General features: G+C 44.6%; 1 protein-coding gene and 1 long non-coding RNA gene across 3 annotated transcripts; one reads left to right on the plus strand and one right to left on the minus strand.

Annotated features, from left to right (window-relative positions):
- Positions 1–7,563: 7,563 nt before the first annotated feature.
- Positions 7,564–183,805, plus strand: LOC145357806 (uncharacterized). Of its 2 annotated transcripts, XR_013889369.1 has the most exons (5): positions 7,564–7,818; positions 13,707–13,762; positions 21,332–21,500; positions 146,983–147,077; positions 181,102–183,805. It is a non-coding gene; the product is annotated as an uncharacterized LOC145357806 (long non-coding RNA). The 2 variants fall into 2 exon arrangements; XR_013889368.1 differs by lacking the exons at positions 7,564–7,818; positions 13,707–13,762 and having other exon boundaries at positions 20,238–21,500; positions 181,102–183,804.
- Positions 183,806–218,642: 34,837 nt separating this feature from the next.
- On the minus strand, positions 218,643–227,030 carry LOC145357763 (transcription factor Sox-7-like). Its single transcript, XM_080211231.1, has 2 exons — positions 226,772–227,030; positions 218,643–219,766 (listed from the first exon to the last, which is right to left on the minus strand). Exons 1-2 carry the CDS (start codon positions 226,989–226,991, stop codon positions 218,961–218,963), a joined length of 1,026 nt encoding a protein of 341 aa, XP_080067357.1. The 5' UTR covers positions 226,992–227,030; the 3' UTR covers positions 218,643–218,960.
- Between the last annotated feature and the right edge of the window lie 61,328 nt (positions 227,031–288,358).

The raw sequence follows: 288,358 nt of genomic DNA on the forward strand, positions 1-288,358 counted from the left end.
AGAGAACGTGCAGACAGTGACCCAAGCCAGGAATCAAACCCGGGTCCCTGGCACTGTGAGGCAGCTGTGCTTACCACTGTGCCACCCCTGAAAAGAGAGAAAGAGAAGTTTAAGGAAGGGATTCCAAAACGTAGGAATGATAGATTACTGTAAAATGCAACATTACTGAAGACAAACATTGGATTGCCTTGGACTTTTTAAACAATAAACGTTTCCAGAAAAAATTGACAAAAGAATTTTAAAGGGATGCAAGCAGCAGTTTATATGAGACCATGTACGTTATTTACGTAAAAAAAACCTTTGAGGTGGATGACCCATTTGAAACTTCACATCATCAGTGTTATTTTATTGTGACTGAAACTTAATGAAATGATGAATGAATGAATTCTTATTTTATCTGTTGGTTGGGAGAATGGGTAGTGCAGCAAAAAAAAATGGGGGTGGGGGACAGTTAGTTAATTGGCTGCAATGAGAGACAATTGTAGTAAAGATTGTGACATTATAAGGCTTTGAAAACGAGGGAAGTTGCAAATAGTGAAGACACATAATCTGGCTCCATGTTTCCAGTCCTCTGAATAACAAAAAAGAATTGAACATTGAATAATGCATTTACGAAAAAAAATCATAGAATCCAACAGGAGGACATTTGGCCCATTGAGTCTGTTTTGACAACAATCCCACCCAAATCCTATTCCTGTAATCTCATGTTAATACTAAGGGGCAATTTAGCATGGCCAATCAACCTAACCCTCACATCTTCAAGCTGTGGGAAATTGGACCACCTGGAGGAAACCCACACAGACATGGGGAGAACAGGCAGACTCTGCACAGGCAGTGACCCAAGGCTGGAATTGAACCGGGGTTCCTGGTGCTATGAGGCAACAGTGCTAACCATTGAGCCACTGTGCCATCCCTAGGCGGTATGTGATAGGAACACAAACAACCAAAAATGTGTGTTGTAACTGAGGCAACAGTGAATGCATTCCACAGGACATTCAGATTGTCTCCACTGATTGCCTCTCACCATATCGGTTGAATGGATATAAACTTCATCATCCAAGGTCCAATTTTCAGCTTCTGGTGGTGGTGGTGGTGGTGGCTGGGGTGGGGCAGGAGGGGGGGGGGCGGGTGGAGCGGGGGGGGGAATTGCTCCTCACCTCAGTCCTAAAAGGTTTCCCCCTTATACTTAAACCATTACTGCCTAGTTCTGGACTCCCCCACCATGGGGAACATTCGTTCTGAATCTACCCTGTCTAACCCTGTTACAATTTTATATAAGTTTCTGATGTGTCTCATGTTTAGCATGATGTGGAGATGCCAGCATTGGACTGGGGTTGACATAGTAAGAAGTCTCACAACACCAGGTTAAAGTCCAACAATTTATTTGGTAGCACGAGATTTTGGAACATTGCTCCTTCATCGGGTGAATCAGCACCACTGGAAGAATAGACAGTACCACAGCTCAGCAAGTGGTAAGCTTGAACATTCTAACTCAGAGGTGAGATGTGCCACCCTCTGAGCCACAGCTGATAGTATCAGCATAGGATAGTATCCCTCATTGTCAACAAAATGAAGGAGATTGTCATTGACTACAGGAAGCATAAAGGAGAACATACCTTTGACTACATCAGTGGGAATGAAGTAGAAAAGGCCTCAAGTTTTTAGGTGTCCACATCACCAACAACCTGTCCTGGTCCTCCCATGCCAACACTATTGTTAAGAAAGCCCACCAATGCCTCTACTTTCTCAGAAGACTAAGGACATTCTGCATGTCAGATACGACTCTCATCAACTTTTACAGGTGCACCATAGAAAGCATTCTTTCTGGTTGTATCATAGCTTGGTATGCCTCCTGCTCTGCCCAAGGCCGCAAGGAACTACAAAAGGTTGTGAATGTAGCCCAATCCATCACGCAAACCAGCCTCCCATCCATTGATTCTGTCTAGGCTTCCTGATGCCTGGGCAAAGCAACTAGCATAATTAAGGACCTCGTGCACCCCAGACATTCTCTCTTCCACCTTCTTCCTTCACGAAAAAGGTACAAAAGTCTGAGGTCATGTACCAACCGACTCAAGAACAGCTTCTTCCCTTGCTGTTGCAGGGACCTACCTTGCATTAAGTTGATCTTTGCCTACCACCTAGCTATGACTGTATCACTACATTCTGCACTCTCTCGTTTCCTTCTCTATGAAGGTATGCTTTGTCTGTGTAGCACGCAAGAAACAATACTTTCCACTTTATGCTAACATATGTAACAGTAATAAATCAAATCAAAAGGAACCGTGTCCCACAGCACTAGAGCTGCGTTTTTTGCGTTTGGGGGTTGTTTAAATGTGTGGTGTGAAATCTCACGGATCACACACACACACACGCGCACACAAACAAGTTAAATCCCTTTCTCATTAATTTTCCATTCATCTCAAACTGCTGAAATTAAAAGGAGCTTGTAATCTTGATTTAGGATGAACTGAAATTGTGCAGAGAGATGTTTAAAAAAAATATATAAATGCCCATGAACTAAGGACAAGCTAGCGAAGAGGAAGGAACGCTAACTAGAGGGCACAGACTTAAGAGTGTTGGCAAAATCCAGGGGGTGATGAGAATTTTGTGAGCGGTTGTGATCTGGAATGCACCACCTGAACGGGCAGTGGGAACACAATCAATAATCATTTTCAAAAGACAATTCGACATGTTTTTGTAAAGGGGAAATGCAGAGGAAGTGAATTGCGACTAACAAGGTGGATCTTTCACGGTGACATCCTCTGTTGTGAGCCTGTTGAATTAAACACTAATTGGGTTTGGAATTACTGCCAGGATAAAAGCCTTTTGGCCGGGACGGTGGCTTTTTGGTCAGGAACAAAGGAACTCGCGGATGTAAGCTGAAGTACTTTGTTTCTGCCACCAGAGGGAGGCATTGCTCCAGCTTTCTGATGTGTGTTCTGATCTGAGGCAGCATCAGCATTCTGACATCTTCAGACGCTCCATGGATCCAACCAAACCCCTATCATGGGGGAGTATGATTATAAACAGCATTGACTTTAACTTTAAGTCGATATATGTACATCTATACAGCAACGGGCAAGGCAGACAGTCCACCCCCTCCATTCCTGGCCTGTTCATTATCTTTGGTGATGAGCTCTGATCTCATTATAACTGTCCTCAGAAGACAAACATTAATTGTATAATAATGAGTTGTTTATTGTAGTAAGTTCTCCATCACACAGCATCTTGTGTTAATATTGAAATATTCGCCACATCCAGCAATCAAAGCCCTGGAATGGAATGGGATTTCATTCTCTCTGCTGTCAATTTTGTGATGGGTGGGGGAAGGGGGTGAGGTGGGGGGGGGGAGGGGGAAAGAATTTCTCAGGTGTCAGAAACAGATCGGGTGACACAACGTGTACAATTTATTTTATTTATTATTTATTCGTGTCACAAGTCAGCTTACATTAACATTGCAATGAAGTTACTGTGAAAATCCCCTAGTCGTCACACTCCGGCGCCTGTTTGGGTACACTGAGGGAGAATTTAACATGTCTAATGCACCTAACCAGCACGTCTTTCGGACTGTGGGAAGAAACCGGAGCACCCGGAGGAAACCCACGCAGGCACGGGGAGAATGTGCAAGCTCCACACAGACAGTGACCCGAACTGGGAATCGAACCTGGGTCCCTGGCACAGTGGGTATGTATGATCAGAGTTTCACACTGTCTGATATCAGTAAGGCAGGAATAACCCCAAAGCTCTGTCCTCTTTCTAACTCCATTGCTCCTTGTCCATTCACATCCACCTCTCGCCACTGCTTTGCTGACAATTCCATTAATGATTAATCCAGTTCCCTGCGAGCACACACTCCCGGTGCTCACATACCCCATGCCTTTCCCAATGTCTCTACCCCATACACCACCACCCTGTCCTTCAATGAATGAGAAATCTTTCCTCTTTCACACTCATTCCTCCCAGCTCTGCCAAATTCACTTTCTTACTTTGAGGCACAGCAGTTAATTCCTCTTCCACAACAAATACAGGAAATGCTGGAAAATCTCAGCAGGTCTGACAGCATCTGTGGAGAGAGAATAGAGCCAACATTGTGAGTCTAGATGACCCTCTGTCAGAACTAAAGACAAAGAAAACAGGACTGAATTTATACTGTTAGGGTAGGGGGAGAAGGGGGGAGGGGGAGACGGGGGAGTTGTGTAATTGACCAAGATGCTCTAGACAAAAAAAAGAGAATGTGAAAACTGATAAAAGTAGGGAGGTCTTGCTGCAGCTGTATAGGGCATTGGTGAGGCCGCAGCTGGAGTACTGTGTGCAGTTTTGGGCGCCGCACCTGCGCAAGGATATTTTGGCCCTGGAGGGAGTGCAGAGGAGGTTTACTAGGCTGATGCCGGAGTTGAGGGGATTGAGCTATGAGGAGAGGCTGAATAAACTAGGCTTGTACTCGTTAGAGTTTAGAAGAATGAGGGGAGATCTCATTGAGACGTATAAGATGATGAATGGGATGGATAGGATAGAGGTGGAGAGACTCTTCCCGCTCAAAAAAGACAGTAGGACTAGGGGGCACAGCCTCAAGATAAAGGGGAGGCGGTTTAGAACGGAGTTGAGGAGGAACTTCTTCACTCAAAGGGTGGTGAATCTCTGGAATTCTCTGCCCGTTGAAGTGGTGGAGGCTGCCTCGCTAAATATTTTTAAGAAGCGGGTTGATGGGTTTTTGATAAGAGAGGGGATTAAGGGTTATGGGGAGAGGGCGGGAAAGTGGAACTGAGCCACAACAGATCAGCCATGATCTTATTGAATGGCGGGGCAGGCTCGAAGGGCTAGATGGCCTACTCCTGCTCCTATTTCTTATGTTCTTATGTTCTTATGATGAAGGCTGAGAAGGTTGCTAGTAGCAGAATAGCAGCCCAGGAGATAATATCACTTCATCGATTGACTCCCAGCTAGCTCACTGGGTCAAGCTGTTGGCTGAATCAGCAGATTGTGAGTTAAAGTCCTATTTGTATCTACAGAATAAAAACCAAGTTCCGCACGCATGAGAATGGCCTCAACTGGGATCTTGGGTTCATGCCACACTGCATGTAACCCCCACCATTTGACTTGGGCTTGCAAAATCTTACTAACTGCCCTAGCTTGAAATAATTCACACCTCTTTAACCTATAATTATCTCTTTCTCCACGTGCACTGCCTGTACCTGTAAAGACTTGTTTACCCCTAAAAAAACGTGCATTCAAACCATTATCTTGCAATTGTGTCTTTGTCTAGATATGCTGTGTTTGTGAAACCCCCATCTCTCCACTCATCTGAGGTTATCCACTTTGGCAGGAATAATAGTAGGAGGGACTACTATTTAAAGGGCGAAAAGCTGCAGCATGCTACGGTGCAGAGGGACCTGGGAGTCCTTGTGCATGAGTTGCAAAAACCCAGCCTACAGGTGCAGCAGGTGATCAGGAAGGCAAATGGGATGCTGGCCTTCATAGCGAGGGGGATTGAATATAAAAGTAGGGAGGTCTTGCTGCAACTGTACAGGGCGCTGGTGAGGCCGCAGCTGGAGTACTGTGTGCAGTTTTAGTCGCCGCACTTACGCAAGGATATTTTGGCCTTGGAGGGAGTGCAGAGGAGGTTCACTAGGCTGATACCGGAGTTGAGGGGGTTGAACTAAGAAGAGAGGCTGAATAGACTGGGTCTGTACTCGTTGGAGTTTAGAAGGATGAGGGGGGATCTTATTGAGATGTTTAAGATGATGAAGGGGGTGGATAGGGTAGAGGTTGAGAAGTTCTTCCCGCTCAGAAAGGACAGCAGGACTAGAGGGCACAGCCTCAAGATAAGGAGGGGGGCAGTTTAGAACGGAGTTGAGGAGGAACTTCTTCACTCAAAGGGTGGTGAATCTCTGGAATTCTCTGCCCGTTGAAGTGGTGGAGGCTACCTCGCTAAATATATTTAAGACGCGGGTAGATAGGTTTTTGGTAGGCAAGGGGATTAAGAATTATGGAGAGAAAGCGGGAAAGTGGAACTGATCCACTTCAGATCAGCCATGATCTTATTGAATGGCGGGGCAGGCTCGAGGGGCTAGATGGGCTACTCCTGCTCCTATTTCTTATGTTCTTATGTTCTGATGAAGGAGCAGCGCTCTGAAAGCTTGTGATTCCAAATAAACCAGTTGGGATGTTAACTTGGTGTTGTGACTCACCCCAGTCCAACGCTAGCATTTCCACATCAGGCCTGCAGAATGAAGGCAGATGGAGGACATCAACATCTGCAGCAGTGACAGGGCTGATCCTTTGTTAGACAATCCGAGAACACCTCTGTCCTCTGCTGAATGTAAAAGATTGAAAGATTCCCTGACATGGGGCTGGGGGAGGGGGAAGAGGAACAGCGGTGGGGGGTTGGGGGGGGGGTGGAGAGTTGAGGGCTCATGTCTTTCACTTCATGCACCGAGTGCAGGGTTCCCAAAGCATTTTATTGCCAATGAAGGGCTTTGTGAAATCCTTCATTGCAGTCACTCTTGTCATGTAGGGAAATATGGCAGCCAGTTTGCACACTGCGAACTCCCTACGGAATTAATGACTAGTGAAGGTGTTACTGATATGTGGGCTGGAGAGATGTGTGTGGGAGCTCTCACACTTTGACCACTGTTACACCAAGCACTGAGCTCATGACATCCAGGGTGGAGGTGGGACGGGGGGTGGGGGGGGGGGTGGGGTGGTGTGGGGGAGGATAGTAAAATGGGTTTCATGGAGGGAGTTGAGTTTGGAAAGAATAGCATCCAAGGGTGGGGCGGGGAAATTGTAAAGTAACAGGTTATTTATAAGACTGGGTGAGGGAGGGGATACTGCAGCTTAGTTTAGGGAGTGGGTGAGTTTGATAAGAGTCTCTTTGAGTTGTCTAACAAAGTCAAGCTTTAAATAGCTAAAGCCCCGGGTGAAGTCTGCACGTTCTCCCCGTGTCTGCGTGGGTTTCCTCTGGGTGCTCCGGTTTCCTCCCACAGTCCGAAAGACATGCTGGTTAGATGGATTGGACATACTAAATTCTCCCTCGGTGTACCCGAACAGGGGCCGGAGTGTGGCGACTTGGGAATTTTCACATGACTCCATTGCAGTGTTAATGTGAGCCAATTAATAAATAAACTTCAGTGATTCCTAGTTTGCATTGCCCCCTGTTATCCATTGTACCAGATGCACCTTTGGAAATATTTCTGAAAGTGGGGGGTGGCGGGGGTGAAGAACTGCAGCGTGAGGGGCTTTCCATTGCTATCCTGTGGCAATGATCCTGAACTCCTTGAATTCCTCTGGTTGATTCCTCCCACTGGTTACTGCTGTGGGGGGTGGTTACAGCTGACTGAGAAATTCGAGAGCTGTTCAAAGGGAATTCCGAGACCTGGAGCACGGGAGGAAAGCAGAAGTTGCTTCTGTTTATTGTTTTTATTTTAAAATTCTGGCCTTTTCCCGAAGTAAGCTGGCTCACTATTTGCCTTTTGTTTGTCTGCTTAAGGATTGCAGACTGTATGTATCAGCCGTTGTCTTGGCGATGGCAGGAAGCCTCTCCCCTTCATTCCGTGGGAGAGAACAGCAGCTGAAGTTTGCCAGAAACTTTCAGTCAATGGCGTTAGATAGACCTTTTCTACTGTTTTACTTAATTAACTCAGGACCCCACACCATTGTACAAACTCTAAAAGGGGGAGGGGTGAATGAAGGTCTGAAGAGAATCACCCTTCCCCAAAACCCTGAGTGCACCCCTTCTCCCCACAGGGGGGTAAAAGGGAAGATTTAAAACTGGAACTACGCAGCGGAATTTGTCTCAAGAGCCGGAGCTTTGCAAAGGTAAGAGATTGCGTAGCATCTGGAACCCCAAAGTCTCAGCTATAAACCTCCGCGGATCGAGTCCGAAAGCGAGGGGGGAATGTATCGGGTGCAGTTAAACTCTTCAATCATTCCACCCCCCCCCCCCCTCCTCCCTCAGTCGAAAGCAACATGGCCCGTTCAGTGCTTTGCAGTTTTACAGGAACAATTTCGCTGTTCGTGTTATCTCTCTCCACCCCCAAGTCTCTCCCTCTCTCTGGCTGCAGATAATGTTGTGTTGCTTCTAATATTTTCCCAATAATTCCTGCATCTCCAACCCGTATTGTTCATTTTTGCTTTGTACTTTTATTGTCTAAACTCGAACTGTGAGGATTATGGAGACATTGGAAGGGAGAGGGTTGTCTGTCTGACATGTGGAAAGATGCACGGGGTGGGGTGGGGGCAATGCAAATTAAGAATCATTTAAAGCTTGAATTTATTAGATCTATTGGTTAAAAGGAGAACCTGTCGCCAGCCGCTCTGCAATTGGCCTCAGTTCCTGGGCTCAGGGCTCAGCCTGGGATTGCTGGCCTCACCCAGGTGCCGACTGTTGGTGAGGGTATGGGAAGACTGGGCTGTGGAACAGGCGAGTCAGTGTCCAGTCCCACGGTGGAAAGGCCAGTGAGGGAATGGCAGAACCACATCCCAATACCAAAGGCCTGCTGATCAAGAGGCACCATGAGTAGAATGAACCTCGAATGAGAGGCCATCTCATTGAATTCTGTCCTCCAAAGGACTCTGGAAGCTCAATCATTGGGCATGTTCTAGACAGAAATTGATAGATTTCTGGCTACTAATGACATCAAGGAATATTGGGCTAGCAGGGGAAAATGGTGTAGAGAAATGGTGTACAGGGTGACATGGTGGCACAATGGGTTAGCACTGTTGCCTCACAGCTCCAGGGACCTGGGTTCGATTTCTGGCTTGGGTCATTGTCTGTGTGGAGTTTGCACATTCTCCCCATGTCTGCGTGGGTTTCCTCCGGGTGCTCCGGTTTCCTCCCACAGTCCAAAGTGCGGGTTAGATGTATTAGCCATGCTAAATTGCACCTTAGTGTCAAGGGGACTAGCTAGGGTAAATGCATGGGCTTATGGCGATAGGGACTGCGTGGGATTGTGGTCAATGCAGGCTCGATGGACCGAATGGTCTCTTTCTTACTGTAGGATTCTATGATTGATGGTCAGCCTTGATCTGTTGGAAGGAGCTCGATGGGCCGAATGTCCTGCTCCTAATCCCAAGTTCCTATAAAATATGGGGACCCATGTAGATGCTGAGTGGCTGTTTCCCCTCACGGAAGGGTCCAGAACTAGGGGTCATAATTCCAGGTGAAAATGTTTAAAAATCTTACTTTTTTCATGGTATGTGAGTGTTGCCAGCTGGACCCATTCTTGATTACCCTGAAGAAAGTGGTTGTGAGCCCCATTCTAAATGGTTGACCATTTAAGTTGGAGATAAGGACAAATGCCTTCCCTCGGGGAGTTGTGAATCTTTGCAATTCTCTACTGCAGAGGAATGTGGATGTTGGGCCGTGGGGTATATTCAAGACTGAAATTTTTGGATACTAAGTGATATGGGGAAAAGGCGGGAAGGTCAATTTGATGTAGAGTGTCACTAAGACCACCATCTTAGTGAACAGCAGAACAGGCTTGAGGGGCAGTGTGACCTTGCTCCTGTTTCATGGGCATTTTTTGGTAACAAAAGTACTCAGATGTCATTGCTATGACCTGAAGGTGATGTTGAGCATGTTTTAACTCCATGTTTTTCTTGTCTGCACACATTTCTGCCTCTTTCAGACATTGGATACAAAAATGTTCATGACTCAGACAGCATCACAAGGTGGCTTTAATTTTTGAAGTAGCATCATTGGAATTGACCTGTGGCTTTTTCTGAAATAAATCTCTGCCCATTAACAAATGCTCCTAAAATGTATTATTTCTGTTCCCCTTTGAGAGATTATGATACAGAGCTGAATCCCATTGAACAGAAAGAGATGGGAGTTCTCCTTCAATTGTAGAAAGCTCAGGTTAGATTCCATCTGCTGTACTATGTTCAGTTCCGGGCAACGCACCTCAGGAAATATATATTGTCCTTGGAGGGAATGCAGTGCAGATTCACCAGAATGCTAACAGCAGGTTAAGCTATGAGGGCAAGTTGCATAGACAAGGTATGTGTTCCCTTGAGTTTTGAAGATGTAAAGGGTGATCTGGTTAACAGGATTAAATGAGTTGATCAGGAGAAGTTAGTTCAAGTTAGTCAGGAAGTTAAGAGCAAGTGGCCATAACCTTGATATTAACTAGGCTGTATAGAGGTGATGTCAGGAAACGCTTCTAGACAGTAGTAAATATTTGGAACGTTCTCCCCCTGCAGAAAGAAAAACTGTTGAGGCTAAGTTTTTAAGTTAATTTATTAGTGTTACAAATAAGCTTAAATTAACTCTGCAATGAAGTTACTGTGAAAATCCTCTAGTCGCAACACCCTAGTCCCTGATTTTGACCCGAAAGACCTCCCCCCCGTCCCTGATTTTGATTTGATTTATTATTGTCATATGTATTACCATACAGTGAGAAGTATTGCTTCTTGTGCGTTATGCAGCAAAGCATACCATTCATAGAGAAGGAAATGAAAGAGTGCAGAATGTAATGTGACAGTCATAGCTAAGGTGGAGAGAAAGATCAACTTAATGCAAGGTAGGACCATTCAAAAGTCTGATGGCAGCAGGGAAGAAACTGTTCTTGAGGTGGTTGGTGTGTGACTGCAGACTTTTGTATCTTTTCCCCATCGGAAGAAGATGGAAGAGAGGATGTTTGGGGTGCGTGGGGTCCTTAATTATAGTGGTTGCTTTGCCGAGGCAGCAGGAAGTGTAGACAGAGTCAATGGATGGGCATGTTTGGGTACACTGAGGAAGGATTTAGCATGGCCAGTGCACCCCTAACCAGCACATCTTTCGGACTGTGGGAGGAAACCGGAGCATCTGGAGGGATATCCAGGAAGACATGGGGAGAATGTGCAGACTCTGCACACTCAGTGACCCAAGCCAGGAATCCACCCTGCGTCCCTGGCACTGTGAGGCAGCAGTGCTAACCACTGTGCTGCCCCAGCATGCTGGAGGTCAATTTAAAATTTCAAAACTGGGATTGATAGATTTTTGTTAAATAGAGGGCTACTGAGCCAAGGCAAGTAACTGGAGTTAAGGTCAGCCATGATCAAATTAGATAGCTTAAGGGGCTGAATGGCCTCCTTCTATTCCTATTGTCTAAGTTTGATCATCTGAGCCAGGACCTTGCTGTAAGTGTTTTCAGCAGTAAAAAGTCTCACAACACCAGGTTAAAGTCCAACCAGTTTATTTGATAGTAAACCCACAAGCTTTTGGAAACACTGTTCGTCCTATCTCATCAGGTGTGTGGTGCAATCTCCTTGGAGATCCTCTCCACTTGGATCCGGCAGTCTGCAGTGGCTTCAGCACACAGCAGCAAAACAGGGAACAAAATCTTCCAGGCTACTTGCTTTTGATTGTGTAGCAATATGATTGGAGAAGTGTACCTTGGCTATCTGTGGTACTTTACCCTCACTAAGGTCAACACTCTTCAAGGGGAGAAAGGGAAAAATAAGGTGGAAGATAAAAATCAAAGGCCATCAGACATGTGGCAGCTGCTCCCAGTTCCAATGCAATTAGATTGTTATTATCTTTCTGTTCTTGGTAAGTCCAATTTGGAGTCACTTTTTAAAAATTCATTTATGGGATTTGGACATTGCTGGCTGGCCAGCATTTATTGTCCATCTCTTGTTACCCTTGAGAAGGCGATGGTGAGCTGCGTTCTTGAACTGCTGCATATCCTGAGCTGTAGGTACATCTACATCTCATCACTTGCAGGATTATTTTTGTTTTGCCTGTTTGGAACTACTATTTGCATTTAACTTGGTATCTGTATGAAATAATTTGGTGTACATATTGTGCTGTAGAATGCACAGCATGAAAAGAGACAATTTGGTTTAACTGGTTCATGTTGGTGTTTACCCATACTTTTTGATTTGATTTATTATCGTCATATGTATTAATGAAAAATATTGTTTCTTGCGCACTATTTGAACGAAGCATACCATTCGTAGACAAGGAAAGGAGAGGATACAGAATGTAGTATTCCAGTCATAGCTAGGGAGTAGAGAAAATTAACTTGTATCTTCTTGCTATGGGATAATATTGCTAACCATTTATTGACCATGTCTCATGTTAGTCCAATGGAAAACCACTTCAGTAGTTATAAATACCAGTATATATCTGTCCTTGTGGCTCTCTACAAGTTCCTATCTTAGGTTGTCTCTGACTTCTTTATGCTTCCCAGTGAAGTTGCTCTCCAATACAGGACATCATCCCAGAAAACCAGGTCTTGCGCAACCAATAAATCAGTAACATTGATGCATGGCAAAATACAAGATGCAACTTGAGTTTCTATTTGCTTCTCTTACAGTGCACAATATATAGGATTCTTGCAGATATTTGACCTCTGAAGCCTAAGTTTAAATCTAGCCTGGACTGATAAGATGCATCTCCTTTCAAAGTTTGTCTTGTTACATGATGTCACCCATCTTTGACTCTAACTCAGACCATCTGCTGTTGGAAGCTTTTTCTACCCATTTGGAAAAATGGGAAGTACCTTAACGCTCTTGACAAATAAGATTCGGCCTCATCAGGAGTATTGTGTACTATTCTGGGCACCGCTCTTTAGGAAGAGGGTATAGAGGAAGTTACTGGATGACACCTCTGATGAGGGATTTCATTATATGGAGCGATTGGAGAAGCTGGTATTGTCCTTGGAGCAGAGAAGATTAATGGACACTTATTTGAGATGTTCAAAACCATGAAGGCTTTTAGTAGAGCAAATGAGGAACCAATTTCCTTGAGCAGGTGGGTTAGTAACCAGAGGTCATGGATTTAAAATCATTGCCAGAAGAAGTGGAGTAGAAAATGAGGAAAAATGTTTTCACACAGAGGGTTGTTAAGATCAGGAATGCACTTCTTGAAAGTGTATTGGAAGCCAAGTCTGAATCCGAGTGTGGCACGGTGGCACAGTGGTTAGCACTGCTGCCTCACAGCACCAGGGACCTGAGTTCAATTCCCAGCTCTCTGTGTGGAGTTTGCATGTTCTCCCTGTGCCTGTGTGGGTTCCCTCTGGGCACTCTGGTTTCCTCGCACAGACTAAAAGGTTAGGTGCATTGGCCATGCTACATTCTCCCTCAGTGTACCCAAACAGGCACTAGGGGAATTTCACAGTAACTTCATTGCAGTATTAATGTAAGCCTTGTGACTAATAAATAAACTTTATTTTGAAAGAGCCCACAGCACCTTTCAAAAGGCAATTGGACATGCAGTGGAAGGGAGCCCTTTTTCAGGGTTATGAGGAGTGGGGCTAATTGTTCAGCTCTGTCAGAGAGCTGGGCCAGGTGTAATGAGCTGAAACAAACTGGTACTTTAGGAATAATCCCTTTTAATACATGTTGCCAGTAGCACACTTGTTCAGTGTTGATTTCTAGCTTCTGTTCCATTGGTTGTTGAAATATATTTCAATATTAAAGAGAGAAGGGTTGTGTTGATATTGTGTCTTTCATGGCTTGAGGATATCCCACCCTCACAGCCAATGAAATAATTGTGAAGTGTTATCCTGATGCATCTCGGAAACCTGGCAGGCAATTTCCATGCAGCGAGCTCCCAGAAAAGCAGCTAACGTCCTGATAATCCGTTTTAGTGATGGTAGTTGAGGGATAACTATTGGGTTCCAATAGAAAATACCTTGTTGCTGTGTGATGCTATATAAATGTTAATCTCTTTAACTTTATTGCATGACTGATTTCACCTATGTCTTGTTATATTACAGGTTATGCCTGTTCCACACATGGAGAGAAAGCATGCATGTGCAATTCATGGGATAGAGTAGGTCTATTCATTTGTGTTATTACAAAATGTGTTTGGATTATAATGGCAATAATTGGAATAATTTCTAATGTATAGACTCTGACCATGGAACAAGTTCTGTTTTATTTGGATTGTGGTGTGTGAATGCCTGGTTCTTCTTATGATATTTTGCTCACCTGTGGGGCGTGTTGTTATAAATGTCGGTGTTCCACTCACCTGTTGCACAAAGTGTTTGCATTAGCTGCCATGGTGGAACAGGCTCAATGGCCCTGTGTACTAATGTTTCCAAAAGATCCATTATAGAATGAGCATCATTGCCCATTGTGGAGACAACAGAAGCATCATCAGCATTCAGGGAAAAAAAGAGTGGCCCCATCAACATCCTATAGCGTATCCCTCAATAGCCTGTAAACACTAAGTGGCTCTTCAGTAGTTTGTAACCAACAAGTGTCCCCTTACCCTAAGTGCACCTTTGGCAACAAATGTCATCTTTCAATGCCTTGTTAGTGGCAAATGGACCCTCAGAACCCTATTAAACAGGACATCTTGTCCTTCAGTACTCCTTAAACAAGCATGATCTTCAATACTTTATAAAAACAAAATGTTATTCACTGCCCTGTATCATCCAGATTGGTTCTGGATTTGTTACCTGGTGTGTATTGAATCAACTGTGTGATTCTAATTTCCTGAAAATGAACTACACCATCCTCAGGATAGTGATAATGATCCAGGATTTCCAATCCTGATGCAATGAATCTTCTTCCTGGCCTCACAATAACTGTGTATGTGTCAGATGAGAACAGGACTGAACTTGCCAATGATGCCTTATATGTGTGAATAGCTTCCAACTTTAAGACAAACCCTTGTTGCATAATTGCAAGGATTTGGATGGCCGATTTGGATGAGGAGCCAGAGTGTCCTTGTACCCATAGAGGCAAAGTGCAGAGTGAATCAGCACCTTCGGGAAAGGAGCAGCAACGGGAGAATTGCAGAGAAAAAATCTCAATGATAAAATTTCCCTTTAAAACCTTTTGATATACAGTGGTAAAAATAAATTAAAGGAACAACAAAAAATCTAAATAAAAGCAGAACTTGGTAAAAATATCTGTGAATATCTGAAACAGAAAAGACAAATTGATGTTTCGGGTGCTTTGATTTGATTTAATTTATTATTGTCACATGTATTAGTACACAGTGAAAAGTGTTATTTCTTGACTGCTATACAGACGAAGCATACCATACATAGAGAAGGAAAGGAGATGGTGCTGAATGTAGTGCTAAGAGATTGAATTAAAGCATTGGTAGATAGTTTATAAGACTGTATGGCACTGTGGCATAATGGTAAGCACTGCTGCCTCACAGCGCCAGGGACCTGAGTTTGATTCCCAGCTTGGGTCACTGTCGGAGTGGAGTCTACATGTTCTCCCTGCTTCTGCGTGGGTTTCCTCCCACAGTCTGAAAGATGTGCTGGTTACGTGCATTGACCCAAACAGGTACCGGAGTACGGTGACTCGGGGATTTTCACAGTAACTACATTGCAATGTTAATGTGAGCCTACTTGTGACTTATAAATTAACTTTAAGAGTTGGATTAGAGTTTAAAAGCATAGAATGAGAATAAAAGATAGTATTGGAGTGTATGTTGGGCACAGCTCACAAAAAGTCACCATGCTCCAGCGCCATCTTGAATTAAAATTGAATTCAGAGTTTTTTTAAAAAGTATTATCTGTCTCATCATGTTTTCCTATTATGCTACCCTTTACTATACTTTTTGTGCCAAAACAAAGCAGTTTTGGCTTCACGTTGAGGCATAATGTTTCATATAGCAGGGGTGTGTTGTCAGCAGGCTGAAGCAAACTTGTTTTATGCCAGTTTTAATGTGTTTGATTAATAAGTAATCAATTTTTCAATTATTTTGGGGCATCGCTGACAAGGTCAAAATTCATTGCCCAACCCCAGTTACTCTTGGGAAGGTGCTGGCAGGTTTTAAAGCAATGCAACCTGTGTGGAGAGTGGATTACTAGACTATTATCTTGTATTTGAGACTAGAATCACATTTAAGCTAGATTTGATAAGATTTCCTTCCCTAAAGGACATTAGTGACCAAGTTGGATTTTGCTGCAATTTTATGACTGATGCTACATTTTATTTAAATTTGCCATTTCAAAAAAATTCAAATCAAGTTCCCAAACTGCCATGGTGGGATTTGAACTCACATTTTCTGGATTATTGGGCTACTGGAATACTTGACCAACCAGATAAGGGTTACTACTTCACTCAATGATAAAAGCAAAATACCGCGGATGCTGGAATCGGAAACAAAAACAGAAAATGCTGGAAAATCTCAGCAGGCCCGACAGCATCTGTGGAGAGAGAATAGAGCTAATGTTCCTTCGTCAGAGCTCCTGTGCATCCCCCACCCCCAATCCGTCCTCAGAGCTACCCTGTGTGACTGGTTTAGCTGACTGCAGACACATAGCAACGGCAGTGTATCTCATCTCTGCTCCCTACCATTGTAAACCCTCCCGATTTGCCATGTGTGCCTTCAGCAGCTGGAGCCCTAAAGTCTGAAATCCTCTCCACAAACCTCCCCACTTCTTCACCTGTCTTTCATCCTCTAAGACACTCCTTAAAACCGACGTCTTTTGACCAAACTTTTGGTCACTGGCGCTAATATCTCGTGTGGATTAATTGTTGCAACTTCGTTTGATAATGTATCTGCCAAATGTCTTGGGATCAAAAGAGAAAATGCTGGAGCATCTCAGCAGCTCTGGCAACATCTATAAGGAAAGAAAAGAGCTGACGTTTCGAGTCCAGATGATCCTTTGTCAGAGCTAAATATCTTGGGATGTTTTATCACCTTAAGGTGCTCTGTAAATGAAGGTTATTAATGGCCAACAGGTACAACACCCTTCAGGAATCTGTGACATAATTGCAGTCACAGTATGTATTGTGGAATTATCTTTGGAGAGATGTAAGCACTGGATGCACATTGAATTTAGTTAGATGTAAAATGTGGATCAGGAACTGTTACCAAAGTTGACCCGGCTGTAAATATGTTCTGGCACAGCGTTTTCCGGCGTGTTATACTATCAGATCTTGAAGTCGTTTGAGATGAGGTGGGATTAAAAATTGCCATGCAACAAACGGGAGTGTTATACCATAAGGTGCAATCTTTCCCTGATCTTATAGATTCCCTGGTCTAAAATGTTTTGCCCATTAAGATCACAAAATCTAATTGTAAGAAAACACAGGGCTGAAAATGGGGCTGAGTGTCAGAGAATTAGGGGATTTTCACAGGAACTTCATTGCGGTGTTAATGTAAGCCTACTTGTGACACTAATAGGTAAACTTAAGAAACTAAAACTAGCACGGACTGCGATGGGCCGAATGGCCGCCTTCTGTGCTTTTCCATTCTAGAACTCTCCCCATAACATCCTTTGTTATAAGCTGGAAATGAACGCAACCAGCAAGTCACACACACACGCTCGCGCGCAGCATAAAATGCTGTATTCCCACAAATGTGAAACGAAGGATTATTGATCATTTATTTTACATATACTTGCACGGCGACGTTATACATTTTAATTAACTGCGGCCCAAACGCAGCTGTTTTTTGATGTGATTCTGGACTTAAAGCGATCCCACGGGACATCCACTCTCCCTCCCTCCCGGGAGGATGAACAGAGCTGCGCTCCATCAAACCCCAGGACACATCCGCCCTTATAAATATGGATAACCCACCGCAGCGAATGGAGCTTTGAAATGAAATTGCAAAAACGTCTGGCGTTCGTTGTCTGCACCTGTTTCTGTGTGTGTGTGTGTACATATATATATATGTGTGTGTACATATATATATATAAAATGCTTTTTTTGACCTAAATGGTGTAGAATAAAACATGAATCTCGAGGGGAAATATGAGAGAGAGAAAGAGCAGCCTCCCACCCCCATTGACGGATGTGCAAATATTAAAAAGTAAACCAGTCAGATATTTTCAGCCTGTGAACAGACTTTGACTGCTCGGAGCCCGCCGAGAGCCCTTCCTATCTCTAGTTTCATACATTAATACATTTATTCCGTTCTTGATGGAAATCCACATCCAACATGGGAGAAGAGAACGCAAGCGAACAAATAACAAAATTACACATGCACTGACCTTTCTGTCTTCCCGAAGCCTTGAACATTTGTAACTGGAAAATTATTGACTATTCCCTTAATCTGAGCACAAATAAGTTACTTTATACACCTGGTCGAATCTCATGTATAAAAGCATCCAGGAAACGACAACAGCAGAATGTGCAGAGTGGTTCTCATTGTTTATTCATTGGCATTTTCTCTGTACATTAAAAGAAATTTCAGCCAAACACTGTGAGAGGGTGGAGATCATTCTCCCCGTGTCTGCGTGGGTTTCCTCCGAGTGCTCCGGTTTCCTCCCACACTTCAAAGATGTGCGGGTTAAGTGGATTGGCCATGCTAAATTGCCCCCTAATGTCAGGAGGATAAGCAGGGTAAATGTGGGGTTACAGGGATATGGCCTGGTGGGATTGTTGTCAGTGCAGACTAGATTGGCCGAATGGCCTCCTTCTGCACTGTAGTGTTTCTATGATAATTGGATCAACCCCATTCTAAAGTCACACATTGCTTACTTTTATATTTCCATTATAAACCCCCAGTCCTATTTATTCCTGTAAAGTGCCCCTGTAAAGGAACCTTCCCACCAGTGCCTCCAGCTGGCAGGAATGGGTAATTGCGACGTGACACATTTACAGTTCCTATTGCAAATGTCAATATTAGAATTTGCAATGGAAAACGTTGAACAGAAAGGTGCGCTGAATGCTTATGCAGGTACAGATCTCAGAGTAGATCGTTTTAATCAATAATTTGTACAGGAGCGCAGATGCGACAGTTGAGTCAGTGCATGCTCCGCCTGTTATATTCTCAGATATAACATCGATCTGCATTCCTCCCGTTGCTGTGTGGAACGCTGTATGAAGCAATTATAAAATATTGTGTTCAGAATTTGAGCATTGCTGAAAATGAGGCATTCTGTCAAAGCTTTTCGTTTTGCATGCATCAGGACAAATTGGCAAGAATTGGTATTCTATCAATTGGTTTTCTTAGGATTGCTATTTATACAATCGGTATTCTAACGATTGGTATTCGTACAATTGGTTTTTGTACAACTGGTATTCTTACAATTGGTGTTCTTTCAATTGGTATTCTAACAACTCGTATTCTAACAATTGGTATTTGTTCAATTGATATTCGTACAATTGGTATTCTTACAATTGTTATAGTAACAATTGGTAGTCCTAAATTGGTATTCTTGACCATCTGTGCTGGTGAGTGTAAGATGGGCAGCATGCCTCTTTTTTCAACAACAAAAAGTATTTTGACACAGAAACAGACCATTCGGCCCAATAAGGACATGCCGGCAAATTTCAGCAAGTATGGCAGTGATCTGTGGAGGAAGAATAGAGCCAACGTTTCGAGTCTGGATTACCCTTAGTCAGCTGTCGAAACGTTGGCTGTATTCTCTCTCCACGGATACTTTCAGAGCTGCTGAGATTTTCCAGCATTTTATGTTTTTGTATCAGATTCCAGCATCCGCAGTATTTTGCTTTTATCTAAGGCCATGCCGGTGTTTATGTTCCACCTTCTTGATCGAATCCCATCAACACATCATTCTGTGTTTTGCTCTCTCATATACTGACTTAGTTTCCCTTTAAATGCATCCACCTTATTCGCTTCTGCAATCGATTGGACATTTTCCAGGGCATGGACCGTGTCCTACGTGGCCCCACGTGCCTTCATTTTAAGGTATTGCATAATAGTAGAACTATTACGGGAATTAGTGCAGTCTTGACCATTCTGACAGGTAAAGACTTCTGACGCGGAGCCTCACTGGACAAGTCAAGGTGCAGATTGTAGAATTGACCCGATAGTGTTATAAAGCCAGCTTCTTTCACACACCCACTCCAGTGAAGCTACTGGAACTACAGTATCTGCTGCCACTCGATATTTTGGGGTAAAATGCAAGTCATGTGTTGAGTGGGCAGGCGATGCTATTTTTTTCCCTGAGCCTTCTCTGATACGGGAAACATGGCAGTGTGTTCCAGTTCTATTGAAATAGAACATTGTTCTGAAAGGGCATTCGAAAGAATTATTCTGCTTAAAAAGTGCTAGGTACATGAGAGTGGCAGTCGTCAAGGTTTTTTTGTGCTGGCGCTTCTGGCGAAACTGCAGGCATCCCTCCGACGATGTGTGTGGTGTGGGGGTGGAGAGAGAGGTGTGGAGGTGAGGATGAGGGAAGGTTGTGTGGGGGTGGGAGGGGGGAACGTATGGATCACAGACTACTCCTGGAGTTCCAGTGGCTTCACTGGAGTGGGTGTGTGAAAGAGGCTGGCTTTATAACACTATCGGGTCAATTCTACAGCCTACAACTTGACTTGTCCAGTGAGGCTCCGCGTCAGAAGTCTTTACCTGTCAGAATGGCCAAGACTGCACTAATTCCCGCAATTTTCCACTATTATGCAACATCTTAAAATGTGGGGGTGGTGGAGGGGTTGTACGTGTGTAGTGTGGGGGTGGATGGAGGGGTCTGTGGGGTTGTGGTTGTAGGGATTGAGGGATTATGTGGGGGTGGAGGGAGGGGTGTGTGAGCGGAGGGAGAGGTGCCGGGGTGGAGGGATGTGTGTGGAGGGGGGGAGGGGTGTAGAGGGTGGAGGGAGGGGGTGGATGGAAGGATTTGTGGGGAGTCGTGGTGGTTGGGGGGGGGTGGTTTCTGCATGCGCTCTTCAATGTCAGCACTGGAGATTAATGGATTTCTGTTAGGTTCAGGCTATGGGAGGACGTGATCCTAGTTGATTTGGCGGAAGAGGCTGGGGGCCTGGATAATCTCCCTCTCCTGTTCTTATTTCCCAGTTTAACAGTGCAGAACCCGGGATTGCGTTTACAATCCAAGGAGCCAATGACCCGAGACCAAATTTTCACCAAACCACCCCTCTTAATTAAAAAATAACCACAAGAACAGCAAAGGATTCCCCGAATCTACCCTCCTGACTCAAAAGGGCTGAGAACTAAGGGGGGACTGCAGCAAGATGGAACACACAGAATATCCTGGAATTATAACCAAAATGCTGGAAAATCTCAGCAAGTCTGGCAGCATCTGTAAGGAGAGAAAAGAAGCTTTGACAAAGCATCATTTGGACTAGAAACGTTAGCTCTTTTTTCTCTTTACAGATGCTGCCAGACCCGCTGAGATTTTCCAGCATTTTCTCTTTTGATATCAGATTCCAGCATCCGCAGTAATTTGCTTTTGTCCTGGAATTATAACCTAACATCCAAACTTGACTTTGATGTTTGATTTGATGTTTTCTTCTCCCGCCGCTGGTTCCCTTCTGCCCTACCCCACATCCCACTCTTTCTCCTTTCTCTGTGTGTTAAAGCCTGAATGCAGATATTTGGATTCGCGTTGCGTTTCAGCCAGGGTGGTGGGAAGAGCAGCCCCAACGTTTACGAGTTTAGAATGTTTTGTTGTTGATTGAAGAATTATTTTTTATTGCCCTTTCTGTCTGTCTCTCTTAGACGGAGGTGGTAACAGGAGTCTTCCCTACGAGGGAAAGTCGGGACGGGTGGAACAGGAGAAAGAGAGAGAGAGAAAGGGGCGCCCCCTACATCGAGGGTCTTCGGTGGAAGGGCGCAAGCGGTGCCAGCCAAGAGAAGCAAAATGGATAGTTATTCCCAAAACACACCGGTCAGTAGACAGAGAAAATGTCCAGTTCTGAAATATACCGACTGGAGGAAAATATACTGCTTACAGGGCTGTGGGTCCGGAGACCCAGGGCATGCTAGGTTGTGAATGACTGTCTAAGGCCCAGACCTACACGCGATTATTTGAAATTCCGCTAAAAGAATTACATCAAGTTAGCTGCAAATCCAGCAAAATCTCACTTTAACTGCAATAAGGGCAAGAGAATCCTCCATGCCCCTGTTGCCTCCTCTCCATGATGTGGAGATGCCGGCATTGGACTGGGGTAAACACACTAAGAAGTCTGACAACACGAGATTTAAGTCCAACCGATTTATTTGATAGTAAACTATCAAAGTGCAACCGATTTGAGTGTTTACTATCAAATAAATCGGTTGGACTTAAACCTGGTGTTGTCAGACTTCTCATTGTGCCTCCTCTCCACCCAAGGGTTGGAGGAGGCCAATCTACCTTCGAAGGCAACTCGGCATCTAATAAGGTCGCCTTGACGATTCTAACCGAGAGTGTGTGAAATCGAGTTACGGCGGCATCTATGCAATGAAGTGTTAAGGTTTGCAGACAGGGACTGTGCGTCCTGAAGTGTTAATGGGGCGCAGTCACTAACCAGGGAATTCAGGAGAAACTTATGCTGCTATGGGAGTGGTTAGAATGTGAGTGATCTGGGGTGAACAGCATGGATACAATGATGGGAAATTGAATAATCGCAAGTGGAGATAGATCTTTGATGGGAAAGGGAGTGAGAGGGGGCATAGACAGTCGCATGGACATGTGGGGCCGAATCGCCTGCTAATATTTTGGAATGCATTGCGTCCAGGAAGGAAAATGATAATGAGAATTACAATCAGCTATTCGACTGCATGATCCTTTGAGCTCCCTAACTTAGAGTTAGGCCAGCACCGGAGTTAAAGGAGTTGGTGTTTGGGCTGGCTTCAGTTGTAGGGGTTCTGTCAGAACTGGGAGGTGATGACAGGGTTGGGATTAATGATGGGGATAGCGATTGGATGGGGGTTAGTGATGAGAGGAGGGTTGGTGCTGGTACTGGGGAGAGCTCACCACCACCTTCTCAAGGGGCAACCAGGGATGGGCAATAAATGCTGGCCAGCCCATGTCACACGAATGAATAAAAAGGTGATGGATTGGGTTAATGGTTGGATGAAGGTTACTTGTGAGAGTAGGAATGTTAACTAGCCTATAGTTACCGGTGGATTGGGTTTAGGAGCAAGTTAACCAGAGTAAAGAGGCAAGGGTTAAATTTAAGGCAAAAATAAGCAAATAACTAATCCTCTAATGGACCCTGTATGTCTGAACGGACCCTGTATCTCTGAATGGACCCTGTATCATCCCCAAATTTCTTCATTTCCTTACCTGCGTTTCCTTTAGTAAGAGCTCTCTGGATTCATATGCAATACTGCAACGGGAAGCAGAGAAAATCCATTGGTTTTGAGTTAAAACTCCAATTGCTCTGTGGGCTTTGAAGTTTAAAACTTTCTGTCGGATGATTCGGTCGCAAAACCTTCTCTTATTTGTCCTTGAAGACAGTGCTGCAGGATACCTTGGAATTAGCAAAAGCGATTTACGCCTTAGGTCCCGCCGCCTGTCTCAACTTCCCTAAAAACACAATTGAATATTAACAGGGAAACAGTTTATATGCACCGCTCAGTGTCCACGTAAAGACATCTTAAAACCTAGGGTCGATGCTGTAACTTCTCCATGTTCTCAAATTCACTCGCTGAAGCCGTAAGCTGGACCCGGGACGACTCATTCTGCATTGAATTTGTCCCGAGCTGGAACCAGATCCGGCAGACTGCGTCCACAAGTGGGGATGTGTTTATAGAAACAGTAATCGTATGTACAATCTGTATGCGAGTGCTATTTGAAAACATGGAATTTTCACCCCCACTACACATTCCCTGTCTGTCCCGGGATATTCTCTCTCCCGGGTCTGAGGGAAGCTTGGCTCGCTGTGTGTCCCCTGTCTAAAGCTTCTGCCTGTATCTTCGAGAACACTAGCATCGGCCTTACTTTCAAAACCCAGCCATTTCTGGGAGCTAACATTAACGACTCCAAACTATTTGTGGCCAATCTACAATGTGAGGCGGGCATAATTCCCTTTGTTAAATTGTCCATTTTAGTTTCGGTTAATTATCTGGCCAATTCAGTGGAGTGTGTATGTGTGCCTGAAAATATATTTGAAACTCCAAGAGCGGTCAGTTTTGCGCCGATCTTACTGGCCAGTTGTATCATTTCAAGCACATTAACAGCAACTTCTATTTATACAGGGCTATAACGCCTTTAACCTACTGAAATACCATCATTAATGACTTTATAGATCGAATTTAAAATATTATTGTTAATACATTTCAAATCATTTTCCGAATCCACAATGCTGTGATGAGGTAACGCCTGAAAATATCTGTGAATCTGTGATTTTGGGCCGCGCATTTACCAATCATTGAAGTCAGAATGTGAAGCTGTAGTATTTCAGCAGCTGACTGTGTGTGTGTCTGTGTCTGGTTGACGAAGTGACTGTGTGTGTGTGTGTGTGTGTATAAGGTTAAGTGTATGTGTGTCTCAATGGGTCTGTTTGCGTGTGTCTGATAGAATTAATGCATGTGTGCGACTAACTGAGTGTATGTACACGTCTGCGGGTCTATGTGTGTGTGTGTATCTGAGTGACTGAACTAATGTTTGTGTGTGTGACTGCGTGTCTGAATTACTGCGTTACTGTGTGACTATGTCTGAATGCCTGTGTCTTTGTGACTGTGTGACTGCGTGCGTGTGAATACGTGCATGTGTGGCTGTGTATGTCTGCGTGACTGTCTATGTGACTCTATGTTTCTGAATGTCAGAGTGTGTATGTGTGTAACTGTGACTGTGGGTATGACTGCGTGTGTCTGTGATTCTATCTGTGTGTGTCTGAGTGACTGTGTGTGTGGCTGTGTGTCTACGTGACTGACTGCGTGTGATGGTGTCAGAGTGAGTGTATATGTGTGTGACTGTGTGGCAGTGTGACTGTGTGTCCGTGTGTGTTTTGTCTGAGTGACTGTGTATGGCTGTGTGGTTATGTGTGTGTGTTTCTGAATGACTATATCTGTGTGACTGTGTGTATCTATGTGACTGTGTGTGTCTGAGTGTGTATCTATGACTGTGTGACTGTGTGTGATTCTCCGTGTGTGACTATCTATGTGTGTGACTGTGCGTGTACTGTATATGTGTGTGTGAGACTGTGTATGTGTGTGTGTCTGAATGAGTGTACATGTCTATTGATGCGCCTTCGTCTGCCGCTGACCCAGAATAAATCTCAAACGCAAGGGACAAAATCATTCTGATGGGGCTCGGCAGTCAGATATACTCCCGATTCAATATACCAGAGACATCAAATCCACAAAATATAATCCGCATAATAAGAACTTGATTTCCAGGTTAATTGCCTGTTTTACTGCCCCGACTAACTATAGATCCTCACTAGCTGTAGAAGGATATTTGGTGTACATTAATAATATTCTCTCTTTAAATGTAGGTAATTCAGAGAGATATTAAACACGGGTAAATGTTTCTTGGTCCTAGAATTCCTGGTCGAATCCCGGCTGGGACTATGGGAAGATTTCGCTCTCCCGGCCTCAAAAGATTCCCTTCATAAAAAAACAACCTGGGTACAGTCAGGCTACCGGCTAGTACACAACGCTATTTTATATCATACAGAGAAAGGCTGGTAACTGAGTCTGGGGTTTCTGTTCTACAGTGTCAGAGGTACATCCTGGTGAGTGTGTTGTGGGCATCAAGTCACAAGAAGGTTTGCAAATCACGCTGAAACCGCATCAATTAGTATGTTTACAAGTTCACCCAGATATCTATCTCCAAATGCATTCCTCCCCATGCCTCCCAATGCAACAACACCTCTAACAGCCCCTCTATTCTAGAAAGATGCAAAATTACAATTGCAAAGCAGTATTGTACAGAGAAATGTTCTTACCAGTGTTAGGCGCTTTGGGATTGTTTTCCGCAGAATAATGCATTATTTCAAGATAGTTTTTATTCAATTCCTCCCTTGGCATTCACCGCGTGCCTTAATTGTATAAAATTAAATCAAGGTGCGCTGTGAACACGCAGGGTGTGAACCCAATTCTCTCTGTTTGCTGTCCCATTCCTGGGCCACAGTTCGCTTTTTGCCAGTCCTGTAAATATTGGCCGTCTTGCTCCGTTTTCATTGCACTGTTTGTTACCTGTTTGGCGAACACCCTTCTCACCTCCTCACTGTAAACGCCGCTGCTACATTGGGGCTGGTTTATTGCGGTCCGCTGCAGTCGAGAGGGTTTTCCGTCTTTATTATATTTGTTATTTTTTGGTGTTTTTTTTTCGCCCCTTCCCCCGGGTGAAGCACTTTCCCGCTCGTGCGAAAGGAGAACTATATTGTGGCTCCTTGTTCTGCTCCGCGTCTCTCTCTTTAAAAAGAGGGCGTTCGAAGTAGGACAGTGTCCCAGGTGGCTCCTGGGTCCATCTGGCCTTTTAGGATCTGCAAAATCCTAGAGAGAGAAGCACAGAGAGAGAGCGAAACACACAGCGAGACACACAGAGAGACAGAGAGACACATAGGCAGAGAAACACAGAGAGACACATAGAGAGACACATAGAGCGACACAGACACACAGGCAGAGAAACAGAGAGACACATAGAGAAACACAGACAGACACATAGAGAAACACACAGAGACAGAGACAGAGAGACAGACACTGACAGAGGGACAGACACAGAGAGACACACAGAGAAACACATAGAGATAGACACAGAGAGAAACAGAGACCGACACAGACACAGATACACATAGAGAGAGACACAGATACACAGACACAGGGACAGAGATGGGGAGACACACACAGAGACAGACACTGACACAGAAATAGATAAAGTCACAGACACACAGACACAAAGACAGACAGGCACACACACACGGAGAGACGCACATAGACATAAATATAGACACATACACAGATCGACATACAGACACAAACACACAGATATAGACGCATGGATATACATAGATACATACACACAGAGACACAGAGAGATACACACACAAACACTCACAGACACACCAAACAAAAGACCGGACACTGCCTGGCGTTGCCTCTGCCTCTGTCCATTAAATCCGGGAAAAGCGACCGCTCGAACGGCGGCCGATACTCATTTCAATCTCCGCCTCAAAACTTCACCTGACAAAAGCACCATCTTCACTTAAAGAACCCCCCCTCCAAACCCACTCACCCCCTCCCCCCATATCCACATCCTCATCCCCAAGCCACCGCGAGGAAGGGGCTATTTCTCATTTTGCCATTTATGGTTGGTGGGCAGTGTGGATCTGAAGAGTATATGATGGGGGGGCTGGGGGGGGGGGGGGGGTCGATGGTCTGCTTAAGGGAGGCGGAGAACTTGTGACTTCAGCATCCGTTGCGCTTGTCCGCTTTAGACTGGGGAAGCAGAGTGCTCACACCGCAATCTCACTGCAGCCTGACTGTAGCCTCAGGACACAGCTGCTGGGATCAGACTCTGCTCCCCAAAGATTATTGGGCGCTCCTGACGTCAGCACCAATGCTATCTCTTGCAGGGCCGGTCTAACCCAACACAAACTGTTTCCTCACTATCCCGGGACTGCGGCGGTTGCAGTACTCATGACACGAAATAACACTTTTTTTACCCAAGAAGAAAGCGCCTTTGAAAGCTTACTGCGTCTAATTTCTCATTAGATGAACTATATCCAACCAGTCTGGTCCCATAATTGCTCTGATACCTATCCTGCTGACAATACAATCCTGTATTGTCAGCAGGATTAAAAGAAAACATTGGATACAGCCGAACTAGAAGATCCTGCTGATGTTTATGACTGAACTATTCAGACACTTGTCCATTTAGTGTCCAGTCCTATATATTTAGCTAAATGGGGCGATGAAGCATATCTAATATATGTGTGCATCAGTACATAAAATATCTCTCTTCCTGCAGGATTCCTATCCCATTTTCTGATCTGCTTCACCTGTTCCCACCCAGGTTTTGTTTATTATCAGAGTTGTCCTGAAATTAGACAGAACTGATGCATTTCATTGCTTACACGATCCGGTAACAACAGTTTCATCGGCAAATTTTAACCAAGGGTTAAGACAAGGATTTAAACAAAAACGATTATCCTGAATCCTCCAACTAAGTAGTTAAAAAGGCCAAATCCCTGCGGCTACAGATTGCGTCTGTTCCCTTGCTAACATGTACATACATGTGTGGAGATAACACGTATGTGTGTTTGTGCATGTGTGTGTGTTCTTGTGTGCATGCCTTTGTGTAAAGTGTTTGTGTGTATGTGACTGTGTAAAGTGTTTGTGTACGTATGTTTGTGTGTATGCATTTGTGTAAAATGTGTGTGTGCGTATGTTTGTATGTGTGTGTTTGTGAGTATGCTTTTGTGGAAAGTGTTTGTGTGTGTGTGCGTATGTTTGTGAGTGTATGTGTGTTAGTATGTAAAGTGTTTGTGTGTATGCGTTTGTGGAAAGTGTATGTGCGCTTATGTTTGTGTAAAGTATTTGTGTATGTGTGTGTGCGTGCGTATGTTCGTGTGTGTGCGTGTGTACACTATCAGATATATAGATATATAGCAAAGTGTCAGGATCTTGATTGATTAGAATCAGAGTAGACTTGACGCCAATTATTTTTACAAATTAACCATCTATCCAGCGGCCCTCGGAGAATTCCGAAAGGCAGAGGAAGCTGGGATCGATATATACAATTAATTTCTCTAACTGTATTCTTGGGCTAAAGAGAGACATCCATCATTCCGACTCGATTATCAAATGTATCAGATTTCCTCCGGCCCCCCCCCCCCCCCCCCCCCACAACCCGATTTCCCCTTTCAGTTCTTAATGTATAATCCTGTGAAGGAGCGGAGTACTCGGCAGTTGGATTTTATTGGGGTTTTAGAGGTGTCTGGTGCGCTCTCCGTGGTGCTGAGTTTCACTGTCAGTGGATAGCGTGCACTGCACTGTACTAAAACTCTCCCTTCAACTTATGGAGCAGAGGCAGTAACGGGGCCGTTTAAAATGGAACATTGATAACATCACCTTCTCAAGGGCATCGAGAGATGCCAACCGGGCAATGCCTATGTACCCCAAAGGGTATAAAACATACTTCATTGGGTTAGTGGTGGGACATATTTATAACCATTAAACACAGACTACAGATTTGAATTGAAAAATACAGCAAAACCAAGGGTAAATTCGTAACAGCAACTATATTTTCAATATTAGCTGAGAAAGCAATCAGTATTTGTCAGTGCTACCCCAATCTCCCAAATACATTTCACAAGTATGGAGGTTTTAAAAGAACTATCACGGACCAAGGCCGGGTTAAATATCCCTTGAAGGTGCTGAGCTATTGACTGACCTCCTGTCACAGTTATGTAGCCTCCTCAACTTGCATGAGACTAACTGAATTCCCGGCCAGTTCTGAGCGCAGCCCCTCCAGATGAGCGGTGGTGAAGGCTGCCGTCTTTTACAGAGAGCTGCCGGCCAGAATGACAAACAGCAAGCCTTTCCAATCGAGAGACAGACCCAACAGCTGAAGCATTGGAAGTCTGACCTCTTCCTGCTCGGGATGACATGACGAGGAACAGCAGGCAGCGATATTCCGATGCATCAAATTCTAGTATTTATTATCTCTCTCTATTTCGATATCTCCCTGATCCCAATCCAGTGCAGGGATTAGAGAGACCGGCTTGTTGTGGGTCACACCAATGGCGGGGTCTCTGAATTATTTCACTCCCCCCCCCCCCCCTCTCTCTCTCTCTACTTCCCCACTGCGCTTTTGTTCTTTTCATTATTCTGTCGCTTACTCTCACCATCTGCATAAACTGATGCGCTGAGCTCAGGTCAGAAGTCTGATGTGAGAGTGTGTGTGTGTGTGTGTTTGTGTGTGAGAGTGAGGGGAGGGGAAGGGGGGGGGCTGTTAATGGTTGGGTGAATTGAGGGGCTTCTTTTCAAGGCTGCAGGAGAGGGGAGTTACTCAGACAGGACTAATAATTGCAGTCAGCTGCCGGACGCGTGCCCTGCGCTAAATCTGACACCGGACACCAGATGGCCCAACTCGGGAGTTATAAATCCTGAACCCCCCCTCACATCCTCATCTCCCCAAATGTGCCCACTGCCGGCAGCAGGAGTGACACAGGCTGGCCCATCCCGTTGGCAGGACAAGGGTGGGTGCCGCAGTTGTGTGGGTGCGCTGGAACTGCAAATCTCCAGCCACACTTTACAAGCCAACATTTTGCAGCACACGCGCGGCTGTTCAGGACGGCATTGGGAGCAAGATCATTCAAACAGTGACTCAAATCACCGCCGGCATTAATATTTCTCCCCATTCGGGGAACATAAGAAGACCAACGGGCAAAATCCCAGGGATAAATCAGAACGGAACACAAATCGTTCAGACATGATCCTACCTCTGCGTCACTTTCCAGTGCGTCCCATTTAATATTGTACCGTTAAATTGGAACAATTTCAAAATTTGAATGCACCTTACATCCAACATTGAACATTATGTTTTAAAATCAACAATACGAATTAACGAACAACAGACCTACAGTCTTTGCCTTTATATCAATGAGTTGAATCAACGTTTCTCCTCAGATGTTAATCCGAAGGGACAGGGGTTGGGGGGGGGGGGGGGGATGGATTTAGAAGAATGTTTTTAAAATTATAACAATACAGTGCAGCTAAAAGTATTTCCCAATAATGAGATTCATTTACACGATTTCAGGTTGTGGAGGGAGGATCGGGTAGATTGAAAAAAAGCCATTTTAATGCAACGATTGCAGTTAAAAGATATGAAAGTAGCAGGATTCAGATTCTGTCCCAATTCTGATGAAAAGTTTTGGAATTTAACAACTGATTTTTTTTTGGAAAAAATAACAAAGGTTTGGTACTTTGAGGCGAAAAGAAATGAGGAGGTTTAAGATTCGGCCCGAAAGCATCATTTGGAAGGGGAAAAAAAATGTGTTCCGCCCCATGTTAATACGTGACCTTGTTAAGTCAGGGAAAGTAAAACCCTGCCGCTGGGTTTAAACAGAATCAATGAAAGTTTAAATGATCAACCTTGTGCCCAGGCAGCGGACGGATTTGACTGGGCTGGTGGGCGGTGGGAGCGGGTGGGGGAATGAGGGGGGAGGGGACAATAGAATTGAATAGAAATTAAAGTTATCCTTTTTTTAAATAGCTTTTTCTAATTTGGACATTGAGAAGGTTTGTCCTCTCAGTTATTCCTATAATTGGGAAATCTCCCTGTTTACGGTATTTTTTGAAAAAAATCTTCTTAAAATTTTTTTTTAAGAAAAACTTCCTTAAATAACAAGAGCAATAAAATGAGCAACCGCAAGCCTGACAAAAGGCACATCGATCTGTTTTGAGTGGTAACAGTTCCCACTGCGACAGAGGTGCCCCCCGATCCTGCATCCTGGGTCGCAAGTTTTAACCCCGCTGGTTTCTCGCCTCTGAAGGAAAATTAAAAGCAAAAAAAGACACACACACACACACACACACAAACGTTTAAGCCCCAAATCTCCCAATCTTTTGCTAAGAAGGTGCCCCTTGTAAATTTTATTTTCCGCTGCGATTAAATCCGCACAGAAACATTTCTTTTGGTGGTAATTTCTGATTTTCATAGTGGGAAGGGGTGGGATGAGCTGATTAGGTTATGACAAATCCTAACTGTTTCGCTATTGAATACAGTCAGGTAATGCAGATTATATATATACATCTATCCACAGAACACAGAAGGGTTCGTTATCGATCCCAGAGTTTATACATTTAATAGACTTATAATTACTTACAGCCAAGCTCTGTAGCAAACGACACGACATTCTTCCTGTCCAGGAGGCATCATTTGGAGTATTATTTTTAAAGCTACTATAATTAATGATTGGACTGTATCTGTGGCGCAATGCATGGGAACCAGGCTCCGATGATGTAGTCTAATTATTTCGTTTATGTATATATACGCACACACACACACACATACACACACCTCGAAAGCTTTTTAACGCATTTTTTTTTGGAGCCAGGGTGGGGGCTGTGAGGAATTGATTCCACACAGAACAAAGGGGTTTGGGGTCGCGAAATAAGAGAGGGGGTTGTGGGATAGGAGATGATTAAGGAAGGCGAATTGAGTCCCATAACCTCAGCTTCTTTCTCTGTTTTCCCTCGCTCCCCAGAGGTGGGGGGGTGGGACGGAGGGGGGAGGGGGGTGAATTTAGAATTAACCCTTCTACCTCCTCGCACAGAATAGTCGAATTTGACGTTTCGAACTGGTGCAGAGTCCTCCGGCAGAACGAAAACTCCCATCAGTTCCTGCTGCCTCACCTGCCTGAGTACTCGCTTTGCCTAGACGTCCAGTCGACTTGAGAGGGACCCCCCCCCCCAAGTCAGGAGGGTTAAAAGCTGGGCGGCTTTCCCCCTCACCCAGCGGGAAAGGTTAGGAAGTAACCTAAGGAGGAAGGAGTTGGGCTGGGGCGAGAATGGCCGCGGGCAGCAGAGGAATTTCCAATCCTGAGCTAGTAAGGGGAAAAATATATGATTTACCAACTAGCCCGGCTCCTGCAGCCATTATCACCTCGAAACGCCCCTTCATCCGGGAAATAATACACATATCGGGGGGGGGGGGGGGGGTGGTGGGGGAAATCTCTTGTAAGATTAAAATTCTGTTCGGTGATAGAAGTCGGGCTGTGTTTTTATTGACGAGAGATGAAACATTCTTTGCGTTGAAGGTATGCGGCAGACAATTCTGACGGGCAGCAAGAGAACTGCATGGCTTGTTGTGTGCCAAAGCACCAGTTTAGACAGAGTGCAGACACGTTCCATGAGCAACTCCCCAAATCCACTATGTTCGGAAGAGTTTCAGATATAACAATGGAACTCACGATGCTTTGATTTTTACTCTAGGTTTCTCAAAGTTCACGAGACACTTAACCCCCAAAAGTTTCTCGTTTGTATGAATGCCCGTCATCTCTTATTGATCTGCCTGCACTCACCCTCCCCCCCCCGTCCCCACCCCGTTTTCCCCATTGTCTTTCTGATTTCCCCAGCTAGTTTAATATCCCCTCCCCCTCCTTATCCATATGATCCGTGTCCCAGATTTAGATTCTTTTAAGCAAATCTTTCCACTTCCAAATCCAGATGTCTAGATCAACACCCGATGGGAACGGAATGGCATGCTATCTTTCTGGGATTAGAAATAAAGGAAAGGGGGATGCTGGTAGGGTGCGGGGTCTGGTACAGATCAATGAAACCAACGACAGAATATGTATGTAATATGTGATTCCATGTATAATGGGATCTGACCTATCAGGAAGCACTTTCGGCATTCCATCAATCCACTGCTACAGGAAAATCAGACAAATCTTTTCAGAATATATTACCCGTCTTCATTTTTCGACCCTTCTCACCCGAAGATCCTCACTCTTGCTAAGTACTGGTGCTACAAATAGACAGCCATCTCCCCTGCCTCGCCAAGTGCCCATTCTTCATTTGGGAACCAGGTCAATGAGTAGCGATAGGCTATTCAACTATGAGAAGCATCGGGACACAATAGAACTCCAACATGCGCATACAATGCACTCACCAACAGGGAATGGCATAATGATCAAAGCTAGCAACCTCATTCTACTCCCCCTTCCCTCGTCTGGTGCCGAGAGTGATGAATATTATCCTATGCTCCCTAATCATCTGAAACATAGATCTTCTTTTATTAGCGGGGAGTTGCCTTTGATTAAAAATTACATCACAACTTCCCTGAGTTTCTTCTTATTAAAACAATCTAGAGGGACTGTCGTTAAGGTGAACATTTTGGTGATCCTCTCGCAGGGTGGTCCTCTGAATTTGGCAAAATGTGTTTTTGTTGGGAAGGGATTTTTTATTCATTCATGGGACATGGGTGCCGATGGCTAGCCCACTCCCAGTTGACGACGGCAGTTGAGAGTCAACCATATTGCTGTGGCTTTGGAGTCCCATGTAGGTCAGACTAGGCAAGGACGGCAGATTTCCTTCCCTAAGAGACATTAGTGAACCAGTTGGGTTATTCCGACAATCGTTTCACGGTCATCAGTAGAACTTTTAATTCCAGATTTGTTTTTATTGTGTTCAAATTCAACCATCTGCCGTGGCGGGATTCAAACCCACGACCCCAGAAGATTAGCTGAGTTTCTGGATTAGTAGTCTAGCGATAATACCACTAGGTCATTGCCTCCCAAGTGAACTACGTTACCTTTTGTAATGCTGCAACACAAATTTAGAATCATACCGTGCCTTTCAATATTCAACTGCCCTCAGTTATTTAAGACGTTGGAGTCTGGTATAGAATTGGAAGCAGCATTGACGATGGTTTTTGGGATCTAAGGAGGTTTTTCAAGATGAGAAGACACGTGGCGAGGTGGAGAATTACAGATGGTGGAGCCATTATGGTTGAGTGCTCTGACGCTGCTTTAATATATAAGCAGTGCAGTGATGCAATATGCAAATAGGTGCAGTAAAATAGTTTCAGCGGTGCAATGTTGTATTATGTGATGGTGCATTGATGTAATGTGTAAGTTATGCAATTATGTGACATGTGATTGTGTGCAATGACTTAATGTGCAAAGTGTAATGATGAAATCTGCAAATAGTGGTGTAATGTTGCAACCTACGTGGGGGTACATGATGCAGTAATGCAATGCTGCATTGATGTACTGTGTAAGTTGTGCAATGGACTTCAATAATGCAATGTGCAAGTGGTCCATTGATGAAATGGGCAAGTGGCGCAATGATGTAATGTGTAGTAGTAGAGTGCAAATAGTGCAATGATGTAACTACAAGTGGGTGCAATGCTAGAATGTGCAGGTTGAGCAGTGACACAAGCCAAAGTAAGGGTGGTGGTAGTAGACCAGCAATGCATCAGTAAGGGGTGAAACGAATCAACAATTTTCTGGCTGATCTTTGTCAGTATTTCTATAGGGTCTCTGGTTGTCGTTTGGTATTTGCACAGGGTGTGTCAGAGTGTATTAACACTAGCAATGGGCCGTGAGGAACATAGGGGGGATTTTGAGTAGACGTTGGGATCCTGACCCCGAGAACAAACGGGGCCACTGGACCTTACGCCGGAGCCACACCCGGCACAGCAGTCTTCCCTGGCTGCCTTCACCTCGGCGTCTAAGTCATGAGAGCCCGCAGCCACCACCCCACCCCGCCTCACCATGCTGCTGGCCTAGTTAAAGGGCAGGCAACTCTGGAGCCTTAGTAGCCCCACTGGAGAAAGATGGGCTCTGCTGGAGAAGGGAGGATGTCGCCAGGACGTCTGAAAGTGGAGGCAGCCTGGTTGGCAGTAAATTAGGATCCAGGCCGATCAGTATTGGATGGAGGGGAATCCCCTCTGTTAAATTGGACTGGGACTGTGAAACTTCAGCCTTCTTCTAACAGAATGGGACCTTTGGCTGCCCCTTTGTAAAGAGGCATTTGACTAGCGGTACCCCGGGAATGGCACCTCGCCCATGGGAAGGTTCCTCGCCGGCAGCAATGCCTGGCAGATCTGTCCTGACATAGCTCGGAGCCTCCCCAACTCGAATCCGCCATCAGGCTGCTGGGGGTGGGGACAGTTCGGCTCATTCCTCCAAGATGCTGAGACGTGCGGCTCTGCACCAATCCGCAAGGTGCCGCGCATTGGACCCGCTTCACAACCGGGACACCATTCAGCAAAACAAAATGTAAGTCTTGACTTTCAAATTGTAAAACGCCATTGGACAAAAAAAAATGGTGTTATTCAGAGAAATTGATAGCCCGCACAAAGGAAATTTCGAAGCAGCATTACTCTGGAGCCACAGCAATGTGGTTGACTCTCAACTGCCCTCTGAAATGGCCTAGTAAGCCATTCAGTTGTATCAGCTGGTTCAAGAAAACAGCTGACCACCACTTTCTAAGGACTGGCAATAAATGCTGGACCAACCAGCTACACCCATATCCCACAAATGAATTAAAAAAAAACACTTGAGTGGGTACAAATAATTGCAGAGGATCTTTGGGAGTTTGTCAGTATTTGCTGTCATTACTCAGGATTATTCAGGAGGCCCCAGGAGTTGGTCAGTATTTGGATGAGGGACGAGAGCCGATTGCCCCAGATTGACCTCTCTTCAGCTACTGGATAATTTGAAATGTACCACATTGTAAGATGAACACCTATATAGACCAATATAGAAATTTGTTTGGCTTTGGGAATTTCACGACAAATTCTTCAATGTTGAGCCACCATTTTGATCCTTAATAAACAGTCGGTAAATCTGACTGAACCATTTGACAAACATATTCATTAGTGAAAGACCCTACCATTGACTCAACAACACCTCGCATTTATATATTTGCTGCCTTTAATGTAATAGAATACCGTGAATATGCCCCACAGCAGGGATTAGCAAACAAAGTTTATCCAAATTTGGCATTGAGTGGTGTAAGGAAAGATTGGGGCATATGACCAAGAGTTTGGCCAATGTGATCACTTTTAAGAAGTATCTGAAAGGAGGAGAGTGTTGGGAATTTGGAGAGTGTTCAGAGGCAATTTCAGAACTTTGGACCTAAGCTTTTGATGGCAGAGACACAAAAGAAGAGGCTGGAATTAAAGAAGTACTGGCGGGGAGGGGGAGGGGGTGCGTGGACAGCTGGGGATGTCAGGCATTTGGGAGGGTTGTACATCTGAATGAGTTAACAGAGATGAGGGGGGGCGGTGGCAGAATGCGGCACAGTGCTGCAGTGGTTAGTATTGCTGCCTCATAGCACCAGGGACTCGGGTTCAATTCCAGCCTTGGGTGACTCTTTGTGTGGAGTTTGCACATTCTCCCAGTGTCTGCAAGGGTTTCCTCTCAGTGCTCCGGTTTCCTCCCACATTCCAAAGATGTTCAGTTTAGCTCAATTGGCCATGCTTAATGGCAGGGTAAGTACATGGGGTTACAGGGATAGGGCATGGGTGGGATTGTTGTTGATGCAGGCTTGATGGGCTGAATAGCCTTATCCTGAACTGCAAGGATTTTGTGGGCACAGACAATGGCCCAAGCTGGGAATCAAACCCAGGTCCCTGGCACTGCTCACCACTGTGCTACTGTGACGTCTTGGTACATTCCTTATTTTCACAGTAACTTCATTGCAGTGTTAACGTAAGCGTACTTGTGACAATAACAAATCAACTTTAAAAAAACTTGAGCCAAATTTGCATGTTAAATCCATGGGATCTCTAATTGAATCAGTCACTTCACAGTCAGACACAGAGACAATACATGAATCAAATCATCTTCAAGATAGTAATAATAAGAATATTAAAAACTGAAAATGCTGGAAAAGCTCAGCAGGTCTGGCAGCATCTGTGGAGAAAGAAACAGTTAACACTTCATGTCTGTGTGACTCTTCTTCGGAGCTATACAAACTCCAAGTATTAACTCTGTTTCTCTCTCCGTTCCTGCTGCCAGACCTGATGAGCTTTTGTAGCCTTTTCCATTTTCATTACAGATTTCCAGCATCTGCAATATTTTACTTTTATAAGAATAAGGGTATTTACCCTGGAGATAACAAAATCCACAAGAATTATAAACCGACAAATAAAGACTTGCATTTCTATAGCGCCTTTTACACAAAATGCCTTGCAACCAACAAAGTACTTTCAGAGTGTGGCCAAGGACCCGATGTAAGAAATGTAGTTGCAGGCTCCCACAAACTGCCATGCGATAATTACCAGAAAATTATTAATGTGGACTGAGAAATAAAACAATATCAGTCAAAATACCGAGGAGATCTCCTGTATTCTTCTCCCAATGATGCCATAGGATATTTGATGTTTGTCTGAGAGGGCAGAGAAAAGACAGCACATCCAAAATTGTAATGTCTGTACGGAAGTGTCAGCCTCAAATATTATACTGAAGCCTCTGGAGTTGGACTTGAACCCATCTTCTGCCTCAGAAGCAAAAAACACTACTGTTTGAGCTATCCCCAAAATGCACAAAGAATGTTACTTTTGTAATCACCTCCTCTAAATTTTTTCCAAAATAAATACCTGCATCCATATTTCTAACTGTGCAAATATGTCACAGTGTGCTGTACCTGCCCCTCCCCCAACATTGCGCACTACATTGCCACCCCTGGTGATAGGGTGTAATAGCACAGTTTCCATTGTAATTGTGGTCATACAAACATGCACAAGAATTGGGACAGGAAAGACGAGCTGGTCCATTTATCCTGTCCCTTCCAGTTGTAATGCCTTACTGGGGGCCATTAACGTCTCCTCTAGATCAAAAATGCATGCCAATTAGACAGAGAAAAAACAAACAAAACTCATCCAAGAATGCCAATTGACCATGACTTACATTATTTGGTAGGGAACATTTCTTCGAGGTGATTTCTGCCCCAGCCAGAAACAGGTCCATCTGTCACAGTGAATGAACATTCATCACACAAGCCAACACATTGTTCCAAATAACTGCGATTCTCAGAGAAAAGCAGAACCGCCCAACATCTAACCTAGTTTTTCCCTTGCGTCATTTATATGCATGACCTCCCCAGTCTATCAAATTGACATAATTTGACACTGTGCATTCAGTTTAGTCCCTTCATTATTTTATCGCCCCTAATCAAATCATATCCTAGTCTGTGCTTTTCTAAAATTTATAGACCCAGTTCTTCAAACCTAACTGGATAGCTAATATTTTTTAAATTGAAAATCTTTCTTGTGTTTCTCCATTGAATATTTTCTAAAGCCTCAATATCACAAAGTAATTTGAAATGAAGTATAAAAATAAAAGTAGAATGCCAATTTTAACACCTCACAGTCTTGCTGAGTTGGGAAGAGGTCGGATGTTAAAATTTTAAAATTGGAAATTTAATTCACCTCCAAACCATTTAATCCTGGATTTAATGGAAGCAGGAGGGAGTTACTAACCTTCTCCTAGGAGATGGGTTAACAATTTAAATATTTTAATAATCAAAGGCTGGGAGCCTTTGATTCAACAGTGGGTAGCTGTGTCTCACAGGCCTCAGCAAATCCAGCAATTGAATATAACAAGAACAACATAAGAACATAAGAACATAAGAAATAGGAGCAGGAGCAGGCCAACTAGCCCTTCGAGCCTGCCCCGCCATTCAATAAGATCATGGCTGATCTGTCGTGGCTCAGTTCCACATTCCCGCCCTCTCCCCATAACCCTTAATCCCCTCTCTCATCAAAAACCCATCAACCCGCGTCTTAAAAATATTTAGCAAGGCAGCCTCCACCACTTCAACGGGCAGAGAATTCCAGAGATTCACCACCCTTTGAGTGAAGAAGTTCCTCCTCAACTCTGTTCTAAACCGCCCCCCCTTTATCTTGAGGCTATGCCCCCTAGTCCTACTATCCTTTCTGAGTGGGAAGAGTCTCTCCACCTCTATCCTATCCATCCCATTCATCATCTTATACGTCTCAATGAGATCTCCCCTCATTCTTCTAAACTCTAACGAGTACAAGCCTAGTTTATTCAGCCTCTCCTCATAGCTCAACCCCCTCAACTCCGGTATCAGCCTATTAAACCTCCTCTGCACTCCCTCCAAGGCCAAAATATCTTTGCGCAGGTGCGGCGCCCAAAACTGCACACAGCACTCCAGCTGCGGCCTCACCAATGCCCTATGCAGCTGCAGCAAGACCTCCCTACTTTTATATTCAATCCCCCTCGCTATGAAGGCCAGCATCCCATTCGCCTTCCTGACCACATGCTGCACCTGCAAGCTGGGTTTTTGCGACTCATGCACAAGGACCCTGAGGTCCCTCTGCACCGTCGCCTGCTGCAGTTTTTTGCCACGTAAGTAATAGTCCTTCCTACCATTATTCCTACCAAAGTGGACCACCTCACACTTGCCAACATTAAATTCCATTTGCCATTTCCTGGCTCATTCGCCCAGCCTATCTAACAACATGGGAAGGGTTATAGCACTGCTTGTGAGAGAGGAAGAGCAAGGATTCTTCCCCTGTCCCCAAGCCAATTTCATCCCCACACCCACCCACGTCCCCAGATCACCAATACAAAAACCCTTAGGGTCTGGGATCTGACCCACAGGGATCAGAGATTAGGTTTGCCCCACTATGAGAGCCCACTGACTCAAGGATTGGACCCTTTCCCCAGAATCCTGGATTAGCCCACCCTGCTCCAGAGTACTCTGTGCTTTATTGGAAGCCAAGCTAATTGATCACATTGACTTGGGGTTTAAAAAAAAAGCAGGGAAACCTAAACTCCATCCCTGTTAATTTCTAGGTGCCTTGATAGGGTCTGAATGATGTCTGCCAGCCCTAGTTGTTATTCTCTCACTTCACTTTGAGACAATGTGTGGTCTTGACTCCTTGTGTTCAATACTGTCAGAGATCAACTAGTAGAAGTAGATAATTGAATTACATCTGACCTGCTATCAGAGGACAATATTTGTATAAAAGCTTAATTTATTTGATCGTGCCCCTTTGGATCAATGACTGTCATCTCAAATTTGCTAACAACATTATTCTAAAACTGGAAAAGATAAAAGACTATTTGTCTGCTTCAGAGTGATGTTGTTAGCAAACTAGAGACAGGATATTTCAGTTCCTTTCTCCTTTGGAGTGCTTTTCTTCCAAATAATGTTTTGCTTCTGGTTGGAACCCACATTTCGAATCCCACCCTCTGCAATATCATTAAATATTCACCTTGCCTTCCCCATTGGCCATATCAATCCCACAAAGTGGTGTAGATTATGATCATGGTGAAAGCACTATCCCTACAAAAAGATGTATTTGCATTTCTGTTTCACCCCCATTATTTGATTTAAACGTCCACTTGCTTCATCACTAGTTTACAGTTGCTCTGGTGTGCAATAACTGCATTGCAGTAACTTGCCAAGACTTTTTTTGACAGTACCTCTCAAACCTGCGACTTCTGCCACCTAGAAGGACAAGTCCTGCAAAGGGGCACCACCATATTTCCATGTTCCTCTCCAAGGTACCCTCCATTCCAAACATAACTCTGCCTCTTCACTGACACTGGATCAAAATTCTGGAACTTTTTAACCTACCAACATTTGGGAATTCCTTCACTGCGAGACTGCAACGGTTTATGAGGAAGACTCATTACCACCTTCTTAAGAGCAACTAGAACAAAGAAAATTACAGCACAGGAGCAGGCCCTTCGGTCCTCCAAGCCTGCACTGACCATGCTGCCTATCTGAATTAAACCGCTTTATCCTTCTGGAGACCATATCACTCTATTCCCATCTTATTCATGTATTTGTCCAGATCCTCCTTAAAAGTCACTGTTGTATCTGCGACTAGTTTGTGGCAATAAATGTGAATCTTGCTAGTAATGTCTACATCCTCAGAATGAATTTTTAAGAAGTTTCAGATACTCAATGCTTCACAGTTTTACATGTTTGTAGCTCAAAGCCAGCTGTCGAGTTGCACATTCCAAGATTCCCTAAGCAGCAATGAGATAAATAACCTGTGTTTCTTTTGACATTGCTAGTAGAGGGCTAAATTTTGACCAGCACAAGCTCCTACTGTTTCAAATGGTGCCATGCTATATTTTACATCTATCCTAACTGGCAGATGGAGGTCTCATTTCAACATCTCATCTGAAATACAGCACCTTTGACTGTACAGCACTTCCCAAGTACTGCACTGAAACGTCAGCACAACTACATATTTAAAAGTTTTTAAATGGGGTTTAAACCTACATCCTTCCAGCTCAGAAGAAAGAGTGACGCCACTGAGTCAAGGTGACCCTTAAAATAGCTCCAAAGTTGAATTTATTAACTTTTAAATCCTGTGCATTTATAATCAGGCCAAAGGCTACAACCCCTAGCTGTGAAGTCGCATCAGGAGGAACTATGATGAAGGAGCTGTTGCCAGGAAAGGGTAGTCTCAAGTCTCATGATAGTTATATTTTCGATAGCTTACTAAAGCAGCTTATTTTAATAGAACACCTATTAACCACTGTATGTTTGATATATGATTGCTGCCTCTTCTGTTATCAACATTTGAAGGGTTTCCACCTTTATAAAGAATATCATTGTGTCATATGCTTGCATTCAGAGCCATGTTGACTTATATATCTGGTCACATTAAGTGCAGGTACTATTAACAAGCATTCCACTTCTATTTTACTGATTATGTAAGTAGGAGTAATTGAGGTTAGAGGGCTTTGCATTAGCTTAAACTCTCAGAAATTGGGTTTAAAGGAATTTCCACTGTTTTCCACTCTTTTTATTTGTTCATGAATTATGGGTATTGTTTACTAGGCCAGCATTTATTATCCATCCCTAATGATCCTTTATCATGAGAAGATGGCAGTGAGCCCCCTCCTTGAACCGTTGCAGTCAGTGTGACAAAGGTTACTTTGTCATAGTGGTTTTAGTACAAGTGCATGGCTTGCTAGGCTATGTCAGAGGGCAGAAAGGAGTTAAGCATTTTGCTGTGGTTTTGCCAGACTGGGAAAGGTAATCAGCTGTTCTCAGCCACGTCTGAGTTAACATCACAAAAAGACACACTACCTCTTTACTAACTCTGTCTCTGCAGAGTTTGTCAGATATTTAGGTCATTGCTTAGTATGGAACTGAACTATTGGGGAATTTGACCTTAATTAACTCACTGACAATGTTACATGTTTTTTCAGTATATATTTTCCATAAGATTCTCAACACTGTATTCAAAAGTTGTGTTTGCTAAAACTGTTAATTGAGGATACACATTTTGAAGTGTCCTCATGGATCATTGCCATACACTACTGGACTGTTATTGAGGATTAGGTTTTAAAACAGTGTCCAGTGATAAGCAAAATATTTTGAACTAAAAGCAAGCCTTTGGGGATATAATGTCATTCAATGATATTGAATCACAGAAGGATCATAGAATCCCTACAGTGCAGAAGGAGGCCATTTGGCTCATTGAGCCTGCACTGACAACAATCCCACCTCGGCTCTGTCCCCAGAAACCCCACGTATTTACCCCACTAATCCCCCTGACATTGAGGGACAATTTAGCATGGCCAATCAACTTAACACACACGTCTTTGGACTGTGGGAGGAAACCAGAGCACCCGGAGGAAGCAAGCGCAGACACAGGGAGAATGTGCAAGCTCCACACAGACAGTCACCTGAGGCTGGAATTGAATGCAGGTCCCTGATGCTGTGGGGCAGCAGTGCTAACCATTGTGCCACTGTGCCACTTACTATGGTCTTACTTAACCATTAGAAACATGGGAACAAGAGGAGGGCATTCAGCTGCGTGAGCCTATATTCCTTCTTTAAGATCACTGCTGATCTGTAGCTCCAATCCATCCATATCCTTTGATGCCCTTACCTATCACTCTCAGTCTTAAGAGTTTTGATTGCCTCCCGTAGGCTTTAGAGAATGCACGTTCTAGGTTTCCAGTATCCTTTGTGAGGAAAAGTGCTTTCTAATTTCACTTTTAATTTGAGGATTATGCCCTCTTTTTCATGAATCCCAGCACCTATTTACCCTATCAAACCCACTAATCATTCCAGTGTTTCGATTTAGCGGGGGAAGGGATCATGAGGGAGGAGGCGTGGTAAATCAAAGGGAAACAGCAAGAAAATAGAGCAGGAAAGCAATTTGGGTAATGATAATCAGAGTGTGGCAGGAAGGGGCAGAGCATACAAACTTAAAAGTGCATCAGCAGATAAAGTAAGAAGCCTCACAACACCAGGTTAAAGTTCAACAGGTTTATTTGGTAGTAAACACCACTAGCTTTCAGAACGCTGTTCCTTCATCAGGCGATTGGAGAGTTCTGATCGTAAACAGGGCACATAAAGGCACACACAGTTTACAAACTATTGATTAGAATGCCCGTCTTTACAGCTAAGCTGCTATTCAAGTCTTAAAGGTGCAGACAATGTGAGTGGAGATAGCGTTAAGCACAGGTTAAAGAGATGTGTATTGTCTCCAGACAGGACAGTAAGTAAGATGTTGCAAGTCCAGGCAAGTCATGGGGGTTATAGATAGTGTGACATGAACTCAAGATCCCAGTTGAGGTCATCTTCATGTATGCAGAATGATGCTCCACTTCTCCAGCTTCCACCCTAAACATGTTAAAGAAGCCATCCCCTACGGACAAGCCCTCCGTATATACAGGATCTGCTCGGATGAGGAGGATTGCAACAGACACCTCTGGACGCTGAAAGATGCCCTCATAAGAACAGGATATGGCGCTCGACTCATTGATCGTCAGTTCTGATGCGCCACGGTAAAAAACCGCACCTCAGAAGACAAACACAGGACACGGTGGATACAGTATCCTTCGTCGTCCAGTACTTCCCTGGAGCAGAGAAGCTACGACAACTTCTCCAGAGTCTTCAACATGTCATTGATAAAGGTGAACATCTCTCCACACCCCAACTTCTTGCCTTCAAACAACCGCACAACCTCAAACAGACCATTGTCCGCAGCAAACTACCCAGCCTTCAGGAGAACAGTGACCACAACACCACACAACCCTGCCACAGCAACCTCATGAAGACATGCCGGATCATCAACATGGATGGAATCATCTCACGTGAGGACACCATCCACCAGGTACACAGCACATATTCTTGCAACTCGGCCAACGTTGTTTACCGAATACACTGCAGGAAAGGACGTTCCAAAGCATGGTACACAGGAGAGACCATGCAGACGCTACGACAACAGATGAATGAACATTGCTCGACAATCACCAGGTAAGACTGTTTCCTTCCTGTTGGTGAACACTTCAGTGGTCACAGGCATTCGGCCTCTGATCTTTGGGTAGACGTTCTCCAAGACGGCCTTCACGACACACGACAGCGCAGAGTTGCTGAGCAGAGACTGATAGCCAAGTTCTGCACACATGAGGACAGCGTCAACTGGGATCTTGGGTTCATGTCACACTATCTGTAACCTCCATGACTTGCCTGAACTTGCATCATCTCACTTCCTGTCCTGTCTGGAGACAGACGCAGCACGGTTTCATTAAAGGGAAGTCGTGTCTGACAAATTTACTGGAGTTCTATGAGGATGTGTCTAGGGCAGTGGATAGAGGAGAGCTGGTGGATGTGGTCTTTCTAGATTTTCAGAAGGCGTTTGACAAAGTACCTCACAAGAGGTTATTGCAGAAGGTCGAGGGACATGGAGTTGGGGGTAGGGTGTTAGCGTGGATAGAGGACTGGTTGTCAAATAGGAGGCAGAGAGTGGGGGTCAACGGGTGCTATTCGGATTGGCGGATGGTGACTAGTGGAGTGCCCCAGGGGTCGGTGCTGGGGCCTCAGCTTTTTACCATTTATATAGATGATCTGGAGGAGGGAACCGAGTGTAGGGTGTCGAAATTTGCTGATGACACCAAGATTGGGGGAACGGCAAATTGTGCGGAGGGTGTGGAGAGTCTGCAGAAGGATCTAGATAGGCTGGGCGAATGGGCCAGGAAATGGCAAATGGAATTTAATGTTGGCAAGTGTGAGGTGGTCCACTTTGGTAGGAATAATGGTAGGAAGGATTATTACTTACGTGGCGAAAAACTGCAGCAGGCAACGGTGCAGAGGGACCTAGGGGTCCTTGTGCATGAGTCGCAAAAACCCAGCTTGCAGGTGCAGCAGGTGGTCAGGAAGGCGAATGGGATGCTGGCCTTCATAGCGAGGGGGATTGAATATAAAAGTAGGGAGGTCTTGCTGCAGCTGTATAGGGCATTGGTGAGGCCGCAGCTGGAGTACTGTGTGCAGTTTTGGGCGCCGCACCTGCGCAAAGATATTTTGGCCTTGGAGGGAGTGCAGAGGAGGTTTACTAGGCTGATACCGGAGTTGAGGGGGTTGAGCTATGAGGAGAGGCTGAATAAACTAGGCTTGTACTCGTTAGAGTTTAGAAGAATGAGGGGAGATCTCATTGAGACATATAAGATGATGAATGGGATGGATAGGATAGAGGTGGAGAGACTCTTCCCGCTCAAAAAAGACAGTAGGACTAGGGGGCACAGCCTCAAGATAAAGGGGGGGCGGTTTAGAACGGAGTTGAGGAGGAACTTCTTCACTCAAAGGGTGGTGAATCTCTGGAATTCTCTGCCCGTTGAAGTGGTGGAGGCTGCCTCGCTAAATATTTTTAAGACGCGGGTTGATGGGTTTTTGATGAGAGAGGGGATTAAGGGTTATGGGGAGAGGGCGGGAAAGTGGAACTGAGCCACGACAGATCAGCCATGATCTTATTGAATGGCGGGGCAGGCTCGAAGGGCTAGATGGCCTACTCCTGCTCCTATTTCTTATGTTCTTATGTTATGTTCTTATGCTAATGCTATCTCCGTTCACATTGTCTGCACCTTTAAGACTTGAATAGCAGATTAGCTGTAAAGGCTCACATTCTAATCAAAATTCTGTAAACTATGTGTGCCTTTATATGCCCTGTTTGCGATCAGAACTCTCCACTCACCTGACGAAGGAACAGCGCTCTGAAAGCTAGTCGCATTTACTACTAAATAAACCTGTTGGACTTTAACCTGGTGTTGTGAAACTTCTTACTGTGTTTACCCCAGTCCAATGCCAGCATCTCCACATCATCAACAGATAAAGCCAGAGATTACAAAAATTGTCAAGGCTCTCTATCTGAATGTGTTGCAGATTTCCTAACAAAATGGATGAAGTGTTCCCACAGATAGAAATAGATATGTATGACCTATTAGCCATTCCAGAGACCATGGTTAGTAAAATGACCAAGGCTGAGACCTGAGCATTGAAGAGTATTTGACATTTCAGAAAGGCAGGAAACTAGCAAAAGGGGATTAAATTAAGGATGTCATTAGTACATAGTGAGAGATGATCCTGGTTTGAAAGAGCAAGTTCCCCTCCAAGCTATCCCCTCATTATCTGGACTTCCTTCACAGTCGCTGTGTCAAAATCCTGGAATTCCCTCTCCAGTGGCATTGTGGGTCAACCCTCAGCACATGGACTGCAGTGTTTCAAGAAGGCAGCTCACCACCATCTTCTCAAGAGCAACTTGGGATGGGTAATATATGTTGGCCAGCCAGCGATGCCCATGTCCATGAATGAATAAGATACGATGTGCAATTGGTTTGTGTCAAGAGAAAAGGGAAGAGGTCACGTTTAGGAGTAGTTTATAGCCCCACTACTGTTGGACAGAGTATATAATTGGGATGTTTAAAAAAGGTACTGCAATAATCATGGGTGACTTCAATCTACATATATACTGGATAAATCAGATTTGCAAAGATAGCCTGGAAAATGAGTTCATAGAGCGCATGCAGAACAATTTCTTTGAACAGTCCCTTCTAGAGAGACCAGGGATCAGGCTATTCTAAATCTGGTAATGGGCAATGAGACAAATCTCTAAGCAACAATGATCATAACATGATAGAAAGTGGCATGTTTTAGGTGAACATTCAGTTTGAAGGGGTGAAGTATGGGTGCAAGACTAGTGCTGAAACGTAAATACATTTAGCTATAAGGGCATGAAGACAGAGCTGCCTGAGGTGAACTGAGAGATTAGTTTAAAAGGTAGGACAATTGCGATGCAGTGGCAAACTTTTAAGTGAGATATTTAACAATACTCAGCAAAGATTTATCCCACTGAGAAAGGAAGGCTTTGAGAAAGAGGTATTATTCAAGGCTAAATAAGGAAGCTAAATGTTGTATCAAATTGGAAGAAACACTGTATAAATCTGTGAAGATTAGTGGTATGTCAGCAGATTGGACATATTTTAAGAATCAGCAAAGAATGACTAAAAAAAGTGAGAAATTAGAATGTGAGAGAAAGCTAGCTCATAATATATATAAAAGCGGATTGTAACTGTTTCTGCAAGTACGTAAATCTAACGTTTATCTCCCAGAGAGAGACTGGGGAATTGATAATGGAAAACAAAGAAATAGTGGAGGCATTGAACATGTGTTTTTTGTCTGTCTTTACTGTAGAAGACTGAGGCAACTTCTTAAGATATTTGAAAATCAAAAGGTAAAGGGGAGAAGGACCTAAAACAATCACCAGGGAAAAGATGTTGGGAAAACTGTTTGACCTAAAAGCTGACAGATCCCCAGGATCAGATGGCCTGCATGCTAGGGCCTCAAAAGATGTGGATGCAGAAATAGTAGAGATATTTGTTATAATCTTTGAAGGTTCTTTCGATTCTGGAAGGGTCCGTTAGATTCGGAAGTAGCAAATGTAATTCTTTTATTCCAGAAAGGAAAGAGATAGAAAGCAGAAAACTAAAGACCAGTTAGCCTAACACCTTTTTTGGGAAATTGCTGGGGTCTGTTCTTATGGAGGTAAAAGTAGGATACTCAGTAATTTATAATATGATCAGGCAGTGTCGACATGGCTTTATGAAAGGGAAATCATGTTTAACTAACTGATTAGAGTTTTTGAAGAAGTAACAAGCAAGGTAGATAGAGGGGAACTTCTAGTTTTGGTGCACTTGGACTTCTGAAAGGCATTTGACAAGGTGCCGCATCAAAGCATAAAGGGTGGGGAAGGTGCAAACATATTAGAATTAATAAAGGTTGGTTAGCTAATAGAGAGTAGGATCATTTCCGGATTGGCAAACTGTAACTAGTGGATTCCTGCAGGGATCAGTGCTGGGACCACTACTATTTACCATCTACATTCAATGACTTGGATGGAGAGACCAAATATAAGGTAGCTAAATTTACCGATGACATCAAGATAGGTAAGACAGTAAGTTGCCAAGAGAGTCTGCAATGGGATGTGGCTAAGTAAAGTGAGTGAGCAAAAATTTGGCAGATGGAGTATAACGTGGGAAAATATGAACTTGTCCCTAGCAAGAATAGAAAAGCATTATACTATTTAAGTGGTGAGAGATATCAGAACTCTATGGTACAGAGGGATCTGGGTATCCTGGTATATGAAACACAAAAAAATTAGTCTGCAGAAATAGCAAGTGATTAGGAAGATAAATGGAAAAGGAATGTAACTTGAAAATGGGGAGGATTTATTGCAGCTGTAGAGGATCTTGGTGAGACCACATCTGGAGTACTGAGTTCAGTCTTGGTCTCCTTATTTCATAAGAACATAAGAACATAAGAAATAGGAGCAGGAGTAGGCCATCTAGCCCCTCGAGGATATAAAGGTTAGAATTCCTGGGTTGAAGAGCTTACCGTATGAAGAAAGGTTGAACATGTTGGACTTATACCCATTCAGAGGATTGAGGGTCAACTTATTGAAATATGTAAGACCCTGAGGGGCATTGATAGGGTGAGTACTGGGAGAATGTTTCCTCTTGTGGGGGAGACTTGGACTAGGGGAGACAGTTTAAGAATGAAAGATCTTTTCAAGACAGAGTTGAGGAGAAACTGTTTTTCTCAGAGGATCTTTAGTGTATGGAATCCTCTTTCCCAGAAGGCAGTGGAGATTGGGTCATTGAATTCACTCCACACTAAGTTAGATAGATTTTGATAAACAAGGGAGTCGAGGGTTATGAGGGACACCCAGGAAAGTAGAGCTGAGACTGCTCTGCACAAATCTGTTTTAATTTTGAACAATTCTGTTCAATTTCCCTGGAACTTCTTTGCTCAAAGGAGAACAATCTCAGCTTTTCTGCATAACTGAAGTCCTATATCCTTGGTATCTCCCAGGTAGATTTTGGGTTTAAGTCTCACTTTGGCATGCAGGTATACAGTCCAGGCCGAGGTTTTGGTGCTGTACTGAGGAAATGTTTGAGGTGCCGCCTTTTAGATGAAGTATTGAGATCCCTGCTCATTTTTTTAGATGTGCTATTCAACGAAGGACAGTACCCTGACGCAGCAACAGCAAATGATCTGAACCTTCATTCATTTGTTGTTTATGGGATCTTGAGCATTGTGTTTACCTAAAAGGCAGCATTAACTGCACTTAAAAATAATCCATTGCTTGTAAAATGCTTTGGCCTAATAAATATAATTACCAAAAATAATTAGGCCAATCGCATCATTATAAATCCTCTTTCCATCAGTGAAATCATTTACTTTCCAGCTTTTAGTTCCAGACATGGTTTATTTTGGGTGTGTACATCCAATGAGTTTGAGGTTTGCTTAACTTAGTCTGGCATTATTCTTTATTTTGTACCAGAAACAGATGCAGCTGAAGATTGTAGTCCGTCTGTACCCGTTGATACTGGTGGGTGAATATCTACAACTTGATGTAATTTGGCCTGATTAACAATATCCTTTAGATGTAGCTGGATTTTTACAGTCTTTCTTATTTGGGTAAACTTTATAATAGGTCTGAAGGCATCTGGGTAAAGTCTATCCTACATCACATCAGTGACTACCCTTCAAAACTTTAATTGGCTGTAAAGTGCTTTTGAATGGCCTGAGGTTTTGGAAGGCACCATATAATTCTGATTTATTTCTTCCAAATCATAGCGTAGATTATCAAAACACAAAATCTGTTTCTGACTCATGTTTAGATAGATTTATTGCTACAAACTACCTCATATTAAGTTGATCTTTCTCTACACTCTGCTATGACTGTAACAGTACACTCTTCTCCTCTCCCTTACTTCTCCGTTATGTACTCTATGAATGATATGCTTTGTCTGTATGGTGCAAAGGAAACAACACTTTTCACTGTATCCCAATACGTGATAATAAATCAAACCAAAAATATAAACATTTTGATCCAAGGAATGGTCTTCGACTCTAATTTTTTCTGCCAATTGAAAGGCTTTACAAACTTTATTGAATTTTATAGCACTCTCCTTTTACGAGCTCATTTGATCCCAGTGCACTGCTATTTCCTTGCTTCCATCATATGTGAACCAAAGGGATGAAAGATAAAACCATTGCCCAATCACTTTCTAGGATATATAGCTAAGTAAGTTGTATTTGTATTTTGTGGGTATTAGGAAAAGGTTATAGCTTTAAGTTTAATTTATATTTCGATATTTGTGTGCTAAGAAAAAGGGGAACGTGAGTTACCTGCATGTTTGTATGATCTGTATTTTACTGAGGTTTTACAACCCTTGAAGTGCTTCAGGGAAATTCACACAAAGTAGTGGAAACTGCTGTTGCAAAACAACAGAGAAGCCGTGGAAATAGAATGCGGTTTGAGGTCAATTACTTTAAAGTGAAGGGGGCAGTTTAAGATTCTGTCTAGCTGGACATACTAGCAGATTGCTGAGGAAAATATATCTAAGAATCTTAGATGAGTTGCTCTGAAGTTAAAATAATAGTGAATGTTGAGTGAGTTCCGGATTTCAAAGGAGTCTCTGAGGAGAGGGAACTGCAGGACGCAGGTTCGAAAGGAAAAGGAGAAAGGTCCCAAGAGGTCCTTGCTTTTTGACTTAAGTTCAGTCAAAGAACAAGGACAGGGGAAAAGGCTCCAGTTTAAAGAGGTTTGCAAGAAGCCAGCAGTTCCAAGGAGAGAATCAGAGGTCAGCAACTCCTCAATAAGGGCCAGCGAAGCATTGGTATTCTGTTGGCACAACTGAGTATCTGAGAGATTGCGTGCGAGGTGATCCAGGGGAGACTAACATCTGAAAGAGAGATCAAAACCCTGGAGGTGGATCCTTGTGGAATTACCTTGGACTATTTTATTATTTTAAAGGCACTAATAGAACATAAATTGAAGTTTTAGACCCTCTTAAAACTACCTTTTTTACAAAGATTTTGGCCACCTGTCCTAGTAAATGACTTGGTATTGTAATTTGTTTTTGTTAATCGCTCCTGTGAAGCACATGAGGGACTTTTATGTTAAAGGGGCTAGATAAGTGCAAATGCTGTTTTTGTTAATGGATTGTGGTGGCCTTTGGACTGTCCCTTTAAATTCATACATCAGAAGTAAACACTGCTTGACGGTGTTTGATTATTTTCAGCTCTAGCTCACAACCAGGTTACGTGGGGTGTCACGATGGCACAGTGGTTAGCATTGCTGCCTCACAGCACCAGGTTCAATTCCAGCCTTGGGTCACCGTCTGTGTGGAGTTTGCATGTTCTCCCTGTGTCTGCATAGGTTTCCTCCAGGTGCTCCAGTTTCCTTCCATACTCCAAAGATGCACAGTTTAGGTTGATTGGCCATGCTAAATTGCCCCTTCGTGTCAGGGGAATTAACAGGGTAAATGCATGAGGTAACGGGGATGTGGCCTGGATGGGATTCTTGTTGGTGCGTTCTTGCTGGGCTGAATGGCCTCCTTCTGCATTGTCGGGATTCTATGATTCTAGGTTACAGTTTTCAGCAGTTATCCCCTTGAAAATAGTTTGCCTGGGCAAAGTGAATGCAACATCAGTGTAATCCCTTTCCTGTTCCACCCACCAAGGACGAGGGGCAGACCATGGAAAGGTCCATTGGCCTCAGGCAGGATTTTCTGGTGTCAGGCCAAAAAATCCCGCCCTTTATCTTTAACATGCCTTTAACGTGCTTAATAATCTCAGTCCTCAATTTCTTGACAGGCATGCAAATAATCTCATGTCGCACGTTAACCTTTCAAGTCCAACATGACTGTTCTTCGGAAAGAAGAGCCATATTGGATTTGAAACATCAACTCTTGTCTCTCTCTTTCTCTCTCTCTCTCCACGGATGTTGCCAGATCTGCTGAGTTTTTCCAGCACTTTCTGTTTTTATTCACGTCTCCAGCATCTGCGGCATTTTGCTTTACTTTGAGGGATTTTTCTAAATTTCGTTAAAAGAAGAAAGAGTGACTTGAATTGATACGCTAAGGTCCAGAAGTGATTCCGGCCTCGGGTGACTTTCTGTGTGGGGTTTGCACATGTCCACATGGGTTTCCTCTGGGTGCTCCAGTTTCCTCCCACAGTACAAAGTTGTGCGGATTAGGTTAGGATGATTGGCCATGCTAAATTACCCCATAGTGTCAGGGAGAAAGTTTCCCAAGATGAAAATTGAACCCACAGCCAGAGTCAACTCCTTATTTTTCATAAACGTGCAGGTTACTTCTGGCTGCTATAGTTGCTGAGGAATGTTATTAGATGGGGGCTGGGAGGGTTGGGGCCTGGGTGGATTGCGGTCAGTGCAGACTTGATGGGCCAAATGGCCTCCTTTGCACTGTTGGGATTCTATGATTTACATCAATGAAGTAAATGCAGCAACCGGTTTGTACACAGCGAGACAAAAATGACCAGATAATCTGTTTCACTGATGGTGGTTGAGGGAATTATTGGCCAGGACACTTGGAAGCATTCTCCCGCCCTTCTTTAAAATGCAGCCAGGGGATCTTTTGCATCCACTTGAGAGGACAGGTGGGGCCCTCGATTTAACATCTTATCCAAATGGGAGCCCTTCGATGAGTGCCCCAGTCCTTCAGTACTCCACTCTGAGTGCCAGCCTGGATGATGTGCTCCCGTCTCCACAGTTGGGACTTTAACCCAGAACCTCCTGGCTCACTGGCAAACACGGAATCACAGCTGATAGCTAATTAATGTTGTTAATCTGTTCAAATTAAATGTGCTCAAGATTTTGCTGAAACAGTGAACCAAGAAATTTCACTCGAATGGTTAACTCATTCCTGAAAGCAGCGCATTTGTCTGTCCCCAAGTGTTTCCTGGTTTTAGATCAAACATGAACAGGTATTAAAAATCTGATAACATCCCTCGGCATACCAACTATAGCAGCCAGAAGTAACCTGCAGGTTTATGCAAAGTAAGGAGATGACTCTGGCTGTTGGTTCAATTTCCATCTTGGGAAAATTAAAGGGCAGAATTAACCAATGTAAATGTTTCAAGGGGAGGAGGAATGATTTTAATGTAACTCATTAACTGCAGCCAGCTGGACTCCACTGCCTATTGGATTGAGGCAATTATTCAGTTTATACATCTTTTTTAGATCTCATTAGTTCTATTTTAAAAGGAAATTTGGATGTTTACTTTCCAGTAGCCTAAGAAGAAAACAGGACACCCACATAAAGCATTGAACCCGTATGTCTACAACACTGAGCCCCTATATCTACAGCACTGAAGCCCTATATCTACAGCACTGAACCCCTATATCTACAACACTGAACCTCTATATCTACAGCACTGAAGCCCTATATCTACACCACTGAACCCCTATATCTACAGCACTGAAGCCCTATATCTACAGCACTGAACCCCTATATCTACAACACTGAAGCCCTATATCTACAGCACTGAAGCCCTATATCTACAGCACTGAACCCCTATATCTACAACACTGAACCCCTATATCTACAGCACTGAAGCCCTATATCTACAGCACTGAACCCCTATATCTACAACACTGAACCCATATATCTACAGCACTGAACCTCTATATCTACAACACTGAACCCCTATATCTACAGCACTGAAGCCCTATATCTACAACACTGAACCCCTATATCTACAACACTGAACCCATATATCTACAGCACTGAACCCCTATATCTACAACACTGAACCCCTATATCTACAGCACTGAAGCCCTATATCTACAACACTGAACCCCTATATCTACAACACTGAACCCATATATCTACAGCACTGAACCTCTATATCTACAACACTGAACCCCTATATCTACAACACTGAACCCCTATATTTACAACACTGAACCCATATATCTACAGCACTGAACCTCTATATCTACAACACTGAACCCCTATATCTACAACACTGAACCCCTATATCTACACCACTGAACCCCTATATCTACAGCACTGAAGCCCTATATCTACAGCACTGAACCCCTATATCTACAACACTGAACCCATATATCTACAGCACTGAAGCCCTATATCTACAGCACTGAACCCCTATATCTACAGCACTGAACCCCAATATCTACAACACTGAACCCATATATCTACAGCACTGAACCCCTATATCTACAACACTGAACCCCTATATCTACAACACTGAACCCATATATCTACAACACTGAACCTCTATATCTACAACACTGAACCCCTATATCTACAACACTGAACCCCTATATCTACAGCACTGAAGCCCTATATCTACAGCACTGAACCCCTATATCTACCACACTGAACCCCTATATCTACAACACTGAACCCATATATCTACAGCACTGAACCTCTATATCTACAACACTGAACCCCTATATCTACAGCACTGAACCCCAATATCTACAACACTGAACCCATATATCTACAGCACTGAACCCCTATATCTACAACACTGAACCCCTATATCTACAACACTGAACCCATATATCTACAGCACTGAACCCCTGTATCTACAACACTGAACCCCAATATCTACAGCACTGAACACCTATATCTACAGCACTGAACCCCTATATCTAGAGCACTGAGCCCCCATATCTACCACACTGAACCCTTATATCTACAGCATTGAGCCTCCATATCTACAGCACTGAACCCCTATATCTACAACACTGACTCCCCATATCTATAGCACTAACCCCTTATAGTTACAACACTGAACCCCCATATCTACAACACTGAGCTCCCATATCTACAGCACTGAATCCCTTTATCTACAACACTGAACCTTATATCTACAACACTGAACACCCAATATGTACAACACTGAATCCCCATATCTACAACACTGAACCCCGATATCTACAACACTGAATCCCCACATCTACAACACTGAATCCCCATATCTACAACACTAAACCCCCATATCTAAACACTGAACCCCTATGTCTACAACACTGAACTCCCATATCTACAGCACTGAATCCCCATATCTACAACATTGAACCCCCCTACCTACAGCACTGAGTCCCTATATCTACAGCACTGAACCCCTATATCTACAACACTGAACCCCTATATCTACAACACCGAACACCTATATCTACAACACTGAATCCCCATATCTACAACACTGAACCCCTATATCTACAATACTGAATCCCCATATCTACAACATCGAACCCCTATATCTACAACACTGAATCCCCATATTTATAATACTGAATCCCTATAGCTCAACGCTGAACCCCCATATCTACAACACTGAAGCCCTATATCTACATCTCTGAGCTCCCATTTCTCCAACACTGAACCCCTATATCTACAACACTGAATCTCCATATCTATAACACTGAACCTCTATAACTCACCCAGGCACTATCCCTATAATCCTATGTCCTTCTCTTTGTTGAATACTGTTACAAAGTATTCACCCATTTCCTCTTCCACATATAGATTCCCTCCCTTGTCGTTGAGTGGGGCAACCCTCTCCCTGGCTACCCTCTTGCTCTTTATATACGTGTAAAAAGCTTTGGGATTTTCCTTAATCCTGCTGGCCAATGACTTTTCCTGACACTTTTTAGCCCTCCTTCCTTCTTGCTTATGTTTCTTCCTACTTTCCTTGTGTTCCACACTTGCTTTGCGTGTGCCCCGCCTCCTAGCCTTGACAAATGCTTCCTTTTTTTCTTTGACTAGACTCACGATATCTCTTGCTAACCAAGGTTCCCAAAACTTGCCATACTTATCCTTCATCCTTATAGGAATGTGCTGGTCCTGAATCCCTATCAGTTTACACTTGAAAGCCTCCCACATGCCAGATGTTGATTTGCCCACAAACATCTGCCACCAATCTACATTCTTCAGTTCCTGTCTAATATTGCTGTAATTAGTCCTCCCCCAATTTAACACCTTAACTTGAGGATTACACTTATCTTTATCCATCAGGTCCCTGGCCTTCTATGAGTAGAAAGTCTGCTGTTGGTGGTTGGCTTGACTAGAATCTCCCTGGTGTTTTGGGAAGCTGCTCTGACTCCAAGCTTGGCTGTGTGTGTCTCAAGAGAACTGCAGAATTCAACCAAAGGGTTAAATTCCAGTATCATATGAGCATTAGTCTTTACTGTGTTAAACCTGTGGCAAAAATTTTGTTTATGGGTTTTGTTTTGTTGAGACAGTGTTTAGCTGTTACAGTTGATACTATATCATTCTTTTTCTTGTTTGTAATTGGCAAAAGGTATTGCTAATTTTCTTTCCAGAAATGTTAACTATATTCTTAAATAAACTTTGTATGATAAAAGCTCCCTACTGGATCGTTTGAATCAGACCTGAAGTGAATATCTCTTGCTCACTCTTGCCAAAATCAATGTACAAAACTTGTGATCCAGACGGACTTCATAAAATACTTGAATGGACCTACCTTGCATTAAGTTAATCCTTCTCTACACCCTAGCTATGACTGTAACACTACATTCTGCATTCTCTCGTTTCCTTCTCTATGTACAGTATGATCTGCCTGTATAGTGTGCAAGAAACAATACTTTTCACTGTATGCTAATAAATATGACAATAATAAATCAAATCAAATCAAACTTTGGAGTTTCTGACATTGTAACAGTTTATCAACCTCCCTTTTCATTGTCGCTTGTTCCAGTGGGCAAACATGAGCTGCACATCGTTCAATTAAATGGTTCTTGACTCTTATCTGGGTCTGCTTTATTGAAGACCTGTGGTTTGCACATGGCTTTTCCTGTGTGACTGAGATACAGCTTGCAGTTTATGTGATTTTTAAACCTTTCACTTACAACAGTGTCTACATTTATAAAAAGCTGAATATTTTGTAGCAATGAAGCACTTTCAGATGCCCTGAGTTTTCAAATGATGGTATAAAAAATACCAATTCTTTCCTTCATCTTTAAAATTATTTGAAACATGCCAGAAATCTTGTGTATAGTGTGATTTCATGTAATTGTCACACTTACTTCCTGGAATATTTCTCTGCCCTGCCTACTTCTGTCATGCTGTACTTTCACAATCAAGCTTACCCAGTCAAGTGTCAGCTTGATTTGGTTGGAAGGACTGAGTCAGAGCTTTGTAAGTTCAAGCGCACTTGAGCAGATAATCTTATCTGACACTTCAGCGCATTGCTGAGGAAAGTGTCATCTCTCAGATGAGAAGTTAAACTGAGGTCCCAGTTGCCAGCTCAAAATGGACATCCCATGGTCATATTCAACAAAGAACAAAGATTATTCCAAGTGCCCTGGCCAGCATTCTAACCTTAATCTTCCTATATCATAAGTTAACTGTGTGTTTGCCTAAGAAAGAAACTGTTCCCTACAATAGGCAGGTCAGGAAGCAGAGGACACAGATTTAGGCTAATTGGCAAAAGGGCCAAAGATGTGTTGAGGAGAATTCCGTTGCCACAGCAAATTGTTATGATATGGAATTCACTGCCGATGCTGATGTAAACAGACTTTATTGTAACTTACAAAACTAAATTGGGTAATACTTAAATGACCAAGTGGCACAGTGGTTCAGATTGTTGCCTCACTGCGCCAGGGACCCCGGTCCGATTCCTGGCTTGGGTCACTGTCTATGCAGAGCTGAACATTCTCCCCATGTCTGCGTGGGTTTCCTCCGGTTACTCCGGTTTCCTCCCACAGTCTGAAAGACGTGCTGGTTAGGTGCATTGGTTGTACTAAATTCTCCCTCAGTGTACCTGACTGTGCACCTGTTCGGGTACACTGAGGGAGAATTACTGATTTTCACAGTAACTTCATTGTAGTGTTAATGTAAGCCTACTTGTGACTAATAAATAAACTTTACTTTTTATTTTAAAAGGCAGGTGTCTCAGGAAAGTGCAGGGGAGTTTAAATAATTGGATAGCCTTCAAAGAACTAGCACACACATGATGGACCAAAAGGCCTCCTTCCGTGCTCTAAGATTCTATCATGCTGTATAACAAATGTGATGTATCGATGGGAAAAGCTTTGGAATGTGTTAAGAATGTGAGATTTTATAAGCTGGTTATGTTTTAAACTGCCTTTTTTTAGTTCAAGGTAAAAAAGGAACTGGTGACCAACTTCTAGTTCTGCCCAGTGATAAGCTGATCTGACCTGGTTACAATGGGGGTGGCATCAACTGAGGTGCCCTTCCCCACCTGTCCTGCTTGAGGCCTGAGCAGGGTTACTTTCTGGGGTTCTTCTGTTGCTGATGAGTCCCTTCTACCACTGAGGTTGGGAGGGAAACGGTCATTAACTGGCCACTTAAGGGCTGGAACTGGGAATAGGACAGATGTGATAGCCTTGGCCTTGTCCTTCTCACCTTAAAATTGTGGAGAGGTTGAGGTGTGCAAAAGGTCGATTGGAAGGCTATCAAAGGAATTTTACAGGCCGGGAACATAGAATTCTGCCCATGATGTGAGAATCATGGTAGCTTCCTGGTTATTCTGATATTGACAAGTAAGATCAGGTGAGAACAGCATGGTGGCACAATGATTAGCACTGCTGCCTCACAATACCAGGAACCCGGGTTCAATTCCGGCCTCAGGTCACTGTCTGTGTGGAGTTTGTATTCTCCCCGTGTTTGCGTGGGTTTTCTGCGGGTGCTCTGGTTTCCTCCCACAGTCCAAAGATGTGCACATTAGGTGGATTGACCATGTTAAATTACCCCTTAGTATCAGAGAGTCTAGCTAGGGTAAATATGTGGAGTTATGGGGGTAGGACCTGGGTGGGATGGTAGTCAGTGCAGACTTGATGGGCTGAATGGCCTCCTTTTGCACTGTAGGATTCCATGACTAGCATGGCACACTGCTTGCATATTAACAGACTGAAAGCTCTTCTCTGTTCATTAAATATAGGGTTTTTTAGGTAGCTCATGAGTCTCTTCTGTGGAACTGGATAGGAACATAGGGGGTGGCAATTCAGCCCATCAAGCCTGCTCTGCCGTTCAATTTGAACATGGCATCTACCCGCCTCGCCTCCCTGAGCCTTCACATCAAAAATTGAACAACCTCAGTCTTGAAATTTTTAATTCTGCCTCAACAGTTTGGGGGTGGGGGCAAAAGTTCAATTACTATTGGTGTGAAGAAGTGTTTTCTGCATCACCCCCTTTTCATGGCCTCGCCCTAATTTTAAGATTATGCCCCCTTGTCTTGGACTCCCTGTGCCAGAGGAAACGGTTTCCGACTGTGTAGCCGACCACATCCTTTAATCATCTTAAACAGTTCCACTAGTTTCAACCTCGAACATCCCAGGGATCTGTAAGAAAACCCTAAACTCCTGGGCACACAAAAAAAGTCTATTTTCTTGTATACAGACGGTTTGTCAAGTTGCTGAATGTGTTTAGCTCCATCCTGTAATTTCCGTGCTGACAGTGATACAAGGGATAATGATCATTCTGGGTGCATTTAATAACACACTAAGAATCCCTCTTTTTTTTTCTTTAATCCATCAGCTCTGGCTTCAAATGAGCCTGGGAGCTTTGAACCAGCTGCAGTTACAGAAATATTAGAATAATCCACTGCTCATTAACTGGGAGGTTTTTGCTCATTGCTAGTATATCTCTGGATTTCATATAATATTGACACCCTTTCAGCATTGAAAGGAGAAGAAGGTAAATTCTTTGTTTTTGTTTTTAGTTTTTATGGAACTGAGTTAATTGTGAGAGTGTTATTAAACTTTGAGAACCATGTGTTTTAGTACATTTGCCCACTTTTACGTAACAACGACATACATTTATATAGTCACATGTAGATTTGCATTAACATTGCAATGAAGCTGCTGTGAAAATCCCCTAGTTGTCACTCTCTGGCACCAGTTCAGGTACATGGAGGGAGAATTTAGCACGGCCAATGCACCTAACCAGTGCATCTTTCAGACCTTGGGAGGAAACCGGAGCATCCAGAGGAAACCCACGCAGATGCAGAAAGAACATGCAGACTCCACAAAGACAGTGACCCAAGCTGGGAATCGAACCCGGGTCCCTGGCGCTGTGAGGCAGCAGTGCTAATCAAGGTGACACCGTGCCGCCCCAATGTGAAATATTCCCAGGCATGTCTCCTGTGAATGGTGTCAAATTTTGTTTCATAATTGCTCATGTGAACTACCTTCAGACATTTTACTATTTAAAGTTATCATATAAATTCCAATTGTCATTGTGGTGTAGGGAATGCAAAGCCAACAAAGTCCCATAGACAGCAAAGGGATAACGACTGTTCAGAAATAAATATTCATCAGGACATTGGGGTAAATTCTTTGTCCAACTCTATGATTCTATCATGGGATTTTTTTACATGCACCGAAGAGGAAAGAGTTCAAAAATACTTGTCTGTGAAGCGCTTTGACATCGGGAACGATTTTATGATCAGCGTGGAAACTTGGTAAAGACAGGTGTGAGGCGAGTAGCATGATCCATGCACGCCTCCGTACCGGTTCCCTCCTTTATAAAGCCCAAAAATGGCATCTGATCGGGATCGTGCCCGAAATGGGTGCGACGGTAATTTGCATGCATTTAAATTGACAAACGGGCTGCACGCCCAACTTTACTGGCACGTCCCCCTTTACCATAGCATTCACCCGTCCAGATTCAGCACCAAACAGACATACTCTACAAAAGTCCAATTTGTGCACTCCAGTTAGTTTGGCGGTTAAGTGCCGAACATCTGACGGCTCACTGCTTAAGATCGGTGGGGGTAGGGTGGGTCTGCTGCCACTCTTCCTGTGATCAGTGAGGGGGAAAGGGGGGTGTCTGCTGCCACTCTTCCTGTGATCAGCGAGGGGGAAGGGGGGTGCCCCGCGATCGGTCAGGGTGGCAGAGTGGGTTGGGGGAAATAAGGGGGTCAATAATGTTGTGGGAATGAGGCAGTGTCTGTGGGGGCCAGGGGGAGGCATTATCCAGCCCAGGAGCAATGTCACAGGGGAGCTGCATTCTATTTATTTTGTGCATGTGCAGTTGGAGATGCTGATCAGAGCTGCAGGATTTTGGGCACGTTAAGCCTCGCATACAGGCTTATGCAGCGTAATTCGGAATTGCTGATATTTTTGCAGGCAGAGTGCGTATGGGGGCACCAGAAAACGGGTCTAAAAGTCAGAGCTGAAACATTCCCAGATTCAAGTCCTCCCAGCACTGAGAATCAAAATGATCAAATAGGACCTGATCTCAGGCCACGATATAAATCATAGAATCCCTACGGTGCAGAAGAAGTCCATTTGGATCATCAAATCCTCACTAATTATTCAACAGAGTGTTTTACCCAGACCCACCACTTGCCATATCCCTGTAACCCCATTCATTTACCCTGCCAAACCCCCTAACCTACACATCTTGGGACACTAAGGGGCAATTAAACATGGCCAATCCACCTAACCTGCACATCTTTGGATAGTGGGAGGAAACCGGAGCACTCGGAGGAAACCCACGCAGACACACGGAAAAGTTGCAGTCTTCACACGGACGGTCGCCCAAGGCTGGAATTGAACCTGGGTCCCTGGTGCTGTGAGGCCACAGTGCTAACCACTATGCCACCATGTTGCCTATGCAAGGCCTTTTTGGTCAGACTGCACCTAGAACCAGTTGCTCCGGTTTCCTCCCAAAGTCCAAAGATATGCCGTTTAGGTAGATTGGCCATGCTAACATTGTTGTTATGTAGGGTTATAGGAATTGGGCCTGGGTAAGATTGTTGGACAGTCAGTACAGATTCAATGGACCGATTGGCCTCCTTAACACTGCTGCCTCACAGCTCCAGGAACCTGGGTTCAATTCCAGCTTTGGGTGACAGTCTGTGAGGAGTTTGCATGTTCTCCCCCTGTCTAAATGGTTTTCCTCCAGGTGCTCTGGTGTTTTCCCACAGTCCAAATTTGTGCAGGTTAGGTGGATTGCTCATGCATCTAAAATATTGCCTTCAGTTCTGGATAGATGTGGAAGATCCCACAGCACTATTCCAAAGAAGAGCAAAGGAATTCTCCCCTGTGTCCTGGTCAACATTTATCGCTCAAACAATATGACTAAAGCACAAATTATCTGTTTTTCAAATTGCTCTTTGTGAAACATTGCTGTGTGCAAATAGGCTGCTCCGATTTCTACATTACAACAATAATAGTACTTCATTGGCTGTAAAGTGTTTTGAAATGTCTTGAAGTCCTTACACAAATGGAAGTCTCTGTTTCGCCGTCATCTCCCACTTTTCATTCGTCCATTTTCTCATTTTCGATTTGAACTAATCCCCTGTTGTTTTGTGTAAATGATTCCAGGTTGTTCAGACTCGCTGCGTCAACCACCCCTCAGCTTTCTTCCATCTTCTTCCACTCTGTGCGGTTTACTTTGCAAAATATAAGTCTATTCATTTGCAGTCACCGAATAATTCACCGTCTGTTCAGATGTCAGAGCCAGTAATCAGGTGAAGGTGACCTGAGGCAGAGACTCAGAAAAGATTTCTGTACAGGACTGAGTATAGGGCTAAAGTCAAAAATCAACTTAGCCATATCAGAAAAGGAGAGGAAGAGAGTCAGAAAGTGATATGTTTTAAGTTTATTTATTAGTGTCACAAGTAGGCAATGAAGTTACTATGAGAATCCCCTGGTCGCCACCCTCCAGCTCCTGTTCAGGTACACAGAGGGAGAATTTAGCATGGCCAATGCACCTAACCAGCACATCTCTCAGACTATGGGAGGAAACCCACACAGACACGGAGAGAATGGGTAAACTCCACACAGGCAGTGACCCAAGCCAGGAATCAAACCCCAGTGCCAACCACTGTGCTAAGCGTGATTTTAAAAAAATAAGAAAAAGAGAGAAAAATATTAATAGAGAATTAGAATCCAAAACAGAAATAATGATGGGTTGGATTTAATGTTGGTAACAAGGTTCTTACCCATTGGTTGGAGAACAAGTGAGAACCCAATATCACTTTTGTTGGGATTCGTGAAGTGTTTAGTAGGCACTTAACCAGCCAGCATAGGGCTTGCCCCAGGATTTAGGACCCTGGAAGTAGAAATCCTGCTCACTGAGAGCTGCTGACCATTCAGAGACCAGAAGTTGTCCATTGCCAGCAGCGCCACTGGCAGTGGTGGCTGCTGCCAGTAATGCATCACCGTCTTCACCAGAGATTATCACAGGATCACTGGACATAGTGAGTGAGGGCAGGATGGTGGTTGTGGGGTGTGGATCTTGGGAGAAAGTGGGGTGGGGGGGGGGTTTGAAGATAAAGGCAGGGTGGTAGCTCTCGGCCTTCCTGATGCTGGGTCTCTTGAATGGGCACAGAATACCTGAAAATGAGTCACCACCTCCCCACTCTGGTAGGTCATGGGGTTTGTTTGGTAACCTTCAGGAAGCATGGAAGAACCAAAAGATTCTATTTAATCACTTGAGTCACCATTAAGTTCAGATGGGTTGAGGGATGATCCAGGCTTGCACCTGGACACTAACTTTATGTGATTCAGACTGATTCCCTCCCCCCCCACCCCAGCTCCCCCCCAATCTCAAGAATGCTAGTGTATCACCTAACTATAACATTTCCATTCTTCTAAAGAGGCCATCGTCCATCCATAAGCCAAGGCAGCAAATGTTTCTGGAATTTGAAGATGCAAAGCTGAGCATGATCCAGTTTCTCACTTGGCATGATCACAGTTGCATTCAGCGGGGATCACTATGGTGGTGATCGGGAGTTAACAACCTGATCAAAACTTCCCCTTATTAGTACCAAACCAATACTGTAACATAGAGGCATCGGGTGGAGTTTAATCCAGCCTGCCATGGTAGGAAACATAGACACCTGGCCCACTTAATCAAGGGAGAGGCTATCTGTCCATCTCCCATGGTCAGAAAGTCTCTTGCAATCGAAGGCGGGAAGGGGCTGGTATGAGAAACTTGCCTGCTCATGGTGGGATATCAATTAGGAAGACAAATGTTCATTACAAGAGGAAAAGGATATAAAAGTAAAGGAGTTTTACTGCAGGCTGTTGGTGAGGCCATATCTGGAGAACTGTGAGCAATTTTGGTCTCCTTGTTTAAAGAAAGATATAATTACTTTAGAAGCAGGTCGGAGAAAGTTCACTAGACTCTAGGATAAAGGACTTACTTTGTGAAGAGATGTTGAACAAGATAGGCCTAAACTCATTGGAGTTTAGAAGAATGAAAGGTGATCTTAAGAACATAAGAACATAAGAAATAGGAGCAGGAGTAGGCCATCTGGCCCTTCGAGCCTGCCCCGCCATTCAATAAGATCATGGCTGATCTGTCGTGGCTCAGTTCCACTTTCCCGCCCTCTCCCCATAACCCTTAATCCCCTCTCTTATCAAAAACCCATCAACCCGCTTCTTAAAAATATTTAGCGAGGCAGCCTCCACCACTTCAACGGGCAGAGAATTCCAGAGATTCACCACCCTTTGAGTGAAGAAGTTCCTCCTCAACTCCGTTCTGAACCGCCCCCCCTTTATCTTGAGGCTGTGCCCCCTAGTCCTACTGTCTTTTTTGAGCGGGAAGAGTCTTTCCACCTCTATCCTATCCATCCCATTCATCATCTTATACGTCTCAATGAGATCTCCCCTCATTCTTCTAAACTCTAACGAGTACAAGCCTAGTTTATTCAGCCTCTCCTCATAGCTCAACCCCCTCAACTCCGGTATCAGCCTAGTAAACCTCCTCTGCACTCCCTCCAGGGCCAAAATATCCTTGCGCAGGTGCGGCGCCCAAAACTGCACACAGTACTCCAGCTGCGGCCTCACCAATGCCCTATACAGCTGCAGCAAGACCTCCCTACTTTTATATTCAATCCCCCTCGCTATGAAGGCCAGCATCCCATTTGCCTTCCTGACCACCTGCTGCACCTGCAAGCTGGGTTTTTGCGACTCATGCACAAGGACCCCGAGGTCCCTCTGCACCGTCGCCTGCTGCAGTTTTTCACCACGTAAGTAATAGTCCTTCCTACCATTCTTCCTACCAAAGTGGACCACCTCACACTTGCCAACATTAAATTCCATTTGCCATTTCCTGGCCCATTCGCCCAGCCTATCTAGATCCTTCTGCAGACTCTCCACACCCTCCGCACAATTTGCCTTTCCCCCAATCTTGGTGTCATCAGCAAATTTCGACACCCTACACTCGGTTCCCTCCTCCAGATCATCTATATAAATGGTAAATAGCTGAGGCCCCAGCACCGACCCCTGGGGCACCCCACTAGTCACCAACCGCCAATCCGAATAGCACCCATTGACCCCCACTCTCTGCCTCCTATTTGACAACCAATCCTCTATCCACGCTAACACCCTACCCCCAACTCCATGTCCTCTGACCTTCTGCAGTAACCTCTTGTGAGGTACCTTATCAAACGCCTTCTGAAAATCCAGAAAGACCACATCCACCGGCTCTCCTCTATCCACCGCCCTAGACACATCCTCATAGAACTCCAGTAAATTTGTCAGACACGACTTCCCTTTAATGAAACCGTGTTGCGTCTGCCCTATCAAGCAATTCCCTTCAAGATGCCTCGCAATTTCCTCCTTAATGACGGATTCTAACATTTTACCTACCACAAACGTTAAACTAACCGGCCTGTAATTCCCCGCCTTTTGCCTGGCACCCTTCTTAAACAACGGCGTAACATTAGCCGTTTTCCAATCCTCCGGCACTTCCCCGGAATCCAGCGACGTCTGGAAAATAACCACCAAGGCATCCACTATCACCTCCGCCATTTCTTTCAGAACCCTCGGATGCATTCCATCCGGTCCTGGGGACTTGTCCACAATCAGCCCCTCCAGTCTGTCGCGCACCACCTCTCGAGTAACAGTAATGTCATTAAGACCCTCCAGTCCTACCACCTTTCCATCGCTAACACCCGGCAAATTATTCACGTCCTCCTCCGTGAAGACAGAAACAAAAAAGTTATTCAAGACCTTAGCCATATCCCCATCCCCTACCACTAGGTCCCCTTTCTCATCCGCTAAGGGACCTTATTGAAACATACAAGATCCTGAGGGGATTTGATAGGATGGGTAACCAGAGGATGTTTTCTCTGGTGGGGGAGACTTAAACTAGAACACATAGTTTAAAAATAAGAGGTTGCCCTCTTAAGACCGAAATAAGGAGAATTATTTTCTCCTAAAGGGTTGTTGGTATGTGGAATTCTTGAGGTGGTCACTAACATATTGAATTGAGGATCATCTACAGATGTGGTCGTCTTTCAGAAGTTGTTTGAATTCTTTTACAAATGTGTATGCTGGGTGTTAATTGGACCTTCAAGACTGTGATTGGTAAAGTTTTATTGGGTAGAGGCATCAACAGATATGAAGCAAAAATGGACAAATGGATTTGAGGTACATATCAATCAGGACTCTGTTGAATAGTACAGCAACCATAGAAGAAGTAGTTGAGATGATCGGGGGAATGGCAGGGATTAGGGGATGGGGAGTCAGAGAGGATGTGGGATTGTGTTGAGGTTTGGTGTTTGGGGAGTATTTCGGGGTTGTGAAGGGGCGATACAGAATGGGTGGATGGATGAGGAATCTCTGCAGTCCATCAGGTGGCAGATGCTGGATTTTTAGTAGGGTGCGCAGGGAGATTGGGCAGAGATCCCAGAGTATCTGCGTGCCATGGTAGCTGCCATGAAGGAGTCCATGCAGAGATTTACAGCATGGAACAGGCCCTTTGGCCCCCCCTTGTTCCTGAACATTGAGCATACAGCCTCCTCCATTGTGAGAATGGTGACTCTCATAGAGAGGCAGCTCCAAGAACAGACTCAGTTATTCCAGGGGTCACATTCAGACCTGCAAGCCAGTTCATTTACTGTGACCTCTGGGAGTCACTGCCAGTGTAAGGGATGGGTGAGGCACCTTGTCTCTCTGCTAGGTGTCCATTTTCTCAATGGTGAGCAGGGAGGCGCAAATGCAGGTCACACTAGTGGACGAGCTGTCTGTAGTCTCTGCAGGCTTCTCTCAGAGAATTCTGGACGAGGGCAACAGCTCCTCTGCCTCTCTTCCAGTGACTGTTACATATGAAGATGCTGTGATGACTGAGTAGTGTCCAGTCATGGCACCGGGTGTATGCTCCCAGGCGGTGCCCACTCAGGCTCTGTTGTCCATAGGACACCGCCAAGGTCACCATGGCCACTGGACAGCAGAGTTAGCGACTGCCTCCAATGCCGCTGACAGCAAGTGGGCATGGGGCAAGGAGTGGCTGCACCAAGATGCAGCCTTTGCAACCACAAGTCAAAGGCACCTTGAGTACAACAGGAGCTTGTCACGGGTGACATTATTTGCGCTCAATGTTTGAAATTTCTGTACCGAGTGGCCAAGATGTCATTTCTTCTTTGGTGCATTTTAAATGACAAAGATTGACTTTGCTTTAATGGGTTTGATGGTTGCAATAGGTGCCAGATGCAGCACAGGCATAAGTTCATAAGCGCATAAGATATAGGAGCAGAATTAGGCCATTCAGCCCATTGAGCCTGTTCTGCCATTTGATCATGGCTGACATGCTCCTCATCCCCATTTTCCTGCTTTCTCCCTATAACCCTTCATTCCATCACCAATAAATAATTTGTCTAACTCTTCCTTAAATTTACTTACTGTCCCAGCATCCACCGCACTTTGGGATAGTGAATTCCACAGATTCATAACCCTTTGGGAGAAGTAGTTTCTCCTCAACTCTGTTTTAAATTTGCTATCCCTCATCCTAAGACTATAACTTCTCATCCTAGAATACCCCATAAGAGGAAGCATCCACTCCACATATATTTTATCCATATCTTTTATCATCCTGTATACCTCAATTTGATCTTCCCTCATTCTTCTAAATTGCAGAGTGTAGGCTTAAACTGTTCAATATCTCTGGTTGGCCTAGCAAATCAGGTTTGATATAAAGGAGACAGTGCCATTGGAATGAGGCAGCATCAATGCCTTGGGGGCCTAATCAAAGGATTGAAAGATCAAGACATATCTGGTGTCCCGGCCTCCCTGAAGGGTCTTCTTGTCTGCCTCCATCTCCTCACTTTGTACCTCCCTGGGTTCTCTATCAGACTAGTGTCATCCTCCTTGGCTAGTGGAGCTACCTTGCTTTCCTCAGCCTCCAATGAATACTCCCTTGCTAGAGCCAGATTGTGCAGGGTGCAACATGCCATAAATGAGACCCATTCTGGTGGATATTGCAATGCTTCCTCTGATCGGTCCACGCATCTGAAACACACCGTGAACAACCCAATGGCCCTTTCCACTACTGCACTTGTGGAGGAATGACTGCTGTTGTATCTCTCCTCTGCTTCTGTTCCAGGATGCTGGAGTGGAATTACGAGCCACCTTCTCAAGGGATAGTCCATGTCACTCAGAGCCCCCATCCAATCATGTAGGAGCCCCCAAGCCTTGGTACCTGCACGATGTAAGCATCACGTGAGCTGCCAGGGTAACGGGCACAGGACTTACAGAACCTGTGTTCTGTGGTTGCAGATGATCTGCACATTTATTGAGTGGAAACCCTTTTGGTTCATAAAGGCTCCCAGCTCACCTATTGGTGCCTTGATGACCAAATGAACAAAGAACAAAAGAACAAAGAAAATTACATCACAGGAACAGGCCCTTCAGCCCTCCAAGCCTGCACTGACCATGCTGTCCGACTGCACTAAAACCCCCTACCCTTCTGGGGACCATATCCCTCCATTCCCATCCTATTCATGTATTTGTCAAGACGCCTTTCGAAGTCACGACCATATCCGCTTTCATTATTTTCCCTGGCAGCGAGTTCCAGGCACCCACCACCTTCTGTGTAAAAAAGTTGCCTCATACATCTTCTTTAAACCTTGCCCCTTGCACCTTAAACCTATGACCCCTAGTAATTGAGTGCAATCTATTGCAACATGAGTTGCAGTCTATTACACCCTGATATGGGGAACCCAGCAATCAGCACAAAGCCTTTTGGTTTGGTCTGCCTGGCTGACTTTATCTGTCAGAAATGGAGATGTCTGAAGACATTGTCAGTGATGAGCTTCACGTAACTGCGTACGTTTGGTTGAGACACACCACGCCAGCTCCCCTACTGACCCCTGGGCATGGAAGTTGAGGGCCATTGTGACCTGAAACGTATGTATGGCATGTCTACCCGTGCAGTTGGAGGCAATTCACGGACTAATTATCTGGCATATTGCTGTCACTGTGTCCTGAGAGAGCTGAAGTCTTCGTCGGTACTGAACTTTGGACATGCTGAGCTAGCTGAAAAGCTGTCTGTTGACTCTAGCTACAAGCTAGTGGTGTCTTCTTCAGATCCTTCTGCCTTGACCTCGCTGTAGGGCTTGCACCACACTGCCTGCTCACCTTGTTTCCTCTTCCTCCTGTCCCTTTTTTCCTCTTTAGAGGAGATCCTACTAAGAAGAATACATTATCTCCATTAGATGGGATGCACCAGGCTTTGTGCCTTGCAACTAAGGGTGCACTGTACTGCAATCCTCAGACAAAGCTTCCAGATAGGATGAGGTCCTCAAATACAGCAAAGCAGATTTGAAAAAACTACAGCAATGGAAAGGAAATCTGGAAGAACTCTGAACTCAGACAGCGACAACCTCACAAAGAAACTGAAAACCTTTGTGTTCCAGGGGTTTTTTGTCTTGCCCTTGGATGACAGTTTGATAAAATGTGCTGCCCACCTGCCCATTTTGCCCAAATGATGAGTGCAAAATTGCTTGGGCAACATAAGATCACAGTCAGTGGGCTTTTCAATCATAGAAACATAGAAACTAGAAGCAGGAGCAGGCCATTCGGCCCTTTGAGCTTGCTCCGCCATTCATTTTGATCATGGCTGATGATCAAATTCAATATCCTGATGCCCCCTTCCCCCCATATCCCTTGATCCCTTTAGCCCCAAGAGCTATATGTAATTTCTTCTAGAAATCACACAATGTTTTGGCCTCAACTATTTTCTGTGGTAGTGAATTCCACACATTGGGTCATTGTCCTTGTGGAGTTTGCGTGGGTTTCTCCCACATACTGAAAGATGTGCTGGTTAGGTACACCGAACAGATGCCAGACTGTGGCAACAAGGGAAATTTCACAGTAACATCATTGCAGTGTTAGAATAAGCCTTACTTGTCACGAATAAATGAAATTTACTTTACCCCCTGAGTGAAAAAATGGCTCCTCATCTCAATTCTAAAAAGTTTACCCCTCATCCTTAAACTATGACCTCTAGTTCCAGATTCTCCCACCACCGGGAACATTCTTTCTGGATCTACGCTGACTGACCCTGTTAGAATTTTATAAGTTTCTATGAGATCCCCTCTCACTCTTCTAAACTCCCAAGGAAAATAATCCTAATCAAATTAGTCTCCCCTCATATGACCGGCCTGCCATCCTAGGAATCAGCCTAGTAAACCTCCCTCTATAGCAAGGACATTCTTCGCCTGATAAGGACACCAAAACTACACACTCCAGGTGTGGCCTCACCTATGCCCTATACAATTGCAGCAAAACACCCCTACCCTATATTCAAATTCTATCACTATGAAGGCCAACATACTATTTGCCTTGTTTACTGCCTGCAGTACCTGCGCACTATCAGCGATTGTTTGCTCACCTTAATTGGTCAGAGGGCATGGTTCCAACTTGCACACGTGCCCAATAACCTCAACGTTACCTGAATGCCTAATGATTTCGGGACTCATGGCCGATGCCATCTTAACGTGCACGCGGGTCAAGTGCATGCCCAAATTCGGAGTGTAACATTTTGGCCCATGTGTTACCAGCTATAATTCTCAGCCTGTTCTAAGTGTGCCGATCCTAGCTGGGGTCACAATTGGATTCAGTGTCCCAGGCAAGCGAGAGTGACGAATAGTTGGGCAACCTTTTCCCAATATGAAAGCAAAATATTGTGGATGCTGGAGATCTAAAGATGCTGGAAAAACTCAGCCAGTCTGGCAGCATCTGTGGAGAGAGGAGCGAGGGTTAATGAGTCCAATAATGATTCTCCTTACCCAGTCACTCTTGCTGGCATATGTCCATATGTTTGCTTTTGCTGTCATGTTTTCCATTGACAAATAGTCCATCAACTTTGAATAAGTCGACCTACCCATGAAATTATAGACACTGGCATGAGGCACTGCCAAACATCTGGCATTTGTGAAGCTATCCCAACACCATGCAGCAGAGTGGAGACAATTGAACAAAAAACACCCAATGCTGTGTAGAACAGGAAGGCCAACTCTAGTTGGATATAATAATGTATTTGCAGAGATTTCATCAAATGATTTCCTGCCTCCAACCAATGCATCCCCTCACTGGCTTTATGACCCATCTTCAACAATTTCCCAACTAATATTCAGAGAAAGTGATGAAAAAAAACCGTATGAATCTTTTACATGTCCTTGTTTACTACTGAGATTGCTGCCAGCAATCTCCTGAAAATGAATTTTGTTTAATTCCAGGGGCGTCATGGACAATCCTGAGGGACGTGGGGGGTTGGGGGGGGGAGGGGGGTGCAGGGGAGGTTGGCAACATTAGCTATGGTAGAGCTGTACTGGCGGGCTGACTGACACTGAGGAAAGGATTGCCAAACTGCAAACAGAACGGAGAGAGGGAAAGAGTTAAGAGTCGCTGTGTGAGGCAAATCAAATGACCTTTCGGTAGTTTAGCGACTTGCCCTATTTACACGGGCTGTTGACTGCAGTGGGGGAGGGACAGCGAGAGAGAGAGAGAGAAAGACAAAGAATTCTGTGCCTGTTCGAAAGTCAACATTTGCTCTTTGAAAATCCATTGGGCTGACTTTAGTATTCAGCACGCACGGCGCATCATGCATTGGAATGAGGGTCTGCGAAGCTAAGATTTGCCTACAGCACCATGTATCAAGCTGATTGCAGCAACTATCGGGGCCTCTCCATAGCAACTCCGAGGTTGCTAAGATACCACATTACTGGAAGAGCCGGATAAATGGCCAGCAGCTTCTGTCACTGTCAATATTTTAAGCTGGATTATAAATGGCTTGGCACCTTCTGCAGCGTTGAGGGGTGTTTAATGTGGTCCAGGGGCTGCCGACCTTGGGGCAGGGGGAGAGGTTTTGTGGGGGTTTGTTGGGCATTTCACCCTGGAATTCCTTTAAATCATTCTGATGAAGCCATTGTTGTTTCTCAGGGTTATACTGCGGAAGGGCTGTACCGCTTTGAACTTGGACGAGTGAATCAAATTGGACGAGTGAGCCTTGACAATGCAATTTTCTTGTCATTTAAAAAAAAACTTTTTGCAAGGGGCCCTAGGACCTTCCTTTCCGTGGGTTGCAATTCTTAAGTCTGCTTGAGTCAGTGCTTTAAGCTAGGGACATCCATTTGAAGATATGGTGGAGTTACCCCAGACCAAAGCTCAACTGCTAAGTTGGTCAAATAGGCATGGTGTCCATGGCAATTGTTGATGTAAATAACATTTGTCACCAATTTGTCTTACTAAGTCATGGGCGGCATGGTGACACAACAGTTAGCATGGCTGCCTCACAATGCCAGGACCTGGTTTGATGCCCTGACTGTGTGGAGTTTGCATGTTCTCCTCATGTCTGTGTGGGTTTCCTCTGAATGTCCTGGTTTCCTCCCACGGTCCAAAACTGGCTGGGTTAGGCTGATTGGCCATGGTAAATTGCCCTTTCCTGTCGGGGGGCTAGCAGGGTAAATATGTGGGGCTACCGGGATAGGGGCTTGATGGGATTGTGGTCAGTGCAGACTTGATGGGCCAAATGGCCTCCTTCTGCATTGTAGGGATTCTATATATTTATCTCTGTATCCATCAGTGTCTCAATAAACCTGACATGCCTTGGACCTCAGGGTTGCCAACCCTTAAGATTGACCTGGAGTCTCTAGGAGAAATACTATAGGAGCATTAAGAATTCTTTATTTTTCCACTTTCTTTCAATGCTTTAGTTTATTAGTTGTAACTAATACAGAAATACCATGCGGTAGTACGGAGGGAGAAGGCTGTTTGATATTGAAAAGTAACCCGATCAAATAATGAAGAATTTGCTTTCTAGTTGGTCAGAGTGTGCAAAGAAGGACATATCGGGCGACCAATGGCAGGGGTTTGGACGGGAAATTTGGGGGCCGGGGCCATATGATGACACTTGCGGGAATAGGTCCAGTCTGAGTTGAGAAGCTTGCTCGTTTTTAATATTGTTTATCACCAGCTAGCTTGGGGGAGAAGCCACAGTAATAATATAGACCAAGTTAATAATTTGACTAGGAGAACCTAAGAGAATGGCTCCTGTAAGAAATGGAATTGTTGAATAAGTACAGGGAAAGATGCTTTTTGGGCCTGTGTGACCTTTGCACTCCATGTGACTCAAGTTGGGCCAACATGGCGGGCAGTTTTGCTTTGTTTCTTACTGGTGCTATCTCGGAGCTGGGAATGGCAAATGCAGCAATGAAGAGGGAGCTTCAGTTGATGCTGGGTCCCACCAGACCTCATTTGGTCATGTACCAAGCGACTCAAGAACAGCTTCTTCTGTGCTGCTGTCAGACTTTTGAATGGACTTACCTTGCATTAAGTTGATCTTTCTCTACACCCTAGCTATGACTGTAATACCACATTCTGCACTCTCTCGTTTCCTTCTCTATGAACGGTATGCTTTGTCTGCATAAAGTGCAAGAAACAATACTTTTCACTTTATACTAATACATGTGACAATAATAAATCAAATCAAACCGAATCAAATAAGAACATAATCAAAATCTTGGTGCTGAGTCTGAGTATCCAGAATGGAAGTATTCCACTACCCAGGACCAAGCTGGACAAGAACGAAACATCTATCCAAAATAAGTCAGAGGAATTCTGCGTCAGTTTTATCACCCCTTTTATATAGATTTTGTGTGTCTGTGAAGAGCTCAGCTGAGATGGTTTGAGATCTGTGGCTTTGCGTTGGAATCCATTGTCACCCTTTAGACCTTGTGAAAGTGGGAGAATGGCAGGCACAAATAAACCAACCTGAGATGGATCTCCAGGCGATTGTGAGATAGAAGTGGCTGGGTGGGGTAGCAGTGTACAAAGGGGTTCAGGCAGAATGACCCACAGGCATACAGCAAACCATATCCCAGTGAAAGTCGATGATGGAGTTGGGGCAATTGGGATAAATAAAATGAATGACATCCCACTTTAATTTGATTGTTGTTCTGCGTGTAGAGAGAGACAGAGATAGATAGAGAAGTCTCCCCCTAAGCCTCAGTACTGGTTGAGTATTTGATTATTTTTGTTAATACCTATCATAATACAATGGCCTTGTGCATCTTGTATAAAATTATCAACAGCATTGGTAGGAGTTCAAGAGGAGGTGACTGTCCTCAAAATACTGCTGTAGGAGAGGAGGGAGTGAAGGGAATAATGTGCTATATTTAAAAAACTTGTAATGAAACTTGAAATAGGAGCAAAAGAGTGTTGGAAACACTCAGCAGGTCAGGCAGTATCCATGGAGAGAGGGAAGCAGGGGGCTAAATGTTTCTGGCAAATGACCTTTCATTCCAGTCATTGAATTGAAGCATTAACCCTACCTTTCTCTTCTCCACAGTTGCTGCCTAACATATTGTGTGTTTACAGCTGAGAGTGATACTGCACAGGAGGAGGCCATTCAACCCATCATTCCTGTGCCAGCACTTTGAAAAAGCTATTCAATTAGTTCAACTTCCCTTGCTCTAACCCTCATTGCCTGCAACTGTGTTTCTCCCCCTTCAAGTACTTATCTGATTCCCTTTTGGAAATTACTTTTCAATCTGTTTCCACCACCCTTCCAGGCAATGCATTCCAGATCATAACAACTTGCTCCGTAAAAACATTTCTCCTCATTTCATTTCAACCTCTGTTTTTTTTGCCAATTATCTTAAATCTGTGTCCTCTGGTTACTGCCCTTCCTGCCAGTGGAAACAGTTCCTCCTCGTTTACTCTGTCAAAACACATCATCATTTTGAACATCTATTGAATTTCCATAGGACGAGCCTTGCTCCTCGAGTTTCTCCACATATCTATTTCAGCGTTTTCTGTTTTAATTTCAATTTTCCAACACCTGCAGTTGATAGTGAATAAATGTCAAAGTTCCGTTTCAGCTGTGATCCCAAGCGGCAGTCGATTGAATTGAAAGTTTGTTCCGAGACATGATAAGGTGCTAAGTCAACACAAGCTCTTTCTTTGCAGACTGCTAGCTGAAATATCCCCTGTAGCACATTCGCTTGATAGTCTTCATTCTTTTCTGATGCTCCCCATCCTAAATAATATAGTTCTTCAAGGGAAAACAATTCATTGGGCTACGGTGAAAGAACAAGGAAACGAGTTCAATTGGATAGTTCTATCATAGAACTGCACAGCTTTGACGGGCCGAATAATCTCTTTCCAAGCTGCATCATCCTATGACTCAAAGTGCTCTGCTTCCTGTTTAAAGTTCTATCTGTAGCTGGCTGTCTCAGAGCTTGAAATAGTTCATAGAATCCCTATAGTGCGGAAAGAGGCCATTTGGCCCATTGAGTCTGCACCAACCACAATCCCACTCAGGCCCTATCCCCTTAACCCCACATATTTACTGCTCTAATCCCTCTGACACTAAGGTCAATTTAGCATGGCCAATCAACCTAACCCACACATCTTTGGACTGTGGGGGGAAACTGGAGCACCTGGAGGAAACCCATGCAGAGACAGGGAGAGTGTGCAAATCCACACAGACAGTGACCCAAGCTGGATTTGAACCCGGGAACCTGGCCTTGTGAGGCAGCAGTGCTAACCACTGCGCCACCGTTAGTTTCTTTGAGCCAGTGTAGAGTGTGGGCAAAGATCTGGCAAATGGAGTATTACGTGGGAAAATCTGAAATTGTCCATTTTGGCAGGAAGAATAAAAAAGAAGTATATTATCAAAATGGTGAGACATTGCAGCGCTCTGAGATGCAGAGGGATCTGGGCGTCCGAGTGTATGAATCACAAAAGATTGATATGCAGGCACGGCAAGAATTAAGAAAGCTTGTAGAATGTTATTGTTTATTGTGAAAGGAATTGAATACAGAAATAGAGAGAATATGCTTCAGTTTTACAGGGCATTGGTGAGACCACATCTGGGGTATTATGTACAGTATTGACCTCTTATTTAAGGAAGGATGTAAATGTGTTTGAAGCAATTCAAAAAAGGAAAGTTACAGTAATACTGGAATGGGTGGGTTGTCTTACGAGGAAAGGTTGAATGGGCTGGTCATTATATCTGCTGGAGTTTAGAAGACTAAGAGGCGACTTGATTGAGACTTGTAAGATCATGAAGCTTTTGACAAGGTAGATGGGAAGAGGATGTTTCGTCTTAGAACCTTGAAACCATAGAAGAGTTGCAGCACAGTAGGAGGCCATTCAGTCCATCTTGTCCATGCAAGCCCGAGGACACCCAGGTGCCCTTTCAAATCCCATCTTTGTTCACCTGTCCCGTAGCCCTGTAGCTACAGCACTTAAGGTGCAGATTCAGGTATTTTTTTAAAAGAGTTTAGGATCTCTATCTCCACCATCAGCACGGGCAGTGAATTCCAGACACCCACTACCCTCTGCATTAAAAAGTTCTTTCTCATGTCCCCTTTACGCTGTCTGCCACTGATCTTGAATCTATGTCCCCAGATCTAGAATTCTCCACCAAGGGAAATAATTTTATTCTGTCAACTCTGTCTCTTCCCCTTTTTAAATTTTGTACACCTCAATCCTTCAGCTGCTTTGATCCAATGAAAATAATTCCAAACCTATCCAATCACTCCTTGTAACTTTTCTAGCCCAGGCAACATTCTTCCAAACCTCCTCTGCATTCTCTTCAGAGCAATTACACCCCTCCTGTAATGTGGTGACCAGAATGTCACACAATACTCCAATTGTCACTGTCTGTGTGGATTTGCACACTCTCCCTGTGTCTGCATGGGTTTCCTCTGGGTGCTCCAGTTTCCCCCCACATGTCTTATACATTATAAGCTTACCTTGATGTTTTATACCTCTGCCAATGAAAGGGAACATTCCATGTGCTTTCTTTACAATCTTGTCGACTTGAACTGCTGCTTTTAGGGACCTGTGTACTTGTATGCCAAGATCTCTCACTTCATCCATCCCTTTCAGTGTCTTCTTATTGACTGTGTATTCCCCATAACTGTTTGACCTTCTAAATGCTTTACCTCATACTTCACTATGTTAAAATCCATCTGCCGCTTTACCGCCCGTTCCAGAAACCAGGCACAGTGGCACAGCAGTTAGCACTGCTGCCTCACAGTGCCAGGGAGCCAGGTTCAATTCCGGGTTACTGTCTGTGCAGAATCTGCACGTTCTCCCCTAGTCTGCATGAGCTTCCTCCCGGTGCTCCGGTTTCCTTCCAGAGTCCAAAGATGTACAGGTTATATAGGTTGATTGACGATCCTAACTTGCTCCTTAGTGTTGGGGATTAGTAGGGTAAATACAGGGGATTATGGGGATAGGGCATGGGTAGGATTGTTGTTGGTGCAGGCTCGATTGGCCAGTAGTCTCTTTCTGCACTATGAATGATGTAGAATGATATATTCTATGATATCATTTTGGAGATTATAGCTTTCCTCTATCCACTACTCAGCCAATCTTGGTGTAATCTATAAATTTTCCAATCCTGCCTCCCACGTTCATGTCCAAATCATTAATATATAACATAAGCTGCAAGGGTCTCGACAGCAAACGCTGTGGAACACCAGTTGACACAACTTGCCATTCGCAAGGGCATCTGTTGACCATTGCGCTTTTGTTTTTTGTTACTGAGCCAACCTTTGACCCATTTTGCCACATTACCCTGTATCCCATGGGCTTTTACTTTTTTGATCAATCTGCCACGTGGGACCTTGTCAAACCTTGCTAAAATCCATGTACACAACATCCACTGCACTACCTTCATCAACCCTTCTTGTCACTTCCTCAAGGAATTCAATCAAAGTTGTGAGGTAGGACCTTTCTTTAACAAATCCATGCTGACCACACCCAACTAGTCCATGTTTTTCTACATGACAATGTCTCTCAGGTTTGATTCTGCTAATTTGCCCACCACCAAGGTAAGACGGACTGGCCTATAACTGTCTGGCATTCCCTTTGATGTCTTTTTAAACAATGGAACTATGTTTGCATTTCGGCAGTCCTCCAGTATCACCCCTGTACCTACTGAGGATTGGAAAATCATCCTCTGAGCATCTGCTATCTCTTCCCTGACCTCCTTCAGCAGCCTTGGAAACAACTCATATGGCCCTAGCAACTTATCAACTTTTAAGGATTCCAATCCTTGAGCACTTCTTCTCTCTTTATGATTCCCACCCAATATTTTACAGTGTTCCTCCTGAACTACTTCTTTCACATCATCCCTTTCCTTTGTAAACACGGAGACAAAATATTCATTTAAAGCCCTTCCCACATCCTCTGCATCTACCTGCAAGTTCCCTTCATCTGGTAAAACATCCTTAGGTATTCTTTAGTTGCTAATCTTTTTTCATGCCCTCTCTTTGATTTCTTTATTGCCTTTCTCAATTCATCCTTGCACTTGCTATATTCGTCCAGGCTATCTTTATATTTAAAGTTCATTTATTCATCACAAGTAGGCTTACATTAATGCTGCAATGAAGTTACTGTGAAAATCCCCCTAGTTGCCACACTCTGGCGCTGTTGGGGTACACTGAGGGAGAATTTAGCATGGTCAGTTCACCTAACCAGCACGTGTTTTTGGACAGTGGGAGGAAACTGGAGCACCCTGAGGAAACCCATGCAGACACAAGGAGAGTGTGCAAACAATGCACAGTGACCCAAGCTGGGAATCGAGCACGGGTCCCTGGGACTGTGAGGCACCAGTGCTGACCACTGTGCCACTGTGCCATCCTGCAGTGCTTAGTCCTTTGTGCCTATCATATGCTATCTTTTCTGTTTGATCTTCCCCTGTATTCCTCCAGTCAACTGTTGGCGGGGTGGGTGGGGGGGGGGCGGGTGGTGGGGGGAGGTGGTCTAGATTTGGCAGCACCACTCTTATTTTGGGGGGGCACATCTGCGTTGTAGATTTAGGATCTCGCTTGTGGGAGAATCTAGACCTAGAGGTCACTGGTTAAAAATAATGGGTCACCCATTTAAGTAAGTGATGAGTAGAAAAGGTTTCTCTCAGATGATAGTGAGTCTTTGGAACTCTATTCCTCAAAAGGTGATGGAAGCAAAGTCATTGAATATTTTTAAGGCAGAGTTAGATAAGTTTTTGCTAACAAGGAAGTGAAAGGTTATCAGGGCTAGGTGGGAAGGTGGAACTGAGGTTACAATCAGATCAGTCACGACCTTATTGAATGGCAGAACAGGCTAAGGGGCCAAATGGCCTATTTCTGCATCTAATTTCTATGCTTGTATGGATTTTCCACCGCATTGTGATATAAGATGGGAGGTAGGGACATAAAAATAATTAACAAGGATAATTGATGTTTATATTCGAACTTCATGTACTGAAATGTTCCAAGCTGTATGATGGGAGGAGCAGTGGGCACCAACTGCAAATAACATTCAAAAATTACACTTTAAAGTTTGTTTATTCGTGTCACAAGTAGGCTTACACAAACACTGCAATGAAGTTACTGTGAAAATCCCCTAGTTGGCACACTCAAGTGCCTATTCGGGTACACTGAGGGAGTATTTGGAATTACCAATGCAGCCAACCAGCACGTCTTTTGGACTGTGGGAGGAAATCGGAGCACCCAGAGGAAATCCAAGCAGTCACAGGGAGAACGTGCAGACTCCGCACAGTCACTCAAGGCCGGAATTGAACCCAGGTCCCTAGTGCTGAGAGGCAGCAGTGCTAACCACAGTGCTATTGTGAGGGGCGAGGCGGGGTGTTGGGGGAGCTGGGGGGTGGAGAAAAGTGGGGAAGAGAAGTGGCAGAATTGAGGTATGGTAGAGTTGCTAATTGTCTAGTATTGTCCTGGACTCTCCAGAATGAAAGATTCATCTCCTGGACACTGTCGTGAACAATTCACAAGAAACTAACATGCTTAAAAAGTGTGTTTTTGTTCATTTCTTTCAATTCTTTGATTTATTAGCTGTAAAAATAGTGGAGAAGGGGAAAAGGCTGTTTTGGACGGATTGCTGGGGGTGGGAGGCCATGTGATGAAAATTCTAGGAAAACATCCAAAGAGAGCTGGCAACCCTAAACAGGAAGCGAGCCTGCAGCTTGGGATAACTGGGATTAGAACACATTGTGTGACATGAGTGGGACATTTCGGAGCCAAGCTCCACTCTGCTGTGTGGCCTCTCTGACTTTGGCACCACTCCAAGATCTGTGCACTTCTCTACCTCTGGCCCCCATTTCCTCCACCTCACCATTGGCAGCCACTCCTCAGCGGTCTAGGCCGTAAGCCCTTGAACTTCTTTAATAAACCTCTCTGCATTAAGAGTCTCCTTGAAAACCTATGTTTTTGACTTAGTTTCCCTCATAATAGCTCCCCTCGTAATATCTCCTTCTCTGGCTTGATGTCAATGTTTATCGGATAACGCTCCTGTGAAGTGCCTTGGGATGGCTTACTACGTTACAGGCACTCAACGTATGCAAGTTGAGTGCCTGTAACGGCTGCAGTGTTGAAAGGGTTAAATCCTTCACTTCACTTGCTCAATCCTGCGTTCCCTGACATGCAGTCGCTGCAGTGTCGATTATACGGATGGGTGCCTCAGGTGAAGCAGGTTGGCACAAGAAGAGGAAGTTGGAAAAGGGAGGGAGGGAGGGGTTGGGTGGTGGCCAGGGAAAGGAAAATTGCCCCTCAGTATTTAAAGTGGCAAAGAAAGAAATGTGTGATCTCACTTGCTTGACTGTTTGCCCCTGATTAATGATATCAAGGGGAGGATTGTTCTGTCTGGTCATTGTGATAGTCCAGCTGGGGCTGACAAACCGGCAATGTATCACTTCTCCCCTCACTCATAACCTTATCCAGGGAAAAAAAAAGGAAACCCCTCCCCACACACCAACACACACACACACACACACACACACACACTTTTCAGTGTTAACGCACAGCCGCACATCTTAGGAAATCTGGAAAGCGCTTGGGCTGGAAGAGGCTGTCATGTGTCTGTTCTACGCAGGTTCTAATCAAATTCATTAGGGCACTTTTATAAAATATACATGAGCAAAGCTTCGGCTCCATACACTTCCCAGGATGCCTCACGGTAAAGAGCAGCAGTCTTGTGGCATATAAAGCAGTGTGCTTCCTTTGCCCACCAAAATGCAATTGACGGCAGGTGTTGAGTCTGTCATGTTTGGGTAAACATTGTACAACTGGAGTTTTGGCAGCTTCCTGTTTATTTTTTTTCGTGCGTCTCCCTTCTCTCTGTGTGCCTTTATCTATGTGTATATATATTTATATAAATATATATAATATATATAATCCTTGTGAAAATCCGCATGGAGTAGCCGAGTGGCGTCTTTTTCTAAGGTAAGCTGTCACTTTCGGAGGAAAGAACAGAAGAAAAGGTCTTGGCGCTCGCATGGTGAGTGACTCGATTGCCGGGGGTTTTCTTTTCTCCCCTGTTTGTTTCTCTCGTTGTGCGTGTTTTGCTTTTGTTCCCCTTTCTTTTTTATTCCCCTTCTGCTTCTTCTTCGGCTTTCCAAGTTTTGCAAACAAGTGCGCAGTGGGTTCGAGCTGATTTCCTGGCAAAGGAACAGTTAGAATTCTTGGGGAGAAGTGGCTGGGCTGTGCGGATCGTAGAGAATAAGCTGGCACTCAGTTGGCACAATGCCAAGGTTCTTGTGTTGGGAGGGTTGCCAAGCTGGGTTGCCTACAGTGGAGGAAGCGAAGGCAGAACAGGGAAGGCGGGAACGTGGAAACTCAGCCAGCCAGTTGGCGCGCCCACACCCACACACACACACTAACACACTAACAAGCACACACACACTAACTCTAACACACACACACAAACACACACACTAACACACACACAAACAGCCCAATTTAAATACATTATTTGTCCTGCATAAACCCCTGAGTAAGAGAGAGAATGAGAGAGAGAGAAGGAAAGAAAAAGATTTGGGTAGGGGTCTGTCACACAGTCTTAAAGCTCTCGAAGAACGGAGCCAAAATCAACAGCCGTGAGCAGTCTCGGAATCCATCGGCCTTGTGGGTGAGTTAAGAATGGAAGAGGCATTGTGGATTCAAAGTCATCTTATGCCGCAAATCTATCATAGCCTGCGCTGGGGCAAAATGTATGTAATAATTTTGGCAAAGATCATTTAAATTTTCATGATTCTGAGTGCAGAAGGCAGGTAGGGTGATTGGACACCAGATTGATTGATACAAAATTGCACATCAAACTGGCATTGAATGGATCTTAACCCCCTTCCCCGGCCCCCCAGGCACTGTGCCAGCCAGTGTGCCAGCTGGACAAAGCTCCTGTTTATTCAGCAGGGCAAGAGTTAATTTTTGTTGCCGTGCCGCCCTTCTCCCCCCTCCCTGCCAAATAGTATTAGAATCTAACATCTTAACTCAGTTTGATGGGATTGCGCTGCCAGAGGAGTAATCCAGAACAATAGTGAGCTGGTTGTCAATTGCAACCAACCCTAATTACTTTTCTCTTGCTTGCAAGAGGGGCATTAAAACAGTTCATACCCGCTGTGTTGGGTTGTGCAGTTTGTTCAAGCAGCAGATTGTTTTGGGTGCTGTGTGCCAACTAACAGCTTGGCATTGCTCAAAGACTTGAAATTCATTTGATGTAAGCTGGCATTTGTCTCATGCTAAGAGGTGATTTATTTATTCCCCCCACCCCCTCCGCCCAACCCCAGCTTAGCTTTCACTAAGAGTCATGATGGAGGCAGCCACCTGACACATTTCCTAGGATATGGATAGTCGCCTACGTTTCCCTCAGTTCTGCAGACGAGAAGTTTTCTGAAGCTTGCTTTGAATGAAAGACCAGGCACTGAAAACTCCTTTTGAATTCCGTTTTTATTTTAGAGCCAAGAAACTCTTGGTGCCCACCGTGACACGCTGGGTTGGCCAGTAGTCTCTCGTCTCTGCTTCGGAAGGTTGTGGGTCGAGACCCATTTCAGAGACCTGAGTACAAAACTCAAGCTGATACTTCCAGTGCCAGTACGGAGGCACTTCCACACTGGCAGAAGTACAATCTTTCAGGTGAGAATTTAAACCTAGGCCCTATCTACTGTCTTTGGTGGAAGTGAAATATCACATAACAATATTTTAAAAAAGCCAGGGCCGTTCTTCCTGATGTCCTGGATAACACTTATCCCTCGATAAACACCCAATGCCAGATGTGCTGGTCATGGTCAAACTGTTCGTGGGACCTTGCCTTATGCAAATTGGATGCCACTTTTCCAACATTGCACACATTGACTATGCTTCAAAAGTACTTCACTGGTCATTTTGAGATGTCCTGAGATTGTGAAAGGAACTGTTTAAATGCAAAACTTAACACTTGCGCAGTTACATGATCTGTTTGCATGTAAATTCATGCGTACGAAGTGTAGCATTTTTTTTACTTTTTTTCTGCCCCTGTTACTTGAATAGTTGAAACAAAGGCTAAGGTATTATTTGGAGGACAAATTGATGACAGTTTGAAACAGAGGGAAATACAAACCTACGGACAAAGAGTAGTGCTGTGAGATAAATATTGGAATGATTTAGCAAAATGTGCCTGCACAGGTTTGATGGTCTGAATGGCCTCCTCTGTGCTGTAAACATCTATGATTTTAGAGTTATTGCACATTTCCACCACGCAAACCAAACACTGAGGCCTGATTTGAAAATAGAACTTCTGTAAACAATGTGAGTAGCCAAGCCATACAGACCCAGAAAATCTTTTGGTTCTTGTTAACTAATCTCATCAATTGCAGAAATGCAGTCGGCCTCAATACTCTTCAGCTAGGAGCTCAGAATTGTGATCATCAATTATTGAATATTGCTGGAAACTATATGTGAAGATTGAGTGACGATAGGATTTGGAATATGTGTTCTCCTGATGCTGATCTTTTGTGCATGCCCCACCTCCTTCTCTCCACCATTTGTAGCTGTATCCTCAGTTACCTCACACTCTGGGATTCCCTTCTGAAAGCCTTGCACCCGGATACCTTAAAGATCCCCCTTAAAACCTACATCTTTGGGTCATCTCTCATAACATTTTATTTGGTTAGCATCCACTTTTGTCTGATTTTGCCTCTTTGAAGAAGTATTTTGTAACATCATGATTAACACAATGATTTCTTGAAATGTATCTAGAGATTGATGAGGACCAGATTGGATGTGGGTATGAGTGTCTGTGTCAAGACCTACGTCTACAGAATGGAGGTGGCATGGTAGCACAGTGGTTAGCACTGCTGCCTCACAGTGCCAGGGACCCAGATTTGATTCCTGGCTTGGGTCACTGTCTGAGCAGAGCCTTCCTGTGTCTGCGTGAGTTTCCTCTAGGTGCTCTGGTTTCCTCCCTCAGTCCGAAAGACGTGCTGGTTAGATGCATTAGCCATGTTAAATTCTCCCTCAGTGTCTCCGAACAAACGATGGAGTGTGGTGACTCAGGGATTTTCAAAGTAACTTTACTGCAGTGTTAATGTAAGCCTATTTGTGACCAATAAATAAATTTTAAACTTTACTCTTCTTGGAGATGTGGATGGTGCACTAAAGATTAACTGCTGACCTTAAAACCATACACCAGTGTGGCTTATTTGAAGAATTCTCTATGGTATTACTTATTTGGAAAGCCTTTGACAGAACCTCATGAAAATCTAAAATCCTTGGAAATCCGTGATTGAGCTTGTGGCTGGTAAAAACATGTATAAAGTAGGCAACTGAGAGGGCTATTGAGATATCAAACTGGCAGTGCTAAGGGGGAAGCTACAGAGATCAATGCTTCGTGATCCACATGAATGAATTGGATGACAAATCCATCTATAAACTTTGTAAATTAGCAGACAGTTCTGAAATGGAGTTCAGGTGGAAAGGAGAATGGAGGTAATAACTTGCAGACAGAAAGCATTGTATTTATAAACTCACATGATTTGGAGATGTCTTGAATCACTTCATAAACAGCGAATTACATTTGAAAGGTACGGACTGTTGTGTAGGCAGAGTTTCAGGTTTGTAAATAGGCAGACATATGATAAATGAAACTTAATGCTGACAAATGTGAAGTGCAGGAAGGAATGAACAACACAGATATACAATGGAGGTACAAGAAACAGCATGGGGAAACTGCGAATTAGATTGGAGAATGAAAGCAGACTCATGCTTTTCAATTTCTAGACTATTTCGGGAAGCGATCAAAGATAGGTGAATATTGGGTTTCTGAGACACAAGTGTAGAGTATGGCCGGAATTCTCTGGCTGTTCATGTTGGCGGGATTCTCCGATCCTTCTGGGCTGGCACACCCCTGCCTGCAGGTTTCCCGCTGGTGTGGGTGATGTCAGTAGGAATTCCTATTGACAGCAGTGGGATCAGAGAATCCCACCATTAGCAAACAACACACCACCTCCCTCTGGCAGGAAACACGCAGGTGGCGAAGCCAAAGAATTTTGCCCTCTGGCCAGAATTTTGCCGCCTTGCCCACCCCAGAATCAGGGCGGGTGAGGTTCGCAGAACAGCATTCTCTGTTAGCCTGGGGCAGGATCTTACAAGCCCCGGTGGGCACGATGCTAAAATTCCAGCATATGTGTCCACCTTGGCTCAGTTGATTGCACTCTTCCTCCTGGAGTAGAAGATCATTGGTTCAAGCCCCACTCCAGAGCCTGGCACGCATAATCCAGACTGACACTCTGCAACGCTATTCAAGTTATTGGGTGGGATTTTATGGCCTCACTTGAGCAAGACCGGAAAATCCTTTTCCACTTCCTTGGTGGGCTGGGTGGTAGAATTCTGGCGATTGTCTTTTAGATGAGAAGTTAAATTGAAGAGGGGAGTGCAGATGAGCAACACCGATCACACTAAACACATGCTGTGAAGCTGATTTCCTCATGAAAACCAGACATCACAGATTTTAAATTGTTGGCAGAAGAACTGGAAGAAAAACAAAGAAAAATAATTTCACATAAAAAAACCAGAAAAGCAATGCTGGAATGAGATTCTGTAGAAACTTTCAAAAGACAATTGGATATGTACGTGAATAGGGCTGAATTTGCAGGGACATGGGGAAAATGGTGCAGGCTAAAATTAAATTGAACCATCCCTTTAACGAGGAACCAATATGATAAATGTATGGATTGCTTCTGTATTGTAAACTGTATTCAAGATTCTATGTTTCTTAGATGAGCTGTGAGGTTAGATTTAAAAAGTTTGAACTCAGATAGGAATTGATTAATACTTATCTCCAGAAACATGAAATATTTAATGCCAAAGATGGATTCCTATTTCAAAGTAAATAAGAACTGATGATACGGAGTTAAATTGGTGAGAAGTAAATTTACATCTTGGAAATTCATTCCTCAAGAATGATTAATATTTGAATGGTATATCCGATAAAACAGTGGAATCTAAGACATTGGAGGAAATCAAGTTGCAATTGGGATTAAGCCCAGATTCCAGCCTTCTGCCATGTGTTCCCAGTTTAACTTTTGCTCAAACGCGGTGGGGGGTCATGTTCACTGGCTACAAAGGAAACAGGGTTTGAGGCAGTAGGAGACTTATCACTGGAGATCCAAAGGAGCAGACAGGTAGGTTAAAGAAGGGGTATTAACAGCTACAGAACCAAAGCTGGAAGATGGGTTTAAGATACAGATCAATAAGTACATAGATGGGCGGCATGGTGACATCAAAGGATATGGAGGGATTTGAGCTACTGATCAACTGTGATCAGAATGCATTGAGGAACAGGCTCATGCAGCTGAATGCGCTCTTCCTGTTCCCATGTTTCTAATGGTTAAATAAGATCAAAGTAAGTGGCACAGTGGTCAGCACTGCTGTCTCAAAGCACCAGGTACCTGGGTTCAATTCCAGCCTTGGGTGACCATCTGTGTGGAATTTGCACCTTTTCCCCCCATGTCTGCATGGGTTTCCTCCGGGTGCTCTGGTTTCCTCCTACAGTCCAAAGATGTGCAGGTTCAGTGGATTGGCCAAGCTAAATTGCCCCTTTGTGTCCCAAGATGTGTAGTTCGATGGATTAGTCAAGGGAAATGTGTGGGTTTACAAGGATAGGTTAGGGGCAAGGGTCTGGATGAGATGCTCTGTCAGAGAGTCAATGCAAACTCGATGGGCTGAATGACCTCTTCTGTACTGTAGAGATTCTATGATTCTACAACCAGGGAGTTTAAGGAAAAGGCTGTTATGTGCATCTGGGTTGTGTCATTGTTAAGCTTCATCGGACCTTCTCCAATCCTACCTCATCTCATTCTGTCAGCGTACCTTTCTATTCCTTTCTCCTCCATGTGTTTATCTAACCTCCTAATGAATGCATCTTCACCTCAACCATTCCACAAGGTGGGAAGTTCCACATTCTCAGCATTTTCTGGGTAAGGATGTTTCTTCCGAATCCCCTAGTGATATAATCAGTGACCACCTCATATTCATGACACTGAAGGTGGGATTTTCCAGCCGGGCATTCCCAAGACCAGAAATTCCCACCCGAGCTCAAAGAACCTTCAAACTGTCTGCCAAATGTTCTGTCTTGTCTGCTATAATTCCCACAGAAGGTGGGATGGGAAATTTTTGGCCCTATTTGCAGATACCGCATAGGTGGACACAACTTCTCAATGGCTAGAATTTTACTCTCCACACCCCAATCCTGCCAAACAGGCCCTGAGGGGGCTGGGGAGGGAGGGGGGTGGGTTGTGTAAAATTCCATGAATGAGCTTCCCTCTGGGTTCCTGCCCGCCCTGATCTGGTTGTGATTTTACACTAGGATGGGCAGTTCCTAGAAGGGGAAGCCCACCCTTGCCACAATTAAGATCCTTAAGTGGCCATTCAATGACTTTTTAAGAGCCTTTTCCAACCCAGCCTCGAATTTTAGATTCTGGGCAAATTGCACAAAGTATAATCCCAGATTTTTGTGATTGAGGTGTCCACTCCTTAGGACCCAGTTACCTCTGGACATCCCTGCCCCTGACCTATCCCCGAGACCCTGTTCACCCCCTCGCAACCCCACAGGCCTTTCAGACAAGCACCCCACTTGTCCCCTGCCACTTATCTTTCCTCCAGTTCCTGGCACTTTGTTCTGCGGCTAGTTGCAATGCCTCTTCCTGCCATTGCAGTGCTCTTCCTGGAATGACTGAAGAGATGCTGCTCAGTCAGATTGGCCAGCAGCTCTTCAAGGCAGAGTATCCTTCTGGATGGATAAAATGTCTGCCTTTCGCCAACCGATGTTCATTAGAGTGTGAAATGCAACAGGCCGGCCCCTATTGAATCCCCCTTCCAGAGAAAAGAGTGTATCCAATCTTTCCAGATAAATTATAGCCTCCCACTGCTGGTATCATCCTATACAGTGAAAAGGATTATTTCTTGTGCACTATACAGACAAAACATACCGTTCATAGCAAGGAAATGAGAGGGCAGAATGTAGTGTTACAATCATAACTAGGGTGTAGAGAAAGATCAACTTAATGCAAGGTAGGTCCGTTAAAAGTCTGACAGCAGCAGGGAAGAAGCTGTTCTTGAGTTGGTTGGTACATGACCTCAGACTTTTGTAGCTTTTTCCTGACAGAAGAAGTGGAAGGGACAATGTCCATGCTGTGTGGGGTGCTTGATTATGCTGGCTGCTTTGCCGAGGCAGCGGGAAGTATAGACAGAGCCAATGGATGGGAGGCTTGTTTGCGTGATGGATTGGACGACATTCATGACCTTTTGTAGTTTCTTGCAGTCTTGGCAGATCAAGAGCTGTACCAAGCTGTGAGACAACCAGAAAGCATGCTTTCTATGGTGGATCTGTAAAAGTTGGTGAGAGTCATAGCTGACATATTTCCTTGGTCTCCTGAGAAAGTAGAGGCGTTGGTGGGCTTTCTTAACGATAGTGTCAGCATGGGGGGACCAGGACATATTGTTGGTGGTCTGGACACCTAAAAACTTGAAGCTCCCGATCCTTCCTACTTCACCCTCCTTGATGTAGACAGGGGCGTGTCTGCACCTTCTCCAGTATCTCCATATCCACTTCATTATATGCAGGCAAGATAACAGGGTCATTTGAGACCTTGGTATGGTTGCCCTGCCCTTTTGCAAGTTGCCCCAGGCCCAGGGAAGGTTTCCATGCTCAAGATTAAGATCCATGGTGAAAGGCAATGGAGCCAGTGATACCAGAAGAGCTGGAACCTCAAGGGACAACAATTGTTTAAAGGTGGAGGATCTTTTGATAAGAGGACTTGTGTTTCTTTCAGCAAACAGGAAGATGGCTCCAGGAAACCACCTTTTGTGATCTTATTCCTCGTCATCTTGTTCACTGGTCACTGATGTTGAAAATGAGAAGCTTCTACAAGAGGAAAGTGTAAGGCTGCGAGGCTTGGTGAAATTAGCATAATTCTGGGGCAGGGAAGGGTAAATGTTCATGTATGGGGTCCAATGTAGATATGTTCCTCCTAGCCTACATATAATCTTTGTTTAAATTAAGAGAGGCAATGGCCCAGTGATATTATCACTGGACTATTAATATAGAAACTCAGCTAATCACGGCAGATGGTGAAATTTGAATTCAATAAAAAAATGTGGAATTAACAATCTACTGATGACCATGAAATCATTGTCGATTGTCAAAAAACCCATCTGGTCCATTAATGTCCTTTATTGAAGGAAATCTGCTAACCTTACCTGGTCTACATATGACTCCAGAGATATAGCAATGTGACTGACTCTCAACTGCTCAGGGATGGGCAATAAATGCTGGCTAACCAGTGATGCCCATGTCCCAGGAATGAATTTTTAAAAATTATTTCCTTCTTCCGGTCTGGAATCTCTTGCTGTTAGGTTGGTCTTGGATAGAAATCACAATGGATTGCCTGTGCAGGGTTTTGGTTAAAATTCTAGTTGTGCCTGTTGACCTCACTGGAGCCCAATTTGCACATTCAGAGAAGGGTCCCTGCCACCTTCCACAGCTGCCTACTACACCAAAATGCAAGTTAACGCAAGTTTGGAAGCAGGTAGATTCATGTAGCCATTTTAACTGCCTATCTGCACTAACTCTGATGGGCAAGAGAGGTTAGAACAAACAAAGAACAGTATAGCACACTTCAAGCCCTCCAAGCCTGTGCCGATAATGTTTACCTATCTAAACCAACTTCTTATGTCCCCCGATTCCCCATTTGTTCATATGCCTGTCAAAGAACTCTTAAATGTGGCTAATGTAACTGCCTCAACCACCTCACTTAGCAGTGCATTCCAGGCCTCCACCATCCTTGTGTAAGAAAAAACTTCTCCCGTATACCTCCACTGAGCCTTTTGCTCCTTACCTTCAACTTGTAACCCTTGTAATTGTTAAAATTGGTATTCTGGAGCACTGAAAGAACATTGAACCTGATGAACTGTGTGAATATTCATCTCATCCATGCACCTTTTCTTGGTAGATTTTCAACTGCTCATTTTTATTCCAGATAATTTCATTGGAGGTGAAAATCAGCAGTTTCTATAAAGGGCACAGTAAGAAGTCTCACAACAACAGGTTTATTTGGTAGCACAAGCTTTCGGAGCGCTGTCCCTTCATCAGGTGAGTGGAGAGTCAGGTTCACAAACAGGGCATATATGGATACGTTCTCAATTTCAAGATAATGGTCGGAATGCAAGTCTTAACAGGTGATCAAGTCTTTACAGGTGCAGACAGTGCGAGTGGAGAGAGGGTTAAGCTCAGGTTAAAGAGGTGTGAATTATCTCAAGCCAGGACAGTTAGTAAGATTTTGCAAGCCCAGGCAAGTCATGGGAGTTACAAGTAGTGTGAAATGAACTCAAGATCCCGGTTGAGACCTTCCTCATGTGTGTGGAGCTTGGCTGTCAGTTTCTGCTCAGCAATTTTGCGTTGTCGTGTGTCTTGAAGGCCGCCTTGGAGAACGCTTACCTGAAGATCAGAGGCTGAATGCCCTTGACTGCGGAAGTGTTCCCTGACAGAAAGGGAACACTCTGCGTGGTGATTGTCGAGCGACGTCCATTCATCCATTGTTGTAGTGCCTGCATGGTCTCGCAAATATACCATGCCTTGAGACATCCGTTTCTGCAGCGTATCAGGTAGTCAACGTTGGCCGAGTTGCAAGAGTACGTACTGTGTACCTGGTGAATGGTGTCAATGGTCCGGCACATCTTGCAGAAATTGCTGTGGCAAGGTTGTGTGGTGTCATGGTCACTGTTCTCCTGAAGGCTGGGTAGTTTGCTGCAAACAATTGTTATGACATTAGGATGGAGGTGTTGTGAAATCTGGGTACCAGAACCAAACTTAATCAAAGGATTACTCAGACAACTGGGCCAGAATTTTACCAGCCTGCCCACCGCAGGAATCGGAGAATGGGAAGGTCCGTTAACCGCGGGTGGAATTTTACGGGCTTGAGACGAGCGAAGCTGTGAAATCACACTCCGACCTCTACAAATGCCCGGAAAGTATATAAGAGCAGCCACTGCACTCCCCCACCCCCAACCTACTTGTGTGAAGAAAAGCTGGTGTGAAAATATAATCAAACAACAAAGCATTAATTTGCATAACATTGCCAGATATTTACATATCTGTTAAAACACAGATACACCCGAGTCCAGATAAGCACTTGCCGAATTTTGCAAAAAAAATTGTCATGAGTCTAAAAGATTTCCTGATTAGAAATCAAGAATTTGCATGGTCTTTGTGTCACAATCAATTGAACCATTTCTTCCAATGGCCCTCTCCAAACTAAATGGAAATGCTGTGAATACAAATATATATTTGACACAAAACTCATTAACACTGTAAAATGTCCTGATGAAATGTGGCAGTGGGCTGTAGCTGAGCTCCGAAACCCAGGTAATTAGGGAATGCTTCGTGCTTAGATCAATGGGCAGGAAGAGTTGGGATCATTAGAATTATATACGATCTGAATTAATTGGGAAATGTTTGGTCCTCTGGGACTCAACAGGGTTGGAGTGAATGGGAAGTGATTAGACCCATGGTAATCCTCTACAATGGGAATTAGTTAGGATTCTGCGCATTGATTTTAGTGAACCATTGTTTTTTTTCCCTAAGCTCAGAGTACTTCATTTTTACTGAGACCAGGGGCCGAAATATCCATTGGATGTGGAGGTGGGATCAAGGATTGATGGGCCTGCTTCCTGGCACTGACTGGCATGCCCCAGTCTTCCACTATGATTCCGCATCCAGGCTATTTTCATTCCGGGAGAATGGGGATGTTGTGGAGCGGGTTTTGGTGATGGGGAGGTTGCGGGGGTGGGGGGGGGGGGTTGCGGGGGCGGGGGAGGGTTTGGGGGGGGGCATAGTTGTTGCTGGTTATCCGTTGCACAAGGCGTAGCCCATTAGACAAATCTCAGGGCCTATTAGGATCACTCTCGGGAATTTTCCAGTCAGCATACAGATCCCACTCTGAGGCTAAAATCCAGCCAAGAAATGGAGGTGGTCTATCTGTAGCAGATGTGTGGGTGCAGAACTCCAACCAGCTAGGGAACCTCCACCGTCCATCTGTTATTGGACCATAGGTGTGGGAAAATAGTGGCCTACTGGTAGTGTTACTGGACTAGTAATCCATAGACCAGGTTAATACTCCAGGGACACAGGTTCAAATCCCAGTATGACAGCTGGTAGAATTTAAATTCAATAAATCTGGAATTGAAAGCTGGTCTTAGTGATGGTGACCATGAAGTTATTGTTGTAAAAATCCACGTGGTGCAAACATAGAATCCCTACAGTGCAGAAGGAAATCATTTGGTTCAAGTCTGCACCAATCACAAACCCATCCAGGCACTATTCCCGTACTAGGGTCAATTTAGCATGACTAATCAAGCCAAACTGCACATCTTTGGACTGTGGGAGGAAACCGGAGCATCTGGAAGAAACCCACACAGACACAGGGAGAATGTGCAAACTCCATACAGACAGTGACCTGAGGAGGGAATTGAACCTGGGTCCCTGGCAGTGTGAGACAGCAGTGCTAATCACTGTGCCGCCCCTTCCTAAAAAAATTTTTTACACAGAGAACAGTTTAATATACAATTTTCTCTGTGGCAGATTATTATTGTCTAACATCATAGCTTTTAAATGGTTGATATGGTCACCTTGATTATATTCTGTTTATTGAACTAGTTTCACTTCAGGGAAGGGAATCTGCTGTCCTTACCTGGTCTTGCCTACATGTGACTCTGAATTCACAGATTGGAGGTTGACTTGTAGCTTCCATCTGAAATGAAGTCTCTCAGTTGTAGCAATTAAGGATGGGTATCATCTCTAGGTCTTGCCAGTGATGCCCACATCCCACGTAAGAATATACCAAGTAACACAGCTGGGGCAGTTGGCCATCTTCTGTGAAGACAGCCTGGCAACTGTGGCCCCTTTGTGATTTTACCTTTGTTGAAAGTCTTCAGAGGATGCCTCCATCTTGAAGTACCTTCCCATGTCCCCCCACTAAATTGGCAACTTCAACAACACAAAGGTAAAATATTGCAGAATTTAAATGGGAGTCTAAAGAAAAAACAGAAAATGCTAGAAAATCTCATCAGGTCTGACAGCATCCGTGGAGGAAGAATAGGACTGATGTTTGTACTCTGGATGACCCTTTTTCAGAGCTGAAGACAAGGGAAATCGGACAAGATTTATACTGAGCGTGGTGGGGATGGGTTGGGGTGGCTGCTATTGACAGGACTGGCATTTACAAAAAGACAAAAGGAATGTAAATGGTAATGATAAAGGCTGAGAATGGTGATGAGAGTGTCCATTAAGAGATAAGAACAATGGTGCAGAGTGTCAAAGGACAAGTTTGTTTTTATTCATTCATTGGACATGGGCATCACGGCTGGCCAGCATTCATTGCCCATTCCTAGATGCCCTTGAGAAGGTGGTGGTGGTGAGCTGCCTTCTTGAATTGTGGGTTGACCCACAATGCCGTGAGGGAGGGAATTTCAGGATTTTGACCCAGCGACTGCGAAAGAACAGTGATATATTTCCAAGTCAAGATGGTGAGTGGCTTGCAGTGGAAAGTGCAGGCGGTGGTGTTCCCACATATCTGCTGCCCTTCTCCTTCTAAGTGGAATTGGACATGGGTTTGGAAGGCGCTGTCTAAGGATCTTTGGTGGGTTGATGCAGTGAATCTTGTAGATAGTACACACTGCTGCTACTGAGCGTTGGTGGTGGAGAGAATGGATGATTGTAGTTTTGGTGCCAATCAAGCAGGCTGCTTTGCCCTGTCAAGCTTCTTGAATGTTGTTGGATCTGCACCCATCCAGGCAAGTGGGGAGTATTCCATCACACTCCTGACTTGTGCCTTGTAGAAGTGGATAGGCTCTGGGGAGTATTCCTAGCCTCTGACCTACACTTCTAGCCATTGTGTTCACGTGGTGAGTCCAGTTAAGTTACTGGTCAATGGTAACCCCAAGGATGTTGACAATGGGGGATTCAGTAATGGTAATACTATTGAATGTCAAGAGGCAGTGGTTAGAGTGTCTCTTATTGGTGATGGTCATTGCCTGGCATTTGTGTGGTGTGAATGTTACTTGCCACTTGTCAGCCCAAGCCTGGTTATTGTCCAGATCTGGTTGCATTTGAACATGAATTGCTTTGGTATCTGGGGAGTCACAAATGGTGCTGAACATTGTGTAATCATCGGCAAACATCCTCACTTCTGACTTTACGATGAAGGGAAGGTCATCGATGAAGCAGCTGAAGATTGTTGGGCCTAGGACACTACTCTGAGGGACTCCTGTAGAGATTCCTGGAGCTGAGATGACTGACTCTTCACAACCAGAACCATCTTTCTATGTACCAGGTATGACTCCAACCAGCAGAAAATTTGCCCCCGATACCCTTTGTCCAGTTTTGTTAGGCTTCTTGATGCCACACTCTGTCGAATGCAGCCTTGATGTCAAGGGCTGTCACTCTCACCTCACTTCTGGAATTCAGCTAATTGTCCACGTTTGAACCAAGCTGTAATGAGGTCAGGAGCTGAGTGACCCTGGTGAAACCTAAACTCGGTGTCACTGCGTACATTATTGCTGAGCAGGTGCTACTTAATAGCAGTTTTGATGACCCCTTGCATCACTTTACTGATGATTGAGAGTAGACTGATTGGGTAGTAATTGGCCGGGTTGGATTTGTCCTGCTTTTTGTGTAGAGGACATAGCTGGGCGAATTTTCATGCTGCTGGGTTGATACCAGTTGTGTAACTGTACTGGGAGAGCTTGGCTAGGGAAGCAGCAAGTTCTGGAGCACAGGTCTTCACTACTATTGCCGGAATGTTATCAGAGCCCATTGCCTTTGCAGGATGCAGTTTTTTGATATCACCTGGAGTGAATCGAGTTGTTTGGAGGCTGACATCTGAGGTGCCGTATGGCAGCTGGCCCGAGTGAAACTTCACATCTGATGGTGGGGCTGCCAATCTCTCAGTGCTGAAAGACCTCCTATGAGCCACTCCCTGAACCTGGGCGCCCGTCTATCACAAGTGTACACCCAGAGCACTGATTGGCCAGCCCTTCAAATGTCTTGTGGTCAGAGGCTAATGAGGTGCTGGGTCGAAGACTTGGATATTCTGTCGAGGTCGCAGTCCCCACCCCAGAACGAACATTCTGCCTCAGCTTTCCTCGATTAAAAATAAAGAATTTCAAATTCTCTACAATGGGATTTGAAAGCGCATTCTGTGGATTATGAATTGAGTGATTTCACCACTACATCAGCGTACATTGCAGTGAAGTATGTAAATGTTGGTGAATTTAACAATTCTCTAATCTGGTATCTTTATGACCTCTTGCCAAGACTGCTTTTGGAGGTAACACATTAAAGGAAAATAGAAATTCTAGGTGAATTTCACCAAAGCATTTATCCACACTTTCCTGTTTTCACAATCCATCTGGCTGATGGAACTTTGGAACATAAGGAGGCCATTCAACCCTTCGAGCCTATTCCACTATTCAATGGGATCATGGGTTGATCGGTATGTTAACTCTACTTACTCACCTTGGTTCAGTAAACCTTAATACCCTCACCGAACAAAAATTCACAAATCTCAGTGTTGAAATTTCCTTTAGGTCAACAGAGCTGCAGATTCGCACTACCTTCTGTGTGAAGAAGCATTTCCTGCTATTTTCACCCCCAATTTTAAGGCCATGTCCCTTATTTTGGATTCCTCGGCCTGAGACAGTAGTTCCTCTCAGTCTGCCCCTCAAACATTTTAAACACCTCCATAGATTATCCCTTAACCTTTGACACTCAGAGGATATATGTGTTGCCTATGCAACATGTCTTTATAACTCAAATCATTTTAGCCCAGGTTTCATTCTGGTGAATGTGCATTGCATTCCTTCCAAGGACGATATGTCCTTCCTGATGCACAGTGCCCAGGATATGAATGCAATACTCTAAATGGGGTCCAATCAGAGTTTATGTAACCGTAATTGTAGCTGAGGTTGGCTGCCAGAAATCGGCAGACATAGCAGCATAGGCATGGAGCTCCACAGGCTGGGTACAGGACTGTTCACAGACACAATTAATCGCCCCTTGACTTCAATTGCTCGATGCATTTTATCCCAACAGACTGTGCAGTAAAGCAGCAATGTGAGGTTTCTGTGTCCCACAGCAGTCTCCCTTGTACACTGAGTGAATGTGTCTACTGGAGCTGCATTCTGAGCAGCTATGTGCTGAATGACTGTTCCACTAATAGCTGGGCTCATTTGAAACAAATGAAGCATTAAAGGACGTTGATGGCGAAGTGTTTTTTAACAGTGCAAATCTTTGAAAGGGTTACCTGAATTTAATCTCCTCGCCAACCTTCCCCTTCACCCTGATCACAGAAGATGAAGCCAGGTTTGGTAATCCGTCCTTGTATCTTTCAATTTGTGTGATGTGCAGATTTATCGTCCCACTGATGGTCACATATAAGCTGAAACATTCGACTGATCTGCAGCTAAGCCCGCCTGAAATTAGACCCACATCTGTCTGTTGAGCTGTGGCCTGGAATCCATTCTCTAATACTGGGTTCTTACTTTGTCCTCAACTGCCCGAATTGCACCCAAGATTTGTTGGTTCCTAGTCTGCCCCACCAGCGAATATCTGCCCACGTTTATCATTAATGTGCACATTATCTGGTTCTGAGATTGTCATTCTCCAGTTCTAATCAAAGGCTAGTGAGCTGAAATGTAACTCTGTTCCCCTTTGTTTGATGCTCCTGACACGCTGAATATTTCAAACACTCCATGTTTCTCTTTCAGATTTCCAGCAATTACAGTGTTTTGCTTTTGCTAGAGATTTGTGTTGACTTTTGTCCAAAACTGACACTCTCCCCAAACCCTGCGCTCTCCCCAACTCCTCCATCCTCTACACTCCTCCCATGCCTCCATGCTCTGCAAACCCTCCAACTTCCCCTCACCCTCCACCCTCTCCCACCCCTCGATGTTCCCCAAACCCTCCATCCTTCCCTCACCCTCCATCCTCCTCTCACCCCTTCATCCTCCCCTCACCACTCCATCCTCCCTCCACCCTTCCATCCTCCCTCACCCTTCCATCCTCCCTTCACCCTTCCATCCTCCCCTCACCTCTCTATCCCCCCTCACCCCTCCATCCTCCCCTCCCCCCTTCATCCTCCCCTCACCCTCCATCCTCCCCTATCTTCCATCCTCCCCAAATGATTCTCCCTCATGCCACTGTGCTCTTCAAACCCTCCATCCTCCTCTAACCCCTCCAACCTCCCCTCACCCCATCCTGTCCTACCTTCCATCCTCTCCTACCCTTCATCCTCCCTACTCTTCTATGCTCCAAAAGCCCTCTGACCTCCCCTCACTCCTCCATCCTCCCCTCACCCCTGTCTCCTCTCCACCCCTCCATCCGCCCCCACCCCTTCATCTTCCCCCACCCCACCCCTCCATCCTCTCCTACCTTCCATCTGCCCCAACTCCTTCATCTCCCACCTCCCCCCCCACCCCGGTTCACGCCATTCTACACCACCCCTTCATCCTTTTGCCTCCTCTCCACCCTCCTCCAGCTCCCCATCCTCCTCTTACCGTGCATCCCCCAGCTCCATGACCAGGTTCACCAGCAGAAGAGGAACCCACCAGCCCCATAACAGACAACGTTCTGCTGGATGTGGTCCTCCCTCCACCCTGGTCTCCCCCTGCGCTTTATGTTTGAAATGAAGTCACTGCTTTTAATACCTTTTGTTTAAGGAAAGACTAAATTAATAAAAACCAAGGAAAAGAGATCAAACCGAGTGCTGGAAATCTGAAATGGAAGGATTAAGTACTGGGAATACACAGTGCGTCAATCAGAATGGGAAAAGACAGATGTATAAATATATTTATATATCAATGATTTGGATGAAGGAACTAAATGTATTATCTCCAAATTTGCAAAGTTGGGTGGGAGGGTGAGCTGTGAGGAGGATGCAGAGATGCTTCAGCCTGATTTGAACAGGCTGAGTGTGTGGGCATATGCAGTGCAGATGCAGTGTAATGTGGATAAATGTGAGGTCATCCTCTTTGGCAGCAAAAAATAGGAAGGCAGATTATTATTTGAATGGGTGTAAATTGAGAGAGGTGGATACTCAGTGGGACCTTGGTGTCCTCGTGCATCACTCGCTGAAAGTAAGCGCGCAGGCACAGCAGGCAGCAAAAAGGCAAATAGTATGTTTGCCGTAATAGCGAGAGAATTTGAGTATAAGAATAAAGATGTTTTACTGCAACTGTATAGGGCATTGGTGAGACCATGCATAGAGTATTGTGTGCAGTTTTGGTGTCCTTATCTGAAGAAGGGAGGGAATGTAGTGGAGGTTTACAAGGCTGATTCTTGGGGGGGCAAGTCTGTCATATCAGGAGAGAGTCACTTAGGATTATATTCATTGCAGTTTAGAAGAGTGAGAGGGGATCTCATAGAAACTTACAAAATTCTAACAGGGCTGATTCAGAAAGAATATTCCCGATGGTAGAAGAGTCCAGAACTAGGGGTCGTAGCTCATGAAATCCCTACAGTACAAAAGAAGGCCATTCAGCCCATCAGGCCTGTACTGACCACAGTCCCACCCAGGCCCTATCCCCGCAATCCCACGCATTTACCCTAAGTCCCCTGACACTAGGGTCAATTTATCATGGCCAATCAACCTGACTCGCACATCTTTGGACTGTGGGAGGAAACCAGAGCACCCGGAGGAAACCCATGCAGACACGGGGAGAATGTGCAAACACCTCACAGTGACCCGGAATTGAACCTGGGACCCTGGCACTGTGCCATCATGCTGCCCTGAGTTTGAGGATAACGGGTAAACCTTTTAGGACTGAGGAGAGGAGAAATTTCTTCACCAAGAGGGTGCTGAATGTGTGGAATTCACTCCCACAGAAAGTAGTTAAGGCCAAAACATTGTCTGATTTCGAGAATAAATTAGATACAGCTCTTGGGGCTAAAGGGATCAAGGGAAATGGGGGGGCGTAAATCAGGATATTGAATTTGATGATCAGCCATGATCAAAATAAATGGCGGAGCACGCTCTATGGGCTGAATGGCCTACTCCTTCTAGTTTCTATGTTCCCATTATGTTTCTATACTTAACGCTCAAAGATGAGGATGAAGAAGCTGAAAACTGGATCTTGAATGGTAAGATTATATCCATTCAACCAATATGTTGAATGGATATGCCCTTCATATAATGAATGAATGGTAGAGCAGGCTCGAAGGGCCAAATGGTCTACTCCTGCGTCTATTTCCAATGCATGTTTCTATGCATATCCTTTATAACTGAAGACTATGAGGCAATATTGTTAGCTTATGAATATGCAAATTGAAACAGTCTTTTAAGTGGACAATTTAACCTTTTGATGTGCAAATCTGTAAATCTGCTCTGTGTGTTTTCTCTCTCCCTTTCTGATTAGCCAAGATGATTAAATCCTTGCGTCCTTCATCACAATATTTTAGTTGTCTTGTGGCGTCTGATCGACATCATATGCAGACTGAAGATGTTAATCCTCAAGCCTTTGTTCTGGTGTCAGGATACAGGACAAGTGGTAAAGGGATGTGGCGGGGGGGGGTGGGGGGGGGGGGGGGTGGGGGAGGTGGAGGAGCTGGAACATTTGGGATTCAGAGCAGGAGATGGCATCTGCTCATTTTAATAGCCAGAAAGCTGATTTTCAATTTCTGTAGGTTAAAAAAAAACATGTTGGGGTGCAAAGCCACGCGTAACGTGTGTGCAAAAAAAATACAAAGCCAAGGCCGCTCAGAACAAAGAAAAAGGCAGAGGGAACATTATTGTCAATGCACACTGACCCACTCCACTGTCACATCTGCAGCAGTGTGTGTGTGTGTGTGTGTGTGTGTGTGTGTGTGTGTGTGTGTGTGTGTGTGTGTGTGTGTGTGTGTGTGTGTGTGTACATTTGTCCAGATGAGTATGAGTGAAGGAGAACAAATGTACACAAGTGTTGCATGTGTATGCATTTTATTTTTATAAAATGTCTCTTTTTTTTAGACGGGTAACAAGCGGCCCCAGTTTAGAGAAGGAAATTTGACAATTTATAAAAGGTGAAAGGAGTGCACTTTTAAAAAAAATATGCAGTCTATTCCTCCACACCATCTACCCCACCCCCAACCATCTGTGATTTGTGATGTGAAGTATTTAGTAATTAAGGCTTTTGAATTCATTTTCCAGGTTAGAGGGCAATGCCAGCCTATAGATCCTGTCCCTACCTTGCTCCTTCCCCTATCTGTGACTGGAGTTAGGCCGAGGCTTGGTAACCTTCACAGGAGAAGTTATTGCATCAAATACGAATTTGGGTTGAAAAGGTTGCAACAAAGGAGGGCAGTGCTTTTTTTACCCTTAAACACTAAACTGGGATAAGGAGTATGGAGCAGTAATGACAGTCCTGTTGATTGATTATAACGTAGGGGTAATCCATCAATGACAAAAGAGCGAGGTACCAAACCAATATATGTCACCCCATCTCTCACTGAATTTCCACAGCAAGATAACTCCCAGTTCAGATTGATAATGCGAATGTACTGAAATGAATTCATGTGGATAATTTATTTTAATCTATTTTGTTTTTGGATTAGTTTCCTTGTTAGGTAAACTGCCTTAATAAAATAACAAGAAAGTGGCTTTGTGTCGCACCGTGGAACTGAACTATCATAAAACCCCGACAGCGCAGAAGGAGGTCAGTCGGCCCATCAAGCCTGCACTGACAATCCCATCCTATCCCTGTAACACCCATGTATTTACTTTGGTAGTTTCCCCGACACTAAGGGGTAATTGAGCATGGCCAAGCAACCTAACCTGCACATCTTTGGACTGTGGGAGGAAACCAGACCACCCAGAACAAGTCCACGCAAACACGGGGAGAACGTGCAAGCTCCACACAGACACTCATCTGAGGCCGGAATTGAACCCAGGTCCCTGGCGCTGTGAGGCAACAGTGCCAACCACTGTGTCACCATACCGCCCCAAGGTAGTTGAACTTCCCTGTAATTGAAAGAGTTGGGAGTGGGGTGTAAATTTAGACTTTGTACAATAATAGAGTGGTATTAACAAGTCAGCAGTAGACTTTACATCTCCCTAGATTCAGATTTCTATCAAATCAGTGACAAGGGGGAGAGGTGGGGAGTGACATAAAATGAATTCATGTGGACAGTAAATTACATAATATATTTGCATTATTAATCTGATCTGGCAGTTATCTTGCTGTGGAAAGTCAGTGAGAGATGGAATGACATATATTACTTCTGTATAATGTAACATCTACCCCAATATTTCCTACTGCAGAAACTGAAGAATAATTTGTTCTCAATTATTGTATATTGGTAATCTCCATCTATACGTTTTGTTGAGTTGAATGATGCTGTTTAATCATCAATTGAGACTGATGTTGGTAGGAATTATATCTTGGATGAGTTGGGCGGCACGGTAGCACAGTGGTTAACTCTGCTACCTCATTGTGCCATGGATCCAACTTCGATTCCCAGCTTGGTTCACTGTCTGTGCAGAGTCTGCGCGTTCTCCCCGTGTCTGCGGGGCTGTGCTCCAGGTGCTCCAGTTTCCTCCGACCATCTGAAAGATGTGCTGGTTGGGTGCATTGGCACCCCATGCTAAATTCTCCCTCAGTGTACTGAACAGGCACTGGAGTGTCGCGACTAGGATTTTCACAGTAACTTCACTGCAGTATTAATGTAAGCCTGCTTGTGAAACGAATAAATAATCTTTGGTTTACATCCAGTAATTTATGAAATCAAATAGTTTCAAGTGCCGGGCTCTGGAGCTCTGAACTTCCTCAATACCATCTACTCTATTTAAAATGATCTCACCAAAAAAATTAGATCAAGGCCTTTTATTTTCCCCCCTGGAATGAGCCACTATTTGAGTCCCCATTCCTGAGGCATGGGATCATTCCATTGCCAAAAGTGGGGAATGGCTATTCAACTGTGAATAGCAGCACAAGTTAGCCTACCAAAAACCCTCCATGTGTGACAATGACCAAATAATTGACTGAAGGATGAATGTGGCCTGCAGCATCAGGAAGAATGTTCCACTTACATTCCCCCAAGAAGGCAGACCAGGCCTGGGTTTAACAATTGCATTGGAAAGATAACACCATCTGATAGTGCAGCACTCCCTCATTACTGCACAGGGAATGACAGTCTCGATTTTTCTGTTTAAGTCTCCAGAATGGAGCATAAACCACAACCTTTTGACTTCAAGGTGAGAATCTTGCCCACTGAGCCACAGTGGAAGTGATCAGTATCACTTTTACCTTCTCCCTTTGTTATATTCTACCATATTCTGCCATCTCTATTTTTGTTTTTGTATGAGATCATTTCCTGTGACCTGATTAATCCCACTGGAATTCCCAATGTCAGGCCACTCCACTTGGTTTATGATGAGATGTATTAATTCCTAGGCAGCCAGCACTGCTGGTGACTCCATAATGATTATAGAATGTCCAATTGTATCCACAGCCAATTGGAGGAATGTATCTGATTAACAGCTGAGACTTTCCAAGGATGTTTGTCCGTCAACTGGGCCCAAGGTGGGACTGATGTATGAAGAAACATTGACGAGGTTAAAATTGTTTCTACTGGAATTCGAATGAATGAGGGCGGGGGGTGGTGGGATCTTAGAGACTTATAGTATTCTAACAGGACTAGACAGGGAAGATGCAGGGAGGATGTTCCTGATGGTGAGGGAGTCCAGGACCAAGGATCACAGTTTTAGGATTCAGGGTAGGCCATTTAGGACAGCAATGAGGAGACATTTCTTCACCCAAAGAGTAGTGAGCCTGTGAAATTCATTACCACAGGAAGTAGTTGATGCCAAAACATTGAATGTACTCAAGAGATGACTAGATATAACACTTGGGGCAAATGGGGTCAAAGGTTATAGGGAAAAAGCAAGATTAAGCTATTGAGTTGGACGATCAGCCGTGATCATGGTGAATGACGGAACAAGCTCGAAGGACCACTTGGCCTCTTCCTTCTCCTATCTTCTATGTTTCTATGCTTCTATTTACTGTTGTGTGCAATGATGAAGCATTGGGTCATGTTCTGTGCAAGGTTCTAAGTGTGATGTTTCATCTCGATAAGCAGCCCGACTTTACACTGTGCAGAGGAGTCACGTGTTACTAATTGCATGAGAACCCCAGGTCCTCACAGTGAAGATTTAAGAACAGCTTTGAGTGTCCAACTGGACCCCTTTGTCGCTGAGAATGAGAATGTTTATGAGCACTTCTCAGCCTGGTAGTTGTTTCATTGTCCACCACTATTTGGGACTGCATGTGGAAGGATGTGATGATACTAAATTAGGAGGAATCGTCGATAACGAAGAAAATTATACAAAATTACAGAGGAATCTTGATCAGTTCAGGAAATGGGCCAAGGATTGGCAAATGGATTTCAATGCAGATAAGCGTGAGGTGTTGCATTTTGGAAAGTCAAACCAGGATTGGACTTCTACAGGGTCCTGAGGAGTGTTGAGGAACAGAAGGACCTAGGAATACAAATACAAAGTTCATTGAAAGCGATGTATCACAGGCCAATAAGGTTTTGAAGAAGGCATTTAGCGCACTGGCCTTCATTGGTCAGGGCATTGAGTATAGGTGTTGGGACATTATGTTACAGTTGTTTAAGTTGTTGAGGCCACACTTGGAGTATTGTGTCCAGTTTTGGTCACTCTGCTGTAGGAAAGATAAGTGGGTAAATGCAAGGCCTCATGTGATGCTGTGAATCAGGAAGGACTCAGATTTGATCCTGGATTTGGGCTGTTGCAGGAGGCAGGCGGCTGCAGACAGTCTCTCTAAATCTGATCAGGAATGGGAATACCAGCTGGGGATCATGTTGCTGTACACTGCCAAGTAAGCCTTGCTGTGTGTGTGCATATCTGTCTGTGTTTATGTGTGCTTTGTCCGTGGGTATTCATGTAAGCATGAATAGGTCTATGTGATGTGCATGCTGCATTTGTGTTTGCCTTTTTTATTCTTGCACTTTGGCCTTCACTGGAAAGGCCAACATTTAATACAATTCCCACTTGTTCTTGAGAAGGTGGTGGTGAGTGGCCTTCTTGAACTGCTGCCCACAGTGTGGTGGTGGTACATCTGCAGTGCTATCAGGGATGGAGTTAAAGGATTATGAACCAACAATAATGAAGGAATGGTGATATATTTCCATGTCAGGATGGCATGTGGTTTGGAGGGAAATTTATTTTCCCATTTGCTTGCTGCCCTTGTTCTTCTAGGTGGTGGAGGTTATGGATGTGGGAACTGTTGTTGAAGAAGCCTAGGTGAGTTATTGCAGTGCATCTTTTAAATGGTAACACTCCTGCCACTGTGCTTTATTGAAGAAGAGTGTGAATTTTTAAGATCGGACGCAAATCAACCAGTTCTGGGTGGTGTCAAGCTCCTTGAATGCCTCTAGAGCTGCACTTATCGAGACAATTGCAGAGTATTCCATCACACTGCTGCCTTGTAAATGGTGAAAGGGCTTTGGGGAATCAGGAAATGAACTAAACAGTATATCCATCTCCTGATGTGGTATTAAAGCCATTGTATTTATGTGGTAGGTCTAATTAAGTTACTAAACCTGTAGGATTGTGACAGTGGGGTTTCAGCAATGGTTATTCTGTTGATTGCCAAGGGGAGATGATTGGACTCTCCCTTGTTGGAGAGGTCATTGTCTGCCATTTGTGCGGCACAGATGTTACTTGTTACATACGAGCACAAGCCTGAATGTTGTCCAGCTCATACTGCATGTGTGGGTGGACTGCTACATTATCTGAGATTTGCAAGTGAAACTGAACATTGGACAATCATTCAGTGAACACCCCCTCTTCTAACCTTTATGACTGCGGAGAGGTGGGGTGGGGGCGGGGAATGAAGTGGATGAAGGTTGTTGAATCCAGGACACTGCCCTGAGGACCTCCTTCAACGATGTGCATGAGCTGAGATAATTGACCTCCAACAAACACAACAGCTTCCTTTCTCTAGGCAAGACCCCAATCATAGGAAACATTTACACTTGATTCACAGGGCTGTGTTCTCAGCCTCCTTACTATACTCCTCTTACACCTATAACTGTGAGGCCAAATTCCCCTCCTACTCTACTTTCAAGTTTGATGATAACACCACCATAATGTGTTGGATCTCAAACAATGATGAGATGGAATACAGGAATGAGATGGAGAATCTGGTGAACTGATGCAAGGACAATAATCTCTCCCTCAATGTCAACAATATAAAGGAGATTGTCATTGACTTCAAGAAGTGTAGTGGAGGACATGCCCCTTACTACATCAATGGGAATGAAGTAGAAATGGCTGAGAGCTTCACATTTTTAGATGTCCAGATTACTACAATCTGTCCTGGTCCCTCCATGCAGATGCTATAGTTAAGAAAGCCCACCAAAGCCTTTACTTTCTCATAAGGCTAAGGCAACTTGGCATGCTACAATTCTCACCAACTTTTACAGATGCAGCATGTAAAGCATTCTTTCTGGTTGTATCACAACTGGTTGTATCAGAGCTCCTACTCTGTCCAAGACTGCAAGAAACTATAAAGGGTCATCAAAGAAGCCCAGTCCATCACTCAAACCAACTTCCCAGCCATTGACACTGTATACTTCCCACTGCTTTGCAAAAGCAGCCATGTACTAAGGACATACTCTCTACCACCTTCTTCCATCAGGAAAAAGACACAAAAGTCTGAGGACACATACCAACTGACTCAAGAACATCGTCTTCCCTGCTGCCATCAGACATTTGAATGGACCCACCTTGCATTAAGTTGATCTCGGGGACTTACACAGTAACTTCATTGCAGTGTTGATGTAAGCCTACTTGTGACTAATAAATACACATTCAAACTTTCAACTTTCAAAATTCTGTGGACGCTGGAAACTGAAACATACGGAAAATACTGGAAATTCTCAGTAGGTTTGACAGCATCTGTGGAGAGAGAATACAGCCAACGTTTCAAGTCTGGATGACCCTACGCCTGAACAGGACAAAGAAAGAGAAAGCTCTAACATTGGATCATCCAGACTTGGAATATTGGCTCTATTCTGTCTCCAAAGATGCTGTCAGACCTGCTGAGATTTTCCAGTTTGTGATGAATCTTTATAAAGCACTGGTTCAGGCATCTCATTCTGGGCTCCACAGATTAGGAAGATTATAAAGGCTGTTTGAGAGGATAGGGAAACATTTACAAGAATGGTTTGTGGGGTGGGGGAATATCAGTTATGTAGACAGATGGGCAAAGCTGCAGTTATTCTTCTTAGAGAAGCAAAGGTTGAGAGGAAATTTGATTGAGAGATCATGAACGGCCTAGACAGATAGAATAGAGAGAATTTTTTTCCCACTGGCCAAAGAGCCACAAACGAGAAGACATCACTACAAGGTGAATGGGTAAATAACTAAAGGCCACATGGGAAAATGCTTTTTCATATAATGAGTGGTTTGGATCTGGAATGGACAACTTGAGAGGATGGAGGAGGCAAATTCAATCATGGACTTTTAAACAGGAAGGAGGAAAAATTGACAGTGCAACAGGGAAATGATGGGCATGGAGAGGGTGGGGGGAGGGAGTGGCACTAACTGAATTGCCCTTGTAGAGGTGGATCCAATAGATCAAATCATATCCTTCCATGCTGTGACCATATTATAATCCTATTCTGCAATGTAGAAGGAACCTTGCCTCCATAAGAACTATGAAGTGGTCACTCTTACCAATGCTGCCATGGAAAAAAAAACATCGGTAACAGGAAGATTGGTGGGGGTGAGTTTAGGTAGGATTTTCCTTTGTATTGGTTCCTCACCATCTCCTACAGACCCACTTTGGCAGATATGGCCTTCAGGACTTGGTCAGCTTAGTCAGGAGTGGTGTTATTGAGCCACTGTTGGTGATGAGCACTTAAGTCCCCCACCCAGAGTACGTGCCTTGCTACCCACAGCCAGTCTTGTAAGTGATGTTCAACATGGAGGAGTACAGATTTGTCATCTGAGGGATGGCAAAAGATAGTAATCAGCAGGAGGTTTTCTTGCTGATGTTTGCCGTGATACCCTGAGGCTTCAGGGAATTCAGAGTCACTGATAGGGACACCATGGCCATTCCATCCTGATTGTATGTGACTGTGTCACCAGCTCATGTCGGTCTAGTGGGGGCAGCATGATGGTACAGTGGTTAGCACTGCTGCCTCACAGCTCCAGGGACCTAGGTTCAATTCCCAGCTCATGTCACTGTGTGGAGTTTGCACATTCTCCCCGTGTCTGTGTGGGTTTCCTCTAGCTGCTCAGATTTCCTCCCGCAGTCCAAAAATGTGCCGGATGGGTTGATTGGCCATGCTAAATTGTCCCTTAGTGTCCCTGCATGCATAGGTTAACGGCATTAGCGGAATAAATAGGTGGGGCTATGGGGATAGGACCTGGGTGGGATTGTTGTTGGTGTAGACTTGATGGCCCATATGGCCTCCTTCTGTACTGTAGGGTTTCTATGTCCTACTGATGGGCCAGGGTATACCCTGGGATGGTGATGGAGGAGTTTAGTACATTGGCTGAAAGGTGGATTCCGTATAAATGACTATGTCAGGCTATTGCTTGACTAGTCTGTGGTACAGCTCTCTCAATTTTGACACAAAGTTCCAGATGTTGTTAGGGACATCGTGGGACTGACTGTGCTTGGTTGTGTCTGGTGGAGATCAGATATTCCATTTGAACTTTTTGTTTAATTGTTCTTTTGTGGCGGTTTGATGCAACTAAGTAGCTGGCTAGATCAGAGAGTCGATCATAGAGTGCTGAACTTGGAGTTACATATAGGTCAGGCTGGAGGTCATTGGTAGATTTCCTTCGGTAAGGGGCATTAGCAAAACAGGTAGGGATATGAAAGCAATCCATTGGTTACATGGTCATCCTTACTGAGTCTAGCTTTTTAATTCCAGACCTATTTAATCATGTGGGTTTACATATCCCCAGCTGCCATGCAGAGATTTGAACCCATGTCTCCCAGCCATTAGTCTAGGGTTTTAGCTAGATTATTTGTATCAGATGGCATAACCATTATATCACGATAACCAGTTGTGGTGCATGTGCTGGTGTGTGTTGTACTGTTTCTGTTCGTATGCTGTGGTGGGTGAGGACTGAACACTAACAGGCTTGGCTCATGACAGAGGATGATGTGGAGATGCCGGCATTGGGGTAAGCACAGTAAGGACTCGTTTTAGAGGCTCAGACATGAAGATGATGCTGGGGATCTTGACACAAGGGATGGAATTTGCGATCTTCCCTGAAGGGTACAACGGCAGCACCCATCACGGGCGCCTCATTTATTTAAAAATATCTGTGACAAAATCACACCAATTTGATTTGATTTATTATTGCCACATGTATTGGGATACAGTATTGTTTCTTGCGCGCTCTACAGACAACACATACCTCGAGTACATGCGGGAGAAGGAGCGGGTGCAGAATACAATGTTACAGTTACTGTGTTGCAATTTGCATTAGTTGTAGGAGGAAGCGGTTTATACGTATTTAAACCATTGCTCCTAAAGGGACCCTGCCCGGAATAAGCAGGCAGCTTTGAACCACCACTAACTGTGAAGCCAGCGCTTGTTAAATAAATGATCACAAAGCTATTCCGTCACCTTTTAGTGCGGCTGGGGGAGGCTGGAGATCGCCTCCTGCCGTGCACACACTCGGAATCGCTTTTCATGCAAACCACTTGTGCTGTTCCCGGGATTAGGCAATGCAATTTCCAGGCACTGGGATCAGAAACTTTCACCTAAAATCTGGGCGATGCCAGTTCAATCAATCCCCAGATGTTGGGTGATTTACCGTCCCTTAAATTTCCTATCCCACGAGGTCAACACAATCAACGCCAAACAAAACCGTGTATTTATTTTAACACAGATTTAACCACTACCTCGTCACCATGATTTTAATGATTGGCTATCTCTCTCAGAGTAATTGCTTGATGTATTCCCTAGCACATTTCCCTATAAATCATTAGGAGTATTGAAGTTACATCTATATAGCGCCGTTCACGACACCCGAACATATTAAAGTGCAAATGAGGTAACATTTTGAGTGCAGTCACTTGTAACGTAGGAAGCGCAACAACCACTTTGCACACAGCAAGCTCCCACAAATAGCAATGTGAGAATGACCAGAAACAGATTTCGGAATTTTAGTGCCTCGCCCGTCTGTAAGGCTTGTAAGACACACCCGTGGCCAATGGAGAATGGGGTTCTGCGAGCCTCGCCCGCCCTGGAATCAGGCGAGTGCTGGGAAAATTTCGGCCTTTTTAAATTATATTTTAGTGATGGTGGTAGAGGGATAAATATCGGCTGGGTCACCAGACAGAGCTTCTCACTGAGCCTCTTTTTTTCCCCCAAATAATGCAGTGAGATCTTTTACATAAGCCTGAGAGGGCAGGTAGGGCCTTGGTTTCAGGTCTCATCTCAGACACAGCACCTCTCACAGTGCAGCACTCCTAGACTAGATCTCATGCTTTATTCTCTAGAAAGGTATATGAACCAACAACTTTGCCACTCGCCCATTGAACTGGGCGTGACAGCTAAGTGGAAGGTTGCTGGTGCAAGGTGGTTGTCCTGATTCAGCACTTTAGCAGTCGTCACTATCTTTGTGTGGAACTCTTTGCTAAGCCAGATGAGGCTACATGCTAGGAGCACACAATGGAAATATGGCATGGAGGTCAAGGCATCCTTTTCTGCACTCAGCATAGTTCTGACTTTTGAATTTCCAATGTGCATGGTGACACATGAGCGATTGCACCATGAGAATGAATCTGCAGAACCTCTGCTTACAGGAATACGAGCAATGTGATTATTTCAGTGAAGGGAGCAGCTGTAGTAATTTGGGGATAAAGTTCCTGCTCTTCTGCCTATTTGAAAATCCTCGTTCTTCCTGGACACTTGCGTTCTTTCAGATGCTCGGGTAATGTAGTAAAATGTAAGAGTTGAGCTACAGAGTTTTGGGTGAGTTCAAGGTTACCGAGGTGGGAGATGAGCCTGTGTACCTGAGCTTAAGTGTGGCCACGACTGACTCCGTAGCCCAGAGGCTGTGAGGGCTGTAAGGAAAATAATTTTGAGCATTCTCAACTCCATTCGTTGAATCATAAAATCCCTACATGGCTTAAGGGGGCCTTTCAGCCCATCGAGTCTACACTGAGTCTCTGACAGAGCATTTTATCTAGGCCCTCTCCCCTGCCCTATCCTCGTAACTCCCCATATGGCTAATCCTCTAACCAGCACATTGTTGAACTGTAGAAAGAAACCAGAGCACCCAGGGGAAACCCACCAGACACAAGGAAAATGTGTAAACTCCACCCAGTCACTGGATTTAAAGCTGGGTCTCTGGCGCTGTGTGGCAGCAGTGCTAACCACTGTGCTACCATGCCATCCATTCCTCTTGGCATAACCCTAAATTCAGTAATAACAACCACAGAGTGTAAAAGGCAATTCAGGGATAAAGAGAGTGAGCCGGGCAAGACAAAAGCCTTGGTGTAATATGGGATTGTGGGTTTCAGGGAAGAGGTGTAGAAAAGTGAAGGGGAACTCGAGAGACCAAGACCCAGATGGCTGAAGGTTCTGTTGCCAGTAATGAGGTGAATAGTGGAAGGTATGGAGCAGAGGGGGAAGGCAGGAATGCAGGTTGAAGTTAGAAACAGTTCAGTCATGATCTTATCGATTCTTGGAATAGGTTCAAGGGGCCGAATGGCCCACTCCTAACTTGTATGTATGTATGTTGGTAGAGAAAGCTGCATTCAGAGGAGGGGATAGTTTGGGTTGAGGGTTGTAGTGTCGGATAACCTCGTAGAGATAAAGTGGGATGAGGGGATGGGATCTGCTCTTCTGGGTTGAATCAGGCTGACTCTCCCGGAGTTAGTGGTGAGGGAAGGAGGTGGAATCAATGGGGCAGTGACACTGTGGCAGGCAACAGATTTGAGCCAGCGAATGTTAAATTTCATCCAAGGCTGTGGAGCAAACAATCTGGCAGCACCCAGGCAATGGCAAAGAGAGGCTGGAGCAGGAATGTGGGAAATGTTAGACAGGCAGGTTTGCATGTTTGAGAGGCAATGAGAAGGAATGATCACAGACCTTTGTGTTGAATCCTATGTATCAATGTGGAGTGGCAGTATTGTTGTGGCTCATTCTGACAGTCTTGCTCCTCTCATTAATTTGGACCCATTCCCAGTAAGATGTTACCCAGTGAAACTACTTCAAATAACCCTATTTGTCCAATTTTCCCTCATCCCATTTCTCTCGCTCTCCTGTCTGCTTTCTTCACTGTACCAGTATTTGCAGAACTACATTCTGCACCCTATATTTTCCTTCTCTCCTATGTATTATTGGTGACATGATGGTTAGCACTGCTGCCTCACAGCACCAGGGTCGATTCCTGGCTTGGGTCACTGTGGATTCTGCATCCCCCCCCACCCCTCCCGCTGCCTGTGTAGGTTTCCTCTGGGTGCACCAGTTTCTCCCCATAGTCCAAAAGACGTGCTGGTTAGGTGCATTGGCCGTGCTAAATTCTTCCTCAGTTGTGCCCGAATAGGCGCTGGGGATTTTCGCAGTAACTTCATTGCAGTGTAAATGTAAGCCTAATTGTCACACTGATACTCTGTGAATGGTATGTTTTGCCTGTGTAGTTCGCATGGAACAACACTTTTCACTGTATCCCAATACATGCGACAAAAATGAATCAATTCAATTCTCCATCCTTGTCTCTTTGTCCTCCTCACTCTGCCTCTCACACCTCTCTCCCTGCCTCTGCTTTCTCCAGCATCCTTCCCTGCTGTGTTCTCCCTCCCTATCTCTGTCTCTGCCTGTTCGAGGTGGTGCCTGTTCACCTTGCTGGCTGTGGCAAGGACGGAATATTTGCCGCACTCCGGGCGTGCATTGTTTGGTGGAAGCGGGGGGGGGAATCTTTCCGAAACATCCGTTCCCTAGTGGCGGTTCCGAGTGTCAAAGAGCAAATGCAGATGCATTGTGAAAAAGCAATAAAGCATAGCCTGAGGGCCCTCTCAGGAGGTAGTCAGTCAAATCCAGGAGATGCAGGCAATATGGGTCTACACACACACACACACACACACACAGTTGCATGAGACAGAAAAAAAGTGTACGTTTTATTCAATAACTCGATTTTTATTTTTTTTTATTTTGTTCGTTGTGGGTTTGCGACTGTCACTGTCTGTCCCTTGCCAGAAACCGACTGTCCGAACTGAAAGGGGTGGGTGGGAGAGAGTTGGTGAATGACCCGCATCGGATCAGCGACCAGAAACTTGCCAATTGTCTTTTGGGAGATCAGCGACCCCAGACACAAGGTATGGTAATCAAGGTGCCAGTTTCTCATTAGCCTCCCTAATTACTCTTTCGTAATTAGCACGCACCAGAGAGACAAAAGAATGAAAATGATCTCCTCTCCACCCACCCCCCACCACCCCCAGCCTCACCCCCCCCCCTCCTCCCCCCGCCTCTCAATGTTAAATTACTCGCCTCCAGCAGCAGCCCCGAAAAAGCAGCCAAGCGATTCGAGGGGCCTGTGGGGAATTGGGGGAGGGGGGCAAATGGCAGCTTCACAGCTTCTGACTGGATGTGTTGCTAAATTACTGTAAATATTTAAGCAAATTAAAATTCTGCTTGAGCTGTCCTTGCGCCCGGCTAATTGTTTTTCTTCCTCGCTGCCTGCAAGCAAAGCAGGGTGAATGAAGGCTGCACTCTGCCTGATATACACCAGGAGCTCCACACAACCCAGCTCCCAGATTGAGCTGTGTTACTTTGTTTAATTATTCGCTTCAATTTGCATTTAAAAGATTGATTATTTATTTCAAACTGTGTGTGTGTGTGAGGGGGAGGGGAGGCAGTTGGTGGAGGGAAGGGGGAGAGGGTAAGATTTGTCTTCAGCGTTGAGGCATCTTATGAGCCGAGTGCCCTGTGTCTGGGTAAAACTCACCCTGTGCCAGGTAGCTTTGTCGTGACATGCTCCATGTTATTATCTCTCCTCCCCACCCTCTCACCCACCGCCAATTCTCCCTTACTTTTGCTGGGGCACCGGTTCACATCTCCACCCTCTCCTTATACCTGTGGTGAGTGGTTATTCTGGATGTACAAACATATAGGGTGAGGGCAGGTGGACTCTTCGACCACGGGAGGCATCACGGTCCTATTCTTATCAAGCTTCTTCCTGTCTCCACCCTGACACATACACACGTATATGTCAAAATACTGCTGATGCTGGAACAAACCTGAAACAAAAAGAGGGAAGGCTGGGATACCTCAGTAGATCTGACAGATGCTGTCAGATCTACTGAGGTATCCCAGAGGATCTTGAGCCAGGAAGAGTAACCAAAATCGATGTCTGTAACATTGATTTGATTTATTAGTGTCACATGAAGGAACATAGTGGAAAGTACTGTTTCTTGCGCTATGCAAAGCATGCCGTTCGTAGAGAAGGAAAGGAGAGACTGCAGGATGTGGTGTTCCTGTCATGGCTAGGGTGTAGACAAAGATCAACTTAATACCAGGTATAGCAGGGAAGAAGCTGCTCTTGATTTGGTTGGTACTTGACCTCAGAATTTTATATCTTTTTTCTGACAGAAGAAGGTGGAAGAGAGTATGTCTGGGGTGTAAGAGGTCTTGATTATTCTGGCTGTTTTTCTGAGTGCAGACAATGTCAATTGATGGGAGGCTGGTTTGTGTGATGGATTGGGTTACATTCATAACCTTTTGTAGTTCTTAGCATCTTGGGCAGAGCAGGAGCTATACCAAGCTGTGATGACAATCAGAAATAATGCTCTCTTTTTACTATCTGTAAAAGTTAGTGAGAGTCGTAGCTGACATGCCGAATTTCCTCAGTCTTCTGAGAAAGCAGAGACATGCTGGGCTTTCTTAACTATAATGTTAGGACAGGTTGTGGTGGTCTGGAAACCTACAAATGTGAAGCTCTTGACCATTTCTACTTCATCTCCACTGATGTAGACAGGGGCATGCCCTTCACTACGCTTCCAAATTTGATGACAATCTTCTTCATTTTGTTGACATTGAGGAAGAGATTATAGGCATTTGGGCTCCCCATAAAGCAACTGCTGGACCCACTCCCTATCTCTACAGTCTCGCAGAGGTTTTTCGCTCATGTGATTATCCATTTCTGTTTTGAAATCCACCATTGAATACGTCTCCGGTTGTCTGTGAGACAGTGCATTCCAAATCCTAACCGTTTGTTGTGGATAAACGTTTTTCCTTGTGTCGCCTTTGGTTTGTTGCCTAACATTTTTAAAGCAGTATCCTCTGGTTCTTGACTCTTTCAACAGTGAGAACAGATTCTCTCTGTCTACTCTATCTAAACTCTTCAGGATTTTGAACAGTCCTCTCAATCAATTTGTTCAGACGTCCTCTCAATCTCCTTTTCTGTGAGGACAACAGCTTCTCCAATCTACAAATATACATGAAGTCTCTCACCCTCAGTATCTTCCTTGTGAATCTCAAGGCTCCACATCCTTACTCAAGTGCAGTAAATCTAGATGGTACAAACTGCCACCACTGTATGTGTCAGTGCTGGTGAGAGTAAATGTTTCTGGCAATGAATGGGGTGTTGATCAAGAGGGGCTGCCTAATTCTGGAATGTGTCGAGCTTCTTGAGCACCCATCCAAACAAGTGGAGAGCATTCCATCACACTCCTATCTTGTGCCTTGCAGCTGATGGACAAGCTTTGGAAAGGCCCTTCAGCCTATCAGGTCTGCACTGACATTAGCCACCACTAAAGTCACGCTAATCCCATTTTTCTGCACTTCTCCCATATCCTTGAATGTTATGATATTTCAAGTACTCATCCAAATATTTTTTAAAGGTTGTAAAGTTTCCGGCCTCAACTACCTTCCCAGGCAGTGCATTCCAGATTCCCACCATCCTCAGGAGGTGAGTTCATTGCCACTGAATTCTCAGCCTCTGAAATAAGTGAATTTTATTTATTAGTCAAAAGTGAAGTTTACATTAACACTGCAATGAAGTTACTCTGAAATTTCCCTAGTTGCCACACTCGAGCGCCTGTTTGGGTCAATGCACCTAACCAGCATGTCTTTCAGAATGTGGGAGGAAACTGAAGCATCCCAGAGGAAACCCACACAGACATAGGGAGAATGTGCAAACTCCACATAGATGGTGATCCAAGCCAGGAATCGAACCTGGTCCCTGGCGCTATGAGGTACCACTGTGCCACGGTGCTGTGCTACTCTTGTGAAAGAGTATTTATGTGACTGGTTCAGTTTTAGGGCAATAGTAACCCCCAGGATGTTGATGCAGTGGAATTCAGTGATGAACACAAAGGAGAGATGGTTAAGATTCTTTTGCTGCAGATGGACATTGCTTGGCACTTGTGTGGCATGAATGTTTCTTGCCACTTATCAGCCCAAGCCTGGATATGGTCCAGGTCTTGCTGCATACAGGCACAGACTGCTGCATCATCTGAAGAGTTCTGAATGGAACTGAACATTGCGCAGTCATCAGCAAACATCCCGGGTGTCTGACCTTCTGATGGAGAGAAGAAGGTCGTTGTTGAAACAGCTGAGGATGTTGGGGTCCAGGGCCCTGCCCTAAGGAGCCCCTGCGGCAAAGTCTTCGGGCCTCCAACATTCAAAATGAGCTTTCTTTGTTCTAGCTATGACTCAACTTTGGGACGTTGAAAGGTGCTGTATATATAAATGCAAGTCTTTCTTATTCATGTCTCTGTGTTTCTGGTTTTGTTTGCTAAATAATTGATGCAAGCTCTAGGATGAACAGAAAGCCGGTTTAAAGTCCTGTGCAGCTCGCAGAGATTTGCTAGGCGGAGTGAGTTAATGGCCCTGAGTGATTGAGCAATCTCTCACACAGTCACCGGTTTTGGCTGCAGCGAGGTCTCAGGCGCGGGCTGCGAGAAATGACTTGATCCGCCGTCCGCTTCATTCACCCCCCGCCCCCACACCGCCCGAGCAGGGGCTGAAATCTGCCCAGCGACAGCTTCTTGATTGGCCGCTGGGCTGAGCGTCTCAGCCGATTATTGGTCCAGAATTTTAAACAGGCCTCTTAATTCTTCCTTAAAGGGGGTCGTTTCTCCAATTGTGACAAAAGTGCAAACAACATGTTAAAAGGCGATTGGAGCTTATCATGTTTCTGAGAAATAATAAATGGCAGGGGTAGGAAGGAGGGGGAGAAAGGGAGGGGAGTGGGTGAAATTGGGATAAGTGACCTTGAGTGAGAGATGCTCAGAGCATGTTAATATCGTCACTGAGGAATATAAGGGAGGAAAGGCCTTTCAAACACTGCAGCAAAAATAAAATGCCAGTGGGGCCTTGTTCTCCCTCTTTTTTTTGTTCTAGCCATTTTTTCCCAATGCCTGTCTGGGGTTCAGTCCCCTGAGTTCTGTCTGCCCTCCATTGCCTTGTCTGTCTTGTGTGTGAATTGAATGCAAAACCTGTTTTGTGCCCCCTTCCTCCCCGCCTCCTTCCCCAATCCCCCCACCACTCTCTTCCGCCCTTGGGGAGGTTGACTCAGCTGCCAAGCTCTCTCCTGAAGTCGGGGGGGTGGGTGGCGAGGGGGTCTGAAGACTCCCCTCTCCCCTGAGTGGGTGTCTCCCCTTGCCTCCCCCTCTGTATCTCACTCCCCGCCACCGTTCCACACTAACAGGGCGGCTGCACGCCTGGCAGGCGGCGGCACTGAGAGAAAGCCAGGTGACTCGGGGTAAAGGCTTCGTTGTGTATTCAAGGCACATCTTGCCAGGCTGGCAGGAGACAGACTCTGCTGGGAATCTCTGCAGCTCTTTATTAACCAGGTTTCATTTAATGAGAATGTAACAAGCTCCTGTTTTCTCGCGCTCTCTCTCTCTTTCCAACTTCCCATTTGTGTACAAACAATTACCAGCCCGCAATGCACAGAGACTGATGGCCACTTATTCTCTTCCTGGGTTTGCATTTATCACTTCCCTTGCCGCACGTTTTCTCTCCTGCAATCTGATTGTGTCTTTCCCAGCCTCTATTTGCCTGGCTCTCTCTCTCTGCCTTTTTCTGCGGCTTTGTCTCTCTCTAGTTCTGTCTCTGCCTCCCTCTGCTGCAGCTGATCAGCACTGGCTGGACTATTCGGCTTTGGGAGGGCGTCCCAAGTGTTTCCAGACCCATTCATCCGGCCTCAGCATAGGAAGGGTCATCTGGACTGGAAACGTCAACTCTTTTCTCTCCTCACAGATGCTGCCAGGCCTGTTGAGATTTTCCAGCATTTTCTCTTATGGTCTCACCATAGAAATTGTGGCTGTTTTCCCTCGACTGGGAAAGTTCAGACACAACTGTAATGCTCTGACAACATTTGGAAAACAAGAATAAAGGATTCTCTTTTTCACAAAAGTGGAAATTGATTGATACTAGTCTTGAGAAAGTGGACAGTTACTCTCTGGTGGAACTGAATTCAGTTTCCCCTGTTTAATCAAACACTTCCCTTCCCCAATAATTAGTACAGAGAATGGATTGCAACATGGATTGATAGAGCTGTTTAAAATTATGAAGGGAAGGGACAGAATCTATGGAAATATTATTTCCTGTGTTTGAGGGATCCAGAACAGGGAGATGGTAAATTTAAATTCAGGTGATTTAGGACAGAAAGCAGTAGAAAAGGACGGCACGGTGAACATTGGTTAGCATTGCTGCCTCACAGTGCCAGGGACCCGAGTTCGATTCCCAGCTTGATTCACTGTCCGTGCGGAGTCTGCATGTTCTCGCTGTGTCTGCGTGCGTTTGCTCCGGTGTCCTCCCACAATCCAAAGATGTGCGGGTTAGGTTGATTGGCCATGCTAAATTGTCACTCGTGTCAGAGGGATGAGCAGGGTAAATATGTGGGGTTACGCGAATAAGGCATGGGTGCAATTTTGGTTGGTGCTAATTCGATGGGCTGAATGGCCGCCTTCTACACTGGCAGGATTCTATGACTAGGGGATTTTCACAATAGCTTCATTGCAGTGTTAACCCAAGTCTACTTGTGATGCTAATAAATAGGCTTTAATAACTTTAAAAGTTAGCAGAGTCAATGAATGCAGGAAAGACCATGAGTGGGCGATCCTTTTCCTGACCCCTCGCTGTTACCTTCGTGGAAGTATGTTTGAAACACAATTAATGCACATATGATGGGTTTCTGTTGGACTTGTAAAGAGGTTAGAATGTTGCAGCAGAAGCAGCTTTTAAGAATGTGCAGCCTGTACCATTTTATAGGAACTGGTTAGGTAGATAGTTGATGCAAGGTAGAATGAAGGAATCTGGAAATATTGTTGGCAAATGGGACCAAGATAAACATTTTTTGCAAAAATATACTTTATTCAAAAAATATCTAGACGAACATTACAAAACATTTCAAAATTTGATTTGATTTATTATTGCCATGTATTGGGATACAGCGAAAAATATTGATTCTTGCGAGCTATACAGACAGAACATACTGTTCATAGAGTACATAGGGGAGAAGGAAAGGAGAAGGTGCAAAATATAGTGTTACAGTCACATTTGGATGTAGAGAAATGTCGACTTAATATATGTCAGGTCCATTCAAGAGCAGCAGGTAAGAAGCTGTTCTTGAGTCAGTTGGTACGTGTTCTCAGATTTTGTAACTTTTTCCCAAAGGAAGAGAGTAATGTCCTGGGTGCGTGGGGTCTGTGATGATGCTGACTACTTATTTGAGGCAGCGGGGAGTGTAGATGGGAGGCTGGTTTACGTAATGGTCTGGGCTAGGTTCACAACCCTTTGTTGTTTCTTGTGGTCTTGGTCAGAGCAGCAACCATATCAAGCTGTGAAATATCTGGAAAGGATGCTTTCTAAGGTGCATCTGTAAACATTTGAGAGAGTCATGGCAGATATGCAGAATTTCCAAGCCTCCTGAGAAAGTAGAGGCATTGGTGGGCTTTCTTAATTATAGTGTCAGCGTGGAGGGACCAAGATAGATAGTTGGTGATCTGGACAGCTAGAAGCTTGAAACTCTCAACCATTTCCACTTTATCATCGTTGATGTAGACAGGGGCATGTCCCCCCTATGCTTCCTGAAGTCAACTATCTCCTCCATTTTACTGGCATTGAGGGAGTGATTATTGTCATCGCACCATTTTGCCAGTCTCTCCATCTCTTTCCTGCACTCTGTCTCAAACACATCATTATTTGAGATCTGATCCACCACGGTGGTGTCATCAGCAAACTTGAAAATGGAGTTGATGGGGAATTTGGCCGCACAGTCATTGGTGTATAGGGAGTATAGTAAGGGGCTGAGGACACAACCTTGCCGAGCACTGGTGTTGAGAGTGATTGTGGAGGAGGTGTGGTTGCCTATCCTTTCTGATTGCAGTTTGTGGGTTCAGAAATCTAGGATTCAGTCGCAAATGGCTATCACAGAAAGTAAAATGATATTCAAATTATGCACATCGTTCATGTGGCACCCTGAGGTGCTTCAATGCAATTATGATACGCATAATATTCACTGTATGAGTCATACAGTCTGAGGGATTCTATACAATTTCCAACCCCTTCCTGCACTGTGGCTGAAAGGCCTTAATAATAGTGGTCTTTCCCCATTGTGTCTCTGCAGTGGCTGTCTTAAGCTTTAGTGCATCCCTCAGTACATAGTGTGAGATATTGTATTTTGGGACGATTAACAAGGCAAGGGAATGGTTGGACCCTAGAAAGTACAGAGGCTCAGAGGGACCTTGGTGTGCATGTCCACAGGTCTCTGAAGACAGCAGGACAGGTAGATAAGATGGTTAAAAAGGCAAATGGGATACTTGCCTTTATGAAGGGGCTGATGAACTTGATGAAGAGGCAATGCTCCGAAAGCTCATGCTACCAAATAAACCTGTTGGACTTTAACCTGGTGTTGTGCTTCCTCTTACTGTGCCCACCCCAATCCAATGCCGACATCTCCACATCATGCCTTTATTAACTGAGGCATTGAAATAAGAGCAGGGAAATTATGATGGAATTGTATAAAATGCTGGTTAGGCCACAGCTAGAGTACTATGTGCAGTTCATCACACTATAGGAAGGAAGTGATTGCCCTGGAGAGGGTGCAGAGGAGATTCACCAGAATGTTCCCTGGACTGGAGTGTTTCAGATATCAAGAGAGATCGGATAGACTGGAGTTGATTTCCTTAGAGAAGTGAAGGCTGACGGGCCTTGATTGAGTTGTACAAAATTGTAGATAGAATGGACAAGAAAGAATTATTCCCCTTAGCAGAGGTGTCAATAACCAGGGGGCATAGATTTAAGGTAAGGGGCAGGAAGTTTTTTGGAGATGAAAGGAAATACTATTTCACCCAAAGGGTGCTGGGAATCTGGAACTCACAGCCTGAAAGGTTGGTAGAGGCGGGAACCCCCACAACATTCAAGGAACATTTAGCTGAGCACTTGAAATGTCATAGCAAACAAAGCTATGGACCAAGTGCTGGAAAATGGGATTAGTATAGATAGGTGCTTGATGGCTGACACAGGCGCGATGAGCCAAAGGGCCACTATCTGTGCCGTAAATCTCAGTGCGATCTTACCTGCTGGTCATGCCACGCTCCTGCTGTAGTGAAGCTGGAGAATTTGGTGGCCAGCCAACCTCCATTCACTGTGGCAGGATGGGAAAATCCCGCCAGCATGAAAGATTCCGGCTATGACTCGATGACATGGTCTTAGGTCTTGGATTAAGCCTGCCTGCACTGGAAAACCAACACGTTTTGGGCAGACCAAAGAGCATCTTTCACTGAGTTGATGACCCCCCAGCTACAGTTAATGATTGGTTTGATGTGCATCCTGGGAGCACAGAGTCCTGTATCACAGAGGTGCTCAGGATGATCCTTCACAAAAACCACTGCATTTTACTCCAAACCTTCTTTATTAGGCACATTCCAGAAGGAGGTGGACCACAGTTTCTTCCCCACCGCAGCCAACTCGAAGGCAATGTGTGCAGCGTGGGTGAGACTATGGGCATGTAAAAAGGATGTCTTATTTCTTATTTATTTATTTGAAAACTCTTACTCCATTCTTACAGTTACAACGCCGATGCACAGAGTGGACTGGGCAAACCTGAATCCATCTCCTTACTTGTTCCAAGAACCAAATTCAATTTGAATCTAATTCATGGTTCCCACAAGAGAGACAAACAAGAGCCAAGCTGACAAGGAAAGGCATTGTACCTAATCTTGGGCTTGATCTGACACTTAGGGCAGAATTTTCCAACCGTGTTTGCCCCAGACCGGAAAATCCCACCTGAGGTCAGTGGACCTTTGCATGGCCCCTGTCCTGCCTGCTGCAATTCCCGTAATGGAAAAGTTCCACCCTTGAGCTTAGCCAAAAGGCCAAAAAGCAATCAGATCTCATCGACACAGACTGATGGGTCAAATGCCTGTTTCAGTTGCAATTTTTGTGTAACTTTGCAGTCTGCGAAAGCCAAACTCATTAAAGTAATGGTTACATTTCAAAAAAAAAGACAGCTATTTAAAAGATTGGTCTTTGACAGAGATTGTCTATTTGCCATGCTGGGTTCATATGCATCAATTGCTTCGCGAACTTATCCTGTTTCTCCATATTCCTCACATTTCTCTGAATTTGTATTTTGGATTGGAGATTTGGAAATGCCTGTTCTCCGGTTTTAATCCTAAATCAGAACTTCCAGATCTGTTGGTTTGAAAACAGAAATAGAAAATTGCATTTATGCATGATTCCATTCACTCCAAAGCTCTTTACAGGCAATTAAATACTTCTGCAGTGTAACTATTGTTGTAATGTAGGTAACACATCAGTCAATTTGAACACAGTGAGGTCCAACAACCAAGGATGTGATAATGAGCAGATAATTTGTTTTGGTGATGTGGGCTAGATGGATAAATATTGCCCAGGATATTGTGGCTGACAAGATCTCAGGTTGTCTGATTGGAAAGATGGCACCTCTGAGAGGGCAGCGCTGCCTCAGTACTTTACACTGGCAGTGTCAGCCTGAGATTTTGTACTTAAATCTCAGGAGCAGCATTGTCACTCACAATCTTCTGGTTTAGAGGCAGGAATGCTATCCACTGAGCCATGACTGAAAGCTATTGTGAGGAGGGATTTAAAACCTATCTGCCATGGCCTCCAAACTACAATATTACATGACAAACTGACCCATGTAAGTGAAACAATTGCATCGTCCTGCCCTAGACTAATGTTCTCAATAAGTTTAAGAAGAGTTTATTTAAAAATTATGAACTATCAGATGACAAGCTGAAATGAAAACTGGCAAAGATTTGTTTTCCCTCTTCTCGCACCTAATGGTGTACAAGGTGAACGTTCATCTGATTTCAATAGCGAGTTTTACCTGGAATGGGCCACCAGCCTGTTGCCAGAGGCTCGTAGCTTGATGGGCACCACTCCACACCAAGCATGGCTGCCCAGTAGGCTCACCCACTCTTACCATCTGTCATTGGTGTGTTGGAAGGATTTTGCAGGTTAGCACTCAACCTATTTGGCCGAGTTATGACCACATTTTCCTCGGTCATCAAGTCCTGGGGCGGGACTCAAACCTGGAGCTTCTGGCTCAGAGGTAGGGGCGCTAACCCACTGCATCACAAGGCTTCCACTGACAAAGAGTTAACAAGTCAATTTTCAATCGGAAGTGTAAATGGTCCTCAGGTTTGCACGCTGATTCAGCTGAGGTTTTGAATTCTCCAAGCGATGTTTACAGAAGGCTGCATCAGTTGTTCAATTGGGCATTCTTGCACAGTAACTTAATACATTTCAGGCCAATGTGAATATGTGCTGGGGCCAGGATGACTTACATTCAGCTTGGCGACAGGGATGTATGAATTATCCCACCTTTTGCTGCTGGCTTGTTTTTCAATCGGGTGATCCTTCCTGCAGAGCTGGGGAACTGAGAGAGCAATCATTTCCCCTCCCCCCTGTCCCCCCACCCCCTGAAGATCTCCCCTACAACATGCCAGCTGCTAATGTGAAATAAATATAGCCTGGTCTCCATGGGTACTTTGTTCCCTCCAGTTTTCTCCCCATCTCTCCTGAAACTGCCTGGACGATCAAGCTTTGATTTGTGGAGCCTCCTGGAGATATTTAGCAAATCTAATGGGAGGTTAGAGGGGAAGGGAGAGAAGTGTGCTGCATGGTGCCTCAGTGAAGAGGGGAAATGAGTGGAGTAATTGTTGACTCAGCTTCTGGGGAAGCTCTGTTGGTTTGGTTGCTTTGTTGAATAAAGATTAACTTAATTGCTATTTAATTTTCTAACCACTGTGCAGAAAGAGGTGCAAAATGATCCTGAATGTGACATTTTTAATACAACAATCTTATGTTTCCCAGAGCCGCAAGCTACTGGATCCCTTCAGAGATGCATGTGTTAGTGCAATGATGTGCAGGTTAGGTGAATTAGCCATGCTAAATTACCCCTTAGTGACAGGAAGATTAGCAGAGTAAATACATAAGGTTAGAGGATAGGGGCCTGGATAGGATAGTTGTTGGTGCAGGCTCGATGGGCCGAATAACCTCATTCTGCACTGTAGGAATTCTATGATGTTAGAGGAAATGCAGCATTTTGAAAAATATATGCCAAGCTGATTTTGCTGGTGGTGTTTTGCTAAGGTCCAGTCTTAGGATGTGGGCATCAATGGCATCTCGAACCTCTGCAGCCCATGTGGTGAAAACACCGGGGGAGGTAGTTTCCAGGATTTTAACCCAAGAACAATAAAGGAACGGTTAACATTTGTCCAAGTCAGGATGGTGCATGAGCTGGTACACAGGGAGAGAAACTTGGAGGTTCCCATGCACATGCTACCATTGACTTTAGATGGTGGAGGTTGTGGGTGTGGGATACTGTCAAATAAGACACATTGAGTTACTGCAGTGCATCCTGTAGATGATACACACTGTAGCCAGTGCACCAGCAATGGAGAAAACAGATATCTAGGATAGCAAATAAAATGAAGATAAGCTTCAACCAAACTCTACCTGCAATTAAATGCTTAATCCAACACAAGACTTCCTCCGGCACAGTGGTTAGCACTACTGCCCCACAGCGCCGGGGATCTGGGTTCAATTCTGGCCTCAGGTCACTGTCTGTGTGGAGTTTGCACATTCTCCCCATGTCTGCATGGGCTTCCCCCAGGTGCTCCAGTTTCCTCCCACAGGCCAAAGATGTGTGGGTTAGGTTGACTGGCCATGCTGACTTGAGCCTGGTGTCAGGGGGAATTAGCAGAGTAAGTATGTGGGATTACAGGAATAGAGCCTGGGTGTGATTGTTGTCGGTGCAGACTAAATGGGCCAAATGGCCTCCTTCTGCACTGAAGGTATTCTATGATTCCCCCCTCTCTTTTCCTCATTGTACTAATCTAGTCTTCACTGAAGTATCTTCCTACCTTAACACTGTCTTTCTCAGGAACCCAAGACAGGAGAGCATTTAGGGATTTGCAAGAACCTAACTTAACCCTGAGCTCATGATTCACCTCACTTCTTCGTGCATTTTTTTCTCCTAAATTTACTGGTGGCCTCAAATCTTCTCCCAGCTCTATTGGACAATTAAAGTAAAATTGTGGGGCTTATGGACACAGAGCTGTCAGACTGCAACTGGAGTCGCAGGGCCATATGGATCATTGCATCTGGAGACAGCCACATTCCAAGTAAAAGACTGACCAAAATTGAGTTGGTGTTGATAATGAGGGTCAAATAAAATAGACTTCCTGGAGATTGAACCAACCGTAATGTTTTGGGAATAGGTGTCATCTGCACCACTCACACAATGAGCGGAATTTTACGGCCTCACTCGAACGAGATTGGAAATTCCCACTCAAAGTCAATGGATGTTTCTGTTGTCCACTCCTGGTCCCCTTCAATTCTGTGGTGGGCAAGATCATAGAATTCCGATGAATGATCAGAATTCTTATTGTTAGCTCTAATATTGCATTATATATATTTCTGATATCCCATTTAAGTAATTCTGGGAAACATTGTGACACAAGAATTAAGATCCTGGATTCTATCCTCTGTCTATAAGGAGTTAAATGATTATAGATAGGATACTTATTACAAGGCTACAACTGAGCACAACATTGACTGCCATCTATTAACTGCCCCATCTCTGCTGGGAAGTATAAGCAGAGGTTGGATGGAGATAAAATGGGACTGGTTTATAATAAAATCAAAATACTGTGGAAACTGGAAATCTGAAATACATTTGTGACTCATCTGAAATCCTACAAAATTTCACCAATTTCCAGTTTCCTGGCTCTAACCACTTCCCTTCACTATGGATATCCAAACCCTCTACACCTCCACCCCGCCACGAGGACAGTCTGAGGACATTCCACTTCTTCCTTGAACAGAGTCCCCCTCCATCACCACCGTTCTCTTCTACCTGGCAGAAGGTGTTCTCTCATTGAATAATTTCTCCTTTAACTTGTCTGAATTCCTCCAAACATGAGATGTTGTTATGGGTACTCGCACAGGCACCCTAATTATATTGTCTTTTTGTGGGTTCTGTGGAACATTCCTTTCTTCCAGTCCTACTCAGGCATCATCCCACAACTCTTCCTGTTACATCAATGATTGTATCTGTGCCGCTTCATGACCGCATCCGGAACTGGAATAGTTAATCAATTTTGCTTCAAATTTTCACCCTTCCTTCATCTTCACATCATCCATTTCTAAACTTCCCTTTCTTCTCCATTTCTGGTGATAGAGTGTCTACCAATATTCATTACAAGCCCACCGACTCCCACAGCTACCTTGACTACACCTCTACAAACCCTGCTTCCTGTAAAGACTCTATTCCATTCTCCCTGTCTCTCCATCACTGTCATATCTGTTCTGATGATGCTGCCTTTCACAATGACATTTCTGACATCTCTTCCTTTTTCCTCAGCCAAGGATTTCCCTTGCACTGTGGTTGACATGTCTGACCCATTTCCCACATTCCTACCCTAACCCCTTCCACTCCCTCCTAGAACCATGATAGCCTTCCCCTTGTTCTTACTTTCCACCCCCCTGTCCCTGTATTCAAAGGATCATCCTCCCTATTCCCACCAACTCCAACATGATGCCACCACCAAGTACATCTTCCCCTCACCTTCCCTATCAGCATTCCGATGGGACTGTTCCACCTGTGACATCCTTGTCCACTCTTTTATCAACACCATAACCTCATTCCCTTCCCATGCAATTGCAGAGATGTAACACTTGCACCATTACCTTCTTCCCTCTCACTGTCTGAGCCTCCAAATACTCCTCTCAAGTGAAGCAACAATTTACTTGCACTTCTTTTAATTGTACTCACTGCTCACACTGTGGTATTCTCTACATTGGGGGAAACTAAGCATAGACTTGGTGACCATTTTGTGAAGCACAGCATTCATGACCCCAACCTTCCAGTCACTTGCCACCTCAATTCACTGTCTTGCTTTCATGCTCCATCCTCAGTCTGCCACAAGTGCCAGTGATCTTAAGGAATAGCACCTCATCTTCCAATTAGGCTGCAAAGTTTACGAGACTCAACATTAAATTCAACAACTTCATGAACTCTGTCCTCCATTTTAATTCCTGTCCCCATCCCACGTCCGCCCCTCACCACCTCCTAAGACAATGTGTATCTTGTTTTCACATTTGAGTGGGATTCTGTGACTGTTCACATCCATGGGATTCTCTGACTTTTCACACCAGTGGGATTCTCTGGTCCCCCTACAGTGAATGGAGAGTTGGCTGAGTGCCAAATTCTCCGTCTTTGCTGCCAGTGGTGACAGGACATGAATGGCTGGTGCATTCCAGTCGATAACTCTGTTTCTCTCCACGGACGCTGCCCACATTTTCTATTTAGATTTGTGACATGTTTATGATGTCTTCCTATCTAGAATGGTCTATCCACACTGTCTAGGCTTATATTCCACTCCAAGACTTGAGTACATAATTCAGACTGACACTCCCAGTGCCAGTAACATGGGAGTGCTGTGCTGCCAGATGCCCTGTGTTTCCAATGAATTGTTAAAATATGATCTTGTATTCATTCACTGATGGAAATGAAATAGCAGTCTTCGATGAAGAGTAGCGTAGTTCTTCCTATTATCCTGGCCAATGTTTATCATTCAATCAATATTACACAAAAAAGGCTTGTCTGGATATTATCAAGTTACTGTTCCTGCGAACCTGTTATGGTTTCAAACCAAATTGGCTGTCGTGCTACTTACATTACAGCACTTCACAGTACTTCATTTTCTGTAAAGCAGTTGGGGACATCCAGAAGTTGTGGAAGGTGCTATATGAATGCAAGTTATTTCTTTTATCAGTTCAAAATTCTTATTGGACTGCCATACTTGAAGGCATTCAGGAAATTGTACTCCAGAAATTCATTTGGCCCATTTTATAGGCAGACATTGCACATGTAGAAGGAGTACAGGGGAGATACATCGGGATGTTGCCTGGGATGGAGAATTTTAGCTATGAGGAGAAAATGGATAGGCTTGGATTGTTTTCTTTAGAGCAGGGAAGGCTGAGGGGGACATGATTGACGTGTATAAGATTATGAAGGATATGGATAGGGTGAAACGAAAGCAGCTTTTCCCCTTGGTTGCGGGATCAATCATGAGGGTGCATAATTTTAGGGTAAAGGGCAGGAGATTTGAAAGGGATTTGAGAAAACATTTCTCACTCAAAAGGTGGTGAGAACCAGGAATGCACAGTCTGGGATGATAGTGGAGGCCGGAAAACTTACAACCTTTAAAAAGTATTAATGAGCACTTGAAACACCATAACATTCAACAATATGGACAAATGCAGGAAAATGGGATTGATGCGACTTTAGTGGTAGTTATTGTCAGTGCTGACGTGATGGGCTGAAGGACCTTTTCTGTGCTATATGAGTCTGTGGACTATAACCAAGAGATATGAGTCCACCCTGAAATTGGGCCTTGGGTTTCATTAACATATTATACACATGATGCCAGCCACTCTCGTGCCTCTACAGGATTTTTAATTTGATTTGATTTATTATTGTTACATGCACTGGTATGCAGTGAAAAGTATTGTTTGTGCGCTTTAGAGACAAAACATACCATTCATAGAGTTATTAGGGGAGAAGGAAAGGAGAGAGTACAGAATGTAGTGTTGCAGTTACAGATTGGATGAAGAAGAAGATCTGTTTAATGTGTGGTCGGTCTATTCAGAAGTGACACAACAGAGAAGAAGCTATTCTTGAGTCAGTTGGTACATGATCTCAGAATTTGAGATCTTTGCCCTGAAGGAAGAAGGTGGAAGGGAATATGTCCAGGGTGCATGGGGTCCTTCGTTTTGCTGGCTGCTTTTCTGAGGCAGCAGGAAGTACAGATGGAGTCTATGGATGGGAGACTGGTTTGCGTGGTGGACTAGACTACATTCACAACCCTTTATAGTTTCTTGGGCCTTGGTTGGAGTAGGAACCATACTAACCTGTGACACATCTGGAAAGGATGCTTTCTATGGTGTATCTATAAAAATTAGTGAGGGTCGTGGTGGATATGCTGAATTTTGTTAGCCTCCTGAGAAAGTAGAGGCATTGGTGGGCTTTCTTAACTATAGTGAAGGTATGGAGGGACCAGGCAGACATGGGGAAAATGTGCAGATTCTGCACAGAGAGTGTCCCAAGCTGGGAATCGAACCTGGGTCCCTGGTGATGTGAGGCAGCAGTGCTAACCAATGTAAAGAAAAGATAGGACAAGCAATCAAAAGCTTGCTCAAAGAGATAGGTTTTGAAAAGGAGGGGGAATTGGGGGGTTGGAGAGACAGAGAGGTGAAGGGAGTGAATTCCAGAGCTTAAGGGATGGGCAGCTAAAGGCATGGTGATGGAGTCAACGGAGCTGGGGGTTACCATCAGACGGTCATCTGTGCCTTGTAACTGCACTTCAACACAAGCCAGTGCCTTCTGGAAAATTGGCTAAGTTGTTGGTGATCTGTACATCTAGAAATCTAAAAACTAGAAGCTTGTGCATTTGAACAGCGTAAGTGTCAGACCTGCTTATTTTGCCGCAAGGTGAATTTCCATGAAGGGGGTTGCAGTGGACAATGGGGGAAGTGGATGGGAAGGGCCAGAGAGAGGCTCCCTTCCTCCTGGTTTTTGTTGCAGCTGCAGTGCCACTGAATAATGCCGAGTAAGACGCATCCAAGACTTCCTCCATTCACCCACTTTTCACAAAGTGGAGAGCCTAACATGAGAGTTATTCACATATGTTGGGGCCTGTTAGTCATCATGGATACTCAAAAATACAATGTCCTGCATGTATAAAGACAGACTGAGGCCCAATCTCCAGTGTAGGAGGAGAATGAGAGGAGATGGGACAAAATGAAGTATTAAAGAGAGATGGTTATCTCTCTGCAGCCCGGGAGCTGAGAAACTATTCCCAATTGTGGCTGTCCTTTGATAGCCATCTTTGGCAGTGTTCCTAGTTTCTCATTGAGGCATTCTGCTTCTCTCAGCACTGTTGTAATTTTCCATCCCTATGTGTGCCTGCAAATTTAACTTTCCGGGAGAAAAGTGGGAGCAGAAGGGTTAACCTAATTGGAACGTTAACAGAATCCAAAAGTCACCCTTCCTCTCCCGTGACCTGGCCTCAAGGGGATAGTTTGCATCTGTTTTCTATATTCATGCCTATAGCAAGCTAATTAAACATTTACTGTACCTCAGTAGTAATTGATAGCTTTGCTCCTTTTTTAATTGGGTTAACAGCTGTTGTTTGGAATGATACGATAATTATCATCTCCTGTCTCTCGCCAAGGCTAATTAAACGTGCAGGAAGAGGAACGTGCCAAAGTGCCATCAGTGTGAGAATGGAGAGCATTGGTTGAACCCTGGCCCAAAAGCAACCATTGGGACTGTTCCCTCTCCCGCCAATTTTCCAGAAGGCACTGGCTTGTGTTGAAGTGCAGTTGCAAGGCACAGATGACCGTCTGATGGTAATCCCCAGCTCTGTTGACTCCATCACCGTGCCTTCAGCTGCTCACCCCTTAAGCTCTGGAATTCACTCCCTTCAGCTCTCTGTCTCTCCAACCAGCCCCAACTTTCCCTCCTTTTCAAAACTTATCTCTTTGAGCAAGCTTTTGGTCACCTGTTGTATCATCTTTTTACATTGGTTAGCACTGCTGCCTCCATCTCCAGGGACCCGGGTTTGATTGTCTGTGATTGTCTGTGCAGAATTTGCACATTCTCCCCGTATTTGCGTGGGTTTCCTTTGGTTACTCTGTTTTCCTCCCACAGTCTGAAAGACGAGCTGGTTAGGTGCATTGGCCATGATAAATTCTCTCTCAGTGTACCTGAACAGGCGCTGGAGTGTGGTAACTAGCGGATTTTCACAGTAACTTAATTGCATTGTTAATGTAAGCCTACTTGTGACACTAATAAATTAACATAAAACTTAAACTTGTTTGTGATAATGCTCCTGTGAAGCATCTTGGGATGTTTCCTAGATTAATGCCTCCCATGTAAATGCCAGTTGTTATTTGTGGGATCTGCCTATGTACAAATTGGTTGTCTGGTTTGCCTGCATAACAGTGATTGTATTTTAGAAGTAATTGATTGCTTGTAAGGTGCTTTAGGATGTCACATGGCATAAGATAAATGCAAATCTTATTTTTAATTTCTAGCATTTTGTTCCCCCAGTTTCCGTGGCTGGTTGGTCCAAGTGATCCTTTACGTGCAAAAACAGTGTGCATTTATATAGCACCGCTAACTAGAGCATTCCACCACAAGGAAGATGAATCTTCCTTGCTGCAATATTCTATTCCAAAGGGTTTTCACAGAGAAGGAAGTGGTGAAACAGTTGGGGCAATGTTAACTACTAGCCACATGTGGTTAATTGGAAATCCAGATGTGGCTGATTGGATTTTTGATTAATAAACAAAGAAGCAATAGGCATTCTCGTGGTCCACGTGAGCTCAAAACTCATATTGGCATGATGTGTGAACTTTAACCTTGTCGTGCATTAGTTAATGAAATGGCATTTTTAATGGTTGCGAGTGTTTTACTTAGTTAGCGGAGAGTGGGGGATGTTTATTCAAAGAATGTGATTAACAAAATGCCCTTCCCAAGAGCAGTTGGAAATGGGCAACAAACATTGGTCTTACCAACAACACTCACATCCCATGAATGAAAAATAAGTGTGAAGTCCATTGATCTCTATGTGTATGGGGTGTTTCTGCAAATGTTACCTCATGTGGCTAAAATGATGTTGTAACAGCCACACCTGAGGCAGGTCAGTAATTCCTAGAATAGGAAGAGCTGACTTATAAAGTTTAAAGTTTGAGTTTTTAAAGTTTATTTATTAGTATCACAAGTAGGCTTACATTAACACTGCAGTGAAGTTACTGTGAAAATCCCCTAGTTGCCACACTCCAGCGCCGGTTCAGGCATTCTGAAGGAAAATTTATCGTGGCTAATGCACCTAACCAGAACATCTTTCGGACTCTAGAAGGAAACTGGAGCAGCTGGAGGAAACCCATGCAGACTTAGGGAGAACGTGCAGACTCCGCACAGTCACCTAGGCCCAGGAATTGAACCCAGGTCCCTGGTGCTATGAGGCAGCTGTGCTAACCACTGTGCTGCCATATTGCCCATTGAGGGAGCATGGTTGGTAATATTTGAGAAGATCTTGGAAGAGGGAGAACAGCTTAGGGAAGAAGTTGTAGATCATGTGGTTGGAAGAGCAGAAGGCACTTTGCCATGTTGCTAAAAGTTCTTAAGTTCTAACTTTTTGAGGCAGGGGGTGGATAACCTGCTAATAAACTGATGCAGATTGCCGTGTGTGTTGTGTGTGCTCTGACAGAAGGTTATGTTTACTTGGCTGCTGAGACTGCTCTACCACTGTGAGGCTGCTGGATGAAACAGGCTGTTCCTATTTTTTTTCCTTTTTTGGAAGGATCCCAGAATGTGGAAGTGATGTCGGCTCCAGCATTAACTTCTTAGTGCTTATCTTGCTGAATCAGCCTTTTCCTGCCGTGAATGTGTGCACCAGTCAGATCGCAATACATTGACACTGCTCATTTGCCAGCCGTGACTCAGTAAGTTGCACATTCACCTCTGAGTCAGCAAGTTGTGGGTTTAAGGCCAACCCCAGAGCCTGGCAGACATAATCTAGGCTAGCATTACCCGGGCAGTACTGGGGGAGTACTGGGGGAGTACTGCGCTGTTGGATGTGCCATCTTTTGGATGAGGTGTAAAACCAAAGTCTGTCTACCCTATCAGATGGATGCCAAAGATCCCATGGCACTATCCTGAGGGAAAGCGGAGCAGTTCTCCCCAGTGTCCTGGCCAACATTAGTTCCTCATACAATACCGAAAAATAGATGATCATAGAATCCCTACATGCAGAAGGAGGCTATTCAGCCCATCAAACCTGCACTGACAACAATCCCTCCCAAGTCTTATCCCTGTAACCTCACGTATTTACCCTGCTAATCCCCCTGACACTAAGGGGCAATTTACCATGGCCACACATTTTTGGAGATCACTTTGTTATTTGGGGGATCTTGCTGTGTACAATTTATCTGCCATGTTTCCTACGCAACATTTAATTGCACATCAAAAGTATCTTTTTGGCTGTAAAGTGAGGACTAAATTAATGTAAATCTTTCTAACCTCTCTTTGCTGGATTATCAGCACAAGGAAGTGGGTATAGGTTTGACTTGGTGTTGTTAATACACACTGCTGCGCTAAGTGTAGATGGAAGACACCTGTAGCAGAAGCCAGTGAACATAGGATGGGGGGGGTCTACCAAGGCTGCTGTACCATAGCTTTTGGTTTGCACAGAAGCACTAATTGAGCCCCAGGAGCAGGCTCTGTGCCGTCGTCCTGACTGCTGGTGCTGCCTTGTCCAGAAGAGAATAACGGTGAGGGTCTTGGTGGATGATGAGTCTGGGAAAAGATATGCCGATAGTTTGGGCCATGCTGAGATCAAAAAGGAGGAGATATGGGGTTCTTGAGAAACATCAAGGTAGACAAGTCCCCAGGGCCTGATGGGATATACCCCAGAATACTGAGCGAGGCAAGGGAAGAAATTGTTGGGGCATTGAGAGAAATCTTTGTATCTTCACTGGCTACAGGCGAGGTACCAGAGATTGGAGAATAGCCAATGTTGTTCCTTTGTTTAAGAAGAGTAGCAAGAATAATCCACAGGAATTACAGGCCGGTGAGCCTTATGTCAGTGGTAGGGAACTTATTGGAAAGTATTGTTCGAAACAGGACTTACTCCCACTTGGAGAAAAGTGGATGTATTAGCAAAAGGCAACATGGTTCTGTGAAGGGAAGGTTGTTACTCAATAACTTGATCGAGTTTTTCGAGGAAGTGACGAAGATGATTAATGAGGGTAGGGCATTGGATGTTGCCTACATGGACTTCAGTAAGGCCTTTGACAAGGTCCCTCATGGCAGACTGGTGCAGAAGGCGAAGTCGCATGGGCTCAGAGGTGAGCTGGCAAAGTGGATACAGAACTGGCTTGGTCATAGAATACAGTAAGAAGTCTCACAACACCAGGTTAAAGTCCAACTGGTGTTGTGAGACTTCTTACTGTGTTTACCCAGACCAATGCTGGCATCTCCACATCACAAATGGCATTCCTCAGGGATCAGTGCTGGGAACTTTGCTGTTTGTAATATATATAAATGATTTGCAGGAAAATGTTTGATTAGTAAGTTTGTGGATGACACAAAGGTTGGTAGATTTGTGAATAGCGATGAGGACCATCAGAGAATACAACAGGATATAGATCAGTTGGAGACTTGGGAGGAGAAATGGCAGATGGAGTTTAATTTTGGAAAGTCTAATACAGATGGGAAATATGCAGTAAATGGCAATACTCTGAAGAGTATTGATAGGCAGAGGAATCTGAGTGTACAGGTACACAGGTTAATGAAAGTGGCAATGCAGGTGGAAAAGGTAGTCAAGAAGGCATACGGCATGCTTGCCTTCATCGGCCGGGGCATTGAGTTTAAAAATTGGCAAGTCATGTTGTAACTTTATAGAATCTTAGTTAGGCCACACTTGGAATAAGGTGTTCAATTCTGGTTTCTACACTACCAGAAGGATGTGGAGGCTTTGGAGAGGGTACAGAAAAGATTTACTAGGATGTTGCCTGGTATGGAGGGCATTAGCTATGAGGAGAGGTTGGAGAAACTTGGTTCGTTCTCATTAAAATGATGAAGGTTGAGGGGCGACCTGATAGAAGTCTACAAGATTATGAAGAGCATGGACAGAATGGGTAGTCAGAAGCTTTTCCCCAGGGTGGAAGTGTCAATTACTAGGGGGCATAGGTTTAAGGTGTGAGGGGCATGGTTTAAAGAAGATGTACGAGGCAAGTTTTTTACACAGAGAGTGGTAGGTGCCTGGAACTCACTGCCGGAGAAAATAGTGGAAGCAGATGCAATAGTGACTCTTAAGGTGCATCTTGACAAATACATGAATAGGATGGGAATGGAAGGGTATGGTCACCGAAAGGGTAGGAGATTTTTGTTCAGTCAGGCAGCATGGTCGCTACAGGCTTGGAGGGCCGAAGGGCTTGTTCCTGTGCTATAATTTTCTTTGTTCTTGTTCATTGACATAGGAGGAGTTGCACATCACTCAGAAAAAATAATAAAATTACCTTGATAACTATTTTGAAAATATTCAGCAAGTCAGGCAGGCTCTGAGGATAGGGTCATCAGCATTACACTCTAAAAGTTTCGCCAGATGACCACTTGCCTGCATCCGCTTCACTGCCACACCATTGGTTGCTCTACTTGTCAATCCACACAATACCCTCATTCCTGTGGCCAATCTGGGATCAAACAGATTCTTTCTTATCTGATTGGATGATTCCTGACGCCCTGTCAAAGTGCCCTCCATCCTCCACCAACCCCATCTCCTCACACCTCCACACACTTTCTGATGTTTTTATAAATAACAAGTGAAAATGTTCAAAGAAAATTAGAATATATTTTTTATAACAACGCAGCTGTAATTTTTTTTCTTGGGTTTGTTCGTAGCACTGTCCTGAAGAGTAATCTTCAATTCCTGTAGCCATCAGGCCAGTCACTCCTGGAACCTTGGCATCCTTCTCTGGAGAAACAGAGACTGTTGACAATTCATATTGAATGCACTGTCTGACAACTATTCAAAATTCCACAGGATTACTTAGAATCTGCAACACAGAAACTCAGCCCAACTCTTCATCGGCTATTCATTATCAGTGTTTATGAGCCACTCAGTCTTCTTCCATAACTCTTCATCACTCCCCAACACAATATCTTGCTACTCTTTTCTCCCTCATGTGCTTATCTAGCTTCCTTTAAACACCTTTATTTTATTTCCCTCAACTACTCCTTTTGGTAGTGAGTATCACATTTTAAACTCCAGTAATAGAATTTTAGGGCGGTATTAAGTGAAGGTGTGGGGGAGGGGGTCTTGCCCACTGGCTGAACAGTTTCAGGGAGGCCCACTGCATTGTGCCAATCAGGCACTTAACTGGGCAGTGGTGGTCATTCCCACAGATCAAGGACCCTGGGGCAGTAATCCTATCCTTCCAAGGCAGGCAGTATTTATTGTTTGGCAGCATTACTGGGGAGTGATGAGCACTGCCAGTAATGCGCCCACCAGGATTATTGATGGTCCCAGGCTGTATGTGAGTGATGGGGGGGTGTGAGGATGAGGTTGTAGGGGAGGGGAGAAGGGTTTGACAGCAAGAGCAGGGTGTGGCTCCCATTGTGCCCCCTTCCCAATGCCATGTCTCTCAATCAGGCCCTAAATGCCTTTGAACAAGGGATCCTCCCCTTGCAACCTCTTTGGGCTTCCTGCATGGCAAGATCCAGCCTGTTACTTAGAGAATGCCAGTTAAGATGAACATTTATTGACCAGTTAAAGGTCACAATTGGCTGCAGGGCAGAAAATCTGGGGACTTAATTGTGACACTAATAAATAAACTTTCAAACTTCAATTACCTTTGCGGAATATGTTCCTGATCATTACTGGCCTTTGTGTGAAAAATTGCTCCGTGATTTTGACTCTGAATGGCCTCTCTCTAATTTTATGATTGCGCCTCCTTGTTCTTAATTCTTCGAGCAGAGGAAATAATTGCTCTGTATCGACTCGATCCAAACATTTATCATTTTAAACAGATCACTCCTTCATTTTGCATATTCAAAGGGATACAAGCCAGGGTTATGCAACTTGTCTTCAAAATGTAACCTGCTATGCCCACGTACAGTTGTATCTTTCAAGCATAGTCAACCCTTATCTTACCTAAGTTTATTTATTAATGTCACAAGTAGACTTACATTTAATACTGCAATGAAGCTGCTGTGAAATCCCCTAGTCGCCACACTCCAGCATTTGTTTGAGTACACTGAGGGAGAATTTAGCATGGCCAATTCCAGCACGTCTTTCAGACTGTGGGAGGAAACTGGAACACCCAGAGAAAACCCACACAGACATGGGGAGAATGTGCAGATTTCATACAGACAGTGACCCAGGCCGGGAATTAAACCCGGTCCCTGGCGTTGAGAGGCTGCAGTGCTAACCATGCCGCACAGCCCACATAGCAAGTGCATCTTGTGACGGCACAGTGGCACAGTGGTTAGCACTGCTGTCTCACAGTGCCAAGAATCCAGGTTCAATTCCCAGCTTGGGTCACAGTCAATGTGGAGTCTGCACATTCTCCCTGTGACAGCGTGGGATTTCTTTGGGTTCTCCGGTTTTCTCCCACAGTCTGAAAGACATGCTGGTTAGGTGCATTGGCCATGCTAAGTTCTCCCTCAGTGTACCCGAACAGGCGCGGGAGTGTGGCGATTTTCAAAGTAATTTTTTGCAGTGTTAATGTAAGTTTACCTGTGAGTAATAAATAAACTTAAATAAACTGATATATAAACTTAAAAATAGTCTGTGGGAACTGGATGTGGACGTCCTGCTCCCATTTCCAACAGATCCCGTTTTCTCCAGAATGAGAAAGGGGGAAAGAAAAACCCAATCGCAGCAGGGCCATTTGAACATAGTACTGTGTTCAAACAGACCCCATTATAGCTGGTGCAAGGGCCTTGATCCGGGTATAATGAATTTGTGAAGTAGAGGTCAATGCGTTGAAGGGCAGATAAGATCTGGTTAACTGTTGTGATCTGAAGCTTTTTTAAATCCCCTGTTCTTTAAATGTAAAATGAAACTGACTACAGCTGTTAGCTGTTGTTAAAAAGAAGCTTTGCTGGACTGCTTTGATTGATAGGAAGATAATGTTGCACCTGCTTGAGCCATTTCAGTAGAGCTCTTTGTTGACATTTCCATAAAAATCTATTTATTATGAATGTTTGGCTGAGTTTTAAAGTCTACAATTAACTCAGTATGAGTTCTGAGTTCATAGTTTGTTTGACAGCTTAAAAACCCATTAAAGAATCAAATATACAGAATTATTTGTCCTTGTAAGTGTCTTAAGCACTTGAAGAGATGTAAAGGATCTGATGCTTTCATGAATGGGAATGTTTTTGCTATCAAGTCTGCATAGTGAAAGCTGTTAGAAGTTTATTCTATTTTATCTTCTGCGGTCTGCCCATGATGAATAGTGGGTGAGTGGCTATGGAATTGACATTGTGGGTATGAGGACAAAGGGCAGGTGGGTGGGGACAGGAGTTGGCCTCAAATTGGAAGGAAGGACATGAGGGGACATGAGAGGGAGGGGGGGAAAGGTTGGTTGGGGGTTAGTGGTTTGTGTGTGTGTGTGTGTGTGTGTGTGGAGGTGATGGTACTGTGGAGGTGCAAGGGCAAGAAGGCTTTAAGTCTTCTAAAACAAATAGAACAATGTTACTGAGAACGGAGGTGGGCCTTCTAACCAGTCTGTTTTAGCACTCGCCCACCCCCATGGTCACTTATTCTCTAATTCCAGGGTCAGCACCATCCCACACCCACCCCCTGGAGTGAAAATCTCACAATTTGGGGTACGGTTCTGTTGCGGTGGATCTGCTGACTCAGGAAATTTCTCAACTCGAGCTACCTGCCTGGGTGCCCAAAGTGCAGCCAAGTGTTTAAGGTCTGTGACCTTTCATTGGAACTGAGAAAGGTCTGAGATTTAATTGGTTTTGAACAAGTGGGGATGGGCATGGAATGTGGGAAGAAGAACAAAATGAAAAGTCTGCGATAGGGTAGAGGACGAAGCAGATTGAATGACAAATTGTATCATGCTGCATAGCTGAAGAGGGTGGTAAATCATAGAATCCCCACAATACAGAAAGAGGCCATTCAGCCTATCGAATCTGTACCAACCACAATCCCACCCAGGCCCTATTCCCATAACTCTCATTGACCCTGCTAATCCCCAGACAGTAGGGCCAATTTAACATGGCTAATCAACCTAACCTGCACATCTTTGGACTGGGAGAGGAAACCAGAGCACCCGGAGGAAACCCATGCAGACATGGGAGTATGTGCAAGCTCCACATAGACAGTGACCTGAAGCTGGAATTGACCCCGTGTCTCTGGTGCTATGAGGCAGCAGTGCTAACCACTGTGCCACCATGCCACTCACAGTAGCAAAAGAAAAAGATGTGCCTCGAGCACATGTGAGTGGCAGGATATCATAGAATTACCATAGAATCCCTACATGCAGATGAGACCATCCAACCCCTCAAGTCTGCACTGACTGTCTGGTAGACTATCTTACCTGGTCCTCTCCCCTGCCTTATCCAGTAACCCTACACATTTCCTACAGCTAATGCACCTAGCCTACACATGTTGGGACACTGAGGGGCAATTTATCATGGCCAATCCACCTAGCCTGCGCATCTTTGGACTGTGGGATCTAATGGCAAAGTTCTGAGAAAGAAATGAGAGAAAAAAAGAACAAACCAACAAAAGAAACAAGAAACAGATTGGTGGGATGGACAATGGTGGGGTGCAGAAATTAAAATCTAAAATTGTTGTACACAGTATAGAGTCCAGAAAGCTGTAAGGTGCCTAATCAAAGGATGGAGCCCTGTTCCTCGAGCTTGTATTAGCCCTAATTGGAACACTAGGAGACCATGAGTAGAAGGGTCACAGTGGGAGCAAGGTGACAGATTGTTGGAGGACACCAGAGGGAATGGTTTGGAAGCAGGAAGAGAAACCATTGCAGGCAATTCTCTGGCTACATTTAGATAGACCAGCTCTGAAATGGAGACATACAGTCTTGAAATGTTAACTGTATTTTTTCTATTAACAGATGCCACCAGACCTGCTGGGTTTAGACAGCATTTCCTGTTTTTATTTCAGGTTTCTAGCATTCACAGTATTTTGCTTTTATTTTGGATAAATCATCATCTATTGTCTTCATCTGTCATTTTCCACATTCCTGTCTACCACACTTTTCCTCTGAAGATATTTCCCACAGAATTGAAAATTTCAAAACTCAATTGATTGATTTTCATCATGCAAGGGTATTATCCAGAGTGGAATTGAGGTTCAGATCCGACTCGAGAATAGCTTCTTCCCTGCTCCCACCAAACTTTTGAATGGATCTACCTTATATTAAGCTGATTTTTCTCTACACCCTAGCTATAACTGTAATATGATATTCTGCATCCTCTCCTTTCCTTTTCCTCTATGTACTCTATGAATAGTATGTTTTGTCTGTATAGCATGCAAGAAACAATACTTTTCGCTGTATCCCAATACAAGTGACTCGATCTAATTGAATGGTGATGTTGGTTTGAGGGACCGGATGGCCTTCTCCCGTCCCTATGTTGCTCAAAAAACTTCTATTGTTTGCTTTGATAATGTTTGCAATCTTTCAATATTCTTCATTTATGTGTCTTATTACTCTTTGTATCCTCTTGTTACTTTCTTATAGCATGTAGGATAGAATTTACAAGAGCAAAACTGAATATGGGAAATGAGTCACCAACATGAGTGCAGAGAGAAGATTTGAGATGAGCTAGACAGTCAAGAATATAGCTTTGGTAGGAGACTGTATGGTGCTAACGTTTTGAGAAGGGCATGGTGCCAGAATTAGTCAGAAGCTTTAACTTATCCAAGGCAATTATAAATGATTCATTCAAGTCATTGTCAGGCCTCACTTGGAGTACTGTGCGCAGTTCTGGTTGCCTCACTATAGGAAGGACGTAGAAGCTATTGAAAGGGTACAGAGGAGATTTACAAGGATGTTGCCTGGACTGGGAGGCATGCCTTATGAAGTTAGGTTGAGGGAGCTAGGACTCTTCTCCCTGGAGAGACGAAGGTTGAGAGGCGACCTGATAGAAGTTTATAAAATGTTGAGAGGAATAGATAGGGTGGATTCTCAGAGGCTATTTCCCCGGGTTGAAATGGTTGCTACGAGAGGACACAGTTTTAAGGTGCGGGGAGGCAAGTACAGAAGTGATGTTAGGGGTAAGTTTTTCACTCAGAGGGTGGTGAGTGAATGGAATCGGCTGCCATCAGTGGTGGTGGAGGCGAACTCGCTGGGGTCTTTTAAAAGACTTCTGGATGAGTATATGGGATTTAATGGGATTGGGGGTTATAGATAGGTCTATGGATTGGTAGGTGTTGATGTGATCGGCGCAACTCGTGGGCCGAAGGGCCTGTTTATGCTGTAGTGTTCTATGTTCTATATTCTATGTTCAGGAGCAGAGTTCCAGAGGCAGAAGGGCTCCCAGTGATATGAAAACCAAGCTGGTGATCAGGGATTAAGCCTGCCTGAACTTTGGAGTTGATGGATACCTTGAGTGAAAATCAGGTTATTTAACTTGACAACGTATCCATTTATGAGTTGGAAGGTTGAAAGGACCCCCTTGCTCAGAGATTCACAAAACATAAGCAAACATTCAAAAAGAAACAAAGGTGGTGACAGAGTGAGAGTGAGAGACTGAAAGGGAGAAAGAGGGAAAGGATGAAAGGGAAAAATGAAGGGATGAAGAGAGGAAAAAAGAAGGAATGAATAACATTTTTATAACACCTTCCATAACCTCAGTGCTTTATAGCCAGTGAAGTTATTTTAAGTGTTGTCATTGTTGCAATGTATGAAGAGATACCATGAGTAGAATTTTCCCATCCTGTCCACCATGGGAATTGGAGCGAACGGGACACAGGCAAAGTTCTGTTGATCTCGGGCTGGATTTTCCAACCAAGGGGGCGAGTGTGGCCACAAAATCCTGCCCCATGAGTTAATTCATTTGTTGAAAGCGTTGAAAGGGAAAGGAAACTCAAAAAGAGGCGTTACTCAGTCAGGCTGATGGAATGTATTGAAGCAATGGAGGAAGATCCTCTGCCAAGATCAGTAAGATTAGAATTGAAGGAGAATAATGGGTAAAGTTGGTCTTTGTTCAAATCTGGAAAGCTCAAGCATCACTATTTGTTGATTTCCAGTGTTAGCCAGTGGGTAACACTCTTGCTTTCGAATCCGAAGATTGTGGGTTCAAACCCCACTTCAGAGGCTTCAGCACAAAATCTGAGCTGATGCAGTACAGTTCTGAGGAAGTGCTATTCTGTTGGAGGTGCTGTCTTTCAAATGAGATGTTAAACTGTCCTCTTAGGCACACATAAAAGATGTTCTGGCACTAGTTTGAAGAAGAGTGTGCAAGTTCTCTCTGATCATCATTTATCACTAAACCAACATTACTAACTGAAGTAAATTACTGATCATTATCACACTGCAGTTTGTGGGAGCTTGCTGTGCACAAATTGGCTGTCAGTTTTCCTGCCTTATGACACTTCACCGTATTGACTATAAATCAGTCGGGCTCTAAAATGAAAACAAATGATTTCTTTCTTTACATTGGGCTGGGTTTTCCAACCCTTCCCACTGACAAGATCTTCCAGTCCCACTGATGGTGACCCCCCCCCCTCCATGGCAGGTTCCCTGGCAGTGCTGCCGCTGAACCACACAATCAGTAGGACTGGAAGATCTTGCCACAGGCCAATGGCAGACCACCTCTGTTGCTGGGAAACATGACAAGGGAAAATCCCACCCTTTGTTTCATCTCTTACTTTATTCAGCCGTAATGTTGCTGATGTCCATTTCCATAGAATCACTGAATCCCTACAGTGGAGAAGGAGGTAATTCGGCCCATTGAGTCTGCAGCGACCACAGTCCCAACCTATACCCGTATCTCCATATACTTACACTGCTAGTCCCCCTGACATGAAGGGACAATTTAGCATGGCCAATCAACCTAACCTACACATCTTTGAAGTGTGAGAGGAAACCAGAGCACCCTGAGGAAACCCACACAGACATGGGGAGAATGTGCAGAGTCTGCACAGACAGTGACTGGAATTGAACCCGGGTCCCTGGCGCTGTGAGGCAGCAGCACTAACCACTGTGCCACCGCGCCGCTGTGCTTGGTCCTTTAAGACAGCACTTTTACTGCTCAAACTTATGCTTTTTCCATAGTAATCAGAACACTGCTATATTTTAGGAATGAAAAAGCAAGATTCTTTTTTAATAGGATTAGCTCATTCTTGTGAATACTGTTTAATATATATTAAAATTTCCAACTACTGGGTGAGCAGGGCATTAATTGCAATGAACAGTACAGTGGATTATTCATAATCGTGTAATGAAAAATTGATATGGAATATCTGCTATCCAGCCCTGAGCAATTAGTAATTATGGTGACCTTGCCTGTTTTTTTTCCCTTTTTCTGATTCTTTGTGTGAAAGTCTTATTATTGTCAATCTTAATGACTGGCATTTTTGACAAATTTAATTTATGCTGATTAATGACACAAGCTTCCCAATTTGCTTTGAGCTGTGTTGCTTTTGTATGTATACGTGTGTATATTTATTTATATATATATATGTGTGTGTGTGTGTTTATGAACAAACCATCAGCTATGATGTAGAGAGCTTTGGGGTGTCATGAATATTAATTCATGGGATAGTTGGAAAGCTATTAACATTCAAAGAGTCATTGCCCACACTTGCGGTGAGGTGAATTTCTATGCTGATTGAGATGACATCAAAACCTTAAAAGTTACACTGATGTGGGTGTGATCTGGGAGTTCGGATATTTGCTTTTTTTCTAAAGCTTATAGTTTCACCAATTTGAAATCATCCTTCTGTCAATTTTACCCTGCATTTCCCAATTGCCAGCTAACCTTTGGTATCTTGCCCAAGTAACCTTACTTCTGTTGTGAGTCTGAACAGTGAATGTTAGCAGGAAGTTTGACTGTGTAAAGCATCGCAACTGACCCCAAACCCACCTACACCTGACCTTTTGACACGGGAATGGAGTTTTTACTCAGCTACGATAATAATTTCAGCGCAACTTGGGTGAAATCAGCTAAACTGGAGCAAAAGATCAGGGAGTTTAAGCAGATGTGAGCCTCACTCAAGGTCATTTATGTTTGTGTCTTTCACAATCTTTTGCACTGGTTTGAGATTCAATTCGTTAGATCAGGATCGCAGGCCCCCAGGCCAAAATGCTGAGATTTTGCCCACTGTCCTGGTTCAGGAGGACCCTTCTAGTCACACTTAACTTCACCCACACACAGGCACTTGTAGCTCTGTTTACATGAATATTATTGTATCAAATATACATGCAGTCAATAGTACATCCTCACACAAGCGCCAGCCTCGAAGAAAATACGCACATAGATCTAGTGATCTCTGTGTCTTGGCTTTCCCCTCTCCTGCTAAAATCTGGTATCAAGTCAAGAAAAAGCCTTGACAGAAATGGCAGAACCATGAGGAGCATAGACACACAGAGAGATCTGGGAGTGCAAGTCCACAGATCCTTAAAAGTGGCAGCACGGGTGGAAAAAGTGGTGAAAGCATATGGCATGCTTGCCTTCATTGGACAGGGGCATCGAGTATAAAAGTTGGCAAATTATGTTATAGTTATATAATACATTGGTGACGCCACATTTGGAATACTATGTCCAATTCTGGTCGCCACACTACCAGAAGGACGTGCTGGCTTTGGAGAGAATACATCATCATAGTCTAAATCATCATAGAACTCTACAGTGCAGAAAGAGGCCCTTCGGCCCATCAAGTCTGCACCAAACACAATCCCATCCAGGCCCTACCCCCATATATTATACCCACTAATCCCACTAACCTACGCATCCCTGGACACTAAGGGGTAATTTCTTAGCATGGCCAATCAATCTAACCTGCACATCTTTGTGGGAGGACACCGGAGTACCCAGAGGAAACCCACGCAGACATGAGGAGAATGTGCAAACTCCACACAGACAGTACAAAAGAGGTTTACCAGGCTGATGCCAGGTGTGGAGGATATTAGCTATGAAGAGAGATTGAATAAACTGGGATTGTTCTCTCTGAAAAGATGGAGGCTGAGAGGCAACCTGATAGAAGTTTACAAAATTATGAGGGGCATAGATAAGATGAACATTTGGAAGCTTTTTCGTAGGGCAGAAGTGAGAATTACAAGGGGGCACAAGTTGGAGATAAGGAGGGAAAGGTTCAGTGGAGATGTGTGGGGGAAGCTTTTTACACAGAGAGTGGTGGGGGCCTAGAATGCACTGCCAAGGGAGATGGTTATGCAAATGTATTAGCGACATTTAAGGTTAGACACATGAACAATGGGGAAATAGAAGGATATAAGTGATTGGTCCAGATAGGACAACATGATTGGCGCAGGTTTGGAGGGCTGATGGGCCTGTTCCTGTGCTGTGCTGTTCATTGTTCTTCTATTCTTGTTCTTGACATACAGTAGTAGTGATGTCAGCAAGTGGATAAGCAAGGAATCAATTGAAGTATTCTCACAGACGGCAAACCAGGAAGTACACTGATTATCCTTCACTTTTTAATATCATTACAATAAATAATTTTGGCCATACATGAGATTCAGGTAGAAGCTGAAGGTTCATAAATAAACTTCTTGAAGAAATATTTTAAAAGTATGCAGAATTTTTATCATTTTAGAGAAATACGACATTTCAAAAAAATTTGTTTATCAAGGTTCTTTCAATGGTTGTTTAGCAATAGTTATGAACTTAGAATGCCATTAAAAAGCTCATTCAACAAGGACTAAGTTTTTCAAGGGTGTTTACACCATAAGACGACAAGTTCTTGACAATTCAGCAATTTCTAATTGATTGCAGTCTCTGGGGACTTCAACTCTACATCTTATGGAGAAGTATTACAATCACTGATGACAACCTCTGGTTTTCAGTGTTTAACTGCGCATATGCTGACACCAGAGATTGCTATCAATTTCAGAGGAAGAATGATGGCAAACACTCATCAGTTTCATTGCCATTACTACTGCGAAATCAGACCATATTGAATTACTAAGAAACGGACTAGTGTGCACCAATGAAACTATGGAAGAGACCTTCAGATTTTTCAAGTCAATTCAGTGATTTCAAATCAAGTTATTCACAGGTGGATATGTGTTATGGATGCTTACTGTTTTGTGATCAACCCATTTCCAGCTGCATTAATAAAAATGGCACCACGGTTACCAGCTTTGTATACATTAAGGAATATGATAACAAGAAAGAAACATAAAGAATTGTGTTCTATTACAATGCCCAATTGTGTTAGTTCATGAAAATGTTGTGATTATGTGCATGATTTTTTAAAAATCAGAAACTTGCATTATAACCTAATCAGTGCAATTGTGGGTGAATTTTAATTGCAATTTCCTGATTGTGTTCAAGCTGAAACTCTACTCCTAATTGTTTATTAGACGAGTGTAGTTAGCTGCTCAATTCTGACTGGGTAACATTTCTCTCTTTCAACTAACCCAGGAGAAAGCACAAAAACCAATGGTGTAGTACAACACCAAGGATAGGAAAGAGGGGAGATTATTAAGAAGTGGTGGGTGAGTGATTTCAGACTTGGATTTAAAGAGTTTGTACATTGCAAGAGGAGGGGAGAACAGCGAGAGATTAAAACACTCTCTAGCATTGAAGTCCCAATGAAAGTAGGAAATCACAAGTAGGGTTGAGATTTGTAAGTTTGGGTGGCACGGTGGCATAGCGGCCACTGCGCCAGGGACCCGGGTTCAATTCCGGCTTTGGGTCACTATTTGCATGGAGTCTGCATGTTCTCTCCGTGTCTACGTGGGTTTCCTCCGGATTCTCTGGTTTTCTTCAGTCCAGAGATTGTGGGTTAGGTTGATTGGTCATGCTAAATTGCCCCTTAGTGTCAGTGAGACTAGCTAGGGTAAATGCATGGAGTTATGGGGAAAGGGCCTGGATGGGATTGTGATTGGTGCAGACTTGATGGGCTGAATACTCTCCTGCTGCACAATTCTATGACTCTATGAATTGTACTGATGAGCTCTGCTGATTTTTATCTGTTTATGAGTCTTGATACATTGATTAATATTGTGACTGAGATTTGTTGTTCTTGTTATGCAGGCATGAACCAGCCATTGGATATTGGCACTCACCATCGATCAGTCACTTACACAGACACCAACGATCAGCTGGGCACTGCATCGCATTTCAAGGAGGTGAGGCACCTGAAAGGATCTTTCAGTATGGCCGTTAAAGGTCAACGTTTATTTACTCTGAACCTAGAGGCAACAGACTGGAGTTTAGAGGGCTGCTCACGTCAAATATACAGCTAAACTGCAAGACTGTTGGAGGGTTACATTTGAACCAATTAAATGTTGGAGAACAGAAGAATCTACATGGTCCATTTTAGCTATTTGTAAGTAATTCAGGTGATATGTTGATATGGTAAGAATATGGTAGGTATTTTCTATCCACAAATCACCCAGTCAAGACACCGTCCTGATATGCATCGAGTCAATAATCCATCTATACACCCATGTATCAACTGAACAAGCTATTCACATCCAATAATCCAACCCACTTACTGAGACTTCTAACTACCAATCCAGCCACCCAAAATGCCAGCCTTAAAAACAAGGGAAAACCGCTTTGATAAAAGTGTGGGGTTTGCAGTGACTGTCTCCCTGATTAACCACGCCCCCACCACCCCTTCCCGCCCCCCCACCACTAGCACCACCGTCACTGGGCTGTTGTGGGAAACTGTGGACACTCAGCTTCTGGCTTCCCCAATATATAAATGATCCGCAAGCAGGGACAGAGTGTAACATAGCAAAATTTGCAGGTGATACTAAAATAGAAGGGAAAGCAGTTAGTGAAGAGGATGTAAAGATTTCACACTTGGATATAGATAGGCTTGGAGAAGGGGTCAAATTTTGGCAGATGGAGTTTGATGTGGGAAAGTGTGAGGCAGAAAAAATAGAAAGGCAAATTATTACCTAATTAGAAAGCAGGTTCAAAATGCGTCCGAGCAGAGGGATCTGGGTGTCTTTGTTCATGAATTGTGGAAAGTTGGTGCAGCACGTAATAAAAAAGGCAAATGGGATGTTGATATTTATTGCAAAGGGACTGGATTATAAAAGTTGAGAAGTGTTGTTGCAATTGTGTAGGGTGATAGTGAGACCACATCTGGAGTATTGTATCAATTTTGGTCTTCTTTTTTGAGCAAGGATGTGGTAACATTGGAGGCAGTTGAGAGGAGGTTCACCAGATTGATTCCAGGGATAAAAGGGTTGACGATTGAGGAGAGATTAAACAGTTTGCACTTATACTCGCTGGAGTTTAGAAGGATGAGAGGGGATCTGATCAAGGTATATAACATTTTAAAAGGGTTTGGTAAAGTAAATGTAGACAAAATGTTTCCTCTTGTGGGGCAATCTAGTCCAGGAGGTCACAGGTATAGGTTGAGAGATGGTAGATTTAAAACTGAGATGAGGAGGAACTACTTCTTGCAGAGGGTGGTGAATTTGTGGAACTCACTGCCCCGTAACCCGGTAGAGTCTGAATTGTTGAATAGTTTTAAGAAAGAGATAGCTATATTTCTAATAAAAAAGGGACTGGGGATATGAGGAACAGGTGGGGAGGTGGATTTGAGACCAGAGGGAGATCAGCCATGATCTGACTGAATGGCAGAGCAGGCTCGAAGGGTTGTATTTGCCTATCTTTGCTCCTCATTCCTATATTCCTGTGTTCCAAGTGGTGGAGAACCGATCCAATGTCGGCAAAATGTTGACAGCCTGGTAAAATGGCCTTCATGTGTTACAATGTGCATCTCTCTTCCTTGGGGTGGCAAGTCTTTCCACTCCCATTACCCATAATCAGTAAAGATCCCCAGTGGTGGGGCAAGGCCGAGAAACAAATATACCATAGCTCCCTTTGATTTTACTAGCCCCCGCCCCACCCCTGGCCTTGTTCCCATATCATGTGAACAAGTAAAACTCTCCCCCATGTAATTTCTATCTTATCAAACAATATGTCACGGCCTTGCTCAACCCGAGATTGGAAATTCCCACCCAAGGTCAATTCTACTGTCCTTGCCCAGTCAGATTCCATAGCAGGCAGGGTTGTAGAATTCCAGCAAATGTTTTACTGGACCATATGAAGAGATATTAGGACAAGTGGAAAAAAAAGACAAAAAGAGAGAGTCCGAAAGGAGAAGGGAGGTTGAGGGAGGGAGGACCAGTGCTCAAAGATGAGGCAGCTGAAGGCACAGCTCCAGTCCTCAATGGTGGAGCGAAGAAAATCTGGCACTCGGGAAATCACATTTTGAGAAGTGCAGGGATTTTAAAGAGTTGTAGCACCGGAGGAGGTTACAGAGATGGTGGGGTTGAGGGGGGAGGGGTGGTGGTGGGTACAGAGGTTATGGGGATTTGAATGATGAAAATGTTCAAATCGATGCATTGCCAGATCAAATGTAAAATTGGTAACTCCCTCAACCAGTTAGACTTAAACTTGCCCTCTCCTGCAGACATTTGTTACTGTAGCCAGTGTCTGAATCTCCTTACTGGCTCTTTGTCCTGGTGATACTTGATTGAGGACAGGGGTCAGGGAACATGCCATTACCTTCCTACTCTGAGCAATGCTTTGTTCCCTTAGCTCAGCCCAGCGGTACTCAGTATGCCAGCTGCATTCATTCACAGACTAGTTCCAATAGTGTACAAGGCTAAGGAGATGCTGAATCTACCTTTTTTATTTCTTTTGTTAGATTTCTCTTTTGCCTTTCTAACTCTATTCCCATAGCTCTCTTTGTCTCTATTTCTTTTTCATTATTTTGCTCAGTGTCTTTAATTTATCTGTTACATCTCTTCCTAAACAATGTTTATTTCTATATTATTTATTTCCATTTTGTTTTGCATGCCTATTTTGTTCTATTTCTCCCTTCACAATCTTTCCCTTTCTCTCTCTTTATTTTTCTTGTTCTTTATATCTTTTGATTTGTCTCCATCTCATTGTTCTGTATCTCTGCATGTCTCCACTTCTCTCATTCTCTCTATGTCTGCCTCTTGTTTTCTATCACTCTATGTCTCTGTCTATTCTTCTTTATCTCCCTTCATATCTTTATTTTCCTCCCTTGGTGACCATTTCTCCGTATCTGTCACTTGTTCTCTATCTCTGTAGCTGTCCCTGTCGCTTGCTCTCTATCTCTCCGTACCTCCGTCTCTATCTCTGTTCCTCCATACCTCTGACTCTGCGTCTGTCGCCCTCTATCTGTCTCACAGAGCGTGCATCTGCATCAGGATGGATTACAATGTGGTTTTGTGGATGGTCTGTCAGAGCTGGTTAAGGTGATGTGGCTGCAGTGATACCTGACCCAGCTTGCATTGGCTTGTTTGTGACTGCCATCTGTTGTAGAACAGATTTAGTCCAGCTTCCCTGTTGTGAGAGACTGTTTAACACTGGAATGCTCAGTCACTGCAGTAGGCCTATCTTTCCCCATGCAGAGCTAGGCCCAACACCTCTGCCTACTGATTGGATGCAGAATGGAAGTCGGTCACCTCTGCATTTAAAGCCAAAGCCTGCAGCTTGCAACCTGGGGCTGAAATCTAATGAAGCAGAATGGCCTTAGAAGTCATATCAACTTGCACTTATATAGCACTTTTAAAGTAATAAAATGTCCCACAGCTATTCACAGGAGTTTTAACAGGCCACCAAAGTCTTGGTCAAAGAGATAGATTTAAAGGAGTAGAGAGATGAAGAGAGGTTCAGTGAAGAATGCAGGAGAGAGAGCAAAAACATCAATGGTGCGCTGTTCTATTGGCGCTGCCTCAAAGTAATATTCCCCTTGATTCTTCAACTAGTCTGGTGTTGTGGTCACACAGATCCCACAGTCTGAAAGATGTGCTGGTTAGATGTATTGCCCATGCTAAATTCTTCCTCAATGTACCCAAACAAGGACCAGAGTGTGGTGACTAGGGGATTTTCACAGTAACTTTATTGCAGTGTTAGTGTAAACATTCTTGTGACAATAATATATAAACTCACTAATAATGACCTTTGGCAGCCTACCCATGATGTTGATGCTGTGAATTCTGGTCTATCAATGTTTGCAAAGCAAGGTGCACCTCAGAGTGGTAGGCACACACTCCTTGTTTGATGATGGCCCCTCCCGAGTCTTGTGCGTTAGATGGAAGACTCGATGGATTGTGGGGCCAATTGAATCCTTGTTCCACTCCCACTCCAATATCTAGTGATAATTGAACATCATTGTCTTTCACATCTAAATTCTTCATAATATGACTTATAATATGACATGTGACTAGATGCTCAGGCGTTGTAGAATTAGGTTCGATGGCAGGTTGGAGTTTGTGACTTATTTTCTCAGAGCTTTCCTCTCCAAGTTCACCCTTCTCATTTAGAAGATACTGACAGATTTTCCGGCCACGCTTGCTCCAAGATTGGAAAATTTCCATGGTCTGCCCCCGTCCACTACAATTCCCGTGGCAGACAGGACAGGAAAATTCTGCCCACTGAGCTTTACTGGAGTACAATGCCATTGGTGCCAATGCTTATTTTACTGTAAGAAGTCTCACAACACCAAGGCTAAATCCAACAGTTTTATTTGGAATCACGAGCTTTCGGAGCACTGCTCATGATTCCAAAGAAACCTATTGGACTTTAACCTGGTGCTGTGAGACTTTTTATTGTGCCCACCCCAATCCAACATTGGCATCTCCACATCATGATTATTTTACTGGACTGATAATCTAGATCCTTAAATTAACAACTCAGAGAATTTGAGTTCAAAGCAATGGTAACATTAAGAAAGTGATGACGTTACTAATCTATTCAATGTACTCATGAGCACAAGAGTTAAAAATGGCGCAGTAAGGAATGAGCTTGCATTTATGTAGCACCTTCAACAATTTCAGGTCATCCCAAGGTGCTCCACAGTCAATGAAGTGCTCTTGAAATATAGTCACATTTGTAATGTAGGGAACACGGTAGCCAATTCACACACAACAAGCTCCCAGAAATAGCTAAGAGATAATCTTAGGATAAAAAGCAGTTTTGCGATATTGGTTGAGGGATTTTAACTTTTCTAGATATTGGCGGAAGCTCCGTTCTGTTCTTCAAAATATTCATTCTGGGCTCTTGCTGTGTAAAATTGGGCTGATGCACCTCTTACATCATAAGAGTGCTGACAAGGCAAAAACACTTTGCTGGCATTTGCAAGGCATTTTGAGATATCCTGAGATTCTGAAAGGTGCCATAGGAATGCGTTATTCCGGTCCCCAAAAAAAGACTTCCAGTTGTGAAACAGTTAATAAAACCATTGTTTCATGGTGCCTGCTTTCATGATGAATAAAAGGTTTTGATTTATGCAGAGAATTTTACAGTACCATTGGGACATTAATCTATAATACATTATGATGAAATCAGTCCCAGCTCCTGAATCTTGCCTTGACTCTGCTTTTAAGCCCTTGTTGGGTTGCAGCTAATTAACTGGGCCACCTTATCAGCTCCGACACACACCGTACACAGAGAATGGGAATTAAAACCCGTCTCCGATAAGCCATTGTTTGAGCCCAAAGGAAAGCCAGTTCTCTATTCAGCTCCTCTGAAATGCTGAGGAGTGCAGCTCTCTGATCCGAGAGAACATTCATTTCTATAAAGAGGCAACCGACAGTTTGGGTGTCATTACTTCTGGGAAAAAAAAATTGCCTGAGCTTTGTGCCTGCTTTATTTTTCTAACACCATCAGCTAACCTGGTGACTATTTCTTTTTTACTCTTAATTCTGCAGAATTTTCTTAAGTGCTGCTGTGGACCAATTTCCCCAAAGTCCCTCGTATTTGCGTATGATTTCAGGGAAAGGAAGAACTCGCATTGATAGAAGTGCCTTTCAAAACGTTCCAAAGCATTCTATGGCCAACAAATTATACCTTTAATGTATAGCCATGGTTGTAATGTAGGAAACACAGCAACCAATCTGTACTTGGGAAGGTTCCATAAACAGCAATGAAATGAAATACTAGATTACCTATTTTAGATTCTTTTTTTTGCATAGTCGGTGGGGAGCCATTTTTTATTCATTCATGGGACATGGGCGTCACTGGTTGGCCAGCATTTATTGCCCATGCCTAGTTGTCCAAGGACAGTTGAGAGTCAACCATATTGCTGTGACTCTGGAGTCACATGTAGGCATGACCAGGTAAAGACAGATTTCCTTCCCTAAAGGACATTAGTGAACCAGATAGATTTTTCCTGACAATCAACAATGGCTTCATGGTCATTATAGATTCTTAATTGCAGATTTTTTTTATTGAATTCATATTCCACTTCCTGCCATGGCAGGATTCGAACCCAGGTCCCCAGAACATAGCTAAGTTTGTGCGATAATAGTCAAGCGATAATACCACTAGGCCGTCACCTCCCCTGTTTAATGTTAAGATTGACAGTCCATTCCAAGACTTCAGTTGACACAGTGTGAATAGCTGTGATGGCACCAGGAATGGATCTGTCAGAGCAGAAATCCAATATATGGGCATTGATTTGCTTTGGACTCATCTGAAATCTAGTGGTCCTGACTGGAGCTCAATGGCTAACCTATTCCTATGAGTTCCAATTTAAGCAATGTTCCTCTTAAAATCCCCTCTTCAAATTCAGTTGACAAAACATGGGTTTATGTGCTTGTACTGACGTTGCCAGTACTAGAGCTGTCAGAGCACTTCTGGAGAGAGAGAGACACACACATCTTGCTTCTTTCAGAACTAGGCACAAACTGCTTGTCTTTAAAAATGAAAGAGAAACTGAGATCAGAATTTTACTGCTCTGTCCCCCTTAGGAATCAGAGCAAGTGAGAGATGGAGCATGGGAAGGTCAGTTGACTTCAGGCAGGATTTTATGGTTTTGGGACAAGTGAGGCCATAAAACCCTGCCCTGAATGTCTTCCCTGCAAGCTTAGCTTCCCCCATTAGCACATGACTCAGTCCCTGTCAATCAACCTAATCAAATCCCTACTCTGAAACCCCTGGGAAAAGACAAATAAACATAAATGCATTAACTCTTTAGATAAACATATCATTAAATAAAATTGAGTTATAATCCTGCAGTCTCACTTGGAACTGCATGTTCTTCCAGACAATTCAACTCCTTGCAACAAAACACTCTTAAAGAAACATAATATTGATATATTTCTTAAAGGCGTGGTATCATTTGTTCCCATTATTACTTCTCCAGTCTCACCTTCTCAACAACCAATGTTTACTTTAGCTACTCTCTTCCTACTTATATATTTGTATAAGCTTTTACTGCATGTTTTTATACTTCTTGCTAGTTTCTCTTTCATACTCCATTTCTCCTCTTCTTTCAATCATCCTTTGCTAGTTTGTAAAATTTACCAATTTCTGAGCTGCCACTAACCTTTGCAGCACTGTACATCTTTTCTTCAATTTGATTGAAACATATAGGCTCCTGTGGGGTCTTGACAGGATAGATGTGGAGAAGATGTTTCTTCTTGTGGCAGAATCTGGAACTAGGGATCACTGTTAAAAGTGAAGTGTCATCCATTTAAAATGGAGATGAAGAGAATATTTTTCTTTCAGAAAGTCATGGGTCTTTGGAAATCTCTTCCTGAAAAGGTGGTGGCAGCATGGTCTTTGGATATTTTTAAGGCAGAGGTGGATAGATTCTTGGCAAGCAAGGGGGTGATAGGTTAATGGGGGTAGATAAGATGCAGATTTGAGCTTATTATCAGATCAGTCATGATCTTATTAAATGGTGAAGCAGGCTTGAGGGACCGAAAGACTCACTTCTGTTCCTTGTTTGTATGATCGTATGACATTTTTGACTTCCTTAGTTAATGCTACTTCCTTCTCATTGCATCTTTTTTTCTCAGTAGAATGTATCTTTGATGAGAGTTTCTCTTGAAATATCTTATTTCAAACATAAGGTGTAGCTTCTCCATCATCTTACCTCTTAATCTATTTTCCCATTCCACTTCACTGCCCTCATACCCTTGTAATTACCTTTACTTAATTTAAGACAACAACAGTCATTTAATAGTACAGAACTTGAATATTGCTGAAAAAAGAGACATGTTGCCAAAGTTTTTCATCTTTCACTCATCAGGACAAATGGAAGAATGCCAAATTTCTAACAATCACAACAATTTATACTACAGGAGAAAAGGGGTGCTGATTGGTTGGCAAATTGACTCTGATTGGTGGAGAAATTGCATTGAAGAAAACAGCATTTAATCAGTTAGCTTGTAATGCGGCTCATTTACACTTGCTGGAAGTGATATGTATTTATACACGAGTACCTATTCTATGCAAACAGAAGGACTATGTCCAAGCCTTGTACCTTTTGAAGTACCCAGAGGAACCTATGTTTCCCTGGTGAAAATTGACGTACTTCTGTTTGTTCTGATGAAAGCAAGCTGAAAGGCTTTGGCAACACGTCCCTCCTTACGACATTACTTTCAGACCCATGTTTTTCACCCTGAAACTGAATGTGAAATTCTAGCATGTTATGATCACTCTTATGCCAAGGGTCCTTTACTATGCAATTATTAATTAACCCTATCTCATTACAAATTACCAGATGTAAAATAGCCTGTTCCTTGGTTAGTTTCAGAATGCATTGTTTTAAGAAACTGTCCTGAAAACACTTTATGAACTCATCCTTCAGCTACTTTTGCCAATTTGATTTATCCAATCTGTATAAAGGTTAAGATCTCTCATGATTATTATCACACCTTTCTTACAAATCCCCATAATTTCTTGATGAATGCTCTGTTCTCTTGGGTAGCTACTGTCAGGGGCCCCATAAATTACTCCTTCCAGTAACTTCTTTCCTTTTCAAATTTCTTATCTCCTCCCAAACTGATTCCACTTTTTGATCCGCTGACCCAAGATCATTTCTCACTACTGTCCTGACTTTAACCTATTTTCCTTCCTTTCACATCCTTCTAAAATGTTAACCACCCTTGTATATTCAGGTCCCAGTCATGGTCACTTTGCAGCCATGTTTCTATATCACATCACACTCATTTTTTTTCTATTTGTGCTGTCAATTTATTCATCTTGTTATCAATGCTGTATGTATTCAGATAAAGAGCCTTTCATTCTGTATTTTTCCCATTTCCCCCCTCTGACCTTATTTGCAGGTATACTCTTAGGTTTGTATGCTTGGTCCCTTCCTGTCATGCTTGGCATGATGGCAGTGTGAGTAACACTGCTGTCTCACATTACCAGGACCCCGGCCTGGGTCACTGACTGTACGGAGTCTACACATTCTCCTCATGTCTGTGTACGTTTCCTTCGGGTGCTTGGGTTTCCTCCCACAGTCTGAAAGATGTGCTTGTTAGGTGCATTAGCCATGCTAAATTCTCGCTCAGTGTACCAAACAGGCGCCTGGATGTGGTGACTAGGGGATTTTCACAGTAACTTCATTGAAGCGTTAATTTAAAGTGCAGAAGGAGGCCATTTGGCCCATTGAGTGTACACTGACCATAGTCCCACCCAGTCCTATTCCCAAAACCCCACATAATTACCCTACCAATTCCCCTGACAATAAGGTCAATTTAACATGGCCAATCAACCTTGTCATATCATTACCCACATTACTACCCTGCACTATTGCTTTGTCCTTTATCTCTGACTTTCCAAATCTTCTTTGTGGGAACCCTCCCCACAACTGTTTACAGTTCTGGCTATGCAATTCACTCGTAAACTGTGTGGCTGAGGTGAAGGCCATTCCAGTGGTACAGCTCCCTCTTTCTGGTGCCACCAGCCCATTAATCAAAGCCTATTTCTGCACAACAATCTTTCAGCTACAGATTCAACCCTTTAATCTTATTTATTCAACAACAATTTGCTAGTGGCTCAGGTAGTAATCCAATGATCATTACTTCTGTGACTGCTTTTTAATTTAGTCCCTAGCTGTTTGTTCTCCCTTTATCAAACAACTTTCTTCAAGATACCTGTGTCATTGCTTCAAACTACATGCATCACAACACTGGATGCTTCCTCTCCAGCCCCAAGGAGCTATCTTTAACCCAAACACCAGTCAGGCGACTCAGCCTTTTGAACTCGTGCCCTTGGTTGCAGGGAATGGCATCTAATCCCTAGCTATACTGACTAAATTCCTTTTTACCCCCTCCACTTGAATGGCTCCCTTCACCATAGTGCCGTGATTAGTTTGATCATGCTCCCTGCAATCTCAGCTGTCTTCCCACAGGTTGCAAGGACCTGGAACTTGTGGAATGATTGCGAAGCCTGAGGCTCCGCCAGTGCTACATTCTGGATCACCACACCCAACCTCACTCATAGACACACTCTAACTTGGCGGCACTGTGGTTAGTACTGCTGCCTCACTGTGACGGGGACCTGAGTTCAATTCCCAGGTTGGGTCACTGTCTGTGTGGCTCCTGCACGTTCTCTGCATGGGTTTCTGCATGAGTTTCCTCCGGGTGCTCTGGTTTCCTCCCACAGTCTGAAAGATGTGCTGGTTAGGTGCATTGGCCATGCTAAATTCTCCCTCAGCATATCCGAACAGGCGCTGGAGTGTGGCGACTTGGGGATTTTTACAGTAACTTCATTGCAGTATTAATGCAGTATTAATGTAAGTCTACTTGTGCCACTAATAAAGTAAACCTGAAATACCTGAGGAACACTGGATTAGCGACTGTGGCCATCCAAGTCAAACCATCTGACCTTCTGTTTTAATGATGGTGGTCAAGGGCGGGGGGTGCGGCGGTGAGGTGTGGGGCAGATTCCCAGAGAGAATCAGTTCATATTGTTCCATGGAATCTTTCAAGTCCACCTGAGAGGGCATGGTTATCAGTTTAACATCTTGTCTGAAGGATGGTGCCTCTTGCAGTGCAGCACACCCTTCTAACTTAACAAGAAGAGTGCTACCTACTGAGCTACTGCTCATTCCATTTTGATTTCCGAGCTTTCTTGCCCCTCGATCTAAAGATGTTGACTGCTTGCTGGGATATGATGTCCCCAGCACCAACAGCTCCCTGAGACCTCTCCGAGTATCAGTCTGTCGGTGTGGGCTCAGGCATTCTCAAGGGAAATTGTTACAGACAAGATCAATTTTGTTTTCAACCAATGGCTACACAGGCGTAGAAAAACTCACACATGCAAACAAATGTACACACTCACACACACAATGGACTTACAAACAAACCTGCACACTTATACTCACACTCAAGCCTGTACATCCACACAGATGTACTCATGTGTACAATTGCTAATGCACACAAAGTCTTATACATGCAAATTCTAATGCATATATGAGCATATGTATGCATACATTGTGCACACACACATACATGCAAAAGAACACACTCTTGGAGATGATATGAAGCAGGAAGCTGTTCTATTTTTGCCATCCCTAGTGTCAGCAGTTGACATCAACTCGTGCAGCACTAGCCCCGGATCAAGTTCATGACCTCCTGATCCTTGAGGTTGAGTTTTACAGGTGCTGTGCATTCTACAAAGCATGTTGCTTAGAAAGCTTAGCAAACGGACTGTTTAGAGCTATCGTAAAAACCCTGCTGGTAGAAGGGAGAAAAGGTAATTTCTAAAATAAGCAAATGGCAATGGTTTACGAGAGGCCATCTGTTACCATTCTATCCTTGAGAACTAAAATAGTCTCGGCAATTTGTTAATCCTGAAGACGGTCCCCTCACTGTGGGGCTTTCAATTCCATGGGTGACAACAGATCTGATATCTGGTACATCACCAGAATTGTATACAATTACATATAACATACAGCCAAGAAACAGACTCTTCACCCTAACTGGTTCATGTTGATGTTTATGCTTCACATGTACTACCTCTCCACTCTACATTTAACCCTATCAACATTTCCTTCTCTTCCATTCCCCCTCATACTTCCCTTTAACTGCATCTATTATTTTATCTCCTTGTGGTAGCAAGTTCCTGAATTCCTCTTGGATTTCTTGGTGACTATCATACACTTATGGTCCCCATCTTACAGTTATGGAAACTAGATATAGCTGTAGGGGCTAAAGGGATCGAGGGATATGGGGCGAAGGGGGGGGTGTCAGGATATTGAATTCAATGATCAGCCATGATCAAAATGAATGGTGGAGCAGGCTCAAAGGGCTAAATGACCTACTGCGTCTTCTAGTTTCGATGTTTCTGTGCCCCTAATTTTGGACTCTTACATGAACAGAACCAAATCCACATCCAACCTGGCAAATTATTTCATAATTTTAAAGAAAATTTTCATGATTACTTCATAGACTCCTCATTTAATGGGCAGCGCGTTGGCACAGTGGTTAGTACCCTCACAGTGCCAGTGACCCAGGTTCAATTCTTAGCTGGGGTCACTGTGTGGAGTCTGCACATTCTCCCCGTGTCTGTGTGGGTTTCTTTCAGGTGCTCCGGTTTCCACCCCCCACAATCCGAAAGATTTGCTGGATAGGTGTATTGGCCATGCGAAATTCACCCTCAGTGTACCGTAACGGGTGCCAGAGTGTGGTGACGAGGAGATTTTCAAAGTAACTTCAGCACAGCCCTTCTCGCCCCAAGAACAGAAAAGCTTGCCCGATTTCAGCGGACCTTTGCATGATCCCGTTCCGCCCGCGATGATTCCAGTGGCGGGTGGGACGGGAAAATTCCACTGAGGGGATTAGCATTTAGGACTGTGATGAGAAATTTCTTCACACAGAGGACTGTGACTCTTTGGAATTCTCTGCCCTTGTGGATGCTGAGGCCGGGATTCTCCCCAAAATTTTTAAGTTCCCTATGTTCGAGAAAATGGGAGTAAATCCTGTCTTTTTTTGTGTGATTTTCAGAACGAATTTCTGAGACTCTGTGCATCACAGAGTGCCTCAGTGGGATTCACTCTGGAAATCTCGGGGCAGAGCCTAGTCCTGCCCGAGAGGTGACAGCATAGCGCTGAGTGGGCCATTGCGCGTGCGCCAATGTGTCAGCACGGAGATCAGTGCATGTGCAGTGACTCCCCATTGCCAACCTCCATTTCGCCAGCCCCAATCTCCCCAGTTCCCCTCCGGACGCTCCCGACTGCCCACCCCATCAATCCTGATGACCAGCCCTGATGTTGCACCTATCTCGCCAGTCCTGATTTCACCCCACGACAGTACTGACCTACCCCATCCCAGATAACTATCCCCGACACTATCCCCTTCCATCCCTCAGCAGAACTGAACCCCCTCACCCTGACGGCTAGCCCTGATCGCCCTCAATCCCTCCCCCCCAACAATCCTGACTGCAGAGTGGCAGCGGGTCTTCCCCCCACCGATTGATCCCCATAGGTCCTGCCCCTAATATGCCCTCCCTCCTCTGGCCCCACCCCTTGACAGTACCAGATGCGTGGTGGGCAGTGCCAGTTTGCCACTTGGGCAGTGCCAAGGTGCCAAATGGCACTTCCAGGCTGGAACTGCTCAAGGGGTGCCACCCCCTTAGCCATGACCTCTCAAAGGGACCTCACTGACCTCTTTTCTCTCCAGCTGGGTCAGGCCACCCGTTAGTAGGGAGCAGTAGTATACCCCATTCAGTCTCGGGTCCATTAATCATATGGAGACACATGGAGGCCATGATGTCCAGCAGGAAGACTGCAACACGGCCCATGCTGATATCTCCTGGCCTGCTGCGCTGCTTGAGTAGAGTAGTGGGCTGGGAGAATCGCCCTGTTAGTCTTTGAGTATATTCAAGAATGAGGTGGATAGATCTTTGGAATTATGAGACATAGCAATAGGGCAGGAAGAGGGAGTCGAGGTAGAGGATTAGCCATGACATATTTTATTGAATGGTTGAGCAGGTTTCAGGAGTTGCATGGCCTATACCTGCACTTATTTCTTATGTTCTTACAAAGCTCCTCAATCTTGTGTTTTGCTTTAGGCTGTTAAGTTGCATGGGAAGATCCATTGTCTTCAATGTGATGATTTGACTTGATTTATTATTGTCACATGTGTGCGTATACTGTGAAAAATATTGTTTCTTGCACGTTATACATACAAGGTATACCATTCATAGAAAACGAGAGGAGAGAGTGCAGAAATGTAGTGTTACAGCTATAATGCAGCGAAGAGAATCATAGAATCATAGAATCATAGAACCCTACAGTGCAGAAAGAGGCCCTTCGGCCCATCAAGTCTGCACCGAACACAATCCCACCCAGGCCCTACCCCCATATCCCTACATATTATACCCACTAATCCCTCTAACCTACACATCCCTGGATATTAAGGGGCAATTTCTTAGCATTGCCAATCACCCTAACCTGCACATCTTTGGACTGTGGGAGGCACTTAGTGCAAAGTAGGTCCATTCAAAAGCCTGATGGCAACAGGGAAGAAGTCGGTTGGTACATGACCTCAGACTTTTGTATCTTTTTCTCGACAGAAGAAAATGGAAGAGAGTATGTCCGGGGAGTGTGGGATCATTGATTATGCCGGCTGCTCTGCCGAGGCAGCGGCAAGTGTAGACAGAGTCAATGGATGGGAGGTTGGTTTGCGTGATGGACCGGTCTTCATTCACGAGCCTTTGTTGTTTCTTGTGGCCTTGGGCAGAGCAGGAGCCATATGAAGCTGTGATACAACCAGAAAAAATGTGCTCTGTGATACATCTGTGAGGGGCATAGCGAACATGCCAAATTTTGTTACACCTCTAAGAAAGTAGAGGTGTTGGTGAGCTTTCTTAACTGTTGGCATGGGGAGGCGAGGATAGGTTGTTGGTGACCTGGACACCTAAAAATTTGATGAACAGGCTAAATATCCCAAGTTGCTTGACAGATCAGGGTAAGCAAGGCCAAAGATCTGAATGGCTTCCTTTTGCCTCTGTTCTGAGCCACGTTGGTAGAGTTGGGGGCGATGATAGAATGCATCACAGAATGGAGCAATTTGGAAGAGGAATTTTAAAGGGCGAGAGTGAATCCTAGAAAGCAAGTCCAAGGTGATTACCAGCAATGTTGGACCAGAGAAAAGGGCATAGGCAGGAGTCCAGAGAAGGATACTCACTGGGATGTAAGGCAAAACCGAAGACATATTTGAGAAGTGTAGGTGGAGGTGAACATGGTTAGTTGACACTCCCACCATCTCATGTTTGCTGTGGGGAGAGTTAGAAACTGGAAGCAGGAGTAGGCCATTCAGCCCTTCGTGCCTGCTCCGCTATTCATTTTGATCATGGCTGATCATCAAATTCAAATATACTGATCCCTCCTACCTCCCATATCCCTTGGTCCCTTTAGCCCCAAAAGTTAAATCTAATTTCTTCTTGAAATCAGACAATGTTTTGTCTTCAGATACTTTCTGTGGTAGTGAATTCTACACATTCATCACCCTCTGGGTGAAGAAATTTATCCTCACCTCAGTTCTAAAAGGTTTACCCGGTATCCTCAAGCTATGACCCCCTAATTCTGGACTCCTGCACCATTGGGAACATTTTTTCTGAATCTATCCTGTCTAACCCTGTTAGAATTTTATAAATTTCTATAAGATGTCCTCTCCCTTTCTAAACTCCAATGAATATAATCCGAACCAACTTACTCTGTCCTCATGTGACAGACCTGCCATCCCAGGAATCAGCCTGGCAAACCTTCGCTGTACTCCCTCTATAGCAAGGACATCCTTGTGAGCCTGTGGAATTCATTAACGCAGGAAGCAGTTGATGCCAAAACATTGAATGTATTCAAGAGGTGGCTGGATATAGCACTTGGGGTGAATGGGATCAAAGGTTATGGGGAAAAATCGGGATTAGGCTATTGAGTTGGATGATCAGTCATAGTCGTAATGAATGGCGGAGCAAGCTCGAAGGACCAAATGTCCTTCTCCTGCTCCAATCTTTTATGTTTCTAAGTTTCTATCCCTCCTCAGATAAGGATCATCAGAGATATTCCTATAAACTATTATCGGATTAGATTTTTGAGTCTTCAGACCAGTGAGCAATAGGTGGCAGAACCCTACTTTTCTCTTACCAGCTGCTATAATGAGAGATTTTTATTTTAAATTGACATTCTAGGTTCATTCTCCTATATCATGGAGCTCTGACCTTCATGTGACATTGTTCTGGTTTATATTTTTTCTTCCTGAAAAGGCAGTGTATAAAATTCTGCCAGCTCTTTATACCCCTGTCTTGGGCAGGTAAATGACTTTAATTAATGCAGCTCTCTCACTACGGCAACCCCTCCCAGTGCTCACTTTGCACCCACCCCTCTGGCTATCTCCTTTCTGTCATGTTACGAGCAAAGACAGACTGGCAGCCAGCACTGTCAATCGTTGGGTACGAAATGAAATATGTTGCAGGGGACTGAGGTCAAACATCATTTAATTTATTTGCTTGCTGGCTTTTCAGAATGAGTTAATAATTTCAGGCTGCGTTTGTGGGGATCTAGTCAAGTGTAAAGGGATGAGGGGAATATGTGAGGTGAAGGGTAGGGCTTTGGGAAGGTGAATTTAAGTGTATTTTATTGGTGTCAAAATAGGTTTACATTAACACTGCAATGAAGTTACTGTGAAAATCCCCTAGTTGCCACACTCTGGCGGAGAATTTAGCATGGCCAATGCATCTAACCAGCATGTCTTTTGGATTGTGGAAGGAAGCCAGAGCACCTGGAGGAAACCCATGCAGACACAGCGAGGGGGGGAACATGCAGACTGCACAGACAGTGACTCAAGCCGGGAATCGAACCCAGATCCCTGGCCCTGTGAGACAGTAGTGCTAACCACTGTGCCACTGAGGGGTATTTGAGTGAAAGAAGCAGGCAACTATTTTCAACCTCCACTGCGCTGCCTCATGGAAGAGGGACGGGAACCATAGCATTTGGTTGATATCTGGTCTCTTGTAGATCTGAGAAGGCTCTCATTATTGTGGCTGTGGATGCAGGTTCTGTACTAACCAGTGACTCCTGCTGGAAAGTGCATTTGTTGGCACTGGTTGAGATTTTGTTCTCTTGTCTTACTTCCTAACTTGGGTAATCAGCTGGCTGTCAATGTTCTTCCTTCATTGAAAGGATTTGCGTTTAGTTTGCAATTTTCATGCTCTCAGAATGGTGGCACAGTACTGCTGCCTCACAGTGCCAGGCACCTGGGTTCAATTCCAGCCTCGGGTGACTGTCTGTATGGAGTTCGCACCTTCTCCCTGTTTCTGTGTGGGTTTCCTCCGGGTGCTCCGGATTCCTCCCACACTCCAAAGATGTGTGAGCTAGGTGGGTTAGCCATGCTAAGTTGACCCTTAGTGTCCCAAGATGTGTAGGTTAGGTAGATTTACAGGCTAAATATGTGGGGTTAAGTAAAGTCTATTTATTAGTCACAAGTTAGCTTGCATTCACACTGTAATGAAGTTACTGGAAAAATCCCCTAGTTGCCACACTCCGGCACCTGTTTGGGTAAACTGAGGGAGCAATTAGCATGGTCAATCCATCTAACTGGCACATCTTTAGCGCGTGGGAGGAAACGGTTTCATTAAAGGGAAGTCGTGTCTGACAAATTTACTGGAGTTCTATGAGGATGTGTCTAGGGCGGTGGATAGAGGAGAGCTGGTGGATGTGGTCTTTCTGGATTTTCAGAAGGCGTTTGATAAGGTACCTCACAAGAGGTTACTGCAGAAGGTCAGAGGACATGGAGTTGGGGGTAGGGTGTTAGCGTGGATAGAGGATTGGTTGTCAAATAGGAGGCAGAGAGTGGGGGTCAATGGGTGCTATTCGGATTGGCGGTTGGTGACTAGTGGGGTGCCCCAGGGGTCGGTGCTGGGGCCTCAGCTATTTACCATTTATATAGATGATCTGGAGGAGGGAACCGAGTGTAGGGTGTCGAAATTTGCTGATGACACCAAGATTGGGGGAAAGGCAAATTGTGCGGAGGGTGTGGAGAGTCTGCAGAAGGATCTAGATAGGCTGGGCGAATGGGCCAGGAAATGGCAAATGGAATTTAATGTTGGCAAGTGTGAGGTGGTCCACTTTGGTAGGAAGAATGGTAGGAAGGACTATTACTTACGTGGCGAAAAACTGCAGCAGGCGACGGTGCAGAGGGACCTCGGGGTCCTTGTGCATGAGTCGCAAAAACCCAGCCTGCAGGTGCAGCAGGTGGTCAGGAAGGCGAATGGGATGCTGGCCTTCATAGCGAGGGGGATTGAATATAAAAGTAGGGAGGTCTTGCTGCAGCTGTATAGGGCATTGGTGAGGCCGCAGCTGGAGTACTGTGTGCAGTTTTGGGCGCCGCACCTGCGCAAGGATATTTTGGCCTTGGAGGGAGTGCAGAGGAGGTTTACTAGGCTGATACCGGAGTTGAGGGGGTTGAGCTATGAGGAGAGGCTGAATAAACTAGGCTTGTACTCGTTAGAGTTTAGAAGAATGAGGGGAGATCTCATTGAGACGTATAAGATGATGAATGGGATGGATAGGATAGAGGTGGAAAGACTCTTCCCGCTCAAAAAAGACAGTAGGACTAGGGGGCACAGCCTCAAGATAGAGGGGGGGCGGTTCAGAACGGAGTTGAGGAGGAACTTCTTCACTCAAAGGGTGGTGAATCTCTGGAATTCTCTGCCCGTTGAAGTGGTGGAGGCTGCCTCGCTAAATATTTTTAAGAAGCGGGTTGATGGGTTTTTGATAAGAGAGGGGATTAAGGGTTATGGGGAGAGGGCGGGAAAGTGGAACTGAGCCACGACAGATCAGCCATGATCTTATTGAATGGCGGGGCAGGCTCGAAGGGCCAGATGGCCTACTCCTGCTCCTATTTCTTAAACCGGAGCACCTGAAGGAAACCCACACAGACACAGGGAGAATGTGCAATCTTCACGCAGACAGTGACTCAAGCTAGTAATCAAACCAGGTGCCCGACGCTGTGAGGCAGCAGTGCTACCCATTGCGCCACCATGCTGCTCCTGGGATAGAAGGAGGGGAGGGGTGGTGAACAGTGGTGGACCTGAGTAAGATGCTCTGTCAGAGACTTGATGGGCCAAATGGCATCCTTCTGCTCTAGATGGATTCAATTATTCTGTGTCTCAAAGTGATTCACATTCAATGAAATCCTTAATAAAGTCTATTGTAACATAAGGAACAAAACACACAGCAAGCTCACACACATAGCACTTTGACAATGACCAGATGATCTGGTTTAGCGCTGTTGGTTAAGGGATAATTATTGGCTGGGGATACTCAGGAGAAGATCCCTGTTCCTCTGCAAAATAGTGTCTTGGGATCTTTCATTTCTATTCAAGAGGACAGACAGGGTCTTTGTTTACTATCTCATCTAAAAGACAGCACACCTGAGAGTGCAGCACTCCGCCAGTACTGCACTCAGTGTGAAAGCCTAGATTCTTTGCTCAGGTTACTGATCGGTATTGCACCTAAAAGCTTTTGATTCAGAGGAGTAGGTGATACTCATTGAGCCACGACTAACATCAATAGACCTAGAACTAAAATGTACCCTAGATTCCTCTTCCCATAGTCCAACTGCAAACTTGAATGTTTAAGGCAAGGGTCTACACTTCATAGTCCTGTGTGGGGCAGTGGAATCGGAAGCTGGCATTGGTGAACCAGCCTCCTGTAAGCACAGAGCGGAGATTCATATATTATCATTGAGTGCTTTGCGGCCATAGGCACCTCACTGAAGCTAAAGTATTTTACAGTTTAAAGTTTATTTATTAGTGTCACAAGAAGGCTTACATTAACACTACAATAAAGTTTCTGTGAAAATCCCCTAGTAACCACACTCTGGCACCTGTTTGGGTACGCTGAGGGAGAATTTAGCATAGTCAATGCGCCTAACCAGCATGTCTTTTGGACTGTGGGAGGAAACCAGAACAACCAGAGGAAACCCACATAGACATGGGGCGAACGTGCAGACTCCACACAGACAGTGACCCAACTGGGATTGAACCCAAGCCCTGGCACAATGAGACAGCAGTGTTAAGAGTCCAGAACCCCTCAAATCCTCAGCAATTCCCTGCCCTTTGGATTGTTCATCCTGGTGACACAGGTAGTCCCTCCTCGTTGTGGTAAAATATCTTTCTTGTACCTGTGTTAGCACAAACATTAATTTGACTGAGTCTCACCGTATAAATGAATGACCCGATCTGTGTGGGATGCCTGCTTTACTGGTGTCAGCTTTGGTTGAGTGGGTAGCATTCTCAATCTTGCAGGCGCAATGCTGTGGGGATGCAGTCCTGATCCCGGCGACAGACGCTCCCAATGTGACACTGCCCTTTCAGGGAGAATATTAAACTGAGGTGCCATCTGACCTTTCTGGTGAACTCAAAAGATTCTGCAGCCACTATTTTGAAGAAGAGTCGGGGAGTTCTTCCTGAATAATGTTGATCTCTCTCTATCCTTATCTGAAAGATGAGTTGTTATTTTTGTGGTGTGGAGGAGGGGGTATTTTGTGTGTGTGTGTGTGAGAGAGAGGTAGCGGCTGGGTGGGTGTTCACGTCCCTTTAAGAGCTGCCATCCTTGTAGTTATGTGACTTGTAGGCTTTAATCAACTCTGTAATTACAGCCGGCCCTGCAGTATAGTAATTACTGGTATTGTCCGAGTACAGCTGTTGCTTTCAATGAAGCTGTTTTAACAGTGTTATTCTGGAGCTGCTAGTTACTCCATCATCCAGGTGCACTAATAGCAGACTGATTCCGGCCTGCCCGCTTTCTCAGAGATTTCATTATCATTTAATTTGGGACTTGATTGAATGTGGGCGAGAAAAAGGGAGCCTCGGTAATAAATACCCTGAGAGCAAGGGGTGTTGATCAGATGGAGGTTTCCATTCCTTTATTAGCCGCCCCAAAGCACCCCACAAAAATATTCAGTCCTAGCCAAGCACTGTCTCTTACTGCGCATCCAAGCTGACCCTAAACTGAGTTTCTAATTCCAGGTCCCCTCCACCTCCATGGTCACTTATCTCCATGCCTCTGCCCAGCTGCTGAAACCCTCAACACAGGCTGCTGTTACCTTTAAACCCACCATTACAAAGCTCTCCAGGTTTCCTCAGTAGCTTATTGCACCATGTGTGAAATTGAACTCACACTAAGCCCTGCTGCTTAATCCACCCTCCCTCCCCTACCCCAGCATCCCCTGCCGTGCTCGCTGAACGATATCAGCACTCAGTTTGGCAACACCTTGATTCTGTAACTCTCCTTCTGGTGTTCAAATTCCTCTGTGTCTTTGCCCCTTTCCTTTTTCCGTGATTTACCATCAGCCCACAACCCTCCTCCAGTTCCTGCCCCTTGGGGATCCCTCACATTAATCCCTCCACCATTGGTTGCTGTGCTGTTTATATCAAAGCTTGGAAATATTCTCCCCCCACCACTTCTCCCCCTCTTGAACCCTCTGTCTGTCCCCTCCCCTCCTGAATGTCTTTTCCTCCCCCCCTCCCCCCGAACATCTCTGCCTAACCCCTCCCTTCCTGAACCTGTCTGCCTTACTCCCTCTCAGATACTTGTTAAAATCTACCCTTGGACTCAGGCTTTGTTTGAATATCTCTCTCAATGGCTTACTGCCAGGCTGTGTTTGACCATCACTCTCTTATGAAGCAACTTTGGGTGTTTTACAATGTTAAGGTCACTGGACAATTCCAAGAGTTTGTTGCTGTGACTTCCGAGATGCAGCAATGGAATGGAACCTTGTGTTGAGAATGAAAACTCAGCTCAGGCTATCTGAGTAGCTCCAGGTCGCCAGTCCATCCCTGTGTGTGTCATGTCTCCCTGCTCAGTACTGACCCCTCCTGGGCCAATGATGGTGTGTTTTGGGGGCAATGGTAGGGTATATTGGGGACAATGGTAAGGTATATTGGGGACAATGGTAGGGTGTATTGGGGCAAGTGTAGGGTGTGTTGGGGGCAATGGTAGAGTGTATTGGGAGCAATGGTAGGGTATATTGGGATAAGTGTAGTGTGTGTTGGGGCAGTGGTTGGGTGTGTTGGGGGCAAGTGTAAGGTTTGTTGGGGGCAAGTGTAAGATGTGTTGGAGGGAATGATAGGTTGTATTGGGGCAATGGCAGGGTGTGTTGGGGCAATTTTATGGTGTATGGAGGCAATGGTAATTGTATTGGGGCAACGGTAGGTGTGTTGGGGCAATGCTAGGCGTGTTAAAATGGCCTTAGAGTCCACGTGCTGTGCAAGGTAAAAGTTTTCCAGCTTCCTGCATCGTTTGCTATCCAGTCGTCCTTGCTGGGCTGTCCATGGGATGGATTTTAACATGGGCTTTAAGGTCAAATGTGGGTCCCATGCCTCATGCTGGCACTGGGAAAGTCTTGGCAATTTTACCAAAGACAGCCTCCTAGTTGTCGGCTCCTGTATCCATTGTCCAATTAAGGAAAGTGGGTGGGCTTCAAGTACTGCCAGTCCTGTATCCAGTGCCAGTGGGAGCAACAGGCAGTTAAGTGTTGAGGCAGTTAAGTAGAAGTAATGATATATCAGTCATAGAAAATAGAATAAATTCATGATGGTCAAAGTCCTTTATCCCTCAACTAACTGAAAGCAAAAATGATTATTTGAGTTGGAAATCATACTGCAGCATCTGGATCTTGTTGAATTGGCTGCTGCATTCCCTCCCTCACAACACTGACTGCATTAAGATAAAGGCCAAATACTGCGGATACTGGAAATCAGAATCAAAAACAGAAAATGCTGTAAAATCTCAGCAAGTCTGACAGTATCTGTGGAGAGAGAACAGAGCCAACGTTTCGAGTCAGGATGACCCTTTGTCAGAATTGACTGCATTTCAGTGGCTGTGAAGTGGGACTTGCTGAGCTCCTGTGAGGTGCTGTAGATGGACAATTTCCCTCTCAGCCACTCCACTCTGCTGCTTCTGATCAATTACAGAAAGGTAACATTCACCCCAGTCTGGACAAAGGAACTGCTCTCTTAACTTCCCGCCTCCCGCTGCAGTGTTGTCATCTCTGCCGGTCCCCACACCCCAGACTGGACACTCCATCTCTGCCGGTCCCCACACCCCAGACTGGACACTCCATCTCTGCCGGTCCCCACACCCCAGACTGGACACTCCATCTCTGCCGGTCCCCACACCCCAGACTGGACACTCCATCTCTGCCAGTCCCCCCACTCCACTCCGGACTGGACACTCCATCTCTGCCTGTCCTCACACTCCACTCCGGACTGGACACTCCATCTCTGCCAGTCCCCACACTCCACTCCGGACTGGACACTCCATCTCTGCCAGTCCCCACACCCCACTCCAGACTGGACACTCCATCTCTGCCAGTCCTCACACTCCACTCCGGACTGGACACTCCATCTCTGCCAGTCCCCACACTCCACTCCGGACTGGACACTCCATCTCTGCCAGTCCCCACACTCCACTCCGGACTGGACACTCCATCTCTGCCAGTCCCCACACTCCACTCCGGACTGGACACTCCATCTCTGCCAGTCCCCACACTCCACTCCGGACTGGATACTCCATCTCTGCCAGTCCCCACACTCCACTCCGGACTGGACACTCCATCTCTGCCAGTCCCCACACTCCACTCCGGACTGGATACTCCATCTCTGCCAGTCCCCACACTCCACTCCGGACTGGACACTCCATCTCTGCCAGTCCCCCCACTCCACTCCGGACTGGATACTCCATCTCTGCCAGTCCCCACACCCCACTCCAGACTGGACACTCCATCTCTGCCAGTCCCCACACCTCAGACTGGACACTCCATCGCTGCCAGTCCCCACACCTCAGACTGGATACTGCATCTTTGCCAGCAGTCGTTGCAGATGCTCATTGGGCTGACTTATGAACACATTCCCTGGAGAAAGAATTCATGTAGCCACCCATCTCCACCACCTACATTGTCCAATAATCTCGATATTTCTCATCCTCCTTTTCTTCCTGCTTTTTTCACTTCTTCACTCCCCTCCCATTCCTTTCTCTTCTCGCTTCCTCACTCTCTCATCTGCTCACACCTTAGTCTCTGCTCTATCTCTCCTTTCCGTTCTCCTCTGTTCTTTCACCACCTGTAACCTCTGTCTCTATCCCCTGCTCCTCCTTTCACCTTTGTCTTCAATCAATTTTCCTTTTCTCCTTGTCTCTCCATTCTGCTTTGCCTTGTCCCTGTCTCTTTTACCTTTGATCTGAAGTCATTAACATTGGTAGAAAAATGCAGTCACCAACATCTATCGAATGGATGCTCGTTTCTCATATCCTGTCTCACTCTCTCTCTATACTCTCTCTCTCCACCTCTCTTCCTTTTTCCTTCCTCTATCTCCCTCTCCTCTCACTGTCCTTCTCTCTTTCTCTCTCCCCTTCATGCCTCTCCCTTTCTCCACTTCATCTCCCCCCTTTCCTCCCTCATCTCCTCCCTCTCCCCCATTTCCTCCCTCTCTCACCCTCATCTCCTTCTCCCCCTCATCTCCTCCCTCTCCTCCTCATCTCCTCCCTCTCCCCCTCATCTCCCTCTCCCTCTCATCTCCTTCCTCTCTCCCTCTCATCTCCTTCCTCTCTCCCCCTCATCTCCTTCCTCTCTCCCCCTCATCTCCTCCCTCTCACTCCCCCTCTACTCCTCCTTCTGTCCTCCCCCTCTCCCTCCTTCTCTCAGACTTTCTCCCTTTGCTCACTCTCTCCCTCACTCACAGCCCTCACCTCCTGGCCCTCAGTATCTCCTTCACTAGGACAGTTTTTGCTTTGCTGGAGAGCTTGCCCTCAGCTAACCAGTCGAATATGTTTGCTGAGAGAGGAGACTGTGGGTGCATTGGTTTGGTCGGTGGGTGTGGGGGGATGGGGGAGATCAATAAAGTGGCACAGAGTGGTACTGGGGGAGGTGCAGAATGGCAGACCCAAGCCTGTGGTCTGTACCTTGATATCTGATGGAAGGGAGGTGGAGTTGGGGGGGAGGGGGGAGTCACTATCTTTGGCACACAAAAGGACACCAGTTGGTGGCAGCAATTGGTGCAATTACCATTGAGACACTTACTCCCAGTTAATTCCTATTGTTGAGTAATGAAAGGGAGCAGTAGCAGGGGAACCCTGTGCTGAGAATAGCAGGAGCTGTTTTAGCAGCAGGCAGCATCTTGTTCGCTTGACTGGAGTTGCTACATTCAGCAATCACCGCCATCGGCCTTGCGACCAGATTTAATTAGAACAAATTGCTCTTTTTTTTAATATTCCTTCCCCTTCCCCTTCTCTCTTCTTTGAGGACAGTAATTACACTCAAATGCGTCTGACATCAGGACTGGTCTGTGAATAGGGAAGCTGTGGTTTAAATACTCTGCCGATCCCCATTCTCCTTTTTCCCATTGTGTCTCCTTTTTGTCCTTTTCGATATAATCGGAGGGTCACCAGAGCTGTGACCGTGGGGAGGGAGGGAGGGAGTCGGGGGTGGGGGGGGGGCGCATCTCACTGACAGTTAGCACCCCGCACCCCTCCCACCACCCCCCAGGTTTAACTGTAGGGGTTTATCTGAGAGACGAGTGTGCACCTTGTGTTGGCAAATCTGTTCACCCTGCTGCTTCTCGGTGACTTTCTCAGCACCTCTGACGATGCGCAGATGAGGGTGTCTGTGAACTGGGAGAGTTAGGGGAGTGGGGTGGGGAATACAGCATCTCATGAACTAAGAACCGTGTCCCATTCACCCACCAGCCCCTGATCTCCCTGACTTTTCCCGGCTCCCAGACGGTTAGTGCCTTTATTTTTAAATTCCCATCCTTGTGTTTGAATGGCTTCTCTCTGTAATCTCCTCCCGCGCTCCACAGCCCTCTGAGATCTCTGTGCCCCTCCAATTTGGCCTCTTGCCCATTGTCCAACACTGCACCATTCTTGCCTCAACTGCCTGGACCCTAAACTCTGGATTTGCCTCCTTGTCCCTCTCTCTCTCTCCTTTTGCTCCTTTAAGACGTTTCTTAAACCTCAGTTCTTTCACCAAGCTTCTGGTTGCCTGTCCCAATGCAACTCAGTGACTGATAACTGTCCTGTGAAATGCCTGTGACATGAAACCACCTCAACAGCGCTATATAAATGCAAGATGCTATAGTTATTGACCCAGCAACTGTCTCAACACCTGGTGTTTCTAAAAACATGCTGACAGATCTTTCTATGGCATGACCTAGCACCAGGGAATCTGAGGAGAAATGTGAAAAGTCTAAATATTTTGGTCAGCGATTTGACAAATGTCAAATGAGTGATAGGTAATGGAAGTTACAGAGAAAGAGTCTTATGTGAACAGAACATGTGGCTTGAAGGTGAGAAGTGTAAAAGGATAAATGCACAAGCACATTAACACACTGATTCTCTCTCTCACACACACAGACACACACAAAAACAGGGTCACACAGAACAACAGGGACACAAATGGACGGCACGGTGTTGCAGTGGTTAGCACAGCTGCCTCCCAGCACCAGGGACTTGGGTTCAATTCTGGCCTCCGGTCACTGTCTGTGTGGAGTTTGCTCACTCCCTCCGTGTGAGGTTCCTCTGGGTGCTCCGGTTTCCTCTCACAGTCCAAAGATGTGTGGGTTAGGTGGATTATGGCCATGCTAAATTATATCTTAGCATTAGGGAGACTAGCCAGGGTAAATGCATAGGATTATGGGGATAGAGCCTGGGTGGGATTGTGGTTGGTGCAAACTTGATGGGCCAAATGGCCTCCTTCTGCATTGTAGGGTTTCTATGATTCAAACAAAGACACAAACAGAAAATCTCAGCAGGTCTGACAGCATCTGTGGCGAGAGAATAGAGCCAGTGTTTCAAGGCTGGATAACCCTTTGTCAGAGCTGTTAGACAGATGATGTCAGATCTTGCTGAAAGTTTCATGCATTTTCTGATTTTGTTTCAGATTCCAGTATCTGCAGTATTTTACCTTTATCTCAGTGAAAGAGAGAGGAATGCAGGGATCCACACATGTACAGTGTGGCACTGACAGACAGAGAAACACACACAAGGACACCCCAGAGACTCAAATATGCTGGGAGGGACAGGCAGGTGAACACAGCACAGGCTCACACAGATATTGCTCCTGTATGTCCCCAGCTACTTACACCAATTGTCTGTTAAAGCGGTGACACCAGCAGGTGGCACTAGACATCACCTGTTCCATTAGCTCCTTCCGAGCCGCTGGAAGAGGAAGCTTGGCCCGTGACTGCCAACTTCTGTTGTCAGTGAGTGGGCAATGCTTCAGCTGGAAGTACAATAGTGATGACATGAGCTTAACCTCTTTCAAACTGAAGAATACTGCCAGAACAAATCTACAAACGAGCTGTTGGTACATTTTAAGAAACATTCCCGTATAATTTTCTCCTGAAACTGGGGCGATGACATGAGACCAAGACCCCTAACTGTGCAATGGGTGATCCTAAATGGTTGGCAATGGTCTGGAGTCACAGTGGAGCCTGACTGCCACAATGCCCCCTTAACTTTTGCTCCCTCAGTTCAGAGCACACACATCTGGGATGCAAGTCCAGCATTGTACTGACGGAGCACTGCACAGTTCAGATCTTTCAGATACATGCTAACCTCGCAGTACAAGATCCAATTGCATAATTTCCAAATGGATCAGGAGAGTTCTCCCCATTGTGTTGCCCAATAGTTTTCTCCTTAATCAACATCACCAGAATGGAATAGAATCCCCCGGCTTAGGTCACTGTTCGTGTGGAGTCTGCACGTTCTCCCCATGTCTGTGTGGGTTTCCTCCGGGTGCTCCAGTTTCCTTCCACTGTCCAAAACATGTGCTGGTTAGGTGCATTGGTCATGCCGAATTCTCCCTCAGTGTACCCAAACAGGCACCGGAATGTGGCAACTGGGGGATTTTCACAGTAACTTCATTGCAGTGTTAATGTAAGCCTACTTGTGACACTAATGAATAAATCTTAAACTTAAACTACAGTGGAGAAGGGGGCCATTCAACCCATCGAGTCTGCATCAACTTTTCAGCAGAACAACCAAAAGAGAAAATGCTGGAAAATCTCAGCAGGTCTGGTAGCAGGAGAGAAAAGAGCTGATGTTTTGAGTCTAGCTGATCCTTTGTCAAAGCCTTTGACAGAGCATATTACCCAGGCCCTATCCCCATAACCCCACATATTTACCCCGCAAATGTTCCTAACTATACATCTTGGGGCACTAAGGGGAAACTATGCAGATTGAGAGCTTGTTACTGTATTTGTGAGCACATACTGTGAGTAAATTAGCTGCCACGCTCCCTACATTGCAACAGTGACAACACTTCAAAAGAATTGAGAAAAGCCATCTTAACAGCTTGTTTGTGTCCATTTTCTTTTGAAAGTATTGACTGTAAGTTTGTAATATGACATCCCTTTACTGGCTGTGACCACAGCCACATCCCAATAATGGAGCTGAGGCTGTCTCTGTGTTTCAGTTCTCCATCCCTTCCTCCCCCCCACCCCCCAAACCCCCCAAAGACACCTACCCTTCCTGGGATAGAATTCCTAAAGTCACTAACATCACTCTGGTGACCTGATAATCTTTATGAGTGAATCTTCCAACAATTACTTATAGCACTTATATAGCAATTTAATATTTCATATTCCACTGGAGCGATTATCAAACACAAATTGGTCCCCAAGCCACATAAGGAGTCATTCAGACAGATTTCCAAATGGCGTGGTCAAAAAAAAAAGCTTTTTAAGGAGGTTTGTAAAGGAGGAAGGGAGGATAGAGAGGCTGGGAGGTTTGGGGAGACAATTCCAGAGCTTGGGGCCCAGGCACTTGAAGGTATGGCAGTCCAGTGGGTAGCAAAGGGAACTGAGGATGTGCGAGGAGCTAAAATTGGAGGAATGAAGAGATTTCTGAGGGTTGTAGGACTGGATGGAAGAAGGTAAAGACAGGGAAAGACAAGGCCAGCAAGGGAATAGAAAACAGGGTGATGTTTTAAATTCAAGCGTTGCCTGACGGGAGGTCAGTGAGCAGAGCTGGACTGGTGAGAGTCAGAAGACAAGTAGTTGATTTTTGGGTGAGCTCACGGTTCGTTTGGAGCTTAGTTCCTTCAGCGTTGATATTTGTTAAAGCTGGGCTAATAAAGGGAGAGAAGACAGAATACCAGACTAGACCTTTAGCAGTGGGCAGAGGTAATCATACAGGCCTAAGGAAAAAGTTGGTCCAAGTCGACTGGGCACAAATAATTGAGGGTGGGACAGTTGAGGAACAATGGCGGATATTCAGGAAGATACTGAATACCTCTCAATTGAAGTGTATTCCTGAGAGAAATACAAATTGAAAAACGTTTCATAGCTAAACAAGGAAGTCAAAGGGGACATGAAGGCAAAAACCAGGGCATATCAAACTGCAAAAACTAGTGGCAAGCTGGAGGATTGGGAGTACTTTAAGGTTTAGCAAAAGTGTTTAAAAATAGAATCAAAAGAACTAAGATGAACTATGACAGGAAACTGGCAGAAAACATAAACACAGATACCAAAAGCAAAAGTATATAAAGAGGAAGAGGCTAACTAAAGTAAATATTGGTCCTTTAGCAAACAATACTGGTGAGGTAATAACAGTGCACACAGAGATGGTGGAGACACTAAATCAATATTTTGCCTTTGTCTTAACAATGGAGAATAATTAAGGCTTTACAAAAACTGTCGTTGATGTAGAAGAACGTAATGAACCATCATTAGGGGGAGGGTATTGAATAAACCAATAGGACTGCAGGCAGATAAGTCTCCAGGACCCAATGGGCTGCATCATAGGGTATTAAAGGAGATGGCAGCAGAGACAGTGGATGCATTGGTTGCGATATTTCAAAATTGCTTGGATCCTGGAAAGGGCCCAGTCGATTGGAAACACTCTAATGTAATGTCCTTATTCAAAAAGGGAGAGAGGGAAAATGTAGGAAACCACAGGCTAATTAGCTTGACGTCTATGGTGGGAAAGTTGCTGGAATCAATCATTAAGGAGGGCGTGAATGAGCACTTAGACAGACAAAGCTCAATCCACCATTGTCAGCATGATTTTATGAAGGATGGGTCATGATTGATAAATCTGCCTGAGTGTTTTGAGGACATAACCAGGAGGGTGATAGTGGGGAACCTGTAGATGTGGTATATCTGGACATCCAGAAGGCATTTGACAACATGCCACATAAAAGGCTGATCCAGAAGGTGAGATTACAGGGGATTGGGGATGGAATACCTGATTGGATTGAGGATTGGCTGACTGACAGAAAGCAGAAGGTTGGGATAAATGGGTTCTTCTCTGGCTGGTGAAATGTAATTAGTGGGGTGCCGCAGGGATCAGTCCTCGGACCTCAACTGTTTACAATCTATATAAATGGTCTGCAAGCAGGGACAGAGTGTAAGATAGCAAAATGTGCGGATAATACTAAAATAGGTGAGAAAGCAGGCAGTGAAGAGGAGATAAAGATTCCACTGATGGATATAGATAGGTTAGGACAATGGGCCAAAATCTGGCAGATGGAGTTTAATATGGATAAGTGAGAGGTTATCCATTTTGGCCAAAAAGATAGAAAGGCAAATTATTATCTAAGTGGAAAGCAGATTCAAAATGCGTCCAGGCAGAGGGATCCGGCTGTCTTTGTTCATGAATCGCAGGAAGTCAGTATGCAGGGCAGCACGTAATAAAAAAGGCAAATGGAATGTTAGCATTTATTGCAAAGGGACTGGATTATAAAAGTAGAGAAGTGTTGTTGCAATTGTACAGGGTGTTGGTGATACAACATCTGGAGTATTGTGTCCAGTTTTTGTCTCCTTATTTGAGGAAGGATGTGGTGGCATTGGAGGCTGTTCAGAGGAGATTCACCAGACTGATTCCAGGAGTAAAAGGGTTGACATATGAGGAAAAGTTAAACAGTTTGGGCTTATGCTCAGTGGAGTTTTGAAGGATCAGAGGGGATCTGATCTAGGTGTATAAAATATAAAAGGGATTGATAAAGTAAATGCGGACCAAATGTTTCCTCTTATGGGACAATCTAGAACAAGAGGTCACAGGTATAGGTTGAGAGGCAGTAGATTTAAAACTGAGATGAGGAGGAACGACTTGCAGAGGGTGGTGAATTTGTGGAACCCGCTGCCCCATAGCACAGTGGAGACTGAATCATTGAATGGTTTCAACAAGGAGATAGATATATTTCTAATAAAAAAAGGAATAAGGGGATATGGGGAACAGGTGAGGAGGTGGATTTGAGACCTGGGAGAGATCAGCCATGATCTGACTGAATGGCAGAGCAGGCTCGAAGGGCTATATTTGCCTGCTTCTGCTCCTAATTCCTATATTCCTAAAAGATTTGTGTTAATGGGCAATCATATCTGATTAAATGTGATTGATTGACTTTATTTGGTGAGGTAACAGAATGTGTGGATGTGAGCATTGTTGTTGGTGTTGTGTGTCCAGACTTTTAAAAGACATTTGATAAAGTATTACAGATTGGACCTGTCAACAAAATTCAAGCCCATGGGATAAAAGACAATAGAAACAACTGGGAGAGAAAACAGAGAGTTTTGGTGAATGGCTGTTCCTCCGACTGGAGGGAGATTTTCAGTGATGGTCCCTAGAGTTCAGTATTAGGATCACTGTTGTTTTTGATATGTATGAATGACTTGGACTTGGGTGGGGGGGTGGAATGGTAGAGAGCACAACTTTGAAACTTGAAGAACACATGGAACTTGGAAGTGTAGCAAATGGTGAATAATAGGTGGGGGAATGGAGGCACACATGGCAGATGATGTTTAAAGCAGGAAAATGTAGGGTGACCCATCTTGTTTAGAAGAATGAGGAGAAGCAATGCAAACTGAATCCAATGTAAAGCGGGTGCAAGAACAGTGTCGGAGCATTTGCACGTACATTATTGAAGGTTGTGAGATAGATTAACAAAGCAGTTAATAAAACAAAAAAACAGAAAATCCTGGAAAATTTCAGCACATCTGACAGCATCTGTGGAGGGAGAACAGAGTCAATGTTTTTAGTCTGGATGACCCACGCACATTCAAAACATTGGCTCTATTCTCTCACCACAGATGCTGTCAGACCTGCTGAGATTTTCTAGCATTTTCTGTCTGTGTTTCAGATTCCAGCATCTGCAGTAATTTGATTTTATTTCTGTTAATAAAATATTTGGGATCCTGGGTTTTGCAGAATATCTGGGGATGAAAGGCTTGACGTGTGAGGAGAGATTAAACAGTTTGGTCTTGTATTCGCTGGAGTTTAGAAGGATGAGAGGGGATCTGATCAAGGTATATAAAATTTTAATAGGGATTGATAAAGTAAATGTGGGCCAAATGTTTCTTCTCAGGAGACAATCTGGAACAAGAGGTCACAGGTATAGGTTGAGAGACGGTAGATTTAAAACTGGAATGAGGAGGAACTACTTTTCGCAGAGGGTGGTGAATTTGTGGAACTCACTGCCCTATAGCATGGTGGAGTCTGAATCATTAAATGGTTTCAAGAAGGAGATGGATACATTTCTAATAAAAAAGGGATAAGCAATATGGGGAACAGGCGGGGAGATGGATCTGAGACCAGGGAGAGATCAGCCATGATCCACTTGAATGGCAGAGCAGGCTCGAGCGGCTGAATTACCTACCTCTGCTCCTAATTCCTATGTTCCTATCAAAAAAAACAAGGAATTATGCCAACCCTTTATAAAACACTGGTCCAGCCCCAACTGGAATGTTGTGTCCAATTCTGGGCATCATAATTTAGGAAGACTTTGGAAAGAGTACAGCAGGGTCTTACTGAAGTAGTTCTGGGGATGAGGGATTACAGTTACAAGGACAGGCCAGCAAAGCTGGGGCTAATCTCTATAGGCCAGGAGGAGATTTGATAAAGATGTTTAAAATTGTGAAGGGTTCAGATAGAATAAATGAAAAGAAATGGTTTCAAATAGCTGAAATGTTGATACTCAGGTAGCACAGATTTAAGGTGATTGGCATAAGAACCAGAGTAATGGAATCCAGAATAAAGCCAAACCTTCAAACTCGAGCAAGACCATTCAGAACAATGTCAGGAAGCAATTCCTGTTGTGGGGATTGTCAATTGAAAATTTAAAAACGGGTGTTGGATAGATTAAGTATATTAAGGGTCACATATAAGGAATCCATGTAGCACAGTGGGTAGTGCCCCTATCACTGGACCAGAAGCTCTGGGTTCGAATCCAATGCCAGGATTTGTTGGCCAGGGAAGGAACACTCACAATGTGGTTCAATGGGCTAATAATCAGCACAGTCATCCTATCTCCACATTATTCACCAAAGGGCTTAAAAAAAAAGCGTGGATGTGAAGATACGCTAAAAAAAAGGGTTATGTGCAGAGGTGGAATTATGTTACAGATGAACTGTGATCAAACTGAACAGTTGTACAATCTCAAGAGGCTGAATGGCCTTCCCCTATGAAATGTGATTTTTCTTTTCCTTCTTCCCTTTATGGGATGTAGATATCGCCAGCATTTGTTGCCCATCCTTAATTGTCCTTGAGCTGAATGACTTGCTAAACCATTTCAGGGGCCTGTTAACAGTCAACCACATTGCTGTGGGTCTGGAGTCATATCTAGGCCAGATCAGGTAAAGAGGGCAGATTTCCCTTCAGTGGAGAATTGTTGTCATAGTCACCATCACCGAGACTATCATAATTTATCAGATTTATTCATGGAATTCAAATTTCACAAGCTGCCACGGTGGGATTCGAACTTCTGTCTTCAGAGCCTCAGCCTGGCCCTCTGGATTACTAGCCTGGTGATATTATCACTTCACCACCATCTCCCCTCTTCTTGTACGTAATATAGTGCAGCATAGTGACATCGTCATTAGCACTGCTGCCTCATAGCTCCAGGAAGCCGGGTTCAATTCCCAGCTTGGGTCACTGTCTGTGCAGAGTTTGCACATTCTCCCTGTGTCTGCGTGGGTTTCCTCCGGGCACTCTGGTTTTCTTCTACAGTCCAAAGATGTGCGGGTTAGGTTGATTGACCATGCTAAATTGTCCCATAATGTCCCGAAAAGTGCAGGTTAAAGGGATTAGCGGGGTAAATATGTAAGGTTATGGGGATACGGTCTGGGTGGGATATTGTCAGTGCAGACTCAATGGGCCAAATGGCCTCATTCTGCACCATAGGGTTTCTATGATTATATATATGATGGAAATAATATTAGGAGAGCAGGAGATCAAACAATCACCTAGTGTGACATGTAAATCTCAGTCTAACTACATCACTTGCTGCAAGTGCTAATGGTGGTGTAATTTGCAGTTTTCCCAGATTCAGAGATCACGTAGGAATGTTGCCCTCGTCTTTAGGATCAGCTGCCTGAAAGGACCTAACCACCCATGTTTTTGCTTTTATTCATTTTTAGGAACTCTTAATTGAGAGATTTGGCAAGACCATGACTGAAATCCAAGAGTTGGAAGGTTTCCTCCATGACCAAGTCTACTGGTGACAGCACTGACAACCCAGCAGATACTGAGGCAAAGAGGCTCTGGGATAGCTGCTACATGGGGCTCAGCACAACAGATGAAAAGTACCTCCCATGTGTAAATTCACTGGAGCAAACACGCTGGAAACACAACATCACTACCGCTTTTTAAATTTGCTCTCCCTCTATATTTTTATTCCACTCCTTAGGTTGTGGCTGATGTTAACAAAGCCAATCTTTATTGCCTGTGCCAAATGTCCTTGTTAGCCATGTAGCATGAGACTGGAGTAACGTATAGATTGTAGTGAACAGAATCATAGAATCCATACAGTGCAGAAGGAGGCCATTCGACCCATTGAGTCTGCACCACCCACAATCCCACCCAGGCCCTATCCCCATAACCCCTCAAATATTAATCCCTCTGACACTAAGGGTCAATTTAGCATGGTCAATCCACCTAACCCGCACATCTTTGGATTGTGGGAAGAAACCCACACAGACACAGGGAGAATGTGCAAACTCCACACGGACAGTCACCTCAGGCTGAAATTGAACTTGGGTCCCTGACACTGTGAGGCAGCAGTGCTAACCACTGTGCCACCGTGCTGTGCCAGGGCAATGGATTCCCCTCTCTCAAGAACATGAAGTGAATCAATTGGTTTTTTTACAACAGTCCAGCAGAGTTCATAGTCAGGGTCTAGTTTCAATTCAGCGATTGGATGAATTCCAGTTCACCACGCACCCTCGTGCAATTCAACCCCATGACCTTTCTAACCGAAACAACCACATCAACTCAATGCACACAAAGCAACTTTCAAAATCTATTCACATTTACCAGAAAATTCCAAACATAAAGAGATATTGAAAATTGTAAATATGGCAGATCATCCAGAATTTAGGACAAATTAAAAACTAAAACAATTGAGCCAAAGGTCTTGAGGTCAAGAGAGGTCAATGCCCGGAATGGAACTCTGGGTAGGATCATTGAGGCAGTATCTGTGGGTGATTGGAGAGAGTTGCCGGGTGGAGCAGGAAGGCTGTGGGATCACCAAGTAAGGGTGAGCAAAAGGCTTAATTTGTTAAATAGTTGCTGGTCTCGAAATTGCTCTTGTTGGGTTAACAGGCAAAAGGATAAGAGTTCTTACAATATTCCAATGGCCAATCTTTCAATGGAGACATTTAAGCTGTCTGATTGGATCAGTATTTCCTTCAGGAATATTGGACGCAGCTGACTATGGTCAGTGACTCACTATCAGGGAGATATCTGTACTCTGACTGGTGTCTCTCAGTCACTCACTCTATCAGGGAGATATCAGTACGCTGACTGGTGTCTCTCAGTCACTCAGGGAGATATCTGTACACTGACTGGTGTCTCTCAGTCCCTCACTCTATCAGGGAGATATCTGTACACTGACTGCTGTCTCTCAGTTACTCACTCTATCAGGGAGATATCATTACGCTGACTGGTGTCTCTCAGTCACTCAGGGAGATATCTGTACACTGACTGGTGTCTCTCAGTCCCTCACTCAGGGAGATATCATTACGCTGACTGGTGTCTCTCAGTCACTCAGGGAGATATCTGTACACTGACTGGTGTCTCTCAGTCCCTCACTCTATCAGGGAGATATCTGTACACTGATTGGTGTCTCTCAGTTACTCATTCTATCTTGGAGATATCTGTACAGTAATTGGTGTCTCTCAGTTACTCACTCTCTCAGGGAGATGTCTGTACATTGACTGGTGTCTCTCAGTCCCTCACTCTCTCAGGGAGGTTTCTGTACATTGACTGAGGTCTCTCAGTCCCTCACTCAGGGAGATATCTGTACAGTGACTGGTGTCTCTCAATCCCTCACTCTATCAGGGAGGTATCAGTACATTGATTGGTGTCTCTCAGTCACTCATTCTATCTTGGAGATATCTGTACAGTGATTGGTGTCTCTCAGTCCCTCACTCATCAGGGAGATATCAGTACACTGACTGGTGTCTCTCAGTCACTCACTCTATCAGGGAGATATCTGTACTCTGACTGGTGTCTCTCAGTCACTCACTCTATCAGGGAGATATCTGTACAGTGATTGGTGTCTCTCAGTCCCTCACTCTATCAGGGGGATATCTGTACAGTGATTGGTGTCTCTCAGTCCCTCACTGTCTCAGGGAGATATCTGTACAGTGATTGGTGTCACTCAGTCCTTTGCTGTCTCCTATGCTTTTGTGATGGAGTGCTTGAATATTGTGAAAATAGGAGCTCTATCCTTTCATCCCCGAGACCAGTTTGAATTGAGCTGATGTCCATGAGGGAAATCCTGTGTGTGTGTGTTGGCTGTTTCAGTTTGATGTGAAATGGGTAGGCGGATCCAGCTCAGCTCCCATTTATAACATGAGGGCTTAATGACTTCTGTTCAGGGAGTGGGATTTGCAATTTCATTGGTTAAATAAAACCCAGAGACTTGGAGCTTAAGCATCTGGGAGTCTGTGTGTGATATCTCAGCTGGTCGATGATGTGAGTGGGACTTTTGCCTTAAATAAAATAATTTGTCTTCCAATTTGTTGCTGATTGTCTTTTTCTATCATTTGTTTACATCCATGCACCATTTCTCCTGAAGGCTCCAAACATCTCTTTTAATAGGTGGAATTAAGATAAAGATCATGGGTGGCACGGTGGCACAGTGGTTAGCACCGCAGCCTCACAGTACCAGGGACCTAGGTTCGATTCTGCCCTCGGGTCACATCCTCCCCTTGTCAGTGTGGGTTTCCTCTGGGTGCTTCGGTTTCCTCCCACAGTCTAAAAAGGTGCAGTTTAAGTTGATTGGCTATGCTAAGATTGCCCTTTAGTGTCCTGGGATGTGTAGGTTAGAGGGATTAATGGGTAAATGTGTAGGGATATGGGGGTAGGGCCTGGTTGGGATTGTGGTCAGTGCAGACTCGATAGGCTGAAGGGCCTGATTCTGCACTGTAGGATTTCTATGATTCTCAATTACCCCTTAGGTTAGAATTTTACCTCCTCGCCTGCCCCTATTCTCGCAGAATAACATTCTCAATTGGCATTGGACAGAATGTTATGAGCCTTGGGTGGGCGAAGCAGTAAAATTCCGACTTTAGTTTCAGGAAGTTTAGTAGGTTAAGTATGTGGGGTTACGGAGATAGGGCCTGGGTGGGACTGCTGTCACTGCAGGCTTGATGGGATGAATGGCCTCTTTCTGCGCTGTAGGGATTCAATGATTCTAGATGAGTTATGATCTAATTGAATGACAGAACAAGTTTGCGAGCTGAATAGCCTCTTCCTGTCCCTATGAAAAGGTTGTGAATGTAGCCCAATCCATCACGCAAACCAGCCTCCCATCCATTGACTCTGTCTACACTTCCCACTGCCTCGGCAAAGCAGCCAGCATAATTAAGGACCCCACACACCCTGGACATTCTCTCTTCCACCTTCTTTCTTCAGGAAAAAGATACAAAAGTCTGAGATCACATACCAACTGATTCAAGAACAGCTTCTTCTCTGCTGCTGTCAGACTTTTGAATGGACTTACCTTGCACTAAGTCGATCTTTCTCTACACCCTAGCCATGATGTAACACTACATTCTGCACTCTCCCATTTCCTCCTCTATGAACGGAAGCATAAAAGTGTGCAAGAATTAATACTTTTCACTGTATGTTAATACACGTGACAATAACAAATCAAATCAAAAATGATATTATTTAAAGACAGCGGGTTTCCTTCCCTGAAGGACATTAGTGAACAGGTTGGGTTGTTATAACAGAAGTGGTCACTTTTACTCAATCTTCACTGCTTAAAACACTCATATTCAAGGCGGACTGTGTCCCGGTAACCATTATCACATTACGACAATTTCAGCATCCTAATGCTTAAGATAAATGGAGCACTTAAAGGCTGCGCTTACTGACTGCATTGTACCTCATAAAGGTGAATAACAAAAGAAACATACGGAAAGGACACCTATCTAATGTTTATTTACCTTCTGTGTTTGCACCTCTAATGCCCTTTGCACGGTGGTTACAGTCGCATTAAGTACTTAAAGAAGCTTATATTGCCCTCAGCCTTGATCTACACCAGTGATAGGCAACCTACGCTAGTGAGTGGGCCTCCTTCATCTGAATGGGGTGCAAGATTGAAATCAGGCTGGTTCACTAACCATGACCCCCTGAATAAGATTAAATACATTTAATACATGCCAAATATTTCATAACGAGTTATAGAAAATGCTTTATATATTAATAGAACTGTCATCAACTTCAAATGGTAAAAATAAATGAAATATTTACACTTTGGACGCAGAGGGAGCGTACGGTTCTCACAGTCAATGTTGTGAGCGATCAGCACGCACCTCACTTCACTTGCTCTTGTTTTACGTGTGAATCACTTCAGTTACACCAGTCAGGAGAAGACTGCGCAGATGGAAAACCATGGACTGTGACAACCCTGTGCATTGGCAACATTCAACACAATGACTCATGGGCTGTACTCTGAACCCAGATGGGTGGCCCATGGGCAGCAGGTTGTCTGCTGCTAATCGACAGCGCGTCATGTTAAAGTTTATTGGGTAGGAGTCGAGGAGATGGTCCCGCTTGGGGGCGAGACAAGAGCTCAGCGCTACAAATAGAAATTAGTCACAACTCAATCCAATAGGAAATCCAGGAGAAACTTTTTTTTTAACACAGAGAATGATGAGAATGTGAAACTCATTACTGTAAGGAAGCAAATTGTCCAGACACATTCCAGAGGAAGCTGGATAAGCAGGAGTGAGTAACTAATCAAAGGATAAGCATAGAATATATTTGATTTGATTCATTATTGTCTCATGTATTAACATACAGTGAAAAGTATTGTTTCTTGCACACTATGCAAAGCATACTGTTCATAGAGAAGGAAATGAGAGAGTGGAGAATGTAGTGTTACACTCATAGCTAGGGTGTAGAGAAAGATCAACTTAATGCAAGGTAGGTCCATTCAAAAGTCTGATGGCAGCAGGGAAGAAGCTGTTCTTGAGTCGGTTGGTATGTGACCTCAGACTTTTGTATCTTTTCCCTACGGAAGAAGGTGGAAGAGAGAATGTCCGGAGTGTGTGAGGTCCTTAATTATGCTGGCTGCTTTGGCGAGGCAGTGGGAAGTGTAGACCGAGCCAATGGATGGGAGGCTGTTTTGAATTAAGATGGAAGGAAGTTCATGTGCTGTAAACTCGCTGTATTAGTTGAGTTCTGTAATAACGGCTATTGTTAAACTGGCCGTTGTATATAATGGACAAACCTCTTTTACACAAACAATTCCTTCCTAAGTGGTTGCATCCAATGCCAACTTTTAATTTGTTTCTCTTTTTTAATATTGAATTTGAATCCCAGACTTCTGGGTGCTGGGATTTGAACTCCCATTCTCTGGGTTACTAGTGCAATAATATAACCATCACATTGCCATACATTTAAAATATTGGCGCAGAACCTCTGATCTACATCCCACCCCACCACTGGAGGTATCCGAGAGAATGTCCTGGGGAACTGGCCAGTGGTCCCATGCATAACCTGCCTGGGAACGAGTCCAGAGTTACTGCCCTGCACATTGTACACCTGATCCAGATCGGAAGTCCAGGATAGAAACATACAGCTTCCTAATGAGTTACCAGAAAAAGGGGTTGAGGTGGGTACATTTAAAAAACATTTGGATAAGTACATGGGTGGAAAAGGATTAGAGGGATATGGGCTAAATGCATGCAATTGTGACTTGCTGGGAGGGCACCATAGTCAGTATTAGTGGGGTACCCGAGGTGACTGGTATTGTCTAAACTTCCGACAATACAACACTCATAAAGCCAGTGTCTCCATTTAAAGATATAACTTTATTTAATCAGCAGGTGTTAGGAAACCATCAAAAGGCTATGACCGTTCTAAGATAGACCTATGAAACCTCTTCGATGAAATTTGATGCATAAAATTCAAAGCTGATTCAATTATAAGAACATAAGAACATAAGAAATAGGAGCAGGAGTAGGCCATCTGGCCCTTCGAGCCTGCCCCGCCATTCAATAAGATCATGGCTGATCTGTCGTGGCTCAGTTCCACTTTCCCGCCCTCTCCCCATAACCCTTAATCCCCTCTCTTATCAAAAACCCATCAACCCGCTTCTTAAAAATATTTAGCGAGGCAGCCTCCACCACTTCAACGGGCAGAGAATTCCAGAGATTCACCACCCTTTGAGTGAAGAAGTTCCTCCTCAACTCCGTTCTAAACCGCCCCCCCTTTATCTTGAGGCTGTGCCCCCTAGTCCTACTGTCTTTTTTGAGCGGGAAGAGTCTCTCCACCTCTATCCTATCAATCCCATTCATCATCTTATACGTCTCAATGAGATCTCCCCTCATTCTTCTAAACTCTAACGAGTACAAACCTAGTTTATTCAGCCTCTCCTCATAGCTCAACCCCCTCAACTCCGGTATCAGCCTAGTAAACCTCCTCTGCACTCCCTCCAAGGCCAAAATATCCTTGCGCAGGTGCGGCGCCCAAAACTGCACACAGTACTCCAGGTTTTCTTATCAATTTTTCCCACTTTTCATTAGCTTAAAATCATTCATTTTCAATATACACACACCAGCAATAACACCTGGCATGTATCTTAGTCAACTGCATCTTACTCTTTGGCATAATGGCATTTTATTAGTCCGTAAAATCCGGAAGCTAACCCTTTTCTTGGCCGACCCCATTTCCCGTGTTACCTCAAAGTACTAGCCCAAAGTTCAAATGAATGTTGTCATGAGTTCCCCGAAAGGTCACTGCAGATTAACACATTACTCCATGTCTGGGCATGCATCTATCTCGTCTGGACAGTGAATAAACCCTATCCATGAAATCTGATTAAGTGTTCTAAATGTTCTCTCCATCCAAAACTTCATTGATAAATCTTGCATATTCCCAAGGTTTAAACGTTCTCTTGGAATATGGCTTCACCCCAATGCCTTTTAACAATGATGCTTTGCAGTAAATTGCTGTTGTCTAAAGTAAACAATATATTTTAAAAAATACATGAATACATTCAAAATATCAGCATATGTGTTTTACAATCATAATCACTTGCTTAAATCTCTTACTACATCTCATATGTGCTTTCTTGTTAACTCATAAACTTGTTTTAAAAGTCATTTAACTTAATTTTGTCAGTGTCTTAACGTGTAATGGTTTAAAAATCTTCCCAACCTATTAGGGCTCCCCCTAACAGTCAGCATGGACTGGTTGGGCCAAAGGGTCTGTTTCCGTGCTGTATTACTCTATGACCCGGGTAAATAAAAAGGATCAGGTGTCAATCTGTCTGTGATTACCAACCCATGGAATTTCTGCTCCATTACCTCTCTGGGTATAGCTGGGTTTAGTACAAATACTAAGTTAATGTTTCCCTTTTAGTAATTTGCACTTTTTACCATAATAAGGCAGACAGAATCCTTCAACCAAAAGCAGCGAATGTTGGAAAATCTCAGCAGGCTTGGCAGTATCTAAGGAGAGGGAAACAGAGTTAATAGCCGGAATTTCACTGTCCGGCCCACCACGGGAATCGGAGGGGGTGAAAGGTGGACCATGGAAAGGTCTGTTGATCTCTGGTGGGATCTTGCAGTTTCGGGAAGATTGAGGCTATAAAATCCCACCCTGTGTTTCAGATGAACAAACTTTCATCCAATATTACAACATCCTCAGGAGTGTTTTTTTATTGTTTAAATGGTTTTCCATCTAATGAATAGAATGCAAAGGCAGAGGTGTAAAGTTGAACAGGATCTCAGGTTACAGAGAGAGTGTTTCCAGCATTAACTCTTTGTGCATTACATACATTCAGGTCATGTATTTTTTACATAGCAACTACTTGAGTTGTCACAGCTTCAGTCTACCACTCGAGGGCAGCATTGCCTTGCATCTTGAATCATCTTTCATAGTGGAGGTAATGAAATTTTATTGCAATTGGCTTACTGCTCATTGAAAGCAAGTCTTATATTTCAACAGTGCCTTTCACAACCACAGGACAGCCTAAAGTGCATTGATGGGAACAGAATTTTCACACACAGTGGTGCTTCAGAATGAACTATCAGATGCAGCCAAGAAAGCATTTGGATTTTTGTGTCGGACGGGCGTCCCAGAAAATATTAGTTCTTTGCTGCAATCATTGGTCTGTGACTAATCTCCAATAAACAAGGAATTAGATTAATGGACAGTATTCTGTTCCTGCTGTTGTTGATTGAGAGAGGGATGTTAGAGCACGACAGAACCTGCATTTGTATAGCACCTTTCAGGACAACTGCCTAAACCAACATACTTCTACTGTCCATAGGATTAAAGGGGTAGTGGGAGGGTGTTTACAAAAATAGGCTGAAGGACAGAAATCAGGAAATAGTGGTGAACAGACGTCCTTCAGTGTATAGTACTGTTCCCCTGGGGTCAGTATAGAGGATTTTTAAATACAGTTTGGTCAGGTTTTTCAGTGCGTGATCCCTTTAAATTTCTTTGCTCTGTGGTACTGTCTAAGCTGCAGTGTGATCCAGTGGAAATGTAGATCAGCACCATTTCCCTTGTTGATATACCAAAGAGACATGCTGGTTAGGTGCATTGGCTGTGCTAAATTCTCCCTCAGTGTACCCGAACAGGCACTGGAGTGTGGCGACTAGGAGATTTTCACAGTCACTCACTGCAGTGTTAATGTAAGCTTATTTGTGACACGAATAAATGAACTTAAATATATGAATGAGGAGTTTCAAAGGTGTCATGAAAACCTTACTAGTGACCAATAAATGAATTTTACTGTATTTTAAAATAATAGTAAAAAGTCTGACAACACCAGGTTTTAGTCCAACCTATTTATTTGATAATATACTCGCAAGCTTTCGAGGGGTTACCCTCTTCGTCAGGTGAAAGAGGGTAACCCCTCGAAAGCTTGCGAGTATATTATCAAATAAATAGGTTGGACTAAAACCTGGTGTTGTCAGACTTTTTACTGTGTTTACGCCAGTCCAACGCCGGCATACCCACATCATGACTACTTTTAAAATAATGACAGGTTTCAGGAAGACCAGTGAGGTGAACAGTCATGTGACAAATTAAATTTAACCCAGAGAAATGTGAGGTAATAATTAGTGTGACAATTAGGCTTACATTAACACTGCAATGAAGTTACTGTGAAAATTCCCTAGTTGCCACACTCCAGTGCCTATTCAGGTACACTAAGGGAGAATTTAGCATAGCCAATGCACCTAACCAGCATATTTTTGGACTGTAGGAGGAAATCAGAGCATCTGGAGGAAACCCACACAGACACAGGGAGAATGTGCAAACTCCACACAGACAGTAACCCAAGCTGGGAATCGAACCGGGGACCCTAGCACTGTGAGGCAACAATGCTAAACACTGTGCCACCGTGCCGTGCATTTTTAATGTAACCAAAACATTCCCAAAGCAACTTGAGGACTGCTAGCAAACACTCTGCGCCTAGTAAGAAATATAGATAATCAGAAACTTAGCCAAAGGGCTCGGTTTAAAGAAACATCTTCAAGAAGAAAAGAGAAGTAAACAGACTGAGACTTTAAGCAAGAGAATTTCAGAGTTTAGGATGGTGGTAGCTAACGGGCTGGCCAGCAAGGGTGAACAATTAGAGTCAGCGAAGCCCAAGAGGCTGGAGTTGGAGGAGTGTAAATATCTCAGAGTGTTGTCGGAGAGTAAAAGTTAAAGTTTATTTTATTAGTGTCACAAGTAGACTTACATTAACACTGCAATGAAGTTGCACTCTGGTGCCTGTTAGGGTACAGGGTGGTGGGGGAACAGCAGTGAAGTGGGACTAACTGGATAACTCTTTCAAAGAGTTGACACAATTGTGATGGGCTGAGTGGTCTCTTGTTGCACCAATTCACGATTCTGTCAGTGAGGTATCTTTGTAACGTTGGGTGGGATATTTTACAACCTCCCCCTCCCCCACCCTGCAGTGTGCTTTCTGGCATCTTGCACAGCTCATCATTGATCACCAGTGGGACGTTCCGGTCCTGCCGATGCCTATGGCGTTTTGCATGGCTTGCCTGTTCTTTGTGCTGGGGAACCTGCCAAGGGGTGGGGTTGGGGGGGTGGTGGTGGGGGGAGAGAAGGGGGGGGGGGGCGGGCGGGTTCGACTTCAGCGGGATTGGAGGTTCCCGCTGGCAGGACGGAAAGTCCCGCCCGTTGAAACGCAGAAGCCAGCTGACACATGGCAAAGACCCCAGACATCAGACGGGCAACCCACTCTGTAATAAATTGACCAAGTCACGAGAATCAATTCCCCTGATCCTCTGCTCATGGTGATGTGAACAGACATAGAATCATAGAATCCTTACAAAGCAGAAGGAGGCTATTCAGTTCATCAACAATCCCACCCAGGCCCTATCCCCGTAACCCCATGCATTCACCCTACTAATCCACCTGATACCAAGGGGTAATTTGCACGACCAATCCACCTAACCCGCACATCTTTGGAGGAAACCGGAGCACTCGGAGGATACCCACGGAGACACGAGGAAAACATGCAGACTCCACACAGACAGTCACTCAAGGTTGGAATTGAAACCCAGGTCCGTGGCGCTGTGGGACAGTCGGGTTAACCACTGTGCCACCCATGGTACAATAGCTCATCGAAAGGAAGGCACCTGCGGCAATGCAGTGCTCCCTCGGTGCTAGAATTGCCCTCGGGGACTCTGGCATGGAATCTGAGATGATATGGAGATGCCAGCATTGGACTGGGGTAAACGCAGTAAGACGTCTCACAACACTAGGTTGAAGTCCAACAGCTTTATTTGGTAGCAAAAGCCATTAGCTTTCGGAGCACTTGCTGCCCCATCGTCAGGTGAGACTCACCCGATGAAGGGGCAGCAGATAAACCTATTGGACTTTAACCTGGTGTTGTGAGTCTTCTTACATGGAATCTGAGAGCAGTGTCAGCAGTGAGCTGAGCTGCTCTGTTACTCTAGCGGAATTCCATTATTGCTTTTGCCTGGGTGCCCGGAACACAGCAATGTGATGGCATAGGTGCAGCTGGAGAAGGATTGAATACAGTTGAAAATACTGACTAGGGTTGGGAAACTGCCAGAGGGAAGAAAGAAAGTGTAATCTGGAAAGAGGCTGATCGAAGGACGGGAAGAATAAAGGGAGTGACAGTCACCCGGTAATTAATTGTCTGCCCAACGTGTTTGTTTTTCAAATAAGCCTTCAAAGTAGCCACCTGAATATTACATTGCAAAATTCTCATGTACAAACCCATGATATATTTGCCTAAAATCCAATTGTTCTGCTTTTCTTAACTGTGTGTTGAATCATTTCATTTTAAATGAACATAGTAGAGAGGGCAGAGGTCACACAGCAAGCATGCAAATATTGGAGAAAGATCAGATCTCACTCTGGGACTTGAAGAGGGAAGATGGGGTCCGACTCCCTAAATAAACTGCGGGGGAGGACAGGGAGGGGAGGTTTACAGTTTCTGTGTCCCTCCCCCACCCCCCCCCTCCATTTCCTCCATTACCCCCAGTGGATCTGTGGGAGGGGAGGTTTCAGATAAGGTGCATTGCGCTGCTACAGAGACCCATTTCCAAGTCAGAGACTTGCGCTGGGGGAAGGGATGTTGGGTTTGAGTCAAGACCTTGGTCTTAGGGTCAGATGGGGGTCCCGATCCCACATTGTGTCTGAAGGTATTGCCTGACAATGATTTTCCCTGAAATGGCCAATGAGGGGTGGGCTCTCAAAAACTGAAGGAGTAAATGAGAGACCCTCCAGCATGGAGGAAGCTGGGCCTTGAGATGTCCTCTCATCAAGTCTAAAAAAATCTGCATTTAAAAATGCCCACAGTTCCCAGGCCGTCTTTGTGGAGAGGGCTCCCCTCTGCAGAGCGACCTGTAACTAGCAGGGGGGTGGGGGGAGGGTTAGCAGGGAGGCCAACTCCAAGCAGCTGGTTGATAGCCCCAAATGGTCCAGAGACACTTGGCCTTTGATGATTGGTCCTAATTGACCTTCAACTCATCTTTCTGGCTTTGCACTGAACATAAGAACATAAGAAATAGGAGCAGGAGTAGGCCATCTAGCCCTTCGAGCCTACCCCGCCATTCAATAAGATCATGGCTGATCTGAAGTGGATCAGTTCCACTTTCCCGCTTTCTCCCAATAACCCTTAATCCCCCTGTCTATTAGAAACCTATCTACCCATGACTTGAATATATTCAGCGAGGCAGCCTCCACCACTTCAATAGGCAGAGAATTCCAGAGACTCACCACCCTTTGAGTGAAGTAGTTCCTCCTCAACTCTGATCTAAACTGCCCCCTCCCCACCTTATCTTGAGGCTGTGCCCTCTAGTCCTGCTATCCTTTCTAAGCGGGAAGAATGTCTCTACCTGAGACTGCTTGCACCCGCGATGCCTGTAGGGCAGCAGCCTGGAAATACGATGGTATCACCACACTGGCGCCATTCCAGCCAATAATATGAAATTACACACTTGTACAGTGTGGGGGAATGCGACTGACTGGCTTGCTCAAAGAATCAAGGTGGATTGAGAGACCAAATGACCTCCATCTGTGGCATAACTGACTCTATCACGCTAAATGTTGTATGCAGAGCTCCAGCCAATAGTGTCGGCATCTCTGCATTTTTAAAAAGTTCTGTTTGCTTTTCTTTGAGGTCAGCAGTGTAGGTAAGGAAGATGATTTTGCAATGTTTCCAGGGAAGTCAAAGGTTTGAACAGATAACTATCACCTCGACGCTTACTGTCACACTGCAAATGGCTGCCGGTTTAGAACTGAATGACACATTGCAAATGGCTGCCAGCTTCGAACTAACTGACACATTGCAAATGGCTGCCAGTTTGGGACTGACTGACACACTGCAAATGGCTGCCAACTGATTTGGGACTGATAGACACATTGCAAATGGCTGCTGGCTTAGAAATGACAGACACACTGCAAATGGCTGCCAAAGAAGGCGTATGGTGTGTTAGCTTTTATCGGTAGAGGGATTAAACTTCGGAGCCATGAGGTCATGTTGCAACTGTACAAAACTCTGGTGCGGCCACACTTGGAGTATTGCGTACAGTTCTGGTCGCCGCATTATAAGAAAGATGTGGAGGCATTGGAAAGGGTGCAGAGGAGGTTTACCAGGATGTTGCCTGGTATGGTGGGAAGGTCTTATGAGGAAAGGCTGAGGGACTTGAGGTTATTTTCGTTAGAGAGAAGAAGGTTAAGAGGTGACCTAATTGAGGCATACAAGATGATCAGAGGGTTAGATAGGGTGGATAGTGAGAGCCTTTTTCCTTGGATGGTGATGGCTAACACGAGGGGACATAGCTTTAAATTGAGGGGTGGTAATTATAGGATGAAATGTCAGAGTAGGTTCTTTACTCAGAGGGTAGTAAGGGCGTGGAATGCCCTGCCTGCAGTAGTTGTGGACTCGCCAACTTTAAGGGCGTTCAAATGGTCAATGGATAGGCATATGGATAACATTGGAATAGTTTAGGTTAGAGGGTCATTAGATTGGTTCCACTGGTCGGCGCAACATCGAGGGCCAAAGGGCCTGTACTGCGCTGTAATGTTCTACATTCTACTATGCCCATTCACCTCCATTCTCACCTCCCAATCAGTGCAAGAATTCTTCCCCAGGAGTGCAATTCAATTTGGGGTGGTTAAAAACATGATGTGGAGATGCCGGCGTCGGACTGGGGTAAGCACAGTAAGAAACACCAGGTTAAACTCCAACAAGTCTATTTGGTAGCACAAGCCACAAGCTTTCAGAGCCCTGCTCCTTCATCAGGTGAGTGGGAGTTCTGTTCACAAACAGGGCATTATAAAGGGACAAACTCAGTTTACAAAGTAACGGTTGGAATGCCGGTCTTTACAGGTAATCGAGTCTTAAAGGTACCGACAATGTGAGTGGAGAGAGGGTTAAGCTCAGGTTTAGGAGATGTGTATTGTCTCCAACCAGAACAGTTAGAGAGATTTTGCAAGCCCAGGCAAGTCGCTCCTGATAATTCCTGAGAGGCAGAGAGAGCAAAGCACTTGATCTTAACTTCACTCAGTTAAACCTCCACCAGAGGTACACTGTGGCTGCTGTATCTCCAACCACAGGCTGCACTGGAATGTTGAAGTCCTCAAACATCAGCAACGCTCAGACACTCTCTCAGCTTCACACCTTTCCACACACTAACTTCATTAGCGCAGTTTCCATGACAATAGCCTTCTAATCCTCCCCCCCAGGTTAAAACAAAAGGCTAACCACAGCTTAGCTGCAATTACCAAGTAGAATTACCATCTTTGCGTTATTATCGGACGGTCCCACCCAAATTACTATCGCTGTATGAAGAATATGGGCGGAATCCATTGGGGTGGAGCCCGCGGTGGGGGGACATGGCGGATAATTATTGCAGGATTATCTCCGCGCTCCTTTTTAATTACCCCAGGCTGGATTTCTCGCCTGAACTTCCGACCCGGTTCTGCTGAGAAATGTGCGGCGTTCCTGGAGTCTGTACAGCATCGGGGGAAGTGAAGGCATGCCCCCCTTTTTTTTTACAGCACTGGCTGCCTTTAATTGTTCCAGCCACTTTGATTGGAGGGACAGTAAGTGTGTAAGGGGGGGGGGGCTGGGGGGCGGTGGGGGTGGGTCAGGTAGTCGTTGATGGGGGTGGGAGAGGGAGGTGGTTGAGGGTCATCAGGTGATCGGAGGGCTTTGGGTGGTTGGGGATTGGGATTGTCACGGGGGAGTAGGGTGGTCGGGGTAGGGGGTAGTTAGGGTGCAGGGGGTAATTGAGGGGTCGGGTGTAGTTGGGAGAGTCAGGTCATTGGAGGGCGTTGAGTGGTTGGGGGTGGGGTTTGTCAAGGGGGAGTTGGGTGGTCAGGGGTAGGGGGTAGGTAGGGTGCAGGAGTTAATTGAGGGGTTGGGGGTAGTTGGGTGGGTCAGGTGGTCAAGGGGTTGGGGGGCACTTTGTCAGGGAGTGGGAGGTTAGTCAAAGGTGGATGGAGATGGGTGGTGCTTGGGGGTGGGCAGCAGTCAGGGTATCGGGGGATTGAGGGGTGGGAGTGTGTCACTTGGCAGTAGTCAAGGTTGGCTGAGGGAACACATAATTATCTATGGATAAAAGTATTGACCAACACAAATCACCTGCCATCTGCCAAATGTCTAAAAAAGAGAAAAGTTTATTTATTAGTCACAAGTAGGCACTCACCTGATGAAGGAGCGGCACTCCGAAAGCTCGTGCTACCAAATAAACCTGTTGGACTTTAACCTGGAGTTGTGCAGACTACTCACTGTACATCAACACCGCGATGAAGTTACTGTGAAAATCCCCTAGCCGTCACACTCTGGTGCCTGTCTGAATACACTAAGGAAGAATTTAACTTGGCCAATGCATCCAACCAGCACATTTTTCGAACTGGGGGAGGAAACCCATGCAGACAAGAGGAGAATGTGCAAACTGTACACAGGCAGTGACCCAAGCTGGGAATCGAACCCAGATCCTTGGCACTGTGAGGCAGCAGTGCTAACCACTGTACTACCGTGCTACCCCAAGAAGGATTTATATATTCATTTTCTGGTCAATGTGAACCTCCAGGATGTTGATCGTGGGGGATTCAGCCATGGTAATGCTACTGATTGTCAAGGGGCGAAGATTAGATTCCCTCTTGTTGGAGATGGTCATTGCCTGACACGTGTGACATGAATGTAACTTGCTATTCATCAGCCGAAGCCTGAATACTTTCCAGGAAATTGACTGTTTCAGTATCTGAAGAGTCCTGAATGGTGCTGAACATTGTGCAGTCATCTGCGAGCATTTCATGTCTGACTTCATAATAGAGGGAAAGTCATTGACGAAGTCAGACGATTCCTGAGGCCTGGAACTGAGATGACTGACCTCCAACAACCACAACCATCTTCCTTTGTACTATGTATGACTCCAATCGGCAGAGGGGTTACCCCCCAATTCCCACTGATCCCACAGATTTACTGGGGCTCCTTGATGCTGCATTCGGTGAAGTGCTGCCTTGAGGGCGGTCACTCTCAACTCACCTCTTGAGTTCAGTTCTTTTTGTCCCTGTTTGGACCAAGGCTGTAATGAAGTCGGGAGCTGAGTGGCTCACAACAAATGAAACTATGAAAGTCTAAGCGGTGGTAAATTGGGAAACTACATTACAAGATATGACGGCTGATAAGAAATAATTAATACATGCTTTATGACAAATTGACTTTTCTTTGAGAACCCAACAAGAACGTAACAGGAAAGGGACCGTGACTAAACAGAGACGTTAAAGCTTGTATTAGATCAAAGGAAGAGGAAAAATGTTGCCAAAATATAGTTACCCTGAGGATTGGGAGCATTTTAGAATTCAGCAAAAAAGGACCAAGACACTGATTTAAAAAATAGAACATGAGAGTAAACGAGTGAGAAACACAAAAATAGACTCTAAAGGCTTCTATAGATATGTAAAAGAAAAAGATTAGCAAAGATGGATATGGGCCCACTATGGGCAGAGGCAGAAGAATGCAATAATGGGGAATAAGGAAATGGCAGAGAAGCTAAACAAATCTTTGGCCTGAATATTTGTGCAGACAGAGATGTTGTCCAGTTGTGTGAAAATGCCCAAATCTAAAAGTCTCTCCCCTGAACCCAACAGCCGCCATTTTCACAGGGGGAGATGGGGCAGGTTCCAAATTGCACATCCGTAGTTTTGGAGACAGCTGACCATATAAATCAACAGATGTCTACACTCATATGTGATTTGGTGGGATTGGTGCCTGAAACCCGATATGTGTAGATTCGACCTGTTATGAGCAGGTCTGACACTTGTGGAATCATTTGAAAAGCCAGGGCACCCTTTTGGAGAGCTAAAATATTCCTTTGGATACGGTCCCAGGATACCTTTGGGATTAGTAAAGCAGCCTTTTGGACAGGTTCAACTGCCCACTGGGATTGTTAAAAGTAGACATGTTTGTGTGTAAAAGGTGAATGAACTGATTGGAATAATCCCAGCTGTCAAAGAACTGTCAATGAACTGATTAAGCTGTGAAAAAATCCATTGGGATTGATAAACTGTCAAAGCTCATTGGAACCATCAATCTTGTCAAAGGATTCTTCTCTGCTTGGCCAAAAAAAATTGAAGAAAAAGTGTGGAGTCAAAAACACTTTGACACATTATTCTGCCTGTTGATACAAGGCTGGGGCTTATCCTTATGGTTTATGTGCTGCATGACTGATTTTACAAGATAACATTATCACAGTAGGATGCCTATTAAATAATAGTGTGATTGAAAGCTTGACATGATTACAGGATTGAAATGTTTGTTTTCATAAGAGATTAAAGGAATTCAAAGTATTCATTTCCTATAAATGAATGAGAGTGTTTTTTTAAATGTCATCCATGGACACATTATTTTATTTGCTATCAACATGATTTTATGATGTTTGCTCATGCTGGATAGCAAGTGAGTTAACGTGGAGGACCTTAAAGCAAATGGTGGTGGGTGGCCTGTTAATGCGACATCAGTGGGAGGAAAGATGTTAGAATCTATTATGAGGGATGTGATATTTTCAGAAGACTTTGAAAAGATTCGGAACCGGGGAGTTAATCAGCAAAATTAGAGCACGTGGGATTGGCGATAATATACTTACATGGTTTTTTATCCATTAACCAATTCTCAAACCACGAAAAGGATTAAACAGGTCATTCTCAAGTGGGTAGATTGTGTCTAATGGTGTAACAATATGATCAGTGCTTGGGTCTGGGCTGTTCACAATCTATATCAATGATTTAGATGTGGGAATCAATTGTAATATTTACAAGTTTGCCGAAGACACAAGACTAGGTGGGAATGTGAGTTGTGAATAAGATGCAGAGATGCTTTAAGGAGATTTAGGCAGACTAAGTGAGTGGGCAAGACAATGGTAGATAGAATATAACCTGTAAAAATGTGAACTTATCCACTTTGGTAGGAAAAACAGAAATGTAGAGCTTTTATTAAACAGCAAGAGATTGGGAAGTGTTGATGTCCAAAGGAAGCAAGTGTTCTTGAAAGCAACAAGCAATTAGGAAGGCAAATGGCATGTTAGCATTTATTGTAAGAGTATTTGAATACAGGACTAAAGAAGTCTTACTGCAGTTGTATAGCACCTTGGTGAGACTGAAGTTGGAGAATTGTGTGCAGTTTAAGCCTCCTTACCTAAGGAAGGATGCATGTGCCATTGAGGGAGTACAACAAAGGTTCACCAGTCTGAACCGCAGGATGTACAGCTTGATCCATGAGGGGAGATCGAGGAGACTGGGCCTGTATTCTCTGGAGGTTAGACGGATGGGAGGTGACCTTATTGAGACAAACAAAATTCTTACAAGGCTCGACAGGGTAGTTGCAGGAAGGATGCTCCCCCAGGCTGGCAGGTCTAGAACCAGGGCCACTGGCTGCGATTCTCCTATCCACGCCTACCACTTTTCTGGTGGGTCGCGGTGGGAGATGTGCGTCTGCAGCCTTGAATGGGGATTTGCGCATGTGCTGGGAATGCACGCGCATCTTCCAGAGCAGGCAAACAGTCGCTGGTCAGACCATGCTGGAAATGGCGGGAAGGCAGGTAAGTAATTTAAATCGTTTTCAAATCTACTTTAAATATGTAGATTAGTTAATTACCGGGAACTTTTAGGTCCCGATCAAAACTCGCACCCTGCTAGGAGCACTTCATTCTGGCGAGATTCAGACTAGCTCCCCACGTTTGGGGAATGGGGGTGGTGGAGTGGTGCCCCCCTCAGCATGGGCACCCTGGCTGTGCCAGCCTGTGCCCCTGGTACTGCCCAAGAGGTAAAGTGTCCATGCCCGGGGCACCTTGGCACTGCCCATCAGGCATTGGGCAGTGTCAAGAGGGTGGGGACTATTGTGGGGGGTGAGGCCTAGGGACAATCGGTGGGGGCGGGGGTCCCGCTGCCACTCTGCATTAGGATTGGTCAGGGATGGAGGGAGGGCAGTGATTGGGGTGGGCTGGGGGAGGTGATCTGTTGGGGGGGACTGCCTCCAAGAGGTCTGACCCTGGGGCGGGGGGGAGGGGTCAGCAGGGGAGGAGGGGGGAAACTGCTGGGGTGAAGGGAGTGGGGGGATCGCCACTGCTTGGGGGGGGTGGGGCCTAGGCATTGGGGCACTCTGGGACAAGGAGGGGTCAGGGCTGACTGGGAAATCATTGTGGGGGCTGCAATTGGGCCATGGGAGGGGGGGATGGCTAGAGGGGCAGCAATGCAGGTGTCCTGGGCTGGCCAGCAAACGGGAATTTGACAGTTTGGGGCCACTGCGCATGTGCAGAGTTCCAGAACTCTCAGACTCTGACGCAAATAGTTCCTGCCCCCCCCCCCCCTGGGTTTTTAATGAGATTCATGACTGGGAGCTCTTCATGCAGAGTGTGGAGATTCAGGTAAGAAGGTGACCTTCAGAACTGGCGCAGTCTAGAACAGTTGTGCCACTAATTCAGCACTTTTGGGAGAATCGCCCCCACAGTCTCAGAATAAGGGGTAAACCATTGAGGGCAGAGATGAGGAGGAATGTTTTCACTCAGGGGGTGGTGAATTTATGGAATTCTCTGTCCCAGAGAGTTGTACAGCCTCCTCGACCTTGTAAATTCAAGGCAAAGATTGATAGATTTCTATGTATTAAAAATATCTCGGGATGTGGGAATAGTGCAAGAAGATGTAATCAAAGTTAATCAGCCATGAACTATGTCAGTGGTAGTGTAAACTCGAGGGGCTGCAATGGCCTTCTCCTGCTCCTATATCCTATGCTCCTATGTTTGTGGACGATAGATAATGCCTTTGATTTGAGCAATAGGTTTAATTAGAGTTTCTAATATAATTGAGATGATAAATTATTCCAAATGTGCTACAAACAACTAAATGTTATCAAGAAAATCAATAAATAAAAAAATTGTCTTAATTCTACACATCTTAAAGTTTGTTTTAACACTGGCTTTACTGAGAAAATTAATTTTAAAAAGCCAGAAATGCAACAATTCAGAGTTCAATCTATTTCAACATTTTTTTTATCATTTATTGTACATTCAAATTATGCATCCTATCAGAGACTGTTGGAAACTTGCCAGGTGTTTGGTTTGGAAATGCCAAATTTTCATCCTGTGGGTTCCCAATTGCTTTTATTTTAGGCAAATTTCATTTTAAAGACTCCTCAGGTAAGGAAAGTTTGCTGACGTCTGGGCTACACACACTGCCCCACCTTAGCAACACTTCTGGGTGCTACAAAACAATTCATATCAAGCCACTAGAATTAAAAGCTCTCCCCAGCACAGATTACACTTTGAACTGGCCCATTGCACCCAAACTTGTTTCTCGATCCATCTTGCAATTCACCAGCCGGGCACAGGAGTGGTTATAATAGTAGACCAGTATTCTCGAGATCTAAACAGAAAAGGTGTACTCACCAGATCCACCAGCATCCAGGGAGAGAGTCAATGAACAAGATTTTCCCTCTACCCTTAATGACCCCGACACTGGGGAGCCAACCTACTGTGCCTCCCTGCTATTTTTAGATGGAATGGTCAAATGGGCAGGTAAGTGGTAGATGGAATTTAACCTTGCAAAGTGCGAGATGATACACTTTGGAAGGAGTAATTTGACAAGGAAGTACTCAATGAATGGTGGGACACTAGGAGGTTCTGTGCAACAAAGTGAATTTGTATATGTCCACAGATCTCTGAAGGTGGAAGGGCATGTTAGCAGGGTGGTAAAAAAGGACACCTGCTTTTATCAATCGAGGCATAGATTACAAAAGCAGGGAAGTCATGTTGGAATTTTATAGAACTTTAGTGAGGCCACAGCTAGAGTATTGAGCGCAGTTCTGGTCGTCACATTATAAGAAGGATGTGATTTCACTGGAGGGGTGCAGAGGAGACTCACCAGGATGCTCGCTGGGATGGAGCATTTAAGTTATGAAAAAAGGTTGGGTAGACTTGGGTTGTTTTCATTGGAGCAGAGAAAACTGAGGGATGACCTGATCAAGATGTACAAGATTCTGAGGGCCATGGACAGAGTGGATAAGGAGCAGCTGTTCCCGTTAGTTGAAGGGTCAGTCAGGAGGGGACATAAGTTTAAGGTGAGGGGCTGGAGGTTTATGGGGGATGTGAGGAAAAATCTTTTTTACCCAGAGGGTGGTGATGGCCTGGAATGTGCTGCCTGGGAAGGTGCTGGAGGTGGGTTGCCTCATATCCTCTATAAAGCACCTGGATGAGCCCTTGGCACCTCTAACATTCAGGCCACGGGCAGATGGGATTAGATAGGAATTCAGGTGTTTCTCGTGTGGTGGTGCGAACTCAATGGGCCAAAGGACCTCTTCTGCACTGAATGATTCTTTGATTCTCTGATTTTCCTGCCCACTACTCCCTCCCACCTTCAAGACCGCCACCCTGGGAACGGGAAAATCCAGTCCAACATTCCTAGTTGCTGGCAGTTCACAAGTGAAAGTTTACTAACCTGAAATGTCGGCTCTCCTCTCTCTCACCAGTGCTGCCAAACTGGGTGTACATTTCCAGCATTTCCCTCAGATTTCCAACATCTGCAGGTTTTTGTCTGCAAAGACAGGAGCTAATAATTTGAGGAAAGGGGTTCAGATCTCAGCAGGCAGCTTGTGGATTTGCACTGGTTCAATAACCTGGAAACAACAAGATGGCATCAGTAAAAGCTATTTATCATGGTAGTGATCAGCAAAAGTCACAGGAATGTTGATTCCATTCATTTGGACATCAGCTTATCAAAACCTTCTTGAAAAGCTCAACATAGAGCAGTAAATATCCTCTGTAGCCAATCCTCCACAGCCTTTCCTTCTAAAGAGAGACCAGAAGCCGACCTATAAGAGTCAATTCCCAATTATTCCCACCTGGAAAAATTGACCAAAGTCAAGAGAAACCTTTACAAAGTCAAGAGACACAGAATTTCCATCCTTCCAAAGTTGGGACTTGAATCCACAATGAAGGAGAACCCAGTCCATTGGTGTGAAAATTAAAAATCTCAGTCAGTGGTTCAGAAGTACAGGCGGCTGCATCATTGTGCCTGGAACCTGGACCTCAGACTTGATGGCAAATTTGGGGTGGCATGTTGCACAGTGGTTAGCACTGCAGCAACACAGCACAAAAGGACCTGGGTTTGGTTTCTGGCTTGGGTCACTGTTGGTGTGGAGTTTGCACATTCTCCCCATGTCTACACGGGTTTCCTCCGGGTGCTCCTGTTTCCTCCCACATTCTGAAAGATGTGCTGGTTAGGTGCATTGGCCCAAACACACACTGGAGTGTGGTGACTAGGGGACCTTCACAGTAACTTCATTGCAGTGTTAATGTAAGCCTTACTTGTGACCAATAAATAAACTTTATGGTTTAAATCACACGTTGCGACTTTGGATTGTACTGGAGAGAGTGCAACCTCTGGCAAGTGACCGGGAGGTTCTGGAGGGGTGAAAGAGTTAACTTAATGATTCGTACTTGATGTGTTTCTAGTTTTCTTATGATGATTCACTACCTACATTCAGAGTTGATGATTCAGATAAACAACAAGGTTGTAATATGTATCACTCACTTTAAAATAACGAGGCGCCTTTCATATTACTGAAAGGACGATGTACTGAAGAGAATAATTATGAAAACATAAGTGTCAAATTGATTTGACTGTGAACTTTAAATTGATAGAATTATTTGCATTGAATGCAATTCTTCTCTGGACAGAATGCTGCCTGGTGACACTTCATCTCTTTTTCCAAGAGAGCCAAAGATTTACTCGCAGTTCAACCCAAGGTTGATGCCTTGTCAAGGGTTGTGCTGCACTGAGGTCCACACTTTCAACTTGGGTCCTTGCATCTAAAGCCAACCTGTATCTGTGGGGCGAACATGTCCTTACCCTGGTGGTTGTGAATGTTGTGTGGGAACTGAGCCTCAGCTCAGTCTGTGGCTCCATTGTCCAAAATAGTCATTCACCAGTAGCAGTGGACACCATAAAGAAAAGAACGATTTGCACATCTGTAGTGTTGTGTACATTGAGAAGCTCTTTACAGCCAATGAAATTTGAAGTTCAGTCATTGCTGTAATACAGGAGATGCTGATGTCAATTTTCCTGCAGCATTGTGGGTGTTCCTACACCATACAGACTGCGGTGCTTCAAAAAAGTGGTTTACCACCACCTTCTCAAGGGTAATTAAGGATTGCCAATAAATACTAGCCTGGCCAGAGACTCCTCCATCCGGCCACACTCCTTCTTCCATCTTTCAACACCCCCTCTCTCCCTTCACCCCCTGCCCTATCCATCATGGTCATCCCTCCTTTCTCACAAGTGCTACCAGACGTTCAAAGCCTCATCACCAGTGAGCTGCCTGCGGAGGCCCAGCAGATGTCCACAGCTCACAGCCTGATTCAAATGAGGCCAGAGTCCAAATTCAGGTGGGCTTCAGGCCCCTGCCAGTACCGACTTCTTGACCCTTATATTTAAGTGAATTGCCTCCTTCCCTCTCTCTTCCTCAACTCCTTTGATCATTATCTCATTCCATTGACCGAGGAACACCATTTATAAGATGCTCTGTTGGAGTTCCAGGCATCCAGATTCGATTCTAGGCTCGGGAGACTGTCTGTGTGGAGTCTGCACGTTCTCCCGTGTGGGCTTCCTGCGGGTGATTGGGTTTCCTCCCACACTTCCAAAGATGTGTAGGTTAGGGGAGTTAGCAGGGAAAATGTGTAAGACTAAAGGAATTGGGAGGAGGCTGAGTCTGGGTAAGATGATCTGCCAGAGAGTTGGCGCAGACATGATGGGACAAATAGCCCCCTGTTGCACAGTAGGGATTCTAAGATTGCTGCCTCCGTTTCATTCTCCCCCTTTGTTTCTTGCCCCTTTCCCACCACAGTATGGTGCTTTTAGATCTATAGATATAAAAGGGATTCCTCAGGGTAGTGTCCTAGGCCAAACAATCTTCAGCTGCTTTATCAGTGACCTTCCTTCCATCACAAGGTCAGGAGTGGGGATGTTTGTTGTTTGTACAATGTTCAGCACCATTCATAACTCCTCAGATAATGAAGCAGTTCATGTCCAAATGCAGCAAAAACTGGACAACATTCGGGCTTGGGCTGATAAGTGACAGTAACCACACAAGTAACAGGCAATGTTTATCTCCAACAAGAAAGAATCTAACCATCTCCCCTTGACATTCACTGACATGACCATCTCTGAATCCCCCATGATTGACGTTCTGGGGATTGCCCGTCACGAGAAATTGGACGAGTGTAATTAATACTGTGGCTCCAAGAATAGGTCAAGGTGGATCTTTGCAGAGAGTAATCCACCTCCTGACTCCCCAGAGCCTGTCTACCACCTACACAGCACGAGTATGGTGGAATACTCTCTGCTTCCTTGAATGAGCGCACCTCCAACAACGCTCAAAAAAGTGCGACACCATTCAGGACGAAGCAGCCAGCTTGATTAGCACCACGTCTACAAACATCCATTCCCTCCACCGCTGATGCTCAGTAGCAGCAGTGTACCATCTACAAGATGCACTGCAGCAACTCACCAAGGCTACTTTTACTGCACCTTCCAAACCTGCAATCTCTACCACCTCGAAGGACAAGGGCAGCAGATGCATGGGAACACCATGACCTATAAATTCCCCTCCAAGCCACTACCATGCTGATTTAGAAATATATAGGCCACTTCTTCAGTGTTGTTGGGTCAAAATCCTGGAACCCCCTCCCTAACAGCACTGTGGGAGTACCTACACTGCATGGGCTTCAGCGGTTTAAAAAGGCAGGTCATCACTATCTTCTCAAGGGGCAATTAGGGAAGGGCAATAAACGCTGCTTTGGCCATCCTGTGAAAGAATTTTAATAAAAGGTAACTCCTTTGACTGGCAGAGCAGTAAAATCACTGGCACACTTGATTTCCTGATATATTATCCAACTGGCAAAGGTATCTTGGCAGGAATAACCAATCAGATAATTCACCAAGTAGGACTTTTGGACAGGATATGGAAACCAGCCAATGGAGCAACCAGGTAGCTCACCCTCTGTAACAAGGACTCAAAGGTGTTGGCTCAAGTAATTAGCATTTTTTAACAGTAGGATTTTAATGTTTACTTTTAGACAATAAAAAAAACTTTGCTTTGCAAGATTCCCTTGAGTAAATCTGTATCTGGTTGCCTGAGCAAGAACATTCAATAATACACCTGCCAATCACAGCAGATTTAAAATAACACCCACTGCTGAAGCAAAAAGAAGTTGAATTGTTTCCTGGTGTCATTCGCCAGCGATGATAAGGTAACCAGTGAAGCATCGAATCTGCTAATAGCTCAGTACATCTAACTCGGGCAGTCTTCCAGGTTCAATTCCCGGTCCGTGCTGAGATACCAGGTCAAAGCTTTTTCCGTGGCTGGGATTTTCCATACTGGGTCCTGTGCTGGGAGTGGGAAGTGGGAATATGTCCCTCTGCGGATCCCAGTGGGATACTGTGCGCGATGCTGGGCTCATTAACTATGAAGCTGGGGTTTTCTTGATGGTTTATGCGGTGGGCAGGATGACCGAGGCCCTGCCACCCTAACCAGTTTTAAAAGGATCTCAGGCAGCTGTTGCTTTGGCCATATCTGGACAGGAGTCTAGGAAATGGAACAGAGCAAGCAGGCAGCACTGACACCCAGATTTAATGATGGTCCCTCTGGAGTCTTACAGCAGGATTTTACGGCCTCGCTGGAAACAGAGTGAAAATTTATGCCTGAGGTCAACGGACATTTCCATTGTCCACCCCGCTCCCCCCGCCCCCACCCCACCCCACCGCCCACTCCAATTCTGTGGTGGGGGAGGCAGTAGAGTTCCAACATTGGAATACAGAGTCGACCGTTTACAATGGAGATGAGGAGGAATTTCTTCAGCCAGAGGATGGTGAATCTGTGGAACTCATTGTCACAGAAGGACATGGAGGCCAGGTCATTGAGTGTACTTAAGACACAGATAGATTCCTGATTGGTAAGGGGGGGGGGTCAAAGGTTAAGGGGAAAAAGCAAGAGAATGGGGTTGAGAAACATATTAGCCGTGATCTAATGGTGGAGCAGACTTGATGGGCTGAATGGCCTAATTGTGCTCCCATATCTTATGATCTTATGTGGTACTGCTAGGATAGGATGGGTACCCTGTAACCCAGACATGGAAGAAGGAGGCTCACCAAACCTGCATGGGGGGCTGTCGCCAGGGTGGTGAGTGTGAATAGCACACACTAGAGGACAACCCGGCAGTGCAAGAAAAGGATAAATGATAAGTGAATTACTGCTCTATCTTACCTCACACAGGGAGGGACACCCACTTCAGGTGGATCTGTGTCCCATGGAATCAGACATGCGCAAGGAGGGAAAAGATGTTCACCAATGCTTTTATGAGCCATATGCGAGAAGTCTCCCACTCACACTGAGCCTTTGCCCTTCACACACTCATCTGTACCAGTGTTTGAGTATTGTAAGTACCAAGTGCTAGGGTTTCCTTTCAGTTGTCCAGTTGAGCAGACATGCATCTCTGCCCAAGCCCGATGACCCAATTCCCATGCAACATCTCGAGATTTCCATCATGAATCTCTGGATTATTATGAGCAGCCATGGTTTGTGAATTATTCAAAGTGTAGTCTTTACCCTCACTCCATAACCAAAACCCTCCCCTCCCTGAACCACTTACCTCCCCAGGTGTAAGCAACCTTTCAGCTTCCCACAGTTATCCTTAAACCTGCCCCATCGCCCTCCATCCCATGCAGGTGAATGTCTGTGTCGCCCACTTTCCTAAGGAGTTCAGCCCAGTGACAGTGGATCTGCATACTGTCTTTCTGCTTACCCCCAGAATCCACCTTTATTTCCTTGCTCTGTCAAACATTCCTCAGTGTTCCTTCATCGCCAAACCCTCACCCTCCCATTCTACTGGCCCCCACTGTACCTGTGAACCCTCACCATCCCTTCCCACCAACAATTCCCTCAGTATATTGCCCCCAAGCCTCTCCCTCTAAACCACTTTCCACCCTCCCAACTTCATACCCGTTCACCGTCCATGCTATCTATACTCCTGCACAACCCTTCCCATCCTCCTGCTCTTTAAAGCACCTCACCTCTGCAGCATCCCACTCTTTCCCCTACTATTACCAACCTCCCCTGCCCCCTCTAGGACGATACATCTGTCCCACTTCTTTGTAGCCCTCTTGCCTGTCGAATGCCCCCCCGCAACACATACTACGGCCATCCAGCAGTATCTCATTCAGCCACCCGTGGATCTACCTGACAGGTGCTCCACCTACTCCCCGTTGTGTGTGATTTTCCAGGGTCCCTGCTCATTGGAGGCTTCCACCTTCATTCAGATAAATTCCCATGTTGGTTCAGATGTGTTCTGGGCCAGTGTGAAATTGTGCCCATGTGAAGAATGTTTGGGCAATGAGGATAAGTTCCAGTTGAGGGTTCATTTGCAACCTAACAATGGGATGCAGAAGGTCTTCCCCATCCACCACTACTCTCACTGTTGGGGCGGGGAGAGGGGGGGTGCTGTCGGGGGGGTGGGGGGAGCGGGGACGGTCAGTTGGCTCTGCATTACAACAATGACTAACTTTGAAAGCACATCATTGGCTGTCTTTCAGATAAGATATTAAAATGAGGTTCCATATGCTGCTCAAATGGACGGAAAAGAACTCATGATGGCCCCATTTTGAAGAACAGGATAGTTCTCCCCGCACCCTGAGGCCTGTGGAGCCAGTATTTATCCTTTAGCCAACCTCCCAAAAAAACCCCAACTATCTGGCTGTCATCCTGTTGCTGCGGTGTGTGGGATCTTGCTGCACACAATACCGCCTGCATTTCCTACATTACAACACTTTGAAAAGTGCATCATCAGCTGCAAAATATACTTTGGGATGACCTGAATTCTGAAAGGTGCTATATAAATGCATTTTTCTCATCCTTCTTTCACTGTGGTGAGGCCCAATGATTCAAGAACATAACCTCATCCCCATCCCTCCCCCTCTCCGCATTAACTAATTGTGACAAAGACCAGTATTTCCAGTTAGCCTGCTCACAGTTTGAGTCACTCTGTGGTGAGAAAATAATCCCTAAAATAATTGCCTATTGTACAATGCAGTCCCCTGTGCGTAGATATTTGTGTGTGAATGTGCTTAAGTTTTAAGTTTAAGTTTTATTTATTAGTGTCACAAGTAGGCTGACATTAACACTGCAATGAAGTTACTGTGAAAATTCTAGTTAGAATAGAATCATTGAATCATAGAATCCTACAGTGCAGAGGAAGACCATTTGGCCCATCAAGTCTGCCCTGATCGTAATCCCACCCAGCCCTATCCCCATAACCCCATGCATTTACCCTAGCTATTCCTGCTGACACTAAGGGGCACTTGAGCATGGCCAATCAACCTAACCCGCGTATCTTTGTACTGTGGGAAGAAACTGGAGCACCCCAAGGAAACACACGCAAACACGGGGAGAATGTGCAGACTCTGCACAGACAGTGACCCAAGCTGGGGATCAAACCCAGGTCCCTGGTGCTGTGAGGCAGTAGTGCCAACCACCATGCCACCATGCCGCTCCACTGTCTGTAATTGCCACACTCCGGCGTCTGTTCGGGTACACTGAGGGAGAACTTAGCATGACCAATGCACCTAACCAGCATGTCATTCGGACTGTGGGAGGAAACCGGAGCACCCGGAGCAAACCCATGCAGAGTCAGGGAGAACTTACAGATTTTGCACAGGCAATCACCCAAGCTGGGATTCTAACTTGGGTCCCTGGCGTTATGAGGCAGCAGTGCTAACCACTGTGTCACCATGTCACCCATGTGAATATTTGTATGTGTATATGGGTCTGAGTGTGTGAATATTTGTCATGTGAGTGTATATATATGTATGTGTGTGTGGTTGTGTGTAAATGCATTGTGCTTTCTATCAAGCCGATGATTGTATGCCAACGTTAGTTGCTTAAGAAAAGCGTTCCACTTTGACTCAGACCTTGGAATCCTCTGCCACTTAGTGAAGTTTGGAGTAAATTTGGAATATTTGGATCACTAATCTCGAAATACAAGAGGAAGCAAGAATATGCTGTCATGTCTCAACCTGCAGTTTGCTGAAGGTTCTGCTTGATTTGGTTGGCATGGTGTTTTCTGTAGAACTGACATCAATAGTTGACTTTGTCAACTGAGAACACTGCTACCTTCCTGCACTGACATCTCCTTGTTTGTACCTTGCTAAGTTCACCCTGAAAAGCATTAGAAGGAATCTCTATCCCTGTAAGCTTCTGCAGGCCTACAAACCTCCAAAAAACTGGACTAGCCATATAAATACTGTGGCTACAAGAGTAGGTCAGAGGCTGGAAATTCCAGAGAGGGCATCTCATCTTGTGAATCCCCATAACTTGTCCACCATCTACAAGGCTCAAATGTGATGGATTATCACAGAAACACAGAATTTCTGGAGTGCAGCATTTACACAAGACACTAATTAGACTTCCAAAATAGAAGGAGGCCATTGTGTCTGCACTGGTTTTCTAAACCAGCATCATACCTTGCCATAGTTAGTACTGCTGCCTCACAATGCCAGGGACCTGCACTCAATTCCAGCCTTGGGTGACTGTCTATGTGGAGTTTGCACATTCTCCCCATGTCTGCAAGGATTTCCTCTGGGTGCTCCAGTTTCCTCCCACAGCCTGGTTAGGTGCATTAGCCATGTTAAATTCTCTCTCAGTGTACCCGAACAGGTGCCGGAGTGTGACGAATGGGGGAATTTCACAGTAACTTCATTGCAGTGTTAATGTAAGCCTTACTTGAGACTAATAAGTAAATAAACTTTAAACTGAGTGCCATTCTGCTGCCTTTTCCCTGTACCCCTGCACATTATTTATATTTCAGTAATCATCTAATGCCCACTTGAATCCCTCCATTGAACCTGCCTCCACCACACTTTCAGGCCCAAACTAATCATTGTGTGAAAATGGTTTTTCTCAGATTGCATCTACTTCTTTTGCAAATTACTATAAATCTGTGCCTTTCCATTCTTGATCCTTTAATGACCAGGAGCAGCTTCTCCCTATCTGTCCTGTCCAGTCCCTTCACGATTTTGAACATCACTATCAAATCTCCCCTTAAGCCGCCTTCTCTCCAAGGAGAACAGTCACAACCTCTCCAATCTATCCTCATAACTGAAGTTCCCTATCCCGAGAATTGCTCTTGTAAACCTCTTCCACACTCTCTCCAATGCATTCACATCCATCTTGTGTGGTGCCCAAAACTGTACGCAACATTCTAGCTAAGGTCTAACTAGTGTCTTGTATAAATTTATGCTCTGAGCTGGGCTCCCCCATCATTGAAGATTGAGGTATTTGTGGAGCCTCCTCCTCTCGTGAGTTGTTTAATTGTCTGTATCCTTTTGAAGTTCTACACTGTGCTTTTCACAACGTACAACACTTCCAAGTTTTGAGTTATCTGCAAACTTTGAAAACAGCCCCTGCACACCAAGATCTAGATCATTGACATATATCAGGAAAAGCAAAGGTTTCTGTACCAACCCCTAAGTAGGAAGCTCTTCCATAGAGTCAGTGTGGACTTGATGGGTCAAATGGCCTCCATCTACACGGTAGGGATTCTTTTAAAAAAGTCTTCTTGATTTGGAACAATATCCTTATTCATTCACTGCCACTGGGTTAAAATCCTGGAACTCTCTCTAACAGCACTGTGGGAGTACTTACATCACCATGGACTATAGCAATTCAAGAAAGTAGCTCACCTCCATCTTCTCAAGGGGCAATTAGGGGTGGGCAATAAATGCTGGTCTAGCCAGTGACACCCACATCCTGTAAACCAAGAAAATAACAACGAACCAGAGAAAGAGATTCCTCAATCTTTCCCATCTCCAGTGACAGGGGAGCATAGTATATATCACAGTAGCCAAAGGGGAGGGAGAAAAGTTTTCAAAGAGGCTGTTTCGAATGAGGTCAATATCCAGGTAAAAAGCACAAATAAAACATAGGTCCTCTCTATCAGCTCATCCAAATTAAATGGATGACAAAGATTTTGTGATAGAATCCCTACAGTGCAGAAGGAGGCCATTCAGTCCATCAAGTCTGCACTGACAACAATCCCAACCAGGCTCGAGCCCTGCTTATCTACCCTGCTAATCCCTCTCACCTATCACGTCCCAGGACACTAAGGGTTAATTTAGCATGGCTAATCAACCGAACCTGCACATCTTTGTACTGTGGGAGGAAACCGGAGCACCCAGAGGAAACCCATGCAGACACGAGGAGAATTTGTGAACTCCACACAGACAGTGACCCAAGCCGAGAATCGAACCCAGCTCCCTGCAGATGTGAGACAGCAGTGCTAACCACTGCGCCCCCATGTTGCCCAGGCACGATGGCACATCGTTGCCTATTTTGGAAGTGGGGTTTTAACACTGTGTATTTTATTGGTGCAATCCTAAATGTCTGAATTGGTGTGGGGTGCCCTCTTTTATGAGTTATTTTGAGAAAAGAAGGGGTGACAAGAAGGTTTACATAGAAAGATCGGCGTTTATAAAGTGTCTCATAACCTCAGGTCGCTGCAACGTGATTCACAGAGAATGAAGTTCCTTTGACCTGTGGACACAATTTTCATACCGGAAATGTGGCAGGCAATTTGGGCACAGCAGGATCCCACAACCAACATTGTGGTAACAAATGCCCAGATAACCTGCAATTAGCTGGTCAGGGAAATTCATCTGTTTTTCTTTGAGTTGTGCTATTAGGTTTGATTGCCAGGCACCTGAAACGGTTGATAGTGACTCAATTTAATATTTTGGCTGAGAATGTGGCACTTCCTCAGTGAGGCACTGGGAGTGTCAGCCTGAACAACACATTCACATCCTGGAACTGCAGTTTCTGCAGTGGAACTTGAACTCACAACCTTTCTGCCAAGATGTAAGTTTGCAACAAAGTGAGCAAAGGATAATATCTCAGAGGCAGATTATTTTCTCCTTCTGTAGGCATCCCCATCCACCACCTGATTTTTAACACTGTAAAATGCTGGAAAGCTTGAAGTGTCTAAATCAAAGTTTCATTTAAGGGGAGGGGGAGAGTTGGCAATAATTATGTTACGTACTAGCAGAACTTACTTATCCCTTCAACAGTGCATAAATCTACCACTGCAGAACTTATACAGCTGAATTAATATTGAACATTAAATCATGGCACTGTCTCATGGCAGAACAAGTGTTGCGTGTCGGAATTCTCCAGTGGGGTTGGGTGGAAAATAAGGTGGAAGACGATGTTTTAGAAGTGGCAAAATAAAAATAAGAATATTAAGTGATAAAATGATCAGAAGATGAGGTCCTTTTCCTCCAGTTTTCTTCTCTGTCAGGAATGCTGCAACAACTTTACATTCCCACCTTCTCCCACCCGACCCCCAACCCTGTTAGGACCAACTGCTGTATTTCTACGCTCTGCAACTTTCTTCTGCCATTCACACATTCTGATCTCTTAGTGGATGCTCCTAACACCATTCCCAGCCTTTATCATTGCCATTTACTGTCCCTTTGTATTTTTGTCTGTGCCATTCCTTTCAATTCCTTTCATTCTTTTTGTCTATGCCATTCCTATCAATTGCTATCCTACCCCATCTTATAGTATGAATCTTATCCGATTTTCCTTCTTTACAGCTCTGATGAAGAGTCATCCTGACTCGAAACGTTGGCTCCATTCTCTTTCCACAGACCTGCTCCGATCTTCCAGCGTTTTCTGTTTTTGTTTCAGATTCCAGCATCTACAGAACTTTGCTTTTATTTTAAAGGCACATGTTGCCCAGTCGAGCACTCTGCCAGGCATCAGATGGGAGGATACCATGCCCACTGAGAGTCGCACCCTTGCTTTTATATCCAACCACCATCTCCCCCCCTCCCCCAATTGCTGGTGAACCCCAGCCCACCCTCACTCAGTTGTGACCTAGGCCCCTCGTTAATTTTAGGCGCCTGGCGAGCATTACCAGCAGCCGCCGTCGTTCCTGGTGGTACTGCTGGCAATGGAAGGCTGCCAGCCTTTCATTGGCTGGCCGCTCTCAGCAGCCAGGACTTCCATTGCTGGGGCCCTAAATCCAAGGGAAGGCCTGAACTTAGACGCTTACATGCCTGACAGGTATTTAACTCAGGCGGGCCTCCCCTACCAAAGTGATGTGGATCTCCCACTGTTTCTTCAACTTGTGAGCAGGACCCAAGCCAGGAATATTAAGTCCAGCCCCTTGATTTCAAACACTACCACAGTAGCTGGAATTTTTAAAAAAATTTCAATTAATAAATCTTATTAATTATGATCATGAAAGTAGCAGATAGTTGTGAAAGGCCATCTGGTTCACGAATCCCTTTCGAGGGATGACATCTGCCATCCTTACCTGGCTTGACCTACCTGTGACTCCAGGGTCATAGCAATCGGGTTGACTCTTCAATAGCCCAGCAAGCCATAAGTTGAATTGCACATCTACAGGAGAGCCACGGGTGTATCTACTACACATGAACTGCAACAGTTCAGAAAGGTACTAGTACTTTCTCAAGGCCAGTCAGGGAGGAACAATAAATCCCAATCTTGAGGCCCAAGATCAAACAAAATCATGGTCTTGATCATCCTCCTTAGTTTGGGGCTGGAATTTTAGTTCTATATTTTTTGTTTGAGTTGTCAGCTTTTCCAGATTTTGTAGCTTGGTGTGTCAGCGGAACTAGTGTAGCAATGTGCAGAAGTTCCAGTGCACTGCTCTATGTGGTGGTAACACGCCCGTCACAGCAATCTTACACAAGCTATTGATAGTGCTTGGAAAGTCAAACTCAATCCCAATGCAGATATATACCTATCGGAGTGAGGGAGCCCTGGTCAAAAATAGTCCACCACATCTTGGGGCAAGGGTGGCATATGAATATCCAACAAAAAGAAGCAAAGGAAATATATGGAAAGATATATCTTTATGTGTCATGACTTGTCTCTCAGGAACATTCCAAATTGCTTTGCATACAATGAATTACTTTGAAGTGCCGTGACATCCAAGTTACAAACAGACTCAAAGTGAGCGCTGCAATAAATCACTTTCCATGATGTTAATTGGGGCAGGGAATGTCCTAAGGACACAAGGAGAACTCCCTGTTCTCTTTAGAATAACACATCAAATCTTCAGCTTTCTCCTGGGCAAACAAGGCCTCAATCTGACCTGTTCTAAAGGTGGAAACGTCAGCCATGTGGACGTCCCAAAGTTCTGCCCTGGAGGGACAATGCAGATCATGTACTCTGGTGCTGAAATAAGACTTGAATGTACAACATTCTGGCTTGGACAATACAGAACACCTTAAAAAGATTGGCAAACTCACTTGCAAGAAATAATTAATGAGCATGTCTTTTATGCAAATTGTCTCTTTATTTATATAATCAGGCAAAAAAAAACCTCTGGAAATGAAAAACAGAAAGAGTGAGTGACAATTTTTTTTCCAAAATACACATCTTCAAAAGACTTTTAAACATGTTCATTTTCACGGCTTTACTCTTTTTCTAAAGCTGTACCTTTATGAAACTATTGTTTCCCTTCCCCCAGTGAAGCTGACACCTATAATGAGTAACGTATGTTTAACTGTACCATGCACCAATTCAATGACTCTGCGAGATGTAGCAGTCGTGCTCGCCTGAGGCTGTGCTGCCAAACTCTACGTAATGAACAATCGTAAAGGAGAAAAATTGCAGAGAGCGCAATGGTGATTTCCCAATGGGTGTGGTCAATGGTCATCATTCCTTGTTGCCACTGCAATCTTGGGAAATAGCAAGATTGTTCTCCAGAAAGGATATTAGCCAATCAAGCTTTTCCACTGTCTGAGATTCTGAGTTCCAGTCAACATTTTGACTGACTCCGGAGAAGTTTCCTTTCTTATAATTACTGACATTAGATTTGGCTGGGTGAGCCCTTACACTGCAATTGTCAAGTTAGCTTACAATCTTTAGGATGCATTCTGTGCGTTTTCAGCCGGGGACTCATTCAAAAATTGGAAGTGGAGAATCAGGAGAATTGAACTCCTCCAAATGTCTGATCCATGCTCCCAGTAAGCTCAGCTTTATGTTGGGAAGGTAACCTCAAACAGATATGTCTTCTTGCATTGAGTTCCATCCCTTTAGCACTGCTTTAGCTGTCACTGTCAAGTGCTTCCTAATCTATCCCTGATTGCAATGGCTTTGAAATTATCCCACATGACTTTGCTATATCGGCATTTAAACTTTTGTTTGAAACTTCTCGAAATTTTATTTCAAGAGGCCTTAATTCATTTGTGAGGTATCATGGTCCATTCAAGTGGACGTTCCCTGAAGGCCAAGTGTTTGGGCCAGACCCTATGGAGCATTGAGACAGGAAGCTGAGCCAATTGAATGTGAGGGCATGTATCCCAGGTTGGGAAGGATTGGGAGTTGGAGCCAGGAAAAGGAGTAGTTTACAGTCACACAGTAATGCTATCGAACCCTATTTGTATATATCATTATTTGTTGCTTTCACAATAAAACCTTTGTGTTCTGAAGCCTCATCAAGTTGCCTCGATTTATTACGATTTGGATGAAACATGGAAAGCACACAAGTCAAATAATAAAATAAGAAACGTGATTAAAAAAAATGTGTTAACAGATTGCAAGTGAATATCACACAGTGAAATTTCAAAGTCAAAGAAAGTTCGGGCTGGATTTTCATGGCAGAGCCAAGAATTGAGAGGTGACTTTGTTTCTGGATTGCTAACCTGCCCCCAATGGGAAGTGGAAACTTATTGGGACTTCGGTGGAGGCAAGTGGCCAGATGGATCCGGGACGGCTTTGTAGGCTAATTAATAGTCAAATTGTTTTGGTCACTTCTGACACTTCACGCTTGACACTCTCTGAGGAGCCAAGTTATCCAGCCCTTAGAGTCCAGGGAATACTCAACATTCACTTGTTTCCTTGGCTCAAAGTACCAGTGCGATTAGTCACAACTGTTCTTCTGATTTTCTTGCATAACTCCAAGTTATAAATGGACTCCAGATTTGGCACAGCTCATCAAGAAAAGAATGAAACCTTCCTTATAATTGAGCAACCAGTTAGATGTCAAGTGATTGCTCTTTCCCCAGTTCCCATTAGTTAAATAGCTGATGTCTCAAAGATTGCAGCATCTTCCTTTGACCTCTTGACCCTCCCAATCCCCAGTGGTCAAGGCTGAGCTATAGTCAGAGAATTGCCACAGTAACCAGAGCAAGAAATAAGGTCCTACCAATACAATATCCCAGAGAATCAGACCCTAGTATTCATTTTTTATTTTTTACAAGGCATTTTTCTCGAATATTTTTGTCCTTTGTTTTGCTTCTTTTTGGACCTCCCAATGTCCCCAAGAGATACGGGTAAGCCTTTTCCAAATTCATCCTGTACCACCAGACAATCCACATTGTCTTTCAATCTTTGTATTTCCAGTAGCCTAAAATTAATTATTTTAACCTAAATCCAAAACTAATGCTCCAGTGTATTTATAGGTTGAATACCTAAATCTTATTACCAATTCATTATTGCTGTGACGTACATATTGCATCTTTATTTCTGTAACAAAGTACCTACATTGCTCTAATTTCCATGGTAAGAAGTCTCACAACACCAGGTTAAAGTTCAACAGGTTTATTTGGAATCACGAGCTTTCGAAGCACTGTCCCTTCCTTAAGTGAGTGAATTCCCGTGTGTCTTCGTGACTCACCTGAAGAAGGAGCAATGCTCCAAAAGCTTGTGATTCCAAATAAACCTGTTGGATTTTAACCCGGTGTTGTGAGATTTCTTACTGTGCCCACCGCAATGCCGGCATCTCCACATCATGGCTAATATCAGTTGGCTGTGTTCACTGAGGAGAGAAAATGCAGACAGAAAGCTATGTATTCATAGAGCAAATTCCAGACATCTCAGTCAATGGAATTCTGTACTTTTCAAGTGTAGGTACTGTTATAATGTAGGAAACGCAGCAGATAATTTTCTTGCAGCAAACGTCCGCGTGGGCAATTTCGCTAATGATCAGATTTTTATAATGGTACCGATTGAGTGATAAATGTCAGGCCTGGACATCAGGGCAAGCTCCCAATCTTGTCTTCGAATAGCGTCAAGGAATCCTTCACATGTACTTGAGAGGATAAAGAAGGCCTGGGTTTTATATCTCATCTGAAAGGTGGCATCTTCAGCAGTAAGATGTAAGATGTAAGCATAAAGATGTAAATAAGGTTGAAAGAGTGCAGAGAAGGTTCATGAGGATGTTGCCGGGACTTGAGAAGCTGAGTTACAGAGAGAGATTGAATAGGTTAGGACTTTATTCCCTGGAGTGTAGAAGAATGAGGGGAGATTTGATAGAGGTGTATAAGATTTTGATGGGTCTAGATAGAGTGAATGCAAGCAGGCTTTTTCCACTGAGGCCAGGGGAGAAAAAAAACCAGAGGGCATGGGTTAAGGGTGAAAGGAGAAAAGTTTAAAGGGAATATTAGTTGGGGGGGGCTTCTTCATGCAGAGAGTGGTGGGAGTGTGAAATGAGCTGCTGGATAAAGTGGTAAATGCGGGGTTGCTTTTAACATTTAAGAAAAACTTGGATGGGTTCATGGATGAGAGGAGTGTGGAGGGATATGGTCCAAGTGCAGGTCAGTGGGACTAGGCAAAAAATGGTTCGGCACAGACAAGAAGGGCCAAAAGGCCTGTTTCTGAGCTGTAATTTTCTATGGTTCTATGGTTCAGTGCAACACTCCATCAGTACTACACTGGAAGTGTCACTATGCAACAATGTCAAATGAATCTGGAAATAGTATTGTAACAGGCTGTGTTCATGTCAGCCAGCACAGACACAAGATCAGTTTCAGCTGTGTCATTGCTCCCAAAGACCTTTTCATTCAGTAGATGGCCAAGTGGATCAGACCAGGAATCATTGTTGAGGTATTGGTCAAACTCATTCCGATCCACGTCAGCCAACAGTTCAGCGTAGCACAAATTGTCCAGGGATTCCAAGTCATTCGTTGGTGGTGGAGCTTGACGTAACTGACCACAGCAGTGGGCTAAAGTTCCAAGCAATGGAGAGGATCCCACTGCCATGCTGTGGGAACACAGTGTTGCATCATGGGAGGTGGGCAATATGTTTGTCTGGTGGGATTGGCAATACAGACTCCAGTTTGGTTGAGGATGGCTAAAAAGTGAGTGAGAAGTGGACCAGTCCATCTCTGTCAACCCATTCCAATTTTCTGTAATGTGCGGGTGAGTGAAGTGCCCACTGGTAACTGGAGTTTGTTTCCCAAAGGGGAACATATCATGCTTGCTGGATGGTGGGTTTATTTCTGGGGTAAGATTTAGGGAAGTGTTATGGTCCATTGCCTGTGTGCTGTTGGGGTGTTCCTTATCTTGATGGCCTCCTAATTCCTGTTGGTCAGTGCTATCTCTGTGAACAGAAATGCCATTCCTGTAGGGGCCACGAGTTTGGCTTTTACGCCGTGGCCTGTACTTGTAGTTGGGATACTCCAGCATGTGCTCCACCCGCAGCCTCTCTGCTTCCAGAATGTATGGCCGCTTCTGCACCACAGTAAGTGATTTCCAACATCGGCCTGGAAAATGAAAGGAGGAGACACCTTGAGATTGAATGGAAACGGTGTAAGAATTGCACTTTCAGAAATTATGAACCCATATGTTAAAGAATTTAATAACACAGCATCACAGAACCTTGAAGAACATAATGGCTATTCAGTCCATTGAATCTTAATGTTATTTAATTATTCCCAGTCTACTGTTCTTTCTGTATATTCCTACAATTTCTTGTTTTCCAAGTCAGTGGCGTGGAAGAATAGTTTGAGGTAATGGTGTCCCCATGTGTCTGCTGCCCTTGTCCTTCTCGATGGTAGTGGTCATGGATTTGGAAGGTGCTGAGTAAGGAGCCTTGGTGAATTGCTGCAGTGCATCTTGTACACGTACAGACTCCTGCTCCTGTGCATCGGTGGTGGAGGGAGTGAGTGTTTGTCAATTAAGTGGGCTGCTTTGTCCTGGATCGTGTTGAGCTTCTTGAGCGTTGTTGGAACTGCACAAGATATGGCCTGATTTGGGAAATCTTAATCTTAAACCTTTATACAATATTATTGAAAATTCAAACATAAGATGCTTTATGGATAACTGACTTATATAGGAACAGAAGTAGACCATTTAATCCCTCAAGCCTATTAACATTCTGTGAGACAGAGGCTGACCTGTCTTTGATCTATATCACCTGATATTGTGACTAAAGTAGGGATTTACATTCAGATAATTTTATTAATCTTTTGTGCGGGTTTGGCCAAATACGGCTGGACTTTGTTGGAATGACTTCATCCCAAGGCATCTATTCCTTCATTGATGAATAAATTGCAAACTGATTAACTTCTAAGATTCCATTTTACACAATGGTGCTGCCCACAAAACCAGAAGCTTCCATTGTGGGATGTATAGATGCTTGCCAGGGGATTACTGCGTCTTTGTTGAATCAGCTAGTTTATTAGTCACTACTGCAGATGCTTACTCTGATTCCTGCCTCATATAATTCCAGGTCTCTACATTAACTCAGTTTGATTTTGCAACCTAATTTGTTTAAAGAAATAATTCCTTCTGTGATTTGTTTTGCAAGATTCAGAGAAATACATAGAATTTACAGCCGAGAAACAGGCCTTTTGATCCATGGTGCACCCACACATACCTCCTCCCAACTTACTTCATTCATACTATCAACATGTTCTTCTATTCCTTTCTCTTTCATGTATATATCTAGCTTTCCCCTAAATGTATCCAAGGAATCTGGGCGTGCAGGTCCACGGTTCCTAAAAGTGGCAACACCAGTGGCCAAGGTGATTAAAAAGGCAGATGGCATTCTTGCCTTCATCGGCTAGGGCATTGAGTATAAGAGTTGGAAAATTTTGTTGCAGGTATGTCGAGCCTTGGTTAGGTCGCATATGGAGTATTGTGTGCAGTTCTGGTCAGCACACTACCAGAAGGATATGGGAGCTTTGGAGAGTGCAAAGAAAGTTCACCTGCCGGTTGCAGGCTCTCTTTCCCTCAACAGAATTAGGACGACTTGATTGTACTGCCCTTCAAAGTCTTGGTGCTGTTATACAGCATAGGTCTTGGATTTTGACTTGCTGACGAAACAGGAAAAGGAAGGCTGCTGCTGTAAACTGTCCACCACCAGAGGAAGTACAGGGTACAGAGAGAGACAGGGATTTGGGGAAGAACAATACAGGTTATTCAGTCTTCATGTAATTAAGAAGGCATATGACATGCCGGGACATTGAGTACAAGAGTTCGGAAATCAAGTCGCAGCTATATAAAACCTTGGTTAGACTCCATTTGGGGTGTTGCATGCAGTTATTGTCATCACGCTACAAGAAGGATGTGGAAGCTTTGGAGAGAGTGGAAAGAAGGTTTACCAGGATATTGCCCGGTTTTGAGGATGTTGATTATGAGGAGAGGTTGATCAAACTAGGATGGCTTTCATTGGAAAGTGGAGGCTGAGGGGAGACTTGATAGAGGTCTACAACATTATGAAAGGCATAGGCAAGTGGATAGTCAGAGGCTTTTTCCAAGGCTGGAAGTGTCAGTTACAAGGGGCACAAGTTCAAAGTGAGAGGGGTAAAGTTTAAGGGAGATGTGCGAGGGATGTTTTTCACGCAGAGAGCAGTGGGTGCCTGGAACACGGTGCCAGAGGAGGCAGTGGAAGCTGGCACATTAGCAAGATTTAAGAGGCATCTGGATGGGTGCATGAATAGGGAGGAAATAGAGGGATATGGACTGAGTAAGGGCAGAAGGTTTGTTTCAGTTTAGTTAGGGCATCATGATCACCACATGCATGGGGCGGGGGGTGGGGGTGGTCGAACGGCCTGTTCCTGAACAGTACTTTTCTTTGTTCTTTGTTATTCACCTACTGTACATGAAGACCCAAAACTGTAACTATCTCTGGATAAAGATGTTTCTCTTGAGTTTCCTGATAGATTTATTAGAGTTTATGTTATATTTATGTCCCTGAGTCTTTTTCTCCCAAACAAATGAAAATGTTGTTTAAAAAGAATCTTCACTGCTTCTATCCAATAAAAACTTTCCATAATCTTTAAAACTTTTATGAGGTCATTCTCTAGCCTTCTCTTTTTTTACATAACACATCTCAGCAATAATAAAATTATATTTATACAGAGCCTGTAATGCAATCGCGAAAGTCTTCGCAGAAGTATTCTCAAACAAACTATGACACTGAGTCAGCGTTGATATCCTTTCTTGAGTTAGCCAAAGAGTCAGCTCTTTTTCCTGTGTTCTGCATCAAGGGACAGATGGCAGCACAGTGGCACAATGGTTAGCATTGCTGCCTCACAGCGCCAGGGATCTGGATTCGATTCCCAGCTTTGTGACTGTGCGGAGTCTGCACGTTCTGCCTGTGTCTGTGTGGGTTTTCTCTGGATGCTCTGGTTTCCTCCCACAGTTCGTAAAACATGCTGGTTAAGTGCATTGGCCATGCTAAATTCTCCCTCAGAATACCCAAACAGGTACCAGAGTGTGGCAACTAGAGGATTTTCACAGTAACTTTATTGCAGTGTTAATGTAAGCTTACTTGTGACACTAATAAATGAGTAAAATAAAATAGATTGTACTCTGGATCTGAGATAATAGAACTTGCAAATCCATTTTGTTAGTGTGAACAGGGGCTGAGACATAACATGACCACAGTTTGTTTGACACTTATAGCCAGGGAGAAGAAGTTGCAGCCATGGGAGAGATGGCTGATATGGGGGAGATAGCTGGTATATCTTTGTAGCTGATTTTCCGTGTGGTTGACTACTGCAGCATCATCAGCAAAGGGGCTGTAATAGTCACTGAGCAGGACACAATGTGTCTTTGTCACCACTTTCAGTCTTGATAGATTTGCTGGCATGTAAACCGCATTGTGCTTCTGAGCACACTCGGTCTGCAAGTAGATGGAACCATGACTCTAGGCAAGTCTTTCCTCATGATGCTGAGGAGTGAGCTGCTCTTGTAGATGTTGCCTTTGCTTCTGAATAGTGTCATCATTTTTGCATCACACATCTCCACTGGGATGCAGATCACATTCCAGCAGAGAAGGAGAAGGCCTTAAAGGTGCGGAAATAAATGGGATTCTCTGGGCTTGAGCAATTCAGTTGATTCAATCCTTGTTGGGTATCTTTTTGTTTGTTAAACCTTCTGACCTTCTCAAGCGAGGGTCCCTCATCTCACTCATCCATGGCAGGGAGCTGCATGAAAACATCAAGTGTGGACTGGGAAATATCTATCTCACCGGAGTACTGCACATAGCTGTGTTCAGCCCAATGGGACATCTGTTACTTCCAACAATGGGTATTTTACCATCTGGAAACTTCAGGGGCACAAGTTTGGTGATGGCAGAGCCAAGTGCTCTCTCAAACTCCTCACACAAAGGTCACAGATTTCCATTGCCACTGGCAGATTGGATTTCCTAGCATAATTTGATCCAGGCCAGGATTTTCTGGTTCTTATTGTGGGTGGGATGGAAAATTTGATGGATCAGCCAAAGGTCTGTTGACTTTAGGCAGGGAATTTCTGGTTATGTAGAAGGGGAGACTGGCAAATCCCAGCCCCAGCATTTATTTGCACAGTATGTCCCTATCTTTAGCCTGGCTGTCTTGGCTAATTTCAGCCCATGGAGTGTTTCAGCTGTCGAGTTTATTTTGTGCATCATGTAGGCTTTGTTTTTTGAGTCAAGGACAGGCGTCACCTCAGCTGAATAAGTCTCAAAAGAGTCCTGACTGCACGATTCACCTGCTTCTTCATAGATGATTGAACTCAGTGATTTCCAAGTACCAGTATTGGCACTTCCTGCTAACTGGTAACATTAAACCACATGAGGAAATGTTAGGTCAGAAAAGCAAAGCCAAGGAGGTAGGTTTTAAGGAGTGGCTTAAAGGCAAAAAGTGAGGTAGAGAGGTGGATAGATGTAGGGAAGGGTATTCCAGAGCTTTAGAAGAGATATATTTACACTAGACAGGGTATAGAGGAGATTCACCAGGCTATTGCCTAGGATGGAGTGTTTCAGCTTGTTATTCATTTATGGGACATAAACATCAATGGCTGGGCCAGAATTTATTGCCCATGGCTAGTTGTCCTTCGGAAGGCAGTTGAGAGTCAACCACATTGCTGTGGCTCTGGAGTCACATGTTGGTCAGACCAGGTAAGGATGGCAGATTTCCTTCCCTAAAGGCTGGCCAGACTATGGTTGTTTTTCTTGGAACACAGAAGGCTGAGGAGGGACTGCATTAACGTGTTCAAAATTACTAGGGATATAAATAGGATGGCTAGGACAAAACCTTTCCTCTTAAAAGAGGGGAAGAGATTTAGTGGGGATTTAAGGAAAAACATTTTCACCCAAAATGTGTTGAGAATCTGGAACTCACTGCCTGAAAGTATGGTAGAGATGGGAATCTTCACAATGTTTAAGAAGCATTTAGATGAGCACTTGAAACGCCATAGCATACAAGACTACAGATCAAGTGCTGGAAATTGTGATTAGAAAAGATAGGTGCTTGATGGTGACACATACATGATGGGCTGAATGGCCTCTTTCCATACTGTAAGACTCTATGGCAGGATTTTCTAGCTGTGCTCATCCCAAAATCGAACAATCCCTCTGCGGACAATGAACCTTTGCTTGCCAACTGGGATTCCTGTGGTGGGCAGGATGGGAAAATTCCACCTTATAACTGCCCTATGTTGGGGCCCAGTCAACTGAAGGCATTGCCGCCAGTGATGGAACAATTAAAATCAAGATGCACAGGGGGCCAGAATTAAAAGAATACAACTTTCTCAGACTGATGTGGGGCTGGAGGAGGTTGCAGAGGTAGAAGGGGGAAAGGCCATTGAAAGCTTGGGTGATATTAAAATCAAGGTGTTGATTGACTGAGAGCCAATAAGGTCAGTGAGCATTGGGCTGATAGGGAAATGGGACCTAGTGCAAATTGAGACCTGGGAGTCACAGTTTTAGATGACCCCATAGAGAGTAGACTGTGGGAGACCAGCCTGGAGTGGTTAAACCAGGAGGTAACAAAGGCACGAATGAGGTTTCCAGCTGTAAGTGAGGTGAGGGAGAAATGAAGACTTGTGATGTTACAGAGGTAGAAATAGGCAGTCTTAATGATGGCTCAAAATTGAAGCTCATCTCAGGATCACAAGTGGCACCAAGGTTGTGAACAGACAGCTAGAGGATATCATAGCCACAATTATCCTATCTCACCCCATCAGCACCCCTGGATTCTTGTCCAGTGGACTCATTACAAGAGCTGACTATCTGGCCAAAATTCACCAGCTAAGAATGAGGGATGAAGCTTCAAGGGCTGGATTTTACGTTCCCTTGTGAGTGGGTCTGCTTGTATCGTCCATCATCTTCCTACCTATCCACTCCTGACCTGTATGATTCTGGGATTCTGAAGCCATGTGTACACTGCAAAGGCTATACAAGTTCCAATCCCTTAACTCAACAGAGGTTAAGAATCATACCAGGAATCTCCTTGTTTTGTAGGGTTAAGCCACGCACTGACTAATAAAACATTAATGCGCTAAAACAGTAGGTAGGCAGCATGAGTAAAGCTATGTCAGTGGAAGACTTGGCTTTGTCTGTTTAGCTTACCAAGCAACACTACTCAAACATTCTCTAACCCTAAAATCTTCACCGACTTTTAAGAGATGTCAGCTATGGCTCAGTTGGAAGTAGCATCAGGCTGTCAAAGATGCCATCTTTTAGATAACTGAAGTCCCCTCTGTCCTTTTGAGTGGATGTAAAAGATTCCTTGGCACTAATTCTGAAAGACAGCAGGAGAGTTTTCCCTTCTGTCCTGGTCAATATTTATTTCCCAAAAAAATCATTAAAACAGATTGGGTGAGATTTTATGGCCTCACTAGTCCCAAAACTGTAAATTCCTGCTTGAGGTCAGTGGACCTTTCCATGATCTGCCCTCATCCGCTCTGCTTCCCGTGTTGGGTAGGAGGGTAAAATTCCAGTTATTATCCGGTCAGCTTCATTACTGTTTGTTGGACCTTGCAAATTGCAAATTGGCTTTTGCTTTTCTTACATTTCACCAGTGATTGCATTTCAAAAAAATATTTATTTACTGGCTGAAAAGCACTTTGAGACATCCTTGAGAAAGGTGCTATAGAAATGCAAGTTTCTTATTCTTTAGACATCAATGTTTGCATGATGACCAACTTTATGTACATGAGCATGCATTGATTTTTGCGAGCCAAGAAGCATATGTCTTCACACATGTAAAAACAGACACATAGGTGTACACCTAATTATTTTGCATACTTACATGCAAAGTACATGTTTTGATACACGTTTGTACACACAGTCGGTTAATGTGTTGTAGCACACCACAGGGGGAAAGAAAAAGTTTTGCTTGTCTTTAAATGTACACATTAAAGAAATAACACAGCCAGTGTTCTACAATCTATAGATTTCAGGGACTGACATCAAGATGTGGCTATTTCCTTTGAGAGAGAATTAAATACATAGAACACAGAACATGGGGGCTATTCCCTGCTCTGCCAATCCTTACCCAACAGCTTGCTGAGCTCTGTGTTCTGAAGGTTGGGGTTCTGCAAAGACAGCCTCTTCCTCTCATCTTTCGCCCACACCATGAAGGCGTTCATGGGTCGGGGAATCCGGCTGATGGTGATGTGGGTCCCACAATCCCTCGGCTGGTGAATGGGCTCCGAGGCTTTCAGGAAGAAAGCACCGGCATCGACATAGCTTGTACTGGCAGCCCTCATCTTCATTGGCAGCTGGCAGGAGCAACCTTACTTTCACCCCTCATCCAAAAAGTCGAATCTTCTGTGGGAGCAGGTAGGCTTGGGTGTTTATATCAGGTTTATTTCAGGTGCTGAAGATAGGCTCCTCCTACCATGATGACGATATAATCACCAATCCAATCCACTCATTGGATTCAAGGCAAATATAAATAAAATCTTTAAGAAACTATATGGGTGGTTCTTTTCTAGGTGGCCCCTTGTATCATCCTTTGCATTAATGTTACACAGCACTTGAACTGAGTCACGGTCAACTGACTCTTCAATCCCTAGTGTCTTCCATGTATTCTTTAGAATAGTTTCCATTAAGTGAGTAATGTGAATGTAAAGTGCACTGGAGGTAGAGCAGTGAAATGTAGATGATCATACAAATTTGCATGTCAAATTAGAACACTTTTCTCATGGCCCTGTGCCCACAAGCATCTAAAAAGTTTAGCCCATTAGGAAAACATGTGCTTTTCCATTCAATTGAGGAACTGCTTGTATAATAAGGCATTTACAAACTCTTCATCACCTATTCAAAAACAAATCTAAAAAATAATTCAAAATTTTAAAAAGGGATGGAGATTGCTTTGCCGTCCCGTGATCCAGGTACCTGATAGACTGGGATTTCAAACATGTTGATCAATGTGAAAGTGGAATAATTACAGCTTAATATGTAAGAGACAAACCTCTCGAAATATGAGAACACAAGAACTGAGAAAATAAATTATAGATGCAGAGTATGCAAATTCCTTTTCAGAAGAAGCTGAAAGTCCATGTTTGCAGACAGCATTAAGTTCTGTGGCACAGCAGTCATATAGTTGGGAGCAGTATGCTACAAAGAATTGTTCTTCTAAGAATTGAGTGAGCAAAACTGGCAGGTGGAACTCTGGGAACTTGTGAGGTTATCCCTTTTGATCTAAGATCGGTCAGAGTGTGAATATGCTCTTAACATTTCTGATGTAGCAGATGATCTAGTGGTATTATCACTAGGCTACTAATGCAGAAACTCACTCATGTTCTAGGGACCCAGGTTCAGATCCTTCCACAGCAGATGGTGGAATTTGAATTCAATAAAAAATATTTGGAATTAAGAATCTGCTGATGACCGTGAAATAAATCATTGTCAATTGTCGGTAAAACCCATCTGGTTCAGTGATGTCCTTTAGGGAAGGAAATATGCCATCCTTACCTAGTCTGGCCTATATATGATGCCAAAGCCACAGCAATGTGGTTGACTCTCAACTGCCCTTGGGCAACTAGGGATGGGTAATAAATGCTGGCCGGCCAATAATGCCCATGTCCATGTATAAATAAAAAGTATCTTCACTATTTTATTCACCTTCATCAAGGATTGTCACATTATAGAAACAAATGAGAAAATGGACACTGACCCAGAAAGGATTAAAGGTAGTTTCTGAGAAGCCTTTAAAAGTTGCAATGAGATAGAAAACAGAGCAATTTGGGAAAATAGGGACAGCTGTATATATTCAGTCCGTGAAGCTTGTTGTGCTGTTCAATTTGATTATGGTTGAATTGTATCTCAGTTTGTGTCACACCACCTTTGTAGCCCTTAATTAGGCTGCACTCCCTTTTTAGTTGTTTGGAAAACTTTTGTTATAGTTTTGTTTTCACTTCAATCCCACATTCCTGATCTTTGGGCACCTGATGCAGTGACAGGGGGGCTGTGGGGAAGGAAGAGGATTTTGTTGTGAATCTGCTCCTGGGCCTGGCCAAACATATCATCAACAGAGGTTCAGGCAGCAGGCCTGACTGTCTGCACCTCCTGGCTGTGTGTTCCTGGAAAGGGAGTACGCGGTGACCGCAGGCACCATCAAGGCCTTCCGTGTCGGTTGGGCGCTGCAGGGACTGGCATGCCCTTTCAACCATTTTAATCACGTTTTGGGTTGATGTGTTCAATTTCATTTGTACTTTGTTTTTGTTTAAGGCAGCTCCCCTTTAAGGGGCTGTCCCCTTTTACTTTATCCCTCAGTTTATTTGATTTAGTTTTTCAACAAAAGAGTTGATAACCCTTAGTAACCTTTCCTAACAAATATCTGTCAATCGTAGTTTTGAAGTTTTCAATTTGGCTTGCGTCAAACAATTCAGTTGGAGAGAGAGTTCCAAATTTAAGCATCTTTTATGTGAAGAAGTACATCTTAATATCACCCCTTGACAACCAGCGCTGATTTTAAGATTATGTACCCTATTTCTGGAGAGGCACCAGAGGAAATAGTTTCTCTCTCTCTACCCTCTCAAATCCTTTAATCGTCACAAACATCTCAATTAGATCACTTCTTAGTCATCTACGCTAAGAAAAAACAAGCCCAGTTCACAACTTGCCTCATAACTTGCCTCTTCCCGCTCAAAAAAGACAGTAGGACTAGGGGGCACAGCCTCAAGATAAAGGGGAGGCGGTTTAGAACGGAGTTGAGGAGGAACTTCTTCACTCAAAGGGTGGTGAATCTCTGGAATTCTCTGCCCGTTGAAGTGGTGGAGGCTGCCTCGCTAAATATTTTTAAGAAGCGGGTTGATGGGTTCTTGATAAGAGAGGGGATTAAGGGTTATGGGGAGAGGGCGGGAAAGTGGAACTGAGCCACAACAGATCAGCCATGATCTTATTGAATGGCGGGGCAGGCTTGAAGGGCTAGATGGCCTACCCCTGCTCCTATTTCTTATGTTCTTATGTTCTTATAAAATTTGACTCTTTTTGTTTTGGTGTCGTTCTGGGGAATCTATATTGTTATCGCTCCAAGGCCATTATATACATCCTGTGCAATGCCAGGAGCTGTAGCAATATTATTGAAGTGGTCTAACCAGACATATAACAGTAGCATCAACTCCACCCGATTCGATTCCAGTATTTTGAAATAAAGGCTGACACTCCATTAGCCTCTTTGATAACTTGCTGATTTGTTTACCCTGATTTCTGTACACGGACCCTTAATTCTTTCTGCTGCTCCATAACTGCTAGCTTCTCACCATTTAGAAAACTGTCTAAGGCATCTTTTTGACTCCTCATACACTTTGAACTCCATCATCATCAGATTTCCCACTCAATATAGCTATCAATCAACACATTTGACTGTACCACCTAACTTAGTGCTGTGTGTAAACCTATATAAATATATATTTATTATATGGTCCTTCATATAAAGCATTGGTAAATGTAATGAATAGCTTGACATTATTCAGCCAAATCTGGCAATTGTTAACTTGATTGATTGAGCACTAGATAGCCTTCAAGCACTGGAGAAGATGCAAAAAGAACTACACAGAGGACCCTAAGACTGAGAGTTATAACTATCAGGAAAGTTTGAAAACACAAAGGCTTTTTCCTCCAGGAAAGAGTTTAGTTTATTTTATTAGTCTTGCAAGTAGGCTTACATTAACACTGCAATGAAGTGACTGTGAAAATCCCCCAGTCGCCACACCCCAGCACCTGTCCAGGTACACTGACGGGGAATTTAGCATGGCCAATGCACCTAACCAGAACGTCTTTCAGACTGTGGGAGGAAACTGGAACACCCAGAGGAAACCCACGCAGACACAGAGAGAATGTGCAGACTCCACAGTGACAGTGACACAAGCCGGGAATTGAACCCGGGTCCCTAGTGCTGTGGGGCAGCAATGCTAACTGCTGTGCCACTGAGAAGACTGAATAGTAAGTTAATGGAACTCAGTAAAATCATGGATATAAGCAAATTGCTGTGGATGCTGGAAACCAAAAGCCAAAACACTGGAAAATCTCAGCAGGTCTGGCAGCATTTGTGAGGAGAGAAAAGAGCTGACGTTTCGAGTCCAGATGACCATTTGTCAAGCTTTGACAAAAGGGTTATCTGGACTCGAAACGTCAGCTCTTTTCTCTCCTTACAGGTGCTGCCAGACCTGCTGAGATTTTCCAGCATTTTCTCTTTTGGTTTCAGTAAAATCATGATATGATTTGATAGGATGAATGGGCTCAATAGAAAATATTGGGCCCGATTCTCCCATCCCGACATGCATTTTTTTGGCACATCAGGATAGGAGAATTGTGTGGTGGGCACTTACCTGGAACATAGAACATAGAAAACTATAGCTCAAACAGACCCTTAGGCCCACAAGTTGCGCTGATCATATCCCTACCTACTAGGCCTATCTATAACCCTCAATCCCATTAAATCCCATGAACTCACCCAGAAATCTCTTAAAAGACCCCAAAGAGTTCACCTCCACCACCACTGACGGCAGCTGATTCCACTCACCCACCACCCGCTGAGTGAAAAACTTACCCCTGACATCTCCTCTGTACCTACTCTCCAGCACCTTAAATCTGTGTCCTCTCGTAGCGACCATTTCAGCCCTGGGAAATAGCCTCTGAGAATCCACCCAATCTATACCTCTCAACGTCTTATAAACCTCTATCAGGTCACCTCTTATCCTTCGTCTCTCCAGGGAGAAAAGTCGCAGCTCCCTCAACCTATCCTTATAAGGCATGCCACCCAATCCAGGCCACATCCTTGTAAATCTCTTCTGCACCCTTTCAATAGCTTCCACATCTTTCTTGTAATGAGGTGACCAGAACTGCACACAGTACTCCAAGTGAGGTCTGACTAGGGTCTTATAAAGCTGCAGCATTATCTCCTGACTCCTAAACTCAATCCCTCGATTAATGAAGGCCAGTACACCATATGCCTTCTTGACCACATCCTCCACCTGTGAGGCCAATTTAAGTATCCTATGGACCCGGACTCCAAGGTCCTTCTGATCCTCTACACTGCTAAGACTCCTACCCTTGATATTGTACTCCTTCATCCCACCTGACCTACCATAATGGACCACTACACATTTATTCAGGTTGAAATCCATCTATCACTTCTCCGCCCAGTCTTGCATCCTATCTATGTCTCGCCGCAACTTCTGACATTCCTCCAGACTATCCACACACCATCAACTTTTGTGTTGTTGGCAAACTTACCAACCCATCCCTCCACTTCCTCATCCAGGTCATTTATGAAAATTACAAACAGCAAGAGTCCCAAAACAGATCCCTGGGGCACTCCACTGGTGACTGACCTCCATGCAGAAAAAGACCCATCCACAACCACTCTCTGCCTTCTGCAGGCAAACCAGTTCTGGATCCATAAGGCAACAGCTCCTTGGATCCCATGTCTTCTCACTTTCTCAAGAAGCCTCGCATGGGGAACCTTACTGACCACCTTGCTGAAGTACGCGAGATTCGTGCATGCATTCCCGACGCCTATGCGTGTCCCACAGCCGGACAGCAATCGGGACCGTGCTGGAAACTGGTGGGAAGAGAAGTTAATCATTTGAATTTTTTAAAATGTATTTTAAATGTGATTATCGGGCCTGGAGCAGAATCCTCCGAGCCCGATAGCATCTCCCACCCTGCCAGGAGTATTTCACACTGATGGGCTTTTGAGGAGCTCCCCACTTACTGGGAACTAATGAGAGACCCTGCCAGAGTGAAGGGAGGCAATTGGGCCCCCGCGAGGGGTTAGACGGCCAAAGGTAGTGTCCCCTGGGCATAAGCATCCTGGCAGTGCCAGCCTGTGCCCACGGGCAGTGCCCAAGGGGAAAAGTGCCCATGCCCAAGGGGCACCTTGGCATTGCCCATCAGGGCGCTGTGGGACGGGTGAGGGATCAGGGCTGGCCTGGGAATGGTCATGGGGCCATGATTGGGTTGTGGGGCGGGGGGAGCTGGAGAGGCAGCACTGTGAATGTCCCGGACTGGCCAGCAAACTGGAAGACTGACAGATCGGGGCCACTGCACATGCACAGAGCTCCAGAACTGGCAGACTCTGGTGTGAATAGCGCCCCCTGCCGCCCCCACCCCACCCCGAGCTTATAATGAGATTCACGATTGTGACCTCTGCAGTGCGCAAAGTGTGGGAGATTCAAGTCTGGAGTTGAACTGAAAAAACAGTCGTGATTTACATGTTTCCTCGTCAATTCAGCGCTTTTGGGGGAATTGCTTCTGATATTTCCCCTTGTGGGTGGAAAACCAGGATGCATAAATATATGGTAGTCACTAATGAATCCAATTGGAGAATTCTGAAAAAACTTCTTTAGCCAGAGTCATTAGCAGGTACAGCTTGTTAGGGAGCATCAGTGAATAACATCTGTACCATTTAAGGGGAATCTAGATAAGCAGACAAGAGGGAAAGAATTAAAAAGATACACTGATAGGGTCAGATAAAGATGGGTAGAACAAAGCTTGTCTGAAGCATTAAAGGCATGACTGATTTAGCAGGTCACCAGTGACAGGGATGTTGTAATAAGTGCAGCATCGGAAGACAGGAGCTGGGAACAAGTTAATGAGGGAGCTGGTGAGAGCTTCTTCACAGGTGAATGAAAGGAAATGGTGAAATTGAGAGAGGGATAGGATTTGACTATGTACAGTACAAAAGGTAAGACAGTGCTGAGACTTAACCTAGTTAAAATTTCAATTCCTCAATCAAAGAGAGCCCGGAAGGTGATGAGCTTGAGGAATTTGATGAGGATGAGGAATGTGAATGGATTATGTAAGGAGTATCCGAAAGGGTGAGATTGGGAGAGGAGAAATCATAGAATCCCTACAGTGTAGAAGGAGGCCATTCGGCCCATTGGCCCTGTGCCAAAAATAATCCCACCCGGGCCCTATCCCCATAACCGTGTGCATTTACCCTGCTAATCCTCCGACACTAAGGGGCAAATTTTCCCATTTCACCTGCCACAGGAATCAGAGTGGGCGAGGCCGGACCATGGAAAGGTTCATTGACCTCGGATGGAATTTTCCAGTTTTGGGGCGAACGCGGACGGAAAATCCCACCCGAAGGGTCAATTTAACACAGACAATCAACCTAAATCGGTGAGCATTTAATGAGTTTAGGTATAGGTTGGACTATTGGAGGGTGAGGAAGTTAAGTACATATTCAAAAAGGTGAGGCAAAAGAAGGATAATTCAGGAAGGATATCATTGCAGGGTCTTCAAATGAGATTGCTGCCTCGCTGGCCAAATGCAACCATCAATTTCTATGGCTCTGAGAGATAGTGATGGCTACAAAAGGACAGAGAATCTGAATGCTCCAGATTCTTTTGCAGAGGCATAAGAGTTAGATAGCAAGTCAGCACAGAAATAAGCTGCAACAGTCAAAAGGAATGCTTGAAACGTGGGCACACAAAAGCAGAAGGTGCTTGCTCACAAAACAAGCAATGGCAGGCGACTGCTTCCGAAGTCTTATTGTAGTTAAATGAGTCTTTAGCACTTACATCCAGACAGGCTGAGCTTTGGATGATTTCAAGCTCTGTGAGAATCTTAGGAATAGAGCCAAATGGGAAGAAGGATTAAGGGGTGTAGGGTGCTGGAGTAAAGAGGGGCAGGGGGGAAAGGAGGGTCCAGAACCTGAAAGATTTACAAGTAAATGTCTTGTGTTAATTTTTTAAGGTGGATTCCTTTGTAAGATTGGAGAGGACTACATTTCTGTTCTGGAGAGTTGAGACATCTCCCTGCAACCCTCTCTTCCCCCTTTACAACCTTCCCCTTCCTTCCCCTTCCCCTCTTCCCTTTCCCCTGCAATCCCTAAACTTTCCATCTCCAGGTAATATATTTGGCATTACTGCATACTCCCTATAATGGTGCAGACAGTCATTGTTTAAACCCAGATAACAAAACCCTCCACTTCACCCTATAAAGCTTGCTGAGACCAGCAACGTGGGTTTCTATTGATTGAAAATCTAGCATAGATGTTGATGTCAGTGGCCCATGTGTTTCTTGAAGTTTTAATCTCTACCATTTCTGCTCTTTGTGAAAGGAACTTGCATATTCAAACTCCAGAACTGAATACCACAAGTAGCTAGTCAATAGAACCAGTGATAGTCAGAAACACACATTAGCACAGGAGTAGCAAGAACATATAAAGAACTTGCATTTATACACTTTACTTCACAATTCCAGAATGCCCCATTGCAATTCATAGCCGTTGAAGCAATTTTTTGAATTGTGGTCAATCACAGTGCCAGGGATCTGGGTTCGATTCCAGGCTGGGTCACTGTCTGTGTGGAGTTTGCACGTTCTCCCCATGTCTGCGAGGGTTTCCTCCGGGTGCTCCAGTTTCCTCCCACAGTCCGAAAGACAAGCTGGTTAGGTGCATTGGCCATGGTAAATTCTCCCTCTGTGTACCCAAATGGGTGTCGGAGTGTGGCGACTAGGGGATTTTCACTGTAATGACATTGCAGTGTTAATGTAAGCCTACTAGTGGCAATAATAAATAAACTTTTCTTTTACTTTATTTTAATGCAGGCAAACAGTGGCTTCGTTATTTCAGATTCATCCAATAGTAAGGAAACAGAGGCATTATTCTCACCAAACAAATCCAGAGGCCTCATTCAATCGTAGAATGGTAGAACAAAAAGAGAGGCCACTCAGCTGACTGTTCCATTCTGGCTCATGAACAGAATCCAGTAGATCCAGCCTTTCCAATCCTTTCTCCGTAATATTTTCTTCAAGTATTTATCCCCAATTCCCATTGAAATGTTACAATTGAATCTCCTTCCACCACCATTTCAGGCAACTCATTCCACATTGTAACAACCTGCTGTGCAAAAGAATGCTTGCTCTTGTCTTGGCAGCATGGTGATACAGTGGTTGGCACTGCCGCCTCAGTTTAATTCTGGCCTCGGGTGATTATCTGTGTGGAGTTTGGACATTCTCCCTGTGTCTGTGTGGGTTTTCTTCGAGTGCTCCAGTTTTCTCCCACGGTCTAAAGATGTAAAGTTGGGTTGATTGGCTAAATAGCGCCTCAGTGTCAGGGAGATTAGCAAGGTAAATACACCGGGGTCACAGGGACAGGGCCTGGGTGGGGTAGTTATTGGAGCAGGCTCGATGGGCCGAGTGGCCTCCTTCTGAACTGTAGGAATTCTATGATCTATGATTGTCACCCTCATGTTCATTTGTCAATCATCTTTCATCACAGCCGCACGGGTTCAATTTCAGCCATGGGTGACCTATCTGTGTGGATTTTGCATGTCTTCCCTGTGTCTTCATGGGTTTCCTCCCAAGGTTCAAGTAGGTGCAGGTTTGGATTGGCCATGCTAAATTGTCCCTCAGTGTAAGTATATGTGTAAGATTAGCCATGGTAAGTGTGTGGGGTTATGGGGACAAGGCAGTAGAAAGGGCCTGGGTAAGATACTCTGTCAGGGAGTCGGTGCAAACTCAATGGGCCGAGTGGCCTCCTTCCAGACTGTAGGGATTCTACGATTCTATGACCTCTGTCCTCTGGTTAACAGACCCGTCTGTGACTGGAAACAGTTTCTGCTTATTTGCTCAGTCGAAACCATTCATGATCTTGAAAGTGTAATCCCCGATGGTACAGGTAGTGAGAAATGGCTACGGGAGTGAGTGAGTTAGCAGGATTCTGCAGGTCACACAACAAGGATCTCACCCGCTAAACTGGGAACAGCTTGTGTTTCTGGTGCTGTTGTTCAAACATTGCCGTGCCCTGTATGTCAATAATTATGATGTGGAGATGCTGGCATTGGACTGGGATAAGCAAAGTAAGAAGTCTCACAACACCACGTTAAAGTCCAACAGGTTTATTTGGTAGCACAAGCCACAAGTTTTTGGAGCGCTGCCAATTATTTGTCAATAATTATTCAGTGTCTGCATCATCCCTCTTTCAAGTTCATTCTTTGCTTTAGCTCTTACTACTGTCTGCTGATCATCTAATCTGACTGATGACAGGCAATCTTAGGGGAGTGGGGGTGGGGGGGTGTGTGTGGGTGGATGGGTGCAGAGGCCAAGGATTGGAAGTAGATAGTGTGATTAGCCTCCATTATTGCCTGCTCTTTACTCAAATGCTGTTCAGCAACAAATCAACATGTTTATTCACAGAGATTGTAATAGTGACAGTTTCTGAGCATATCCAGTTAAGAAAATGCACAAATCTTATTCCTATTTTTGCTCCTTTGACCTGCTTCCCTGAACTACCTTTTCCCTTAGCTGGTAGTCCTACTAGTCAGGTTCATGCAGACAGAAGGACAAGATCAGGCAGAACGTTTCTTATCACTGCCCCATAGATTACAAAAACAGGAAAGTCATGCTGGAGTTGCAACAAACTTTGGTGAGGCCACAGCTGGAGTACTGTGAGCAGTTCTGGTCGCCACATTATCGGAAGGATGTGGTTACACTGGAGGGGCTGCAGAGGAGATTCACCGGGATGCTGCCTGGGATGGAAAATTTAAGTTATGAAGAGAGATTGCATAGACTTGCATTGTTTTCATTGGGGCAGAGAAGACTGAGGGGCCACCTGATCGAGATGTACAAGATTACTGGAGACATGGGCAGAGTGGAGAAAGAGCAGCTGTTCCCCTTAGTCACAAAGGGACATAGATTCAAGGCGACGGGCTGGAGGTTTAGGGGAATGTGAGGAACAACTTTTTTACCCAGAGAGTGTTGACGGTCTAGAATGAGCTGCCTGGGAGGATGGTAGAAGTGGGTTGCCTCACATCCTTTAAAAAGTATCTGGATGAGCACTTGGTACATCATAACATTCAGGGCTATGGGCCAGTGCTGGCAGATGGGATTAGGTGGGAGTTCAGGTGTTTCTAATGCATCGGTGTTGACTTGATGGGCCGAAGGGCCTCTTCTGCACTATATGATTCTATAACTCTATTGGACCATTTCCAGGATGAATTGAAAAAATGTATTTCCAAAAAAGGTTTAAAACGTATCGGTGAATGAAGCTGATGGCAGGATTGTGTTATCTTTCAGAATGGTCTCCCAGAGACTTGATGCATGTAGAATAGAGTCATAAGATCAACAGAAAATCACAGCTCAGAGGGAATCCATTTGGCCCCTTGTGTCTGCACAGTCTCTTTGAAAGATGAACAAGTTTGACATTGCTGGGCCAGTACTGCACTGATGGAATGAAAATTTCAGGTCCTGACTCCCCAGAGCTTTTCCTCCACAAACAAGACACAAGGCAGGAGTGTGAAGGAATACTGTCCGTGTGCCTGGGTGAGGGCAGCTCCAACAACAGTCAAAGATGCTCGACACCATCCTGGACAAAGTACCCATTTAATAGGCACCCCATCCACCATCTTAAATATCCACTACCTCCACCACTGGCATAACCTGGCTTCAGTGTTTATTATCTACACTGCGCACTGCAGTGACGCACCAAGGCTTCTTACACAGCACCTTCCAAACATGCAGTTCCTGGCATCTGTAGGAACAAGAGCGATGGGCACCTGGGAACTTCCAAGTTATACACCAAGTAGACCTGTTTCTTCATTGTTGCTGAGTCAACACCCTTTCTTTTTTTACTAACCTTCCTGCCAGAGCAAACAGTACCAATGCATTCTATCAAAAGTTGATATCATTTTCAATATCTCCACTTACCCTTACCTACTCACCATTCCCAATCTAAAGAGAACAATGTCAACAACTCTTATTCTTCATCACTGGCATCATTTTAGTAAACCTCTGGGTCTCTTCCAAGACCTTGATATGGATCCTAAAATCTAGCGATTTATAAAAATTGAGCATAATTGAGGGTGGCACAATCATTAGCACTGCTGCCTCACAGCGCCAGGGACCCGGGTTTAACTCCCAGCTAGGTTACTGTCTGTGTTGATTTTGCACATTCTCCCCATGTCTGCGTGGGCTTCCTCCAGGTGCTCCAGTTTCCTCCCACAGTCCAAAAGGTGCATCGTCCATGTTAAATTCTCCCTGTGTACCCAAACAGATGCTGGAGTGTGGTGACTAGGGCATTTTCATAGTAACTTTATTTCGGTGTTAATGTAAGCCTACTTGTGACTAATAAATAAACTTTACTTTTAATTTGCATGGTTTATACCTTAACTGATAAAGCCAAAGATCTTATAGGCTTTTTAAATAACCTTTTCAATCTGTGACCACCTTCAATTCTCCTTGCTCCTTCACCCCCTTAGTCTATGTTGTCTCTGTTCATTCTCCCTTGCAAAATGAATTGTTTCACACGCACCTTCAGTAAATTTCATTCACCACGTATATCTTCACATTTCACTCGCCTACCTATACATGGCATCATTCCAAACTGATTCCAAACTCATGCCATTGGCACCAGCCATCACCCTCAACAGTGTCCTCATCACTGGTAACTGTCATAGCGCTGGCTGTGACTCTGTCCTCTCCCTGGTGTGTGGCAAGGCCAGGTTTCAGCCAAGGAAGCTATACCACTCCAGGAGGAAAGGTCATCCTTGGATCAGCACTTGCTGACCCAGAAAGGACCAGGAGTTTCTCAACATCTTCAATCATGCTCTTTCGGATAACAAAGTCCAAGGCCAGAATGGGGGTGAAAATGGGGTCATCTGTGCAACATTGTTTATAACTCTTCACTTACTGCATATGGGAAAAGAGATCAAAGGAACATTGACTGCTTTGAGGCTTATTGGATTGAAATAGAGCCAGTTACAGCAACCAAGAGGAGGGGCCCTCATGAACTACAAGCGAATTTGCAGCAGACAAAATCTAGATGCTTTCAGGATTGCTAGAATCAAGGCACTCCACCAAGCAAGACTGATTGAAACTCCACAGCAGCAAACAATCCACTGCTGAATGCGAAGATGCTGGAGCAATTAATGAAAGAATCTAAAAAAGGCAATAAGCCCACTAGCAACCAAAGCAGCCCCCTTGAAGACAAAGACTGGGATCAACATCACTGAACCTAGCACGCAAATGGAAAGGTGGATGGAGCACTACCCCAAACTCCACTCAACAGAGAATGTTATCATGGAAGATGCTCTCTGCGCCAGTCCAGACCCCCCTTTGAGCAGAAACTGGATAGTGAGCCCTCCATATTGGAGCTCAGTAAAGTCACTGGCCATCATGCTGGTTGAGAAGCTCAAGAAAATGGTGGCTTTCCTCTTCAATCAGCAGAAGTGGAAAGCTGGCAGAGCTGCAACACCTCTTTGAACATTTGCGTCTCTGCAGGACTTGTGCCTCAAGAAGTGAGCGATATAAAAATTCAGTCACCTTGTACAAAAAGACAAAGGGGATTGCAGTGACTGAGAATTTCTGAGGCACCTCCTTGTTAAGTATCACGGGGAAAATCTCCGCTCACAATGCGCTGGCCAGATTGTCATCATGCATCTGCTCTGAGTCTCAGTCAGACTTCAAGCTGGCAGGTCGATACTTGACATGATTTTCTCACTTTGCTAGTTACTAGGAAATAACGTGAACAAAGCAGCCCATTCCACAGTGCCTTTACAGCTAAAGCCTTTGATCTTGTCTGCAGCGATAAACTCTTTAAGCTGCTGCAGACTATATGTTACCCACCTGGGCTCCTGGGTATCTTCATTCCACAGGAATGCACAAAGCTTTGTTAGTTACAATGAGGCAACACTGGGCGATTTCAAGATCAGTGGTTGGGTAAGTTAGGGCATTAGGATCAACAGAGGCTTGGAGGGCTGTTCCTCTGCTGTACTTTTCTTTGATCTTTGTTTTTTGTTTTAAAGTAGGGCTGTGTCCTGGCATTAACACCCTTTGGTATATTTTTCTCTGTGCTGCTGTTGTACGCTCTTGGCAACTCAAATGAAGGACAGAATGTTGGCCTTCTTGAGTCAGCATCGACTCCATGGCTGGATCACAGGTCAGCTGAATCCTCAAAGATATGGCCAGAGAATCTTGCCCATGCTTCATGGCTAGCTTGCCATCAACACGAGACAAAGGTCACTCACGTCAGTGCTGCAAGGATGCCTACAAGCAAGATTTCAAACTGTTGCGATTGGCGATGAGTGGGAAGCCCTCATTGCTGACCGGAGTGCTTGGAGATGGGCAGTCAGGAAGGGCATGGATAAAGCAGAGGACAAAAGGAATGACCATGGCAGGAAAGAGAGCCCGCTGGAAGGAGAAAACATTAGTTGGTCACAGGCCAACGCTACCCATCTCTGCCAGCTGCTGAAGGAACTGTCACTGACAAATCAGTCTCGGCAGCCACAATAAATGATCATAGAATCCCCTACAGTGCAAAGGAGGCCATTCGGACCATGGAGTCTGCACCAACCACAATCCCAGGTTCCACTTCCACAACCCCACACATTTATTCTGCTAATCCCCCAACACTAGGGGCAATTTAGCATAGCCACTCAACCTAACCTTCATATCTTTGCACTGTGGGAGGAAGGCCGTGCATCCAGAGGAAACCCACGCAGACACGGGGAGAATGGGCAAACTCCACACAGGCAGTTACCAGAGGCCGGAATTGAACCTGGGTCCCTGGCACTGTGAGGCATCAGTGCTAACCATTGTGCCACCCTGCCACCCAAAAATCAGCAGTTCAATCCAGAAACAGCATAAACTCTGGGCACAGTCCATCGTTCACCCACAAGACCAGCCTGAGCATGACATCATTCCAAACTCTCTGTGAAACAGCAAACTCCGTCTCCCTTCCTCAAACTGATTTGTTTAATAGTATTGTTTACTTTATGCTTCACTTTGAATGAATGACACTGATAACATCTTTAGGGCAGAACTTGACACAGATCCCGGGGATTATAAACATTTCACAGAAAATGGGAGAATAATCAAAGGTGAAATAATAAGATGCAGTCAGTCAAGTTCAAGCTGTGTTCAAAGTGAGCCATAGACTCACAGTGTGGCAGGAGCGTTAAAACTACAGAGTGAATTGACACCATCCCCAATTTTTATTACCCATTGACTTGGAAATTATTGCCCAGATTTTTAATTCAAATCAAGTTAATGTGATAGTGAGACGTGGAAATAAGCCACCAAATACATCTTCAGCAATTGTTCAGTGAATAACAATGGAAAGAAGATCAGATGGAGTGGAAAATCAGCTACAAATCTATTTTGTTTGGCTTACCATAAGACCATAAGACATTGGAGCAGAATTAGGCCACTCAGCCCATCGTGTCTGCCCATTCAATCAAAGCTGATAATTTTTCTCATCCCCACTCTCCTGCCTTTTCCCCACAACCACTGATCCCCTTATTAATCAAGAACCTATTTATCTCTGTCTTAAAGACACTTAATGACCTGGCCTCCACAGCCTTCTGTGGCAAAGAGTTCCACAGATTCACCACTCCCTGACTGAAGGAATTCCTCCTCATTTCTGTTTTAAAGGATCATCCCTTTAGCCTGAAGTTGTGCCCTCTTGTCCTAGTTTTTCCTACTCATGAAAACATCCTTTCCATATCCACTCTATCCAGGCTTCGCAGTATCCTCTAGGTTTCAATAAGATTCCCCCTCATCCTTCTAAACTCTGATGAGTACAGACCCAGAGTCCTCAACCGTTCCTCATACGACAATCTCTTCATTCCAGGGATTAATCTTGTGAACCTCCTCTGGACTCTTTCCAAGGCCAGCTCATCCATCCTTAGGTACGGGGCCCAGAACTGCTCAGAATGGGATTTGACTAGAGCCTTATACTGCTTCAGAACTACAGCCCTGCTCTTGTATTCCAGCCCTCTCAACATGAATGCTAACATTGCATTTGCCTTCCTAACTGCAACTGAACCTGCACATTAACCTTAAGAGAATCTTGGACAAGGACTCCCAGACTATGCCTCCATTTCTGCCTCCAAAGTGCATAACCTCACACTTATCCACATTATATTCCATCTGCCATTTCTTTGCCTTCTCTCCCAATTTGTCCAAGTCCTTCTGCAGCCCCCCTGCTTCCTCAATACTACCTGTCCCTCTACATATCTTTGTATCATCTGCAAACTTACCAACAGTGCCTTCAGTTTCTTCTTCCAAATTGTTAATGTACATTGCGAAAGGTTGTGGTCCCAGCACCGACTCCCGAGGCACACCACTAGTCACCGGCTGCAATCCTGAAAAAGAAACCTTTATTCCCATTCTCTGCCTTTTGCCAGACATTCAATCCTCTATCTATGCCAGGATCTTACACTTAAAACCACCTTACCCTTACATGAGCCAATCTGATAAACAGGATCAGATAATGGAGGAAAACACGTATATAAGGACAGAATCAACAATAACTGTCACATGAAAAGAGTATTAATAGAGAATGGACGCTGTCAGTACTCACTTGGATGGGAGGGTGTCAGTATTAATTGAGGGGAGGGTGTCAGTATTAATTGTGGGGGAGGGTGTCAGTATTAATTGTGGGGGAGGGTGTCAGTATTAATTGTGGGGGAGGGTGTCAGTATTAATTGTGGGGGAGAGTGTCAGTATTAATTGAGGGGGAGGGTGTCAGTATTAGTTGAGGGGGAGGGTGTCAGTATTAGTTGAGGGGGAGGGTGTCAGTATTAGTTGAGGGGGAGGATGTCAGCATTAGTTGAGGGGGAGGATGTCAGTTTTAGTTGAGGGGGAGGATGTCAGCATTAATTGAGGGGGAGGATGTCAGTTTTAGTTGAGGGGGAGGGTGTCAGTATTAACTGAGGGGGAGGGTGTCAGTATTAATTGGGGAGGAGGGTGTCAGTATTAATTGAGGGGGAGGGTGTCAGTATTAATTGGGGGGAGGGTGTCAGTATTAATTGGGGAGGAGGGTGTCAGTATTAATTGGAGGGAAGGGTGTCAGTATTAATTGGGGGGAGGGTGTCAGTATTAAGTGAGGGAGAGGGTGTCAGTATTAATTGGAGGGAGGGATGGAACTAAGAAATGGAGTTTACAGCAAGGATGTTTCTTTTGATTCCATATATGGCATTAGGCAGTCAGTCTGATAATTGAGAGACCATAGCAGAATCAAAAGAGGTTTTTAAAAGTATGTATTTTCATGGGATGTGAGTATCACTGGCTAGGCCAGCACTTGATCCCCCATGAGAAAGGAATGATGAAATGTCTGCTTGAACTTGTGCAGTCCGTCTGGTGTAGGTTCACCCATGGTGCTGCTAAGAATTGAATTCCAGGATTGTTGGTCCAACAACAATGAAAGAATAGTGATATGGTTCAAAGTCAGGAAGATGTTTTTGTGTGTGGTAAGTCATGTTTAACCAATCTATTAGAGTTTTTCGAGGAGGTTACCAGGAAAGCGGATGAAGGAAAAGCAGTGGATGTTATCTACATGGACTTCAGTAAGGCCTTTGACAAGGTCCTGCATGGGAGGTTAGTTAGGAAGGTTCAGTCGCTAGGTATACATGGAGAGGTAATAAATTGGATTAGACATTGGCTCAATGGAAGAAGCCAGAGAGTGGTAGTGGAGGATTGCTTCTCTGAGTGGAGTCCTGTGAGTCCTGTGGTGTGCCACAGGGGCCAATGCTGGGTCCATTGTTGTTTGTCATCTATATCAATGATCTGGATGATAATGTGGTAAATTGGATCAGCAAATTTGCTGGTGGTACAAAGGTTGGAGGTGCAGTGGACAGTGAGGAAGGTTTTCAAAACTTGTAGAGGGATTTGGACCAACTAGAAAAATGGGCTGAAAAATGGCAGATGGAGTTTAATGCAGACAAGTGTGAGGTATTGCACTTTGGAAGGACAAACCAAGGTAGAACATACAAGGTAAATGGTAGGACACTGAAGAGTGCAGTAGAACAGAAGAATCTGGGAATACAGATACATTATTCCCTAAAAGTGTGTCACAGGTAGATAGGGTCATAAAGAGTGCTTTTGGTACATTGGCCTTTATAAATCAAAGCATTGAGTATAAAAGTTGGAATGTTTTGGTGAGGTTGTATAAGACATCGATGAGGCCAAATTTAGAGCGATGTGTGCAGTTTTGGTCACCTAATTACAGGAAGGATATTAATAAGGTTGAAAGAGCGCGAAGAAGGTTTACAAGGGTGTTGCTGGGACTTGAGAAACTGACTTACAGAGAAAGGTTGAATAGGTTAGGACTTTATTCCCTGCAGCGTAGAAGAATGAGGGAAGATTTGATAGAGGTGTATAAAATTATGAGGTATAGATAGAATGAATGCAAGCAGGCTTTTTCCACTGGTGCTAGGGGAGAAAAAAACTAGGGGACGGAGGTTAAGGGTGAAAGGGGAAAAGTTTAAAGGGAATAATAGGCGGTGCTTCTTCACACAGAGAGTAGTGGGAGTGTGGAATGAGCTGCCAGATGAAGTGGTAAATGCGGGCTCACTTTTAACATTTAAGAAAAACTTGGACAGATACATGGATGAGAGGGGTGTGGAGGGATATGGTCCAAGTGCAGGTCAGTGGGACTAAGCAGAAAAATGGTTTGGCACAGCCAAGAAGGGCCAAAAGGCCTGTTTCTGTGCTGTAATGTTCTACGGTTCTATGTCGCCTGTATGTGGTGGTATTCCCATTCATCTGACCTGATCTTCTAACCACACTATTGATATTGCTGGCCCAGTTAAGTTTTTAAACAATGCTAACCTCCAGGATATTGAGGTCGGGAGATTCAGTGATGATAATGCCATTAAATGTCTTATGGAGATGGTTAGCTTCTCTTTTGTTGGGCGGCACAGTAGCACAGTGGTTAGCACTGCTGTCTCATAGCACCAGCGATTCCTGTCTTGGGTTACTGTCTGTCCGGAGCCTACAAGTTCTTCCCGTGACTGCATGGGTTTCCTCCGGGTGTTCTGGTTCCCACATCCAAAAGACATGCTGGTTAGGTGCATTGGCCCACTAAATTCTCCCCCAGTGTACCCGGACAGGCGCCGGAGTGTGGCGACTAGAGGATTTTCACAGTAACTTCATTGCAATGTGTTAATGTGAGCCTAATAAATAAACTTTAAACTTGATCATTGCCAGGCACTTGTGTGGTGCAAATATTACTTTAAACTTATCAGTCCAAGCCTGGATACCATGCAAGTATTTCTGCAATGGGATACAGGCTGCTTCAATATCTGTGGAGCCATAAACAGTGCTGAATGTTGTGCAGTCAAAAGTGAATATTCCCATTTCTGACCTTATGATGAAGAGATGGTGATTGATGAAGCAGTTGAAGATGACCGGGCCTAGTGTTGATGTGGTGCTGCGTGCAGTCAGTCTATGTGGACATGTTTTGAGATGATGTTGCCAAGGGACAGCATGTAGTTGAGAAACGGGATAGGGTCAAGTGTAGATCCTTTGGGGAGGAGGGTGTCAGAGATAGCGAACGGAGGCAGGATGGGAAGCCATTGCACTTGATTGGAAGGAATGTGGTAGCTAATTTATGCAAAGCACATCCCACAAACACTATTCAGAGCCACTCAGAATGGGTTCCATACGGTCTTCACACTGCTCAACATTTTCTGTTCTTCATTTGGACTATTTTAACTCAGTGCAGAGCCAATTTCAACACCAGAGCTCATCATTCTTTCTAAAAAAGCATATTCATGTAATGCTTGGCACATTCTCAGGATATTTCAAAGTGCTTTATAGATTTTGAAGCTCTTTTGGTGTGTAGGCACTGCTATAATATAGGAAATATGGTGGCCAATTTATACATTGTGTGCCTCCACAAACACTGTGATAAATGGACCAGATGATTCTTCTCTGTCACTCCTGTTTGTCAGTCAGGCCACTCACTCCCCTGCTCTTCTTCAACACAATATTGTGGGATCTTTTCCCAGTCAGCAGGGAGGGCAGGCAGAGCATGTGTTTAATAATGCATCTAAAAAGTGCAGCCTCCAACAGTGCAGCACTCCCTCAACTGTGGTACAGAGAGTGTTAGCCTAGGTTACTGGCCCATGTCTTTGCAGTAGGACTTGAAGCCACTGACTTCAGAGGGAAGGGCACTGCTAATTGAATCACAACAGTAAATCTCTGGACTTATTCATCAAGGCAGAATGAATTTGGATTTGATTGTTCTTAAGAGGCAGAATTATGCAAATCAGAGTGTGGGAATTTGAGTAAGAAATCTAATTATATGCAAATCACTAACTGATGGGCCTATAATGGAAGGTTAAATGTGACCTGTCAAATGTCCCCATCACTTGCAATACAGCTTTTTAAAGGTTTTCCAGAAAAGGAGAAGGGGTGTTTGTACTCCAAAGTGGTTGCCTATGGTTATCAGCCCCAATCTCGAAAGAATGCCCCATAATGCCATACAGCTGTGTCCTTCAGATCCTCTCTGATTGCAGAGAAGTCACGGTGGCACAGTGGTTAGCACTGCTGCCTCACTACACCAGGGACCTGAGTTTGATTCCCGGCTTGGATCACTGTTTGTGTGAAGTCTGCACATTCTCCCCATGTCTGCGTGGGTTTCCTCCTTCCATCCAAAAGATGTGCTGGTTAGGTGCATTGGGCCATGCTAAACTCTCCCACTGTGTGCCTGAACAGGATGTGAAGATGCAGGCGTTGGACTGGGGTAAACACAATAAGAAGTCTCTCAACACCAGGTTAAAATCCAACAAGTTTATTTGATAGTAAAGCCACTTGCTTTCGGGGTTTGCCTCTTTGTCAAGTGAGTCACGAAGGGGCAAACTGCAAAAGGTAGTGGGTTTACTGTCAAATAAACTTGTTGGACTTTAACCTGGTGTTATGAGACTTCTTACTGTGTTTACCTGAACAGGCACAGGAGTGTGGCGACTAGGGGATTTTCACAGTAACTTCATTGAAGCATTAATTTAAGCCTACTTGTGACACTAACATATAAACTTAAATTTAGCTTGCCTTTTCCAGCATGCCCCCTAGATACACATTCACTGACTAGTGGCAATATTACTTAACCTTGTTAACACCTATCACATGATGAGACAGGTCTTACAACCGGAATGAGGGGATCTCCAGTTTCACATGTCTTACACTGCAGACAACTTTCAACCACACTACCAATGCAGAGGATAATAGCTATTTACTCTGCAGTAACTGGTTGATCATATCAGAAGTAAATGGTATGAGCATTCACTCTGTCCTAGTAGGTAAAAATAGTTTACAAATTTGAGGAATTTTTTACAATGTACTGGAGTGGGGTTATCCCGGAGCCAATATGATGTGGAAGCTAATATTTGCTACTCGTTTTTGCGGGGTTTAAATGGGGGAGTTTTAATTAAATAATGGGTGTGCTTGTGTCTTCTAGGAGATAGTGTAACAGGGTATTGGGGCAGGTAACAATGTTAGAAATCAGTGCTGAAATTCTCCCATCTTGCCTGCCGCGGGAATCATAGCTGGCGAGACAGAAAATTCAACAGGCCACTTAGAAAGTCCGCTGAGCGCAGGCGGGAAGTTCCAGTCTTGGGGCTTGCGCAGCCGGAGAATCCCGTCCCAGATTCCTGAGTCTGTGGAACCTCCACCTCCACCACTTCTGCCTTTAATGAAGGCAGGTGACCAAGCTGTTGGAAGAAGCCAGAGTGGTGGGTTTAGGGAGGTGAATGCCTGTATTTACTTATTGGATCCAGCATGCTTCCATAAGATCATAAGAAATAGGCGTAGGCCATTGGTCTCCTTGAGACTGCTGTGTCATTCAATGCGATCATGGCTGATCCAATGGAGTGACCATGGCTGATTCAATAACACTTTCCTCGACTCCTTCTTGAATCAACAATCTCTCTAACTCAGCCTTGACTATATTCAATGACTTGGCTTTCACTTTTCTCTGGGACACAGAATCCCAAAGACTAAAACCCTCTGAGAGAAGAGATTCCTTTCTCTCTTAAATGAAGGATTCCTTATTTTAGACTTAGTTCTACATTCCCCCACGAGGAGAAACATTCAGTTAGCATCTGCCCTGCCAAGCCCCCTCAGAATGTTACCCGTTTCAACTAGACCACCTTTCATTCTTCTAAACTCCAACGAGTGTAGTGCTTACCTATGCAATCAGGCACCCCCCAACCCTAAACTGCCTCACGGAACTTGAATCCCCTGAATTTAAAGAGCATTCAAAAATATTTAAGGGTGTACTTATACTGAATTAAGTGCCTGGAGGACTACTTTTGTTAAGCATTTGGGCAGTCAGCCTGATGTCCATTGACAAGTGAGCACCATTTGCAACGTTTGGAATCAATTCTTTGGGACAGGGACGGGAGATGTGGGTTTGCGTTCTGAAACCCTGGTGAAAACTGGATCAGGAACAATCCTATTCAAATAGCAGTGTAAATCTTGGAATCAGTTACTGTGAGAATCTGTTGACTCATCATGCTACGGTGGTATGCATTGCCTCTCCCTCCCATGTTTAGTCAGCTTACGCATTGTAACATTTGTTTTGGCTCAGCTTCTATAATTGACGATGGAAATCAGAGACCCAAAAAGCATCATTCAAAAATTGGTTGCCGCACAATTCCTTTTTGGGGCTGGGGGAAGGGGATGGATAGTATTTTCAACTAATTTCATACTTGATTGCCAAGCTGCAAAATTTCATTCTTTCATTAAGAGCCCGCAGCTGTGGGATTGGGAAGCCGTGTGAAAGGGGAATGAGTTCTGAACATGAGTCAGATAATACCTTTTCCCCTTGCACCGAATTCACAGAAATGGCAACACGGAAATTGGTCATTAAGCCCAAACAGCCCACATCAGTAAAATAAATTCAAAATACTGTGGCTGCTGAAAACCTAAACTAAAAACAGAAGATGCTGGAAATAAAAGCAAATTACTGCGGATGCTGGAATCTGAAACCAGAAGAGAAAGTGCTGGAAAATCTCAGCAGGTCTGGAAATACTCTCCAGTTCTGGCAGCTCTGCTGAAACAGAGAGAACCCCATATTTTTCTCTACACAGATACTGCTAAGTTTTTCCAACATGTTTTGCTTTTATTTCAGTCCATGTTGATGTACGTCCTGCATATGGACAGCGTCCCAATTACATATACCAATCCTGTTCTCATATACCTTTAGTGTCTTTTTCTTCCAGCACTCTTTCCCCATTACCCTCTACATTTTTTTTATTCATTCATGGGCTGGCCAGCATTTATTGGCCACCCCTAGTTGCCCGAGGGCAGTTGAGGGTCAATCACATTGCTGTGGCTCTGCAGTCACATGTAGGCCAGACCGGGTAAGTTTGGCAGATTTCCTTCCCTAAGGTACATTAGTGAACCAGATGGGTTTTTCCAACAATCAACAATGGTTTCATAGTCATCAGCAGATTCTTAATTCTATCCGCCATCGTGGGATTCGAACCTGGCTCCCTGAGTTTATCTGAGTTTCTAGATTAGTAATCTAGTGATAATATCACTAGGCCTCCCCAGAGGAAGGCTAGACTATTCTTTCCCTTTCAATGTTTAACCTGTTCACTTTTTGCCTTAAGACCTAATTTCTAAAAAAAACTTTGAGAAGACTTTTGACATAGTGCCACATGAAAGTCTTTTAATTGAATTCAAAATTGTGGAGACTCAGGCTATGAGGGAATGGTTAAGAAAGGAGATGGAATAAGGAAGGGGATTATTTGCATCATAACTATCATGACTGAAATACACCCTAAAGTGATTACAGTCAATGAGGTAAATCACTGTTGTTAAGTCAGAGAAACATGGCAGCCAATGTGTACCCAATAAGGTCTTGGAGATAGAGACAGCAACATAATCTGATTCAGGAGTAGGAGTTGGCTAGAACATCAGGGAGAATCTTTTGCTCTTCTTTGAAGAGCACAATGGGGTCTTTATTGTCCACTTGACAGAGCAGATGGGGGCTGGATTATACCAGGCGTAGGATTCCCTGCCCCACCCCACTGGCTGAAAAGTGGGGGGAGCCTGCTGAGAGGAACACAAGATACCCCTCAGCTACTGAACGGTCAGCTGTCAATTAATAGGATGCAGGCAGGACTTTCTTCCCCTCTGGACCAGGAGGTCCCACCTCAAAGAACTGTCAGCCAGAGTCTGGCAACTCTTTGGGACAGAGGTGTAGGGTTTGGGTCAGGATTTGGATCAATATTTGGGGGATTTGCCAGATGACGAGATGGCAGGTCCTGGCAAGGAATTTGAAGGGGTCAGGGGCTGATGTTTATGAGGCGATGTATGGAGGGCTAACAATTTAACAGAGCCTCCAATGAGTCCAGGGACCTGTTAAGGAGGGGGCCTCTGCCCATCACCAACCAGTGCAAGGTTGGTTGCTTGGCACGGCACTCTCCCACAACTGGTTAAGTCCCAGTGGCGGTGGGGTGAGACCCTTAAATGTGCCTTAATTGCCAATTTACAGATCTCAGTTCATCCACCAGTAGGCTGGCCGTACGAAGCCACCCCTCCCACTAGTATATTTCTTCTTCTTTGGCAGTCCCTCAGGGTCCAGGATGACTTGCTTCCACTCCGGGGTTGGGGGGGGGGGTGGGGTGGTGGGGGAAGGGCGGCGGGGAGATGGGTTCTGCGGTGTTTGAGTAGTCCATTCCCGGAGCCGGAGACTCTGCCACAGGTTTGGCAGGGGGTGTTTGATGAAGTGGATGGGTGGGGCGCTCTGGATTCTGTGCTCTTTTTCTGCTGTTTACACTTGGCCTTTGACTGCTCTACCCAGTGACTGCTCAAAGTAATTGCTGCCTTCACGGATACTTCTTCTCCAATTTATGCGTTCTAAGGCAAGTGACTCCTATATGTCGATGGGAATGTTGCATTTATTTAGGGAGGTTTTCAGAGTTTCATTGTAGCATTTTCTCTGCCCTCCTCGTGATCACTTGGCATTGCGGAGGTCGGAATAGAGCACTTATTTTGGGAGCCTTGTGTTGGGCACTGGGACAATGTGGCCCACCCATCGTAGCAGGTCGAGTGTGACCAATGCCTCGAAACTGGGGATATTGGCCTGGGAGGCGACTCTCACATTGGTATGCCTATCCTGCCAGTGGATTTGCAGGATTTTGCAGAGGCAACGTTGGTGATTTCCCTCCAGGGATTTGTGGTGTCTATACATTGTCCATGTTTCTGATGCATACAGGTGGAGAGCTGCTCTGTAGACCATGAGCTTGGTGCTGGAGTTAAGATTTCAAGGTTCAAACACTCTGATCCTCAGGTGTCCAAAGACTGCACTGACCCATTGGAGTTGAGGCTAGATTTCATCGTCAATGTCTGCCTACGCTGAGAGGAGGCTCCCAGGGGATGGGAAATGATTCATGTTGTCCAGGGGCTCGCCATGGATCTTGATGGCCAAGGCACAGTTTTGTGTGGCAGGAATGGGCTGGTTTTCAGGATGTTTAGTCTGAGGCCCATTCTTTCACATGCCACAATGAATGCTTCAACCATAGTTTGTAGCTGGACCTATGAGTGTGTGCGCACGTATTATCATCTGTGTATTGCAACTTGATGACAGAAGTCGAGGTGGGTTTTGTTGCTGGCCTGGAGGTGTTAGAGGTTGAACAGTTTCCCACTAGTCCGGCAGGTTAGTTTCAGTCAGCGTGGAGCCTCAAGGTGATGGGTTGGAGTGTTGCTGCAGGAAAGATGGAGAAGAATGTTGGTGTGATGACGGTGCCCTGTTTGATCCCAGTTTGCCCACTTATTGGGTCTGTGATGGTTCAATTGGTGAGTATCATGACTTGCATAACACTATGGTACAGACGGAAAATGTGACTGGTAGAATTGTGATGGGGGCAAGTGTGGTAAGGTAAGCAGTAGGTAAACCTTCTACTGGACTTAGCGAAGCCCCACCTTCAAACCCATTGACGGGGAATGTAAAATCAAGTCTGGGGCCTCAGTTTAAAGTCTCAGCCTCTCGAAGGGTTTTCTGGCAGTGCAACAATGAAATATAAGCCTAGATTTTTAAAAATTCATTTACAGAAGTGGGTATCGCTGGCTAGGCCAGTATTCATTATCCTTCACTAGTTGGCCTTTAGAAGTTGATTGTGAGCTGCCTTCTTTGAACCACTTCAGAGTCCAAGGTGTAGGTACACCTACAGTGCTGTTAGGCAGGGAATATCGTGTTGGGATTTTCCAGCCTCGCTCCCCCGAAACTGGAAAATCCATCCCAAGTCAATGGGCCTTTCCATGGTCCACCCTTCATCCGCTCCGATTCCCATGGCGGGCGGGACAGTAAAATTCTAGCCCATGATTTTTGACCCAGTAGCAGTGAAGGAACGGTGATGTATTTCCAAAGCAGGATGTTGAGTGAATTAGAGAGCAACCTCCAGGTGGTGGTGTTCCCAGATACCTGCAACCTTGTTGAGTTCTAGAAGTACATCCTCCAGATGGTATAGACTGCTGCTAATGTTTATTGGAAGTAGAAGGATTGAATGTTTGTAGAAGGGGTAGCAATCAAAGAGGTTGCTTTATCATGGAAAGTGTTGAGCTTCTTGAGTCTTGTTGGAGTTGAATTCATCGAGTTACTCATTGCGGTATTCCTAGGGTGGAATTTTCCTGTCCCGCCCGCCATGGGAATCAGACCAGGCAGACAAGACAATGCGTCCATTGACCTCAGGCAGGATTTTCCATTCTTGGGGTGAGCGAGGCCTGAAAATCCCGCCCCTAGTCTCTGACCTGATCTTGTAGCTACAGTATTTTTATGCCTTGTCCAGTTCAGCTTCTGGTCAATGGCAAGCTCCAGGGTGTTGATTGTGGGGATTTAGCAATGATAATGCCATTGAATTTCAAGGGGTGATGGTTTGATCCTCTCTTGTTGGAGATGGCACTTGTGTGGCATCAGTATTCTTGGCAGCGCAAGTTTGGATATTGTCCAGGTCTTGTTGCATTTGGACACGGCTTGCTTGAGCATAGTACTGGACAGTGTGTAGTTTTAAAAAATTCATTTAAGAGCTACGGGTGCCTCAGGCTGGGCGAGAATTTATTACCCTTGGACTGAATCGCTAGCTAGGCCATTCCAGAGGCATATATGAGTCAACCGCATTTCTGTGGATCTAGATTCCCATGTAGGCCAAACCAGATAAGGATTTCCTAACAGAAAGGACATTAGTGAACCAGATGGATTTTTGCTACAATCGTTTCATCATTATTCTGTATCATCCAATATTTTTAGATAATTAAAGTATCACCGTTTGCCATGGTGAGATACAAACCCAGAACATTACCCTGTGCCTTTGGATTACTAGTCCAGTGACAATACTATTCCTTTACTGCCATCAGCAAACGTCCCCACTTCTGACCTTGTGATGGAAGGAAGGTCATTGATGAAGTAGCTGAAAATGGTTGAGCTTAGCACACTACACTAAGGAACTCCTGCAGTGGTGTTCTGGAACTGAGATGATTTATCTCCAGCCACCATATCCAATCCTTTCCTTGTATCAATATGATTCCAATCAGTGGAGGGTTTTCCCCTGATTCCCATTGACTCAGTTTTGCTAGGGCTCCTTGATGCCACACTTGTCGAATGTGGCCTTGATGTCAAGGACAATTGTTCTCACCTCTCCTCTGGTCTTTTGTCCATGTTTGAATGAAGGCTAAAATGAGGTCAGGAAGCTGAGTGACTCTGGAACCCAAACTGACCATCCATTAGCAGGTTATTGCCGAGTAAGTGAACTTGATGGCACCGCTGTTCACCTCTTCCAGCATGATAGCACAGTGGTTAGCACTGCGGCTTCACAGCACCAGGGACCTGGCTTCGATGCCCAGCTTGAGTCACTGTCTGTGCGGAGTTCTCCTCATGTCTGCATGGGTTTCCTCCGGGTGCTCCAGTTTCCTCCCACAGTCTGAAAGATGTGCTGGTTAGGTGCATTGGCCATGCTAAATTCTCCCTCAGTGTACCCGAACAGGTGTTGGAGAGTGGCGACTCAGGGATGTTCACAGTAACTTCATTGCAGTACTAATGTAAGCCTACTTGTGACACTAATAAACTTTAAAACTTTTCCATTACTTTACTGATGATTGAGAATAGACTGATAAGGTGATACTTGGCCAATTTGGATGTTTCTTGTGTGCAGGACATAGTTGGGCAATTTTCCACATTGCCAGGTAGATGCTGGTGTTGTAGATGTACTGGAGCAACTTGGCTTGTGGTGGAGCAAGTTCTGGAGCACAAGTCTTCAGTACTATTTAGTGGGTAAGAGACTACAAGTAATCATTAATGTTATAGTAAAGTAGTTGTGTCGAAGTTGGTGTGGGTATGAGGGTGCGCAGTACGGAACAGGGAGTCCTGGGGCTGAATACTGGGACCAATATGGTTTCTGATATGTTTCAAGTCCAATGTTACTCTTCGTGGGAGCTCTCCCACCATCCCTAATTGGATGGTGAACCCCTCTCCCTGCCATTCGTTGGCCTGGTCATTTATAAATCTGGGTAAGTGTGTCTGGAACATGGAACCTTGAACTGGACTGGCCGGCAGGTTCCTGAAACAGAATTGAAAATCCCGCCACAACTCCAGCATATTTAAACGAGTGGAAAGTGGTTTTAGCTTTTTGCAGTGATTGGGCAGGTGATGTGCATAAGACATCAACAGGAAGCTCAAACCAGCTTGGTGGTTGGGCCACGTTAACACGGATCGCATTAATATGAGGCTGCAAGTCCCTACAAGACTCAAAGACAGACTATCAGTCAGGAAGGGAGCGAATTCATCTGGCTGATACGTCGAGCTGGTAAACAGTGGACACCAGAGCAGTGGTGTACATGGAGGATGGCTGGCAGAGGGTGGAAGGGTGGGGATCATAGAATCCCTTCAATGCTGAAGGAGACCATTTAGCCCATCGAGTCTGTACTGACCACAATCCTAACCAGGACCTACACCTGTAAGCCCACACATTTACTCTGTTAATCTCCCTGACACTAAGGGGCAATTTAGCATGGCAATTCAACAAAACCTACACATATTTGGGCTGTGGGAGAAAACTGGATCACCCGGAGGAAACCCATGCAGACACAGGGAGAAAGTGCAAACTGCACACAAACAGTGACCCAAGGCCAGAATTTGAACCCTGATCCCTGGCGCTGTGAGGCAGCAGTGCCACCGTGCCTCCTAGATTGTGGATTGGAGTTTTTTTTATCTAATGCTACATCCAGGCAAAATACCTAATTGACATTTGTGGTGATGCCAAGGTAATGAAATAATATTCAAATCCTTTAGATTACCTCACCCCCAAATCCTCCCCTCCCAGCCAAAAATGAAATCACCAGATCTTTCATCAAAATCATTGCCCAATTTGGAATCCTGTATTGCCCAGAGGCTTCCTGTCAGTTGTGTACATGTGCTGTCAGCACACTACAAGAAGTCTCATAACACTGGCTTAAAGTCCAACAGGTTTATTTGGTAGCACAAGCCACAAGCTTTTGGAGCGCTGCCCCTGAGAGTTGTGTTCACAAACAGGGCATATGTAGACACAAACTCAATTTATAAGGTAATGGTTGCAATGTAAGTCTTCACGGGTATTCAAGTCTTAAAGATACAGACAATGTGAGTGGAGAGAGGGTTAAGCACAGGTTAAAGAGACATGTATTGTCTCCAGCCAGGACAGTTAGTGAGATTTTGCAAGCCCAGGCAAGTCGTAGGGGTTACCGATAGTGTGACATGAATGCAAGATCCTGACTAGGCCGTCCTCATGTGTGCAGAACTTGGCTATCAGTTTCTGCTCAGCAATTCTATGTTGTCATGTGTCATGAAGGCCGCCTTGCCCGAAGATCAGAGACTGAATACCCATGATACAGAGAGAATGGTGTCTGTACAAGATTGGCACAGAGAGAATGGTGTCTGTACAATACAGGAGTGACACAGAGAGAATGGTGTCTGTACAAGATTGATACAGAGAGAATGGTGACTGTACAATACAAGAGTGACACAGAGAGAATGGTGTCTGTACAAGATTGACACAGAGAGAATGGTGTCTGTACAAGATTGACACAGAGAGAATGGCGTCTGTACAAGATTGACACAGAGAGAATGGCGTCTGTACAAGATTGACACAGAGAGAATGGTGTCTGTACAAGATTGACAGAGAGAGAATGGTGTCTGTACAATACAAGAGTGACAGTTGTCTATGCTTTATATGCTCTGTCTAAGGCCAGAACTCTTTATTCACCTGACGAAGAGGGAAACCTCGAAAGCTTGTGAGTTTATTATCAAATAAATCAGTTGGACTTAAACCTGGTGTTGTCAGACTTCTTATTGTGTTTACCCCAGTCCAACGCGGGCATCTCCACATCATCAATACAAGACTGATACAGAGAGAATGGTGTCTGTACAATACAAGAGTGACACAGAGAGAATGGTGTCTGTACCAAAGTGGCACAGAGAGAATGGTGTCTGTACAATACAAGAGTGACACAGAATGGTGTCTGTACAATACAAGAGTGATACAGAATGGTGTCTGTGCTTGAGTGGCACAGAGAGAATGGTGTCTGTACAAGAGTGAGACTTCTTACTGTGTTTACCCCAGTCCAATGCCGGCATTTCTATATCATGTACAAGAGTGACATAGAGAGAATGGTGTCCATATAATAAGAACATAAGAACATAAGAAATAGGAGCAGGAGTAGGCCATCTAGCCCTTCGAGCCTGCCCCGCCATTCAATAAGATCATGGCTGATCTGTCGTGGCTCAGTTCCACTTTCCCGCCCTCTCCCCATAACCCTTAATCCCCTCTCTTATCAAGAACCCATCAACCTGCTTCTTAAAAATATTTAGCGAGGCAGCCTCCACCACTTCAACGGGCAGAGAATTCCAGAGATTCACCACCCTTTGAGTGAAGAAGTTCCTCCTCAACTCCGTTCTAAACCGCCTCCCCTTTATCTTGAGGCTGTGCCCCCTAGTCCTACTGTCTTTTTTGAGCGGGAAGAGTCTCTCCACCTCTATCCTATCCATCCCATTCATCATCTTATACGTCTCAATGAGATCTCCCCTCATTCTTCTAAACTCTAACGAGTACAAGCCTAGTTTATTCAGCCTCTCCTCATAGCTCAATCCCCTCAACTCCGGTATCAGCCTAGTAAACCTCCTCTGCACTCCCTCCAGGGCCAAAATATCCTTGCGCAGGTGCGGCGCCCAAAACTGCACACAGTACTCCAGCTGCGGCCTCACCAATGCCCTATACAGCTGCAGCAAGACCTCCCTACTTTTATATTCAATCCCCCTCGCTATGAAGGCCAGCATCCCATTCGCCTTCCTGACCACCTGCTGCACCTGCAAGCTGGGTTTTTGCGACTCATGCACAAGGACCCCGAGGTCCCTCTGCACCGTCGCCTGCTGCAGTTTTTCGCCACGTAAGTAATAGTCCTTCCTACCATTCTTCCTACCAAAGTGGACCACCTCACACTTGCCAACATTAAATTCCATTTGCCATTTCCTGGCCCATTCGCCCAGCCTATCTAGATCCTTCTGCAGACTCTCCACACCCTCCGCACAATTTGCCTTTCCCCCAATCTTGGTGTCATCAGCAAATTTCGACACCCTGCACTCGGTTCCCTCCTCCAGATCATCTATATAAATGGTAAATAGCTGAGGCCCCAGCACCGACCCCTGGGGCACCCCACTAGTCACCAACCGCCAATCCGAATAGCACCCATTGACCCCCACTCTCTGCCTCCTATTTGACAACCAATCCTCTATCCACGCTAACACCCTACCCCCAACTCCATGTCCCCTGACCTTCTGCAATAACCTCTTGTGAGGTACCTTGTCAAACGCCTTCTGAAAATCCAGAAAGACCACATCCACCGGCTCTCCTCTATCCACTGCCCTAGACACATCCTCATAGAACTCCAGTAAATTTGTCAGACACGACTTCCCTTTAATGAAACCGTGTTGCGTCTGCCCTATCAAGCAATTCCCTTCAAGATGCCTCGCAATTTCCTCCTTAATGACGGATTCCAACATTTTACCTACCACAGACGTTAAACTAACCGGCCTATAATTCCCCGCCTTTTGCCTGGCACCCTTCTTAAACAATGGCGTAACATTAGCCGTTTTCCAATCTTCCGGCACTTCCCCGGAATCCAGCGACGTCTGGAAAATAACCACCAAGGCATCCACTATAACCTCCGCCATTTCTTTCAGAACCCTCGGATGCATTCCATCCGGTCCTGGGGACTTGTCCACAATCAGCCCCTCCAGTCTGTCGAGCACCACCTCTCTAGTAACAGTGATGTCATTAAGACCCTCCAGTCCTACCACCTTTCCATCGCTAACACCCGGCAAATTATTCACGTCCTCCTCCGTGAAGACAGAAACAAAAAAGTTATTCAAGACCTTAGCCATTTCCCCATCCCCTACCACTAGCTCCCCTTTCTCATCCTCTAAAGGACCAACGTTCACCCTAGCCAGCCTCTTCCTTTTTATAAATTTATAAAAACTCTTGCTATCCTTTTTTATATTAAGTGCTAGCCCAGCCTCATAGCTTCTCCTACCCTCCTTTATCAACTTCTTTGTCAATCTTTGTTGACATTTAAACCTCTCCCAATCCTCTTCTCGCCCACTGCTCTTAGCTACTCTAAATTCCTCCGCTTTTAATTTAACACTTTCCTTCACCTCCTTTGTTATCCACGGCTTATTACCTCTCCTCCTACTGTCCTTTTTGACCATCGGAATAAATTTCTGCTGAGCACCAAGAAAGATCTCCTTAAAGATCCTCCACTGCTCCTCAGCAGACCTACCTTCCAACGCGCTCCCCCAGTCCACATTCGCCAATTCTTCTCTCATCCTACCGTACTCCCCTCTATTCAAACAAAGGACGCGTGTCCGGGAACCCACTTTCTCCTCCTCCATCTGCAACAGAAACTCCACCATACAATGATCACTCTCTCCAAGAGGATCCTTCACCGCAAGGTCCCTAATTCTACCCGCCTCATTACATAGCACCAGATCCAAGATAGCTCGCTCCCTCGTCGGCTCCAACACACACTGTTCAAGGAAATTATCCCGGCAGCATTCCAAGAACTCCTCCTCGAGCCCACCTCGTCCAACATGGGTCGACCAATCAATATGTAGATTGAAATCCCCCATAATTATCGCCGTTCCATTCCTGCACACCGCACTTATTTGCGCGTTAACAGCCCGCCCCACCTCCAGATCATTATTGGGGGGCCTATAGACAACACCCACCAGCATCTTCCTCCCTTTGCTGTTCCTAATCTCCACCCACAACGATTCCACTTTCTGCTCTTTGGCTCCAATATCATCCCTTGCTACCACCTTGATACTATCCTTAATCAGCAGAGCTACGCCACCCCCTCTTTCCTCCTGCCTATCCTTCCTAAACACTTGATAGCCCTGTACATTCATCTCCCAGTCCCTGTCACCTTGCAGCCACGTCTCTGTAATGGCCACCAGATCGTATCCATTTGTGTCGATCTGCGCCATCAGCTCATCCACTTTATTCCGAATGCTTCGTGCATTCAGATAAAGCGCTTTCATCCCAGCCTTCACCTGGACCCTATTTGCCGTAACGCCACCAATTGGGACATCCTCGGCCTCTTCCCTTACCTGTACCCTATCCTTAACTTTAGACCTCGTAGCGTCACCTACCCTCGCACCCTCCCCCCCCCTAATTAGTTTAAAGCCCTGTCTACAGTCCTCTTTACTCGATTCGCCAACACTCTGGTCCCAGCACGGTTCAGACCCACCCCATCCCGCCCGAACAAGTCCCACCTACCCCAATACTGGTGCCAATGCCCCATAAATTCGAACCCATTCCTCCCACACCAATCCCTGAGCCACCCATTCACTTCCTTTATCCTGTCAACCCTACGCCCGTCTGCACTCAGTTCAGGCAGTAGCCCAGAGATGACTACTTTGTCGGTTCTACTTTTTAATTCCATTCCCAGCTTCTCATACTCCCTCCCCAGATCCTCAGTCCGCACTTTGCCTACGTCGCCGGCACCCACATGTACTACAACGACCGGGTTCTCACCCTCCCACTCCAGGTTCCTCTGCAGCCCAGCTGCGACATCCTGTACCCGAGCACCAGGCAGACAACACACCCTTCTGTGCACTTTGTCATTGTGACAAAGGACAGTGTCAATACTCTTCACCCCACTATCCCCAATCACTACTACGTTCCTTTTCCCCTTCTCTTTGCCTATGTCCTGCTGCATCACTGTACCGTGTGCAGTTTGCTCACCAACCTCACCTGCCTCGTCCTCTTCCAGACTGGAAGCAAGAACCTCAAACCTGTTATGCAGATTAAGAGGCTGAGGCCTCCGCTCCTCACCCCCCTTCCTCCTCCCAGCAGCCCCCTTTTGTCCCTGACCCTTAGATTTAGCCAGTCTAGCAGGGGTGGATGTCACTTGCACCCCATTGACAATGGCACCCTCTCTCCCCCTGATGAGCCTCAGTGTCTGTAGCTCAGAGGCCAGCTCATCCACCTTGAGCTGGAGCTCCTCCAGCAACCTGCACTTACTACAGACATGGTCACTGGGAAGGACCCTGGGGTCCACCAGTTCCCACATCATACAGAAACCACACATCACATGCCCCTCCATTATTCACTGTAATTTTTTATGGGGAAAAAAATTTTTTTCCTTGTTTCTTGCTGTAGTAGTTTTGAAAAAAAAATTTTTTTCCTTGTTTCCTGCTGTAGTAGTTTTGAAAAAAAAATTTTTTTCCTTGTTTTTTCAAACAAACTCACCTGGCCTTTTTTCCTCCAAGCCCTTTTTGATATTAAGCCCTATTAACTCACTCTGCTTCCCACTCACTCCACTGCCCGCTCAGACGCTGCCCGCTGTCTACACCAGGCCTCCTTTTAAACCTGGCGCTGATTTAAAGCAGGCTGGTCCACAAATGCCTTTTAACCACTCCTTCAGAATTCTTAAAGCAGTAAATACAATAAATAAATGCTTTAAACAGTTCTACAAAGAGTAAAGTGCTTTAAACTTATTTTAAACAGGTTTTTAACAGGTAAAATCTTAGCTCTCTCTCTCTGCTTCAGCAAACAATGGAAGGCTTCACCGTGTGGCCCCTTTACAGGAGTGACACAGAGTACACTTCTGTACTGACTTGGGAATACACAATACTGACTCTGTATGCTTGAAAAGGAAAATGTTGCCTTCCTGAGCATTGAAACTCCTCATCCTACAGATTAAGAAATGATTAGCGAGTGGTGAGATGAATGTCTTCTCCTTGGGATGGCCAAGTAACACCCAATGTCAAATGGACTGCAGTTATATAGGTGTTCCCATGTCAGTGTGAGACAGTCACATTGCAGCAATGTGCAGTGTGCATAATAACCCTGAGAGGGTTAAGCCGACAGAGTTAAAAGCCTTCACATTGAAATGCAAGGGAAAATTGACTGCATTTCAGAGTAAAGATGATTGAGTGCCACCTGGTGTTCCATAAAAGCAATCCAACCCAAATGTTTTTAATGTGTGATTGTCCCCTTGTGGCAAATTGATGCAACAACAAGTTGTGTTTATATATGGCTAAGATTTAGCACTTCATGCTGTAACCCTCACCCTTAAGCTAGGGAATTTTTTTGCACTGCAAGTGGAAGTTGATAATTGCAGCAAATGAAATGGGATATCTGCGGCTTTGGTGAAAGATGGAAACAACAATCCTTAACAAATGATATATATAGCCGTTTGGTAGCATCGAACTTGAATATTGCTGAAAAGAAAGACATATCGAAGCTTTTCATCTTGAAGTCAATAGAACACTTTGCAAAAATACCTATATAAAATGACACATAAGATGTGATTCTGTCATGGAACAAGATTTGCTAAATAATCCTCAGCGTGTTAAGAATTATGTTGACAGCCAATTGTCATTCAGGCTTGCAGTGTGTCACATGTGCATGTACTGGAAGCTACGTATATTAATACAAAGAGCCCTGTTCATTGCAGACAGAAAGGACACATACACACATTGCGCCTGTCTCAGCTAAACAAAATAAGTGGCAGTCATTCGTTGACCCGTTCCTCAGGACAATGCCTTGACCAATCAGGGTCAAACTACCTGGTTTGCATAACAAAGCTTGCTTGTTAGTTGTCAGTCTCCTCCCCCATTCTTCATAGCAATATCTCTACCAACCAGGTCTACTTTCCAACCAATCTGTACCCTCTTCTCATACAGCATATATTGTTGTTTTCCTCTTATATTGGTATTATAAGTGTCCTGATGAGTGTAAGAACAAAAGATTTGACATGTCTCTTTTTTTCAGCAATGCTCAAATTAAAAAGTAGGTAAATGCTGGTCTTGCTCGTGACATCCAAATCCTAGGAACTAATGCTTGATTGGTATTAATTATCAGCTACATAATCTCCAGGAGAAATGTCTGCTAAAATAATTGATTATCCCCAAAGAACATCAAGAAAATTCTGAAATATTTACTCATTCCACAACTGGTTGTTGTGCCTTTAACTGTTCGGGCTTTAATCTCTAAAACCATTCCCTAAACCTCTCCAGTTTTCTGCTTCTCTCGCCTACTTTGAGATGCTCCTTAAAGCCTATCTCTATCTCCTTGAGAAATCTTTTGGTCACCTGTTCTAATATCTCCTTAAATTGTTTGGTGATAAATGGTTTTCATTTTGCTGCTGTGAGGTATGTTAGAACAGTTAATTTTGCTATATGTGCAATATAAATACAAGTTATTGTTGTAAAACATATCAGGCAATTCAACCTTGCAATTCTTGTCTCTATGTCACTCTTGTACATACACCATTCTCTCTGTGTCACTCTTGTACAAACACCATTCCCTCTGTTCTACTCCGTACAGACACCATTCTCTCTGTGCCTCTCTTCAAGTCATAGATGTTTACAGCATGGAAACAGGCCCTTTGGTCCAACTTGTCCATGCCGCCCTTTTTTCTAAACCCCTAAGCTAGTCCCAATTGCCCCTCCCCACCCCCGCATATTGCCCATATCCCTCTAGACCCACGTTATCCGTGTAACTGTCTAAATGTTTTCAAAAGACAACATTGTATCTGCCTCTGCTACTACCTCCGGCAGCTTGTTTCTGACACTCACCACCCTCTGTGAAAAAATTGCCCCTCTGGACCCTTTGCATTTCTCCCCTTTCACCTTAAACCTATGCCCTGTAGTTTTAGACTCCTTTACCTTTTGGAATAGATATTGACTATCTTGCTGATCTATGCCCTCGTTATTTTACAGACCTCTATAAGATCACCGCTCAGCCTTCTACGCTCCAGAGAAAGAAGTCCCAGTCTATCCAGCTTCTCCTTATAATTCAAACCATCAAATCCTGGTAGCACCCTAGTAAATTGCTCCTGCAATTTTTCTAGTTAATGATATACTTTCTATAATAGGGTGACCAGAACTGTACTCAGTATTCCAAGTGTGACTTTACCAAGGTCTTGTACAACTTCAACGAGACATCCGAACTCCTGTATTCAATGTTCTGACCAATGAAACCAAGCATGCTGAATGCCTTTTTCACCACTCTGTCCACCTGTGACTCCACTTTTAAGGAGCTATGAACCTGTACTCCTTGATCTCTTTGTTTTGTAACTCTCCCCAGCACTCTACCATTATCTGAATAAGTCCTGCCCTGGTTCAATCTACCAAAATGTATCACCTCATATTTATCTAAATTAAACTCCATCTGCCAATCGTCAGCCCTCTGGCCCAATTGATTAAGATCCTGTTGCAATCCAAGATAACTTTCTTCACTGTCCACTATGTCACCAATCTTGGTGTCATCTGCAAACTTACTAATCATGCCTCCTATATTCTCATCCAAATCATTAATGTAAATGACAAGTAACAGTGGATCCAGCACCAATTCCTGAGGCACACCACTGATTACAGATCTGCAGTGTGAAAAGCAACACTCTACAGCCACTCTCTGACTTCTGTCATCAAGCCAATTTTGTATCCATTTAGATACCTCACCTCGGATCCCGTAAGATTTAACCTTATGCAACAACCTATCATGCGGTACCTTGTCAAAGGCCTTGCTAAAGTTAATGTAGACAACATCAACTGCACTGCCTCATCTACCTTCTTGATTACCCCTTCAAAAAACTCAATCAAATTTGTGAGACATGATTCTCATTCACAAAATCATGCTGACTGTCCCTAATCAGTTCTTGCATTTCTAAATGCCTGTGGACCCTGTCTCTCAAAATACCTTCCAACAACTTATCCACCACAGATATGTGGCTCACTGGCCTGTAGTTCCCATGCTTTTCCCTGTAGCCCTTTTCAAACAAAGGCACAAAATTTGCCACCCTCCAAGCTTCAGGAACCTCGCCTGTGACTAACGACGGTTTAAATATCTCTGCTAGGGGACCCACAATTTCCTCCCTAACATTCCACAATGTCCCGGGATTTATCTATCTTGATGCGCTTTAAGACTTCCAGCACCTCCTTTTCTGTAATATGTACACTCCACAAGACATCACTATTTATTTCCCCAAGTTCCCTAACATCCATGCTTTTCTCAATAGTAATTACCGATGAGAAATATTCATTTAGGATCTCACCCATCTCTTGTGGATCAGGAAACAGATGACCTTGTTGATCCTTAAGAAGCCCTACTTTCTCCCCAGTCACTCTTCTGGCCTTTATGTATTTGTAGAAGCTCTTTGGATTCTCCTTTACCTTATCTGTCAAAGCAATCTCGTGTCCCCTTTTTGCCGTCCTGATTTCTCTCTTAACTCTACTCCTACACCCCTTATACTCTTCAAGTGATTCATTTGATCCCAGCTGCCTATGCATGTCATGTGCCTCCTTCTTCTTCTTGACAGGGGCCTCAATATCCCGAGTCATCCAGGGTTCCCTACTTCTACCAGACTTGTCCTTCACTCTAAAAGGAATGTGCTTACCCTGAACCCTGGTTAACACACTTCTGAAAGCCTCACACTTACCAGATGTCCTTTTTCCTTCCCAATTAAGTTTTGAAAGTTCCTGCCTGATACCAACAAAACTGGCCTTGCCCCAGTTTAGAATTTTAACTTTTGGGCCAGACCTATCATTCTCCATAGTTATCTTAAAACTAATAGAATTATGATCACTGGTCCCAAAGTGATCCCTCACTAACACTTCTGTCACCTGTCCTTCCTTATTTTCCAAAAGGAGGTCATGTTTTGCCCCCTCTCTAGCTGGGCCATCCACATACTGAATGAGAAATTCCTCCTAGATGCACTCAACCAATGTCTCTCCATCCAACGCTCTAATGCTATGACTGTCCAGTCAATGTTGGGAAAGTTAAAATTTCCTACTATTACCACCCTATTTTCTTGGAGCTATCAGTAATCTCCTTACATATTTGCTCCTTAAATCCCCACTGATTATTTAGGGGCCTATAGTACAATCCTATCAAAGTGATTCCCCCCTTCTTACTTCCTAGTTCTACCCATACAGGCTCAGTGGCCAAACCCTCGGCTATATCCCCTCTCAATACTGGTGGGATGGGGAGGGTGGGGAGGGTGGGCAGGCGGGGTTGGAGGGGTGGTGGCTATGTGGGATGGATAAACTTTTCTTGTAATGTCTGGTCTCCCACGAGCACATTTTAGGTTGATCCAAAACTGTTTCACATTCAATGTTCAACATAACTTAGGTGTGAATCCTCCTGCAGTGAACTTGAACAAGTGACCAAGTAGCAAGTCCCAGAAATGGTCTGATTCTTCCTCAACTTTGCATCCACTGCAGTACAGCTACAATCATTTTGGTGACCTAGTGTATTTTTTTTCAGTGACCTTTACATCCAAGGTTCCATAAAATCCAAGGCTGAATAAGAAAGGAATGACATTATTTCAGTTTAAAGCAAAACTGCAGTCACTTACACATTCCATCTTACAAATTCTCTCACTCACTGCAGCTTGTCTCAAACATCTGCTGTGCAATTTATGCAGCGTCAGATAGTGAAGATGGTTATTATATCACACAGGTGCCCTAATAATAGGTTATGTTTCAGAGCTAAAAGGGTTAAATTATGAGGACAGGTTGCATGTAGTTGCATGTAGTAAAAGAAGAAGGTGTGATCTAATTGACACATTAAAGATATTAAAGAATTTCTTCTGGTACATGGAGCGAAAGTATTTAACTGTTGGACACTCCTGATCCATCATAACTACTGGGATCTTTTTAATCCTCATTTTTAATCTCTTCTATGTTTTCATTGAGCTAACGGTCCCATCTGTTCATCGCTAATATTAAATTTAACCAGTGTTTGTACAGTAGCATCTGTACACTGATATTTTCCCTGGTCAGAAAGCAGCATAGTGCCAGCAGTGTAACTCAAATCTGCTCTTCCTCTGCCATTTTAGTTACTGGAATATGGAGAATAAAACTTAAAAATTAAAGGCTTTGGTTTTGTGTTCAGTGGGAAATGAATGGCACTGGCTGTTTGTAACACTGACCTGTGCCTATAGCCTTTCTCTGGACGATTTCTTCTGGAATTCAAACAAAGGAGCACAAGAAATAGGAGGAGGAATTGACATGGTGCTTTCAACCTATTCCACCATTCAGTATAATCTTAGCTGATCTCAGGCTTTGACTCCATTCCCCCAAATCACTTACTAGCCCCAGCAGCCCTCTGGGGATAAAGAATTCCAAAGACTCACAATCCTTTGAGTGAAAGTAACTTCTCTGCCTTTCAGTCCTAAATAATCAGTCTCTTATCCTGAGTTTCTGCCCCCATGCTTTTAGATTCCCCCAGCACTGGAAACAATCTTGCAGCATCTGTCCTCCTGAGCTCCTTCAGAACTTCATAGATTTCAATGAGCTTGCCTTTCATTCTTCTAAAAACTCGAGAATATCAGCCCAATTTACTTAACCTCTCGTCATAGGACAAGCTGATGATTAATTTACTTTTCTATGGTTAGAAATTTTAAACAGCGTGGTGTCCCAGACAAGACATTTGGAACCTGTGTGAACAGGGCAGACAATGCTCTTTAAGATTAACGAATTCTTACTGTGACATGCAGAACTCAAACTAATAAGTATGTGACTTGAGGTTATGTAACTGGTGCCAAGTCACTGAGAGGGCAAGAAAAATAAAATAGAAAGTAAGGAGAAAATTAGACATTTAATGTTCTGCATTCCAACACCAGAGGAAATTCTTTGGGCGGGATTTTCACGGCTGCACTCGCTCCAAAACCGGAATGTCCCCCTCTCCCGAGGTCCTTCGCATATTCCACCCTCCACCCGCTATGATTCCTGTTCGGGCAGGATGGGAAAATTTGGACCTTTCTCTCTACCAACTCTAATAATCACCTAAATGGAGGTAGGTAAGTATTTGATAGATCAAGGAGCAAAGGAGTGGAGGTCAGTATAAATCAGCCATGATCGCATTGAATGGCGGGGCATTCTTGAAGGCTATGCTTCTATTTCTTGTGTATTAATCACCTCAATTAATGCAGCTCTCAATCTCCTAAACTAAAGGAATATAAATCCAGACTAAGCAACCTATCCTCATAATTTAGTCCATTTAACCAGGACCAGTGGATTCTAGAGATCTTCTGGCAGTAAATTACCTGGCAGATTTTTTATCTGCTGAGGCTGGGGGAATTTATGTTGCATCCATCCTCCTCTGGCCTTTCTTCCCTGCCTTTGGAGTCTGTAAATAATTAATATCCAAGCCTCTACAATAACTATACTAATCTAGAAAACAGAAGGCTTGGAATGACGCAGGGGAGACTTCAAAATTAGGGAGAGGATCAATATGCTAAGTGTAGAGAAAACATTCCCACTTCTGGGGGAGACCAAAGCTAAGGGTCTTAAATATAAGATGGACACTATTAAATCCTAAAAGAAACTCAGGATACATTTCTTTACCCAGAGTAATCGAATGTGGAGCTCACTAGTGCATGGAATAGTTAAAGTGACCAATCTAGGTACATTTAAGAGAAAGTTAAATAATCGTGTGAGGGGGAAAGGAATAGAAGAACAAGCTAATAGAGTTAGATCAATTATCCAGATGTTATTCTTGAACTCATCTATTTTTGATTTGATTTATTGTTGTCACGTGTATTAGTATACAGTGAAAAGTATTGTTTCTTGAGTGCTATACAGACAAAGCAGACCGTTCATAGAGAAGGAAATGAGACAGTGCAGAATGTAGTGTTACAGTCATAGCTAAGGTGCAGAGAAAGATCAACTTAATGTGAGGTAAGTCCATTCAAAAGTCTGATGATAACAGGGAAGCAGCTATTCTTGAGTCAGTTAGTACATGTCCTCAGATTTTTGTATCATTTTCCTAATGGAAGAAAGTGGAAGAGAGTATGTCTAGGGTGCATAGGGTCCTTAGTTATACTGGCTGCTTTTCTAAGGCAATGGGAAATGTAGACAGAGTCTATGGGTGGGAAACTGGTTTGAGTGGTGGATTAGGCTTCGTTCATGGCCCTTTGTAGTTTCTTGTGGTCTTGGACAGAGCACAGGCCATACCAAGCTGTGATACAACCAGGAAGAATCTTTCTATGGTGCATCTGTAAAAGTTGGTGAGAGTCGTAGTTGACATGCCAAATTTCCTGAGTCTTCTGAGAAAATAAGGACATTGGTGAGCTTTCTGAACTATAATGTCATGGAGGACTCAGGGCTGGTTGTTGGTGATCTGGATACCAAAAGACTTGAAGCTCTTGACTATTTCTACTTCATCCCCATTGGTGTGGACAGGGGCATGTTCTCCTCTACCTTCCTGAAGTTGATGACTATCTCCTTCATTTTAACAATATCCACTTCTGACATTTAAAACTAAATACAAAATTTAAGAGAGCCGTAACTGGGCTGAGCTGGTTCGGGGAGATACATACAAGTCATCAAACTCAAGGATTAATATTACTATTGTAGACTAAACAAATTCCACTTCTCTATCTTCATGTTAACCAACACTTTGCGGACTTTTGTTTAATTTAGTCCTTGAGATTTGTTTTGATAACCAAATGAACGGATGTTGTTAAAATACATTATTGAGGGCATAGGGCTATTTAGTGCATCCTACTGAGGCAAGGCAGAAATTAAAAATGTTAGTTTGGCTTGAATGATTCCAGCAGGTCTCTGTTTACCTCTCTTCGCCTTTCATTCTTACCAATCTTTCCCAGCACAAGGTTTGATAGGGTAGCCTATCGTTTGTGGGCAAAACCAAACAAGGGTCTATTAACAAAAGATAGTCACTAATAAAACTAGTGGAGAATTCATGGGAAATCTTTACCCAAAGAGTGGTTGGATATAGAATCTGCTATCCCAAGGAATAATTGAGGCAACTGTTCAAAGATGTGCAGGTTAGGTGCATTGGCCACGCTAAATTGCCCTTTAATGTCAGGGAGATTCACAGGATAAATATGTGGGGATAGGGCTCCGTTGGAGACTTAGTGCACAATTGATGGTTTGAATAGCCTCCTTCTGCACTGTAGGGATCCTATGAAAATCTGTGTAACTTAGCATTAATGGGTTTAAAGAGGAGTTAGATAAACATATGAGGGAGAAAGGAATAGAAGGATAATGGTAATAGGATGAGATAAGGAGGATCACATGCAGCATGTTTACCAGAATAAAACAATTGGGTTGAATGATCCATTTTTGTACTGTAGATTATATTAAATTCTATCTTTTGTTTTATTTGCTTATGAGATGTGGGCATCACTGGTTTAGCCAGCATTTATTGCCCGTCCCTTCTGTGCCAAAAAGTCAACTTTATTGCAATGGCTTTGGAGTCACGTACAGGCCAGACGAAGTGAGGATGACTGATTCCTTCCCTAAAGGACATTAGTGAACCAGATGGGCTTTTGCAACTATGGCAGGGTTTTTACGGCCTTGCTCATCCCAAAACTATAAAATCTCGCCAGAGGTCAACGGACATTCCATTTGTCCGCCTCTGTCCCGCTACGATTCCATGGCTGGCGGGGGCGGTAAAATTCTGGCCAAAGGCTTCATATTCTTTATTGAATTCAAATTTCACCATCTGCAATGGCAGAATTCAAACTCAGGTTCCAAGAGCATTAATCTGAGCCACTAGATTACTAGTCTGGTGACAGCACCACTACACCACTGCCTCCCCTTCGAAACCACATTCCACTAGTAAGATTTTTGAATGCTTGGTTTGAGAAAATGCAGCAACCTATTGTTGATATGTTCGTCTATTTTTCGCTGTAATGCAGAACAGGCAAGGTTTGCGAAGTTCTAACATTGATATTTTCAGTGAGATTTTCCAGCTGTGCACGCCCCAAAACCGGAAATTCCCACCCGACCTAACACACCTTTGAATGATCCGTTGAATTTTCTGTCTTGCCCACTACAATTCCCACAGTGAGTGAGATGGGAGAATTTCGGCCTTTAAGTCATGAGTCAGCTATATAGCCAAAGCATCAATTTGTGCCAAAAAAACAGCCACTAGGTTAATGGTGATGAGCAATGGGTAGCAGTACGGATAGAAGGCTTTCACTTCATTGGGAAAATTCTGTCTCCAAAGTATACTTCGAAAAATATCCATTCGATCCACATGAATCCTGAATTTCTGCTACAGTCAATGTAGGTACTCCATGGGCACCAAGAGGATTGGTGTATGGGGGCAGACTTAATAGAGGTATACAAGATTATGATGGATTTAGATAAAATAGACTAAAAGCTGTTTTCATTAGGACTAGGGAACTCAGAATTAAGGTTTTAGGGAAGAAGAGTGTAATTTAAATTTTGTTTATTATTGTCACAAGTAGGTTTACATTAACACTGCAATGAAGTTACTGTGAAAATCCCCTAGTCACCACGCTCTGGTGTCTGTTCAGTTAACTGAGGGAGAATTTAGCATAGCCAATGCGCCTAACCAACATGTCTTTTGGACTGTGGAAGAAACTGGAGCACCTGGAGGAAACCCACATAGACACGGGGGAGAACATACAGACTCCGCACGGACAATGACCCAAGCCAAGAATCAAACCCAGGTCCCTGGCGCTGTGAAACAGCAGTGCCAATCACTGTGCCACCATGCCGTCCAAAAGAATATGAGGAAGAACTTTTTTATGCAGCCAATGGTATGATCTTGGACACGCTGGGTGGGATTTTACAGCCTTGCTCTTCCTGGAACCGCAAAATCCCATCCAAGGTCAACGGACCTTTCCATTGTCTGCCCCTCGCCCGCTCTGATTCCCATGGCGGGCAGGACGGTAAAATTCTGGCCATTGTCTATGAGGGTGTTAGAAGAGAAGATAATTTCAAAAGGAAATAAAATTTTTAAAGCTACAGGGAGCAAGCAGGGCAATGGGACTTATTGGAATGCTCGACAGAGAGTGGACTGAGTGGATTCCTTCTGTGTCACAATGATTGTCAGATTTAATGAGATTTCATTTGATTATTGAGGGGAGCCTCTTGGTTACTAGTTCCCTCGTAGGCTAATTGGAAATTTTGAACACAAAAGGAAAGTCTTGGGTCTATCATATCTTTGTTGATTCTTTGAAAGAACTGCCCAATAATATTCCCAGAGTCAAATCATTTCCCCATATTGCTACAAATATTCCTCTTCAAGTGGATGTCCACTTGTCTTTCAAAAGTTGCTGTTGAATCTTATTCTACCAATCTTTCAGGTATTTTTTGAGCTCATAGTAAACCTGCATTCCAGTTATTAGCCATTCCACCATAAGTGGATGTGTCTTCAGCTGCCTGAGCTTTGGAATTCCCTTCACAAAACTCTTCTTTCCTTGACCTCACTTTCCTCCATTAAGATGTTCCTTACAACTGACCTCTGACCAAGCTTTTGGTCACCTCATAGAATCATTACAGTACAGAAGGAGGCCATTTGGCCCATCGAGTCTGTACCAACCACAATCCCATCCAGGCCCTGTTCCTATAAACCCACACATCCCCCTGATACTAGGATCAATTTAGCTTGACCAATCAACCTAACTCACATCTTTGGACTGCAGGAGGACACTGGAGCAACCAGAAGAAAACCATGCAGACAAGGGGAGAAAGTACAAACACAGAGGCCAGAATTGAACCCAGATCCCTAGTGCTGTGAGGCAACAGTGCTAACCACTGTGCCACCGTGCTGCCCTTCATATCTCAGTGTCAAATGGATTCCGATAACATGCCTGGGGCTTTTTACCGTGAAGAAGGTGCTACATAAATTCAAGCTGCCATTATTGTTACTGTTGTACACCAGATCATAGCGAGGCCAATCAGATACTGGAGACTCACACTTCTGCTGCAGATCGGCCTAGTCGCAGCCTCCATCCATTAACAGCACAGCCTTGATAAATGCAGATCTGGTTTGCCAAGAAAAGCTAAAGTTGACTCTGGATAAGATAAAAACCATCCATTTGTAAACTCTGCTCATGTAATCTAAACCAAACAGAACATGCTGAACAGAAACAATTATTTTATGCACAACTGATAAAGTCCCCGGCGTGTGCTGGGGTTTGCAGATGGGAAAAGTACAAATTATTGTGCGATAGTTTTATATTGATCTGGAACCTCACCCAACTGGAGCAAACGGGAATGGGTTTAAACAATGGAATTCTACAGGATGCCTTCAGGGATGTCTATCTGAACGTAAGGCAGCTCAAAGCCTGACATCATCCAGTAGGTTGGTTTGGCACCCCATCCATCATCTTAAACGTTCACTCCCTCCACCACCAAAACACAATAGCCGCAGTGTGTACCATCTACAAGATACACATAGAATTAGAGAAACTAGAAGTAAGAGTAGGCCATTCAGTCCTTCGAGCCTGGTCTGCCACTCATCTTGATCATGGCTGATCATCAAATTCAATATCCTGATTCCTCCCTTCCTCCCATATCCCTTAATCTCTTTAGTCCCAAGAGCTAGATCTAATTTCTTCTTGAAATCAGATGATGTTTTGGGCCTCAGCTACATTCTGTGGTAATGAATTCCACACATTCACCATCCTCTGGGTGAAGAAATTTTTCTTCACCTCAGTTCGAAAAGGTTTACCCTTATCCTCAAACTATGACCCCTAGTTCTGGACTCCCCCATCATTAGGAGCATTCTTTCTGAATCTACCCTAACTAATCTTGTTAGAATTTTATAAGTTTCTATGAGATCCCCTCTCACTCTACTGAACTCCAGAGAATATAATACCCGATTTAATCTCTCCTCATATGACCTACCATCCCAGGAATCAACCTTCACTATACTCTTTCTATTGTAATGACCCCCTTCCTCAGATAAGGACACCAAAACTGCACAGTACTCCAGGTTTGGCCTCACCAATGCCCTGGACAATTGCAACAAAACATCCCTACCCCTATACTCAAATCCTCTTGCCATGAAGGCCAACATACCATTTGCCTTGTTTATTGCCTGCTGTACCTGCATGCTTACTTTCAGCGACTGACGCACAAGGACTCTAAGATCTCATTGAGTATCCACCTCTCTCAAGTTATACCCATTTAAGTAATAATCTGTCTTCTTATTATTGCCACCAAAGTGGATAACCTCACATTTATCCGCATTATACTACAACTGCCATGGGGATGCCCACATACTCAACCTGTCCAAATCACGCCGAAGTATCTCTGCATCCTGCCCACAGCTCACACACCCACCCAACTTTGTATCATCTGCAAATTTGAAGATGCACTGAAGCCACTCACCAAGCACCTTTCAAACCCATGAACACCGTCAAGGAGAAGGACAAGGCAACAAACAGATGGCAACAAACACCACTTGCAAATTCTCCCCTGAGTCACATGCCACCTTAACCCGGAGCTACATCCCGTTCCTTCGTTGTTGCCAGGTCAGAAACCTGGAACTCCCTTTCTAACAGCAGCTGTGAATGTACTTACAGAGCGAGGGTTGCATCAGTTCGAGAAGGAAGCTCATCACCATCTTCTCAAGGGTAATGAGGGATCGGCAATACATGCTGGCCTAGCCAGTGACGTCCCGTAAATGAATTTTTAAAAATCCTTCAGTATTGCAGCGTGATAATCCTGGAGCTGACAATACGTAAAACAGATGTTAGACTGTCAGCTGTTGTAAACTCCAGGTTACATCCTCAATGATCATTACCCCAGAGAGGGCTGAAGATTCCATTCAATGTTGGATTGGTTTCATGTTTAGTGTCTTGCCATCAAGCACTTACTCATCAGTATTACGAAGTTGACGTAACTCCTTTAATTTCAATTCATTTAATTTTCTTTTTACGGAGGGTATTGGAAAGTCAGGTGACACATTAATACTCCTCTAACCAGTTAGTTCAGGAGACATTCAGTCTCCCTGACACTGAAATAATTGCAGTAATAACAGGACACAAACAATACGGATAGATCTAACACCAGAATATTAATCCACTGAAATAAAAACATTAAAGATAAATTTCACCTTTATCAGTTTCAATGCAGTGTTATGCATATCAGGTGGATTCTTGTAACTCACGGGGTCTCACAGGGGACACAATTGTGTTGCTGGGATCACAATTACCTACAATATATATTAGTGAACTGGGTGAGGGAAGTGGATGTTAGGAGAGATGATGGCCAACTGGTATTATCACTAGACTATTAATCCAGAAACACAGTTAATGTTCTGGGGACCCGGGTTCGAATCCCACTGCGGCAGATGGTGGAATTTAAATTCAATAAAAAAATCTGAAATTAAGAATCCACCAATGACTTTGAAACCATTGTTGATTGTTGGAAAAAACCCGTCTGGTTCACTAATGCTCTTTAGGAAAGGAAATCTGAAGTCCTTGCCTGGTCTGGCCTAACTGCCTTCCAAAGACAACTAGGGATGGGCAATAAATGCTGGCCAGCTGGTGACACCTTTGTCCTGTGAATGAGAAAAAAAGATTGCCAAGTTTGTGGATGACACAAAAACAGGTGAGAAGGCAAATAGTGAGGGGTAAGATTTCCCAGACATGCTCGCCCCAAAACTGGAAAATCCCATCTGAGGTCAATGGACCTCTGTATGGTCCTGTGCCGCCTGCTGTGATTCCCCTGCCATGCTGGACGGTAAAATACCACCCAATGACAGCATCTTATGGCCTTGCTCATCCCAAAACAGTAAATTCCCACCCAAGGTCAACAGACCTTCCCATTGTCAGCCTCTCACCCTCTCTGATTCCCATGGTGGGTGGGGCGGTATAATTCCAGCCAAAGAGTCTACAAAGAAATATGGACAGGTTAATAGAGTGGCAAAAAATTGGCAAAGTGAATATAATGTAGGAGAATGTGAAGTTACACACTTCTGTAGCAAGAATAATGGAGTTGAATGCAATTTAAATGGAGAAAGTGTGCAGAAAACAGCAGCACCAAGGGATTTCGGGTCCTCGTGCATAAATCACAAAAAGCTGGCATGCAAGTTCAGTAGAATATTGGCCTTTATTTCAAAAGGAATGGAGTATGAAAATAGGAAAGTCTTGCTAAAACTATACAAGACACTAGTTTAACCATGGCCGCAATTCCCATTTTGGGAATAAGTGCTCATGCCGGTGGTTAAAATAGAAAGGTTTCCTATTTGTGCTACCAGCATCTGTCAGGTGGGACCTGAAAGATGTTAATAAGCTCAATTTGAGCTTCCCACCGGTAGGCCCCATGAGACCAGACCACCATTTTTGAAAGGGCTCCCCGATTTCCCTGTCAGACACAGGTCCCCTCCTCACAAAAATGTAGTGGTGACCCCCCAGCACTCACAACTGTTTGGGGCAGCACCACCAACCCCTCTCCAAAGATGAACATCCTTCCATCGACCCTTACTCTGCTGTGTTGCCCTTAAGGGACAATCATCACAGGCATCGAGTAAGAAAGTGTGGTTGAATCCCAAGATCATTAAAGATGGCATTGAGTGGTGGAGCAGGCTTGATAGGCCACATGGCTACTCCTGTTCTTATTTTCTGTGTTCTTACTCTTTCAAATCCTTTTAACAATTTTGTTATGATGAGGTAAGATGGGTTGAACTGACTCTCCCTATTCAAGCTCTCCAGCTGGTCACAACAAGGGTATGGCTTTTCAAAATCCAAATGCATTGAACTATTTGTGCAGTGAGCAATAAGCTGCCAATCAAACAAAGTGTTCCTGACTTAAATAAAAGGCAAAAGTATTAACCTCTAAACCAGAGAAAAAATAATAACGCAATGTCAAACATTTTTCAGAAATAAGGAAAGTTAGAGTCTAACAAAAAAAGGTTAACGAATCTCTGGTTGTGTGTCCTTTGCACGTCCTTGAGGAGGAGATTCATAAATGTTACAACTGATTTAGGTTAACTGGTTTATTGCACGTGATCAGATGCAGAGAATATTGCAATTATTATAGGCTCTCAATAGGTTTCTGACTTGACGAACCGGGTGACACACATTTTTCAAAAGAGAATGAGAGAGAATGTAACTGCTTCCTCTGCTGAAAGCTTTCTTGATACTCCCTGCGGCGCTTGCAATCTCTCTGCAGCAGTTGTAGCCTGGTCTGTTATACTTCATCCATTGTTCATTTGCAAGACATTTTGGGTGGGTCTGTTTGTGGCAGCCATTGCTTCAATATCCAGTGCTTTGTGTTTTAATGTCTCTTCCTTCATCAGTGATAAGTTGTTAAGGATCTCTGAACAATAGGAAATGTCTCTCTGTTCCCTCCTCCCACAAGGGTGTCCTACTTGCTATTTCACCTTCACCTTGGAAGGTGGCCTTGCATTTTTAAGCAGTTTGTTCTATTTCATTTCAAATTGCAAAATTTCCACTCAATTGAAAGATGAAAAATCACATTTTCAAACATAAAGGGGAATAGCCTCGTGACAATTTAAATACCTCAATCAGATCATCCCTCAGCCTTCTAAACTCAAGGGGATGCATGCTCGGTTTATGCAACCTGTCTTCACAATTAACCTGCTCAGCCCTATTGCTGCGAGAGACTATATAATGGGTGTGATCTTACTGGTTGCTCGTGCCATGCTCCCGCTGCAAGGAAGTTGGAGAATTTGGCGCCCAGCCAAATCTGCGTTCACTGAAGCAGGATGGGAAAATCCTGCCAGTGTGAACAGCCGTAATATTCTGGCCCATATCTTGCTCAACCATTGAGTTCCTTGACTGAAAGACACCCAAGAAAAGTTAAGCTTTACTTTGACGTAGCTTGCCCCAAGTTAAGAACTCATCTAAAACTAAAGCAGGGATTGTTGGGCCGAAGGGCCTGTTTCCTGTGCTGTGTTGTTCTTTGTTCTTTAGTTTGCCCTGAAGAACCTACAAGCATTTGAATATATTTTTATTGGTTGAAGTTACTAGCACACACACTAACTGGTTTGAAGTAGACAATCCTGGTGCTGTGGTTGTGGATTATTGCCCAGGTGCCAGTTCTAGCTGTGTTTTTGTCAGCCTGTCTCTCTGATAAGATGTACTGAGTGTTATCAGGCCTCACATCCGGGCCGGCCTCAGATAACATTCCACATGTGCAGATGCTGCTGAGGTACAAGCCACGTGTGAGCAAATTATACTTAAAATAAAATTTGCTTGTGAATTCACTGGACAGCAAAAACAAACCTCCCCCCCACACCCCCAACAATACTTAATGAGAATGCCTTCAAGATTTTTCTTGCCGAATGTGAGGAGTTTTAAATTAAATATCCCAGCTGTCTCCCTTAGCAATGAAATTCCCTCTCTCAAATATTCTCTCCCCTTTTACGTTGTTTCTTAAAATATACCCATTTAAGCAAGCATTTCATCATCAGTCCTTGTATCTGTGTACGTGATTCTTTTATCTGATATAGAACATAGAACATAGAACATAGAACATTACAGCGCAGAACAGGCCCTTCGGCCCACGATGTTGCGCCGACCAGTTACAAAAACAATGACCCACTAGCCTATACCAATCCCTTTTCATCCATAAACCTATCCAGAGATCTCTTAAACGCCCCCAAACTAGACGCATTTACAACTGCAGCAGGCAGGGCATTCCAATCCCTCACCACCCACTGGGTAAAGAACCTACCCCTGACATCCGTCCTGTAGCTACCCCCCCCTTAATTTAAAGCCATGCCCCCTCGTGCTAGCTTTCTCCATCCGAGGAAAAAGGCTATCACTATCCACCCTATCTAAACCTCTAATCATCTTATATGTTTCAATAAGATCCCCTCTTAGCCGCCTTCTTTCCAACGAAAGCAACCCTAAATCCCTCAGTCTCTCCTCATAGGACCTCCCCACCATACCAGGCAACATCCTAGTAAACCTCCTCTGCACCCTCTCCAACGCCTCCACATCCTTCTTGTAATGCAGGGACCAGAACTGCACACAGTACTCCAAGTGCGGCCGCACTAGAGTAGTGTACAGTTGCAACATGACGCTGCGACTCCTAAATTCAATCCCCCTACCAATAAACGCCAAGACACCGTACGCCTTCTTAACAACCTTATCTACTTGATTCCCAACTTTCAGGGATCTATGTACACATACACCTAGATCCCTTTGTTCATCCACACTATTCAAAGTCCTCCCGTTAGCCCTATACTCGACACATCTGTTGCTCCTACCAAAGTGAATTACCTCACACTTCTCCGCATTAAATTCCATCCGCCACCTCTCGGCCCAGCTCTGCAACCTATCTAAGTCTCCCTGCAGACTATGACACCCTTCCTCACAATCTACCACACCTCCAACTTTGGTGTCATCAGCAAATTTACTAATCCACCCAACTATACCCTCATCCAGATCATTAATAAAAATTACAAACAACAGTGGCCCCAAAACAGATCCCTGAGGCACACCTCAGGGTAGCTTGTGTCAAACATGCTGGGACATTTTAGTACATTAGCAGCACTATATAAGTGCAAATTATTGTTAGATATTGAATGATAGACAATTGGACTAATTGGGTTGTCTTTCAAAGCACTGGGTTAGGCACAATGGGCCAACTGGCCTCCTTTGGAGCTGTATGGCTCTCTGACCCCTTGTTCAAACTCTTGTCTGGATCCATCATTTGTTCCAGCAGTTGGGAATTTCCAAATAATCTGTGGGCAACAAGATCAATAATCGTGATAGTATAATAGTAAAATGGAAAGTCACCTTTACACCAAAAATGGAGGCCAGATGTGATGGCGATGTCGAAGATTTGGAGGTGAGTATAGTCCCCTAGTGGTGAGGGAGATGGTTGGGCAGCACCCTAGCCCTGCCTCCTGGCACACTGGCACTGCCAGGCTGCTGCTGCCAATGTGACAGAAGGCAATACCAGTGCACTGCCGAGCCATGTCCCTGACCACCATCTCCCTAGGAGCCACACTGGCCTCCGAGCCCCCAATATGGTCTCCATGACTGCTCTCAATTTTTGGAAACCAGTAGTGATTCCCACCAGTGTTATGTCTCACCAGCAGGTGGGAACATCTGAAGTTCCTGGATGATATGAAGTTCAGGAATCATGTTCACACCCTCACTGCATGTGAATCTGATGATGTTGCCAGCTAGGAGCAGGGAAGGTCTCATTCCGAGATCTCCCCATTGCAAATCCCATCATGGCCTCTCATGAGAGTTTTCAGTCATAATGGAATTAGCGAATATGTCGGAGACAGCCGGAAAATTGCCCCCAGTGTGATTATCAACATCCATCTCGGAATCCTCATCTCAGAGGCACTGTCTATATTTGAAAACCCAAGCGGCTGAGCTGAGAGGAAGATCCCAAGAAATGATCTGGCTCTATTCTCCTCCTTGCCAACGCTGCATTGGTAACAATCTCCAGACACCTAAAGATCAAAGAGAACAAAGAACAAAATCAGCCCGGGAAACAGGCCCTTCGGCCCAACGAGCCCGCGCCGCCATCTCAACACCACCAGTCCACCTCTCTATCCACGACCCCTGTCTAATGTTTTATGGCCATCCAGATTGAGGGAAACTGATTTAGGGACAATTTATTCCTGCCAGTCAGCCTAACAGCACATCTTTGGGGTGTGGGAGGAGACCGGAGCACCCGGAGAAAACCCACGCAAGCACGGGGAGAATGCGCAAACTCCCACAGACACCGGCCCAAATCCATGTGTCTGCACAGCAATCAGCGATAGTCACTGAGCTGTCGTCTTGCCTAGTATCTTGTCCAGTTTAGGCACACACTAACGACAAGAAGCACTAGGCCAATCTCGAACAACCAAGAGCAGCCCCAGTACAACCCATCGCGTGTATGCCCCTCGTTGGACATGAGGTGGACCGACTTAAAACCTGTGAATGAAAAGAGAAAAAACATTATTATCATACTATACCCATTTACATTACCAGGGACACCCCAATGCTAATGACCCTTATTTAAAAGGATCTCCTATATCCACCCATCTCCAGCTCAGTCATGTGCCTGTCTAAGTTACTCTTAAAGGGCTCTAGTGTGTTTGCCTCCACCACCTTACTTGGCAGAGCATTCCATACCCCCACTACCCTCTGTGTGAAAAACCTCCCTCTAATATCTGTGTTGTACCTCTCCCCCCTCACCTTAAGTCCGTGGCCCCTTGTCCTACGTGTCTCCATTATAGGAAATAGCTTACCTCTGTTTACTCTATCTATACCCTTCATAATCTTATATACCTCTATTAGATCCCCCCTCAGTCGGCGTCTTTCAAGGGAAAAGAGCCCCAATTTCTTCAATCTTTCCTCATACCCCAGTCCTTCCATACCAGGCAACATCCTGGTAAACCTCCTCTGCACTCTCTCCAGAGTCTCCACGTCCTTCCGGTAGTAAGGCGACCAGAACTGGACGCAGTACTCCAAATGCGGCCTAACCAACGTTCTGTACAACTGCAACATTAGACTCCAGCTGTTATATTCTATACCCCTTCCTATAAAGGCTAACATACCATAGGCTTTCTTCACCACACTCTCCACTTGCACTGCCACCTTCAAAGACTTGTGCACTTGCACCCCCAGGTCTCGCTGCCATTCTATACTCCTTACGGGCTTACCCTTTATCATATAACTTCCCCCTACATTATTCCGGCCAAAATGCATCACCTCACATTTACCCGGACTACAGGAACTAGTGAAATATCTTCAAATGAGGACAGGCCAGATCGACAGCAACAAGACCCTGAAAATTTTGGCCAGAATTTTCCAATCTCGCCCACCTCGGGAATTGCAGAGGGTGAGACGGAAACTTCAGTGGACTATTGAAAGGTCCAGTGAGCTTGGGCAGCAATTTTTGTTCTTGGCTGTGCACGGCTGGAAAATCCACACTCTATCGTTTTGTTTTTATTTAATTGCTAATCTCTGCAGAGACCCTATTTGTTGGTCCTTTGCACACAAGCTGTGTGTGTGTGTGCGTGCGTGTGTGTGTGCATGTGTGTGTATGTGTGTGTTTTTGCATGCCTGTGTGTGTGCCTGTGTGTCTGTGTGTGCACATGCACACGTGTGTGTCTGCATGTGTGTGGGTGCATGTGTATGTGTGTGCTTGTCTACGTGTGCATTCGTGTGCATGTGTGTGCGTATGTGTGTATATGCGCATGTGTATGTGTTGGGTTATTTTACAAAGGATAGGAAGCTATACGTCCAGATTACAAATTGCATGTTAACCAGCTCTTGTAACTTGTTTTAAATAAATAAGTTTTGTTTTATAATAAATCAATCACTCTGAATTATTGAAAGGAGCCTGGCTAAAGTCTCTTTTATTCTGGGTCTAACAGTAGCAAAGATAAACAATTGGCTGTTTGAGTGAGTGAATTAAACACTTACACTAATGGTACGACCTGTGCAGTCACAGGGCTAGAGAGACTGCACACTCCTCCCATCCTCACCGTAACGACATGCAAGAAGCTGAACACTGGGCAGGACAAACCAGCTTACTTTATCTACACCCCATCCTCAAGCTTGAACATTTACTCTCTCCACCACTGAAGCACAGAGGCAGCAGAGTGCATCATGATGCAACAACTCATCAAAGCCCCTGCACCACATCTTACAAACCCACCAGTGAGGCACAAAGACAGGAGATGCTTAGGAATAGCCCTCACCGGCAGACTTCCATCCAGGCAACACATTGGGATCATAGTGGCATTCCTTCACTGTCGCTGGGTCAACATCCTTGCACTCACTTAGGGATGTCCCTACACTGCAACAGTTCAAAAAGGTGGCTCACCATCTTTTTAAAACATTGAAACACAGAAACATAGAAGATAGGAGTAGGAGGAGGCTATTTGGCCCTTCGAGCCTGCTCTGCCATTCATCATGATCATAGCTGATCATCCAACTTAGTGAGCCTAATCCTGCTTTCTCCCCATAACCTTTGATCCCATTCGCCCCAAGTGGTATATCCAGCCACCTCTTGAATACATTCAATATTTTGGCATCAACTATTTCCTGTGGTAATGAATTCCACAGGTCCACCACTCATTGGGTCTTAAATGGTCTAACCCGAATCCTTCAATTGTGACCCCTGGTTCTGGAAGCCCCCACACCCTCGGGAACATCCTTCCTGCCTCCACCCTGTCTAGTCCTGTTAGAATTTTACAAGTCTCCATGAATCACCCTCATTCGTCTGAACTCCAGCAAAGACAATCCTAACCTAGTCAATCTCTCCACATACATCAATCCTGCCATCCCCAGAATCAGCCTGTTAAACCTTTGAGAGCAAGAACATCCTTCCTCAGAAAAGGAGACCAATATTCTAGGTGTAGCCTCACCAAGGCCCTATATAATTACAACAACACATCCCTGCTCCTGTACTCGAAACCTCTCACAATGAAGGCCAACATATCATTTGCCTTCTTTACCACTTGCTGCACCGACTGGTGCACAAAGACGGGCAGACACACACTTCTCATGGGCAGTTAGGAATGAGCAATAAATGCTATGACACTTAGATTCCATTAATGAAAGAAAGAAAAGCTTGAATGGGTCAATAATGACATCTTGGATTTATATAGTGTCTTTAACATCATAACATGTCCTAGGATCAGAGGAGCTTCACCAGACAAGCTTTGACACCAAGTCGCAGAGGGAGATACTGCGGCAGATGAAAGATAGATGATTTAAGGAGCATCTTAGGGGAGGAGACAGCTTTAGGGAGGGAATTCCAGAGCTCGGAGCCTAGACAATTGAAGGACCCCTCGGTGCTGATTCACTTGTGTGCCGTCATCTCAGCTATAGCAGGAGAGAGTTGGCAAACAGTGAGCTCAGCAAAAATAAAGCTGGGGTCTCTCTCTGATCAGTTCTGGTTCTGCTGGCAAAGAGAAAGAGACCGTGAGACGTGCACACTTGATAGCTGAAATCTTCCGGCCCTTCCCATCGCTGGGATTTTTTGATCCCGCCAATGGCGACCAGCCGGGACGCTTTCCCCAGCACGGACACATTGAGTGGGGGGGTGGAAGATTCCACCACTGGTCAACCACTGACCATGTCTGCTGCAGAAAGAGGCACTGCTTTAGGCTGGAGAATCGTGCCTGATTTCCCTGCGATATCACCAGCTCCAGGCTTCCTATTTCTGAGGGTTTTACAGGTACCCAGTTAATTCCAATTGCTAAGTATTAGCGTCTGAGTTCAGGTGGAGGCCAGAGTCTCGGCCCTGTTTGAGTTTCATGCCAGGCTGTTAAACCTGTGCTGGGAGGAGTGGAGGGGAGGAGGATAAACAAGACATGAACCTCCTCCTCTCCAGCTGTTATCACAGTCACTTCCTCACTGGTGAACAGAAATAGCCCCCATTATGTCATCTGACCTCAGAGAACCAAATTTGACAAATATCAACTAAAGCATTTAAAGTTACGGGCTGCCTGTGATATAAATATTGTTTTTCCATGTTCATCACTGTGACCTCATTCATCTGGTCAAACAGCATAGTGGGCTGAAAATCTAAGCAGGAGGCCAAAAATGGGAATGGTGACTATTGTCCGGAAATTTAAGCAGGAGACCAAAAATGGGAATGGTGACTATTGTCCGGAAATTTAAGCAGGAGACCAAAAATGGGAATGGTGACTAATCTCCCAAGCCATTACTTATGATGGGATCAGCCTGGTGCCAGGGAACGAAGTGGGGCTGATTTAAATATTCATAACCCCATCTGAGTGTCTTTAGCAAGCCCGGGGTGGTATGGTCTGCGCTCACTTGTGTTTTTGGCCCCATCAGCAGGGATTACAGTTGGTCCTCAGCATCAGGACCTGAAGTGCTGCCCTTGCTGGTGGGACTGGAGACCATTGAGGCCCCCAGGTGTTTGGGGACAGAAGTGGGGAGTGTCCCTTGGACAGTGCCAGCATGGCATTCTGCCAGTGCCCAGATGGGGTGGTGCCAAGCATGGGGGGGGGGGCATGGGGAAGTAGGAGGGGAAGGAAGGGAGGAAGTCTGCATCGGGGTTTGGGGGATGATGTGGGGCCAGCGATCAGGAGGCCAGTAATCAGGGGCCAGCGATATCTGCGGGGGAGGGGTTGGGGTCAGCAATCAGGAGACTGGCGATGTTGGGGGAAGGAAAAGGGGTCAGCGATCGGAAGGCCAATGATGTCAAGACGAGATGTCTCAATTGTTCTCCCAGTGAGACTGGCGGATACGCAGTGTCCCCCTCAGCACTCTGCTGCTGGCCTCTCTAGCGGAATTAGGCACCCCCCCCCCCCCCTCGTCGCCACCCGAATCTCCCAATGGCCTCTGTATTAAACAGAGTAAATTCACTTTACTAAGCTCGTCTGAGAAACGAGTAGGGAAACCTCCTGTTTTACCATTTCCCATTGGACACTTAGGATGTTTTTGGGAAAATCGTGCCCAACAAGCCTAGCCCTCCAGAAACTCTCGCCTCAGATAAAACTTCATTTCTTCAGCTGGCTGCTCTGGGATTCTCCCAGTTACCCTCTCTTCTTCCATAGAATTCAGCTCATCGAAAACTCTGCAAACCAACAAGTCCTGTTCACACATCACCCCTTTATTTGCTGATTGGCTGCTTGTCTGGCCAGGGTTCGTCCATTTAAGGATTCTCACAGCCTAATCCCTCCTCATCTCTATAATCTGCCTCTGTTCTAAAACCCTCCACAATCTCTGCACTCCTCAAATCCTCCTGGCCTCTTGTGCACCTCGATTTTCTTTGCTCTACCATCAGTGGCTGTGTATTCAGTTGATTCACCAAAGATCCTTAGACAGCACCTTCCAAACGCATGACCACTTCCATCTAGAAGGACAAGGGCAGCAGATATATCGGAACACCATCACCTGCAAATTCCCCTACAAGTCACTCACCATCCTGACTTGGAAATACATCGCCGTTCCTTCACAGTCACTGGGTCAAAATCCTGGAATTCCCCCTGTAATGGTATTGTGGGCCAACTCACAGCACATGGACTGCAGTGATTCAAGAAGGCAGCTCAAAGTCAACTAGGGATGGGCAATTAATACTGGCCAGTCAGTGACACCCATGAATGAATAAAATAAAAATGAGGTCTTAGGCTCTCAATTTACTTCCCTAAACCATTAGTTTAAGTTGCCACTGGCAAAATCTGCCACATCAGTTGGACATCCTTACATTGGTGCAATATGTGGCTCACTGAAGCCAGGACAACATGTGGTTAAAACAGGAGAGTACCAACACTCCTGTCAAGAGCTGCGCTCTCAAAATGTCAGTGAAAGGAAAGAGATCAAGTCAGGCATTACAACATTTATTTATTAATATCACAAGTAGGCTTATGTTAAAGCTGCAATGAAGTTACTGTGAAAATCCCCTAGTTGCCACACTCTGGCGACTGTTCAGGTACATTAAGAGAGAATTCAGCACGGCCAATGTACCTAACCAGCGCATCTTTCAGACTGTAGGAGAAACTGGAGCACCTGGAGGAAACCCACACAAACATGGGGAGAACGTGCAGACTCCCCACAGACAGTAACCCAAACCGAAAATCTAACCCAGGTCCCTGGTGCTGTGAGGCAGTAGTGCTAACTACTGTGCCACCTTATCACCCCATGTTCAGCATAAAGCTGTATTTCTGTTGGGGTGAAAACCCACTCAGATATCCAGGAAAATTTCTTCCTTAATGCCTGGAGTCTTCCCATGCAGGCAATGGCTCCCAGTGCTTTCCCCACAGTCTGTGAGGAGACATCCATAAGTGATGAATGGGCCTCTCTCTGGGATGTGGAGATGCCGGCGTTAATCTCCAGGAACACCCTTGACTTACTAGGATGCGATACTCTTCCACACTGCACTGCAACACAATGCTATTGATAGGGATCCTCAAATAGGAAGTGAGGAATAGATTTTGGACTCTTCCATATGGAACAGGAAAATTCCAAACTCCACTCCAAGCTTGTGGAAAGTTAAATGCCCTCTTCCCAGAGTAATGCAACTTCCCCTACACTGGGGCACTGAAGGCAATATAGCATCACGGTTTGAGATCAAAACATCAAAGTTAAGGTCTTCATGTTTTCTATGGTTCCGTAGTTGTCCATTGAGAGAGCAGAGTGCACAGACCTCCTGGGCTTTTTCCTTCTGCGAAGTCTCCTTGTTCACTATTGCAATGTGCTAGAGAGGAAAGATAACAGCCAGCCTCATGAGACTTTGAAAATTAAGATGTTGCTGAGTAAATGTGTGGCTGTCACTTTAATGTTGGGAGTTAGGGGGAAGCAGCTGGTGAAGGCTGTTATTGTGTTTCACTGCTCCCACACAGCATCAAGTAGCACAGTCATCTGAACTATCAGATCACATTCAAATACTTTTAGCTACACAACTATGACTCACCATCATGGGATGACTTCACCAATGGGTGCAGCTCCTATCTGCATTGCTACATCTCAACTCCTTCCACCCTCGCTTACAATTCTCCCCAATCTTTGTTGCTGTTTGGGTTACAGGCTTGTTGATAATATAAGTTTTTTGCATCATCAAAAAGTTAAATATTTTTTACCATCTGTGCAGCTTTTAAAGGAGGCACATTAAACACCATTTAACATTGGCCATGTCAATGTCAATTTCAATCACAAATTATGTGATGGCAGTAGAGAGAAGTTTTAATTAGTTATTGATGCTGGCAAGGCCTACGTTTATTGTAAATTCCTAATTACCAGGTTCAGCCTCGACTGTGTCCCCTCCTGAACATGGCTTTAGAAAGGGCTGATCTCAGTGTCCAAAGATGTGTGCAAATTAGGGGTAAATCATTCACTGCTTGAAGCCACGATGAGATGCTTTCAGATTTACTACAACAGCCACCTTTGGAATCAAGTATTCACGCGGTGAAGCTATTACATCGTACGTTGATCGTAACACCAGGGTGGGTGGAAAGAGGCTTAGCATAGAATCCTCAATGCAGGAGGAGGCTATTCAGCCCATCGAATCTGTACCGGCCACAATCCCATCCGGGCCATTTCCGCATAACTCCATGCATTTACCCTAGCTCGTTCCCCTGACACTAAGGGGAAATTTAGCATGGCTGATCCACCTAACCCACACATCTTTGGACTGTGGGAGGAAACCACAGCACTCAGAGGAAACCCATGCAGACACGGGGTACAAACTTCACACAGACAGTGACCCAAGCTGGAATCGAACCCAGGTCCCCGGCACTGCGAGGCAGCAGTGCTAACCGCTGTGCCACCATGCCGCCCAGGGTTTCCAACTCTCCAGGATTGTCCTGCTGTTTCCAGGAATTGAAAATTTATCTTCTACTGGGAGAAAACACAGATGGAAAAAATGATAGAAGAATTAAAAGTACTGCTTTTAATATATTTCTTCAAACATTTTTGATAATTTGATGCAAAAGTAATAAAAGTTGTGCCTGGAGGCTGGAGGTCATGTGAGTGAAGCTCACAGCCATGCAGCCCTGTGTGACTGTGTGGCAGGTTGAGTGAGGAGTTGGAAATGGCAAATTAGAAGACAGAAGGGGGGGAAGAAGTCAGAAAAGTTTCAGTCACCAAGGAAGAGGCTCTGAACAAATTGTTGGAGCTGTGACTGACATATCCCAGGGTCCTAATGGACCTCACCCCAGGACCTTAAAAGAAA

Source organism: Carcharhinus amblyrhynchos, chromosome 24 (assembly GCF_965287045.1).
Source record: "Carcharhinus amblyrhynchos chromosome 24, sCarAmb.v2.hapA, whole genome shotgun sequence".
Lineage (NCBI taxonomy): Eukaryota > Metazoa > Chordata > Chondrichthyes > Carcharhiniformes > Carcharhinidae > Carcharhinus > Carcharhinus amblyrhynchos.

Coding starts and splice junctions, on each gene's coding strand:
- LOC145357763 (XM_080211231.1), bottom strand. CDS start 226,991: ATGAAGATGAGGGCTGCCAGTACAAGCTATGTCGATGCCGGTGCTTTC. Junction 219,767..226,771: donor AGAGCTCAGCAAGCTGTTGG/GTAAGGATTGGC, acceptor TTCATTTTCCAG/GCCGATGTTGGAAATCACTT.